Source organism: Lemur catta, chromosome 9 (genome assembly GCF_020740605.2).
Source record: "Lemur catta isolate mLemCat1 chromosome 9, mLemCat1.pri, whole genome shotgun sequence".
Classification (NCBI taxonomy): domain Eukaryota; kingdom Metazoa; phylum Chordata; class Mammalia; order Primates; family Lemuridae; genus Lemur; species Lemur catta.
In genome coordinates this window covers 5,539,014-5,826,676 of record NC_059136.1, presented here as the reverse complement: position 1 = coordinate 5,826,676, position 287,663 = coordinate 5,539,014, and the positions used below count along the sequence as shown (strand labels likewise).

General features: G+C 44.4%; 4 protein-coding genes, 2 non-coding genes and 1 pseudogene across 13 annotated transcripts; 4 read left to right on the top strand and 3 right to left on the bottom strand.

The window, feature by feature from the left end:
* The first annotated feature begins 74,038 nt into the window (after window positions 1-74,038).
* On the top strand, window positions 74,039-173,903 carry ABHD2 (abhydrolase domain containing 2, acylglycerol lipase). 3 transcript variants are annotated; one of them, XM_045561729.1, is made up of 11 exons: window positions 74,039-74,167; window positions 95,567-95,661; window positions 98,309-98,508; window positions 131,136-131,311; window positions 134,685-134,852; window positions 152,053-152,236; window positions 159,200-159,292; window positions 161,921-162,031; window positions 164,280-164,349; window positions 165,706-165,790; window positions 167,994-173,903. In XM_045561729.1, exons 3-11 carry the CDS (start codon window positions 98,315-98,317, stop codon window positions 168,188-168,190), a joined length of 1,278 nt encoding a protein of 425 aa, XP_045417685.1. In that variant the 5' UTR covers window positions 74,039-74,167; window positions 95,567-95,661; window positions 98,309-98,314; the 3' UTR covers window positions 168,191-173,903. The 3 variants fall into 3 exon arrangements, with proteins under 3 accessions (XP_045417685.1, XP_045417686.1, XP_045417688.1); XM_045561730.1 differs by lacking the exon at window positions 167,994-173,903 and adding an exon at window positions 165,940-166,170; XM_045561732.1 differs by lacking the exons at window positions 74,039-74,167; window positions 95,567-95,661; window positions 98,309-98,508 and adding an exon at window positions 115,766-115,784.
* Window positions 101,575-101,636, top strand: LOC123645345. The gene has a single exon (XR_006737528.1). It is a non-coding gene; the product is annotated as a U7 small nuclear RNA (small nuclear RNA).
* Window positions 173,904-176,431: 2,528 nt separating the features above from the next.
* RLBP1 (retinaldehyde binding protein 1) lies at window positions 176,432-185,731 on the bottom strand. Its single transcript, XM_045561728.1, has 9 exons — window positions 185,689-185,731; window positions 184,192-184,315; window positions 183,438-183,549; window positions 183,035-183,163; window positions 181,622-181,826; window positions 179,989-180,167; window positions 178,120-178,278; window positions 177,083-177,193; window positions 176,432-176,783 (listed from the first exon to the last, which is right to left on the bottom strand). The coding sequence occupies exons 3-9, from the start codon at window positions 183,447-183,449 to the stop codon at window positions 176,625-176,627; spliced, it is 954 nt and encodes a 317-aa protein (XP_045417684.1). The 5' UTR covers window positions 183,450-183,549; window positions 184,192-184,315; window positions 185,689-185,731; the 3' UTR covers window positions 176,432-176,624.
* Window positions 185,732-191,680: 5,949 nt separating this feature from the next.
* Window positions 191,681-262,659, top strand: FANCI (FA complementation group I). 5 transcript variants are annotated; one of them, XM_045561721.1, is made up of 38 exons: window positions 191,686-191,808; window positions 195,016-195,118; window positions 201,141-201,213; window positions 202,910-203,040; window positions 203,494-203,650; window positions 203,729-203,786; window positions 205,503-205,544; window positions 205,972-206,095; window positions 206,710-206,795; window positions 208,960-209,086; window positions 212,499-212,591; window positions 213,251-213,387; window positions 218,108-218,288; window positions 219,667-219,754; window positions 225,754-225,884; window positions 226,325-226,395; window positions 227,762-227,876; window positions 228,975-229,097; window positions 236,396-236,464; window positions 237,919-238,020; window positions 239,795-239,968; window positions 240,054-240,175; window positions 241,128-241,292; window positions 241,898-242,077; window positions 244,605-244,771; window positions 245,461-245,543; window positions 246,409-246,525; window positions 251,032-251,083; window positions 251,958-252,085; window positions 252,184-252,252; window positions 252,434-252,527; window positions 252,808-252,995; window positions 254,806-254,859; window positions 254,940-254,999; window positions 258,614-258,688; window positions 260,477-260,572; window positions 260,863-260,970; window positions 261,922-262,659. In XM_045561721.1, the coding sequence occupies exons 2-38, from the start codon at window positions 195,035-195,037 to the stop codon at window positions 262,000-262,002; spliced, it is 4,005 nt and encodes a 1,334-aa protein (XP_045417677.1). In that variant the 5' UTR covers window positions 191,686-191,808; window positions 195,016-195,034; the 3' UTR covers window positions 262,003-262,659. The 5 variants fall into 5 exon arrangements, with proteins under 5 accessions (XP_045417680.1, XP_045417677.1, XP_045417678.1 ...); XM_045561722.1 differs by lacking the exon at window positions 228,975-229,097; XM_045561723.1 differs by lacking the exon at window positions 239,795-239,968.
* LOC123645026 lies at window positions 221,333-221,735 on the bottom strand (annotated as a pseudogene).
* Window positions 261,834-278,973, bottom strand: POLG (DNA polymerase gamma, catalytic subunit). Of its 2 annotated transcripts, none has more exons than XM_045561727.1 (22): window positions 278,782-278,973; window positions 277,245-278,021; window positions 274,233-274,428; window positions 273,065-273,229; window positions 272,808-272,954; window positions 272,580-272,659; window positions 271,179-271,361; window positions 270,921-271,075; window positions 270,625-270,751; window positions 269,442-269,678; window positions 268,411-268,531; window positions 268,143-268,229; window positions 267,746-267,853; window positions 267,162-267,322; window positions 266,358-266,411; window positions 266,147-266,264; window positions 265,539-265,674; window positions 265,195-265,441; window positions 264,802-264,924; window positions 264,510-264,678; window positions 264,108-264,317; window positions 261,834-262,339 (listed from the first exon to the last, which is right to left on the bottom strand). In XM_045561727.1, the coding sequence occupies exons 2-22, from the start codon at window positions 277,859-277,861 to the stop codon at window positions 262,313-262,315; spliced, it is 3,468 nt and encodes a 1,155-aa protein (XP_045417683.1). In that variant the 5' UTR covers window positions 277,862-278,021; window positions 278,782-278,973; the 3' UTR covers window positions 261,834-262,312. The 2 variants fall into 2 exon arrangements, with proteins under 2 accessions (XP_045417683.1, XP_045417682.1); XM_045561726.1 differs by lacking the exon at window positions 261,834-262,339 and adding an exon at window positions 262,943-263,103 and having other exon boundaries at window positions 278,782-278,972.
* A 196-nt stretch (window positions 278,974-279,169) lies between these two features.
* On the top strand, window positions 279,170-279,242 carry TRNAR-UCG. The gene has a single exon. It is a non-coding gene; the product is annotated as a tRNA-Arg (tRNA).
* The last annotated feature ends 8,421 nt before the right edge of the window (window positions 279,243-287,663 follow it).

Sequence of the window (287,663 nt, the reverse complement as noted above, 5' to 3'; positions counted from 1 at the left end):
AACAGTGTTGCAAAGTGCTTGTACCCTTGCAATGGATTTTATATATTTCTTTTTTTGTACACAGAGTAAAATTCACACTCTTAACCATTCACTCAGTCAACAGAATGTTGAGATAAAGAAACCAAATACAAAACAGTGTCTGTTCTGTGATTCCACCCATATAAAGGTCAAAGGCAGGCAAAACTAGGCAATGGCTTGTAAGTCAGAACAGTGGTTACTCTTGGTGGAGGACCAGTGACCGATGGAGGTACAGGAGGGGCTCCTGGGCTGGAGGCGGGGACAGGAAATGTTCTGTTTCTTTATCTGGAGACTAGCTACATGGGTGTCGTGGGCTCTTTGTGAAAATTCACCGAGGGGTATACTTACAATTTGTGTAATGTTCTCAATATATGTTGCACTTCATGGAAAGTTTACATGAGAAAAATTCTATAAAGAACTTTAAGGAGAAGAGAACCAATATTTTTAAAAGATGATGCTGGCTGCTATATTAAGAATGGGTTCTAGGAAGACAAGAAAGAAGCTCCAAAACCGATTAGGAGGCCAGCGCAGTGGTCCAGGAGAGAGACAACGGTTGCTCGGGCCAGGGGTAAAGGAGTGGCGTTGAGAAAAAGGAGATGAATACTGCATGTGTTTAAGAAGTTGAACCGACAGGACTTGCTGGTGGGCAGAATGTGTGGGCTTAGGTAGGAGAGGAATCAAGGATGCCACCCAGGTTCTGGCCCGAGCAGCTAAGTGGCTGGTGGGGTTTCATTGAAATAAATTGCCTGTCACCTGTGTATCTCACCCATCCCAGGTGAGCTCCTCATCTCCAGGGCTGGGCACAGAGCCCAGCAGGAAGGAAGTGCCCCTGAAATGTGTGTAGGACAAATGGAACGGCTCTCCCCACGGCAGACCCAGAGGCAAAGTGCTCGGGTGACAGAAGAGCAGATGTGTCATACACATGAATGACGCACCAAACTGAAGGGGCCGGAGAGCAAAGGAACTGAAGGAAGTAATTTTGGAAACAGTCTTTCGACTGGATACTGTAAAGCTAACGACAAAAGGAACTGTGCACAGACTGTGCTCTGCTCGGAAAATTCGTTTCTCACAGGGTTAAGTTAACAATTCTGAAACTAAGGTTGAATGCTAGGATTGACAAATGAAAAATGTAGTAAGAAACGCCTGGAACAGTAGATCCAGAAATTAAACAAAAGCAGAAGAAAATAAAAAAAGAAAAGAAAAAAGAAAGGAAAAGCAGATGTCCACAGGGTAAGGAAGGGCTCCCCCTTGAGCAGAGCTCTGTACACAATGAGGGGTGGACGCTGTTGTTAGAGGGTGAGCTCTCTGTGCCTGGAGGCATTTAAGCCTAAGGGCATGTGTCAGGACAGTGAGAGGGACCATGAGGCCAGGTGACCTCTGAGATATACACTATCTGTAAGATGCTGGTTTACAAGAATTTGTCAGCACCGCCTGACTCCATTGACGTGGGAAGGAGGGGAGAGGTTCTTGGGTGCAGCCTCCCGTCCTCCCTTGCCAGCATTCTCAGCGCGAGCGTCACCCGGGCTGGCGCAGAGCACAGCAGCCCCACACTCACACCCTCCAAATAAATGTGCATCCCCTTTCCTGAACCAGATGCTCTAGGCACACACAATCTGTGAGCAAACATCCCGGCCCAGGGACAGAACAACTGCCTTTTGTTTCCAATCCAGAGGCCAAGGGCCAGAGGCCAGTGCTGGGTAATAAATATGCCTTCAGTTTAAAAATGCAAAAGTGTTTTCTTGGTGAAATTGAATAGGTTGGCCAAACTCTGAGGTTCCTTTATGTGATCTCCATGCTTCGGTTGGGGTCTCTGTTGACCACTGTCCTTCACAGAATTCCTCAAGTCTGGCTATTCCCCCCACCCTGATTAATTTCCCCTTCACAGCCCTGACACTTGGAACCGGCACCGGTCTCCTATTCACAGTTGGGTGGTGCCCTGATGTGTCTTCTCGCCCGGCGTGGCTGCTCCTCTGAGACAGACAGCCGGTGTCGTCCAGAAAGGTTAGAGCCTGTGACCTGCATTTGAGCCAACTTCTCATGGTATCGGCCTGATCACCCTTGCTGAGCTGCTGATCAGGCACATTTATTGTATTGATTCAAAGGTCATCTCTTCTCCTCCGTCCCAGACACTGGTCAGTGACGCCTCCTGGCCCAGAACAGTTCTAGGAGCCTGAATCTGCGGTGAAGAAGGAACACAGCCACGCCTGAGCCGGGTATTTGGTCTGCAGAGTAGAAAGGACGTGGAAGAAATGCCTTAGAAAGATCTATTAATATTTTTACAGGGCTCTGCTCAAAACCTTTCTAACTGGGCCAGCTGGACATCTGGGCAACCCATCTCATGCCTGAGTCCTCAGTAAGGCCATTTCCGGAAGAACATCAAGTCCTTTCTTGAAAATCAAACCCAAGAAGTGCTGGAGCAAGAGCCCCAGATTGGGCAGGGTCGAGGGGCGGGGCAGTGAGCCACAGGTCCAAGGAAGTTTGTCGCTGGCGGATCCCGACCCACCCACCGCCCCACCCAACACCCAGCCTGGCCAATTCCACCCCCACCTTCTCCATCCCTCAGCTGGAAGGGCCTCCCGTTAAGGGTCTGGGAGCCTTTTCCGTGCAAAGATCCCTGACCTGTGTGGCATCCTCTTTCTCCACTCACTGCTCCCCCTTTCAAGCTAGCAGCCCCAGGAGAATTTCTCAGACATTCATTTTCCCATTTTGTCCAAGAAAAAGTCAACCCTGTGAATGAACTGAGAAGCAGACTGAAGATTTCTGACTTCTTGCTCCAAATCTACTGCTCTGGAGCTCTGGCCTCAAAGCCTCTTAGAACTCGGTTCCTGGATCCTAGCAGATCTCAAGAAAGTAGGGTCATCAGGAAAAGGAGTTGGTCAGCCCAGCCTCTGCCAGTTTCCAAATATGCCACTGAGCCCAGCTTGGCCGTGTGGGGCAACCTCGCCAGCAGAGAGGGCAGTTTAGACGTTACCTGCTGCTCAGAGCCCTGTGCCACATGCTTGGCCACCAAAGAGCAGCCTCTCTGCCTCACCCCTGCTGTGCTCCTTCATCCATTCATTTAGAAGTATTTATAGAGCAACTGACAGGCTATGCGGTGTGGGGAACCACCTGGAACCCCAGAGTTTGTATAAAGATTAGGTTAAGTGGAAGACACTTGAGATCCAACAGATGCAGAAAGGCGCCTTCTCATAGCTTCCCTCATCTGACTCAAAGCAGAACTTTGTGAGAAATGAAGACTGACATAAATTCCCTCTTTGGTGGCGTTTCTGCTCCCAGGAAAGAAATCAAGAGAAAATCTACCATAAATCCCCTTTCTGGGAGAATTTTATGACCCTGAAGCAGACAGAAAGACCACTCATATCTGTCTAGACAAACGTTATCACAAACTTTCTTATCTCCTGTTGGTTCTCCTAAAAAACCCATTTGTCTTTCCTAAAGAAGCTTATTTGTTCTTCCCATAAGAGCCTTTTCTCCCTCCTTCCTTTCCTCCGCCAGCTCTGCCAGGTTAGGTATATAAGCCCGTAATTCTTTTTTTTTTTTTTTTTTTTTGAGATAGAATCTCACTCTGTTGCCCGGGCTAGAGTGCTGTGGCATCAGCCTAGCTCACAGCAACCTCAAACTCCTGGGCTCAAGCGATCCTCCTGCCCCAGCCTCCAGGTAGCTGGGACTACAGGCATGTGCCACCATGTCCAGCTAATTTTTTCTATTTTTAGTTGTTTGGCTAATTTCTTTCTATTTTTAGTAGAGATGGGGTCTCACACTCCTGATTTCAAATGATTCACCCACCTTGGCCTCCCAGAGTGCTAGGATTATAGGCGTGAGCCACCGCCCGGCTCTACAAGCCCCTAATCCTAAGCGACCCTTTGAGTCACCCATCACGGAGCACTCCCACATGTGTACAGGTACTGAACATAAGTGGGTAGAGAAAAAGGTTTTTCTCCCCAGCAGTGGTTTGTACTGAATCTCGTTTTGCCGTCTAGTTCTCCACAGGGCCTGGAGCCCCTGAGCGCCTCACCTCGAACAGCCAACCTCTTGATCCTGAGACATTAAACCCTTTTCCCAGGGTCCTTGGGGTGGCCCAGTTCTTAGCCTTGTTCCTCTTCTGGCTTCACCCTCACCTTAGAAGAGGAACCGCCTGGGACCTGGGTCTTAAGCCAGAGTCACCTCGGTCCCCAGCACCCCCTCAGGTCTCAGGCTCTCTGGAATCTAGAATCCAGATCAATGCCCAGGGGCTCCTGCCACAGTGTGACAACCTTTGACCGGGGAGATTCCGAGCTCCAAGTCAAGACCCCTTCAAAGTGTCACAAGCAAAGTGAGTTGCAAAAAAGCTTCTTCGTTTTTCCAATAATCCAACTCATATTTGCTGAATCACATACCCCCATATTTCCAAAGGGCAAACCTTCCTTCTCAGAAATAGTACTGACTAGCCCTTCAAAAGGAAAGGAAAATATTCCTAAAGGCCCTATAACTTGTAAGGCTCCCTCTCTGATACTGAGCTAATGCTTCTCACCGTACCGCGCCCAGCCCCTCGGGCCTGCCAGGAACCAGCCAGGGGCCCAGGCTGAGCCCACGCCCTTTAGAGGCCGCTCTCAGCTACACACACAAAGAAGCAGCAGGAGCTTTGAAGTGACCACTTGTAAAGGCACAATTGCTTTCTTAGCCCTGGTGGCCCTTCTCGGCACTGCCTGCGGGTGGGAAGTTCCTTCTTCCCTCGATCCTGGCGTCTGGGCATGTAAAGTTGGGGTGCTTCAGGCATCCAGGCAGTTGGAACTAAAGCTCCCAGGAGGAGTTGACCCATACAGACAGAGGTGACAATCCTGGGCTGTAAGGTGACAGCCCGCACCTTGAAAATGGAGGCGCTCCCTCGGGGGCAGACCCAGGGACAAGGCAGAAACCATGCGTTTTCACCACTTGGCTCCGGCTCCGTGAGGATGTCCTCCCCAGCTCCGCCCGGCTCTGCCCAGCTCCCCCAGACACACCAAGAAGGAGCAGGAGGGAATGGAGAGGTCTAGAGTGCCTGCTGGTCATAAGGTGGCATTAGGACATGGGACAGCCATGGAGTTCGGAGTCCTCCAAATTGGGATTGAACCTGGCTCTGCTGTTTTTTGTAGTGGGGTGCCCAGGACCTGCTACATAAAGTGCTGGGATCAGCGCAAAATGAAAATGCAAGACCCTTTGTTCAGAAATTAAGAATTTCAAGACAATGACAGCAGAGGGTTAAACTAGGCGCTTACAAGTCCTACTAAGCAAGTCGTGGCACCCTGTGACACTACACAGGTCTCATACCTCTGAAGCCAGCCATGGGGGTAACCGTGGGGCAGGTTCCTTCCCTTCCATCCCACTCTCATTTCTCAAAGGGTTGATGTTACAGGCCATTCCTTAGTATCTGTAGGGGACTGAGTCCAGGACCCCTCTTCCCCCTTTCCCCGCCCCCTGCAGATAACACAATCTGCAGATGCTCCAGCCCGTGATATAAAATGGCACAGGATTATTAGTTATATGCACATTATTTGCAAATAACCTAAGCACATCCTCCTACCCATCACCCTGTATACTTTATCGTCACTAGATTACTTACAATGCAACGTAAATGCCATGTAAATAGTTGTTATACTGTATTTTTTATTGTTGTATTGTTATTTGATTAGATTTTTTCCTAAATATTTTCCATCCACAGCTGGTTGAAATGACAGCCTTTTCCCTCTTTATGATCATAGTGCCTGGCATACAGTAGGTGCTTTATAAATGTTACTGAAGGACTGCAGGAAATTTTACTGCAAACTACGACTCTTTGGTATAAAGAGTATTTCGAATAGAAGTCCTTGGGAGGGACTTTCCCCTCTCCATAAAGACCAGAGGGACCCATCTGGAACAATAGTCTTCCTTCCCCTTCCTGTGATCTCTTTATCTACAGCAGGAAAGTAGATCAGGAATGTGACCCCGCCTCACTCTTTTACAAAATAATGCCTGTCTCTCGGGTCTATTTAATTTCCAAAGATAACCATTTACAAGTCGGTCTCTGTTCCCCTATCCATTCATTCTCAGAGTAATCATTTATTGCCCCTCAACAGAATTACCTGTATTCCCAGCTCCTCCCACCCCTCTGAAATGAGGTTCTGTATTTGGGTGTCGAGATATTGGGTAATACCTCCATGATTCTCCCCTTGTGCACAGTAGCAATAAAGTTTGCGTGACTTTTCTCTTACTTATCTGCCTTATGGTGAGTTGTACCTTGCAAGGGTGAAGGGGAAGTTTTCCCTTCACCCCAACATTACAGACGAATCATGTCACGCTCTTGCTAAACCCCAAACCAGCCTCCCTCACAAAGAGGACGAGTCTGCCAGCTGCTTCCTTCAATACCCTACTTCTTTGCTCAAGTCACTGGGCCCTTGGACCTTGAACTCTCAAACATCTACCATGTCCCCAGGGATCAGACCTTTCATTTCTCTAGTCTTCTTCCACCGATGAAACTGTAGGTTTGAGTCTGCTTTAAAAAACAAACAACAAAAAAAAAGGGCAAAGGACAGGATAGGAAAAAAACAAATTTATTTATGGGAGAGGGGTGTAGGGGTGAAGGGAACACTTCCCCTTCGCCCTCTGAAAGTTTACTGAAAAATCATCTGACAAAAGGCAGATTGATAGGAGAAAAGGCATACACATTTATTTGACTGTACTTCTATGTGACACGAGAGCCTTCAGAATGAAGATCCAAAGATACAGAGGAAACTCCGTTTTCATGCTTAGGTTCAATGAAGTATGGACAGCCGTGCAGAAATGTGATTGGACAAAGGGTGTGATCTGAGGCAGTAGACCCAGTGGGAACCCAGCAAGGCCTGTCTAGATTCTCCTTGGTGTCTGTGCAACATCCCTTCCTTCTGGGTGTGAGGCAAGACCCTCTCTGGAATGGGGCCTTAGGACCTACAATCAGATAAGACAGGTCAGATAATTTCTTTGGGGCCAGCTCTTACACGGAAAGGTGGGAGGTGGAGAGGAAGTTAGAGTCACATTTTTGGGTTTATGGCTGGCTTTGGGGAAAAGGGCTTCTGGTTTCCGTGGCTAGCCTGGGAGAGAATGAGGGGCCAGAGACAACAGAAGTTCAGAGAGAAACTTTTGCTTCTGAGGGAGGCTGCTTCTGAGGCCTTCAATTCAGAGTACCATGATCGGGGTTCTTGGCGTGGGCAAGACGGGGGTGTCGATTGTCCTGGGGAGCGCCAGGACAGCAGTCATGCAGGAGTTCTCTGGAAAGCCAGCGGGGGACTGACACTCCAGGAGTGTGGGAACCAGGGGCCTCATGTTAACTCTGAAGGGGGAGTGTGTTGGGAGACCTTCCAAGGTCCCTCCCCCCACACTCATCCTCCAGGGAGGTCTGGCGACAAGTGGGCATCCACTTCACAGTGAAAATGGGTTGGTTCTCTCTGGCCTTGGGTTTTACGAGTTCTGCTGAGATCCCCGCAGGTGAAAAGCATTGGCTCTGTGGCCAGAGGCCTCACGCAGAGAGATTCGGAGTGTGCTGTGTGTGATCTGGGCAGTCTCTCCTGTCTCTGAGCAACACTGGAGTTTTAGGGTTTTTTCAAAATTTATTTTTTAAAAATGTGTTTGGCCTTTGTCCCTGTGTTCAGAGACTGTAGTTCTAGTTTTGATGTGTCACTGGGTGCTTGTGCTTCATTAGCCCTGGATGAGCTTGCTTCCCCGTGCGACTTCGAGCTCCTCCTTGTCACCTTCGTGTCCCATTGGCATTCAACACCAAGCCTGGCAGGTACTAAATGCTCAGTGCGAGGATGGAAAATTTAATAGACCATCTGTAATTTTCCAGGGCCGTTTGCAAATGTGGATAACTAATGAGGATCACCAAAGGCTTGTAATTAGAGGAGTCCCTCTGGTTTCCTATACAGCTCAGTATCTTTGTTCCTTCCCCTCCCACCCTGGTAGAAAATAGGTCCTTTAGCATAATGGCAGCAAAGTCAAGTGAGGAGAGGTGTCTGTTGCTGACTCTCACCTTGCTGAATCCGAAAGACCGGAGCCCCTAGAGCTGGCGAGCCCTTGTCCCTGCCCTCACCTCCCCAGGGTAGAAGCAGGAACAGTATTCCAGGACCACACATGGCAGCTATCAGCTTGCAGGGAGGGCAGAGAGGACAAAAAGGGGAGAGGGCGGAACACCAGCGAGAAAAAGGGATGCCTGGGTTTCTATCTGAGCCTGCCCTTATGAGAAAAGTTATGTTGTGCACGACTCTGCGGAATTCGTTGATTTTTTTCCAGGTAAGGGGCAGCATGTGCAATACCTTCTTGAGTATTATGACTGGGGAGTGGAGCTGCCAAGCACATGGCTAACATTTTGAATGAATCCTGGGAATATCACCCCAAAAAATGCCACATTGCTATGCTGATTATTTCCAGCTAAAGGCATCTGGGCTTTTCCTGAATTTCTCTTATGTGACTAAAGGCAGATTCTACAGAAGGAAGCTGATTGTCATGGAAACTCTCCCCAGGAATCTTTATCTGTCAGGGAAGAGTAACATGGAATAGGACTCAAACCTGGAGAGACTGAAGTTGACGTTTCATCCAGACAGGCTATTACCTGCTTTTCTGAAGGCCCATCCGTTTTTTCCATAGTCATTTGGTCCCCGCCCCCCCCCCAGTTGTCTGCCTACCCCTCTCCCGTCTCTGCTTTGAAGAAGGATACACAGTCATGCGCTGCATAAGGACTTGTTCAGTCCATTGTGGGTCTCCTATACGATGGTGGCCCAGTAAGATCCTAAAGGAAAGCCAGCGCGGTGGCTCCCGCCTGCAATCCTAGCACTTTGGGAGGCTGAGGTGGGAGGAGCTCAGGAGTCTGAGGTTACAACAAGCTATGGCGATGCCACCGCACTCCAGCCTGGACAATGGAGTGAGACCCTATCTCAAAAACAAAGGTCATAATGGAGCTGAAAAATTCCTACCACCTAGTGACATCCTAGTTGTCATAATGTCATAGAGCAACACATTACCTTGTCTATGTTTAGATACATAAGTATTGACTACTGTGTTACAATTGCCCACACTATTCAGTACAGTAACGTGCTATACAGGTTTCTAACCTAGGAGCAATAGGCACACCACATAGCCTAGGTATGTAGTAGGCTACACAGTCTGGTTTGTATGAGTATACTCTGTGATGTTCACACAATGACAAAATCACCTAATGGCGCATTTCTCTGAACATATCCCAGTGGTTAAGCAACACATGACTATATAAGCTTCTGAACCTCATTGGGCTAGTGCATGCTCACTTCTCTGTGACGCCCCTGTTGGGGCTCAGAGAATGACATCCCAAAATGAAGGCCTCAGAAGCAGCTCCCTCTGACCTTCTCGAGCCCCCCCCCCATCCTTTGTTCTCCCCCAGGCCAGCCACAGAAACTAGATCCCTCTTCCCCAAGGCGGGTCCATACTTTGTCAAACCTAAGCATAAAATTGGACAGTTTCCCCTGTATCTTTGGTCTTCCTTCTGAAGGCTCTCATGTCACATAAAAGTATGATCAAATAAATTTGTATGCCTTTTCTCCTATTAATCTGCCTTTTGTCAGCTGATTTTTCAGCGAAGCTTCAGAGGGCAAAGGGGACGCGTTCCCTCAGCCCCGACACCGCTATCACGGTCTCCAGCCTGCACTGCCTCCATGAGGCTGGCACCCGCAGCCACTTCAAGCGGGCTCTGACCTGCATCCTGCTGCTCAGTTCCCAGGCACAGGCCCTACATCCTGAACACTGGATGTCCCGTCCTCGCCACCCCCTGGGACAGCCATTGGTGAAGATGCCCTGGGCCATGTCTCCCCAGTGCTGGGTTTGGGGGCCCCCTTCCCCAGGGCTGAGTGTGGACCCCAGCCAACACGAGCCCTCTCCTCCCCAGCCTCCAACAGCCCCTCTGCTCTTCCAGCCACACTTCTCCCACCAGAGACTCGGCTACAGCCTGGCCCTGCTTCATCTGGGCGCCTTCACCTTCATCAAGTGTCCTCATTGTGCCCATTTCACACTGGGTAGAATGAGGCATGGAGGCACCACCTGTGGGCTGTTTGCTCAAGGACAGAGCTACTGGACGCCTGCTTGGAAGCCTAGGTCTGAGGGCAAACAGAGTAGATCCTGGCTTGGGGCACTGGCTCCCCTGGGGAGAAACCCAGCAGAGCTGTCAGCGCTGGGCAGCTGCCAGCTCCCGGCCCTCCCCTCCGGCCCAGCCAACGAGCCTGGACGGGGAGCAGCAGCCCCCAAGCACGCGGCACCGGAAGCTGCTTGCAGCCTCCCAGCGGACCCTGCATCCTGAGCTGTTTTGAGGAGAGGAGAGCCCGAGGAAGAGGGGGTCACAGGGAGGCCACAAATGGGGCTCTTTGTAGGAAAACGCATAAATACACATTTAAGTGCCAGTGACACTTCCTTATTAGCCCAGGCTGGCCAGCTCTCCCTGCCCCAGCTCCCAGCCCTCGAGCCAGTCCCCACAAGGCCTGCTGGCACGGGGCAGGGCACGGAGAGTTCCTTCCCAGCCCAGCAGTGAGGTCCAGACATGGGAGCAGATGCACATTCCCAGGAGGCCGGGCCCGCGGCCTTGGCAGGGACCACCGCGGCTGCCATCTCCAGCAAGGCCGTCAAAAGGAGGTGAGGCGTGGGAGCGGCCCCGACCCTCCAGGCTGCCATCGGGTCTTGGCAGGGAGAGAAAACTTTTTTTGCTCTTAAAAGGGTAAAGAGAAAGGCAGCATGGCCGGCAGGCCAACTCCTGCCAGTCTTCAGGGGCTGGAGAACAAAACCCTTTTTTCCCCATGTCCTCGAACCCTCTGCCAGGCTGGGCCATTGGTTGGTTCTCTCCCAGCACCCTTGGCACCAGGAGAGGTGGCAGTCCGCGCTTCCCAGGGCTCATTGAGGAGAGGCTCTGAATGGCACATCCAGGAGGCCCAGGCCAGCTGACTGTCCCTCAGGAAAGTGGGGCTCAGGCTTTGCATCCCGAGAGACCTGCATCCCCCAGCCAGGCTCCATGGCCCTGGGAACCTCGGGGTCCCCTTATTTAAAATAATGAGGATAAGGTATGTTGTTAGTAAACAAAGGAAAGGTGCAGAACTGCATGTACAGTGTGCCACCATTCAATGAGGTGGGGGTCAGGGAGACATAATATTCACATATGTGTCGTGTCTGCATAAAATATAAAATGTCTCCGGGAAGATTAGCACAAAACGCGCCGTTTGGGTTGCCTGCAGGAAGAGAATTGGGTGGCAGAGGAAAAAGGGAGAGAGGGAGGGAGACTTTTCAGGGTGTACCTTTGGAGCTTTAAAATTTGAGTTGCTTAAATCACTATATATTAAAAAAAAAAAAAAACCACCAAGGGTAACAGTGAATAGCTCACTGGATTGCTGTGAGAACGAAATGAGTTAACACAGCTGAACGCCAGCAGGGTGCCTGGTGCATGGGCCCTCAGGAAGTGGCGTTAGCCTTAGGGGTCGCAAGCGCATGCGCCGGCCCACACTGCGGGACAAGGAAGGGGCAGAGCAGGCGTGGAGGGTCCTGCTGCCCAAGGAGGCCCAGAAGGAACCTGCCCAAGGTCACACAGCTAGAAGTGGTAAGTGATGGGTCTCAGAGGAGAATTCTGTTCCCAGGGGTCTGGGAATGTTTGTAGAAACTGGAAAAACTAGTAAGATCTTTGGAGACACACGTGCCAAGTGAAAATCAGACCCTCCCAAGAAAACATGACTTTCTTGGCCTTCAGAGGAGCAAGGAACCGGGGTCTTGGCTCAGAGCAGGGATTCTGGGCTGGGGCCTGAGGCAGTGAGTCCGGATGTCAGAATCAAGTCTCCTGCTGGAGCAGGTCAACCCCGAGAGGCCCATCTGCAAAGAGAACGCTTCTGTCTGTGATTTCTCCTCCCAGCCCCAAGCTTGGCATCCACTGGAGATAAGTCTCTTTTCCAAACACCCCAGACCCTCCACTGCCCAGCAGACTCCTCCTCCCCTAACATTGCCCGCCCACTGTGTGCTAGACTTTCAACCAGGCCATGGGGACCCCAAGAGGTCTAAGTGAAAATGCAGGCAAAAAATATAAGAAATCTCTTCTGCCAAATTATTCAGTCATGTAGGACTTCTGCCCCTTCACACACACACCATGCTTGCCTTAGAAAAAGCCATTCATCAGAGAATGAAAAGCATTGACAAGCTCACCCTGTGAACCAAAGACACTTACTGATATTGTCAATATCCAGTGTCACAAAACATATGAAATGGTGAAATTTCTTGACTAGGGAGCTGACTGTCAAAGGAAATTGACTTCTTATATTTACTACTAAATCTAACATAAAAAAACTTGCACATACTTTGCTTCAGCTAGTGGATGGCACTTTCAAAACTGTTCCCACTGCTTTTTTAATCAACTATATATAATTCATGCCCCTGCTGGATCCAAAAATTCTAGAACTTATCTGCTTATTTATATATTAATGACCAGAACAAGTATAGCACTTTATAAACATTTCTGTGAGGATTTGGTGAACGTTGCAGAAGAAAATGGATTTCAGTTTCTTTTTGTTTTCTTTTCTTCTTTGTTTTCCTTTTTGTTTTTTCTTTAAATTTTTTAATTAAAATTTTTTTTACTTGACACATAATAATTTTACATCTTTATGGGGTACATAGTGATGTGAAACATATAATATATAGTGATTAGATCAGGGTAATTTACATATTCATTATCTCAAACATTTATCATTGCTTGTGTTAAGAACATTCAATATCCTCTTTATATGATAGCTATTTGAAACTCTAATACATCGTTAACTCTCATCATCCTACAGGGGTATAGAACATTACAACTTGTTCCTCCTATCTAGGTATAATTTTGTAATCCTTTAAAATTTCTCCCTATTCTCCCTTTCCCCCTACCCTTCCCAGCTTCTAGTATCCGCTGTTCTACTTTTTACTTCCATGAGGACAACTTTCTCTTCTAGCTTCATGTGAGTGAGAACATGCAGCATTTAACTTTCTCTTCTGGTTTATGTCACCTAACATGATGTCCTCCAGTTCCCTTCATGTTACTGCAAATCACAGGATTTCATTTGCTCTTATGGCTGAGTAGTATTCCACTGTGTATATAGACCACATTTTCTTTATCTATTCATCTGTTGTTGGGCACCTGGGTTGACTCCACATCTTGGCTATTGTGAATAGTGCTGCAATAAACATGGGGTGCAGGCGTCTCTTTGATACACTGGTTTCCTTTCCTGTGGCTAAACGCCCAGTAGCAGGGATTGCTGGATCATGTGATAGTTTTATTTGTAGTTTTTTGGGGGAACCTCCATACTGTTCTCCATAGTAGCTGTACTAGTTTACATGCCTACCAACCGTGTAAAAGAATCCCCTTTTGTCAGCATCCTTGCTTTTTTTTTTTTTTTTGTCTTTTTGATAAAATCTGTCCTAACTGGGATGAGATGACACCTCATTGTGGTTTTGATTTACGTTTCCCTGATGGTTGATGATGTTGAGCATTTTTTCATATATTTCTTGGCCCTTTCTATGTCTTCTTTTGAGAACTGCCTATGCAGATCACTTGCCCATTTTTGACTCAGATTGTGTTTTGCTGCTGAGATGTTTGAGCTCCTTGTATATTCTGAATGTTAATCCCTGTCAGATGAATAATTTGCAGATATTTTCTCCCATTCTGTAGTTTCTTTTCACTTTGTTGATTGTTTCCTTTGCTGTGCAAAAGATTTTTAGATTTATATGATCCCATTTGTTTATTTTTGCTTTTGTTGCCTTGCTTTTGAGGTTTTATTCATAAAATCTTTACCCAGAGCAATGTCCTAAAGTGGTTTCCCTATGTTTTATTGTAGTAGTTTTATAGTTTTGGGTCTTACCTTTAGGTCTTTGATCCATTTTGAGTTGATTTTTGTAGAGGGTGAGAGGTGGGGGTCTAGTTTCATTCTTCTGCATGTGGATATCCAGTTTCCCCAGCACCATTTGTTGAAGAGACTGTTCTTTCCCTAATGTATATTCTTAGTGACTGTGTCAGAAATCAGTTGGCTGTAGATATGTGAATTAATCTCTGGGTTCTCTACTCTGTTCCATTGGTCTGTGTGTCTGCTTTTATGCTAGTACCATGCTGCTTTGCTTACTATAGTTTGTATAATAGTATATTTTCTAGTCTGGTAGTGTGATGCCTCTAGCTTTGTTCTTTTTGCTCAGGACTGCTTTGGCTATTTGTAGTTCCATACAAATTTTATGATGGTTTTTCTATTTCTCTGAAGAATGTCATTGGTATTTTGATAGGGATTGCATTGAATCTGTAGCTTGCTTTGGGTGGTATGGTCATTTTAACAATATTAATACTTCCTATCCATGAGCATGGGTTGTTTTTCCACTTGTTTATATCCTCTTCAATTTTTTTTCATCAGTGTTTTGTAGTTATCCTTGTAGAGGTCCTTTACCTCCTTGGTTAAATTTATTCCTAGGTGTTTTTTTTGTTTGTTTTGTTTTTTTGTGTGTGTGTTTTTTGTTGTTGTTGTTGTTGTTGTTTTGCTATTGTAGCTATTGTAAATGGAATTGCCTGCTTGATTTCTTTTTAAGCCAGTTCTTTGTATATAGAAACTCTACTGATTTTCATAAGTTCATTTTGTATCCTGCAACTTTGCTGGATTCATTTCTCAGTTCTATGAGTTTTTGTAGTTTTTAGGTTTTTCTATATACAAGATCATGTCATCTGCAATTGACAGACAGCTCGACTTCCTCCTTTCCAATTTGGATGCCTTTATTTCTTTCTCTGGCTTAATTGCTCTGCCTAGGACTTCCAGAACTATGTTGAATAAGAGTGGTGAATGTGGGCATCCTTGTCTTGTTCTAGTTCTCAGAGGAAAAGCTAAAAGCTTTTCTCCATGCAGTCTGATATTAGCTGTGGGTTTGTCATATTTGGCCTTATTGTATTGAAGTACTTTCCTTCTATACCTAATTTATTGAGAGATTTTATCATGAAGGAATATTGAATTTTATCAAATGCTTTTTCTGCATCTATTGAGATGACTATATAATTTTTGTCATTCATTCTGTTGATGTGATGTATCATGTTTATTGATTCACATGTGTTCAGCCATCCTTGTATTCCTGGAATTAATCCCATTGATCATGGTGCATTATCTTTTTGATGTGTTGTTGGATTTAGTTAGTATTTTGTTGAGGGTTTTTGCAACTACATTCATCACGGACATTGGTCTGTAGTTTTCTTTTTTTGTTGTGTCTTTGTCTGGTTTTGGTATCAGGGTTATGCTGCCCTCATAAAATCAGTTAGGAAGAATTCTCTCCACTTTAATTTTCTGGAATAATTTGAGAACAGTTGGTGTTAATTCTTCTTTAAATGTTAGGTAGAATTCAGCAGTGAAGCCATCTGGTCCTAGATTTGACTTTGTTGGGATATTTCTTATTACTGATTAGATCTCATTACTTATTATTGGTCTGTTCAGGTTTTCTATTTCTTCCTGGTTCAGTCTTGGTAGGTTGTATGTGTCCAGGAATTTATCCATTTCCTCCAGGTGGGCTTGCCAGGCTGTGAGGTCAGGGGTGTGTGTGTGCACATGGTGGGTCAGCCAACTTGGGGCTAGGGCTGAGGCTAAAGGGCTCTTACTCTGGCCAGGAGCATAAGCACATGGTTACTTGGCTGGCTGGGGGTCATGCCTGCTAGGAGCAGCCCATGGGGCTATTTCTCAGGCCTAGGACATGGTTGCCCAGCTTCTCAGCTCGCCTGGGTGTGTGTTTGCTGGATGTGGCCCAAAAGGCCACTTCTCAGGCCCAGGTTGTGAGCACATAGCTGCTCAGCTGGCCTGGGGGCCGGTCTTCTCGGAGCAGCCCATGGAGCTATTTCTCAGACTCTCATTGCAGGTACAAGTGTTTGTCTGCAGGGAGTGGAGTACCTCAGGGCTGCTTCTCAGGCCCAGGATGGGGGTACACAGCTGGTTAGCCAGCCTGTGGGTGTGTTTGCCAGGCCTAACACTTGGGAGCATGGGTGCTTGGCTGGCTGGGAACATGTCTGCCAGGGGTGGCCTCAAGTTGTTTCTCAGTCCCGGGGTGTGGGCACACAGCTGCTTGGCTGGACTGGGAGGCGTGTCTCCCAAGGGCAGTCAGCAGAACTGTTTCTCAGGCACTGGTTGAGGGTGCCAGGCTCTTGGACAGGCTAAAGGCCTGTCTGCAGGGAGTGGGCACTGCAGGGCTATTTTTCAGGCTCAGGGGATGGGCGTGTAGCAGACTGTGGGATTCTCCTGTAGTAAGGACTGTGGGTGTTTGTGGTGGCAATAGGGGGTGGCAGGGTTCTGCTACTTATCTTTATCCCACAACAGGAAGTTCCTCCTGACTCCAGGCGGATCTGATCCAGGTGGGAAAGACAAGGCTGCAGAGGCCAGCTGCTTCCATGCTGCCCTCCTGGACTTCCAATCACCACGTTGCATCTCCACTCCCCTGCCATGCTCCAACATTCTCCCTTCAACCCTTCGACACTCCAGTCAAATCTTACATTTGTTCATTGCCTCGGTCCTTTCTTGTGGGCGGGAGTGGGGGGAGCAGGGGCGGGGAGATGAGTTCCAGGCATCCTCAGTCAGCCATCTTGCTCATGTCACTCCTCTTTTTCTTTTTTTAGTTCTTTGTTTTCTTCACTATTTTAAATTACCAGCATTACTTTTTACAATTTGCTGTTCTATATATTTCAATCTTTGCATCATTTCCAATACTGGAGGTATAACTTGTGTAGAGACTTTTAGGGAGTTCTAATGCACTTTTTGCAAATTTGACTCCACAAAAGTGCACGATCATGACCTTGACTTTGCGTGTAAGCATTGCGTGTGTACTTAAAAAACACTGAAACTTCATCAATAAATGAAGAGATGTCCTTTTTGCACATCTGCTTTTGTGAAAGAAATTTTCTCAAATTCACAGCTCTTTGGGCAGCTGCCTATGCGGTGGTGACTCATTGCGGTTTTTGATCGATCTCATCAAAACACAAGTGTTCATCACGGTCTTTCAGATGACCACAGTTATAAAGCTGTGTGCCCACAATTACCAACCATAGTGATTATGTTTATACATTTCCCTTTCGATCCATTTCTTTACAAATGTGGTTCATCTCATAACTGTTATACCCATGCAGCTGACGTTAGTATGCCTGAGTGTCTAGGTTTGCAAAAATACGAATGTCATTGCCTATCGTATTGTGTAAGGTGGCCTATGAAGTGTTCTATCATGTGTTTGTATGTTTCTCAAGTAAATACCCTTTTAAAATGTAAATAAATACCCTTTACAGAATTTTTTAATTCTTTTTTTTATAATTATATTTTTGAGATTCTGATCTTTCAGGATTTCAACACTCGGAATTATAGTGTTTGGGATTGTGTCTTTTGGAATTATGATCAGCTCCCAGCTCAGGCACAGAAGTTAAAAGCAGACTGGTATCTGCTCTTGGAGCCCTGGCTCTGCCATTCTCTAGCTGTGGGACCTCAGGTCAGATACCTAATTGTTGACAGCCTTGGCTCCCACATCCACAAATCGGGCATGATAAAAGCAGCCACCTTGTTTGTTCTGAGGACGAAATGAGAGAATTCACAGACAGCATGTAAACGGTCCACAGGAAGTGCCTGACCCCTGGCTCTATCAGCTACCACTGTCATGCAAGAGAGAAGGGGGAAAGAGGCATCTCCAGACCCACTAAAGGTTCGAGGAGGCCTGTGAGCCAATACTGCACTACCAGGATCCCCAGAGGGGATGCCGGGTTAATCAAACTATGTTTGAACAGTTTGCAAACATTTCCTCCCATTTAACAAGTTGTCTCTTCACCCTGTTGATTGTTTCCTTTGCTGTGCAGAAGCTTTTCAGTTCAATATAGTCCCATTTGTCTATTTTCATTTTTGTTGCCTGTGCTTTTGAAGTCTTAGCCATAAAGTCTTTGCTTAGACCAATGTCCAGAAGCATTTCCCCATTTTCTTCCAGTAGCTTTATAGTTTCAAGTATTATGTTTAAGTGTCTAATCCATTTTGGGTTGAATTTGTATATGGTGATAGAAAGAGGTCTAGTTTCATTCTTCTTCATATCCAGTTTTCTCAGCACTATTTATTGAAAAGGATATCCTTTCTCCAATGTATGTTCTTGGCATTTTTGTCAAAAGTAAGTTGGCTATAAAGACGTGGATTTACTTCTGGGTTCTCTGTTCAATACAGAAGCATTTAAGAAGGAAAGAACCAATACCTTAATCCTCCAACTCAGAAAGAGTCATAGGCATCATTTTGCCATGTATGCCCTTCCACCCTTTGTCCTATGCATGCAGTTTTGACAAAGTTAAATATCATACCATGTGATAGGCAGCCTTCTAAAATGGCCTTCATTGGCCGGGCGCGGTGGCTCACACCTGTAATCCTAGCACTCTGGGAGGCCGAGGAGGGAGAATTGCTTGCACTCAGGAGTTCAAGACCAGCCTGAGCAAGAGCCAGACCCTGTCTCTACTAAAAACAGAAAGAAATTATATGGACAGCTAAAAATATATATAGAGAAAAAATTAGCTGGGCATGGTGGTGCATGCCTGTAATCCCAGCTACTCGGGAGGCTGAGGCAGGAGGATCGCTTGAGCCCAGGAATTTGAGGTTGCTGTGAGCTAGGCTGACGCCATGGCCCGGGCAACAGCGTAAGATTCTGTCTCAAAAAAAAGGAAAAAAAAAAAAAAAGACCATTTGGCACTGAAGGAGGCTGAGGCTAAGGGTGCACCTTCTGGGTTCTGTTTACTACAAACTCAAACTGGATGCCTCGGCAAACCACTTCTCATTGTTCCTTAAGGTTCCTATCTACTAGCTGTGTGACCTGGGGCAAGTTAGTTAACCTCTCTGTGCCTAAATGTCCTCATATATGAAAGTGGAGGATAAAAGTAATACACATCTTCTGAGTTGGGTTTGGCTAAAAAAAAAAAGTAATACACGTATCATAGGGTTATTGTGAGAATTAAACTCTTTAAAATATGTAAGGTGCTAACAACAGTGCCTGGGACATAGCTAATACTGTGTGTGTGTTATTCTCATTCTCAGAGAAGGGTAATGTGCTGATGAAAAGTTGGGCACACCTGGCTTTAAATTCTGCCTCCACTGATTCCGAGCTCTGTAACCTTAGACAAATGGCTTGCTTCTTGGAAACTAATTTTCTGCATCTGTAAACCAGTGCATGAAACTAATGAAGCTTAAGCTAACTTGCTAAGGCTCTGTACCTAATTTTGTTGTATAATTGCAATTTAATTTTTTAAAGAGCCCCCATCAATTTTATAAACTTCATAAAGTTCATAAAATCTGGATCCATCCCTAAGAAGGGGGATAAAACAATAGCACAATCATGGCCCACCTCAGTCAATGACAGGGTGTATATACAACAGTGGTCCCGTAAGATTATAATAGTGCTGATAATTCCTATCACCTAGTGACGCCATAGCCTTCGTAATGACGTAGCACAACATATCACGTGTCTGGGGTGATGCTGTTGTAAACAAACCTCCTGTGCTGCCAGTCACATAAAAGTGTATAGTAATGCCCTAGGCCTTCACATTTACTGACCACTCACTCACTCACCCAGAGCAACTTCCAGTCCTGCAAGTTCAGTTCATGCTAAGTGCCCTATAGAGGTATACCATGTTTTATCTTTTATACTGTATTTTTATTGTACTTTTTCTATGTGTAGCTAAATTTAGATACAAAAATACCACTGTGTTACAGTTGCCTGCAGTATCCAGTACAGTAGCATGTACAGGTGTGTAGCCTAGAAACAACAGGCTACACCATAGAGCCTAGGTGTGTAGTTGACTATCCCATCTAGCTGTGTGTCAGCGCACTCTGTGATGTTTGCACAAGGAAGAAATCACCTAGTGGTGCATTTCTCAGAATGTGTCCCTGTTGTTAAGCAACGCATGACTGTGCTTATCACACAGAGTAGTTATAAAGATTAAATGAGATAATATATTTTAATGACTCAAAATAGTGCCTTGCACATAGAAAGCCCCAAATAATATAGTAGCTACTTCTTTGGAATGTATGATTGTAGAACTTACTCTTTTCCTTTGCTTCCTTTATATGTGTAACCACTTCAGGAAAATCAATTTACAAAAACCCAAATTTTAGAAGACAGATAAACCAGTGGGTGATAATTCTAGTTATAAAATGACTCACTGACCAGTGTCAGATTTTTCACATTTTCAGTTGATGTCTTAAAGGCAACAGTTCATCCACTGAGCAAACCGTCACTGAGACAATATAAATGCCTTGCAATCCTGAGGGGACAGTCCCTGCAGAGAACAGAGGAATAAATGCACCTCTGGCGTCCTGTGCTACTGCTGTCAGTGTCAGAAGCCCGGAGAGGCTTCCCACTCCCTGGGCCGTGGAGGGCTTCGCCATCTTCCCAGCTAGACCCCAGGTCCCAAGCCTCACATGCCTTTAACTCGAGCTGCCCTCCAGCCAAGCCAGTCCCTTTGGAGATTCCTAGAATTTCAGCCTGATCCTTCCTTAAGAACAAAGCCTGTAACACAACTGAACACAGCTGGAGATGGCATTTCCTGCCTCAGCCTCCTGGCCTGGCGAGGAGACCAGCTGGCTTTAGACAAGGGTGACAGCCATGAATCAGATGCCCTGCAGCAATGCATCTAAGGGGATAGGACACAGGGGTCAGAACTTACATTCCAGCCCTGAGCAATGCAGAATGGACACCCCCACTGCCCCTGGTGGCCCCTGAGGCTGCAGCTCCAGCCCGAGGCCCCTGCCCCAGCCCGAGGCCCCTGCTAGAACATCTCCCAGGAGGACTCCCTGTGGCCAGATGTTCCCTGATTACTGTGGGAACTGGCCTGAGTTCAGAGATATCCTGAAATTCCGGGTCGATCCTCAGTTCCCTGGGGAGGAAGTGTCCACTAGGAGTAGAAGCCTGGATTACCAAACATCCTTTTAAGACACACAGAGAGGGCCGGGTGAGGTAGATCACACCTATAATCCTAGCACTCTGGGAGGCCAAGATGGGAGAATTGCTTGAGGTCAGGAGTTTGAGATCAGTCTGAGCAAGAGCGAGACCCCATCTCTACAAAAAACAGAAAAATTAGCCAGGCATGGTGCCTCACACCTGTAGTCCCAGCTACTCAGGAGGCTGAGGCAGGAGGATGGCTTGAGCCCATGAGTTTGAGGTTGCAGTGAGCTATGATGATGCCACCACGCTCTAGCCCAGGTGACAGAATGAGACTCTGTCTTAAAAAAAGCCACGCAGAGAGCCCAGAGCCATCCCTAGTCCACCATTCAGGCCAGAGGTGCCTGTGGCCCAGCACACTGAGGGAACGAAAGCACAGCTGACCCTTACACAGCAGTAGCCGAGTCTCCGAGAGCACTCACTTAGTGACAGTCCTACTTTAAGTGTTCTACTAGTTTCCTGTGGCTGCTGTAACAAATTACCACAAACTGGGTGGCTTAAAACAAAACAGATTCATTTTCTTACAGTTCTGGAAGCTGGAACCTGAAACCAATGTGTGTGGTTGGGCCCAGCTCCCTCCGAAGGCTGAAGGGGAGACTCCTTCCTTGCCCCTTGGCTCCTAGGGGGCCCGGCACTCCCTGGCTTGTGGCTGCATCATTCCAAGCTCTGCTCCTCCTCCCTGTGTGTCTTCTCCTCTTCTGCCTCTGTCATTGTCATTGGACTTAGGGCCCACCTGGCTAATCCAGGATGATCTCCTCATCTCACGATCCCTGACTTATTACATCTGCAAAGACATTTCATCCAAATAAGGTCACATTCACACGCCCTGGGGCTTAGAACATGAACACACATGTTACACGTACCAGCTGTCATCCTCACAACACCCCTGTGAAGACGTGCGCATCGTGACAGATGAAGAACTCAGGGACAGACAGTCAAGGAAGTTGATCCAGGTCACACAGCCAGGAGGTGATGTGGTCACTGTACCGTATTGCCTCTCCCATGGGCCCCGGGGGCCCAGACGCATGAGCGCTCCCGCAGTGACTGAGGGGGTCTGGACTTAGGAGGGGGTCTGGACAACTTTCAGTGTCATTTTTTAATCTTACCATTTTTTAATCTTAAATAACCTCACCACCCCATACACGCCTGCCCATTGTAATGAAACCATTGAAATAATATTAAAACAGACAAAGAGGGTGGCCCTGGGAAGGGGTTCAGGTAAAAGGACAAGTGCTATGTCAGGTAAGCACTGAATCCAACTGGCTATTAATTGCTGTTGTCCCACGTCCCCAGGAGCCAGGAGGCAGGAACGGGCGAGCTGGCAGTATGGCGGAGACAGTCTCTCTGCCCCTGCAGGTGGCCCTGGCCTGCCAGGCTCTGGTACCAGTCTGACCTGGCCCCTCTGCACCCTTCAGAAGAGGATTCATGTCAATCTATGTGTTTTCTATAGGGAAACTGGGCACGGTGACCTAAAATTAGGGTCCAAATTGTGTATCCAAAATCAAACTGGGCCTTCAGTTAAACATAGAATTGCTGATACGATCGAGCAATTCCACTCAGGTAAATTCCCAAAAGAATTGAAAACAGGTGTTCAAACAAAAACGTGTGCACGAATGTTCACAGCAGCATTACGGACAATAGTCAAAAGATGGAAACAACCCAGCTGTCTGTCAACTGACGAATGAATAAATAAAATGTGGTGGATCCATACAATAGAATATTACTCAGCCATAAAAAAGAATGGATTACTACACGCTACAACAAGGATGAACCTAGAAACATTTTGCTAAGTAAAAGAAGACAGACACAAAGGCCACATAGTGTATGATTCCATTTTTATAAAAATAAAAAACAGACTAGGCAAATCCATAGGGATAGAAAACAGATTGGTTACATCCTGCATGTTATGATCTAAAAGAAAAAAAGAAAAAAAAACAGATTGGTAGTTGCCAGAGGTTAGAGGAGAGGGAAAGGGGGAAGTGGTTGCTTAATACATAGGTAGTAGGGACCCAGGAAAGTGGACCCCAAAACTGGGGTCCAGCCTAAATGCCAAGTGGGTTCTTGGCTTTGCACAGGAAAGAATTCAAGAGTGAGTCCACAGAGTAAAGCAAAAGCAAATTTATTAAGGTAAGAGGAAAAAAAAGGGAGGTTGCCCACATAGGGCAGCAGCTACTGCTCAGAGCAAGAAAGAGCAACAATTTGTGAGCTTTGGGGGTCTTATTTTACACGTTTTATTTAATTTTTTGTTAAGCAGAGGTAGGATTATTTATAAGCTTTCTGGAAAAGGGGTGGGGGGCTCCCAGAACTGAGGGTTTCTCCTCTTTTTAAACCATATGAGATAACTTCTGGGAGTTGCCATGACATTTGTAAACCATCGTGGCGCTGGCGGGAGTTTCTTTAGTAGCTAATACATCATAAGCCCAGTAGAACGGGCAGTGAGGGTAGCCCGAGGTCGTTTTTTGCGGCCATCTTGGTTCTAGCTGGTTTGGGCTGGCTTTTCTGCTGCCTCCTGTTTTATCAGAGACCTTGGTCTAGGCCTTATGACTCTTTGTGGAGCAGGGCCTGCCAGTTCCCTAACTCGTTCCTCCCTCACCGATTATATACTCTTTAATCTGAAAGGTTTGTCAGAAGATGAAATTCTATCTTCTGCAGCGTCTTCAGGCTGAGTTCAGGGTGTTGACCCGGCCTATTACGGGAGAAGTAGAACTATCTGGGCGCCTGATTTAAGGAGCCCGAGGGCAGGACATTTTACGTTCTGGGCTGGCTGGACGGGTGGGAAGGCTCCTGCCAGTGTCATCTTTACGTGGAATTGTTGTAATTTAGAAGACATAAACTTTATAAGGAGGGTAAACAAGCAAGGACCAACAACTAACAGTAATAAAATTGTCATTAAAGGCCTTAATTGGGGCAGAAACCAGCTAATAGGTGGTAAAAACCCTTTTGTCGAGCCTCAGACAGTTTCCACAGAGGTGGCATCTTGACAAAAACTGTGTAGCTATTTAGTCTGTTTATACATTTTTATATCTTTTTTAATTTGTTCACTGGCATTGACATAAGTATAGCAAGTTTTATTGACCATTGCACAGACAACATTCTGTTTAGCCAATAAATAATCTCAGGCTAATTGGTTATCCATCATTGCTTTGGCTAAAGAGTCTCAGGAGGTCTTAAGCTTAGCTAAAGCATCTCCAGTAGTCCAGGCCAGAACTTTTAGCTTGGTAGACAAGTTTCTTATGGTGACTTTATGATAAATAAAACCTCTCTAAGAGGTGGAGAGTGGCTTCTATCCCAGCCAGGATAAGACTGATGGCCCTGCCCAATGAGTGAAGCAAAGATTTTATACTGTGTCTTTGCTTGTTCACAGGGAAACAAATCATGAGGAACAGTGTCATTATCACACGCTGCTGTGTTGATGACATTACAATTTTCTACTAGGTGGGGATTTTAGTATTACAATTAGCTAAAGGGCACTATAGGAAAACCAAAGCAGCTCTTAAGCAGGCAGGGCCAGTTTCAGCTGCCACTTCAAGGCAGGAAAGTGCTGAGGCAACCAAGGAATCGTTGGGCACTTTCCCCAGACCCCAGGCCCAGTAGTTGTCTTGGTATCTGCCTGGTCTACTTTGTAGCAATTCTGAGCACTCCAGGTTAATATAGCATTTTCGTTATGTGTTGGGGAATTTGCATTTTTCCCTTAACCTACCCTGTTCCCCAGGTCTTATAATCTTTTTGCCCATCCTTTTGCAATATTTTCTGAGTGGGAAGTGAGGGGAGGTTATATTTATGGTTTTTATATTGACTTATATCTCATGGCAGTAACTTGTATATATAACGCACACCCACAATATAGGCAACAACAACAAAAGTAAGCACTAATTATAATCGTTATGCCAATTAATAAACCATAACTCCAGTGTGTAGGCAAAGAATGTGACCATTTAGGAAAAGAATTGAAGACTCTTAGTTTTTATATGTTATTGATATGGGCACTTAAACGATTTAAAGCATCAGTAACTTTTTTTTAATCTGAAATATACGTGTGACAGGTGGTTCCCACTAAGGCACAGGTCCCACTCTGCCTTGTGAGTGTATCTGGGGGCATTTTATTTTGTAAAACCACTTCTCTCATTTGGATGGTTTCTTAGCTTAAGAGGTGTACAGCATTTTGTGTGGCTCAGTGCTCTAGCGGTGAACTGGGCTAGAGCAGTGGCCTGGCTACGAGCATCTGGTGCCCCTGCCCTAACTAGAATACTTAGCGGCCACTCCCACCAAGCCGAAGACCTGGGGAAATGAGCTTTCCAGGCTTTTAGAGTATTAGGGACCACGGGCAGAGTTTTACATATAGTTTCTGGCAGGAAAGGCCACCGCGTGGTACACCTCCCAGTCCAATTGCAGAGCAAGTATGGCCACAAGTGTTTACCGCACAGGCACCTAGGCCCCCAAGATGTGATATGAACTCTAGCTCTTGTGAAGTAATTTTGTTTCCCTGTCTAGTCACACGTCCATACTTTAACGGTGTGGATATATGCTGAAGGGGTAGCCAACCCCTCAGCCGGGAGTGTGTGGAGGAATTGCAGCATGCTTATGTCTTTTTATGCACAGAGGGGCCTTTTGGTGTGACATCCCATGTTTAGCCGTAATCCATGTTAATCCATCCCAAACTGAGGTGTGTGCGCTGTATGTAATGTGTATGTGTTGTCTCACCAATGGAAAGACGTGTCTCTTGGTTTTACCGACAGGTGGCAGGTGGGAGGTATTCCGAGGTGTAGGCAGTTGCCAGAGACGAATGGTGGAGTTGATGTCCCCTGCGTGGGTAGAGTTACTGCTGCCCAGAGAGCTTACCTGGTCAGTCAAATTCTGTGATGTTAAGGGCAGCACATTCCGTGGCATCTCGGCCCCCTGCAGACAGTCTGCAACCGACAGTCTGACTGGCTATTGACCACTGCCATTGTCATGGCCCAATTTAAAAAGACATTGTCATTTGCCATGGGTAGCAGGAACAATAGCCTATGGGTACCAACACAGCTGTTTAGAAGGACTTCTCAAGGGCAAATCTATTCTTTGTCACACTGTTACTGATGCGTTTTCTCCCATAGACCCTATTAGGGAGACTGTTACAGGCTTCAGTCTGGTTTATAACACCACACGTTGCCCATGCCACTCGCACTTGGGTGGCTCTAGCTTGTATCAATGTCTTTGTAAGATAGTATCACAGGCTTTTAAACCTCTTTCAAGGAACACAGTTGGGGTCACCTCACCTTTGGCCACCTCTGTGGCACCCTCTGGCGCCATAAAGACGACCCATCGTGGAGGCAACTTTGAGCTCAGTCACACAGCCGTCACCACTCATCAGGTCTGTGGGTGTTCTCGGGAGCACGGTTTGGCCACCTTTTCTTAAAAACACATCTCTTTTTTTGTTACATTTTATAGATATATAAGACTACATATATTGACTACAATTTTTTAACTCCCAGTAACCTAAACTTCAGTGAAAATCTAGGAAGCAAGAAATCTTTTGCAGTGTACTTGCAAAGAGCAAAAAAAAAAAAAAAAGAAATCTTGAATTGTCTGTCATGAGCATTTATTTCATTTATATTTACCTAATTTATTTATTTTAGCAGTTTGTTTATAGTTATCATTTTAAGTTATTTTTTAAACCGTTTTTATAACCTGTGAATATTAGATATTTGCCTTTGTAAGAATCTTAAAGTTAAACATAGGTATTTTTGTTGGTAACTCAGAAGATTTAGCTGTTTTTATTATATCAACAATATTAAATTAGTCTTACTTATCAAAAGTTACATAGACACAGATCACTTTGTTTTGGCTGGTTCATAGTTTTATAACCTTTGTATCAAACCCTGACACTTTAAAAAACATAAAAATGCCTAGTAAACCCAGGCAAAAATGTATGCTGACAATTTGCAGACATTTTTATTTTTATTTTACCAATAATACTTTTTTTTTACCAATAATACTTTTTCTTTTAATAACTTAGTTTATGTATCAAAAATTACCATATAGACACAACATACAACATAATACATGGATACACACACAAATACATTTAAACGTATATACATATATGTACACAAAGATCTAGTAGTTTTTGTCTTTGAATTCCAGCCAGATATAACAATATAAGTTCACCAGTTTGCAAAAGATGATCAGATCTAAATTGTTTCTAACAAAGTTGGAAATTGTTCACATAACCAAACTTTAGTACAAATAAGTAATGTAGTGAAAATTATGGACCAAAATTTTGGGTAAAGCAGCTTCCACGATTTTTTTTTAAAAGCCTCTTTTACCCTTTTTTCCCCTTCAGTTTCAAATGAATTTTCAGTGTTCACACTGTAGCAAGAAATGGCTTCTCTAAGTAACCTTGAATTAATGATACCGTAGACAGCAAGTTTTATCACAGCACCAGTAACCTAGCAAACATAGTTTCAAAGTAGGCAGAAAAGAAAATAGATAGAGAGCTTAACAGACTCTACATTTTAACTCTAGTGGCAGATATAGTGGGGAAGCAAATTCAGGCCTGGCAGCGATGGCAATTACCTGTTCCAAATCCAGGGCACCAAATGCTGATTAAACCAGAGCAACTGGGAATCAACTACCAATGAAAGTTCTTACACCAAAAGCTGAAGACCCAGGAGCATCCAGGGGGCAGCTTGCCAAGGACTCCAAAACATCCAGGGGAGCAATAGCCAACAATGATCACCAAAGGCATGCAAACTAACACAAATTGGGGTCACAGAACAATGTGGCTCAGGCATCCCAGACCCAAACAACACAATTAGGAACCTCTCAACCAACAGAGGAAAACAAGAGGGTGAAGATCCAAAGTGCGAGTCAAATGAAGGGCTAGGAGCAACGGGGTCAGGGTGAAGAAAGGTGGAGTTTCAAAATAAACCAGAAAAGTGACTTCCCTGACATAAAACAGAGGCAATCGCCCAAATGGCAAAGCAAAGATTATAAATGCAACAATGAAATAAATGTAAACATGTATTCAGTTACTAGAAAGTGAAAGAGGTTAGAAGGTCATAAAACCCACGAGTAAAAGAGGGTGTATCGAGATGTTAGCCACGTACAGCACAACAACGAGATTTGACAAAAGGAGGCTCACCCATCCATCAGATCTGAGTGGTGCAATTAGGTCTTAATTTGGGGTCCAAGTGAGTATCTCTCTTTGCCCCAGGGTGGGTGCATGGAGGCAGAGAAGGCAGCAGAGTCAGCCTTGAGGGAGCCGGGCTCAGACCCATCGGGACCCTGAGGCCTTTGAACACCTTCCTGGATCTGTTCTCCGCCGCTGTGACTCTGGCCCCCTCCTCCGCTGTCAGTGTCCCCTCGTTCATGGCTTATGAACCCAGCCTCTTGCCTCCTACCCCAGAGCCCTCCTGAAGTGCCCACTTCTCCTGTCAGGGGCATTTGTCACCTCCCCTGCTGGTTTGTTGCCCTCTGAACATACCCACGTGACCTCAAGCTGCACCCATATTTTCTGGACCCAACAGATCCCCCCGGAAGTTTCCAAACCTCGCTGTTGCTGGGTGACAGAGTAGAAAGGGCACTGGCACCTTGGGCTTGCATTGCACCTCCCCTTCTGTGACCTTGGTTGTATGACCTTAACGAGTCACCGAAACTCTCTCCTCAGTGCCGTAAAATGGGGGGAGTAGCATCTGCATTGCCCACCTTACTTGAGTGCTGTGAGAATGAAATGAGTTGCTATGTGGGAAAGTGTTTTATAAGGGAAGAGATATGTAACAAAGATGAATAATAGTAAATAAGCCTGGGGAATTGCAGGTCTCGGCCTGACTCGGCACATTCCGCTTTTGTCTTCTGCAGTGACCTGGAGATGTAGGCACCATCCCCACGCAGGTGTGTGTCTGCGTCTCCCAGGCCGCCCTCAGAGGGGTTTCCTCACGGCCTGGGTGGACAGCGCTGGGCCGCAGCAGGTTCCGACCGCCCTCCCCCTGAGCCCCCCTGAGCCCCAGCGCCCCCTTGGTGCCTCTCTGCGCTGCTGCTGTCACCTGCTGACAGACACACAGTGACCTGCAAAGTTGCTGCAACACATAGGTTAAGGGCATCATTTTTGTTGTGTTTTGCTCTGTAGGCAATTTTGAAATACACACAAGTAGAGTGATAAGTAAAATAAACTCTTTGGACAGAAGGAGTTAGGGACATAACACCCCAAATGCCCCAACCTGGCATATGGATATTTTGAGCTAAAGCCCCTGAGATGAAGCAGCTGTAGACAGGGCCATCTGAACTGCCCCTTCTTGCTGCAGCAAGCTGTAAAAGTCCCTGTAGGAAAGCTGCCTACCCCAGACCGGCATGAGAAGATAACCCGTACACCAGCGACCAGGAAGTGAGGCTGCAATGGAGCTGTGTAAACAAACGTGCTGAAATAAGCCTCATCTCCACTAGCTTTCCACCCCCATATGTCTCCTAGTGACTCCCCCGGAATGTACTGCCCCTAGCCCAGACCCCTCTATCTTGTTGTTTCTTCACACTTTGTCTAAAAAGCTTTCTGCTTTGGCCATTTCTTCAGGTCTTCACGTGCTTGTGAGCCTCCCATGTTCATGGAAAATTAATAAAACTTATATGCTTTTCTCCTGTTAATCTGTCTTGTGTTGACTTGGTTCCTAGACCCAACCAAAGATGGTCCCCAACCTTTCTGGCACAAGGGATTGGTTTCATGGAAGACAATTCTTCCATGGAAGGGGTGGTGGGGGGTGGGGGCGGCAGAGCTCTGTGGCCTGGTCCCTGATAGACACTGACAGGTCAGAAAAGCCTCTGACCTTCTGCCCCTTCTGACCTTCTGCCCCACTGTCTTTGACCCCTCATTCTCCTCCAGGGTAGCCATAGAAATTAGAATCCTCTTCCCCAAGGCAGTTCATAGAAACCAGAACCACTTTTCCCCAAAGCCAGCCATAAACCCAAAATATTACTCTAACATCCTCTACACCCCCACCTTTCCGTGTAAAAGCTGGCCATAAAGAAATTATCTGACCTATCTTATCTGATTGTAGGTCACAAGACCCCATTCCAGAGAGGGTCTTGCCTCACCCAGAAGGAAGGGATGTTGCACAGACACCAATAAGAATCTAGACAGGCCTTGCCGGGCTCCCCCTCGGTCTACTGCGGCAGATTACACCCTTTGTCCAATCACATTTCTACACGGCTGTCTATATTTTTATTGAACCTAAGCATAAAAATGGACAGTTTCCCCTGTATCTTTGGATCTTCATTCTGAAGGCTCTCATGTCGCATAAAAATATGATCAAATAAATTTGTATGCCTTTTCTCCTCTTAGTCTGCCTTTTGTCAGATGGGTTTTCAGTAAACCTTTAGAGGGTGAAGGGGAAGTTTTTCTTCGCCCCACGATGCAACCAGATTTTCAAAGTCCGTTCCAAACCTTGCCTTTTGTGATTATATAATCCGTCTTTCTTTCCTTTCCTTCCTTCCTTCCTTCCTTCCTTCCTTCCTTCCTTCCTTCCTTCCTTCCTTCCTTCCTTCCTTCCTTCTTCCTTCCTTCCTTCCTTCCTCTCTTTCTTCCTTTTTAGAGAGAGGTTTGGCAGGCTGGCCTTGAACTCTTGGGCTCGAGCCATGCTCCTACGTCAGCCTCCAGAGTCCCTGGGTCTACACTACAGGTGCACACCACAGCACCTGGCTGTGTAATTCTTTTGTTGATCTGGAATTCTACCATTCTAACAATCTGATTCTTTTGCCAAAACAACAGGAGAGAGAGAGAGAGAGAGAGAGAGAGAGAGCGGGTGGCGCGCGCACATGGCCCTCCCCTCCGCCTGCACCTCTGCCCAGTCTCCTCCCGCGTCCAGATGTGTTTACAGCAGCCAGAAACCACAGCACTTCCGCCTGCTCAGACCGTGCGGCCAGCTCATCCCATCTGACCTCTCGCTTTGTGTATTAGGGAAAACAAAACCAAAAAAAGCCCCACCACCAAGGTCCAGACAAGCTAAACCCATAACCTCGGGGAGAGCAGAGGTCTGGCTGCCTCACGAACATGTGCCCAGGGGAATCCCAGTGGCCCCGAGGAGGGGTGTCCTCTTCTGAGCCAGGCAAGAGCCCCCACCCAAGTGCTGACCTTTCCTCCCCAGTGCCTGGTCTTATTCTCGTTCTCCCACGGACTCCATGGCATAAAATGACTTTCTTTTTTTTTTTTAATTTTTAAGTTTTTATTTTATTTTTTTCTCACTTTTTATTATACTTTTTTTAAAATTTCAGAATATTACAGGGGTACAAACGCTTTGGTTACATATATTGTCTTTGCACTGCCAGAGTCAGAGCTACAAGCACGCCCAACCCCCGGACATTAGGAGTGGATTTACCCAGCCCCTCCTCCCCTTCCCCCTCGCCCTATGCCCTGTGAATGTTACTTCTGTATGTACATAGTGTTGATCAATTAGTACCAATTTAATGGTGAGTGGTGCTTGTTTTTCCATTCCTGTGCTACTTCACTTTGAAGAATGGGCTCCAGCTCCATCCAGTATGATACAAGAGGTGCTAGATCACCGTTGTTTTATGGCTGAGTAGTGCTCCATGGTACACATATACCACATTTTATTAATCCACTCATGTACTGATGGGCACTTGGGTTGTTTCCACATCTTTGCAATTGTGATAGAATGACTTTCTTTGCTGTCGGTGCATTTATGAAACAGTGCTGCTAAACAGGCCAGTTGTGACTCTGCAGAGAGAGCCGACCAGGGGCAGCAGACTCTGTCATGGTTCCCGTCACCACGTCCTGTTCTGTACGGGCTGCGCTAGGATCGCTTGTCGTCCCAGCCATGAGCTGTGTGCCGCCTCCCTAAGCAAAGAGTGTGCCTTGCCCACCCCATCGTCAGGCCTGGCCGTGTGGGTCAGTACGGCCACGAAACGGGGGTGGAAGTGACAAGTGCCAGCTCTGAGCAGCAGCTTTCGGAGCCCTTGCTGTTTTCTCCAGCTCCCCTGCTCTTTGCCTGGGAGTACCAACTTCCAGGCAGGGGCTCCTTCTTGCCCTTGGGTCCTGCGGGGAGAGGTCACAGGGGCAGAGCTGCGGGCACCAACATGTAATGCTGGTGAGAATGACGCCGTCGTTGTTATGAGCCACTGAGACGCAGGAGTGTTTGTTGCTTCCTCAAGACCTTAGCACCAATTCCTGCTGTTTGTTATCACAAAATGATAAATTTTGTGAAGAAGGGACAAGACAGAGGGGTCTGGCCCAGGGGCAGTAAATCGCAGGGGAGTTACCAGGAGACATCAGGGCGGGTAAAGCAGCAGTTTCCAGCCTGCTGACCAGCCCACAGATTTCAGACTTGCCAACCCTGTCCTGAAAATAAATATTTCTCCCTCCCTGTCCCCATCCTCCAGAACCGATCCAGGCTTGACTGCATTCCCAGATCCAAAATGTCCTATTTGTGGGGCTGAGGCCCCGGGCACCACTCACGATAGGGAGCTGAGAGGGGACGGGGAGGAGGGGGCTCCCCCGGCTGGTGCTGACAAGACACGGTGAGCAGGAGCACCCCTTCCTCCTGGCCTTCCTCTCCATGACACCCCAACCCCTTCTTCCTGATGCACCCCTCAGCAGGCCTTTGCTGCCTTCTCCTTCCCTTTAAGGCTGTCCTTGAGTGTGATTTACCCTCATTTCATCAGTGTACAAACAAGGTTATTGATCAAAGACTTACTGGCAGCCTTTCCCATCAGGAACTACCTAATCCTTCCCTTCTCCTCCCTTCCTCCCTCCATCTGCCCCATCTTCTCTCTCATTTCCACAACAGTGAGGACAGTGAACGCAGTGGACAGAGAAAGGGACCACTCCGGGGGCTGACCGTGAAGAACGAGGGCCGGAACAGAGCCAAGCCCCTGGCGTGGAAAGGCAGGAACAGGTGCAGGAGCCACTTCAGAGGCACGATGGGCGAGGCGAGGGTCTGGCAGTGCGCGGGAGGCTGGCTGGGAGGTGAAGTCATTCGCTGACACAGGATGTGGAGAGGGTTTGTGAAAGGGGGGAAAGAACGTGATTTTGGTTTGAGATGTTGAGTTTAAGGTACCCGTGAAACACCCTTGTGGACAGACTGAGAAGGCAGAAGGAAGTTGGGGTCTGCAGCTCATGGGAGCCGTGGAGAAAGGCATTGTGGTTTGGGTGGGGCTCAGAATACAGGAGAGAGGTAAAGCCATAGGAGTGGAAGAGGAAGTGTGACCGACAGAAGCTCTGGCTTGATGCTGGGGAAATTCCAGCACTACAAGGACTAGCAGGTTAAGAGGTGCCCAAAAAGAGAAAAAATAAGGGATAGGAGGGGCAGTCCATTAGGAAGTTCTAGGGAAAGAGAAGAAAGAAGGTAGGAGAGAAAGAAAGAAGGAAGGAAAGATGGAAAGGAGGGAGGGAAGGAAGGAGAGAGAGGGAAGGAAAGGAGAGAGAGAGAAAAAAAAACCAAATAAGATAGAAATAATAGAAGAAAATATCCCTAAGTTAAACAAAGGCATGAACCTTCAGATTGAGAAGGTTCAAATGTCAAGCAAGATAAACAAACAAAATAAAGCCAAAAACAAAACTCCCAGACACAGCCTGGTGATATTGCAGTGCTCTAAGGATAATGAAAAATTCCCAAAAGTTTATATATAGAGAAAAACAGGTCATCTGCAAAAGAATAAATATCCAACTAGCATCAAACTTGTCATCAACAATATTGGATTCTAAAAGATATCTAAGATATTGAAACAAGGCCTTCTAAGTTCTCAGGGAGTTTTGATGCCCATGAGCCTTTTCTGAGAAAAAAAAAAAATAGTTCAAGGACATACTCTAGCAAAATGAAAAGGGAATTCAGGAAAAGGAAACAGTGAAATCAATGGAAAAGCACAGTGGGGGAAAAGTCCCAGAATGACAGTTATCCACCGACCAGCAAAGCTAGTGGTTCAATTAGAGTACGAGGTCAGGGAGTTGCATAAATGTTTTCAAGAAGAAAATGGATTTCAGTTAACAGATAATGTTTATGAAAGAGGATGATCTTTGTCTCCCCATCAATAAAAAAAAAACTCCAGGAAAAACAAAAGTTATGTAAGCTGTGGCCCGTACATGAAGCAAGCTATTTTTCTTAATTGAGGTTTAATGTGCACATGGAAAAATACTCAGATTTTGGCCGGGCACGGTGGCTCACACCTGTAATCCTAGCACTCCTGAAGGCTGAGGCGGGAGGATTGCTCGAGGTCAGGAGTTCAAGACCAGCCTGAGCAAGAGCAAGACCCCGTTTCTACTAAAAAATAGAAAGAAATTAGCTGGACAACTACAAATATATAGAAAAAATTAGCCAGGCATGGTGGCACATGCCTGTAGTCCCAGCTACTCGGGAGGCTGAGGCAGGAGGATCGCTTGAGCCCAGGAGTTTGAGGTTGCTGTGAGCTAGGCTGATGCCATGGCACTCTAGCCTGGGCAACAGAGTGAGATTCTGTCTCAAAAAAAGAAAAGAAAAGAAAAATACTCAGATTTTAAGAGTACCATTTAATCACTTTTGACAAATGCACATACTCCTTCAATATAAACCACTAACAAGACAAAGAATATTTCCCTCACCCCAGAAAATTCATTCAGGTCCCTTTCCAGTGAATCCTCCTCACTCAAAGGCAACTACTGATCTGAAACAAGCTAATTTGAGAAATAGATGGAATATAATAAATAAGAGTTCACTTGACTTTGATTGTTAGATCATCTCCTTCAAGCAGCACAAGTGTAGAGCAAAAAATTACACTCACTTCTTTATGGATCCAATCACAAATTTTTGTCCTAATATTACAAACGATATTTATTGGTGTATTAATTTCCTAGGGTGGCTGTAACAGGTTACCACAAATACATAGTGGCTTAAAACAATACAAAAGTTATTCTCTCGCACTTCTGGAGGCCAAAAGTCTAAAATCAAGGTCTTGGCAAGGCTGCTCCCCCTCTGCTGGCTCTAGAGAATTGTTCCTTGCCCCTTCCAGCTTTGGTGGTTCCAGACATTCTTTGGCTTGTGGCTACACCACTCCAGTCTCTGACACGATAGTCACACTTCCTCTTCCTCGTCTTGGTATCTTCTCTTCTGTGGGTCTCTTTTAATGACATCCGTCATTGTATTAAGGCTCACTCAGATAATCCAGGATGATCTCCTCATCTGGAGATCTTTAACTTAAATACATCTGCAAAGACCTTTTATCCGAATAAGATCACACCCACAGTTTCTGGAGAACAGGACATGGACATATCTTTCAGGGACCATCACTCAGTCCTTTACAATTGGTTTGCAATTTTTAAAGCCAACATCTAGGACAGTGCTGCCCATAGAAATACAGCGTGAACCACATATGTAAGTTTAGCTGGATAGCCACATGCAAAAAAAAAAAAGAGAGAGAGAGAAGTTTGACCCCCTACCTCATACAATATACAAAAATTAACTCAAAAAGGATCAAAACATAAATCTAACAGTTAAAATTATAAAACTCTTAAAACACAGGAATAAATCTTTGCGAATTTGGGTTAGGCAATGATTTCTCAGATATGACACTTAAAGCATAAGCAACAAAAGAAAAAATAGATATGTTGGACTTTATCAAAACTAAATACTTTTGTATTTCAAAGGACACTATCAAAAAATGTGAAAGGCAACCCACAGAATAGGAGAAAATATTTGCAAATCACGTGTCTGATAAGGGTCTAATACCCAGAATATATAAAGAACTCTTATAAATCAACAACAAAAATACAACCCATTTTAAAAATGGGTACAGGATTTAAACAGATATTTCTCCAAAAAATGATATACAAATGGCCAATAAGCACATGAAAATATGTTCAACATTCTCAGTCACTGGGGCAATGCAAATCAAAATTACGAAGAGATACCACCTCACACCCCCTAGGATGGCTATAACCAAAAAGACAGATAATTAAAAAGGTTAGTGAGGATGTGGAGAAATTGGAACCTTCATACCTTGCTGATGGACTATAAATGGTGCAGCGACATTGTAAAACAGTGTGGCAGTTCCTCCAAAGATTAAGTGTAGAGCTACTCTATGACTCGGGAATTTTACTGCTATGTATATACCCAAAAGAAATGAAAACATATGTCTACACAAACACTTATACACAAATGTTGGCATTATTCATAATAGCCAAAATGTGGAAACAGCCCAAATGTCCATCATCTAATGAAGTAACAAAGTGGTATATCCACACAGTGGAATACTATTCAGCAATGAAAAGGAATGAAGCACTGATACACACTACAACAAGGATGAGCCTTGAAAACATTATGGAAAGTGAAAGAAGCCAGACACAGAAGGCCACGTATCAAATGATTTCATTTATATAGAGACAGAAAGTAACTTAGTGGTTTCCAGGGGCTGGGGGGAGAGGGAAATGGGGAGTAACTGCTCATGGGAACAGGGTGTCTCTGGGGGGTGATGAAAGGTTCTGGAATTAGATAGTGGTGATCGTTGCACAACTGTGTGAACATATTAAAAGCTACTGAATTGTACACATTAAAAGGGTGAATTTTATGGTATATGAAAAAGGAAGGAAGGAGCGAGAAAGAGAGAAAGAAAGAAAAAAAGAAAGGAAGGTAGGAAGGGAGGGATGAGGGAGGGAGAGACAACACAAATACATATAAAACTTCGAGGGAGCAGGGAAAGAAATTAAAGAATTAGCTTGGCCCTTTATTTTCTCAGTGAAACGGTCATTCACTCCACAGACCTTATCTGCTACGTGCGGAGTGCTCGATAAATGCTTCTTGACCCAGCTGAGCCTCAGCAGCTGATCATTTACTAAGAAGGCAAAGGGTTCTGCCACTTTGGAAGGGGGTGGAGTTGAGGATTTTAAAAGGAGGGAATTTTCCATTGAGCCTTCTCAGTGCAGAACACCCTTAGTGCATTCACCAGGCTGGGCCGTGGTCTGTCGCCCAAAAGGCATTTTAAGGGGCAGGAATCGTTTCTTGGCTTCTGCGTTAGGTCTTCTTGCCAGCGACAACATGAGGGCAGCAGTGGAAAATGACATATTTTCAGTTCCTGGGCACAATGTCTCCATGGTCTTGGCAAATAAGTGCTTTAGCCATTTTCCCAATAAGTGATTCATTCTCTTGGAGGCAACTGCGGGCACTTCCTGGACACCCACTCACCTGGAAAAAGTGAGGTTGCTACTGTCCAAAAGGAGTGCTTCCTTCTGCTGCCTGCGAAGAAAACAAGCTCATTACAGGTAGAAAAAAGGCTGCCTTCGGAAATAACGTATGATCTCACTTACACGTAGCATCTAAAACAGTCGGACTCATGGAAGCAGAGTAGAATGGTGGTTACCGGGGGCTGAAGCGGAGTTGGATTGGGGAGATGGTGAACAGACACAAAATTTTAGACAGGAGTAATAAGTTCAGGAGATCTATTGTCCAACATGGTGACTATAATTAGTAACAATGCACTTGATAACTTGAAAATTGCTAAGAGAGCAGATCTTTGAGTGTTCCCATGACAAACAAGAGATAATTGTGCAAGGTGATGCATATGCTACTTAGCTTGATTTAGTCATTCTACAATGTATACGTATTTCAAAACGTCATGTAAACCATAAATGCACACAATTTGCATTTATCAATTAAAAATGAAAAAGAAATGCCTGCCTTCTCTCTTCTTGCCTGCCCTTACCTAATCCCCTCACTGCCTGGGGACCTGCCCTCGGTGTCTTAGAGGACAAGAAGGCACACGGATGTGTCCTCGGGCCCCACCAGAGGCCCAGTTTGAGATGCAACGTCCTGCCTTAGCCTGCCGAAGCTTAACCACAGAGGCGGAACTTCCCCGGCCTTTCCTGGAAACGGAGCCTGAAATGCCCAAAGCACAGACTGGATGGCACAGTTCTGTTCCCACTCAGTCACCGTTGGCCACATGCCTCGGTCTCCACCGGTAAAAGAGACCTCTGGCCTTTGGCGCTCAGACCTCCGCCCAGCGCTGCGTTTCCCGCTCCACGGCGCCCTCTCGTGGCTGGCCGGACGCGCGGCCTTCTCGCCTGCAAACCGGTTCTCAGCCTGGGCCAAGTGTGGGCGTCACGGGGCGGGCAGGGGGGATGCAACTCGCAGGGATGCCTGGGTCCACCAGGGAGATGCTGACTTAATTGGTCTGGGTGCAATCTTGGCATTGGGATTTTTAAAACGTCCAAGGTATTGCAATGTGCAGTCAAGGCTGGTAACCCCTGATGAACTTCTTCCAAGGGCCTTGGGTTGACTTAGGACATTTCTCCAGAGCCCAGCAGACTCTAGAATTCACTTTCCAGATATAAAGGATACTTTTGAAAGTCAAAACACGTCACTGAGGGCATCATGCCTTCACACATCCACCCCCTACTCTTGAAGTACTCATGATAGTCAATGTGCTTTTAATTTCCATTGCTTGAGAAAATGTTTTTGAAAAATTGCAGTTACATAAATAGATAAAGTGTATTATTTGTGTGATCTGCTGACAACATCCTTGGTCTGTGTGTGTGTTCTGTGTGCACCCAGCTTCCTCGCTATCATTTCAGGAGCTTCCCAGGGTCTTAGGTTAGAGATCTGCTAGCCCGGGCACTCTGGCCCTAATGTTAAAAGCAGACTGTGACCTTAGCCCCATCTGTCAGTATTTAGGCTCTCGCTGTCCAGTGCTCCGTTCACTGGCGGAAATTCCAGAACTGCTGCCCAGCCGGTTAGCCAGAGCCAACTGATATTCCCAGGGGCCCATGGGGAGTCGCATGCACTCCCAGCTTCCAGGCTGGACCCCAGGACTCCTGGCAGAAGGATCCCCACAGCCACCCTATGCCCTTGTCATTCATTTGATTCACAGTCTCTCAGTGGCACCAGGTTCACAGTGTATTTAAGAATGTGACAGTGCATAAGGCCCCTCTCATGATATAGTCGCCAGCATCATCACAATCTCCAGCATTTTTTAGTTCTCCTATGTGCAGAACACTTTTCAGGAACTTTTAAACGTTTGAAAACAGTGTTCTTGTCTTCAAAAAATGTATAGTCCTGGCCGGGCACGGTGGCTCACGCCTGTAATCCTAGCACTCTGGGAGGCCGAGGTGGGAGGATCGCTCGAGGTCAGGAGTTTGAGACCAGCCTGAGCAAGAGCGAGACCCCGTCTCTATTAAAAATAGAAAGAAATTATCTGGCCAACTAAAAATATATATTGGAAAAATTAGCCGGGCATGATGGCGCATGCCTGTAGTCCCAGCTACTCGGGAGGCTGAGGCAGGAGGATCGCTTAAGCCCAGGAGTTTGAGGTTGCTGTGAGCTAGGCTGACGCCACGGCACTCACTCTAGCTGGGCAACAGAGCGAGACTCTGTCTTAAAAAAAAAAAATGTGTAGTCCTATGTGAGAGGGGATGATAACATGAGGACATGTGAGAAAATAAAATTTTGTTTAATTCCATCAGAACTAATTAAGCACTCATGTAAGAAGTTGTGTGAGACATCTTATTATATATTTTTCAGAGACAGGGTCTGGCTCTGTTGCCCAGGCTGGGGTGCAGTGGCATAATCATAGCTCACTGCCAGCCTCAAACTCCTGGGCTCAAATGATCCTCCTGCCTCAGCCTCCCCAGTAGCTGGGACTATAGACATGCAGCACTGTGCCCTGTGAGTTGTGATGACACCACTGCACTCTCACCCTGGCAACAGAGCAAGACCCTGTCAAATAAAAAAAAAATGCTTAGAATCTGTGAGGGCAATGAGGATGAGGACAAGGGCTGAGACCATACTAAAATGTAAGAGTCAATGATACAAACTATGATAAGACAGTGCCTGTACCTTTTTGTGCTAGTCATGAGTCTGAAAAGAAAAACAAAAGGTAGTGCCTGTACTAATGAGGACTGATTCTGCTGCAAATGTCAGTTGGTCAACTAAAACTCACTTAGATAGCCAGCCAACCAACCAGAAAAAAAGGAATTTATCGATTCACTGAACCAGAGAAGGAAAAGAATAGAGATGAGCTGAGCTTCCTTGGGGCGGCTGAGTGTGGCTGAGTGCAGGACTGAAATGCCAAGAGGAATTTCCCCTCCCCCTCACCCCGACCCCAGCCTCTGGGCCTCTCTCTCCCTGGGGCCTTCCTCTCTTCCACAGACCAGGGCTTTCTCAAAGACCAGGAAATATGGCCCCAGGCAGTTTGGGCTCATATCCTTTGCACTCTACCAAAGAGGAAGAGAAAGTTTCCTTCTGGGTTCCACTGAAAAGAAGAAAAACAACAACAAAAAAAAAAAACTAAAGGAATTGAGGTGCCCGGCCTCCTGAGCAGGGTGAGTGGGGTACTTTTATGGGTAACCCATGCACAGCCAAACAGCAGGAGTGGGGGAGCAATGTTCCCTGAAAGAAGAGGGACGATGATCACAGCAGGTAAAACCAGGTGAGCCACTACAAGCTGTGTGATTGCTTTTCTGGAAGGAGGGTCCACAGTTTTTTAACAATTGTCAAAGGGATCCCTAATTCAAAAACAGCCCTTGAAGGGACCTGGGTGACCAACCAGTTCAACTCTCTCATTTTACAGAAAAGAACACTGAGGTACAGGGGGTTTAGGTGATTTGCCTGAGATGACAGGACTGTGATGGGATACAGCATTTGACTGGATATAAATGGGGAGGAGACACATGAGAAGGAAGAGTCAAAACCTGGTCCGAAGTTTAGAGTCAAGACAAACATTTTTAAGATGATGGAGTACCATAGGAAGAGAGTGGGGGCGGGGGGAAGAAACCACAGAATGAGGTGAGACTGACTATTTTTTTCTAAAGCTAAAGCCAACAAGGGCTGCTTCCACTAAGGTCCAAGGCCCCACCAGTGTTTATAATCTTGGAGGAATTTCAGAGAATGGGTGAGGCCCCACCAGACTGGAAACGGGCAAATGTTGTCCTGATTTTCTAAAAGAGGAACAAGCAGATTCCAAGAACTGCAGGCTGGTAAACTGAACAAGGCTCCAGTGTGGGTTTATTAAGGACAGGTCATGCCAGATGGGTGTTGTTCCTATTTTTGAGAAAGTTCTTAGCCTGACAGTTTACTTGAGGGAATGCTCTAGACTCTTGGCTTATTGAATCTGAAAAGAACCTTAAAAACCAGCGAGGGCAAACTGGTGGCCCCCAGCTGAATTCAACCCTCAGACATTTTAAATAAATAAAATTTCCCGGGTTTTCTGGCTTCATGATGACACTGGCCTTCATTCCTGCCCCGCAGCGGACATCACCGCCCTCAACAGGTGAAGCAGCTCGTGCACGCTGCAGTCCACCGCAGGCCCCGCCGTTCCTTACTGCCTCTGCGTTGGTCCGCGTCATTCGGAATTTATCCAGCTCCGGCTGGCATTTGAGTGTGTGACCCTGACCTAATCCACAGCCCCCTTATTTGACGGAGACTCCGAGAAAGGGAAAGGGAGTGGGCTGCACTTCCGATTCCCCAGAAGATGGCAATCGGGTTGAAGTCAACTCTGGGGAAACCACAAAAGCGGAGAGAAGCTCAGATCTGAGGAACAGACCTACAACTGTGAGTAAAATGCTGGGTTGTTTGCAGGTGGGGGAGGGGCTGGAGGAGGTCGTGGAGGATGGGCAGGAAGAGCTCTCTCAAGGCCTTCTCTTGCTTCCCCCCACATTGACTGGGACAGTCACTGCTGCCCCATTGCCTCTCTGTGACAGAAGTCGGGAGCAATAGCTCAGGTTATTGGTGGGGTAATTTCAGGGCACCCCAGTAGCGCTGCTGGGGTGAGAAGCTGGTGAAAACAGGCGTGGGCCGCCCAGCTTCCCTTGGACATTCACTTCTCCCCCTTCCCTGCCCACCACCAGGGCTGGTGGGGTCCCACGGGAAAGGTTCCTCCGCACAGCACAGCGTCTTTCTAAGAGCTCAAGCACGAATCCCCAACCACAGGCGTTGCTGGATGGCCCAGTGACGGAGAGAAGTGGTGGCTGCCTGGCGCTGGGGTCTACGCCTGGCTTCACCCACACCACTCCCCCTGAACTCATCAGGGGACACACAGGGTGTGAACGACCCCAAGAGACAGAGTGTCTGACACCTGCAAGGGAACATACCAGATGCCCAAGGAGTATATCAGGAATAAGAAGTCATAAGAGGAAACAGAAAACAGGCTGGGAGGGACAGCTGTTAATAGTATCTGGAGGATGGCATCATGATTCGAAAGGATTTCCACCGGCCAGCTAGAACAATGGTCTCCAAGTGTGGTCCTCCAACTAGCACAACCAGCTTCACCTGGGCACTTGCTAGACATGCAAACCCTCAGGCCCCAGCTCAGACGGACTGAATCAGAAATTCCATGGGTGGGACCCAGAAATCTGTGTTTTAATAAACCCCACAGGTGGCTCTGGTGCACACCAGGGTTTGAAAATCAGTTTTAGACCAACGGGCTGACACCAACAGCATCCTATTTAGCAAGGTAAATGTAAGCCTTCCCTGTCACCTCCACCCAGCCCTCTACACCCCAAAAAGAAAAAAAAACTTTATAGATCAAGAACATAACAGCATTCGTGAGATTTTTGTTTCCTTTTGTTGGTTTTTTACTATAGCCTCAAAATGAACTATTGGTGTGTCACAGAATCTTCCAAAAAGCCAAATCGCTCTTAAGTTACATTAAAAACAGTGTCTACTACCACTAAGGAGTCCTAAGGTTATTCGGAGATTCGGGGTTTGGGTCCTGGGATCACAAAGCAGAATTTTGTTAAGATTAGAGCTAAGCTTATTAGTTAAAAAAATATTACATCACATGTAATAAATATATAAGGCTCAAAGTTAAAGTGATACAAATGAGTATACAGTGAAATGCCTCCCTCCCACTCATTCTTCAATCATCCGGCTCCTCTCCTAGAAACAACCAATCCTGTTACCATATTTCATTGATTTCTAAAATACACATTTTTTCCCACATTTTAACATCTCTGAAATCAGGATGTGTTTTACAATAACTGCCAGCCAGGTGGCTCTCATCACACTGATGCCATTGCCTGCACACGTGTAAACTTGGCAACAGCTTTTGTATTGTCATCACTTCAAATGATTTATGTGCATCATTGATGCAACATGTGCTGAATTGAATTGCTATTAAAATGTCTTCAAAAAGACTGTACAGTTGACTCTTGAACAACACGGGTTTGAACTGCACAGGTCCACTTATATGTGGATTTTTTTCAACCAAATGAGCATCAAAAATACAGCATTCTCAGGATGCAAACCCGGGTATACGGAAGGCTGACTTTTTATATATGCGGATTCCATAGGGCTGACTCCAGGGCTTGAGTATGAGCAGATCTGGATATATAAGGAGGTCCTGGAACTAATCCCCCGACTGCACTGAGGGATGACATGAAAGGTCACTGTGAATGCAGAAAGTCACAGAGACAATAGTGAGGTGAAAAATTGATCCTAGTGAAGCAAACATATGTATTCTTGGAGAAACGACCTCAATTTCAAATTTTCTTGCAAAGCAGCCATTGAGAGTTTTTTCCCAGCAGCACTTCTCTGACTATAACACGCACACAGATCCCCTAGGATCGATAAAATGCAGATTCTGATGCACTAAGTCTGGCATGGGTCAAAGATTCTGCAAGTCTAACAAGCCACTGGTAATATTGATGCTGCTAGTCCATGCTTGGTCCACTTTGAAGACCCAAGAGTAGAAGATAACCAAAGTAGATGAAGAGATGTTACACACTGAAATTCATGCAAGAGGCTTGCCTATATATATCATATGAGACAATGCAACTTAAGGCTGGGGAAGCTGCCTGATCTCACAGGGTAGATGCAAGAAATCTCAAAGCAGTGAGGGGCTGGCGTGATCAATCATGTGTCATGCAAGGCTATCATTGTAGCATCATGTTAATTGGTAGTCATTTAAAAAAAAATAGACTTTATCTTTTAGAGCATTTTAGTTCCCAGCAAAATTCAGAAGCACATAGAGTTCCCATATGCCCCCTTCCCTCACACACAAACACAGCCTCTTCCACTATCAACATCCTGAACCAGAGAGGTGCATTTGTTATAACTGATGAACTTTCATTGACCCATCGTAATCACCCAAAGTGCATTTCCTTTTATTGCTGAATAATATTCCATTGTCTGGATGAATCTACAGTTTATCCATTCACCTACTGAAGGAAATGTTGGTAGCTTCCAAGTTTTGGCAATTATGAATAAAGCTACGATAAACATCCATGTGCAAGCATCTGTGTGGATGTAAGTTTTCATTTCATTTAGGTAAATACCAAGGAGCACAATTGCTGGATTATATGGTGAGAGTATGTTTAGTTTTATAAGAAACTGCCAAACTGTCTTCCAAACTGGCGGTAACATTTTGCATTCGCACCAGCAATGAATGAGAGTTCCTGTTGCTCTGCATCCTTGTCAGCATTTAATGTTGTCAGTGTTTTGGATTTTGGCCATTCTAATTGGTTTATAGTGGTATCTCATTGTTCCTTTAATTTGAAGTTCCCTAATGACATATGATGTAGAGTACTTTTTCATATAATTACTTGCCATCAGTATAGCTTCTTTGGTGAGGTGTCAGTTCAGGTCACTTGCCCATTTTATAATTGGCTTGGTCATTTTCTTATTGTTGAGTTTTACGAGTTCTTTGTATATTTTGGATAACTGTCCTTTATCATATATGTCTTTTGCAAATATTTCCTTCTAATCTGTGGCTTGTCTTCTCATTCTCTTAACAATATCTTTCACAGAGCAGAAGCTTATAAATTTAATAAAGTCCAGTTTACCAATGCTTTCTTTCATGATTCATGCCTTTGGCATTGTATCTAAAAAGTCTTGTCCATACCCAAAGTCATCCAGATTTCCTCCTATGTTATCTTGTAGGTCTTTCATAGTTTTGCGCTTTACATTTTGAATTAATTTTTGTGAAAGGTATAAGGTCTGTGTCTAAATTCTTTTTTTCTTTTTTTTTTTTTGCATGTGGATATCCAATTGTTCCAGGACCATTTGCTGAAAAGACTATCTTTTCTCCATTGTATTGCCTTTGCTCCTTTAACAAAGATCAGTTGGCTGTATCTATGAGGGTCCATTTCTGGGCTCTCTATTCTGTCCTATTGATCTATTTGTCTATTCTTTTGCCAACGTCACAGTGTTTTGATCACTGTAGCTTTATAGTAAGTCTTGAAGTTAGGTAGTATCAGTCCTCCTCCTTTGTTCTTCTCCTTCAGCATTGTGCTGGCCATTCTGGGTGTTTGCCTGTCCCTTTCTTTGTTGTACACACAACAATGGAGCATCTCACAATGGATGGCACCTGATATTTGATGAAATATGATAGCTTCTTGTGGATATTTCCAGAGGTATCTTGTGCATATAAAAGCACACAAAAGTGCTATTTTTTCCTCAAGCTTATTTATTTACTTAGGAAAACAATGATTTATTACTTTTCCTTCCAAATCTTTATGAATTTACAAAAAAAAAAAAAAAAGGATCGACATTTACAGACTGCTTAGTTCAAACTAAGAATGCAAGAGGTGAGTGCTTGTACCACCGTGGCCACTGGCTGCCTGGCACTGTTCCCAGCAGATGTGCCCGATGGTTAGAAACCAGTCCCCCCAGATTTTATGGCTGCCTTCAGAGAGGCTGCGTTCCTCACATTCCTTCTCAGGAGAAACACCCTGGGGTCATTTGTCGAGTCTGAAAAATAAATTGGTCAGTAAATTCATCTTGTCCTGCGCTTCTGCTTTACACAAAGCTTCACATTCAACCCAACGTCTTTCTAGCCACATGTTCTCTTCCGCTATTTTAGCGCCTGAAGTTGCTGCCCTTGGGCTTCTCTGCTGTAGATTTGAGCACATTCAGAGTATCGATGGCCTCGTCTTCTCATTTTCTGCTGCTTTTGCAAGTTGGTCCACAAGCTCAGTTAAACCACCAACTATTTTCTGAAACGGGCCTGTTTGTCCGAAGTCCTTGCGCTCTTCCTCGGGTCCTGTGGGCCGCTGGGTGACCCCCGGGTCCCGCACGCAGCTTGTTCAGCTCATCATATTGCAGCCTGGCTTCACCGGGCTGTCCTAGGCCAGCGGGGCTCCCCACCGGCTTCCCGGGAGAAGGACGGTTCTGCTGTGCGCGGGGAGGTGGCAGCCAGGAGCAGGTGAGTCACAGGAAAGAATAAAGTCCGCTTGCTTGACACAGGGACGGTTAACTTCACACAGATTTCTCGGGTGCCTGCTACATGCCAACGCTGCCAGGTGCTGGGGGTGCAAGGATGATGCAACAGGGTGCCCACCCAGGGAGCGCGTCGCGGCCAGTGCGGCGGGGCGCGGGGCTGAGGTCCCCAGGCGGTCCCTCCCGGTCAGTGGCTGACAGCGCCTGCCCTGCCCGCCGGGGCCGCCGCCAGGCTCGGGGACCTCCCTCAAGTTTACTGTTAACGTCTATACTGTGGAACAAATTGTAAGAGGCCTTTAAAAGAGACGAGAGTGAATGAGGTTATCTGCCTCCTACCGGGAGCCCGAGGGTATTTTTCCACGTCAGGTACCAACGCCTTGGGTTTTTTCTCACATTTATTGCAGCTTACTACAGGCAAGGCTCTGAAGGCAGAATTCCTGACCTTATTAAGCTTACGATCTAACGGAAGAGACGCAAACACATAACATGTTATGGTTTGATATGTTCTCTACCAGAAGTTTATACCAAGTGCTGCAAGAACGCAACGTAAATGAGGGAGGAGTTAATCCTTCCTGGGGATGGGAGCCAGAGCAGAACCCAAGAGTGAGCGCTGTTTGCCTGGGGTCTTAAAATCTGCGTGGTGTATGCCAAGCAGAGAAAGTGGGAAAGGGCATTTGCAAGCCAGGGCAGCAGTATAATCAAAATACCACAGTGGCAAATGGTGAGGAAAATGCTGTGGCAGCACTGGCTACATAGTGGCAATGTCAGTATTTCTTTGAAATAATCATTTAATTCATCACTGTCTGCCCTGCTAGACTGTAAACTCTCTGAGAGCCAGGGCTGAGTTATTAGTTATTAGCTGAGTTCAACCACCGTGTCCCTAGTGTTGGGCATGTAGTGATGTTCAGTAAATATCTGTTGCATGGATGGATGGATGGATGGATGGAATTTTTCAATTAAGAGATGTGTGCCAATTTGGAAAATGTATCAAAAATAATTTTGAAGAAAGTTTATCTCAATGAATATATGCCACTTATGGATATATTCTTCATGAACATCAATTTTCTGAAAGCTAAGAGTCATGGGGTAGTTTAGGCTTCCTATAAATATATTCTTTTGTAGGTCATTAAATATGAAATGTCCAATTTTGAATCAAAAGTGTAGTTTATTATATCTCAAACAAGAGGGAGTGTAATTAATCAAAGTATGTGCCTAAATTCTCAATGTAGTTTTGCCATCTTAAAGGTAGCTTGTTTATGCCAACAGCGAAGAAGCCTGGAGAGCAAGTGGCAATGAAATCGAGAAAGGCCTTTTCACAGCTTGTTGAGAAGTGAGCATTTTTCCTTGCAAGAAGTGGTCCAAAGCCTGAAAGAAATGATAGTCAGTTAGTTCAAGGTCTGGTGAATACGGTGGATAAGAGAGTTTCCAAGTCCAGTTGCTGTTGTTTGAGCAGCATTGTTTGTGTGACATGTGGTTGAGCATTGTCTTGTAAGAGGATTGGCCTGTCTCAATTGACTGATCTCAGCTGCTTAATCACAAGCATCCTCATCATTTTGTCCAGTTGGTTGCGGTAGACATCTGCTGTCACCTACTGACCAGGTTTCACGAAGCTGTAGTGGATAATATTAATACTAGCGCTGGACCACCAAACAGACACCATTAGCTTTTCTGGATGAATATTCGGTTTTGGACTGTGTTTCAGCACTTCATCTTTATCCAACTATTGTGCCGAACAGTTGCAATTGTCAAAAAGAATCCATTTTCATCACATGTAACAATACAGTGTAAAAATGGTTCTCCTTTATGTCATGACAGCAAAAAAAGGCAAGCTTTGAGATGATTTCTCTTCTGACACTCATTTAATTCATGAGGAGCCCATCTGTCCAGCTTCTTTACCTTGCCAATTTGTTTCAAATGGCCCAATATTTTATTGGAATAGTAACATCAAACCTTGCTGCCAATTCATGCATAGGTTGAGATGGATTCGCTTCCACTACCGCTTCATTATCCACCTTGGTCTCAGGTCACCCACATGGCTCATTTTCAAGATTAAAATCACCAGAATGCACCTTCTCAAACCATTGACGTACTGCTGATGTTTGATTCATAAGCCACATCCTTTCCAAACACTTCGTTGATATTTCAAGCTGTCTGTGATGCATTGGTTCAAGAAGGAACTCATATTCAAAAATAACATGAAGTTTTTACTTATCTATGGTTTCACAAAAATTGCTCTACAAAATTTTTTGAAAGGTAATCATGAGCCAAAATTTGCATTTGAAAGACTGAGGATGTACCTTCACAATAAAAATAAAACAAGAAGTGTCAAAGTGAAATGTCAGAGATATCAACTATCAAACTTAGTACTTAAGAAAATCAGACATTTCATACTTAATAATATTTATATTCATGAAGAATATATTTATTAATATGGTCATTAAAAGTATGTATTCATCTTCACTGAAAATATTACAGAAATATTTCTTTAGAATGGGCAAATCAGAATATTCCGTAAACTTAGCAAATTGGCTATAGGTGACTTTTTCTGCTTCCGACATCAACAGCTCTTTGAAGATTTTTAGAAGCAAAGGACTGCAGAGAGACGGGGCAGTGCCTTGAGGGAGAAGCAGGGCTGAGAGGAGCTGGTTTTGGGTGGCTGTGACTTGAGTGTATCTGTTGGCTGGAAGGAGGGATTCAAGAAAGTGGGGGCGTTGGTTGGGGTGAGAAAGAGGGTCCGATGGAAGGGAGGGAATCAAGAGAACAAAGGGTGAACCCTGGGGAAAAAAGTTTAGGCAGACTGTCTCTTTGGTGGTTCTCAATAAACCACAGCTCCCAGCACCCTGTGTGTAGTCCCCTCCCACACTGACGCTAGGCTTGGCCAGGTGACAAGCTTAAACTAATGGGGCATTAGCAAGAAAATGCCCGCAGAGTCTTGCAAAGTACCTACACTGGGCCTGCCCTCTTGGGATGCCTCCTCTCGGGCTGCCTGCACTTGGAGCACAGCTGTCCTGCTGCAGAAGTCACACTTAGCTGCATGGCTAGGCTCTGAGCGACAGCCCTGCTGAGCCCCAGCCAACGGCCAACATCAACTTGCAGCGCTGTGAGTGTGCCATCCTGGAAGTGGACCCTGCAGCCTCAGTGGAGCAGCCCGGCTGATGCTATGTGGGAAAGAGATGGGCTGCTCCTGCCAAGCTGTGCCCCTGTTGCAGAATCATGAGCAAATGTGAGTTTTGTGGTCTTAAGCCACTAAGTTTTGGAGTGGTTTGCAATGGAACAGAAGGGATTGCTTTTCTGCTGAGTTTTGGTTTGAATTCTGCTTTATTATAATTTATTTATTATATATTTAAGACAATTCTGTTTCAGCCCATCAGCGTTTACCTGCCTAAGGACACTGAGGTATCAGGACTCCTGGAACCTTTGTTGATGTCTGGATCTGCTGCAGTGGGTTTTAGTGCATTGGTTAAGAGCCAGGCTGCCTGAGTTTGAATGTGGCCTTGGCCATTTATTAGCTATAAGACCTGGGTCAAGCCTGTGCCTCTGTCAGGGCTTCTGGGTAGATGTCCTAGGAGGTTGCTAAGGAGAAAGCAAAAGCAAATGAGGGGTGGAGATGGGGCAAGGCGCAGTGCCCTGCTGCGGAAAGCAGCTCTGCCCTTGACCTGCCTTGCTGACCAGGCAGGACACACCAGCTCATCAGCAGGGCCACTGCCCCCAGACCCTGCACCCGAGGGGCTGAGACAGCATGGAAAGGGGCTGGCAGCAGTCAGATGGGCACAGAATAAGCAACCTGAGACCCTGAAAGGGCACGAGCATCCTCCCCTACCTGGAATCTGAGGCATAGCTGGGGCCCAACACCAGGGGAGCAGGGCCCATAGGGGTTGGGGCCAGAGGTCACCTGGGGTGTCTGGTTGGTAGGGGAGTATATCATCATCTTTGTCATCACCGTTATCGCCATCAGCGACCTAGGTAACATCCACTGAACCATTACTATGGAGTACTGCGGGGTACTAGCCTAAGCGCTCTCACACGTTAGCTCAGTCTCACAGCCACCTTATGAGACCAACGCAGTATGAGCTCCAGGTTGCAGCTGAGGAACCATGGGACAGAGGGGTTTCGTAACTTGCTGAAGCACATGCAGCTGCTACTAAATAGCACGGCCAGGATTTGAACATGCCCAGAACCACGCAGTGATACCATCAGAGATTTTGGCCACCTTCTCCATAACCCTGTGGTTTTGCATTCACCCTACTTCCTCAAACGTCTTTTCACCAGGTCAACACTTTAGCTAAACAATTGAAAAGCTTCTGATATTGGAACACATACTCTGGGTGTACCCTCTCTGCTCCCCAACCAGGCCATTCCTGCCTCCCCTGCCTTTCATCCCATCTAAATCATTATCCAGGATGCCACCTCCTCCATGAAGACTGCCTGGTTAGTCCCCTCCTGGAAATTCATCCTTTCTTTCTTAATTTGCCCAGAGCCGTTGGTTCCCCCTGCTCATATTCCAGGGCTTGCACAATCTGCCTTTATGCCTACACTGACCACGGGGGTGAGCCCTGGGGCCCCCGCTGCACCCTTGGATGAATGCTCTTCCCAGCACCACTGGGGTGACCAAGAAAGGATGAGTGATTGGGCTACAGAGAGGACAGACAGCAGTAGGACATGGAGTCTCTCCTAAAGTGGCAGCTCACCCTGCCTGCGCTCTTCCTGGCACCCTAAACAAGGCAAGGATCTGGGGTTCAGGGCAATCTACCAGGTCTGTCTGCTTGGGTAAATATTCTGATATATTTGTCTATGAGTTCTCCCCTCCTCTTTGTGTTTTTCTCTTTTCCATCCCTCCAAATGTACAGGTAGTGGGCCCTGTGCTCATTGTCTCTGGGCAGGGCTGTGACAGCGCAGAAAATAAAAGTTGCCCACCAAATACTAGCTCCTTTCCTGTACTATGTTTTCCTAGTAGAGAGGCTTCCTAGAGAAGGCAAAATGTCTTGCAGAAAGCTGAAGGACACAGGGCACCCCCACCCTGGGCTCAGAGGAGGGAGAAGCCAGGGGTCCCAGGAGCAGAGCAGACATGGCCTGGCTCCCTGGTAGGCCCCAGAAGCCACACACACAACCCCAATGAAGGATGGCAGCAGAGTCTGTCTGGCGGGGGGAGCTCACTTAGATGGAATTTCCAGAGACTCTAGGCCTGGGGGCCATGGGACAGGAATTATAGATGTCTCAGCAGTAGCCATGTGGACATCTGTCCAGTGATGAAATGCCTCGCACACAGCCTAAGATTCGAGGACTGGAACACGGCCATGGGCTGGGGCTGGGGGCAGGCATAGGGAATGCATCGCCAAGAACTGGGGTTAAGTTCCCCCGGTTTGGCAGACTAGTTGGTTTATGAAAAGCCAAGTTAAAGCTCACGTGTACCTGAGTTTGTGGACTGAGATTTCTACCCACTGCACGTATTCTCACACTGCGAGCCCTGGGGACCCAATCTGTTCCTGTGCTTGTTGGAACAAAGGAGCCAGCAAACTCACTGGGTCCCATCTGTTGGGGTGGGAGGGGGAGAGGAGAGGCTGGCTTTCGCTCAGACACCAGACAACTGTTCCTAGGTTGCTAATCCTGCCACCTGCCTGGCTCCCTCAGCCCTGAGGGAGGCAAGAGCAGCCTTAGTAACACCCACGAGTCAGAGCATTTGGGAGAGCAGGCCCGAGTGGCCAGGAGGCCAAGGAGAGACGGCTGCATGAAGGTTGTCAAAGCAGGGCACTTGAAATCAATTTAAGAATCATCTTCTGAGGCCAGGTGCAGTGGCTCATGCCTGTAATCCCAGCACTTCAGGAGGCTGAGGCAGGAGGATTGCTTGAGCCCAGGAGTTTGAGGTTGCAGTGAGCAATGATGGCGCCACGGCACTCTAGCCCAGGGGACAGAGTGAGACCCTGTCTCAAAAAAAAAAAAAAAAAAAGAATCATCTTCTGAGAATCTACTATGTGCCGGGTCCTGGCCTAGGTATTGGGGAATAAGTTTAAAAAGCATGCCAGAAAGCACAGAGCCCAGCACATAGTAGGTGCTTCACAAATGCTACTCACCTCCTGCTCTTCCTGGAAGGATACAAAGATGAGGAAAATAGAGTTTCACCCTCAAGGATCCTGAGAGCCTGTGAGAGGGTCAGGACCCTCACACACAGCTCTCTATAACCCAGGCAGAGAAAGGGAGACGCTGTAGCTCAGATCTAAAGATCCAAGGGGCCCCAAGGAGGGAGAGAGAACATCCGGTTGAGGCTTCACCATGGAGGTGCCATGTTGAAGACTGAGTGTGTACGCGGGGGAGGTGGGAGGTGAGCAGGGGACAGGGGATGGGACCTGTGGGAAGCTATCAGAAGTCTGAGCAATAAGAGAATGCATTCTGGCAGTCACTAACCTCCAGAGTTAAAGTTCATGTGCAAATCAGTTCTTTGGAATTTGGAATGCATTTCCCCTGGGAGCAATGCCGTAAATGGAGGCTGGGTTCTTAGGCTACAGATAGAAACAGATTTACCCCACGATATTATTCAACTAGATTACTCATAGCCATTCCCTAGCTCAGAGTTCAGAAATGGGAGCCCCATGGAATGACTCCTTATGGGGCTAGGCCTGCCACAGGTCAACGCCTTTTTGTCTGGGGTGTGGTATGGGGTTAGGAGATTAAATTTGTGAAATCATGAGGCCAGTTTTAATTGTATTTAATAACAAAGCTATCAGGCCGGGTGCGGTGGTTCATGCCTATAATCCTAGCACTCTGGGATGCAGAGGCAGAAGGATTGCTTGAGCTCAGGAGTTCAAAACCAGGCTGAGCAAAAGCGAGACCCCCGTGTCTACTAAAAATAGAAAAAAAATTAGCCAGGCAACCAAAAATAGAAAAAATTTGCCAGCCCTAATGGTGTTTGCCTGTAGTCCCAGTGACTTGGGAAGCTGAGGCAGGAGGACCGCTTGAGCTCAGGAGTTTGAGGTTGCTGTGAACTAGGCTGATGCCACAGCACTCTAGCCAGGGCAACAGAGTGAGCCTCTGTCTCAAAAAAACAAAACAAAACAAAACAAAGAAAATAAAAAGCTATCAGCTGACATACATTTATAATTACATATTAAAGTATTCAGTTTGCAGGAGGTAGTGATCAAATAAATTCTAAATTCCTATCAAATCAGCAGGCAGGCTAGTCTGAGAACCTCATTGTGGCCAAAGCAGTACTGTTTGATGTAAATGCCTCCTGATCCCTAATTCAACCTGCCTGGTGTGTTCATAAAAGGGAGAATTTGGACACAGAGGTGACACACAGGAGAAGGCCGTGTGAAGGTGAGGGCAGAGATTGCGCTGATGTTTCTACAAGCCAAGGAACTCCAAAGATTGCCAGCAAACCAGAAAAAAGGAGAGGCATGGAACAGAATCTCCCCTACAAACCTCAGAAGGAACCAATGCTGCCGACACCTTGATCTCAGACTTCTGCCCTCCAGAACTGTAAGATAATAAACTATGCTTGAGCCACCCAGTCTGCAGTACTTTGTTGCAGCAGCCCTGGCAAACTGATACTGGTGTATAGTACAGGTGTAGCAGCAGACAACTGACATGCCGTAACCCACCACCCTGGCTACCGCTGGCTGGGCCAGAAACAGAGGCAGCCACCTGCAGGCTAACCAGTGCCCCCTGCTGGGCCTGGTGCTACAGCTATGCCTAACAGCTGCTGCCAATACTGGCCACCCAATAGGATTGTCTTTCTTGTAGAGAATGCAAGACCCTCAGAAAAGGCAGACACAGGTGGCAGGGAGGAGCTGAAACCAAGAGATCCAGAGGAAGGAGGCAATGAGCAGAGGCCATGGAGGACTTGCGTGAGCAGATCCTTCAAGCAAAGGGGAGAGTGAAGACAGGCTTTGGGAGCAGCAAGAGAAGCAGACTCAAGGGTGAAGCAGAAGCCAAGGCATGGGCCTCGACACACTTGTGGTGGTGGCCCTCGGAGCAAGAGCAGCCCGCTGCCCTTGCACAGTGAGGAGTGCTCGCCCCGCTGCTCCCAGGAAACTGACGAGCTGCCAGAGCTGTCCTTACGTCAAATAAGGAGCCAGTTCCTGAATGCGTGGTGTCCTCACCTCCCCCGCAGAGACCTAAAATGGCCTCATCCTTGCCAGGTAAGACACTGAGCTGGTCTCTGCCCCCTGCAACCCAAGAGAGCCTGACATATTACTATACAAGCAGTAGAAAATTTAGAAAACATAGAAAAAGTAAAATAAGAAAATAAAAGTCACTTGTAGCCCCACCATTCAGAAATAACCACTATTAATATTTTAGTGTCTAATCTTTCTCTTTTATGCTATGCATGTATTTTTGCAAAATAGGATAATACTGTATATGCTGTTTATAACATGGCTTTTCTCTACACAGCTTCTAACAAATATTTTTCTAAATCAGATAAAAATTGTCATTATATATAGCGGGTGTTCCATTGCACAGGAAGTACTTAGTTAATCCCCTATGGTTGGAAATTTAGTTTGTGTCCAGTTTCGGTGTACATGTCCTTTAACAATCCTAATTTTAGGACGATCTCCCCCCAAAGTAAGGCGCTGGTCTCTAAGAATAATTTTACAGAGATATTTATTGCGATATTATTGGTAATTGCAAAAATCACCCGGGTAATTGCAAGAAACACCCTGGATGAACACCAACAGGGGAGTGATTGGATAATCCGTGGCATGTTTGTCCTATGAAATGTTGGACTGCTCCCGGGAGTGAGATGGATCAATGTTACTTGTCAAAATGATCATGATATATCATTAAGTGAAAAAGTAGGTCGCAAACTAATTGCATCATGTGCTTTTTGCTTTTCATTAAAATTTTGAGGTGGGGAATCCTATGTATTTTCACAAATTTGTACCTATTTATATCTCCATAGGGAAAATAATAGGGATAAAAACTCACAAAATTGTTAATATTGCTCAACATTTTACAAACAGAAAAAAGAACGCCATGCCCCAGCGCAGGATTGTGGCAGGGATTTGAATCCTCAATCCCTTCAGAAGACAGAGAGCAGTGGGATGAAAAAAACCAGGTAGACTCAGCAAGGCTCCTCATTACCATACGACCTTGAGCAAGCCATTCACCTCCCGGGGACTCATTTTCCTTGTCTGTAAAATGGGGACAACAGCAATCTCTACCGGTGAGGGTTCGTGTGCAGGCAATGTCAGGAAATATAGTAAAAAGGCATTAAATTTTTTTTCACACTGTTAAGCCAGTTTACCATTTAAAATAACGTCAAGTATGGGGAGGAAAAAAACCTATTTGACCCCCTCAACAAGCATGCGAGTTCTGCTTGAGAGGCTGCCCCGGGTTACGCTCTAAGCTGCTCACGGCTAATTCCCTTCCTTCCTCTACAAAATACACTGCGCACGGTGGTGGGGACGCGGCAGGGGTCAGGGGTTACACAGGGACCTTTAGCAAGTTGGGGGCTGGGCTTCTCAGAAGCTTCAGGGATTGATTTTCACGGTTAGCAAACACAGCTGGGAGTTCCTTGGGGAGCTTCTATGGAGAAAGTGCTATTTTTGGTAAGAAGGTAAAATAGAACCCCTTATGCTGCCTTGGCTGTGGAACCCCCAGGGCCCGGCCCTTGGGCTGGTTCTCCGACTCCTGCTGCCATTCCCACCCTGGCCTCGGGGTGGCGCTGCTCCCTCTTCAACGACGGCCATTTATCGCTGCCATGCTGCTAGGTAGTCAAACCTGCCAGAACTTTCCAACCAGACTGTTCTAAAAGCTGAAGGATAACAGAAAGAAAACAGACTCAGAAGGCACCATGAGTTAAAACTCTAGTTCGCAAGGTCTGACTTGTTCCCCGCAGCTCACAGCCCTCTTGTCTGTCCTGCAGGGGACCCCAGGGCCAGGACTCCCTGGTTCTCCACTTCCAAATTTTAGGCCCAACAACATTTGTGGGGCCCCAGGCAAGAGAATTAATGACGCCTCACATACTCTATATCTAAATATTTTTAAATTGTTAAATCAATCTAATAGACTATTAAACGAAGTATGTTCCATCCTTCTACCTTGACATACACCTTCATAACCCCCTAAAAGACCAGGAGAACATTTAGGGTTTTCAGACTCCTTGGAGATCCATGCCCCTGGCTCTCCGCTTCTGGCCCTTGGTCCACCCAGCTCTTCTCACCCATGCACACCCACCCTCTCCGACTGTGAGGCGCCTCGCATGTGTGCACCTAGATACTCCCACTCACACAGCCACACCCACACCCCCTACAACCCTGAAAACAGCCACCCTTTGGCCACTTCTAGGACTAGGGTAGGAACACTGGTAGTGAGGGCCATCCTTGGGAAGACACACCCAGAGAAGATGCCCCTGAAGGCCTGCAAGAGGGCTAGCTGCCATTTGGACAGGAATGCTGGGGTCTTGGTGCGTGGAGCCCGGCCTGTGGTGGGTGTATGGACTCCTCCCACGGTGGGAAGGGATGTGGCATGAGGAGGTACAGCGCAGGGAGCTTCTCTTGCTTTGGGCCCAGGAAATGGGGGTGGAGAGAGATGGCATCCTTAACCCTCCCTCTGCCATCCCTCAGGAGTACCACCAGACATCTGGACAGGAAACCTGGATGGTGAGAGGCCAAGTCCCCTGTCAGTTCTTCTTTCCTGCTGTGGAACCCCCTCAGGTCCAACATTGGCACCAGGAAGGATCTCACCCTTCAGGCAAGACCACAGTGTCTGCCCCTTTAGCCCCCAACAATATCTCAATAAAAACAGCAACCCAGCGTCAGACAGGCCTATAGTAACAAGCGGCCAGAGAGAAGTGCCCTTTCAAGAGCACAGAGTGCCATCTCTCTCTTCAGGGATGGATAATTCCTGTCTAATGCAGCCCTTCATCCGCCTAGTCTCCGGATGCTGGGAAAGCAGCCTCCCGAAGCAGCCCCAGCGAGAGATAGGGGCTCTTTGCATGAAATGAAAAATTCATGAAGAAAGCCCAGGGACGGGGCACTCAGCAGCCAAGCTGCTGTGCTCTGGGGACCTGGCAAGAAGCTTGAAAAGCCAAATGGAAATTTTCTCTCCTCTCTAGCACCTCCCAGCTGCCCCTCTCCATGTGTGGGGCTCTCTGCCATACCTATACCTAGTCACACCTCTTCAGTCTCCCCAACACCATGTGCCAGGGCATCCAGCAAGAGCAGCACCTCTGCCCACCCAGACCAGCTCCATGGCACCCACCGGCGTTCTCAACAAAATCTGCATTGCTGCTAGACAAGCTGGCACGGTTCTGACCACCTGCCACCCCAGACCTGGAAGAAACCCCAAATGGCCATTTATTTGTCCCTGGGAGAACACCTACAGATTACTTCCTATTCCCATTCTCTGACCCACAAATCTGATCAAAATTCATAATGGCTGGTCGGATGGTCATAATTCAAACTTGGGAAGGAGGCCCTGAATTTCTTGTCACTATACTGGGCAGACAGTGGTTTGGATGGAATGAAAAAGGGAAAAACTCTCAAACCATAAGAGTTGGAGAATTTAACTCTGTTGTAAGGACGGGCTTGAGAAGTGTGACCGGCTAGCCGACAATGTACAAAATAGCACGGTAGTCACAGGCGCCATTCCAGAGATGGTGAGTGCCAGGTCATTGACTGAACTACAGAAATTAGGTAGGAAGGCAGTTGCCATTGCAGAGGAATCTGCCACCAGGGAAGTCGACCAGACTCCACTCTCCATGGGAAATGGGAAACTTGAGTGCCTGCTGCAGAGCTGCAGTTCCTTCTCCCTGCCAAATGGCGCATGGCTCACTGCACTGTCGCCTGCCCAGCCAGCTGAGGCACTCAAAGGAATACGGTGTCCCCTGAGAGCTTGGGGGCCGCCTTGGGCTCCATGCCTTGGCTCCTGATTCCCAGATCTTTCAGGCATTTATGCAGCCTTTTCCATCCAAAGAGGGAACTAGGTTACATGGCAGCTTCTCATCGAAAAGCCTGTCCCTCCATCCTGTCACTGAGAAACACCTCCCCCTTTTTTTAACACTAGCTCCCCAATATGAGGATTTGTTTGTGGTTTCCTCTATATTAGAGCTCCACCATGAAGAGCAGAGATATCAAAAGCCTAAAGTCTTATCTGTCTCCCACCCCACCCCACCCCAACATGAACAGGAATCTCGCACATTACAGCAAAAACACAAAACACAAGGCAGATTCTCAATGGGCCACACTGATACATGTGGAAACCTAGCGGTTAAGACTAGAGCACCAGGTCCAAGTATGATTTAACTGTGTCTGCGTTTCTGAGTGGGAGTCTTTTGAAGTTTTTTCCTCCAGATTTTAAAAGCGATTTGTGCTCGCTGTGGAACACCTGAAGAGTGCAAGTACAAAGACGGGGCAGAGTGTCCCTAACCTCACTACCTACAGGCAAACTGTTCATATTTTGGCACATTTCTTTTCTATTTTTGTTCTATGTCTTTTTGGATTCCTTTTGAAATCAGACTGTATACACAACTTGGATCAAGAGTATTTCCCCAGGGCATTAGTAATACTTCACCAGCATACTGTTGGCTGCCTAACTGCCCACAAGGTAACATGTGCCATAGTTTGCCTGATCAACCCTCTGCTCTGGGACATCTAGGTCATTTCTGTTGTTTTGCTAATTTAAATTATTATGTGATTAATGTTTCTGCATAAATCCTTGTCCGTTCGTTTAGAGTATTTCTTGAGTCCTGGAAATGGAATACTAAGGTCAGACTTTCAAAGGGTGTGAACATTTTCAGATCCTTGGTTCATATAGCCAAGTGGCTTTTCTGAAAGGTTGTACCTGCCAGCAGTGTATGAAAGCGCCATCCCTGCAATATTGAAGTCTAAGCCCTGCCAGGTCATGAGGCCAAAGCTATCCCAGTGGGGAGTGACTCAGTTTGTGGTGAGGGAACAGTAGCTCCAGCCTTGAGGAGCTGGAACAGAGAAGCAAGACCTAAGCTCATAGCCACCGCCAAAGCCAGAGGACGTTTTTAAGACATGAGTTCTGGAAGATACAGCATGCAGATGGAAAGAGAGAAGACTTGGGGACCCTCAGGCTAAAAGGAAAGATGGCTGGAGTCCTGAGGCCATGCTGAGGTCCAAGAAAAAGCACAGTGTGTGAAGAGGGGTGTTTAAGGCCCCAGGGCTGCTGTTCATTCAGGAACACGAAGGTGGTTTGGGCATTGGGGCAGAACGTGCACTAAAGGAAGTCTGGAGTCACGACTCCAGGAAGTCATGGAATTGATTTTTTAAAAGACATTTAGGAAGGGACTAGGGGTGTTGGCTGGCAAGAAGAGAGTAGGGGTAGTTTTAGAAGATGTTCTGTTGTAACATGAGCATGAGGATGTCAAAGGAGATGCTGAAGCTGGCCCGTCTCACCTTATTGATTTGCTGAATAGGTTACTTTTATTGGAGATTAATTTCATTTTCATTTTCTTTTTCTTTTATCTTGCTCATTTCACTATGTCAATTCTCTTTAATCAGTCACAATTGCTGCTTCTTGATAGAATATGAAATTCCCTTTTTTAAAATCTGGTTTGTTTTTTTCTGATTATACATGTAAAATTTACACATAGCCAAAACCCCTAAAATATAGAAAAGCATGAAGTATAAGGAAAAAAATAAAAATCATCTGTAATCTGACTACCAAAAGATAACCCCTGTTGACATATTGATATAAATCCTGCCAGACCGACTCCTTCCTATATATGCACTCTCAGTCATCCTCTCTCTCCCCGCCCCTCCGTCTCTGTCTCTCTCTCACACACACAGACACACACACACAAAGTAATCATACTACATGTATGTATGATTTTATTATTGTGGTAAAATATAAATAAGTAACAAATTTACCATTTTAACTATTTTTAAGTGTACAGCCCTGTGGCATTAAATACATTCACACTGATGTGCAACCATCACCACGATCCATCTCCAGAGCTTTTTCAGCTTTCCCAACGGAAACGCTGTATCCATTAAACACTAAGTAGCCACTACCTTCCCCCAGCCCCTGGCAGTCACCGTTCTACTTTTTTGTCTCTGGGAATCTGACCGTTTTAAGTACCTAATGTGAGTGGAATCATGCGGTATCTGTCCTCTCGTGTCTGGCTCACTTCACTTAGCATGATGTCGTCAAGATTCATCCATGTTTTCGGATGTGTCAGAATTTCCTTTCTTTAAACTGGATACCCATATGCAGGAGAATGAAACTAGACCCTGGTTTCTCACCATATAAAAAAAGCAAATCAAAATGGATTAGAGACTTAAATTTAAGACCTGAAACTATTAACCTACTAAAAGAAAATATTTGGGAAACAGTTCAGGACATTAGTCTTGGCAAAGACTTCTTGAGTAATATCCCCAAAGGACAGGCAACCAAAGCAAACTTGGACCAATGGTATCAGATCAAGCTAAAAACTTTCTGCACAACAAAGGAAACAATCAACAGAAGGAAAAGACAACCCATAGAATAGGATAAAATATTTGCAAACTACCCATCTGACAAGGGATTAATAACTGGAATATATAAGGCACTCCAACAATTCCATAGGAAAAAAATCAAATAATCCAATTAAAAATGGACAAAGGATCTGAATAGACATTTCTCAAATGAAGACATGCACATGGTCAACAGGTGTATGAAAAGATGTTCAACATTATTAGTCATCAGAGAAATGCAAAACAAAACTACAATGAGATATCATCTAACCCCAGTTACAATGGCTTTTACCAAAAAGACAGGTGACAACTAATGCTGGCAAGGATGTGGAGAAAGGGGAACCTTCCTACACCGTTGGTGAGAATGTAGATTAGTGCAACCGCTATGGAAAACAGTATGGAGGTTCCTGAAAAAAACTAAAAATAGAACCACCATGTGACCCAGCAATCCCACTGCTGGGTATATCTCCAAAGGAGGGCAATTTATTATATCGAAAAGATATCTGCACGCCTATGTTTATATGGAATCAACCTAAGTGTCCATCAATGGATGAATGGATAAAGAAATTGTGGTACATGTATACAATGGAATATTATATAGCCACAAAAAGAATAAAATCCTGCCACTTGCAACAATAGGATGGAACTGGAGAACATTACATTAAGTGAAATAAGCCAAGCACAGAAAGACGAATCTCACATGTTCTCACTCTTATATGGGAGCTAAATATTAAAAATAATTGATCTCATGGAGACAGAGAGTAGAATTACAGTTACCAGAGGCTGGAATGGGTAGTGGAGAAGGGGCGATAAAGTGGGGATGGTTAATGGGTGCAAAAATATAGCTACACAGTTAGATAGAATGAACAATATTTGATAGCACAACAAAATGACTATAATCAACAAGTTAGGGTATACTTTAAAGTAACTAAAGGAGGGGAATTGGAATGTTAAATGTTAAATGCCTGAGGTGATGGATACCCCAATGACCCTGATTAGATTGATTCACATTGTACGCCTGTATCAAACATCATTCGTACCCTATAAAGATACACAATGTTATGTAACCATAATAATTAAAAATAAGATAGTTTAAATTTTTTTAAATAAAAAATTTCCTTCCTTTTTAAGGCTAATATTCCATTGTATGTACATATACTACATTTAGTTCACACATTCATCTGCTGATAGACACTTGGTACAAGTAGTTTTTTAAGCTGCTTTTTCTCTTTAGCATATTATACCCATCATTTCATGTCAATAATGTAAGATTACATTATTATTTTTAATAACTGTTTAGTATTTTGTTAAACAGGTATTCTTTATTTAACCAGATTGCTAATAATGAACACTTGATTATTTACAGATTTTTACTTAATAAACTTTTCAGTGATGAACAATCTTTCTAACATTTTAAGAAATATATCACACATGAGAGGATATAACGTATATGCAAAATTTAAAGGATAATAATAAAATAAACACCTCTGTGCCCCCACCCCTGCTGAAGAAATAGAGTGTTATCAGAACCTTAGAAGCCCCTGTGGGCCCTGCTTCTTCAAGGAAACTCTCCTCCCTGTGAGGTTGTTATTATTTTAGAATTCCTCCACCCTCTGCCTCCATGCCCCTCCAAACAGTAGGGCAAACCCATTTGAAACAACAATTGTCCACAGCACATTTTCCAGAAATCTGAATGGGGGGGTTTAGAATAACACCATGTCTGCTGGGGAGCTTCAGCAGAATCATCCAAGGTGGACTTTGGCATCCCCAATCTTACCACTTTGGAGGTCCCTCCCAGGTATGATATGCCTCCTCTTTCCTCCTGGAGTCCTCTTGTTTCTTTCCTTGACAGCCTGTAGGTGTCTCTTGGGCAAAATGAATATACAAACACTCCCCTCCCAAGAACAAACAATGGTCTCAGCCACTATATTGCATAAATTCACATTAAAGAGGCATTTAATTAAATGCATCATAATTGACTAAGTTTCCATCTACTCTAAATGAATATAGGCTTTTTCACAATTATCCAGAGACATTTTAGCTCCCTGCTTTGCCCCACCCTCCTTCTATGCAGACTATAGCTTTGGTTATCTTCAAGCATCTGCTACCCCCTTCTTGCCAGAAGCCCCCCCATAATATAGAAATAACAGCATCCTGCTTGCTTCTGCCTGAATGCAGCATGGCGTGAAGCAGGAAAGCTTCCTTGGTAATTGCAGAGAATAGAGTCTGAGGCTAGTATACTACTATCAGCTACCATTTACTTAATGCTTGCTATGTTCCTGGCACTTTACATACATTATCTTGAAAAGCATATTTTATTACTTTTGCACATAAGCAAACTCAGGTTCAGTCATGCACTCCAAGACACTAGCTAGTGAATGATCAGTTTGGGGTTTGGATCTGGTGTGTGCATCACTAAAGTGTGTGTGTGTGTGACCACTATACGAGTTAAAGCTATGCAACATTTAGAATTTTCTTCCTGAGTGTATTAGTTTCCTAGGGCTGCCATAGCAAAGTACCACAAACTTGGTGGCTTAAAACAACGGAAATTTGTTCTGTGACAGTTCTGGAGACTAGAAGTCCAAAATCAAGGCAAGATCGGTTCCTTCTCAGGGTTATAAGGGAGAATCCCTTCCTTCCTCTCACTGCTCTTTGGATAGTTGCTGGCAATGCTTAGTGTCACTTGGTTTGCAGATGCATCACTCGTTCTCTGCCTCTGTCATCACATGGCCTTCTTCTCTGTGTCTGGATTCAAATGTCCCTCTCCCTTCTCTTGTAAAGACACTAGTCCTTGGATTTAGAGCTGACCTTAACTCAGTGTGACCTCATCTTCATTTAATTACACTGCAAAGACCCTAATCCCAAATAAGGTCACATTCCCAGATACCAGGGCTTAGGACTTGAACAAGTCTTTTGAGGGGAACACAATTGAACCCACTGCCCTGGGCATCCTTGTCACCAGGCCATTCTCCTTCCCTGTATCTTTCCTGGAGCACAAAGGAACACTGCTCCCTGTTCAGACAAGCAAACAGGAGGTGCTAGAGGTCTTTCCCCAGCCAAAGTGACAGCAGGCGAGCTGGGCACAAACCTGTGCTGAGCAAGATACCTTTTCAGTGAAAGGAAGCCCATGGAGGCAGGCCAGGAGAGCCACAGGCCAGCAGAGAGCTGTGGGGAGGCAGTTCCCTTTGGCATCCACAGCCGAGCTCCTGCGCCCACAGTGACACGGCCCAGCTGTGTTAGTCTTCCCCCCTCTGACCGCTGTGCCCTTGGGAAAATGTGGCTGGATCCTTGTGAGGTCACTGTGCTTGGGGAGTCTGGGCTCCAAATAAACCAAGATGCAAAAAGTCTTGAGATTCACGACTCTCCCCAGGTTACATTCCGTAGGGTTGAGGAGGGAGGTATGAACGATCGTGGGGCCCCAGGTGTTTTCCCAGAGACCTGGCCGGGGTTCCACAGCACCTCGTTCCTGCTTCTATCATAAAACTTACCACCTGGGAGTGAACGCTCTTCGCTTGTTGTTTATCTTCCCCCTCTGGGCTGTGAGGGTCCAAACCCCAAGGTAGGGACGGTGCCACAGTGGGCTCTACACTCAGCCTAATGCTTTGTAAGTAACAAGCCATTGGTTAGTGAATGAATGAATTCTTCAATAAACCAGTGAATGACTGCATGAAAGAAATAGTCTAGTGGATTCCTTAGCCACAAGTATTGAATAACCTTCCTCTTCCTTGACCGTAGAAGAAGGGAGGATTTCTTTCTCAAAGACCCCAGCCCTAGACTTCACAGTCTTTTTCTGTGTTCTCCCCCTGTAGGACTTCTCCCCTCAGGGGCTCCTGCAGGGCATTCTGGGGGCAACCTACCAGCTAATGTGTACAGATTCATTTTTAAAGAGCCCAAGGGAGAGATTTTTATAGATGCATGCACACACACACAAACTTTATGTGTGTGTGCACATGTATAAACAGTTTCGGTTACCGGCTGCTGCATAACAAACTGCCCCCAAACTTAGTGGCATAAAACAACCATTTTATTATACGTACAGACTCTTTGGGTCAGGAAATCAGACAGGAACTAGCAGAGGTGGCTAGTCTCTACTCTCCAATGTCTGGGAACTCAGCTGGAAAGACTTGAAAGCTGAGGGTGACTCAACAGGTGGGGGCTGGAGTCATCTGGAGGCGTCGTCACCCACATGTCTGGTGGCTTGCCTGGAACCTCAGCTAGGCTGTCAGCCTGAACACCTCCATGTGGTCTCTCCATGTGGTCTCTCCACATGGGCTAGTTTGGGCTTCTTCAAACCAGCTGGTAGCTCGAATCCAGAAGATGTCCCAACAAAGCAAAGCCCAAGTGCGTGGCATTTTCATGATCTAGCCTCCGAAGTCACAGAGCAGCATACACCATATGCTATATTAGTCAAAGCAGCCACACGGTTTGCCAAGGTTCAAGGCATGGGGGAGTGGACAAATTTCTAGAAGAGCTTGTGGATAAAAGATATTGGTATGTCCACCTTCGGAAAATACAATCTGCCTTGCAAAATTTCTATGAAAATATTACATATACACAGAAAAGTACATGAATCATAAGTAAGCAGCTTAATAAATCCTCGTAAGTGAACACACCTGTGTAACCACCGCCCAGCTCAGGAACAGAACATTGTTAGCACCCCGGGAATGGCCCTAAGGCCCTCTCGCAGGCTCTACTACCCCACAGAGGTCATGAGACTTCTTCACACCATAGGTGCATTTTGCCTTTTTCTGAACTTTGTACAAATGGAATCACACAACACGTTCCCTTTTGTGACTGGCTTCTTTTGCTCAACATTATGTTGGTGTTGTGCTTATAGCAACGGTTTGTTCATTCTTAAAGCTTTATAGTGTTCCATTGAATACGAATACACCACAATTTGTTTATCCATTCTAGTGTTGATAGACATTCAGGCTGTTTACAATCTTAGGCTATTACAAATAGCGCTATCATGAACATTGTTGTACATGTGTTTCTTTGGGTACACACTTGGGAATGAGAATTATGTGTGCTCATGATTGCCTAGGTTTCCAATGTGGCTTTACTTCCTATCACTTGTGTGACCTTGAGCACATTATTCCTCCTCTCTGGCCTCAGTTTCTTGGTCTGTAAAACAGAGATAATAATACCCATCTGTGGAGTTATTGTGAGGATTAAATATAAGAAAACATGTAAAGCTCTTAGAATCATGCTTGGCTCTTAGTAAGAGCTTGACAGATGTTAGCTATCATTCCTCCCACCTTTCTTGCAGTAACTTCTCAGTCTCCTCCACCGTTTTCCTCCTCCTGCGTCCAAAAAGTTCCATTCTCCCAAGTTCAGGGTAACCCGATCTGCTTTCCTCTCTCTCTGAAACTTAGCTACTGCCATGACTTCCACTATCTTGCAAGTGGATAACGTTGCAAAGTGTTACATAAAAAGTGTGACTCTAAATCCCCTAGTCTGTAAAACCTGGCCTTTTCCCTACTCACCAATCACGGCTTTCCAGTCAGATATATTTGCCCTTTCCCATTACTAGACGTGTTCCCACAATCTCAACAGTCGTGCATCAGACTCACCTCTCTCTTCCCTGTTAAAATCCCCTTGGAATCCTCTCTCTGGCCCATCCATCTCCCTTGCACTCCGTATCTAATCTCCAGGGAAGTCCTGATGAACCTCTCTACACTCACATCACTCTTTCTTTTCCTTTTTCCTCCCGCTGTCTAGTTCAGGCCCTTGTCACTTTACACGGAACAACGCAGTAGCCGCTGTCTCTGCCGGCTCGGGCTCTCCTTCCAGCTCACCCTGCCCACTGCCTCCAGGTTAACTTGGCTAAAACGCTGCTTCCTCGTAGATAACCATGCCAGGGCATATGACTTCTGGAATGGCAACATGAGGAGCTCTGGGAACCTTCCTCCCGGTGAGACAACCATAACTGGTGGACGTTGCTTAAAATCAAAACCACAACCATTTAAATCCTCTGGAAATTGCCCTAAGGGCACACAGCAAATTAATAAACTTTTATTCAAGAAAATCTAGTAAATCTCAGTAAGAACAATGAGAGTCAATAACATCTGAGCCACAAACCGCTTCCTCTCTCCCCCTCTCAGCTCGACATGATGGAAGCTTTCCTTCAGACCAGTGAGGCCAAGCACACGGGCCACCTCTGCCCGGCTCTCGGTTGACGGATACTGTGCCTCCCGGGAAGGGCAGGCTGCTAGCATGTCTCCTGCCCTCCAGCTCCGTGTTGCAAAGGCTCCACTTCATGCATGAGGGGTGGATAAGTCTCGGCCCCCCTATGATACCCGGCCCCTACTCTTAGGGCAGAAGTTCCACATCAGGCACGGCAGGCTGAGAGTACCAGAGCCCTCGTCACCCTGGCCTCAGCTTGCTCACAGGGAACAGAGTTTATGCCGGGAGAGGCAAGCCAAGAAGGCCAGAGCATACTGCCCCGTCCAGCACTTCGCTCGTAAAACAGGATTATCACGCTGAGAGGAGAGGGACACTGTTTCTGCCGGAGTTCCCCAAGCTCCAGTGCAGTGGCGCAGAGGTTTTGCCCGAGGGAGGAGGCAGGTCATAAAAACAGCTCCGAAGCTGTCCCCAAGGAAACACTTGACGTGGAACATAGTGTGGGAAAGCACAGGTGTAAGGGTGCTCTCGAAAACAAGGAATATTTTGTTGGTAAACAATTAAGAGGAGCCTGAAGTTTCATTAGAGCAACAAGCTACACTGTAGACCAGCTAGAAGTGAACCAGGGAGAGACAGCCAAGAAGAGCCTGCTTGGAGTTGGAATAAGCCTCAAAGACTACCCCTGCAAAGGGCCCAAATTTAATTGAACAAGACGGGGCAATTTGTGCCCCAGGGCATTGTCAAACACAACAGAACAATGGGCCGGCAATGGTGGAGGCTAACAGCTGGATGGATACCACAGCAGGCCGACAGCTTCATAGAGAGAAAGAAGATGGTCACAAGAACCACACAGTGTATGATTCCATTTATGTGAAATGTCCAGAACAGGCAAATCTACAGAGACAGAAAGTAGATTAGTGGTTGCCTAGAGCTGGAGTGGGAGCTGGGGGTGTTTGGGGGAAATGGGGAGCAACTGCTAATGGGTAAGGGGTTTCTTTTGGGGACAATGAAAATGCTCTAAAATTAATTGTGGAAACGGTTTCATACTCTGTACTAAATACCATTGCATTGTACACTTTAAATGGGTGAATTCTATGGTATGTGAATTATATCTCAATAGAACTGTTAAAAATAATCACGAGCACTTACTATACAGTGCATATTGTACTAAGTGTTTGAACACATTATTTCATTTTTCACCATTATGATATGGGTATCATTTTCTGTATATTATAGATGAAGACACTGAGACTCATAAAAGCTCAGGTCACTTCCCCAAGAAAACACAACTAATAAACACCACAGCCTAGATTTGGATTCAGATAGGTCTTTTGCTTCTAAAGAACATGTTCTTCCATTACTTCTTATAGCTTAGAAGAAGATAAATCTAATTTCTTTCAATTTTACATAATAAACAATTATTGACCATCTACTATGAGCTAGGCCTATGTTTCCCAAGGAGGGTGAGGATCTCCCACAGGCTATCTTGAGAAATTTAACTTTTTGTTATTGTGGTTAAAATAAATATAACATAATGTGCTTACTTCAGCAGCACATATGCTAAAAATGAATATATACACACACATAACAAATTTACTCTCTTAACCATTCGTAAATGTACAATTCAGTGGTATCAAGTGTGTTCACAATGTTGTGCAACCATCACCACCATTACCTCCAGAACTTTTTCGTACAAAACTGAAACTCTATACCTATTAAATACTAACTTCCCATTGCCCCCTTCCCCCAGCCCCTAGTAGCTACTAGTCTACTTTCTGTCTCTGAATTTGACTATTCTAAGTTCCTCTTATAAGTGGAATCATGCAGTATTTATCCTCTTGTGATTGGTTTATTTCACTTTATGTAACGCCTTCAAGTATCATCCATATTGTAGCATGTGTCAGAATTTGATCCCTTTTTAAGGCTGAAAAATATTCCATTGTATGTATATACTAATTTTATTTACTTACTTTTTATTTCTTTTTACACTAATCTTCTCTGTATCGTTCCAATTTTAGTTGTACATGTTGCTGAAGTGAGTGCCAATTTTATTTATCCATTCATCCACCAATGGACATTTGGGTTGTTTCCACCTTTTGGCTATTGTATAACGCTGCTATGAACATTGGTGTACCAATATCTGCTTCAGTCAAATTTAATTTTTTAAGTGCCATGTCTGCATTGTGGATGGTACAAGAGATGATTTTAGGGTAGCACATGGAAGAACATTTTAAAATTGAATAGTTATGAAATGATTTTAATGTAATTAGAATAATTATAATCAGCACATCAAGCCTGTGATATCACAGGTATAATATTGCTTTGGTCCACAGGGTTTTTCAACCTCAGCTCTATTGACATTGGGGTCCAGATAATTCTTTGTTGCAGGGCTGTCCTGTGCACTGCAGGATGGTTAGCAGCATCCCCAGCCTCTACCCACTAGAGGCCAGCAGCACCCCTCCAGTTGTGACAACCAAAAATGTCTTCAGACATTGTCAAATGTCCCCTAGGCCTAGGGGTCAAAATTGCCCCCAGGTGAAAACTATTGATTTAGGACGAGGCTGAAGAAGGTATTTAACTTAAAAAAAAACGAGTCAATTTAATGAAATTATTAAGACAATAATAAAGTAAAAAGTGCAGAGATAGGACCAAAATTATTAATGTGGCTTGCAGATGCCTGGAGTTTGGGATGTGTGCTGTGTACTCGACTAGGATATCCAAATACTCAAGTGGCTGAGATGAAACCATTAACTATGTAATAAGATGAAGGTATTATCTGGCCTCCACCACTGGCCCCACCCACCTTTTCATCTTCTCTCCTACTCATTCTCCAGTTGGACTCTGCTCTGGACAAACTGTCTCATGTTCTTCCACTGAGAGGCCTCTGTGCCTAATGCTCTTACCACCTGGAATGCCAGGCTTCCATCTGCCCACTCTGCACCTCCAAATTCAGCCCCATGGACCATCAAGGACCAGTTCAAATCTCCAAGAATCTGATTTGGAAGAAATTGCTTCCTCCTCTGAATAATTAGTTATGAGACTGATTGTACTCTATTGCTTACTCTTCAGTCCTTTGAGTTCTCTCTTCAAGTCTTTCCCCTTTGCCCTATATCCACACCTAAGTAGGGACAGGACTCTGCTTTATGGTGGTATCTTTACAGTATTATATGACTTGCTCAGAAAAATATTTACTGTCTTGTTAATACACTTAAATGTATGGTAAAAAAAATATAGGGGTCTCTGGAAGGATATAAATGACTTTAAAATAGCTCAATAACATAAAATTACGTAGGAAAGGGTGTATGATGGACTTATTTAATGCACAAATTATATTGATTCCTTTGGAATTATTTAATGACAGCATGAAGAACTCAATTCTTACTGCTGTAATTAAGGATGATATTAAGAAGAGGAATGCATGGTGACTAAGAAGTCATCTTTAGCCAATCACCTGTCTGACACTCTGTATGTATCTGATTATAAGGTGGGAACACCTTTTCACCAGTGTGTTTGTGTATGTGTGTGTGTGTGTTTCATAAGCATTTTCAAAACTGACTCCTATGTATGTTAAGTGTAAGTATTACCATAAAATTCATCATTCAAATTGGGACCTTTTGCGAGTCACCCCTAGGGGGCACTATTAAAATTTTGCCAGGACTGTTCAGCTTATGTTTTTACTATACACAACCTCACATACAGGTTAAAAAAGCAGCCCAAATCATAGACAAGGTTATTCTTTTGACTGGCCAGTGGAGGCTTTTTTCATTAACAAAAGGAGCCACATTTTTTAATTTCATCATAGTTTGTCCTCATGGAACTATTGCATGCTGGGTCTTAGAGCCTCTAAACAAACTTCGCACCCATTATCCGTAAGAAGCTAGCCAGGAGGCCTGGGCACAGAGCATTCTGAACCCATGCCTAGGCTACACACAAGCAGCACTGGGTCTGACAATAAGGTGACACTATGGGATCTCCTACAGTCTGTACCATGTCCAGCCTTCAGGGAAATTTCAGAAACATCCAGGCTGCATCTTTTCATGTTATTCTCTCAGCCTTCTCCTTTCCCATTTCCCTTACAATGATTATGTTGATGAGGTCCAGTCTCAAAAACTTTAACTCAGTCCTCAAACCCTCTTTTGGCAAGGATATTCCAAACGAAATGTTTCTTTCACTAGGTGGTAGATTTTGCTAGTAAAAAAAAAAAAAAAAACAATCCTGCATGCATTGAAGCAGGGTGTATTTAGGAATTCTCTGTACTTTCCACTCAATTTTGTTGTGAACCTAAAACTGCTCTAAAAAATAAAGTCTAAGTCTGTCTATATTTAAAAAAAAAATTCTCAATCATGTTATCACTCCTTCTGAGGGACGGAACTTAGAAAACGAGTTAGGACCTGCAATGGGCCCCTATTACAACGATGGCGAACATTAAACTTAGGCATGTGCAAGGCACTGTTTGATGAACTTTACATCTATGAACTCATTTGCTACTCACAGGACCCCATGAGGGAAACACTTCAGCTGCACTTTACAGAAGGAAGTAGGGCAGAGAGAAGTACAGTACCTGCCCAAAGTCACAAGGCTAGGAAGGGTGGAACCAGGGATTCAAGCCCCAGCGGCAGAGGTTCCAAAGCCAGTTGCTTTCAGCTGTCCCCTGCGGACACAGAATAGTGAAAATGACAAACTGAGTGAATTGCTGCTTTTGCCCGAAAAGAATAAACAGAGCATTATTATCTGCTCTGACCACTGCTCCCTGGGGCTCGGCTCCCAGGATACCTTGAAGACTTTCTCAGGTTAGGAAATCCTGTTGAGAGGCCCAGTTGAGTTAGAGACAGTTCTACTTTTAATAAAGTCCTGTAGCATCAGCCACCCCAGAAGGTGAGTGGGTGCATGCCCTCTCCCTTGTTCTCTTTATAACAAGGCACTTGTTCTGCAAGTGCTTTTGTAAATTCACTTTACAGCCATGTCCCAACACCTGGTTATCCTAGGCCAAGGCTCACCAAACCTCCAATCCCAACAGGCTGCTAAACTTGAAGCCAAAAATAAGTCCATTCTCTCTCCAAAATGGACTCCCACAGAAATGCTTTCTAGAATAAAGTAATATGACTAAACAGAAAATGGCAAGAGCCCAAGCAGAGGGGAGGGAACAGAAACCAGAGACAAATAAGAAAACAGTTCCATGTGGTAGAAAATGATAATGGATCATTTTTTAAAACAGCCAGAGCTGCAAAGAAGATGCACGTGTCCTTTCACACTTCCTCCTCTGCCTGGGCTCAGTCTGCACCTCTTTTTGAGCCTCTGTGACACAACTGTGTTTTAGAATTCCTGAACTGGACAGATGTCCTTTTTTGGAACTCTTAGCTGAACCTGTGTTCCTGAGATTGGAGGAAAAAAATCCATTCACACAACGGTGAGCCCATCTGCAATCTACTCCTAACAGCTGCTTTTTGTGGCTCTGAATCAAGCTGGATCTCTGGAGCCATTTCATGCTTTTCAAGGCCTAACAAGACATCTCAGTCTTCCTTAGCAAACACAGGCAGAAGCCAACCTGTATTGGGCTGGGCCTATTTTCCTTGCACACACGTAACCATGTGTATGGCCAACAAGCAGCACTATTTAAAAACAAGAACCAGAAAATTGTGAATCAGAACCAAGTGTGTTCATAGGTTCGTGTGTACACACACACACACCAACTGACAAATCTATTTTTAAAATTATTTTTAATTGACAAATAAAAATTGTATATATTTATGGTTTACAACATGTTTTGATATATGTATACATTGTGGAATGGCTAAATCAAGCTAGTTAACATATATATTATCTCATATATTTACCTGGCAACAAATCTAAAGATCTTTTCTGGAAGTCCAAACTGTAAAACAAAGGGGGTCCCTCATTAATGCTTTGCTACTTGAAGCCTGGGTTTTTCTTTCCCAAGACAGAAGAGAATATAGAGGAATAAATAAATACTGAAATGAAACTTTTTTTTTTTAGGTAACGTGACAACTGAATGAAAAATACAGTAACGGCAAAGGATTCTTTCTTCTTCTTCACTCTGATGTAACATGGGTATGGGTTCTTTCACAGGTAGACACAAAGGGTCTAGGGCTACATTCAGGCCTGGGAGGCTATTTCTGTTCACACTCTGGGACTTTTACACCTTCAGAATGTGGAATGGGCTTCAGGAGTCTCTGACAGATACATCTCATGCAGTGATTTCTGGTCCAGTGCTGATCAGCCTTCAAAAGATGTTATTTGGTCAGGCTCTGTGTAACTTGAGTCAGCCCATTCTTCCTTATTGCAATCCTGAAATGTGCTGAAAAAAAATTAACATTGCTACAAACACCTTCCCTTCTCCGGCTAAATTGTTCCTCTCACTTCATCCCCTGCTCCCTCTCTTCCAGCCCTCCTGTCCCTTTGTAGGGTGGCCCTGTCTGCCTTACAGGACTTGCATTTCAAGTCACTCAAGTGTTCTATTCCTGGTAAACCACATGCCATTGCAAAAGCAGTTTCAGGCACACAGAATTTTAGCACTGGGCCTAGTTCCACGGCTGGATAGGGTGAGTGGGTGAAGAATTAGTCTTGACTGGAATGCCCACTGAGTGCCAGGCACACAATTAATGTTTACCAGAGTTAATCTTCTCATCAACTACTATTGCTACCCCCAGTTGCCAAATGAAGAGATCAGGGGCATGCAGACAGGTTAAGTAGCTTGCCCAAGGCCACACAACCCATACACGCCTCAATTCTAGGTCCTACTTCAAAGGCTACATTCTTCCAGATGGCCTTCAACTTGTGTTAAGAGAAAGAGCTGAAAGGACAGTGAACAATAACTGAGGTCTGTACTGCCCAGCACGACCCCATACCCTTTCCCTAGATGGAAGGGGTCAGAGGCCGCCGCTTCCACATCCCTTCATCTCCTTCTGGCTGGGTGACTCACTACCTTCTCTCCTCTTTCCCGGGGCATGACCCCAAATTTAGCCCCCTGCGTCCAGGGCTACAGGTGAGTCAGTCGGTCGGCCTGGACCCACCAGAACCCCGCAGCTGAGCTACTAGCTGACCTCCCTCTTCCCAGCCCGAGACGATATCTGACCTTAGCCAGCCCCCCAAAAAAGCTTGCGGTCACAATTGCCTCTCTCTTCACGCCTCCCCCACCAACATCAAACACAAGCCATCTTCTAGCCCTCCTCCCTTGCCCCCCGCCCCCTCTGGGCTGGCTTAACCCAATAGCGCCTTGGCCCACGGACGGCAAATGTAACCAATTGTCGAGGAGCTCTCCGCTAAGAACCCCGCCTCCGCCCTGAGGAGCAGCTCCGCTGACCAATAAAATGCCTTCCAGGTGCAAGGAGCGCATGGACGAGTGGAGTAGCGGCTGAGGGGCCCAATGAACAGGAGGGTTTCCGGGGCTGGGGGCGTGGCAGAAGCGGTCGTCAGGGGCGTGGCGGCAGTTGCTTGGGCGGGGCCGGTAGCGGCGGGAGCTGCACTGGCCAGGGGTTCCGGCTGCATTTCTATGAGCACCGCCGGCAGCCGTGGAGCTGCAAGAACCGGACGCGGGGCGAGCTGGGCAGCTGTAATCAGGTAAAGCCACAGCCGAGCGAGCTCGGCGGAGCCGCGATCACGCCCTGAATCCTTCAGGCCACATCACCGAGCCTCGCGGTCCCCAGCGTGATTCGGCCCATCCTCCGCAGCCTGCGGGTCCCGGATCCTCGGGGATCCTCGGGGGCTTGCCATCGGCGGCGCGGGGGTCCCCAGGGCCGGCTCGCCCGGTAGCAGGGACGGCCCAGACAGCGGCGGGGATAAGTCTTCCTGAAGGCCCTTTGTCCCCTGCTGCCCGAGGAACCGAGGTTGGGGACAACCCCAGCCGCGGCCTCTCTTGCTGCCATCCCCCCACTGGTGCGCAGTCTTGGGCTTCCGGGATCTCGGGAGGGGTCTGCCGGTCCTGGCTTGCTGAAGAAGTTCGGGAACCGCACGTAGAAGGAGAGGGCCTCCGGGCCTTATTACAGCCCCAGAAACCAGGGGGGGGGGTCTCTGCATTTCGAGGCTTTAGGGGCGCCCCCAGGACCGATGGGTTCAAGTTCTAGGGAGGCAGCTTTTGACCCACTTGGAAACGCACTTACTGAGCTCGGCCTCGCACAGGACACCGTTCTGGGGACGCTTTGTGGGCTTTCCCCACATCGAGAGCTGTCCAATAGCGCAGGAGGCTGTCTGCCAGCCCAGGCAAACAGCGCCTCGACCTTGGAAGTGTCCAGGCGGAGGCTGTATGACAGCCACCTGTCAGGGATGCTTAGAAAGGGCTCCCAAGAGAGAACCGCATAACCCATCTGTAAGGCCCTCTCCACCCTCAGATGTACTCTGGGTGACCTTTAATGCCTAGCTTCAGAAGGGTACTTCTGGAGGCCCATTAGGTTCAAAATGAGTGTTGAGTTCACCCGTATGAATTTTGAGGTTTCAGCTCTCAGAGTGGGTGTTAGCGAAGACATTGGATTATACCAAAAGATAGACGTTTATTTAGCCACTGTGAAACTCTTTAATTTGAACTATCAAGGACGCCTCTCTGTCTTCCCAGTTCCTCTATTTTGGTTACTCCACCTCCAGTTTGACAGTTTCACCTGCATTCTGGTAACCAAATCCAAAGGCAGGTTCCAAGAACAGGCTCAGAAGAGGGACCTGGAGAGACTGCAGGTTTGGCAGAGTCAATGTGGTCTGTGCCCAGAGCTTTTCGAGGGCCATTTCATTACAACTACGTTAAACAGAGTCCAAAAGAGGAACCATCTATTCCTCCCGGAATAGAGAGGACACAATCATCTTCTACAGGTCAGGAGGCAGAGAAAGAATGTTAACACAACTTGCTGCCTGTTTTAGGATGAATTAACCTTTCCACAGCCAGTCAGAAGGCAGACCAGTCCATATAGTGCTGATTGTCAGCATGGCCTTGTGACATTTTATAGCTGAAGAAACCTTAGATAAATCTCACCTAATGCAGTCTCCTCAATGCGCAGGTGAGGAAACTGAGGCCTTGGACAGTCACAGGGCTTGCTGGTTATCACAGAGCCATGACTAAGGGTTGATCTCTTGATCTTAGCTCTAGCCATAGCATGACATTTCACTTCCAGCTTAGTTCTCTCACTCTTGGTGTTTAAGTTGTAGGGGAGCCCAGAGAGGTTAGGATACAGATTTTGGTGTCTGAGTGCCTGGGTTTGAATCCTAAGCCCTGTCTCTTACTAGCTGTATAACCTTGGGCAAGTTATCTAACCTCTCTGTGCCTCTGTTTCCTTACCTATGAAACAGGAATAATAATGGTAGTTATGTTAGAAGGTTGTTTTGAGGAGTGCGTGAGTGAGTTACTGTATCTGAAGCATTTAGAACAGTGCCTGGCACATAGTAGCCACTATAGCTTTGCTAAATGCAATGTTCTGCTGCCTTCTTACACAGTTTTTCTTCTTATCCACCACCTAATATTTTCTGTCAGGAGCTAATTTTTTCCCCTGCCTCTTCCCCCCCTACTTCATTAAATATATTCCAGATTTTCTTTTAATACAATCTGCAGGGGTTTCCAAGTCACACTGCACACTGGCTTACTTATTTTTCTGTCTTTCACTGATACAGGTAATTCAGTATCTCTGTTACTTTCCCCCTTATAGTTACACTCTTTTTAGACTCCAAATCTTTTTTATTCTCTTTAAAAAGGGAGGGAGAAAATCCATCAAAGAGATAAACAAAGTCCCTGATGATACCAGTCTCTACAGTGTCATTCCAAATATGTATTCCCTCTGTTCAACCCTCCTCCTCAGTGGTCAGTGTGATGCAGCTGGATTCTAAATGGAGGAACATTTTTAGATTAAGATTTCATGAGCCACTGTATTAAGTGCTTTTCGGAAGTTCGGGGATCATGTGTCAAATGCATTTAAGCAAGTTACTTAGTCATTGGAGTAGAGGAGCACCAGCCGTGCCTGAAGAAAGAAAAACAAAAGCTGTTCCTTGCTGGTGATCTAGCCTGTTCAAGGTTTATCTGCGTCTTTCCTGTTCTTTTCCAGAGCTTGAAATAAACCAGACGGCAAGTGCAATGGAAGGGTCTTTTTCTCTCGATTTGTCCAGCGTAGTTCCCATTCTTCCCTTTTCACTTTCACCTTCAGTTCCTTCATCACTTTCATGGTGACAGATACCCACTCTCAGTTTCCCAGCCAATTCCCTTTTGGCGGAAAGATGCCTGTCACCTTTAGTTTTTGCAAGAATCCAGTCACCTCTGGTTTTCCCTTCTCTGTTTTTGTCTGTTTTCTGGATTGAACCAAAGATTATCACTATTCATTGAATGGCTCCTTCTTTTGCTTCATTTTTCTTAAGAGTTGATTCTGAGTTTTGCTTTTCTGTGTGGGCTATTCTAGAGATCAGCCATTTTAGAATAGTAGTTTTTGCTTCTTTGCTTGTGTATTAATATGGACCCGTTTTTCTCTGCCTTGCTCTCTTCTCATAACATTTTGGCAGAAGAGTTTCTGATTCACTGTTATTTCTTGCTTCGTCCACTTACACCTTCCTCCTGGCCCACAAACAGTATAGTGGTTCCCACTGTCATTCCCAGAGCATAAAACAATTTCTTTGGTCCTGAGGAAGATAGGGACAAAGCCCGTCTTATTTTTTGCCTGAAATCTGGCTTTTTGAAAAGCCCTGGCAGACAGTCACTTCCAATATATTGGAATTCCATGTGGCAGAATTTCTGCCATGACCTACTGCTTACAGTATTCTGATTTTTATTGCTTTGTGGGTTTTGAGTACTCCATGACCAATTTAAGAGTTGAAGCATGAGGTGTCTAAGCCTTCCTGTTTCATCTACCTGTTTCATTGTGCTAAACTGTCCCCAGGAACAGACAATGAAAGTACAGGGAGCCTCTTGATGTGGTCTGGTGTTAGGATTTTACAGTAGCTTTTCATGGTCCAGACTTTTTGGCAAGGGCATGATTAGGACATTTTAACTTCTGTGCTACTGTTTCTGTATTGACCCCATAGAAATGGTGACATTATCTCCCTCAGGGATCATTTTCAAATCTGCAGATTTATGTTTGCTGTTTTGGTTCCAGGGCAATGTGATATTGTATTAAATGCCCTCTGTTTATAAAATGGCTGGTGTGGACACATGCTGGGCCCTACTGTTACCCATGGAGCCTGTGCATGGGGCCAAGTGGGTGAAGGGCTTGCTACACGCTGACCCGTTCTCTAATGTTTTGCAATAGCTTAGTAGCAAACAGGTAAAGAGCTTATTAGAGAATTGGAAAATTGGTACCCTTGGGTTTACCTGGTTTCTGATTTTCTTTTGTTGTCAGTAAGTGGAAGTTCATTACAAGTGAGCATCTCGTGTATGCCAGGAACACAGTTGACCAGATTACAAGTGTGTTTGGTTTGTCGCAAGTGAAGACTATTTTTGTTTTTAAATTGTTTTGACTTAAACTTTTCTAAAATTTTAATGGTTTTAATTCAAATTTTATTTTTTAAAAAATACGTAATACATTCACATGATGAAAGAAAATATTTGAAAGGCACAAAAGGTTAACTAGTAAATACATCTCTGTCTACCGGACCCCTGCCACCTAGTTCTGTTCCTCAGAGACAGCCAGCGTTACTGATTTCTTCATCCGCTAGAGGTGGTCCATGCACTTCCAAAATATTTTATGCATCTATAAGCAAATTCATTGTGAATATTCTGCACACCCCCCTTTTTACGCAAATGGTAGTGCACTACATACGTGCTATTTGGAACCTTGCTTTTTTTCACTTATTATTTCTTGGCAGTATGAAAAGAGCTTCCACGTCATGCATTATGAAGGCCGTCTATTTTAGATATCTGCTTGCTGTTTCTAAAGATGCTAAAAACCAGTCTTATTTAGGCAGCAGCTTCGCATGGAGATCTGAAAGCATTTTGTGGATATTTAGGGGCAAACATTTTTCTTCTCTCTGTCCTGCAGCTCTAAGCCTGAGTGAGGTAGAGAGCTTCCCCAAAGGTCACCCTCTGAAGGGAGAACTGGGACACTGGAGAACAAGGAATGTGATTGGACCTTGGGCCCTTTGCCTTGCCCTCTGGACAGGACGTGCTGGAATTGCCAGGAGAAGTTTGCTGTTTTCTCTGGTCTCCAGAGAAGCCTCCTGGCCTCCCTACTGCCTCTCAGCCTGTCTCCTGTGCCACACCACTATTTGTCCTCACCTTGGGCGTCAGGGAAGACACCTGCCCTGCCTGCATCACAGCACTTCCTGTTTGGGTAGCTTTATTAATTGTCCCACCCCTTCTTTTCTCTCACCCAAGTTCAAACCAGGGAAGCTGCTCCTCTGTAAAGTGTCTTTCCCAAACCCATGCAAGGTTTTTGTTGCTCTCTTTGCAGGTATTTCCGAAGAGCTCCAATTCACTTCACCACTTCCAGGGTGGGACCCAGCCTTGTTAACAAACAAAGGCTTTCACTGATGCTGACTTAAGAAGAGAGCTTTCAGGGCTCTTCATATTTGAATTTTCTGTGACTACGCTTGTGTTTTAAATAACCACACTGATTTAAACGTGGTCTTATAATCTTCCGTGGCCCCCAGATCTTGCCTCTTGGTTTTTTTTTCTCTTTACTTTGCATGTGCCTTGACCTTCATCTTGCTTTTATTTACCACTGAGTCTGATTTACAGTCACCTTGAAATTGAATTGAATCGTCAAGATATCAGTCTGCTAGTCTAATCTAGAGTCATTACTTTCTGATCTTAGCTCATTGCTGGGGGCCACGTTATTACTCAGTTGTACCATAGACACTGTATTATGTAACACGAGGGGAGGGAGGTGGTGTTATAAGTTACACTTTTTTTAGTTTCTCTTGGATAAAAGAGATGGAAGCTTTGAAAAATTGCCCCTATTTGTGCCCAATCACTGTAGGCATGGATTTGTGTACCATTAGTCATGCCAGTGAGGGCAGTGAAAAACAAAAATCAGAAAGTCAACATAGGATTGCCAAATTTTAGTTTTTTCAAATAAGGAAATACAAAAGTCCTGTCATTTCTCTCATCATTATCATTTCATTTAAGAAGAGATATTGGCCAGGCGCGGTGGCTCACGCCTGTAATCCTAGCACTTTGGGAGATCAAGACAGGAGGATCCCTTTAGGTCAGGAGTCCGAGACCAGCCTGAGCAAGAGCGAGACCCCGTCTCTACTAAAAATAGAAAAATTAGCTGGGTGTGTTGGCATGCGCCTGTAGTCCCAACTACTCGGGAGGCTGAGGCAGGAGGATTGCTTGAGCCCAGGAGTTTGAGGTTGCTGTGAGCTAGGCTGACACCATGGCACTCTAACCTGGGCAACAAAGCCAGACTCTGTCTCAAAAAAAAAAAAAAAAGAGCTATTTTACCACCAAAAATGTGGTAAGATCAGTGTCTCAGAATAAAGAACACTTTCTGAACAGGACGAATGTAGCTTGATAAAAAGGTTGAGTTGTTGGCCATTGAATTATGGCATTTGGGAAGGCCTAAAGTAGAGGATTCTATTCAAGGAGTGGTTCCACTTTTTCAGTTTCCTTAAACAGTACTGGCTACTCTCTTGCTGGGAAACCAGGCCATTCATTTGGTCCAGCTAACTTAGCAGTAGCAGTAGCATCATTTGGTAGGGTTTTGTGCCTAGGTTTTTAGGTGGTGCAAACCATACAATGTCGATATGCAATTATAACATCTTTTTGTGTGTGTGTGTGAGCCAAGGTCTTGCTCTGTTGCCCGGGCTAGAGAGCACTGGCATCATTATGGCTCACTGCAACCTCAAACTTCTGGGCTCAAGCTATATCCTCCTGCCTCAGCCTCCCAAGTAGCTGGGACTGCAGGCATGCAACACCATGCCCTGCTAATTTTTTTTATTTTTTGTTGAGACAGGGTCTTGCTGTTGCCCAGGCTGTTCTTGAACTCCTGGGCTCAGGCAATCTTCCCACCTCAGCTTCCCAAAGTGGTAGGATTATAGATGTGACCTACCATGTCCAGCTGATAGCATCTTTTAGTGATATAAACTTATATTGGAAATTGTTCTTTGACTCTAGGGGGGGTCTGGATTTGTTTTGAAGTGCCATGTTATAGTTCTTTGAGGACTGAGGAGTGGGAGGAGGCTGAGAGGCAGGACCTCAGCGACTTGCTGGAATTAAGTAAGGCCCTTTGGGGTATTTATACATCAGTCCTTTTGAAGAACGTGCTTAAACTTATTAAATTCATGATTTAGTATGTCAGGTGACAGCACAGATTGTTCCTAAGATATAATGTGACTTCTCATCCAAGTCCCCATGGCACTTTTTGCCCTTCTCCTGTGCACCGTCATATTCACTTTGTGTGATGGCTTTCCCAGTCCAGGACTAAGGTTATATTCTTGAGGTTCCTTGAGTTCTCATTAGATTAAGAACACTCAGACTTTTTGGTTTCATGTTAATGACAACTGGAAATATTTTAAGGCCAGGCCTGGTGGCTCATGCCTGTCATCCTAGCACTTTGGGAGGCCAAGGTGGGAAGATTGCTTGAGGCCAGGAGTTCCAGATCAGCATGAGCAACACCGTGAGACCCCATCTCTACAAAAAAAACAGAAAAATTAGTTTGACGTGGTGGTGCCTCTTTATAGTCCCAGTTACTCAGGAGGCTGAGACAGGAGGATCCCTGGAGCCCAGGAGTTTGAGGTTGCAGTGAGCTATGATTGTACCACTGTCTAGCCTGGATGATAGAGCAAGACCGTTTCTCAAAAAAAAAAAAAAAAAAAAAAAAGCCTATTCTGGAATGTTGGGATACCTAATTATGATATCAAGGTCTACCCACACAACCCCCACTCCCATCTCCTCCCCCTCCCTCTCCCCCTCCCCCTCCCTCTCCCCATTTGTGTATGAATTTCTGATGAGTTGGAGCCAGGTAAACCCCACTATAGAGAGAAATACAGAGATGGATGTAGCGCAGAAAAGACATGATAGCATCAAGCAAAGTGAAATGACTTGACATTGTTATCAGACATTTCAGGTTTGAAAAATGGTATCAGTCTCCTTACATTAATGTAGTTCATCTGAATTTTACTGTTTGAGTAATTTTATTTGTGTTTATTTGTAAATTTGTTTTGGTTTCCATAAGTTTTACATAAAAGTGCTAAAGGGAGTTTATGCTAATTTTTATGTTTGTACATTTAAAAGAATATTAAATAATAATGGGATAAAAGTAATTCAATTGAAATTTGAGAATCAAATACAAAATAATTTAATTAGGGGGATCTGGCAGGACTAGTTTTTCCCCTTAGAGGGGGCCATTTGGCACCTGAGTTTGAAACACCCCATTGCAAGAATCTAAGCTCTGTGAGGCGGACAGAGGTTTCCGTCATATTTGTGTCATGCCCAGCTCCTTTCCATGTGCTGAACATTTTAGAAATAGTAGTTGAGTTGAAGAGTTAGTTGACATCATTGGTTTTCTGCCTTGAGGTCCTCTTTGTTCAACCCTGGTGATTTGGAGAACTTGGGAAACACTCCCAAGGATAACGACAAAAATTATGTATAGGTTTGGGAAAGACACTTCTCGGAGGAGTAGTGTGCATTGTCACACTCATTTGCATATGCAACCAACACTTACTGTCCACACTAATGAAAGGAAGCCCTCCAAAAGTAATTTCTCTGGTTCTTTTAGTTTGTTTATTTTTGGAGTGAGTGATAAAGTTTTCTTACTGATAGCTGCATGACCTAAACACTTGCCAGAATTGCAGCAGCTACCAGCAGCCTGGAGCTTATTTGCCACAGGTGACTTACCTGCTCAGGGACAATGGGGGCTTGACTGCAGCTGAAAATTGGTGGTGCACTTGGACCACACTGACTACCAAGACAATTTGTCCTGTTGCTGAATAGCTTTTGTTAGTTTTTCATTATGGAAATTTTAAGATCTACGGTTTGCATAGTGTACTCCCCATGCCCCACATGCCCATCACCAGCTTTACAGCAATCAACCCATGACCCTCCTGAGTCCTTTGTTCTGCCAGCCACTTCCCCAGCCCACGTTAATTTTGAAGTGGTGCCCAAACATTATATAGTTGCATCTAGAAATATTTCTGTGATATCTCTTAAAGATCCATTGAACATCCATTATTAATCTTTGAAAATTTAACAATTATTCTTTAATATCAGCAAATATATGGTCGTCGTTCAAGTTTCTAATTGTTTAAAAATGTCATAAGTATTTGTCTTCTTAATTTTCTTAATTTTTCTGAATCAGGATTCAAACAAGGATCACACATTGTGATTGGTTGTTCTGCCATCTATGTCACTTTTAACTACAGGTCCTCTTTCTTTTCTTTTCTTCTTTTCCCTGCAATTTGTTGGAGGAACTGGGCAATTTGTCCAGTAGAGATATTTATTTACCTTTGAACAGGTAATACATTCACGTGGTATAACATTTAAAAGGTATAATGCAGTAAAGAATGAAAAACCTTCCTTTCAAGAAGCAATGAATATTACTAGTATCTTGTGTGTATTTAAGAGGTATTTTATGCATGTCCCAGAAAATGTTGTGGGCATCTATATCTTTTTTCCATTTTATGAAACTGCCAGTAGATTGTGCATGTTGTTCTGCTCCTTGCTTTATTCACCTAACATGGAATGATGCATTTAGCACATTTCTGCATGTATTGTTTGGCATCCTATTAACTTTTCTCATGTATCTAATTATATCATTACTGCTTCCTGAAAATTGAGGAAAACGCAATATTCCTAGGATCGTGTGATTGCACTGGAGTCTGCAGAGCTGGGAAATGTTCATTTTTTAAATTTGTTCAGGAAGCATTTATTCAGCCCTTCCTCTGCTGGATGCCATGCCAGGCCTCTGCCCTAAGCATCTTCCCTGGTGCCTGGACACTGTGCCCCACCATCAGCCTAGAGGAGGCTTTCTGCAAATGCTTGCTGAGTCTCTAGCCCCTTGCAGCTCCCTGTACGGCCTGAACTGTATGTACTCACATTGTAGACTTTAGCTTCTCAGGTTCCAAATACCCTGGCTGCATTTCCCTCCTCTATTTTGATAATGTAAATAAAGTGCTCATTCATTCTTGTCAATGACATTGACAAATGTACCCTTCTAAATAGTGGGATGATGGAAAGTGCCAAGTAGATTATAGCCCAGGATATTTTTCCCAATTCAGGAAACATAGTCCCTTTCCCTCAGTCTATCATTAATGTCATCTATCAGTCTATTTATTGATTCTACATAGAATGCTGGACGTTGCACTGAAATTGCAAGAGAAATTGTGACTTTGACACCAACAAACTTATAAGAGGAATGCAAATTTCTTTAAGTCTCTCTTTGGATGGGAAGAGGCCTTATAGAGCACCTGTCCATGGGGCTGAAGTGGTTGGAATCCCTCCAGCTCTGTGAGGGGCCTCTCGGATACATGGGTGCCTTGTTTCTCTGTATTCCTAGAGCCTTACCCAGGCCCTGGCACAGGGAGGGCCCCAGGCCTCAGTTTCCTTGCTCGCATTAATAAGTCACATAGCTGTTGTGAGTACCGAATGAGGTAATGTCTGAGGACATACTTTGTAAGTAGTAAATTATGTACTTGGTCTCCACGGTCAGCACAAGTGCATTTTGTGACATGTTTGAGGGGTAAATGAGGTAATGTATTAAAAATCACAAACGTTTGATAAACTGTGGAGCTACACTAATAGGGAAATTTTTTTATCATCTAGTTTTGTTCCTTCATTTAGCAATATAGTAATTTAAAGATAATGGTATCAGAGCTAAAGAGCAATACTAGATCCTAGGATAAGAGGCTTAGATCCCTAATGTGTGGTCCACAGATTTCATATTTTGCCTGAGTAGCTGGTTGAGAAGCTAACGGTCTGGAATAGGGGAGGGAACGTGTGTGTGAGAACTCCAGGCGTTACCTGTAGAAAGTGCTTTAGTTGAGTTGATAGTGGCTGTTCATGGGCAAGTCAGAGGCCAGACAAACCAGACTTGAGGACCTGGACATTTGGCTTTGGACTAGGATTCTCTAGCCTTGGTGGATGGATGAAGTGAATCCTTCCTTGGCCTTCTCTGCTGAGCATACCACTGCCAGATTTACAATGTGTTTGTGTTATTAATTTTTATTGTAATAGCAGGATGCTCTGGTGTAGGGTGCGTGACCTATACTATCTCGCTTATGCCTCACAATGACTCTTCAAGGAAGGCCTTAATATCCCCATTTAATGCGTAAGGAGACTAACGTGCCAAGACGTTAAGAAACTTGCCCAACACAACAGTAAGTTCTATAGCTGCGATTCATCCAGGTCTGTCTGTCCCCAAAGCCTGCAAGTAGCCTCTCTACCTGGCCATCAGTTCACACCAACATAAAACATCTCAATGTATCAAAAATCTTTGTAATACCAGTTGTTCTGACCTATTTCCACAAACTTGTTTTCAAAATACTACAGATATTTGAGGAAGGATTTTTCCATTTTCCTTAGTGTTAAAAAGGAACCTTATTTTATTATATAACTCCACCAACCCCTTGATGGAGGTTAACCTAGGATTAATTGCATTCAAATTTATATTTTCAGCATCAAATAAGCTCATGTCAGTTGGAAAACACCATACACAATTTCGTTGCATTGGATGTGTTGGAGGAGTAGCAGAAATCATGAGTCTTCTAATGGTCTTTCAGTTGATTCATCTGAATACCGGCAATCAGTGGGTAGATTTCCTTCAACCCTCTCTTTGGGGGTCTTTCCTTCTGTGAAAACAGGCTACCTAGAACAGCCTGATTTCACTTTGAATTGTCTTTATTTGTGAGACAGCAGTTTCTGGAGTAGATTTGTAACTCTTTGAGCCTAGTAAAATGTTCTTTAGACAAATGGGGAAAAGGGGAAAAGAAATATGGCATGGGACAGACCATCCTCTGAGCGATGCAAAGTGGAAACTTTCACTGGATAGTTATTTGCCTGAACTTTGAGATGTTCTTCAAAATATCCAAAAGCTGCTGACAGCCCAGGTGATACTGAGCTTTCTCTTTTTATGCCCGGAGGTGTGGCAGTTACTCATAAGGCCTTACCTTTCCGCCTAATGTAATAGATAATGTAATGTAATCTGATAAGAAACTTCTGTTCAGAGGATCACGATGGTGATGCTTTAGGCTAATGCTTTTCCCACAGACTCAATCAGTAAATATTTACAGAATGCCCATTACATGCTCAGCACGTTAAATTCAAATTTGTGTAGAACTGAAACATGATAATTGAATTAGAAGTACATAGACCAGAATCCCCAACAGAAATTAAAGAGGCCAGGCTAGCACTCTGGGAGGCGGAGGTGGGAGAATCTCTTGAGATCAGGAGTTTGAGAGCAGCCTGAGCAAGAGTGAGACCTCGTCTCTACCAAAAATAGAAAAATTGGCTGGGTGTGGTGGCCCAGGCCTGTGGTCCCAGGTGCTCGGGAGGCTGAGGCAGGAGGATCGCTTGAGCCCAGGGGTTTGAGGCTGCAGTGAGCTATGTATGATGCCACTGCACTACAGCCAAGGCAACAGAGTGAGACTCTGTCTCAAAAGAAAGAAAGAAAAAAGAAATTAAAGAGATATGAATCATCATTTTTATGTAGAGATGAGACTAGAAAATGTTCTAGTTATGAAAGAGTACTTACTAAATGTGTAGGTAGGAAATGGTATGATTTTTAGGGCCTGGAAGGGATGGGCCCCAGTGAAGATTTTTGTTTAGTTCAGCAGGTTGCACAAAACTACGTGGATGCTTTTGAGGGCTTGCAGGGTTGCTCCAGTGGCGAATGACGGTGATTTTCTAACATAGCCATGAGTCAGGGTTCATGTAGCCAAGTAAATGCTTCTCCCACCTACATCCTCACGTCAGTCCCTCATGACCAACACAATGTGCACAGCCTAAGGCCCACGGCCAAGGCAGCACATGTGTGGCACCATCTTCCAGGCTGACATCTGGAATTCCCCTCGTAAGTGGAGTGCTGGAGCTTTGTTCCTCAGTGACTCACTGCCCCTCCTCCCAAACCACCCCCCTGTCCTGTCCGCCGGTCTCCTGCCTGCCCAGCATCCTTGGGCCTTGGCTCATCTGTGAGCCCAGCCGGATGTCTGCATCCACCCCTCCTTCTCACCTTCTTTTCTGTTGCATCTCTTCTGTGGTTCCCCAGCTATGAGTTTACCTCTTTCTTCTTTCTGCCTCCTTTGTTTGAATTCCTCTGGTATTTATAGTTGGTACTTCAGAGTTTAGTATGTAATTATATATGGATTTGTGTATATCTTCTTCATTCGTAAATGAAGAGGACAGAACCCACTGAAAAAGTGTCAGTACCACTGGGGTAATGTTTTGCAAACTATACCTTCCTTCTGACGTTCCAGTCGGCTCTCTGTAGGTACCAAAGGCATCAGCTTCATTCTAACCTCTGTGGGGGCTATGAAAGAAGTATAGTGCATGGCATCCATGAAATAATTAGCCCCAGTGGTGGGGCTGGCTCGTTCAGCACCAGATACGGTGACTATCTCACAACACGCTTTTATTTTTAGCCCAAGGGCCTGAGCGCAAATCAGTCCTCCATATTTATCTGCATTTAGTTGGTAGCACTGGTGTTCTAAGACTTGGTCACGATGGAATCCATGTGACCTCCAAGCCTGCTGCTCTAAACTGGCAGGAGATCCTGTTTCTACCCACAGCATCTGAGATATTTATAAAACAGAAATAAGTAAAGCAGGCCTTAAAGTCTTGTGCACACTGTATACTATTGTCCTTAGAACCTTCTCTCAGTCTTGGAAGGGCAAGGTGTCCAGAGCTTTTGCTGCTGTCTAGCCCAGTGTTACAGAGTCAGTTGGCTGAGCGCTGAGAGGAGCTCTTGCTCCCAGCTGACAGGGTTTGTCAGGAGAGAGCCACAGAGCTGGGAGAGGAGTAAGTCTCTCCTTTGGGGAAGCTGGGGGGATTGGCCCGTTGTTCAGGGTTCCCACAGATCTACTTCTTGCCGCCTGCCATGGTGAAACGCAAGATCATCAGTGTTAGAACAGGCTGCACGTGTTGATGCACTCATTACGGGCCCAAGAGTGTGTTACCCCAGTGTTCATACTATGCTCTGTTTTGGCACCGGGGGCCTTGGGAAAACAGAACGCTCAGGAACGGGGGGACTCCCAGCTGTTTTTATTCTCTCATTAACTGAGAGTAGCTGTAAGTCCTTTTCTGTTGCAGCTCCGGGTGAAACTGTCTTCGCCTGCCCTGGCGAGTCCATGGGGTCAGTGGTTCTGCACTCAAGGGCTGTGCCAGCCCACCCCAGCACCGTGTCCTCCCTCTGGGAGCCTGTTGGCAGACACGGAAGGGTAGGTGGGATCTGTACCATGCCCAGGACATGCCCTGGAAGTTTCTTTGGTACAATAAATCTGGAGATGCTGTTCTCATCAGTAGTACCCCTCTCTTAAAAATTCCAGTAAACTAGGCACTTGAGTTTGTTGGGTTCTGGTAAACTGAGATTTTGCTTTTGGTATTTATAGAATTTAATTACAGTATAGGTTTTTTTCTTTAATTTTTTTTTTTTTTTTTTTGAGACAGAGTGTCACTTTGTTGCCCTGGCTAGAGTGAGTGCCATGGCGTCAGCCTAGCTCACAGCAACCTCAGACTCCTGGGCTCAAGCGATCCTACTGCCTCAGCCTCCCGAGTAGCTGGGACTACAGGCATGCACCACCATGCCCGGCTAATTTTTTCTATATATATTTTAGTTGGCCAGATAATTTCTTTGTATTTTTAGTAGAGATGGGGTCTCGCTCTTGCTCAGGCTGGTCTCGAACTCCTGACCTGCAGCGATCCACCCACCTCGGCCTCCGAGAGTGCTAGGATTACAGGCATGATTACAGCCACCGCACCCGGCTTTCTTTAATATTAATACAAAGCTTAGAGCAATCAAATCTCACTGTTTAAGGTGCCTGTTCTCTTAGAAAATGGAAAATCTCCACAGAGGAAAACACTTGGGTTATGATTTTTTTGTTTGTTTTCAGGTATGGACTGAATGGTTTCTCGGTGGTAAGGAATACAGTTTTGCCTGTGATTTTACTAAGTGCTTTCCCACTGGTTGTCTCGTAGAAAGCCCTGCTCTTTCTGCAGGGTTATTTGCGAATGGGAAGGGCCAGCTTCCCTCCGGTATCTTAGCAGGTACATGTAAAAGTGCTCCGTTAGCTGTACGTGTTGCACTGGTGACTCAGTCTCCAGATATTTCTAGTTTGGTGACTCTCTTTTGTGGAAACTTGTGGGTCAGCAGCCATTCCTGACATTTAAGTGTAAGGTCTACGTTTTCCTGCCTTGGGTAACTTTCCTCTTCCTGGGAACTTGTAGGCTATTTTCTGAAATTCCAGCAGGTTAAGTGTGTGACCTCATGGCTTTGTGGAGGAATATGGTTAAATAAAACTGTTGTCACGTGAGTTTGCTTGCACAAAAAGGCAATTTCAAGGTCCTAATCTGAACGCAACTGAGGACAACGTTACCATTAACTTATTTAAGTATCTGTGAATTCCTCCACTTCCGCTTTACCAAATTGTGTGTGACTGCAGGCAGTCCCTTCACCTAGTAGGACCTGATTTGTAAGAGATGGACTAGATCACCAAGAGGCTTCTCCTTCCTTGTTGCTTCCATTCTCCCTGCCACCAGCCACTTGTCAGGTGTGGTGACCCACTCCTGACCTTCTAGGGTGGCCCCCTGGCTTAAGGTGCTGAACAAAAGCATCTTAGCTTTTGTGATTAATCTTAGCTCAGTGATTAATGTTCAGAAACAAATGTCTCTTGGCATCTCTTGAAAACATGACTGGCCCTATCGTTGCCAGGGCTTTCCTGTCACTTCCAGTATGTGATGGTGGTGGGAGAGGTGTCTGTCAAAACCCGGAGTACGTGAGCACCCCTGAGACTCCGTCCCACACAGCTCTCTGCGGGAGGACACAGGCCTAGACCAACATGGATGTGCCTGGCATTGTTTTTAAATACTCTGTCTGTGTTAATGTGTTCGGATAATACATAATATGTAACATGTTACACATGGTGGCCAGAGGGATTAAGGAACTTGCCCAAGAACAAGCACTGTAGCTGGATTTCACACTGGCCAGCTCACTGCAGGACTGGAACCTAAACAGAAGCCATGCCTTCAACCAGATTGGAATGGGAACAGAGAGATCCTTTAGGGGTTTGGTTTGGTTTGCTTTGGGTTTTTTTGAGAGGTATTTGCCGTGGGACCCACATAAGTTTGGAAGCTTGTTATGATAGGTCCTTTTGGGTTGTAAGGAAGAAAGACCCCCACAGGTGTCTCCATCTCTGGGCTTCCTCACTTTGCTGTAACTATCAGGAAAGGAAAGGATGGTTCTGACAGCTGGATCATGGAGGCAAAAAAGCCAAACCAGTGAATATCTGTTTGCAGAATATAGTTTGCATTGTACTAACAAGTAGTCTATGGATGTTCCTGTCAGAGAGTTGACCTTGACCTGAACTGGTTGGAGCTTGGCTGAGTAACAAGGGTTCTGTCTTTCAAAAGGTCCTTCAGCCTCTAAAGGAAGGAGTGTGGAGCTACTGAGTCATGAGAGGCAATCTGGGCATATTCTCTCACAGTTCCAGAAGCTACCAGTTTGAAATCAAGGGGTCAGCAAGATTGGTTCCGCTTTTGAGCTCTGAGAGCAAGTCTGTTCCACGCCTGTCTCCCAGCTTCTGGTGTTGCTGGCAGTCCTTGGCGTTCCCTGGCTGTAGACACATCACTCCGCTCTCTACTTCCATCTTCACGTGGCCTTCTCCCCCGTGTGTCTGTGTCTCAGTGTCCAAATTTCCCTCTTCTTACAGGGACACCCTGGGGTTATGGTGTTAGGACCTCCTCTAACCAGTATGACCCCATTTTAACTTGATTATATCAGCAAAGACCTGATTTCCAAAAAGGTCACATTCACAGGTTCTAAGTAGACGTGAATTTTGGGGGGTGGGGGGACATCATTCAACTCACTACACCAGATAATGGGTTTTCTGTGTCTGAGGTCTCTGCTCAATTTGTTCTTTCTTCACTGTAAGTTTTGTATTGTCAGTGAATATTGATATTCCAAGGCTGCCCATGCAGGTGGGATAAATATGATGAAATTATTGGCATAAATGGCATAGCTGAAAATATATAACTAATTTATTTAAAGAAATAAAGGCTGTGAGGGTTGTTGGTTCTTATGAATTTTATTGTATAACAGTCTATGAAGTAGGCTGGAAAACAGGGGCCATTTTCTGTTACAAAGTGCAGCAATAGTTTTTTCCTGTGCTCTTTGGCCAAGGGCTGCAATTCTATCCCTAGAATCTCAGACATTTTCACCTGAAAGAGACCTTTGGTATCATCTACTTCTAATCTAACCCTCTCATATTACAGATGGGGTCTTTAGGATTCAAAAAGTTAAGTGACTTGTTCAAGGTCACCAGCCAGGAAGGGGCACAGCAGACATGGGGACCCATGTCTCAGAGCCCCCAGACTGGAGCTTCTCAGCACAGTGGCCTGTTTCTCTCTGCGTCTGTGCCTCCTTCTTAAAATAAGGCTCTCAGCAGGGAGAGCAGTGAGAGTCGTCATGGGAGGCATAGCCCAGGTCTTCACCACCGGTGGAAATACCAGTCAAGCATGTCTTAACCACCAGGGACAATGCTAGAGTTCCTTTAATGACGAGATATTGGGCATCTAGCAACACCTTGGGTTCCTTTGTTAGTGTAGAGAACATAAATAGAATTCTGACTACATTCAATCGCAGTCATAAAATGGTGGGGGAGGTGTGGGGCTGCTGAGGAAGGATTGCTAGGTACCTAGGAAGCCCAGCCCATCGTGGAGGTGGAGCCAAGGTGGGGGTGGGCATGGGGAGAGCTTCCTCCTCCATATATCCAGCCCTCTTGCCTTTCTGTGTTACTTCTTTTCCCTATCTAGTTGCCTGATGTTCATTTTAACTGGATTTCACCTGCCTAGAAAAGGAAGAGGGGCTCATGAAATAATGCAATGAAATCTGAGTTTGCTATGTCTAGAACAAGTTCAGAATATTAATATTTAGTGGCAGGTCAAACTTAGAAAGAAAGAATACCATAAAATAAAATGTAGCGAGATTAGTTAAAATGAATGTGAAGAGTTTTTGTTTTAAAATTGCCTGTTAATTCCTGGTTTAATATTTAGATATGTATGTACTGTGCACACACACACACATACTTACACACGCTTCTAAATCCTATACAGTCATCCTTCTATATCCATGGGGGACTGGTTCCAAGACCCCTGAGGATACCAAAATCCAAGGAAGCTCAAGTCCCTGATATAAAATGATGGAGTGTTTGCGTATAATCTATGCACATCCTCCTGTATACTTTAAATCATCTCTAGATTATTTATAATCCATAAGATGTAAATGCTATATAAATAGTTGTTATAGTATATTGATTTTATTTTAAAATTGTGTTATTTTTTATTGTTGTATTGTTATTTTTTCCAAATATTGTGCATCCGAGGTTGGTTGACTCTGCAGATAAGGAAGGCCAACTGTACTTCACTCACTAAGGCCAGGTTCTAGATCTAGGTGCTCCGTAATTCCTTCCCTAGTTAATTCTTTCCTGGACTAATTATTCTCGTCTTCGAGTTTCTAAAGTACATATAGTCTTAACATAAACTTCTTTTCTCCCCAGTTAAAATGAGAATTCTACTTAACTGCTGTCTGCAAAATGCTGGGCACATGAGAGGTAGTCAGGTCCTTAGTCCTGCTGAAACTCAAGCGTGGTGTCCCCAGGGACGTGCAGGAGGACTGGCCTGCTCCTCAGGACGTCAGGCTAGAGCCTTGGACAAGGCTGCACATTTGGACCACAGTAATTATAAATCTCTCCTAGGATTGCCTTCCCTGAGTTGAATTGAATTTTAAAACCTTGGCATTTTTCAAGGGTTGAGGAAATTAATTCTCTACTGCATTTGCTATTAAAAAAAAGTTGTGGGAGGACACTGTCTATCACATCACTCAAGGCCCCTTATATAAAGTCCTGCATTTTTTTTTAATAATTCTGTGGCAAAAAAAAAAAAAGCCCTGTTTCTGTTGAGTATCTGTCATGCTTCTGGAAATAAGAGCACAATATATGTTAGCTTTCTTTCCATTTTAGAGAACCATAGGCTGACGGGGTTTTCCTTTTTCCCCTGACAGTCAGAAAGCTCAGAGACATTCTAAGCTTAATCACATACACACTTGTTATGTATGTTGACATATGTATTTTCCTTGTCCAGGGTTTTAAAATTTCTTCTTAAATTTCCATAGTTGCTATTTTAAAGCTTTTTTTTGTAATGACAAAAATATTTATAGTCATTGTGAATTTTGGAAAATAGAAAAAAAAGTGAAATTGCCAATGCTCTATAACCCAGGCATTTTAGCATCCATAAAGATTTGGGTATATAATATTTCCTTCAGTTTCATTAGAAATTGCAGAGTAAAAGAGTCTAGAAGTCACAGTGGCTTCGTCTGTTTATTCTCTCATGTAAAAGAAATCCTGAGACAAGCAGTCTAGATCTGATATAATGGCTCCATGAAGCTGTCAGGGACTCAGACATCTGTCTTTCTACTCTGCTGTCCTCTTAATGGGGCTCCTAGTGTGACCTCAAGGTCACTTCATGGCCCAAGACGGCTGTTGGAGGTCCAGCCGTATTGTCTGCATCCCAGGGATGCAGGAAGGGAAAGGGGCAGAAGGGTTAACTTCCTGCCTTTTAAGGAGCCTCCCCAGAAATCAGACCAGCCCCTCCAGAATCGAGTCACATGGAGTCACATAGCTGCAAGGGAGGCTGGGGTATGAAGTATTTTTCAGCTAGGCAAATTTCCCAGGTTTCTGTTACTAAAAATGAAGGGGAAATTTACTATTGGGAGGCAAGCAGCAGTCTGCCCGTTTCCGAGTCTTCCTCTATGCATGCATACTCAGTAAGGGTGTTTCACTGAAGCCATCTCAGATAGTTTGTGGAAAGAGTTAAAGTGTAAATAAATATCAATGTATTAGTAAATATCAATAAATAAAAGGTACTATATCTTGTTATCCTATGAACTTTGCCACTCTGCCTTTCCATAATTTTCTCTATGAGTTTATCATTTATACATATACTGATAATATATTTTTTGAATATTCAGTCAGTACAGACTTATCCAGGGCTAGAAGGGACCTTAGATGGTTTTCTGCGAAGGTTGCATTCACATGCTTACTGGGATCATTCAGGTACCATAAGTGATTAAACTGGGCCAGGGTCAGTGTTGAGCACAGGAATAGGGAGCGGTGGAGACTGTGGCAACCCGGAGAGAGCATGCTCCGTCTAAAGGAGGTGGCCGCTGCTCAGCTCCACTCATTCTTGCCACGTGAGAATGCTGACTCTGTCTTGCAAATCTTTTGATTTTGTTTTCAAGAGAAACCAGAAATCTAGCTTTTTGTCTGAAATCTCCTGGTGTTTATAACTAATAAATTCAATTTTTTTTAAATGCCAGCTAAATGCAGAGTCGACCCAGGGCTGCCAGTTTAGGATCTTTGATCTGGTCCATGCCCCGTTTTTCATTTGGCAGCAATCCTGGCGAGGTCGAGTGGCCTGTGATGCAGCCGGAGACTTTGCTCTTTGGGCCCCTCCTCATCACAGCTTGGTCCTCTGTGACTGATTTGTCTCAGAATAGGAAAAGGTAGTAAGAATCTGAAGTGGGCAAGACTACTCCGAAGGTTAATAGATTCTGTCCTTCAGCTGGCTTTCGTTTTCTTCTTAGGTCATTTTGGTGTGGTAGAATCAGAAGAAACCTGGGCTGAATCCCAGCTCTGCTGTTTGCAGCTGTGTGACTCGGGCAAGCCCTGGTGTCGTGTGTGTGTGTGTGTGTGTGTGTGTGTGTTTCCTGCACTGTCTGTGTTCCCGCTCGCTCGCTCCTCTCTTTCTCTGCTCTTCTGCCTTCAAGCAGCACAGTGTGGTGCTTAAGAGGAAGGTCTCTGTGGCCAGATACAAATCCTGGCTTTTCTACCTGATGGCTGTGTGACCTTGGGCGAGTTATGCCTCAGTTTCCTCCTCTGTAAAATGGGGTAGGAATAGCTTCTACCTCCCAGGGTGTGGGAAGGATTAAATGAGTTAGCGCATGTCAAGTTTGAAGAACAGAGCTCGGCACATACACAGTGCTGCATAAACTTTGGCTATTTCCCCCATATTCTCTTTTTTGCTTCTTCTGCTGCTTTGGAAGCCATAGATCCATTAGCAGGTTCCCACAGTAGGCTTGGCTCTGGTCCCTGGTCTCACAGTGAGCACTTTTAGCTCCTGGTGCCCCTAAGCAGCCAGCCTCTGGCCCTCAGTCTGGACCGAGACCTGGCAGGCAATGCGACCCCCCACCCATTGCTTTGGGCCCTGTTCTGTTTCTGGTATCTTGGTTTTTGTTTGTTTGCGTGTGTGTATGTTTTTTTGTTTTTGAGACAGGGTCTTGCTGTGTTGCCCAGGCTAATCTCAAACTCCTGGGCTCAAGCAGTCCTCCCTCTCAGCCTTCCAAGTAGCTGAGACTACAGGCGTGAGCCACCTGGTTTGGTACCTTGGTTTTGATACCATCTGTGCCCTTTTACTTTTCTCAGCTCATTTTTTTTCTGTAATTGCTATATGTTTCGAAGAGAACGAATGAGTCAACTGGCTGGACTGTCTTGATGCAGAGCTTTGCTAGGTTATTTCATTGGTCACATAGGGATGATACCTGTCCTGTTAGGCGTTTCTGAATATTAGTTGTGGGATGAAGGGTAAAAGCAGCGTGAGTTTGCTCTAGCCAGAATTATGAACGCAGCAGAGAACTTGTCCTGGAAACCAGAGAGAGCCTGTCAGTCTTGGTGGATTCACGAAGCCTCCCCCAGCAGACTTGTTGAAATGGCCAAATGGCCAAGAGTGTGGCATACATGTTAATTAAAGAAATTGTCTTTTTCCCTAAAGATTTTAAATACAGAGGAACTTAGACTGTGCTGTGTTTCAATTAAACTGCTTCTTTCTCATTCTTTAAAACATCACTATTCAATTCTTTTCAGCTTTTAGGTTAATTTGAAAAAGAGATCTGACCAGCCCAGCTGTACAACTCTTCAAGAAAAGTTCCCATTTGCAGTGAGAAGAATAAGTGACATAGGTATGTGTTGCTAAGACTCTTATTTTTGCTTCTCTCTGCTCCCCCTTATGTAGGAAACAGTGAACAGAAGTGGGAAGGGAAGGACCTGTTTATTTTATTTCTTTAGTTCATTAAGTCTACTCTAGGCCAACAGGAAAACTTGTAAAAACCACTTACTGCATTGCCCTGTTATCTTTCCAACAAAGGTGACAAGGAAGAACTTCTATTTAAGTTCCATATTACCAGCCTATAGTCAGAGAAACTTTGGAATTTCTGATGGATTTTGGTTTTGGCCCTCCACTACTAAGTGGAGATTTAAAAATCTGTATTTGCCTCATTGTGGATATCTGTTTAACATCAGTTTGGCACACGTGGCTTGCTGCTCCCACAGGTGAGGGATGGTAGGTGCAGGGTAAACCCATCCAGCATCTCAGTGCAGCGCCGTGTGCTTTTGTAGGCCACAGGCCCCGCTGAGAACCTGATTAAAACTGCACACCCTCTCCACAGAAAACCGCACATGTGCACACTTTCACTTATGATTTCAGGAGGGTCTTGGACCGTAGAATCCCGTAGGGCTGTGATCCCCAGTGCCTAGGCTGTGGACCGGCACCAGTCCTGGTCCGTGGCCTGTTAGGGACTGGGCTGCATGACAGGAGGCGAGTGGTGGATGACTGAGCAAAGCTTCGTCTGTATCTGCAGCCGCTCCCCCTCACTCGCGCTGCTGCCCGAGCTCCTGTCAGACCAGCGGTGGCATTAGATTCTCACAGGAGCCCGAGCCCTACTGTAAACTGCGTGGAGGGACCCAGGTTGCGCCCTCCTTATGGGACTCTAATGCCTGGTGATCTGAGGTGGAGCTGAGGTGGTGATGCTAGCGCTGGGGAGCAGCTGCAAATACAGATTATCATTAACAGAGGTTAATAATGTAATAATAATAGAAATAAAGTGCACAGTAAACATAATACATTTGAATCATCCCCAAACCATCCCCCTGCCCCCCTGCCCTGGTTTATGGAAAAATCATCACTCATGAAACCGGTCCTTGGTGCCAAAAAGGTTGGGGACCGCTGCCATAGGGAACCCACAGACCCCAAGTGAAGGATCCTTGCTTCAGGGGGTTACAGGCAGCTTTCAGGGGATGTCACCAGGAGTGAGGTGACACATCATCAGAAGTTAAGTTTTAAGAAAACTGTTTGCTGGTAAAAGTTCTGTGTAGCTGAGAGTATATTCTGAGGTCTAGCCTTGATTTGAAATTGTGTCAGGTAAGTTTTTAAAAATTGCTTTCTTGCCGTGATAGTGGAAGGCTAGTTAAGGAAGTGTGATCTTCAATTTCCTTTCCTCACTGAGTTGGGAACCTTTGCCCGAGATTGTCTGCAGTGTACTCAGGCTCTCTCTTTGCCAAAGTCACCTTGATTTTAGAAAAGAGTTTTTGAGTCCTCTCAGGACTTGCTGTAGGCCTCAGGAGAGTTCAGTCAGTTACATCCCAAACGCGTTTTTTGGAGATTGTTTTGTCCTGCTAGTTGGACACGCTGGCTACCAGAGCTCGCGTGGTGACTGTTTTTAGCAGAGGCTACTTGAAACCATTCCAGGGGCAGCTGTTGCCATAGCTACCTTGGCTGTGAGAGTTACCATTTTCTCTTTTTTGTTAGCTTGTGGCTTCCCTGGTTTTTAAGGTAATAGCTGATGTTCTGTTTTCTGCTGAGCAGCTAAGAAAATACTGGATTTTTATTGATGTTGCTTTTGTTGTTATGGATGTTGGGTTTTATATGTTTGGAGTAGGATGTGTGTGTGTGTGTGTATGTGTGTTGTATATAAGATAAAGCTGCTTCAAAAGATGTATATTAGAGCAAAATAATAATATTTTTATATATAATAATAAATTTGGTCTCCTATAATATTAGGAGAGCAAAAGCCAAAAATATGTATACATTTGCTGTACTCCAATTTTAAATTTTGGTCTAGTGGTTGAATTTAGTCCACTTTTAGCCTAATTTTGCACTAATGGCTACAGCTGGGTAGCTTCTGCAGGAAAAAAAAATGGCTGAGCTCATTTCACACTGCCTGAAACCTCTGGAGCCAGGACCGCTGCAACCTGGGCTGAGTTGGAACTGGACTCAGCCCCAGGGCGCCTTTGTGGAACAGATGGCGGGTCAGGCTGAGGTTGCTTTATCTCAGCCTGCTCTGAAAATAACAGGGCAGGGCCAGCAGGCAGCAGCCACACCTGGTGGCACCAGCTATCCCATTCTATATTTCTGTCCAAGGCTGTAAACACAACACTTAACACACACCTGGTGCACCAGGTGCAGATTAAGTCTACAGAGGGATTTGAGGTGGCCTGTTAACAGAAAGCAAAGTGCTTCCCTGGTCCTACTCCTGCCTCTCAAGAGGACACGATTCTCAGCATTTGCTTAGCTTGGAAATGCTCGTGAGATTATAAAAGGCAAACAACACAGCACTCGGTTTATCAGCGCTCAGGACTGCGTATGGTTTGGGTGGCTGCCAGTCTGTTAGTGGCTGTTCGGGGCTGATGGTGTCTTCCTGGGAGGACCCTGTGGCACATCTGAATCATGGCATGCCATTGCTGGCATTGTCTCTTAGCAGGACACACCTCTGAAGTGGCGGGGGTGGTGGCTTCACCCTGCCTCACTGTACATGTGCCTGTGCTCCCCAGATCAAGATGAATGCCATGCTGGAGACCCCCGAGCTCCCGGCTGTGTTCGACGGGGTGAAGCTGGCCGCAGTGGCTGCCGTGCTGTACGTGATCGTCCGGTGTTTGAACCTGAAGAGCCCCACAGCCCCGCCTGACCTCTACTTCCAGGACTCAGGGCTCTCGCGCTTCCTGCTCAAGTCCTGTCCTCTTCTGACCAAAGAGTGAGTAGACCTCATGCCCTCTGTATGCCCACCTGCTGATCCGCTTGGCTTTGTGCGATGTTCAGAGAAGATCCTCTCACATTGTGTCCTCAAGGCATCAATGGAAAATGGCGTCATTGGTGTTAAAATAGCCACAGTCTTGATAGCAGTCTGGCATTTGAATGCTGGAGGGTAGGAGAGAGTCAGATCTTTGTTGCCTGGAGACATCCCTTCCCCTACAGCACGGTGTCATCATGCATGACAAGGACTTTTTAAAAAACAGTCGTCATTTTTGGGTAGATATAGAAAACTAGGACAATATTCTGTCCTTTAGCAAATGCCCTGTTGCCAGTTCTAGGACAGAGAAACCATCCTTGCCCAGAGTAATAAATAAGCAAAACAGCACAGGCCTATTAGTTGGATACTCTCCATCTGCCTTACTGGAAAACGTACTGAGGTTAGCTATAGAATGCACTCAAAGAGAGTGCTTTGGTCCAAGCTTTTTCCTCCATCTTGGCTTCACCTCTCACCTCTCTTTTTGGGGCTGGCTACACTGGCTGAATAATTCTTTCCTAAGAGCAGACAAATGGGCAACAGAGACATCTGAGAGTTTGGGTTCTGTCTGTCTAGTTGTCTAGGTAATGTTCACATGCTGTTGGCAAGGGTGAAGGGCACCCACCTTGGGCTCTGGGTGTTTTGGGTGCTCATGTGCAGTTTTCTCACATGCTGCTCATGTGCAGTTTGTCACATGTGACAGTGATGCCATAACCCCAAGTCAAGAGAAACGTTGCCTAATAGTGGTAGAGTGCCATGTACAACATAATGTCATCATATTGAATTTGGAACTGCCCCTGCTGAGGGGACATTTCATTACAGTGGGTCCACCACCAGGCACAAGACCAAGGACGTGGTGTTCTTCTACACAGTGTTTGCAGTTAAAAATATGCTCTGCAGGGGGAGGGGAAAAACTGGAAAAACAATAAAAATAAAATAAAAATATGCTTTATAAAATAGAGTGTGCATACTATCTGTGTGTTTGAAAATTGTCCAGCATTTTTCATACTGGCATTTTGAATGTTTCTTCAATGCTTAATTTAAATGATTCACTAATTTGGACTGGCTAGTGACATTTGCACCCACTTCAGGTTGGGTAAACCCACTAGGCCCAGTTCCTTGATCATCTCAGTTTTAGAGATCTTTGAAAACCAAAATATTTAAAACCCTGCAGGTTTATATGCAGATGAGTGCAAATTGCCACCCAGCTTTGGTTCCTGAGTAATTAGAGGAAGGAAGCCAGGGAAGAGCTGCTGCTGCCCTGGCTCCGGAAAAGCATCATGGAAGGTTTGATTCCATACTGATTGTTCCAAGTGTAAAAGAAAGCTGATCATGGCAGTTTTTACCTCTTTTTCTTTTTTTCCTTTTAAAAATAATCCATTAAGTCCAACATTCTCTTTGCTTTTTTCCCTCCGTGGCACATTTTGCTGAGGAGCAGCCCACGGTGCCGACCTGGTGCCCCGTGACTTCCATTGAGCTGCTCCCACCCACCTGCGGGTATAGAAGTGCATCCCCGGCCCCATGTTCACTGACCGCACGGCTGTGTGTAGAATGTTAGCACCAACCTAAGCTAGTGGTGTCAGCACACAGCCCCCAGGTCCTTGGCCAATCGCTGTGCTCTCTCCTGGTGAAGCCTGAACTAGGGAGGGTGGAGGTCAGCCAAGGACAAAGGCAGACCTGACGCTTATTTGGGAATTAGCTACGGTGTGAGGTGGGTGTGAAGGGCCAAATTCCCCAAAACTATTTACTCTCAAAATCTCTGATTATAGGAGCAGCCCTCTTAGAGCATGTTGGAACATTACTTAAGCAGCTAAATTCCAAATACCCAGGCACTCTGACTTGAACATGACAAGTGATTCAAGGGCAAAAGGATTTATTCCTCCTACAACTTTTAACTAACCTCTGATTTCTGACTTAGATTCTAATTTTAGGAATCGCTATTTCCTGTGTTCATGCAAGATATCACAAAAATGTTTTCATGTTACGCCTTTTTGTCCATGTTACTACATTTGAAATTCGTCGAGTGCCTCTCGTAGACATTATACCATTTAATCCTCTTAACAACATTGAGTGTGGGTTCAGTTTTCCTCTCATTTTAAGGACAAGGAAACCGGCAGTAGTAGAGAGGGAAACTGAACCCAAACCTGGAGTGGTGACTTCAGAATTGGTTCCCTTCTTTTCCATGGGAAGTGGACAGGGACTTTTCTTGGGGTGCAGGTGAGAGAACAGAGGCAGAGAGCAGTAAAAGGCCAGCCGTGATCAGGGTCATTAGCAGGACTGGCCCCCGGGTGGCCTTCAATTCCCACATGACCCTCTTTCTATTTCTGTCACTCTGTGGGAAGCCACTGTCCCCTGATGTTCTTTGTCTGTGTCACATTTCTGTAACAGCCTCCCATCTGTTTGAAGTTGAAGGCGGAAACATGTCTGTTATGGGTAAAAGTGCTTCTCCTGGGACTTTGAAGATTTTTTCCTAGGAGGAAGCCTGTCTGCAGCCTTCACAAGCGCTTGTGTGGGCTGGAAAGTTCAGTTAACTGATCTACAACACACTGTTGATTTACTCAGTAGTCCCCGCTGCAAGCAGCCAGTTATTACGACTTATGTGTGGAATCAGGACATGTCCTCTTGCTGATCGGGTATAGAAGAAAAGTTGATGAAAGGTGAACATTGAAAGGATGTTATGAGAGTAGGGATTTTTTTCCCCCTCTCAGCATTAAAGTCAGTTTGAAAATCTGTTTTAAGATAATTTACCCAAAGATACATTACAGATGAATCTTTTAATGTCTGGAGGAAAACTTTGCTTCAATAGGATGATTTGTCTCTTGTTCACTTAGCAACAGATTAATATTTACCTAATGATTCATTTTTTTGTTCTCAAGAAGTGTTTGTTTTTAGTGAAGCAAGCAGACTAAAGTTCATTTCAGAATTATGAGAAAATCTAGATGGTGATACAAATCTCCATTTTTTCTGAATAAAAAATTTAATGCATATTCATTTTTAAAAAATGGAAAATAAAGCACACACAAATCATCTTATAAGTATTACAGCTCTTTTAGAATTTGTCTGGCAGATTTTCTGCTTTTTATTGGAAAACCCCCTACATGAAAAAAAAAATATCTATAATTCTCCTACCTGGAGATAATGCACCGGTACTATTTTGGTGATCATCCCTGTGGTGTTTTTCTTCTTTGTATACTTGCCCCCACAAAATCAGGGTGATATATATTGTTTGGTAACCTGCTTTAACACTTGGTATGCCATGAACATTTACCTATGCTGCTGCTACATATCTTCTAACATTTGATTTTTAACAGCTGCAGAATTAATTACTCATTCAAATTTCCTAATGGCTACTGCCAGCAGGGGTGTAGAGAGAGAGCCTTGAGTTGAAGTTTGGACTAGGATGCAAACCTAGGTCTTCTACTTAGTTTAGAAACTAGCCACTGGACCCTGGCCAAAGTGACAGCCCCTCTGGTCCCTGATTTCCTTCTACGTAAAATGAAATAGACATCTCTCTGATGTTGCCCTTCAGCACTAACATCTTCGGATTCTGGCACCCTTGCTATGTTAGCAAGCATCAGAGAGGTCTTTTTAGAGGAAGGATCCTAGGAGAGGGGGCCTTGACTACAGAGTAAAGATAAGACACTAAAGAGACTGGTTTTCCTGTGTATCTGTCCTCTTCTAACTATTCCCATCCCCTATGTGCCAGGACAGACTGGCACTGTCTCCCTTGGGCTTTTTTTTTTTTTTTTAAGTACTTTTTTGAGCTATCATTTACATAGAGTAAAAATGCAGATCTTAAGTATACAGGTCAGGACCTTTTGGCTATGTGTTCAGCTGTGTAACAACCTCTCCTTTGGGCGTTTACAGAAGTGTCCCCAGTCACCTCCCTGTCTCTGACCCACCTATCTGTCGTAATACCATTCGAGTTGGCTTCCTGGAGTAGGCCATGCAATAGCGTGACGCGGCCTACCGGTTTAGATTCATCACTCATGGGATCTCTTACTGCTCACGAAGTGTGTGCCCCCTGGGCTGTTGTCCCCTGGCTACAACAAATGCCCTCTCACCTCTCCCCACCAAAACGCCTCTTAGCCTGTAAGAAAAACACAAGTGGCATCGATTCTGACATGCTGTTCTCTGACTTCCCCCACTCCTCTCCAGCCAGAATGGGACCCTCTTCCGTCTTCCTACCACGTTTCCCCAGCATGTAGCTTCTGTGTCCATTTAGAACATTCCATCTTGTTTTGTGAGAATTGGCATCTCTTTTATCACTGGAGTGTATGTATGTACCCCCCAAATCAAAAGCTACACTCTTGGGGAGACAGAACAGGATTCCTGGCAGTTCCAAATCTCAAGTACAATGTCATTCTGTGTCTTATTTTCCATAAACAGGCGTAGGTGTGCGATATTCTCATTTTGCCGAATGCCACGTGTGCTTGGGCAAAAGAAACAACCTGCGCTGTCTCCGGCTTGCTCAGTGGCGCTCCAGGGAATCAGGTGTACCTTCAGCTTTGATAAGGCTTTGTTTATCTGGGAAGGCTCTACCGTGTCGCTGGAAGAATATGGATTTTTTTTTTTGGTCTTAAATTAAGACACGGCAACCCCTGGCGTAGGCATGATGGCAGTTTGCAGCCTCCACTTTTCCCTGTGGGCCTGGCTGAGTTTCCATCACCAGGTCCAAGTTGGAAAGTGGAGACAGGCAGCAGGTGCCCTGTCTCTGGAAGCCTGCTATTAAAATTTATAAACTCCCCTTTGGGAAGCCAGGCTGCTGCTTTTTCACTGATTCACAGGCTTGTCAGTGTGGGTCATGGTGTAGCTAAAGATGAAGGCATTTAGGAAAAGCGTGATGGAGTACTTAGCTTCCAGACAAGCCTTAAAACGGAGAGCTGAGGTGTCTTCGTTGGATGCAGGAGACATCTGGAAGCCCCTGCAGGGTCCAGAGAGGGGAAGCAGTGTGATCAAAACCACAGCCATGTGTGTGTGGGTCCTTTCTTCCCCAGAGATAAAAATGTAATAGCTTTCTTCTGCAGCCAGCTGCCACCTGTACTGATCAGAACTGGCTGTTATTGTTTCCCATGGGTTTGAGCAACACCTGAGACTTAGGGGTGAGGTCACACCCATTCCAATATCAAGCCAAAAATAAAAGTGGGCTCTCCTATGCCATGGTGGCTTCTCTGAACATTTCCTCTTGGAAGCTGTTTCAGGCAGTCACAAGAGAATGGCAGAAGCCCCCTGGCCTTTCCCTAGATTGTCATGGATTCATCTTCTGTGGTTTTCCCCAGTTCTCTCTCCACTCACCAGAATACAAGCTCCAAACAAGAATCCCATTGAAATGCTGTTCTCATCTTATTTGGTCTATGTCTTTAGTTTGCTGCCAGTAGTTCATCCATGAGTCTTGGTTAATGAACATTTGAGGATCCATTTCTCTGAGACTCAATTGTTTGGAGGATTTTAAAAAGATCCATTTTTCAAGCTTTTTCATTATGGAAATTTTCTAAAGGCACTTCTTTTAAAAAATTGGTTTCCTTACAACTGTGCTTCCTAATTATTTCTGATAAGAGAGAAAAGCTACTAATACTTTTGATTTTTCTCTCAAACAATACCAACTCCCTTTCTATTGCTGTCACACATATTTACTTCTTAACTATAAATATCCATTTTTCTTTTATCTACCCCAAATAAAAGTCTGGTTTATGTATCCAAACACTATATTTTGTCATTGATGTGCAAGATATGCTATTTTTGTCCTAGTGTACCAGGGAAATATTAAATATATTATTAGAAGTACCCTACAGAAAAGCACTAATTCAAACCTTTCTGATAATGCAATATAGGGAATTATTTTCCAGAGCTAGAGAGTATAGGACTCAATATATAAAATGGCCACTCTCCTGCCATTTCGTCCCTGCTTTGTGGTTATAAGGCTATTTATTTTCAGTGGCAGTGTCAAAGCAGAAGCTGGGGTGAGGGGCTTTGAAATGGGCAGTTGATGTTTTCTCAATCTTTAATAAAATATTAGGCAAATGCAGCTTCACACACTCCCTTGCAGTCAGATTGCCACCCCTAGGCCCCTCCTAGGTAAAAATTCTGGAGCCAGCACAGCTTATTTATAGCAAATTAAAGCTGAAAAGAATTTCATTATCTTGGACTTAAATTCCTCTTAATTCCCTCTTGCTCACAGACATACCAGATCAGATTTAGATCCTTTCCTCCTTGTCTGAACACTAAAGCTTTGTCCTTTTCACAGGATAAACTCCTGATTGCCAAGAGTCTTAATTCCACTGGCCTGGTTTGATCTGTTTTAAGAGTTGTGCAAATATTTCTTGTGGTAAACTATTAACAATCGATAAGTGGGTCTGCAGCTCTCTGATGGGTTTATTACGTGGTCGCCAGACCTTCAGAACACCTGCACCTGAAAACTTACATTGTAAGCGAGTTCTTGAAAGACGAAAGACTCAAAATGATCCTCACTGAGGCTGCGTATTGAGGGCTAGCCTCGGTGAGGCTGGGCTTCCCACGTGACTCCAACTTAAAATTGCTCATGTTCTGATGAAATGGCCCAAACCGAAACTGTCAAGGTGAAAAGGTTGAATTGCTGACCCTGGGACACTGTCTGCTATTGCTAGGCTGACCAGACGTCCCAGCTTGCCCCGGCCTGACAGGTTTCCTGAGACTTTCGACATTAATACCGGGGCAGTCTGAGCCAAAGAGGGGTGAGTCGCTCGCCCTCTCTGATACTCTCTGCCCTCTGCCATCACAGGGTGAGGTTTCTGTGAATGGGTGAGCATGTGGAAGTGGTGTTTAGTTTGCCAGTGGCCAGGTTTACTTTCACTGTTGGATGTTGCCCAGCTGTGTGGCTCTTCCCGCACAGGTCATTTATTCAAGGGGCCAGCTGTGCCAGGATGGGAAGTGCCGCCATCTTTGAGGCCTCTGCTTGTGTTGAACCAAGATAACCGAGCTGAGTCCACTACAAACTTCATCCACTGTCTCCAGCAGCCCAGATACAGATGGTAGTTTCTTGTCAGAGAATTTGTGCCTTCTTTTTTTTTTTTTTTTTTTTGAGACAGAGTCTCACTCTGTTGCCCAGGCTAGAGTGCTGTGGCATCAGCCTCACTCACAGCAACCTCAAACTCCTGGGCTCAAGCAATCCTCCTGCCTCAGCCTCCTGAGTAGCTGGAACTACAGGCATGAGCCAACATGCCCGGCTAATTTTTTCTATATATATTTTTAGTTGTCCAGCTAATTTCTTTCTATTTTTAGTAGAGACGGGGTCTCACTCTTTCTCAGGCTGGTCTCGAACTCCTGAGCTCAAATGATCCACCCGCCTTGGCCTCCCAGAGTGCTAGGATTACAGGTGTGAGCCACTGCACCCGGCCGAATTTGTGCCTTCTTGTAGGAATTGCTGAAGCTTGAAAGACCTAAAAGGTTCAGAATCCAAAATACTCAGGTCTCTGTCGATTTAGTCACCTCTCACATGCCGTGTACTCTTTAAAGCAGTCAATTCCAGTTTCCAAATATTTATGACCTTCACACTGCCCTATCCACCATGCCTGAGTTTACTCTTCAGGGCTCTCTACCATGTCTTCACAAAAGCAAAAGATGCTCACCCTACAACTGATTCTATCACATGGCGTCAGACCCAGCACATAATGGTTAGGTGAGTGGGCTCTGTCCCACATGTAAGGTCCTGTTGCTGGGTCACCCCTCTGTTTCAGCCTTTCCCAGATGAGGCTCCAGGGTCCACCAGTCATCCTCAGCTTCTAACTTATCTCAAACTACTTACCAAAACTTAATTTGCTGGACAGCACTTACATGGAATTGGATCCGGATCCACTTTTATGGTCCTTCTCAATACATAGTTGACTGAAAATTGCTCCAATATCCAGGACCAGGAAATGGACCTCATTTTCTAGAGAGTCTAAAATTTCTAAGTATAGCCAACTTTTATCGGCTTCTCATGTTTTACTGATCCTAGGAATTCAGAGGTTACCAGTTTTTATCTCAAACTGTTCTATTTCTCTGCCCACTTCTCAGCATGTCTCCCTTTGCTATGACAGGGCAGTACACTTTATACTACAAAATAGTATGTAGTCTATTGGTAAAATATAATTAAGACAGTAAGCTGACTTGGAAAGTATGTTCTCGAGGGTAAATAAGTACAGTGTCTAAACTCTCAGCCCGGTGCTGTCATTCAGCGCGTGGAGTGTGAAGAGCAGACTGCGGTTTACACTTTGTCTCTGTCTGAGCAGCAGTGAGCAAAGCGGCTGACTGTGGAAGCCCATCAGGAATACCCTCCATGCAGCTGGAGTCTGTTGGGGACTTGAGCTTTAGGATCGGAATCTATTAGGTAGCATGATATTTACTCAGGAAAGCATTGTCCTGGGTTTGTAAGGAAATCTACCCCTCCATGCAATTCTAGAAAGCTGTTACTCATACAGAAAACTGTAGTCCTTGAACACTTGATTTTATGCATGACTGAAGAGATGCCATTGCCATTGCCACCCTAATGAATGTCTGTGGCCAGGCTGAGAAATGTCTTTACCAAGGGCGGGGCACTCCTCAGAGGCTCCCTATCTGCCTGAGGTGGCCGCCTGCAGCGAGGTATCATGGTGAGCCATGAAGTGACTCAGCTGTTGTGGCAGCTTGTGAACCACCCTAACTCTCCACCCTGTGTCAGTTTCTAATCATAGAGTCAGGGCTCTGGGTCAGCGTAGGTGCATGGCATCACGCCAGACAGTTTAGCTCTGAGGTAGCCATTATAAGAGTCTGTAATCCAAACCATTTGGGAAGCTTCACCCGGAGGTCAGTGGTTGATCCAGAACCATCTGTGGCCTCTCAGGAGGGGAGAAGTTCATGAGAAGCAGCAAGTTGCATGTTTTTCCATCCTTCCACGGAGTATGAATGCCATTGCCACAACCAGCCTGACTTTCCCGTGACCAGATGCTCCTGTTACATCAAATTCTTCTGCTGGCAAGACCCTGATCTGGTATTATGAGCCAGATCACGTTAATGTGAAGTGAGAAACTCCATAAATGTGTTTTAAAAGTTTGAAGCCTACCAAGCCCTAACAGTATGGACTTTTCCTTCCTTGGTGTTCAAATAAAGGAAGATTCTTCTCAGTGAATGTATGTATATATTTTTTAATTAGTAATATTTAGTAGTAACCTGCTCTTCCAGTCTGTTTACCATCTGTGCACCACACTCAGCCCTTCCTGTATACACACATGTTACTGTATGTCATATTCTACCTCCTCTGGCCATCAAAATCCTCTCTGTCCCTCAGGCCTTCTGAAACCCTAGCTGTTCTAGCATCCTCTGACTTTTACCTGTCTCTGTCTCTTTGGCTCTTGCCTGATGACAAACAATAACTTTCCATGTGTGTGTTTCTCTTCACCCCCCGGCTGTATTCTGAAAGGCTTGAGGACAGAGACTGTCTTAAAACTCTCTGTGCTTCCTGTGGCTGCTCCTTTGCAGAATCAGCACACACCAAAGTTAGTAGATTGTTTTGGTAGGATCATGTGATAAGTGTCAGAATCAGTAACTCAGATAAGTGATAAAGGAGTTTAGAGAAAGAGGGACATATTGCTGTGGTGGCTTGGGTGATGAGGTCTGGCGTAATCCTGAGAGACCAGCTGGCTTTGGCTAGATGGGACAGAGGTTGGCGTGAGCATGAGCCAGTGAAATCGATCCTTTAAGCAAGTGGCCCTGGCAGAAAACTCACTTGCTGTCCAGGCCAGCACTTTCCACCCATCCACATTTGTCCTTTCATCCTGTGGGCCTTCCAGCAGCTTCTCGCATCAGAAGATGGCAGAGGTCTTGCCACTAGCACATTGCCTTGTTGTCACTGCTTCGCTCTAACCCCACAGCCACTCTGCTTCTGTCCCTGAAGTTCCATGGATCTTCATTTGGCTGGACTTTGACCATCTCTCTTGTAATTCCCAGTGATGATCTTGTGCTGTTTGCATAGCTTTTGGACCACCCACCCGTCTGCCCTTTGCTCACTGTGCCCTTTTATTTTGTTTGCTTTGGGCTTCGGGCCCCATCACTGGTCTGGTGGCTTCCTGGCCCGGTCCCTGTGACACTGTCTGGTGTGATAAGAGCTGTCTTTTTTTTTTCTTTTTTTCTTTCTTTCTTTCTTTTTTTTTTTTTATAATTATACTTGAGGTAAGAGCTGTCTGTTGGTGAGGAAGAGCAAGTCAGATCACATGAAGTCTCAAATTCCCAGAAGGAGGAGTTTGCACTGGATCCTGAGAGCACTAGGGGTGGTAGAAAGGGATGCATGAGACAAACTCCAGAGGCCTTCCAAGGTAGAGACATGGTATCTGTGGATGATGGAATGGCCTTGACCATTGGGGGAAAGGGCTGAATCACAAATAATGCCAAGGTTACTGAGCCGCTGAGAGAAGAACAGAGTCATTGACAGAAATAGAGAAGTCAAATGGGGAAGCTGCTCTCTCAGAGAAAGCTGTTTAGTTTAGTCCAGGGCTTATCTGTGGGATGTGCACATGGACAGGTGCAAATGTGAAACTGAGGTGTGAGCTCAAGGCCAGATGTGCGGATTCCAGAGCAGCTGCAGGTAGGGGAGATTGGGAGGGGGTAGGGGCAGCAGGGAGAGAGACACTGAGGACTGATTGCTGAGGCAGTTCATGGTTAGGGTGGGAGGAAGAGCCTGCCAGAGATAGGCAGCAAGAAAGGCCCGCAGAGAACCAGGAGCCCCAAACCAGGAGTGTCGTGGTAGCCGCAGAAGGAAAGCAGAGAAGAAGGTCTCAGAAACCACAGACAGTCAGGAAGGTTGAGGGCTGTCCAAAAGCTACAGACCTTGGCCAGCAAGAATCAGGGATGTATGAGAAGGTGTTTTCAGTAGTGAGGTGAGAAAACAGGTCAGCTCATAGAAACCAAAGAAGCAAGTGAGGAAACAAAAGCTGGGAAAGGAAGAAGAGAAAAATAGGAAACTAGAGGAGAAAGCTGCGTTGAATGAAGGCTCACCCCGAGATTGAGAGGGCAAGTGCAGAGGCGCCGGCGCAGAGGGAGAAGTCAGCTGGCTCTTGCCCACGGGCACCTAGAGCCCAGGGTCTTCAGTGAGACCCTCCTGGGCTCAGGTGCCAGCTCTGCCCCCTACTGGCTGGTGACTTCACACTGCAGAGTCTCCATTTCTTCATTTGTGAAATAGGTGCAATGATATTTATTTTGTAGGTTCAGTATGGTGATAAAAGGGGACAGCATGTGAGATGATTTACAGGATACCTGGCATATATAAGAATTCAGTAAGCATAGCTGCTGTTATTGTAGCTATTTTTATATTAACATTATTAGCTAGACCAGTTGTATAAATAACAAAAGACATAATGCACACAAAGGTCACACAAGTATATTCGAATGTCAACAAGACCTCAGCGGATAAGTAGGTAAAGGGTAGGCGTAGATAATTTCCCAAAAAGGAAATACACATAATAAACACCAAGTAATGTTCAGCCTTTCATTGTTCATTGGTAACAATGAAACTTTACAGTATGAATTATTGTTTGATACTTAGAAGAAAATCTGGCAGTATTACCAATATGATATTAAATTGGATATTGTATTAGTCAAGGTAAGCTAGTTTATACTGTAGTAACTAATCGCCCCTATATCTCAGCATCTTAAAACCACAAACATTTATTTCTCAGTCGTGTTACATGTTTACTTCAGTCAGCAGGAGAGTTCTGCTTATTGTAATCCCACCAGGACCCCAGCTGATAGAGGTGTCATCTCAACATGTGCTTCTGTGGTCACCACCGAGACAGAAAAAGGGACATGGAGGCCGGGCGCGGTGGCTCACGCCTGTAATCCTAGCACTCTGGGAGGCCGAGGCTGGAGGATCACTTGAGGTCAGGAGTTCAAGACCAGCCTCAGTAAGAGCAAGACCCCGTCTCTACTAAAAATAGAAATAAATTAGCTGGACAACTAAAATATGTATAGAAAAAATTAGCTGGGCATGGTGGCACATGTCTGTAGTCCCAGCTACTCGGGAGGCTGAGGCAGAAGGATTGCTTAAGCCCAGGAGTTTGAGGTTGCTGTGAGCTAGGCTGACGCCACGGCACTCTAGGCCTGGTAACAGAGTGAGACTCTGTCTCCAAAAAAAAAAAAGAAAGAAAGAAAGAAAAAGGGGCATGGCCTCAGGCACTGGCCCTTAAAGGCTACCCGGAAATGGCACTTTGTCGTTTCCTTTCTCATTTCATTGGTTAAAGCAAGGCTCACGGCCACGCCTAACTTCAGAAGAAGCACATGCTTACCTATGTCCAGAAGCAGGAAGGACAGTGACACCCACAGACACCAGTCCATCATTTGAACCTCCTTACGTCTGTCCTTCAGTCCGTTTCTACTAACCATTCCAGGCCTTTGCCTTGCCCGAGCGTCATCAGCTTTTGCTTGGACGGATGCAGTAGATTCACCTCCACTCTCTGCCCCTCCTAATTTTTCTTGCAGGTTATCTTTCTAAAACACAAATCTGATCTCTCCACGCCCCTGCTTTCAACTGCAGTGGCAGCTCCCTGCCTGCAGAGTGAGATCCAGCATCAGCCCCTGCTCCTTCTCCCCCACATGCATTGTGTTCTAGACACATCCGATCACTCCATATTTCCTGATACCACATGTTCTCTCTTGCCTGTGTCTTACGTGTGTCATGCCTCCTACCTGAAATCCCTTCGTACCTCTACACAGCCTCCTTATGTGAGAGAACACAGATGCCCCCGCTTTGATGAAGCCTTCCTGGATGTTTACGGTTCTCTTCTCTGTTGTCTGATACATCTGGTGCTTCCATTATCCAATTTACATTCATTTGCATTAAAAGTATTGAGTAATCTGTATCCCGTGATCAATTAAGAAATAACTTACTATTAACAACAGCATAAATAACAAATACTTTCATTTCTTGGGTACCTACTATCCATCAGCCACTGAATTCAGTGATTTCTATATATTTTCTTTAATCTTCAGAATAGCCCTGCAAAATAGATGTAATTATTCCTTTTCTCACCTCCTCACTTCAATTCTTAACAAATGAGTAAATGCAACTCAGCAAGGGGAATAGCCCAGAATCACAGAGCTAGCAGATCTGAGAGTTGACCCTGGTCTCTCTGGCCCCACAGTCCTTGTTTTTCCCTGTATCCTGTAGTCTCACTCCCCAATATAGTGTCTAACACATAGTAGGTGCTCAGTAAATGTTTATGGATTGAATACATGAATTTACAGATCACAAATAAAGGAGTAAAAGCATTGATTTCAGTACTGTGGGTTTAACCCAAAGAAATAATTTAAACAAAGATCAGAGCTAAAAGACATAATTAAAAGTGGCAGATTGAATACACATTATCTTCATTCTTTACTGAGTCCTCACTAAAATGATAATAAAGGGTATAAATTCTCAAGAACATAGAGAATAGGAGAGAGGATGGGAGCAGATGAGTAGAGAGCAGATAGACAAGTGGAAATTGACTTAGAAGACCAGGGAAAGCTAAAACCTAAGTCTGCAGAGGGAAAATCCTACAAGAATGATGGCTGATTTGAAGGCTGAGGAATTGAAAGCACAAGGTACCTCTGAGGATAGGTGTGACATGTGTCTGAAACCATGAGGATTGGTGGAAAGTTCCCAGTGTCCTCCCCTCTCTCACAGTCAGGTGACTGCCCTGCCTCCCCCATGGCAGGAGACTGGCAGCTTAAGGGTGAGGGTGAGGCACAGCCATAGAGTCAGCATTTGAAAAGTCTCAAGCCATGACCAGGTTCCCCAAGGAGATGGGAGGATTCCCCTCTGGGGAAACTGACCAGCCCAAGAGAAAAGTCCTGGAGACACTGTTATTTGTAGGTCTTCTTAACAGAGTGGCCAGAACAAGCTCTGCCTTTGTAGCAGATGACCAAGAGTGGCTGGACATCTGAGGAAAGACTTGAACATGAAAGACAAAGACATACAGCAAACAAAGGAAAAGAAGTAAAGGAAACGCGATGACATGGGCTGAAGTAAACTTAAGTGAGCAAACCTGTAACTTACATTCAGAGATAAGAGAAGATACGCATCTGTGTGGCAAGGAGAAGAGACTATAAAGCTGGAACAATCAGAGAATAGGAAAGAGCTTTTGGAGCCAAAATGAAGCGGCTTAACAGCAGGATTAGGAGACAAAATGGAAGGTCTTTTCCCAAAAGTAGAATAAAAACCAAAAAGATAGAGAGTGGAAAGTGGAAGAGAAATTTAGAGGATTAGTCCAGGAAATCCAACATCCCAATAATACCAGTACCAGAAAGAGAGGCCAGAGAAAATGGGGGGAGGAAATTATCAAAGCAATTTCCCAAAGCTCTCCCAGAACTGTAGGACTCGACCCTCCAGATCGAAAGAGCTCCAGAAACCCTCGCCCAGAGAATAAAAAAGACCCAATCAAAGCTCTTGATGACATTTTGGAGCACACAATAAAAGCAAGACCCCCAGATTTCCAGAGAGTAAGGAAACAGGTGGCACAGGAGGATCAGGTGTCAGAATGGACCACAGATCTATCTCAACGGCAGATTGAAGCTGGGGGGCAATGGAGCGAGTCCTTAAACGGCTTCTAACTTAGAATTAACCCAGTGTGAGGGTGATATGAAGACCTTTTCAGACATGGAGAGTGGGTCTAAAAAAAAGGTTTTTTCCAGTTCACTTTTTCTCAAGAAGCTAGTGGAAGATGGGCTCCACCCAAAGGGGGACGCGAGCATGGGAGCACAGCCGTGGGGCCCAGGACCCGGGGAGGGGTGGAGGGGGAAGGATGGAGGGGAGAGGGCCCTTCCAGATGGGAGCAGGCACCGGGGGCTCCCCAGAGGCATGCCCGGGAGAAAGCAAAATTGGTGACTGCCTAACGTCTTTGACTGTCGAGAGACTCACAAGTCCCGGAGAATTTGGAGACAAATCAGGGATTGGTACATAGAAAACTAAGCTAATACAGAACTGAGAAAAGTGATAAACCAAGGGAAATTTTTAAAAGTTTCAAAAAGGAATACGATATGTGACTTAGTGGTGGCTAATATTTACATAAACACTGAAAATTAATTTAACCAAAAGCATTGCTCTAACAATGTTGAGAAGAATGGGGGAGGAGAAACAGGCATGTTTTAGAGGAGATTTAAGAGAGCTAGCACTGGCCATAAAGAACTTGCCTGACCTACCTTGTCTGATTGTAGGTCATAAGACCCTCTTTCCAGACAGGGTCTTGCCTAACACCTGGAAGGAAGGAATGCTGCACAGAGAGACTAAGAAGAACCTAACCAGACAGGACTTGCTGGGTTTCCCAGCTTACTATTATTAGTAGCAGTAGATCACACCCTTTTTGTCCAATCCTATTTCTACATTGCTGCTCATACTTTGTTGAACTTAAGCATAACAATAGACAGTTTCCCTGTATCTTTAAGTCTTCATTCTGAAGGCTCCTGTGTCGTGTAAAACAATAATCAAATAATTTTGCATGCCCTTTCTCCTATGGGGAAAAAAAAAGAAAAAAACTAGCACCTTCCCAAGTAGGAGGCTCAATAGGTGATATTGAAAACTGACATTGAAGAACCAGCAGGACAAACATGGCATCTAGAAACACGGAGGCAAGCGTGGGTGGTTAGGGAGAGCTAAAGGAGTTGAGAATAGTTGCCTCTTGGGGGCAGGAGTCAGGAGACGTGTGGGGCATCTTCTTGGACTTTTTAAAACTGTGTACACATAAGTTGAAAAAAAAGGAAAAAAAAATCAAGAAATGTTAAAAGCAAAATATGTAAAGATGTTTTACCAGCATTGTTTATTGTGGTAAAAATTAGGAACAACAGCATCCAACAATGCAAGCAGCAGCAGTATAATGCGGGGAAAGAATGCGAGTTGTCAAGTCAAACAGACGTGAAGTTCAGATACAGGGTCTGCTGCCTACCAAGACCTTGGACACTCAGCTTCCAGTCTATAAGGGGTTCGTAATGGTAAGAGTTCCTGCGAGGGGTAAATTAATTTTGTAACATGCCCATGAAAGGGGCTAGAATAGATAAATGTTTTCTCCCTTAACTGTAGCCAATCAATAAGATACAATTTTCTGCAGTACCCATAACTTAGCATAGCAATTATCTGTAAAAACAGGGAGTAAGTAAAAAAAGCAGGAGGCAATTATATATCTATGTGTCTATACAGGCACTATTATTGTAACTATCTAAATACTCTGTTCTCAAATAGATACAGATTAAAAGAAAACAAAATATGAGAAAATTTTATAAGGGTTGTGATGATATGTATGATTTTTAAACTTTTAATTTCTTGTAGCTGTTTCAAACCGGTATGAAATCAAGAGGACTCTGAATATGTATTTTATCCTTCAGTTTTGAAAGCTGTATGTAGTTAGTTCCTAGTAATAATTATAAGCAGTGACACCAGCCACTGTCCTTTGCATTAGTCATCCATGTGTAAAGAGAGATAGACTTTGCTTTAGCAGAACTTTCTAGAACGTGCTTATCTGTATGGTTTCGTGGTGCTCTCCCACTGTGTGGCTAGAGTAAAGGTCTCATGCCTAAGCTGACTTTTCACAAGGGTGGAGTTGTTGACCATTTGAGGAATTGTTTTTCCGTGTGCAGGCGAGGGCTGCCCTGCCATTTCAACAGGGCTAACCCACAGCCGTCAACAATGGCTTCTTTCAGCTTTTCGGAAGTGCATTCCTCTTATGGAAAGCTCCAGGGCAGCTGCATCACTTCCTTCCTCTTATTAATACATTTCTGCACAAGGCTCCCCCTGCTCAAGAAGCAGTGACTGCATTTGCCAGTAGTTCTCTCATCAACCAGTACAATCTGCGACCTGGTCCCTCAGTGTGGCCCTTGCTGTCTGCAGGCTCTTGTGTTTATCCTTCCATCTTTTCTCTGTGAAATATGGCTTAGAGATTCTTCCCTATGAATGTGGGAAAGGCGTCCTCCATTTGTGTCCTGGCTGCTTAGTATTCCATAAACAAACATCATTTGTTTAACAAGTCTCCTAGATGGAGATTTCCTTTATTTGTAATCTTTTGCTTTCACAATGCTGCATTGAATAATTTGGTGTTTACATCATGATTGTGACACATGTTGCTGTAGGATAAACTCCTAGAAGTGGAATTGCTGGGTCAAAGGGGATGTGTGTGGAAATTTTTGTGAGCTGTTGCCCTCAAGCCCTTCCCCACCAGCGCTGTGTGGGTCCTGTGTTCCCCAAACCTTGCCAACATAAGGCGTTCTCCTATTTTTTGATATTTGCCAATCTGGTAGGTGAAAAATACTTTCTCACTGTGGTTTTAATTTGTCTCTCTTTCATGAAAGACACTGTGCATCTTTTTATATTTTAGAACTATTTTTATTTCTTTTTCTATTTAACTGCCTGGTTTGGATTGTCATTTGTCTTTTTCCTAATAATTTGAGAGAGCTGTTTATGTGCTAGGGGAATTAATTAGCCCTTTGTGACATGAATTGTAAATATTTGTTCTCAGTTTGTCTTTTGACTTTACCATGGTGGTATTTGGCACACAGAATTTTTTAAAATGTTTGCGTAGTCAGATTTTTTCGGTTGTTTCTTTTGTGGCTTCTGGGATTTCTGTTTTCCTTAGAAAGGTCTTTTTCACTGCAAGACTATTAAAAAAAGATCTAGAATTTCTTCTAGCACATGTATGATTTTATTTTTATTTTGAAATGTTTGATCCTTCTGGGATTTATCCTGGTGTGAGGTGTGGCTCCAACATAATTTTTTTCAAGATGGCCACTCTTTGCCCAATGCCATTTATTAAACAATCCATACAAGTGCCACCTTTTTCATCAGTTAAATTTCCTGGGTGTATATAGTTATATTTCCAATCTTTTCTTTTCTGTTGATGATCCTGAACATAATACCATTCGCAGATGGTAGCTTTCTACTGTGTTTTACTGTGGGCATTGGGGCAGTGCTGGTACCCCCTCATAACCCTTCTTTTTCATAATCTTCTTGGCTGTTATAACTGACTCTTTTCCATATGAACTTTAGAATGCTGGTTTAATTCCAAATATAGAAATCTTGTTTTTATTTTTATTGTGTATCTTTAAGTTTATAGGTAACTTACGGAGAATCAACATGTAATGCTGAGTTTCCCAATGCAAGTTCATCTGTTCAAGTCTCTTGAGCCCTAAAGAGCATTATAAAGCTTTCTTCTTATCTCCTTCTCATGATTGTAAGCTCCCTGGGAATAAGAATGGAGTTAGGTTTTGAGTGTGGCTTATTAGTAATGATCTATATAATCACTGAAAAAAGCAGCATAATTCTTACCAAATATCTTAAGAACCCATCTTTTTTCTCACATCATTGCTTGCTATTTTGTGAGTTATTTTCTGTACATCAAAGAAAGGCAAGACGTAGTACAAGTGCTGATGTCCAAGGTCAACATTTTAATCCTTACAGTCATCTCTTCATCAAAGTGTTCTTGAAAGGGCATGTGGGTAATCCAGGAGCTTCACATTTAGACATTCCAGTTTCCTCCCACCAGAAATAGTGGCAAATATGATGTGATTTTCCAGCTCTTGTCTTCCCTCCCCCCATCTCTGGCATAGATTTCGAGGTAGCCTTGGGCTGGGCAGTAGCCCAGGGTTGGGCAAAGAACAGATCACTGGCATCTGTGTGCATGTCCTCCAGACAGGAGAAAGGTGACTAGGAAGATGGGGACAGAACACGGGCGTTCTGTGTGCTGTGCAGTGTGCACCCTCTTTGGCCAGCACAGAGTGAGTTTGGGAGCTTTGCACTTAGCTCTTTGGCAGCCCAGCTCCAGGAGCTGCGATGTATTCTCCTGAAGTTAGGTAACTCATCTTTGACTGGCTGTTTTGCAGGACTAGTTCTCTAAAAGAGGGCATTTGTCAGGTGGGACCCTGGAGCCTCTTAATAAACTATAACTCCACTTAACGCCTAGTGTCAAAGCCAGGTCGAGACACATATAAGGAGAGAGGACTGTGCTTCCGTCTGCGTACGCAGGGGTGTGACCAGTCCTACGTGCTGTTTGTGGAACAGGAACATAATGGTATCAAATATATTTAATATGTGAATACAATTCTCAGGGGTTTTAATTGGTTTTCTTTGAACTTTAGAAAATGGAGTTTATTTTTCCTTAGAGCAAAAAAGTATGTTTCCTTTTTAAGTGGTTTTATTGTAACTCACGGGCTTGTTCTCTAACATTCGTGTTTTATAGCTTGCACAACATGCACAAAGGGTTGTAGATGTGCCAGCTCCGCCCAGTTGCAGGAACGGAAGATGATTTCTCTTTTGTTTCCTCGGGCCACTTTTGGTCATTTCAGGCAGAAACAGAACAGTCTCCGCATTGGAATTTTCCTGTGCGGAATCCTGTGATTTAGAACTAGAACATCTAGCAACAACAGTGAAAATATAATGTGTGACAGCTGTGAACAATAATTTACCTCCAGTGGGGGAAAATGCTGTGTTCAAAGCAGATTTCTGATGAGCGTATTAATGGGTATTTGGGAAGCTGAATATGCCAATGCCATTTTGAGAGAAATAGGCCTAAGGTGTTTTTCCCGAACCTGAGGATGAAGCCCTTTCTCAGCCTCAGCCTTGCCTCCCCAGAAGAACTGGTGTGATGTGCACATAGGGTCTGCTCCACGTCTGAGGCTCCTGAAAAGGAGGGGCCTGCGGGGGGCTTTGTCCTAGTGGAGAATGGTGAGGCCCAGTTGGGTGGGCTCACTACAGACCTGCTGTTGACCTACTGGCTTCAGGTCGGCCAGACTGGGTGTGAGGAAGCATAGGGGTCTGTGGTGGGAGCAGCAGGAGTTCTGGGTTCCAGGCCTGTGGAGGGGAGGCTCTGGCAGCTCAGGATCAGAGACAAAGGACCTACAAAATGTTCCCCTAAACCCTAAAGGGTTCTGCCCCTTCCCAGCTTCCTCACCTCCCCTGTGTGCCACACACACACATACACACATATGTACACACGTGCACATGCATGTGCACATGCACACACAGAAGAAGGCCCGCTCAGTTTTCTGACTTCTGGAGCTGCCCCAAAGCTTTGCTCCCCGTGTTTTGCCCACCACTGATGCTCGTCCTGATGAATTTATTCTCACCCACTAAAGCACAGTAAAAATGCTTCCCCAAATCAGACACCTATTGCCCTTCCAGAAGCTCCTCCATCCCCTCTTGCTGTCATTGTCATCGCCTTCCCGGGTCTCATTATCATTGGGGAGATATTCAGTATGATTTTATTAACATCCTGTCCTCATCTTAGAAATAATCAAATATGACTATTCAAATTAATTACCTTCCAAATGTATCTTCTGCAGAAAAAACTCTACCAACATTAAGAAGTCAGTTACAGTTGTGAAAAACAGTGCAAAACCCAAGAAATGGTTTTTTGTTGCGTGCATGTGAAGAACACCGTAGAGCCGTTCCAACACAGTCAATTATCGATTTGGAGGAACGTGCTTTAGTAGAACATTCTGACAATTGATCACACAGGAAAAGACAGGGACAAAAATGTTTGTTATTCTAACTTCTAGCTGAGAGAGTTGATGAGTCTTGAGTGTGACATAGTAAGAAAAGCTTTGGACTGAACCAGAGACCTCTCCTCTAATCCTGGCTTCTTTTCCCCTCATCTTTAAAATGGGGGTGGCCAGGCACGGTGGCTCACACCTATAATCCCAGCACTTTGGAAGGTCAGGTCAGGAGGATTGCTTGAGGCTTAGGAATTTGAGACTAGCCTGGGCAATAGAGCAAGATCCTGTCTCTACAAAAAATTTTTAAAAACTTAGCTGGGCATGGTGGTTCCCACCTGTAGTCCCAGTTACTCAGGAGGCTGAAGCAGGAGGATCACTTAAGCCCAGGAGATCAAGGCTGCAGTGAGCTATGATTGTGCCACTGCACTCTAGCCTGGGCAACAGAGCGAGACCCTGTCTTTAAAAATAAATAAATAGATAGATATATAAGGTGATACCCTTGCTCAAAGTTATTGTGAAGATTAACACATTGACTGCCACACTAGAAAAAAAAATTTTTTTTCCTTGGGGCCATGGTGTTTTATATGAAAATAGAATAAAAACTTCGAAAACAAAATGATTCTTTCTAATTTAATGAAAAATATGTTATTTTTAATTGTTTTCTGTGCGTGAGTTATATGCAACTTGAAAAATAGTTCTCACAGCTCCCAAGGTGGAAGAGATGTATGAGTTACATACGTTTCACAAGGCTCCAGGCTCAAAACTAGCATGAGTTAAATACAACTCACATGGCAGTTAATGTGTTAAACAAGAGACATGACTACCCCAGCCCCTGACACAGAGATTGGGTACTCAGAAACATCCCCACTCTGTGAGAGCCTGGGCTCCCCCGCATACACTGAGTTAAATTGCTACTTCTCAGCCAGATGATTGTCTCCCTATGATAGCACCCCATTCTGCCTCTCTGCCCCCTGCCCCATACACTGCCCGACAGCAGCTGTCTGTGTATTCATCCTGTGCGCCACCCCCAGATTATGGACCCTGCAGGGTCAGGCACTGTATCTCGCTCTCATCTCTATCTGCCCTGCAGCACCCGTGTTTGTTGAACTTTATGGAATCAGTGTATAACAGCCAAAAGAAAATATAGGTAGAGGCAGGTTTGGGCCTGATAATATCTTTGCCTGGTGCCAGGTGCTGGCGGCACATTCCTGGTTAGGCATTCTCGGTTCACGTCGTCACTCTGAAAACATCTCTTGGTCAGAGTAAAGGTCACCTTTTTTCTCAGCAGACAAATATTTTTTCTAAGATGAAAATTTTTTCTTTAGTCAAGTGTGTACTTTGAGCAGAGTGGAGAGCCTGTCGAGATGGGCGTTCTTTCTGGAAACTGAGGAAACGTCCTGAGCCCATGTCTCCCAGCAGTCTGGGCACCTGACTTGAACCCTGGTGGGTGTCTCCGCACGCAGCCAGCAAAGGACGCCACTAGCCACTTGAGAGTGAGGTGGTGAGGACAGAAGCTGGAGCAGCCGTGCGGCAGGTCTCTGTGGAGCTGACGAAGAGAGCTTGCTTCTTGGGAGGGCTTCCCAGGACCACGTCACTCCTCTGTGTTTTGCCTCCGTCGCTGAAGAGTCCCTTTGGACTTGGGTTTTCCAGGAGAGGGGAGCCTGAGGGGCAGAGTGTAAAATGACAGCTGGGTTTGTAGAGTTGAGCAGCCTGAATTAGGAACAAAGTCAGGGCCTGTGGACTTGCGAGACTTCCTTCCAGTATGTGCTGTGTTCACAAACGCTTTTCCTCAAGGCGTACAGTGCTGACTTTTTTTTTTTTTTTTTTTGAGACAGTCTTGCTCTGTCGTCCCAGGTGGAGTGTAATGGCATCATCACAGCTCACTGCAACCTCAAACTCCTGGGCTCGAGCCATCTTCCTGCCTCAGCCTCCCAAGTAGCTGGAACTATAGGCATGTGCCACAACAACTGGCTAATTTTTCTATTTTTAGTAGAGACGGGGTCTCACTCTTGCTCAGGCTGGTCTCAAATTCCTGAGCTCATGAGATCCTCCTGCCTCTGCCTCCCAGAGTGCTAGGATTATAGGCATGAGCCACTGCACCCGGCCGTGCTAACATTTTAAGGTCACAAACCCTGGAGAAGATGGTCACTCATTTTGCTGGATGACCTTTTAAGTAAACCTCAAGTGGGAGTTCCAGGCCAGTAGCAGAAGTGGCTATGGATGCCTGACTGCATCCTGCAGATAGACCACTCTGCGCTGGGAGTTCCGTCTTCTACCCAATGCCTTGGAATTTAGGCAAGGAATAAATTAAAGATGAATTCCTTACTTCTTTTTCTAATATTATAATATGTTTAACTATTACTCTGATATGCTCTCTAGTATATAGTGGAATTACGTCTTATGAACATGCAACTCAATTCATGCAAATTCAACTCTATACATTGAGAGAGAGAGAGAGAGAGAGAGAGAGAAACACACACACGTTACTTCCTTTGTGTAGTATGCTCTCCACTCAGAGCATCACAAGCTCCCACTGCGAGTGAGCTGGGAGCCTCACGTCCCCTCTGGTAGCACCAGAGTCTGTGTGCCTCTTCCTGCAAGAGGGAGCATCTTGTATCCTCACATTTAAAGATGTGTTTTTGTGTTTTCCATTTTCTTTGTTTTGCAACGTGGCCCCAACCTCCAGCCACCAGTGCCATCGGTGCTGAGCTGCAGCCCCAGCCATCTATCTGCCTGGCACTGGGGGGAGAGCTGCCTCGGCTCTGCTTACCAAGAGTCAGTGTGTTCCATCCTACGGGAGGCTCAGGACGTAATTTGATTATAGTTGATAGTTTCACCTTTTAACTTGAGAATCAAGCTGCGAGTAAAACGTGACCCCACCATAAAAACAGAATGACCCTAAGGAGAAGAGAGCAAAAGTTACAATGGGAGAAGGGAGCTGCTCCTGAATGATTCCCCTTAGCGGTGACCACTGCTGTTCTGTATTTGCCAAAGCCCCCGAACTTGTTCTGCGTGTTTGCCCTTTCTCCTGTTTACTGTTGGGGTCTGGCTTGGAAGCCCTTGTTCACTGGGTCTTCCGTGAGCAGGTCTATATCAGGAATAACTACCAGGGCTCTCCATTGTTGCTGAAAAGCCCCTGGTTGGAGATAGCCTTTAAAATGGCCAATACCAGAATATGCATATGCTAATTTGATATATTTTTAATGCTAGAGGCTGGCTGTGGACTACTTCAGATACGTTAAGCCCTATTTACACTGGTTCTAGATAACTAAAATCTTTAAAGAATGACTAATAGGGTCATAGGAGTCTCTAGAATGAAAGCATCTATTTGTCCTCATCATGTCTAGTTTATCATCCAAATAAGCACTGGACACGGCCGGGCGCGGTGGCTCACGCCTGTAATCCTAGCTCTGGGAGGCCGAGGCGGGTGGATCGCTTGAGGTCAGGAGTTCGAGACCAGCCTGAGCAAGAGCGAGACCCCCGTCTCTACTAAAAATAGAAAGAAATTATCTGGCCAACTAAAAATATATATACAAAAAAAATTAGCCGGGCATGGTGGCTCATGACTGTAGTCCCAGCTACTCGGGAGGCTGAGGCAGTAGGATCGCTTAAGCCCAGGAGTCTGAGGTTGCTGTGAGCTAGGCTGATGCCACGGCACTCACTCTAGCCCGGGCAACAAAGTGAGACTCTGTCTCAAAAAAAAAAAAAAAAAAAAAAAAAGCACTGGACACAGTGGTCAAGGCCTCAGTGGAAGTCTTAACTCTGCCATTGACTAGCAGTGTGACCATGGCCAAGCCTTTGACTCTCTGGCCTCAGGGTTCCCAGGGTTAAATGGGGTTAAAAGCATCTGCCCATTTCACAAAATTGTTATTAAAGACAAATGAGATCATGTAAAAAAGAACTTTGAAACAAACTGTGAAGTTCTCTATAGATAAATAACATGGCAGTTTTATTTATTATGCACTGTGTTCAAAGGAAAAGGTAAATACATTCTTGGTAGTATAGCCAGCGCCTCAAACATCCCTGGCTTCCTTTGTCAAAGGGCTTAGGGGAACATCCTCAGTGTATTTTAAGTCACTAAGGGAGAGGCCCCAAGTTTCACTCCAGGTGACATAATTTCCTTGCTGTAGTAAGATTCCAGTGGCATTTGCATGTCTCTCATTCTCACAGATAATTAGAGCATGGTAACTGTTTCCTCCCATTCCTTTTTTCTCTGTGAAATAATGAGCCTTATTCTTTCCTTGTTGTGGAGGAGAAGCAAAACCACTCCATGGACCTCACGGAGCTCCTCGGCAAGTGGCCCGCCCGGCCTCCCTGCTCCCACCCGGCCCCCCTGCTCCCACCCGGCCCCTGAGTCGATGCTGCCTTTGGGATCTTCTCCCCTGCCCGTTCCTTACTTTTCAGCTCCTAACATCGCCTTTGTTGGTCCCAAGTCTCTAGCCTTGGGTTGGGCTGAGAAGGAGGAACACGCAGGAATGCAGTGCGGGTGAATTCTGACCACCTGCCCTCCCCTTGGAAAAAAGGCTCAGGAGAGGTTGAGCCCAAAGACATTTTGAATACAAATATTTTCATCAGAGTTATGCTAACATTAAGGCGTTTTCTTTGAGAAAATATTTTCTAGAACAAATTCTACTGAGCCAATTTGATTCCATGATGAATATTTTTATACAATACAGTCAAATTTTATCTTCATTGGAGTTGTTTTCTATTTAAATTCGACTACAAAGCTTGGAGTCAGTGATCACTTTTTTGTCTATACCATATATTATGACCACAGCTTCTGCTGCAGTAAGTTCTCTTGTGGTCATTAGTTCCACCAAGTCAAATTCTCTAGGTTAAATTTTGTAGGTCTAAATGTTTTTATGAAAACTAGATCCTTTTAGTTTTTAGACAATACTAAATTATACCACATGCAGTTTCAGCTGTTGTCAATTTTATTGTTGAGTTGGTTCTTTCCACTAGTAATAGCCATTGTGAGATGAATAGGAGACTGATAATATATATTTATTTATCAACTAATTCATTTTTCAAAATTGTGATTAATATTAGAGATAGAGAGAAATTAGAGCTAGAGTGGGAGAAAATGGTCTGGAGTCAAAATGGTAGGGATACTCCAATCATTAGTCCCAAAAGAAATGCTATTGAAAACCACCATGAGATGCCACTTCACACCCACAAGGATGGCTACAATAATTTTTATAATGGAAAGTAAGTATTAATGAGGATGTGGAGAAATTGGACCCTTGTACATTGCTGGTGGGAATATAAAATGGTGTAGCTGCGTGGAATACAGTTTGGCTCCTCAAAAGTTAAACGTAGAATTACCATATGACCCAGAAATTCCACTTCTAAGTACATACCCCAAAGAACTGAAAATGGGTATTCAAACAAAAGTTTGTACACAAATGTTCATAACGGCGATATTCATGATAGCCAAAAGGTTGAAACGACCCAATAGCTATCAGCTGATGAATGGATCAACAAAATATGGTATATCCATACAAGAAAACATTATTCAGCCATGAAAAGGAATGCATTCCCAATAACATGTTAAGCAGGGATAAACCTCAAACAATATGCTAACTGAAAAACCACAAGGTCACATATTGTATAATTCTGTTATGAAATATACAGAATATGCCAATCCATAGGGACAGAAGGCAGATAAGTGGTTGCCAGGGAGTGGGGGAGGGGAGAATGAGGAGTGACTGCTTAATGCATTACAGGCTTTCCTTTTGGAGTGATGAAATATTCTGGAACTAGGTAGAGGTGATGATTGCCCAATGTCCTGAATGTACTAACTGCCACTGAATTGCATACTTTCAAACGGTCAATTCCACGCTTTGTGCATTTTACTTCAAAAAAATGGTGGGGACAAAGTAGTGGGTTCAAAATGTGCTACTTTACTCTTAGACCAGTACAGTTCATAAACCAGGAGTCTTTTTTTTTTTTTTTTTTTTTGAGACAGAGTCTTGCTCTGTTGCCTGGGCTAGAGTAAGTGCCATGGCATTAGCCTAGCTCACAGCAACCTCAAACTCCTAAACCAGGAGTCTTAACACTCTACTTTCTTAGGTGTCTCCCTTGAGGAAAACAACACACTGTTTTGTGTGCTCAGATTTGCTTTTAGGAAGATGGGTGCATAAAAAAACCCAAAACACTTGAGCAAGTAGGTTCCCTGTTTCTGGTCTACATTGTGTTATAGGTAAAGCAGATGCTTCAATGCTTATAGGGCAAGTAAATCCAATGCTAGGGTGGGTTGGGGTCAGGGACAGAAAGAGAAGACTTTGGGAGAACTAGATGGGCACATGATGGTTTAACGTGGGCTGTGGGGTATCAGGGCATCAAAGAAGCATCTTGAACCAAGGACAAGACCAGCCCAAAACCTTGTAGGGGACATTTGCCCCCTCTTGGCTGCCTAGTGTCATTCTTCCTTTCTAAGGGCATATAGATTTTCTCTTGGGAAAGTTCCCAATCCCACCTGCAGGTAATAAATCAAGGTGCCTTGCTCACCCACTCTGAAATTAAGGGCATCCTTTCTTCCAGACACCTCCCTCCTGGGCATTGCCTCTGAGGGGCGGTGGAGATGTGTTGTTAACTTTGCAAAGAGCACATCCCTGCAGCAGCCCCTGATTTCTTTCCTTGATCCTGCCCTCCTCTCAAGCCTGGTTCTCCAGTCTTTTATCCATTTGGTGAGCACCCCAGCATCCCCCTATGTATTCCCTTCTTTACTTAAGTTAGTCAGAGTTGGGTTTTGTTGCTTTAACCTAAGCATCCTATCTGATAGAAACTTAAATACCAAGGAGCAGCTAGCTGCTGATGGGCATTTGGTTCACTGGGCAGGACTTGCTGGGACTTGCTGAGATATGGGGACTCAATCTCAGACAAAAGAGCCTAAACACCTACCGTGTGCCAAGTCCTCTGCTAATTTGGTAGAGAGGTACTAGAGAGAATCAAAGAGAATAGCAGCTAAGTATGAGTTTAATAGCTAACTATAAAGTGGTTTGATTTACAGCCAAGGGACTCAGGTACCATAAGGAAGAATTGGCCACCTACTGATTTAGGGCAAAGATGAGCATTAGTCAACTTTATGTTTTCAACTGTCTTTTAGAGAGACCAGCAACTGTCTGTCCTTGCTGGTGTGAGCTCCATCTGCCCGGAGGCTGTGTGTGGCAGGGGAGATGTGGGTGGGAGGGAGGTCCAGATTTTTTCCTATGGTCTTTCCCATGGGCAGTTCTGTTAGTAAAGCTAAATGTTGATTATAAATAGGCTCAGAAAATAAGGACAGGCTGGCTTCTATATTTTGTGGTGGTTTAGCTTGTTTCTTAGTAACAAGCATTTATTAACCACTGGACATTGTACAACATTGGGCAAAATACCATATGGATTAGTAAAGAAGTAGAAGATGTTGTTCCTGCTTCCAGGGAGTTAGGAATGAAACATGCCCAGATGCTTCAACTCAAGAATAGCTTTTAAAAATACATATAGAAAGACATGGAAATTAGTGTAGTAAAAACTGAGTATTCTGTAAAACATGAAGAAAGCAATAACATTTTACTCTAGGACATAATGGAGAGATACATCATGTTTTTGGATGGAACAAGTCAATAATGTAAAGATATCAATTATCCCCAAGGTAATATATATTTGGTGTGTTGCCAATCAAAAATCCCAAAATTTTCATGGAACTAAAGCTAAGCTTATAATTCATCTGGAAAATAAGATGCCAAAAATCTGCAAGAATTTGAAAAATAGTAAAGGCAGCCTGCATTATCAACTCTCAGAATATCACATAAAGCTGTATTAATTAAATCAGTGTCATATGAATCGACAAATAAACCAGTGAACCAAAATAAAAAATATAGAACAAATGTAAATATTTAACTGAGAACTTAGTGTGTATATAAGATGACCCTTGAAATCATTAGGCAAAGGACTGACCATTTATGGTGTAAGGACAATGAGGTAATCTGTAAGGGAAAAAAATGAATTAGATCTTTCCTTCATATCATTTACAAAAGTAAGTGGGTTTAAGGTTAATACATTTTTTAAAATATAGGAGTAATGGAAGGAAACCTTGGGAAATATATAATTGGATGTTAGAATAGCTCCTTTTAAAACAAAACATAAAACACAAAGATTTTAATTAAAAAAATATTTAACCACAAAATATAAAAATTACCTAAGATAAAAGATAAAGTTCAAATATACAATAGACTTGGAAAAAACACTTGTAACATATACTAAATAATGTCTTAAAGTAGGAGTAATAAAAATAATACAAATCAATAGGAAAATAGATAAAAATGTAATAATTTACAGAAGAGAAATACAAATGACTAGTAAACATATGAATCAGGGAAATGCAAAGTCAAACAAAAAACATTTTTTTAAAACCACAGATTGAATCAACCTTAAGAAACACAAGTTAAAACAAGATACCCATTTTTTGTCCATCAAAGTGGTCAGAATGTAAAAAATTGATAACGCTAATTATTGATGAGGGTGAGGAAGACAGGTGCTTGCATACATTATTGGCGAGAATGTAAATTGACCCTTCTTTTTTGGAAGGCAATTTGGCAGTGTCTATAAAATTTAAAATGCATATAACTCTCAGCTCCATTTCTCATCCTCCTCAGCACTGAGAAGTCAGGCTTCAAGGAGGTTGAAAGCAAAAGCTGCCGGGTTTCTTAAGGGCCGGGCCCAGATCTGCACAGCAATCCTTCCGCTGCATTTTATTAGCCCAGACAAGTTACAGGTCAGCCCAGGTTCACAGGGAGAGAGTCTAGCTCCCGATGGGAAGAATGGAATAGGCAGAATCATTGGCAGCTATAGTTAGGATAAAGTGGATACTCTTCCATGTGCCATTTTAGCACCGTCTCTTCAGTGTTTATATAAATTTCAAAATATTCTATTGTTTTGGTCCATATTTCCTCCCTGGTCTAGACCATGTGACTGGGCACCTATTCTGTTTTTTGTTTTTTCAATTTTTTTCTTGTGGTCTGTGGATAAGTTATGTAAACAAACCCACAGTAAAACCCCACCAGAGTAAATGAAGTCCAAAACTTAAATTTGGTAAACTCTGGTGTTATATTATTGTGAAGTTAATTAAAAACAGTGTTTTATCAGTAGGTGGTATTGTCATAAAATTACAGATTGTGAGACTTCCATTGTCTGCAAAATTGACCGTACATTGAACTGGGAAAGTCCCACGTGATTCTGAGGCAATTGCCTCCTAACATACAGGCACGCACGCACGCCACCGTTGAGAATCCTGTCCCACCCCGCTCTGAGAGTGACCTTAGGTAGGCTGGAAAGAGGACATTAGCCAAACACCAATCATGTTATAGCTGAATTCACATTATTAGGGTACATGTTATTTTTAAATGCATTTCTGTATATTTTTAAAACATATATTTGTCTTTTTAGATTTACTACGTGGGTCTGTATTCTATTCACTTCCGCAAGTCTCCCCTCCATGTTTACTGTGTGGCAGGTGCCCTGGGGATAGACCCAAAGGTGAATGAGCAGCAGGAGGGGTGTGCTTGAAAAGAGCTTCTAAATTAGTCAAGCCACCTGGGTGCTGGACAGAGCTGTGCACAAGTGGGCTCCCTCCCCAGCAACCTGATTGGAAGCGAGTCCTGAAAGCCAAGCAGTAGAGGCCAGAAGAAACTGGGTGTGCAAAGAGGAGCATTCCAGGCAGAGGCAACAGCTTGAGCAAGGCACCGCAAAGAAAAACAGTTCAGCACAGTGTGTACCTGTTTTGGTGGGTAGGGGTTGGGGCTGGTGGTTTAGGTTTATTGGAGCTTAGGCATAAAGTCAAGCGAGCACCACTGTGTGGCCGGCCTGCCCGGCCACACTAGGACCCGTGCAGTGGAGAGCCATGGCCAGGTCTGTGTGTTGAGATTATCCCTCCATTGGGCAGGTGGACGACGGAATAGGTAGGAGTGTGACTAAAGAAAGGCTGGGAGGCCGCTTGCTGGGCTGTAGCCAAGAATCAGGTTCATCTTGAACCAGGAGTGTGGCATCAAGATGATCACGTGTGCCATCATTATATGAGAAATATGTGAATAGCCAAAAGGAAATTTTATTTTATTTTTTTGTCATATTTTCTAAGATTATATTGTATTCTAAACAAGATCAAAAGATGGGCATATAAAATTTAGCCATTCTTCTAACACTTTTAACCTTAGCATATTTCTATTTTTAATTTATTTATTTATGTGTGTGTGTGTGTGTGTGTGTGTGTGTGTGTTTAGAGACAGGATCTCACTCTGTTGCCCAGGCTAGAGTGCAGAGGCACGATCGTAGCTCACTGCAGCCTTAAATTCCTGGGCTCAAGGGATCCTCCTGCCTCAGTGGCTGGGATTACAGTTGTGAGCCACTGCACCTGGCTCTATATTATAAACAAAATTTTCTTTCAACTTCCCTTCCAGGAGTGATCAGGAGTTTGGTTTCTTAGATCACTCCTCTTCCTCTACACAACATGCATTTTCTAACTTGGTAGTCTGAAACCCTTTATAAATTCTACATCTACATCTTGTATAGTATTCATTGTCCAATTAACATTATTTTTATAAGCTTGGTTTTTGTTACTGTCATAAGCCACTCAGCTCTCACAAATGCCATCCTCCGCTTTCCAAATACCATGCCTTCCATGCTGGTATTTGCACCTGTGGTGTTAACACTGGCAAGTGTCTTCATGTCCTTAAGCTCTTAAAATTCTCTTCCCTCTTCTCTCTGCCCCTAAAGAAGCAGCTTTTCTGGGAACTGGCTTGCTTATGGTGATAGCTTCGTGTCTCTTAATTTCATGTACATTTAATTAATTATACACACAAAAAAGAATAAATTGACAAAGGGCTCCTGGGATCATCTGGTTCTGAGAGAAATGATAGGTATGAATAGGCAAATAGGTTAAAGTATATTATTATTAAAACATCCAGCCAATGATGGATGCCTCCAAGGGGAAAAAAAGAAACAAAACAAAAACACTCACCACTGTAATATGATACAGAGTTGAAGGATTGATGTCATTACTGTTTTATATTATATGACTCTAGTCCATATAGAACACAAATCCTGGCCAACCGTCAAGCTTGGGCTAAAAGCCATGGAAGAGAAACTAATAGCAGTTTCAGTAAATGGAATCATCTTGTACTGTGGTTGTAAACCATAATCATTTCTTAATTGTAACTTGGAACACCTTCTTTTCCCAGTAATTAACTAGTTTAGGATTTTTGCATTTCCTACCAAGGTCCAGAATCATTCTGTGTTTTTGCAAAAAACAGTTGTTAGGGAGCCATCATGCCTTGCTTGGGCTAACAAGACTTTATCCTTCACTAATCCAACAAATATTTACACTGCTCTGCCCTTCCAGCACATTCTCTGGGGCTGCAGTCCCCAACCTCCAGGCCGTGGACTAGTACCTGCCGGTGGCCTGTTAGGAACCAGGCTGCACAGCAGGAGGTGAGTGGCAGGCAGGCAAGCGAAGCTTCATCTGTATTTATAGCTGCTGCCCATCACTCACCTTTTCCCTCCATCCGTGGAAAATCTGTCTTCCATGAAACTGGTCTCTGATGCCAAAAAGCCTGGGGACTGCTGCTTCAGGGCATATGGTTGTGCCCCCATCCCCCAAGGCACTTACAGGCTCTTAGAAGAGTTTGCAGCCCTTCCCAGCGTAACTGAGAGCACATTTGGCTAACGGAGTAACCATTACAGTTGTGGCCTGTCTTGTTGGGGGAAGAGAAAGGAGTGAGCACTTAGTGAGCATGGATGCTGTGCTCTATTTCATCTACATCAGCTCATTTGATAATGAGGCTAACCCTGTCAAATTAGAGTGTGTTCCAAATGTGTCACTTGCTTGCTTTTTATTCTGTATTATGGAAATAACCCATGTTGAATTAACACCCTAAATTGAAATATTCTCTATTTAAGCATGTCCTGGTTGGTTTCTAAAGCTCATCTAATGCAAGAGGTATTAATAAATGGGGAAAGGGGGTAAATCATGGCTCGGAGGTAAGGTAATGAAAAACCTCATGTTTATGCTTCACGTACAGAATCTGTCAGGAAGAAACTTAAATAGATTGAAAGACTGCTCAAAGGTTTTTCAGAGCATTGTTCAAGAAATGTGGGGAAAATTGACCTCTCCTCTCCTTTCTTAGATACATTCCACCGTTGATCTGGGGGAAAAGTGGACACATCCAGACGGCCTTGTATGGGAAGATGGGAAGGGTGAGGTCGCCACACCCTTACGGGCACCGGAAGTTCATCACCATGTCTGACGGAGCCACATCGACATTCGACCTCTTCGAGCCCTTGGCTGAGCACTGTGTTGGAGGTGAGCTGGTTTAGGTCGCATGATTGGGCCGTCACGCAGAGAAAGCACTAGTCAGTGGTGAGCACGGTGTAAACGCTCACGCCGCTGCCTCTGTCCCCTCGCATCCGGGGAAGTCTGCTAAGATTCCTCTTTTAGGAGCAACTTGCAGGTGTAAGCTCCAACGTGTGCTTGCCATTCAGCTTGTAAAGCTCTTCAGAAAACATTGTAGAGTACAGTTTTTTAATCCTCTAGTAAAATACAAAAGCTTGGTGCAAGGGGATGAGGAAGAGCTTGGAGCCCAGGCCCCCAAGGACCAGGCCTCTGGGTTGATGACAGCAACAGAAGCCCAACTGTCCCAAGTGCTTCATATGTGCTGTTACCTCCTTCAGGTCTCATAACCACACGCTGAGGTCTGTGCTTCCTTATCTCCACTTTACTGATGCGGAAACGGAAGCTTGCAGATGCCGTGTAGGCTGGTGGTGGTGGTTGGATAGCAGTAGGTATCAAAGGCTCTCGGGTTCCCTTTGCTTAGGCTTCCCTGGACAAAAAGACACAGGAAGGTCGTATTTATCATGCAAGAGGCCAGGACACCTATTTCTGAGAAACAACTCCAATTTCTATTGCTGCTGGAAGGTGGCATCATTCTGTCCAGCCTACAATAAACATTCATTATTAAATGCTTCATAATGAGGACTGCTGAGGGAGTGGAGTTAGATGCCGACATCCTTTTGAATGGCATTTCTAACCAGAAGAGATCGTGTCTTCGTGTTCTGCGGTATTCAAAGGCACCAGTTTTTTGTAGGAGCTCAGTAATTATTTGTGGATAAATTCCAGTAAATATATTATAACTCTCAGTTATTTAAAGTGACTGGAACTGTTGAGTAGCTAGTATCAAAGATTTAATTTATGTTCCCTCTGCCTGAAATGCTTGTCCCCAGACCTTCCCAGGCTGCCTCCTTGTCATTCAGGTCTCAGCTGAACACCAGCTCAGATGTCGCCTCCTCAGAGGGACCATCCCTGACTGCCCTAACTAGTGTTTCCTTCCCGGTAAACCGATCATGCCTTCCTGCTTTACTTCACTGCTGCTCTCTAGGGATGAATAAATGAGTAGGTTAGGAGTGTTTACATTGTGTTTTTACATCTATAGCCAGTCTTTCAAGTATTTATTTCTCTACCATACCCAGCTAAATATTTTCTTTCCCTTACTTTAATGGTTTTACTTCTTTTACCACTAAAGCACAAAATTTAGTTTGGCCATCTGCTCTTCCTACCAGTACTGGGATGGGATGTTGAAAAGGACAGAACTCTTGATTCTGTATTGTATGTGTTCATGTCTTCCCATCACCTGTGGCCCTCGAAAGGGTTCATGAAGGTGGTTCTGGGGAAGGCAATTTGGACATGAGAAGTACTCTAAGAAAAGCAGCACTTTTTTCTCTTTTATGAATTTTTTTTTCTGACTACAAAAGGAATAAGTCCTCATTTTAGAAAATTTAAATAATACAGAAACATGTAAAAAAGAAAATAAGGGACCAGGAGTGGTGGCTCATGCCTGTAACTCTAGCATTTTGGGAGGCCAAGGCAAGAGGATCACTTGAGGCCAGGAGCTCAAGATCAGCCTGGGCAACATAGCAAGACCCCATCTCTACAAAAAATGAAAAAAATTAACTGGGTGCGGTGGCACCCATCTGTAGTCCCAGTTACTCAGGAGGCTGAGGAAGGAGGATTGCTAGAGTCTAGGAGTTGGAGGCTGCAGTGAGCTATGATCATGCCACTACAAACCAGCCTAGGACAATAGAGCAGGACCCTGTCTCAAAAGAAATAAAAAAGAAAAGAAGAATCACATGTAATCTCACCACCCAATACACCATTGTTTTGTGTTGCCCAGGCTGATCTCAGAACTCATGGCCTCAAGCAATCCTCCTGTCTGGGCCTCCCAAAGTGCTAGGATTACAGGCATGAGCCCCTGTGCCTGGCCATTGTTAACATTTTCTTCCATTTCCTTCAAGTTCTATGCATTGTTTTTTTAAAATCAGAATTATGATACATTATATTATAAACATATTTCCATGTCACTAAAAGTCTAAAAATCTTCAGAAACATAATTTTAATGATTGTTTCACATTCTGTAATGTGGTCATTCCATAGTTTAACCATTCCTCTATTGTTGAACATTTAGCTTGTTTATAATTTTGTCACTATAAATAATTCTATGGTAAGCATCCTTAATCATAAAAGTTTAGATGAGAGTCCAAGAATTGGAATTACCAGATCAAAGTTCATAAAATTTGAAGGTTCTTTGTGTGTATTACAAAATTACTTATTAATTTACATTTCTCCACCAGCATTAAGAATTTTTAAATTATTTTAATCTTAAAGGAAAATTATCAGATTTCATAACCTAAACACCACTTTTCTACACTTGATCTCAGTCAAAAGGCCGAGAAGTGATACTACCACTTTTCTTTTAAAGAAAAATATGTATTCATATTTTCAAGTAGGTAATTGATGCTCATGATGGAAAATTCAAAGGTAGTAAAGATATAAAGTGAAAGTAGAAGTCTCCCACCTCCTCCCCACCCATACCTTTCCCCAGTAGCACCCACTCTTGGGTTTCTTGTGTATGACTCCAAAGTTAGTGGATTCATTTATAAATATAGATATCTTTTTTCCTCCACACCAATGGTGGCATCATTATAACCCTTTTCTGCACCTAGCTTTTTTCACTTACTATATAGGAAATCTTGCTATATATAAAAATGTCTCATTATTTTTAAAGGCTTAATAACATTTCATCACTTGGATGTGCAATAATTTATTCAATCAGACCCCTATTTATGGACATTTAGGTGTGTTTAATCAAATGTAAAACTATGTGTGTGTGTGTGTATGCAATGCATATATATTGTTTTGCATATGTACAATTATATCTGTAGTATAGATATCTGAAAGTAAGATTGCTGGGTCAAAGAGGTCTGTGCAAATACTACTTTTAATTTTTTCATTCATTTGTTCATTTACATAGAATTAAGAGAAACATTCAGAAACTTCTATAGCAATTTGACAGAGTAATTTTGTATCTGTTGAATCTAATAATAAAAAATTAGGATTTATATATTTTTACATTTCATTTTTCTAGTGTTTAATTTTTATTGTATTTTTCAAAAGGATCTGTCCATGACTTATTGGAAAGTTTAAAAACCAACCCTTCACCATAAGTAGTTTGAGAAGCACTGATATAGACAACTCCAGCTAGAAGGGAAAGATATTCTTTCCCAGAGAATTGAGTGGGTGTTAAATTCCCTCCTCCTGTTTTCTAAGCCAGTGAAGTATAATTGTGTCCATTTGTCATGTCACACTTATTGGATACATCAGGATCTTTCTCTCCACCCCGTAGATGACATCACCATGGTTATCTGCCCAGGAATTGCCAATCACAGCGAGAAGCAGTACATCCGCACCTTTGTTGACTACGCCCAGAAAAATGGCTATCGGTGCGCCGTGCTGAACCACCTGGGTGCCCTGCCTAACATTGAGCTGACCTCGCCACGCATGTTCACCTATGGTAAGCATGGGGCATAGCTAAGTGGAATCCCCTTTTTCTGTCCTCACCGCAAGTGTGCTGCTACTTCTGCCTAATTTTAATTCTAAAATCTATGCCCATCCACAAGAGATGGTGGGGCACACAGTCGTAACAGCAGCCAGCTTGTGCTGGGCACTTGTGATGCCCTGCCTCACCCCAGCCTTCTGGTGGGCACTGCAGCCACCTCACCTCATGCAGGCAGAACTGAAGCCCACAGGGGAAGGTCTTGCCCAGGGTCCCCCAGCTCGTAAGTGTCAGGGCAGGGCTGGGAGCTAAATAGATCGAGTGGCGGAGTGAGTACCCTTCACCACTGTGCCATCCTGATGCTCCTTCCTCGGGACTCGAGACTGGCAGGCTAGGGCGTAACGAGGCACGTGAATGTCAGTGGGAAGGGAGCTTGGCATGTTAGCATTGCACTGGATTTCAGGTTCCTGGAGGGCAGGAATTGGATCTCAGATGAGACAAATAAATGCTTCTTGACTTTAATTAAAATCCTGTGTTAGCTAAGGCTCTGGCTTCTGGACTGCTCATTCTTGATTCCTATTTAGCTCTCTCTTCAGATTATATATGCACACACAAATAATAAACATATAAAATATGCATCTGTATATGCACAAGTAAATCTGGGATGTTTGTGACCAAATAAATTGTAATATGTTTTAATTGGAAATAGCCCAAAACAAAAATTATATCTATAATCTCACAATAATTATAATTTTCTGTTTCTTCATCCTCCCCTTCTGTCTTTATCTATGTGTACATAGTCTTTTAGTTGTAGTCACAGTGTGTATATCTATGGTGACTTATTTAAATAACTTTATGTTCACTGACATAAAGATGCATAGTCATTATATTTAATCCTTTTAAGAGCCACATTGCTATCACTATATTATAGTAAGTTTTTCAGCATTTTAAATAATGATGCTATAAGTACTGTATTTTATACAGAGAATTATTTTCTCTTTAATGACTTCTTTGGAGTAAATTCCCAGTACAATCATGGAGTTGACATTTTTTGTGCATATTTGTACATCTTGTCAGACTGTCCTCCAGCAAAGTCTGTGTGGTCCAGGCCCTGCCCTCCGAGTGCTCCCCCGTGGGCTGTGCAGTGAGGAGACCAGGCTGGAAGTCAGGACCAACCCCAATCAAGGGAGGCTAGCAGTTGAAGGAGCGGCGTGGGCCGTGCCCACAGAGGACCCGGGCAGGAGGCAGCTCTGCATCATGTACGCCAGCACTGCCACTGACTGGCTGTGTGGCCTTGAGCAGTTTGCTTAAACTCAGTTCCAGATTCTTCAGCTGCAACAGTGGGGGCTACAGTTAAGGTTACTAAGGACTTGGCAGGTAGTTGATTAACATATAGGAAACATTTATTAAGTGTTAGGTTTTTTTGTTTTTTTTTTTTTTTTTCAAATACTTGAAGGTCTGTTAATGTTGGTGAGGGATTAGCTGTGCTCTGTGTGACCCAGATAGATAAGACGCGTCCTGCAGGGGGAGACGAGCCAGCGATAAAGAATTACGACTCAGTGTGATGAGCGTGCCGGCAGAGCGGGCCTGGGCACGTGGGGCGGCAGCGTGGAGAGACCAGCCTGACTGTAGGTGAGGAGCTGAGCTGTGGAAGGCAGAATTCTCCCGGGAAAAGCATTTGCACTGGGTCCTCAGGGAGGAGCTCGTACACAGTTGGAGCTCACACGCAGAGGGGTGTGGCTCTGGGAGGGCATCGCAAGCAGACAGACAGCGTCACGCCGCCTGCAAGAGCTGAGCGTGAGCGTGACCGTGACCGTGAGCGTGAGAACACCCCCGGTGGGGAGGCCAGTCCATCTGGGGAGCGCTGCAGGGCCCCAATTTTAAAAAGTAACTTAACTGTTTTATTTGTTGTTGTTACATTTTATTTTATCAGAATTTTGTTATATATTAGTAATGTTCTAGAAAGATAAGTGACCTAGAAGAAATGGGAGATTTTTCTAGCCATGCTTTTTAGTTTTTTTGTGTATCAGTACATCTTTTAACTATTAAAGTACTTCTTTTAACCATTGGTGGATAGGGTCAAACAAATGTGACCTTAAAAAGGTCAAAAATTCAGAATTCGGACATTTTGTTGAAATGTAAAAAATAAAACATCTGTGGTAGCTTGGCAGAAACTATAGAGAAAAGCGCTGGTGTTTCCTGGGGTGCCATTATTAATGTAATTCTAGTTTAAAACAATGGGTTTTTAATAAGTGTGTCTCTGGACTGGTGACTAAGGAGCAGTCCTTCAACAGAGGTGGCCTAATACACAGAGCAAAGCCCACGTGTGTTACTTTTGACCCGTAAACTGAGGCCGCTCAGCAGTTAACACGCTGGCCCTGAAAAGCCTTCGCACAGTTCAGCGTGTGTTCCGCTTGCAAGTGTGTTGGCTGTCTGTGTAGGGGCTTTCTGTACTTCAGTGCAAATGTATCTGTCAGCTTTTGTTTCTATACGCTGTACCATTATTAATTTTTAATTATTATTGCTTGGTGATGTGCCCTAATATCTGATAGTACTAACCCCGACGCATTGCTGCTTCAGAGTGTGCGCTTGTCTCCCTGCCTATTTATTTTTTTCTGTTGAACTTCAGAATTATTTTGTCAAGTTCTACGTTAAATTTCTGTATTAGTCAAGATGGACTAGATTCCATGGAAACAACTCCCGAATCTCAGTGGTTTCAAAACAAAGATTTATTCCTGCCTCCTACTCCACGTCCATCATGGCTTAGTTGTGCCTTCTGTGTCCCCGTCATTACTGTTCTTACTCAGGGACCCAGGCTTATATAGCTGCCACCGGCTAGGGCATTACTGGCCTCCCAGAGAGTGGGAAGAGCATGGCTCTTGACGCTTCTGCCCAGAAACGATAGAGGTCACTCCTGGTCACATTTATTGACCAAAGTGCACTACACAACCAAGCCTAACTTCAGTGGGACGGGAGAGACACATCCTTCCCAGGGAGGGAAAGAAGTTATTGGTGAACTCTAGCACAGCTGATCATAATTTTTGAATAGGAATTTTAATTTATAAATTAACTTGGAAAAGTTTATAGTGCTTACTTTCCTCATCTAGGAGCATGGCCTTTTTCTTCAGGTCTTCCTTTATCTCTCCATTAAAGAACTTCTAGTTCTCTTTGTGTAGGTTAGTAGTTATAAACATTTGTATTCCCAATAGGAGGCCAGGCACGGTGGCTCAGGCCTCTAATCCTAGCACTTTGGGAAGCCAAGGTGCGAAGATCACTTGAGGCCAGGAGTTCAAGACCAGCCTGAGCAAGAACAAAACCCCATCTCTACAAAGAAAATAGAAAAATGAGCCAGGCGTGGTGGCACACACCAGTAGTCCCAGCTACTCAGGAGGCTGAGGCAGGAGGGTTGCTTGAGCCCAGGAGTTGGAGGTTGCAGTGAGCTATAATGATGGCACTGCATTCTAGGCCTGTCTCAAAAAAAAAAAAAAATGCCAATACTGGGGCTCAGCTTCTGGGAGTCTCTAAGGTACCACCAGTGTTTTTCAGAGCCACAGATATAGGTCTTATCCCTCGTTTCCTCTTTAGTTTTGTTTTTTGTTTTTGTCTTTTTATTATCAAAATTTTCAAAATACATAGAAGCAGGAAGAATAGTAGAATGAACCCAGAATAAACCAACATACCCGTCACCCAACCTCAACAATTACTCAACTTGTGGCCAATCTTGTTTCACCTATGAGCCACCCTCTTCTTGAATCCCCTCTCAAAGATTATTCTGAAGCAAGTCCCAGACAGCCTGTCATTCCATCTGTGGCTGTTTCGGTGGGTATTGCTAAGATACACAGACTCTTTGTAAACTGTTTTTATTTGTTAGGGCTGCCAGAACAGAATACCCAGTCTGGGTGGCTCACACAACAGATATTTATTTTCTCACAGTTATGAGGCTGACAGTCTAAGATTAAGGTGCCAGCAAGTTTGGTTTCTTCTGAAACCTTTCTTCTTAACTTGTAGGTAACCGGCTGCTTGCTGTGGGTTCACACTATAATTATGTCTGTCTCTGTGGATCTGTGTCTGATGTCTCTATGTCTGTGTCGTAATCTTTTTTTTTTTTAAGAGGCGGGGTCTTGCTCTGTCACCTAGACTGGAGTGCAGTGGTACAGTGGCACAATCTGAGCTCACTGCAGCCTGGAACTCCTGGGCTCAAGCAATTCTCCTGCCTCGGCCTCCCAAGTAGCTGGGACTCCAGGGGCACATCACTGCACCCGGCTAATATATTCCATTTTTTTAGAGGCAAGGTCTTGCTATGTTGCTTGAGTAGTCTTGAACTCCTGGGCTCAAGTGATCCTTCCATCTCAGCCTCCTGAGTTGCTGAGAGTACAGGCCTGAGCCACCACACCTGGCTCCTCTTCTTAAAAGGACACCAGTCATATTGGATTAGAGCCCACACTAATACCTCATCTTAATTTAATTACATCTTTAAGAGCCCTGTCTCCAAGTACAATCACATTCTGACGTGCTAGGGATTAGGACTTCAACGTATGAACCTTGGAGTGACACCGTTCAGCCCATAACATAAACTTAAGTACAATATTATCGTCACAACTAAAACGCTTAAAACAGTATTCCTCCATAGCAGTTTGGTTTCCCCAACTGTCTTCTTTCTTTTTTACCTTTTTAATTAGCTTGCATTCAATTCAGAATCCAAATCAGGTCTATATATTGCAATTGGCTGATACATTTCTTATGCCTCTTTTAAATCTCCGTCCCTTCACTTTTAATAGGCCCTCAACCAAGTCCTCCTCCTCCATGTGGGGTGACTGGATGTGACACTGGTGGGGATCTCTGGATCCCCAGGACATGCTACTTGTCGGGCTGCCTGGTCTCACCCTGAGCACATGTGAGTGCTGGACACTGGCCCTGGCAGTCACCAAGTTCCGAAGGGACTGCGGGACCTGCTGATCTCAGGTCTGCCCAAGTTTTGTTTGGAAGGCCCTTCCGTGGGCTTCACTTGCCTTCTCCTGTCATTTGGGTCTTGACGAAGATGTCACCTTTTCAGAGAGCCCTTCCTTGACTCCCCTCCCCCATCTGATGTTGCCCCACCCCCCAGTCATTCTCTACCTAATGCCCCTCTTTACCTTCCTCAAGGCACTTAAGATGTGAAATGATGGATCTGTTTCCATGATTTATGAAATTATTTGTTCACGTGTTTACCATCTGTCTCTCCATCCTGAAAGTGCAGTCCGTGAGAGCCGCGGTCTTTGCCGTCCCTGCTGTGGCGCCCAGTGCCTAGAACCCTGCGTGGCCCGCAGAAAGCGCTCACTGCATTGGTGTCACTGAATGAGGACTGAGGCACTGCGTGTGAAATGAGTGTACGGATGTAGGTGACACTTTACAAACTAGCACGTCTCACATCAGTGTGCCTTGTATGTGAGTCTTCCCTTGTACAAATCGCTTCTCTTTTGAGCAGATGCCAGTCATTCAAGTCACTGTGAATACTCTGGCTTTTTGCAGCTGTGATCCTGACCAGAAGAAAACTAAAGAGGGAGTTAACATGAAACCCTATATTCTTCTTTTCCTGTTACACACTCCCCTCAGATCTCTCTTTCCGAGAAAATCATAAAAGATCTTTCCCATTAGCAAACCAACTCTGTTTCAAACCACATAAGCACTAATCCCTTATTTTTGGACATCTTTGCTGATATGATTAGAAATTGTTGAAAACAGATCTCTCTTGCACAGAAGAATTTCCTAAATGGATAATTGTGCATTCTTGTGATTTAGAATGCTTCGTGCTGCCTTTGAAAGATAAGTTCATTAAGGAAAATCCTTTATGACAGCAGTTACCATTTATCTCACACTAATGAGTGCCAGGCATGTGCAGCATTTTCCATATTACTCGCTTGATCCTTATTGCCTTGGAGGTAGGTTTTAATTAGTATTCCCACTTCACAGGCTTACGGAGGTTAAGTAGCTTGCCTTGGATCATGCGACTAATAAGTGACAGACTCAGCATTCAAATCATGTGATTCTTAACCCCAATTCAGTACTATCTCTGTTGCAGCGTTCATTTCCTATTTAGGATACTATTCATTAGAATATAGAGGAGTAGGGGGAATATTTGAGCATTTAAAAAGATTTTTCCCCACTTTGGTGGTAGTAGTCATTCCTGTTTTTATTGATAGTTAACACTTACATAGCATTTGGTGTTGCCAGGCACTGTTCTAAGTATTAATACTTTATATGATATATTAAACCAGTCATCACTCTTTTATAGATGAGGGAACTGAGGCCCAGCAAGGATGAATAACTTGCTCCAGATCACAAAGCTGATGAGTGGGAGATCCTGCTTCAAACCCAGGCAGTTTAGCAGTCTAGTTCTAGAGTCCGTGCTCCTCAAAAACAGGCCACATTGCCCCTCCGTGTAGGAGACTGCATCCTCCTGATACTTCTAAGGCCAGGTTCAGTGGCTCATGCCTGTAATTCTAGCACTTTGGGGAGGTGGAGGCAGGGGGATGGCTTGAGGCCAGGAGTTCCAGGCTGCAGTGAGCTATGATTGCACCACTGCATTCCAGCCTGGGCAACAGAGTGAGACCTCATCTTTACAAAAATAAAAAACTTAGCCAGGCACGGTGGCACACACCTGTAGTCCCAGCTACTTAGGGGGCTGAGGTGGGAGGATCACTCAAGGCAGGACTTACAGGCTACAGTGAGCTATAATTGTACCACTGCACTCTAGCCTGGGCAACTGAGCAAGACCCTGTCTCTAAAAAAATAAAAATTTTTTTAAAAAGGAGTAAGAAAATAGTTCCCAGTGAGATATATTTTAGATTTAAGGCAAAAGAACATCTAAGAGCTTCTTGGAGCCACAGAAATGGGCTTGTTGGTCTGGTCTCTGACCTTTTGTTCATCCAGCATCTTCCAGACATTCATGGGGCCAGCCCCTGCGATGAGAATACAGGTGTGAGTCCAAGTCCCTGCCTTCAGGAAGGTCCCAGTCTATGAGGAAAAACTCACCATCTAGTTGGGGGAGGGGAGGGGTGCACAGTCACAATCAGTCTAAGCTTCTTGGCTGTGTTTGTCCAAAAAGAATATTTACCAATGACAACCTTTTCACAGACAGGCACCAGATCTTTATTTTTAATTTTTATATTGTTTTGTGTTAGTCTCCTACATGTAGCATATCATTTACAGAGTTATGTTCTGGAAAGGCCTGCGTAGGGGAAGAGCCTGTGCTTTAGAGTCCAACAGTTGACGTTTGCATACCTACTTGAGAAAGTTGAGAAAGGCTGTTGAGACGATTGTCAGTAATAAAAAAGTGTGTGGCATAGAGTCCAGCAAATACCAGTAAATGATAACAATTATTGTCTTCGTTAGTCCTTCGCTGCAACTTTGTGTTTTCTGTGAGCTGACTTAGGGGAGAAATGGCAAACATTTACTTGAATAGTTAAATGACCTTGCCACTGCATCAGCTCCATAGAGTTGACCTCATGTGAACTTTTGAATTTCTGCAAGGACCAATTTGAGAACCTGTTCTTGTTGAACACACAATTCTTTTCTTTTTTGAGCATGGTCTGAGCTGTGGCTCTGTTTACAGGGATGACCGGGCCCCAGTGGCCGTTTTGCAGAATGCGGTGTTGCCTTCCAGCAGTGCACTCTTCAGTACAGGCCTCTGGGCCAAATGTGGCCGGGCCACACCCCTCCAGCTCAAAGCTACTGGCTTCTATATTTCTATATTTTATTTCTATATTTCTGTATGCTCTATTTCCTATATTTTAACCTGCTAAAACTTTTCCTTCTTTAAAAAAAATTCCTTACCACTTATCTCCATATGGTTCACAGATTTTTTTATATTTTATTTTTTTATTTTTTTTATTTTTTTTTTTGAGACAGAGTCTCACTTTGTTGCCCGGGCTAGAGTTGAGTGCCGTGGCGTCAGCCTAGCTCACAGCAACCTCAAACTCCTGGGCTCAAGTGATCCTCCTGCCTCAGCCTCCCGAGTAGCTGGGACTACAGGCATGCGCCACCATGCCCGGCTAATTTTTTTTTTTTCTATATATATTTTTAGTTGTCCAGATAATTTATTTCTATTTTTAGTAGAGACGAGGTCTCGCTCAGTCTGGTCTTGAACTCCTGACCTCGAGCGATCCACCTGCCTCGGCCTCCCAGAGTGTTAGGATTACAGGCGTGAGCCACCGCACCTGGCCTCACAGATTTTTTTAACTAGAAAATATTAAATATTGAATTAAATTAAATGACATTAGCTGATCTGAGTAAAAATAAAATATGAAACTATTAAAATGACTAGTAAGACCCACAAGGGTGAAATTTACCAAACTGTCTTTTAAATTTCCTATTGAGATCGGGAGCTCTGCTGGTGCAGGCCGGGCCCACAGCCCTGGCGTTGGATGAGATCCATGAATAACACTTGGAAATGGAGGAAGATGGAGAAGTTGTGAAGATTTTTTTTGAAGTGTATTTATTGTAAAGAACCTAATCTTTAAATGGGGCCCTGCAGCAGTAGACATGTTGGCTTACTCTTTATTGGCTTAATTGATTTTCTAACCCAGACAATGTTGGGAATGTGAGTGTTTTTGTCAGTGATGCTGTAGGGCACAGTGAATTTAGGGAGCATTTGGCTCTTTCTGTGTGTCTTTGACTAGGTACCTTATCCCAACAATCCAGTGTTCATGCTCAGAGCAAGGTAGAGCTAGAGCAAAGCCACCAGCCAAGGAATGAACTGAAAATCAGAACTTTCCAGCTTGTGGATATTCTGGCCTCCACATCCTGTTCATAACTTGAAGTTTTATGATTAGAAAGTTAAGAGCCAAGTGACAGAGGGTCCTATGAGTTTGATCTTGATTCAAAGAGAGAAAAAAGTTAGGAGTTTTTAAAGTCTCTTCCGTATCAGGTGAAAGGAATAAAAATTACCTTGCTTTGGCCCCATAAGGTGACGAAGTCCCTTAGGACCATGAGCCTCTGAAGGATTGAGCACCCATCTCCAACCAAAACACCAAGCTGAGGCATTGGAAATTGAAAATGGTCTCAAAAGATTTCAACTGCTTTCTCCTGTGAGTTGAAACAGTGAAAAAGTGGGCCCTTCGCTTATTTGTAAACTCTTGACTTTCTGGCATTAGACATAAGCTGAAAGGAAGTACCTAAAATCACAGTATTATATTCTGTTCCTCAGAGAAGGAGCTCCTTAATGTCCAAGTGAGTTTAATACTGAAATTTTTTTTATTTTATAAACTATCCTTTGGAACCTCAAGGTAAGACCAGAAAACTTTGCCTTGCTTAGAGGGCAGCATTTCAGTCTTGGAAGGGAGGGAGGCCTGTACCTGGGGTGACCGTATAATTTCACATCCCAGTTGGGACACTTTTGAAAGTAAAGGGGGGACCTTAATTATAACTACATCAGAACAACAGATAAATTCCAGAACCCTCTCAGACAGAGCAGGATGTATGTCTGGTTACCCTGTCTGTAGCATGCCATAAAGATCACCCACAATCTAAGACACTTCATTATAGGAGTTGCAGACAGTGATTTTTAAGGAACTTCTATTTTGTTTTTACAAAGCTCAATCTGTCTTACAAAATTTGATTAGATTATGAATGTAAATGCTTCTATAAGCTTCTCATATCTACCAATAATTGATGCAGACTCAATTTTGGATTATACTCATGATTCCAGATTGACAGCTGTGAATCATGTTGCCTCTGCATTAAACAGTCGAGTCTTGTAACAGCAGCAGGACACAATGAGAAGGGAGGAGGAAGAGATGGGTGAAGAGAGAGAATGTGAAAGTGAAGGTAGAGAATTTGCAGAAGCTGAAGCATCCTAATAAAACCCCCAGCAAGATCGTCCGCTGAGAGTCAGGGCCTGGGGGCTTTGGGGAGCGTGATGGGGTGTGACCGCCACAGCAGAACTGGTAGAGCAGCAGTGACAGGTCTGCACTTTCAGGCTGAGCTCTGAGCACTTATACCTACAGCCATAAGAAGGCAGTTTTAGACATTCCATCCTGGGGAAACAAAGCTAAAAACACTCATTTGTGAAAATCTTTGTTCAGAGACAAGGCCAAGGCCAAGGCCTTGTCTACTGTAATGGGCAGTGGGGCTCTCACTTTGTTTCTATAGCTGTTTTCTTCCTGAGTGACTCAGGTTTGCAGTAGGTTTTCCTTGACTTTAAGAAATGACTCATGTGTAATACTTTTACTATGAAAGTGACAGGGGCTATAAGGCCCCCAGCTGTCAGTGAGCCATGTTATTAGCCTGGCCATATTTTTCTCTTGGATTAAACTTAGTGGGGAAGATATTCTAGTAATTCTTTCCTGCTGGCCAGTATCGTGTGCTTTCATTCCACATGATTCAAACTTCGTTCCTATCCACAAACGTTGTGTGGCACACCCACCATAAGCTAGGCTCATGGCTGGTATGGAGGATACAGAGATGACTCAAAGTCTCCATCAACAAGGAACACCAAGTCTCAGGGTTCCTGTATTGTAACCTGCTGAGTCACGTTGGTGTCATTTGGCGAAGTGGCTTTTGAAATAGTAGCTTTCGAAATAGTAGCTTTCAGGCAGCCTTTGCTTCATCTTTCTTTAGGGGTGGGAGCTTGAGAAAAAGGGAAGGGCTCTTTCCTGTTCTCAGCAGGTTGCCTTTCTAAGACAGCACTGAGTACGCATCTCTCTAAGGCCAGGCTAGTGTCTCACGTTTCATCTTGTCTTTAAGAAGCTTCAGCAAGATCAGATATCTAAATCTTGTTACTAGTGCTAATCCCGTAAGGATTAAATACATAGAACCTCATTAAAATCCTCCTAGTATTAAAAAACAGATTACTGTGACTCCCAGTTACTGAGGGTGTTAAGTGACATCAGGTGGAGGTCCCACCATTCCAGAAGGGTGATCCTGGAGCTGGGCAGACACGCCGTGTCGCTGCCGTCCCCGTGCCTAGGAAAGGTGGCCACTCTTCCCAGAATGCCCAGCAGTCCTTCCAGCACCAGGCAGGCCTACACCTCTACCCAGTTCAGATGTGTTTGGATTTAATTAAATTGAGGCTCCCAAAGTGCCTACAAAATTAGCTGTAACTGCTCCTCTGTAGTGTAGCAAATCCAAGTTTTGTAACTGCCCCAGTGACATCTAAGCATCTGCTCTAGGTCTCAAATAATTAGTGTGAAACCTGAGTAAAGATAGATGGGTCTAAAAGGAACCAAATGGGGAGAAAGTAATATTTTTCATCATTAAAAAAAAATCCCTGCAGTACTATTACTTAAGTCAATTTGTGATACAAGGCAAAGAACTTGGGTTTTGGTGTTAGACATGGGTCTGAAGTCTGGTACTCCCACTCCCTCACCCTGTGAGGGTGGACAAGTCATTTCATGTCTTGAAATCTGTTTCCTCATGTGTGTTTAAGTTCCTGGCAGAGAGGCTGGAACGTAATGCAACCATTCTTCCACCCACTCACTTAGGTGACACTGACCGAGTGCCCACTAAGCACACGGCCTCAGACATACACTGGAGAACAAGACCAGGGTCTTTGCTTTATGGAGTTTATAATCTAATAAAGGCTCATTCAGTGTTGGGACCAAACATAAAGATATAAATAATCAGCCAAGGGAAGACAAAATTAGGTATAACCCAAGGAAATGGTGGAAAGGTAAGGATTTTAGGGGATTTTTAGACAATTTAAAATACGTCCCTCAGTACCATCTCTTATGCAGGCAAAGAATGTCCCCAGCACAAACCATTGCTCCCGTATGCGTGATATGTTGGGTGTCTTTAGCATAGAAACTGGCCTAAGGAGATTTAAACATCTTTTTTCCACCTTATTTTTTGCTAGATTTTAAAACTGACTAGATTTTTATTGAAAAAGAAATATGTGCACGTGGTGAAAACATTCAAACAGTGCCGAAGTCTATATACCATAAGTGAGACTAAGTCTCCCTCCCACCTTAGACCCCCACTTCTCCTCCCCAGAAGATCAGTGTCTGCTACAGTTTTTCAGTGAATATTCAATCAGATAATGTGTGTATATATAGTCTCTTAAAACCCAGGCAGACACACAGAGGGTGCCAGCCCCACTGCTCTGCCCCTTGTTTTTGTAAGATGGCTGAGTCACTCCCTGTCAAGAGATCACACTCTGCATCATTCTTTTTCACGGCAGTGTAGCGCTTCATTTAACTCGTCCTCTATTGATCGAAATTTAAGTTTTCAGTCCTTTGCTGCTACAAACAGCACTGCAGCGAACATTCTTGCACATACACTTTTGCACACATGTGCAGGTGTGTCTGTAGTATAAGGTCTCAAAAAGCAGAATTGCTGGACCAAAGGTTTGTACTTTTAAAAACATGAGTAGATGTTACCACATTGCCTTCCAGGACCTATACTAGTGTGCACTCCCTCATCAGTGGATGCACCAGCAGGCCTGTTACCCACACTCCCGGTTCCTGGGTGGCGGCAAACTTCTTGTTCTTTTCTAACATGGGCAGTGGAAAATGATTTCTAATTGTCATTTTAGTTTGTATTTATTTAAGTATGAGTGACATGAGGCATCTTTTGAAATGCCTTTTTAAGGGACAAAGGAAATACTGCCTGAGCAAAAGTGAGACCTGTCTCTACAAAAAACAGAAAAATTAGCTGGGTGTGGTGGCACACACCTATAATCCCAGCTGCTAGGGAGGCTGAGGCAGGAGGATCACTTGAGCCCAGGAGTTTGAGGCTGCGGTTAGCTATGATGACGCCACTGCACTCTAGCCCAGGCGACAGAGCTCAACCCTGTCTCCAAAAAAAAAAAAAAAGATGGAACAGAAAATTAAGGATTCCATCCACCTTTCCTGTCAGCTAGGACAGTGATTCTCAAAGGGTGGTCTCTGGCCCAGTAGCATCAGTATCACCTGAGAACTTGTTAGAAACGCAAATTCGTAGCCCACCCTCACATAGTGAGTGAGTGGGAGACCCAGACCTTCTGAATCAGAAACTCTGGAGGTGGGGCCCAGCAAGCTCTGTTTTAAACAAGCCCTCTGTTTAGATTCCACCCCTAGAGTTTCAGACTAAATAGGTTTGGGGTGGACCCCAAGAACAGGCATCTTGAACAAGCTCCCAGGCTGCTGATGCTTCTGGGTCAGGGGCCACACTTTGAGAACCCCTGAGCTAGGGCATCATTTTTGCAGTGATATTTAACCTCCATGTAGCTTTTCCCATTCACTCTTTACAAGAAAGATCACTAGAAAGCAATTACATGTATTTAGGGATTTAAAGTTTGTTTTTGTTAGGTATTCAGTGGATCTGGAGGAAGTGCCTGGTTGTGTTAAATGGGGATTCACCTCCTGCAGAAACCTTGCTTTAGGAAATGTTTGGAAAGCTGCTATTGGGCTAAGCTTCAGATGCTTCCAGAAGGCTGAACAACACCCCCATCTGTGAAGGTTGCTTACTGCAAGTAGAAAGAGAAGGGAGTCTGAAAAGGGATGGCCCAGGCAGAGATGAGAGGACGCCTCAGAGCAGTGCCTTCGCATATCGGTCTGAGCCGGAGGATCAGAGCAGTGGTCCTCAGCCCTGCTTGCACGTTGGAATCACCCAGGGATCTTGAAAAAGAACACCCGTGCCTGGGTCCCACCCGGGACATTCTGGTTTAATTAGTCTAGGGAGGCCCCGGCATTCGGGTTGTTATTTTACAAGATCCCCAGGTGATTCTAATGAGCAATCAGGTTGAAGAATGCTGCTTTAGAGAAAAATCTAGAAATGTAGAACAATCAGATTGGCCTATTCAAGTGTGTAAAGCTATAGATTCTTGTTTAAATATTTTTTGTAAATTGTGATAAAATACACACAATGTAAAATTTACCATCCTAACCATTTTTGAGTGTACAGTTCAGGGGAGTTAGGTATATTCACATTGTTTTTCAGCCTGTCTTCAGAACTTTTTCATCTTGCAAAACTAGAACTATACCCATTAAACAATAACTCCCCAGCTCCCTCTCCCTACCCCTTGGCAACCACCATTGTATTTTCAACTTCTATAGATTTGACTATTCTACGTACATTGTATAAGTAGAATCCTACAGTATTTGTTGTTTTGTGACTGGCTTATTTTACTTAGCATAATGCCCTCAAGGTTCATCCATGTTGTAGCATGTGCCTGGATTTTCTTCCTTTTTAGAGCTGAATAATATTCCATTGTACACATATGCTACATTTTGTTTATCCATTCATCCATCAATGGGCACTTGAGTTGGCTCCACTTTTTTGGCTATTGTGAATAATGCTGCTGTGAACACGGGTATACTTAAATGATATTTTTAAAAGAAAAATAATTAGTTACAATAGTTAATGTTGCATGCTTATATGTTCTAGACCCTAGTCTAAGCTGTTTATGTATCTCACCTTCTGTAGCTCTCCAAACAGCTCTAGGAAGTATTTACTATTATTACCTCCATTTTCCAAGTGAAGAAACAGACCCAGAATGGTTAGTAACTTACCCAAGGTGACGGTATTTTCCACGGTTCCCTCACAATAAAAATCATCTGGGTTATTTGTTAAAAGTACCCACTCCCAGGTCCTGTCCTATTCCCAAGGGTTCCAAGCCTCCAGCAGGGAGTCTGGAAGCTGTAGACTTTCCTTGTACCCCAGGGATTACTTGTCACCAGAGGAAGGTTTGGAGCATTTGGGGCCACTAAGTGGCAGGCCCTAGCAGTCTGACCACAGAGCCCTTTCACTTAGCCATGAGGCCAGACTACTCCTTGAAGGCCCTGTTTTCAGGCCTGAAGGAAGTGAGCAAATGTCTCTAATGGGCTCCAAATTTTTGATTTGTTGCATGACAGAGAAGTTGATATCAGCTAACTGCTAATTGTGATATCAGCTGATTGTGTTTGAAGATCCTTCTTTTACATCACAGCTCCCCATTCAAAATCCATCATTCTCTAGAGCTGCAGTCCCCAATCCCCCGGGCCATGGACCAGGCCCCAGAACTCTGTGCTGCCCACCCCCTTCCATGAAACTTGGGTGGGAGGGTGCACAGCAGGTGATGAGCAGCAGGCAAACAAGCGAGCAAAGCTTCATCTGTATTTACAGTTGCTCCCCATCACTTGTATCGCCGCCTGAGCCCCCCGACCCCCTCCCTCTCACCCCATCCATGGAAAAATTGTCTTCTATGAATCCAGTCCCTGGTGACAAAAAGGTGGGGAACCGCTGCTCTAGAGGTACAATATTCCTTCCGTTGCTACCTTTTTAAGAAGAGAAACTTGGATGAATGTGACCTAAGTGGGGTCAAATGTCTGGCATTTCAAATTGCAAACTTCAAGGTTCCCTCTGGACCAGCGTTTTGTTCCTTCCGTGTCCCCAGGACCTGTTTAGGGGCCTTGTCATCAGAATCCACTTAATTCAGCAACTCTTTATTGAAGGTTTGCAAACTTCCCCAGCCTCTGCTGTGTGCAGAAGGGAGAAAAATAGGAGGCTTGGTCCTCTGATATCTTACTGGAGAGAGACATGCTTCCTTCTGCGAGTTGGTGCCTGGGTCTTACCGGTTGGATGGGAGCCACTCTTGGCCCAGGCTTTTGCCTTAGTCTTCAGTATGTTTTGCTCCTTCTTCAGCTCCTCCCAAGCCTCAGGAGCTCCCAACACTTTCAGATCATGATCATTAGTCAAAGTATAGGGGATATTGTCTGAGAAGAGGCATGAAGGGCCTCCAGGGGTGTCAGGAATATTCTACATCTTCATCTGGGCAATGGTTATGTGGGTGTAAGCATGTAAAAATTCATTGTGCATTTTCCTGTGTATATGTTATACCTCATTAAAAATAAAAGTAAAAAAGAATAGGGCAGCTTCATGTGTAATGATACTAATATATAATAATTTCTAAGATATTGTAAAGGGGGAAAAAGGTACCAAATGATGCATATGCTACCACTAACTGGTACTTAAAAAAAAAGAATATATGAAACTTACCTTTCACTGCATCTTTTACAGTATTTGAATTTTGCACCATATGCATGAATTACTCAAAAAATTTTTAATGTAGATTCCTGAGCCTGCCCCATCTTATGGAATCGGCTTCTCTGGGGGTGAGGCCGAGGAATGCTTGTTTCTAACACCCTCTGCAGGTGGTTCCATGCACACTGCAGTTTAACAACTCCTGCATGTGGTTGTGCTGGCTGGCTCAGGCTGCATCTGCTACAAAAGGAAGACAGATAAAGAGGGAGTTTGCCCTAGGCTCAAAAATGTACCCCATGATTTGCTGATTAGGGAAGAAGCTGTTCGACTCTATTAGGGATGTCAAAACCTCTGAGCTGGTGCCAAGGTCAGCAACTCGTGTTTCCACTGTAAATCCATACTCTGCTCGTGCCAGTGTGTTATGTGTATACTTCTCGCCAACATTTCTGACTTTCCCTGTTAGGTTTTAGGTTGGCTCCCTGCAAAGTCTAGGCTTGGGCCTTAGAAGGATGTGATGAATCCCTTCACCTGTGTCTGACCATTACCCTCCTCCTCTTAGCAAAGCTGCTGAGACATAACATGACTTCAACAACTTTCCAAGGGAATGTCAGCTGAGATCATCCCTCCTGGGCAAACCAGGCCCAAACACCCTCTCCGTTCGTAGGTCTCCTCTCTGTATTTCTGAATGGGTCTGCCTCCCTTAGCACCCTGTTCCTACGTCACCAGGAACATTTTACCCTAATCCTACAGAGTATCCTGGCTGTCCCTCTGGACTGAAGTTTGTCTTTCCTTCCCTCCCCAATGCTGGCAAGAAGATCCTGTAAATAACATCCTTGTGGTACTTTTCTTAACCCCGTGAGTCATCATATACATGGGTATAGCATCCCAGTTTGTAACCTAAGAAGCTAATTCCAAAGAGTCTTTTTCTTGCTTTTATTTAGATCTGTGTGTGAACATACGCGCTCATGCACTCCCGGAATATCTGCCTTGATTTCCATGAGCATCTAGACAGGTTTCTCGTGACCCACCTCTAAAGGAGCATTGCACATTTGATACATGGTACCTGTGCTCGTGGGCACTACTGATGCCTTGTTTTCTCTTATACGGAGGGGCATCTGGGACCTCCTCTCTAGGTAGCCAAAGAGCGGCGTCTATTTGTCTCTCTCTCTCTTTACACACACATATACACATATAAGTGTGTATGTTTTAGTATATTGGCACCCACTAGTAACCTTCAGCTCACGTTTTCTCCATCATTTGTTACACCTGAAACGATTGCGTGACCTCGCCCTTTTGCCCACAGGCTGCACGTGGGAATTTGGAGCCATGGTGAACTACATCAAGAAGACATATCCCCTGACCCAGCTGGTCGTCGTGGGCTTCAGCCTGGGTGGTAACATCGTGTGTAAATACTTGGGGGAGACTCAGGCCAACCAAGAGAAGGTCCTGTGCTGTGTCAGCGTGTGCCAGGGGTACAGTGCACTGAGGTAAGTTATCTCCACCTTCCACCGGGTCCTTCCTTTAGCATGTTTGCACCAGACACTGGTCTGCGAAGACCAGGGAAACACTGGCAGACTGAGAAGAAGCTTCTGAGTCTTAGACTCACCTTGTTTTGTTTCCAGATTATACATTGGAGTTGTCCCATCAGACCTCTTAAGCCTGGAATGTGCAGCTGCACTTTGGGGTCAGATCTGTAATTGGAGAAGCCACCCCCTGCCCCTTGCCCCTACCAATAGCTGCTGTTTCCCTAGGGAATCTCTGAGAGGTGACTTAATCTGTTCATGCTTCAAGAGTTTCGTAGAACCGTAGGTTAATGAAAGAACACAGGAGAGCTGGGCCTTATGATCCCAGATCCCTCGTACCTGCAGAAGAGTTGGGTCTCAGATGGCATCTGGAAGGGATGTAGCAATCACTCTATCAGAGTCCTACCTGCAAGTATTCATTTCGCTCAGGCATCCCAGACGTCATCACAAAGGCGTTGACTCCCTCCGTAATCACTGCCATCCTAGATCTCTCCCGCCACACCACACGCTCACACGCACACAGCTCCTAGGCTCCTCAGATACATCGTGTTTTTTCCTGTACTCATTCTTCCTGGCCTCTTTTGTATTACACATGGCCATGATCAGTTGGTAAAGATCTTCTGAAGAAACCCAAAATTGCACAAGAAAGTAAAAACAATCTCCCTATCAATCAAGTCTAATGCCAAACACTCTTTATAGTTGTTAAAAGAATCCTTCCTTTTTGCCTCACCTTATCTCTCAGTTTAAACCTACCTACTTTTTTATTTCCTGATGGAGAGAGTTATCTATATTATTTTTAACAATACGTAGTCCTGGAATTTGAAGCCAAAGGGCAAATGTGGGCCCAGGATTCAGCCTGTGACGCGTAAAGGTGGCCAAAAAGGAGGATCCAGAGGTGCCCAGTGCAGACATGGGCAAACATCCCTGGGTTCTAGGGCCAAGGTTTGGGTTCCAGTTTTCCTCATCTGCAACATGAGGATGATAATAACTGTGAACAGTACCTACCTCATAGCACCACAGTGAGGGTGAAATGAGTTAATGTGTAGGAAGTCCTTGGAACAGTGCCTGGCACGTGGAGTGTAACAGCTGTGAATTATCATCATCATCATCATCATCATCATCATCATCATTCACTGTAAAATGGGGGTGGATTAGGGCAGTGGATCACAAAGACCAGTCTGGTGAGCTAGTGACTGTCTCACTGCACTTGGGGGACATGTTAGAAATAAATTCAGCTTCTTGGGCCCCACCCCTGGAGATTCTGACTGATAAAGTCTGAGGCACAGGACCCCAGGAGTCTGCATTTTGGACACATTTCATAGGTGACTTCTGGTGCTCAGCCACGTCTAACAAGTCATCACCTTGACCTGAGTGGCCTCTCCAGCCCTAGCATTCCAGGCCCAGGTGGTCCCTCATCCTCCTACTGTGACTCTTTCCCTTCACTGCCCCGGACACTCTGGGGAGCCGGCTGGAAGGACGTGTTCCTTTATTGTGTATTGACTAGAAATATTCAACTTCCAATTCATACTCACACGTAGCCAGAATTAACCAAAGTCCTGTCCCATCCAGTGCCTGGGATAAGGCAGAAGTAAGCAAGGGGCCTGCCATGAGACCAAGGGAGCAGGACCGAGGAACCAGGAGGCTCTTGCCTGTTCACCTGACAGCTCTCCAATGGTTAGCACTCCGCCTGTCGTCTGTAAGGCTGGAATCCCTAGATTCCCTTCCTAAACCAATGGCTGTGAATTTGCTGTGACCAGTGACTTTGTGTTCAGAGAGTGCTGGATTTGATAAGTGGAAAGGTGTAGAACAAGTTTGTTTTCATGTTTTCTTTCAATGTACAAAATCTTAAAATGATTAACACCTGTTTCATTTTGCTGTGGTAGCGCCATCTGCTGTTGGCAAGAGCACATGATCGGCCCAGTTAACCAACTAAGGTGTTTGCGCTAGGCAAAGCAGGTTCGAGAAGCTAGGAAACTAAAATCTGTGAGTTGCTACACATTTTGCAGACACAATACACACAGCCCCTTCCTTGAGAGCTCAAAGAGCTTCATACACATAATTACCTATTGTCACATCACCCTCATGCAGTAAGGAGCAAAGAGGCAACTTTATTCTCTGCTGCACAGAAAACTAGTATCTGGGCTAAGATCACGTGCTCCTACACACGGGAACTGGTGGCGGGTCAGAGAGACACCACTGCCCTGTGTGTACTGGCGCTGCCTGGGGCTCAGGTCCCCTCAACATTTTAACCAGACCTATGGAATGAATGAAGAACAGTTCCTTACTTTAAACCAGTGTAACCTTCTTTTCTTGCCAAGGCTTGAGGGCAGGGAGCCTTTTCAGCATTGGGATGATGGCAGCCGTGCGTGGTGTGTGCTTCCCATTACACCGCAGTGGAGCAGGGAAGGCTCGTCGGCCTCTGCGGGGGCCACACAGGAGTCCGTGCTTCTGGTAAATCCCTCCTAGCTGAGTCTGGAGAACTGCTTGCTCAGTGATCCCTTCCCTCTGGCTTCTCGTCCCCGTAGCTTGCCTCCCCTCTAGCCAGAGCCAACTGAAGGCTCAGAGAGAAGCCAGCCACCCGCTTGCCATAGTTAGCAAAGTCTAGCTGCTGCCAAAGAAGCTCACTTTTTACCATGCGCTGGACCCCTGGAGGAAGGACACAAATGCCCTAAAGTTACCTGGTATCTAGCAGACTGCAACATGTGCCCTCAGCATAAACAGCCACAAACTAGCCCTGGAGTCTTCATGGTCAGATATCCTCCCGGGTAACAGAGACACAGCCCTGAACAAGGCAGATGAACACACTGCCCTTGTGGAGCTTAAAGCACAGAAGGGAAGCTTTTTTGTTCTGGTTTTAGGTTAAATCAATTCTTCTTTGCCGAGGAAGCCCTCAACAATCTTCTGTTGCAGAATTGACCAATAATAATATAACTAAAATATAAGCATTTTATTGCAACTTGGCTGTAAAAGATAGTCTGTTTCTGAGGACTCACAGCACTTAATGACAATACAATGATATTTACAATGCCACAAACCAACAAAATACATGTTACTGATATATATATTACACGCTAGGCATATGTATGCCAAGGAATTCCTCAGTCAAGCAGGGAGGTCAGTGGGGAGACCCAAGAGACCCAGGCAGAAGGCTCAGGGCTGGCAGTTGGATGCCCTTCAGGGGCAAGCCAACCTGCAGAGAGGTCATCACCTCCAGCTAGCTCAGCTTCAGAGTTCAAGCAGCAGAAAACCATGTAATTCCTCTGACAGGAATTGTCCCAGGAGCATTTCAGTCTCCCTAAATGCACTTGTGCTCCTGGCTGAGTGTGTCAGCATGACTAAGTCCTGGCCACCTTAACGTCCCAGTGCTTTGTAGCAAAGCCTCCCTGCCCCAGAGAAAGGCCAGGTGCCACTGCTGCTGTCAAGTGGTGTGGATATTCTCTCTTTTGCTTTTAATGGGCAAATTCCAGATTGTAAATGAGTTTATGACAGAAGCAAGCATTATCATTCGTAAAGTCCCTCCATAGAGTTGTACCTTCCTAAAATCTATGTTTATAGTGGAAAAGCTCTAAAATACAGTAACTTTGAGCAATCAGTGATTTTGTCTCAGAATCAGAGTGGGGAAAACTGCGGAGTTTAAGCAAGACTAGGCAGCCCAACCTAGGAAACAGATTAGCTCATCTACCACTGGGTCGTGAAGCTGACCACATGGCTTAGGGCCACAGTTCAAGTCCCTGCTCTACCTCTTGCCAGCCGGGTGGCCCAGACATCTTCTTACATCATCCCATCGCCAGGCCCAAGGCCCAGGCTCGTTTTCCACACCAGCCTTACCCTGTCTGCTGCCTTCTGTCGCTGCAAACAGTGCCGATAAATTGGAGTTGGCATTGGTGGGAGCTGCACGAGTGAGGATCTTGATGGGCTGTGCAGGTTGTGGTTCCAGATGACCCGCCTGGTCTCTTTACCACCCCTGAAAATGGTTGCTGAGGCCCATGGTACTGCAATCTAAACAGTTAAACTCACTTCGGCTCTTCTCTGTACCTCCTTGATCTTCAACTCTCAGCAGCACAAACAATTTTCAGTAACCCATTATCCAAAATGATTTTCTACTTACTTTCTTTCTCATCTTCCTCCTCCTCCTTCATTATCTTGGAAAGTCTTAGACACACAAAAAGTAAAAAGAATAGGATATTAAGCCCCTGTACCCACCACCAGCTTCAACAGCGCTTAACTCGTGGCCACTCTACACTCATCTGCTCAACTGCCCCTGCATAAACTAGATTATTTTAAATCAAGTCCCAGATAGCCTATCATTTCATCAGTAAATATTTTACCGGGTAGCTCTAAAAGACTCTAAAGACTTTTCCTTAAACGTCACCATAAATACCATTATCACACCAAAAACTTAACAGTTCCCTAGTATCATCCCATTGCTAGTCAGTGTTCAGATTTCCTTGATTGTCTCATAGAAACTTTTACCAGTGGGCTTGAGTCAGGACCACATAATGCCCACACTTTGCATTTATTGATTTGTACCTCAAGATTCTTTTAGTCTATAGGTTTCCCCCTTCTCTTATTTCCTGTTTGGTGGTGGTGGTGGTGGTATTGAACAAATCAGTCCTTTAAAAAAAAAAAAAGTGGGATGAATGTTTCTGTAACACATTAATCTTGATTTTGTTTTATTAAACCAGTATAAAATTAAGTTTCAGTTCCTTAATTATATATCCAAAGGTGCTAAAAGACAGCCCTGTATATGCTGAGTGGTAAACCAAAGATACTAGGGATCAACATTAGCCAAAATAAACCAAGTGAGACACTATCCCCAGCATCCTGCCCCAGTCCCTCCTTGAGCCCTGGGCCCCTGCAAGTCCCCAGATCTCTTCAGCAAGCAGAGCCTGTGGTGTGATTCAACTGAAACATTTTCTGCAGTGCTGGATTGTCTTTTTATGTCTTCAGTTTATGGCCAGCACTCCCTTCCTTCCCTGCCTCTGCAGTCCCTCTGCTGTGAAGGAGGTACTAACAAAAGCAAGAGTGTCACCTCAATTAGGAGGTCAGCAAAAGGAGAAATGAACGCGGGCAAGAGAAAGCTGGGCTTCCCAGGGACAGCTGGCTCTCAGAAGGGACCACGTGGGGCCAAGGTCAGAGGAGAGGGCGCTGCCTGAGGCAGCAGGTTGTGGTTCACTGATCAGGTGACCCCTCTGCAGACCACGGGCAGGTGTCCACGTGCTGCCTTAGCCGAGGTCCCATCCGGGGTGATCTGGCCTGTCCTTTCTGTCTCCACAGTGCATTGGGGAGGCCCTTGTGCGTTTATATAGTGACCTTTTCACCTTTGAAGATGGTGTCAGTCCTCACTTTGAGCTTCAGCCCGTGTTTTGTGAGCATGTCATAGACCATTAAATCCACAAACCATTTCACTCAACTCCCCCAGCTACCTCTTATTTTTAACCATGACATTATGGGAAATGTTTTCCATTCCAAAATTGCAGTGCAGCAGCTCTAGGGAAATTACTTTTATAAACTCCCTGGATTTTAAAAAAAAAAAAAAAAAAAAACAACAACAACAAAAGTTGGGCAAGGTGGCTCACGCCTGTAATCCTAGCACTGGGAGGCCGAGGCGGGAGGATCGCTTGAGGTCAGGAGTTGGGGACCAGCCTGAGCAAGAGCGAGACCCCATCTCTACTAAAAATAGAAAGAAATTAGCTGGGCATGGTGGCGCATGCCTATAGTCCCAGCTACTCAGGCAGAAGGATTGAGGCAGAAGGATTGCTTGAGCCCAGGAGTTTGAGGTTGCTGTGAGCTAGGCTGACGCCAGGGTACTCTAGCCCAGGTGACAGAGCAAGACTCTGTCTCAAAAAAAAAAAAAAAAAACCACCTATGAACCACCTAGTCCCCTCTCTTAACCATGCAGAAAATGAACCTGTGTGGAAATAGTGACACCCAGATTAATTCGCAGGGTAGAATCAGGCCTGGAGACTCAGAAATCTGCAAAATGAAAGTTTCTCTTGCATTTGTGTGGACTCAGCAGCAGCCTGGGTTTGGATTCACACGCAGAGGAGGAGAGCAGAGAGTGGGGCAAGCTGAGCAGCCGTGGTGGGAATGAGTTGCTCGTGTTTGTTCACCTGACACGTGGGCACAGGAATCTGGCCCAGGAGGCACGTTGACAGGGCTGGCAGCGCTTTCTCTCCCTCCTGCACAGGCTGGTGGCAGAACTTGGGCCCTGGAGAACAAGGATAGTGTCACCTGTGTAGTGCCATGCTGGAGGGGCAGAGGGTCACCCTCACGGCGGGCCTAGCACGTGCCGGCCACACACCAGCCCTGTGAGCAGAAGGAGTCTCCGACCAGCCCCACCAGCCGTGCCTGGGGAGGGGGTGACAGGCTCCCTATTTCCACGCAGGTTTCCTTGTCCGTTTAGTGTCACAGGGATAATCAAAAGAAAGATTTACTTAGAGAAGATCAAATTTTATGATTTTCCTTTGGCTCTTGAATAGCAACAAAATCAGTTTTTGTGGGTTTTCCCTCTGCACCCACTCTCCCCTTACTCGCCCGGAACACTGGCCCACTGAGTAGGAAGCCGAACAGAGAAAGTGTTCAAGTGACAATCAAAGCAGACCTTGGTACTGCCAGCTTCTGGCAGCTTCTGTGACTAAGAGAAGGCCAAGGTGCTGGAAGAAGGTGTCAGGAGTGCCACCAACAAAGCCTCTGCCTCTAGAGAGGGTCTTTGCTGGTGTCACGTTCGGTGGCATCTTGTGGTTTCTCCGTGGGTTTCTCCAGGTGTTTGAGCCCCCACATCACAGCTCCTGTGCCAACACAGGGGCCGCGGCCAGTGAGCAGTGCTGTCCACGCAGGCGCCTCGCTCACCTGGCGAGAACCCCTCCCGGCTGTCCCCGTAACCCCGCGCCACAGTCCCGCTCACTCCCACTGTGGTTCTCCCAGGGCCCAGGAAACCTTCATGCAGTGGGATCAGTGCCGGCGGTTCTACAACTTCCTCATGGCCGACAACATGAAGAAGATCATCCTCTCGCACAGGTAGGTCAGCTCCGTTCTCTCTCGGGAGACAGATGTTCCTTCGCGAGCTCATCTGGGAATCACTGAAAGCCAGAACTACCATTTGTCCAAAAGAAAAGAAAAAGGCAAAGGGTGCAGACTCTCTGCCGCCTGTATTTGTGACTCGGTTAAAAACAAACTTGTCCCAAGCTACTGAATTTGCCAAATCACTTTCTGCCTTTATCTTTTCTAGTAAGTCCAAGACGAGGAACCACTTCTGCACCATTTTTTCCCAAATTAGAGCAGTCCTGAGGTGGCTTGTCACTGCTGAGGTGGCCTTCCTCCTCAGGACGCGTCTGTGCTCGGGGACCAGGAGTCGTTCGTGGCTGGCCCTTGGCATAGTGTTGGCGCCTCCCGGTTGGGGGTTTGAGCCTCTGCGTGTTCACCACGCTCCTCCCGCCTCTCTCCTGCTCAGAATCCTTCAGTGGCTTGACCCACCAATGCTTGAAGCACTGCCCGGTATACAGTGGCACTCAATAAGTACTAGCAATGATTTCTTTCATAATGGTTATTATCGCTGGCGCCTCTCCCTCCTCCCCTACTCTGCCTTCCCCTCCAGCTGGCCTGGGCACTTAGAGGCACACGGGCCCCCAGCCTCTCCCACGCCACTTACTGCCCCTGCTGAGAGTGCCCTTCCACCAGCTCTGCCATGGGAACCCCGCTCCTCCTTTAAGGTCCATCTCGGTTCTCCTGCCTCCCTGCAGCCGATTCCCCCACCCCCAAGTTGCTTTTCTGTTGCTTCCCCTCTGTGAATCCTGTGTCTTAGACTAAACTGGAAAATAGTGGAGGGCTGGGCATGTTTTGATTGCTCCCAGAGCCTGGTACATATGGGCACTCAAAAAATATAGTTTGGGGCCAGGCACGGTGGCTCACACCTGTAATCCTAGCAATTTGGGAGGCCAAGGCGGGAGGATCATTTGAGGCCAGGAGTTCCAGACCAGCCTGGGCAACATACCAAGACCTCATCTCTATGAAAAAAAAAGAAAATTAGCCAGGCATGGAGGCATGCACGTGTAGTCCCAGCTACCTGGGAGGCTGAGGCGAGAGGATCAGTTGAGCCCGGGGCTGCAGTGAGCTCTGATTGCAGCACTGTACTCCAGCCTGGGTGATGGAGGTAGGCCCTGTTTCCAAAAAAAAAAAAAAAACAGTTTGAGGAGATTTTTGGCACCATCCTAGGAAAAGCAGTCTGGCTAAATGATCAGTTCCTTGTTCTCTTTTTTTTATTTTCAATGATTAAAAGAAAACATGGTACTGCCCGTCCAGACCATATGCCCCAGATTGGGCATCCTGTGGGTTGGGGGGCCACGTGGGCAAGGATGGGCTTGCAGCCCCCTCGGGCTACCAAGCTGCCAGACATGTCCTTGGGTCCTCTTGCCAGCTGGGTAGAGAACGGAGGGAGACTTACATCTCCTGTGCTGGCTGGAAAATCAGCTGTTTCCACTGGGCTCGTGTTCTTTAAGCATCAGCCATGTGTCGGGCACTGAGTTGGGTGTGGCTCAGCTGAGGTTTGGATGGGTCCGGATTTGCTGAGGTTCTGCAGCCAGAGGGGTGAAGCCGGGTCCATGTCCTCCATTTGCCTTCCTGCACCTCTGGAGTCAAAAGGGACTCCTCTCCGAGAACATTTCTTCTCCTAAAGGGCCTAGCCTTGCTACTAATTAGTCTAAAAGGTTCATCGTGTAATTCTTAACAAATTGGGGGAGTCCTTTGAGGGCGCTCTAAGTGTATTTACATTTTTGGAATTTACTCAGAAAGCCTACCATTTAGAAATTTTAGGAAAACTTTAAATTTGTGAGTTCTATCCAGTAGGTATATAATCTTCCTAATATTCTTTTGAAAAAAATAAATGCTAAAGAAATGTGTTCCCCTTCTTTTGGAGAGGTTGTGAATGAGCAGCAGAATACCGAGTTTCCATAATGAATCTTCCTGCTGTAGGGCCAAAGCCCAGAGCAAACCCAGTCCTGCGTCAGCTGCGGGATCGAGAGCCCCTGCTGGGCGGGGAGGTCTGCGTGCACATGTGGACCCTGTCTTTACTGTCTTCCTCTCAACGTGGAGCTGCTTCTGCATGGCAGTGATTACTCTCCCAAATAGAGTTAGCTTTTATCTAGTGCACTGGAGAGCTGTTGATTTGCCCAAATGCCATGTGGGTTAACCATCGTCTTCCTTGTTAAGCGACACAAACGGCTCACAGAGGGAAAGGGGCTCTGCCAAGGGGCAGGGTCAACACCCATGTAAAGACAAGGTGCCCACGGTTTGGCCCACAGCCTGCTACTCACCACAGGGCCCATCTTGAGACCTCCTCCCCTGTGGTGAAGCCTTTGTGGGATTCAGCAAGGCTCAAACCCAATCTTTGGTTTGTCTAGGTGCCCCTGGAAAGGAAAATAAGGTCTTGACATTCATCTCTTCTGCTGTCATTCAGAAGTCAACAGTGCAGGTGTTATTCAGAATGTCCTCTGGGACATTCTGCAGGCTAAAGGGTCCTGTTTCTTACCTGCCACATGGGCTTTGGCCCCTGGCTCACCCCTGGGCAAGGCAGCAGGCTCCGCTGTGGTTGTTCATCCTTGTTCATCCTTTGCTTATGGGTCTCTTATTTGCTTTTGTGTTTCATTCTAGGCAAGCTCTTTTTGGAGACCATGTTAAGAAACCCCAGATCCTGGAGGACACGGACTTGAGCCGGCTCTACACAGCAACATCCCTGATGCAGATTGACGACAACGTGATGAGGTGTGTCCGTGCAGGCAGGACAGGGACGCTCCAGGGCAGGGGGACAGGCCACAGGCCAGCTCTGCCCAGTACAAGTGCTTTATTCTGCTCACTTTAATATTAAGGGTTTTTTTTTTAATAAGTTTCCAGTGTTTAAAAACAGATTTCACGGAAAAATCCAAATTTTTAATTTATCTTGGAAAATAGGAAGAGGATCTGACCACTCATTCTGCTTTCTTGCATGGCATAGCCAGCTGGAGCTGAGAGGCCAGGGTGTGCACGACCTAGTCATGGGCCGTCGTCACCCTGCCCGTCCTGCCTCTGCACCAGGGCAAGCGTCAGGTGCCAAATAAATCTGCATCTGCAGTGGAGTAAAAGGCAAAGGAAATGTTTCCTCTACCCATCTACGTATCTATCAAAGTAGAAAAACAAAACATAGACCCAGCAGGCTGTGCATTTCAAGCAAAATAAACAGAGCCTCATTCCTTGGGGCCTGAAGCCCCCAGGGTAAGGTGCAAGCCCTGCCCACTACACTCATTTGCTCCCCACCTGCCTAGCCCCTCCAGGCGCCTGAGGTCGCAACCCTGACAGCATCCTCTTTTCTGGTACCAGTAGTTTCTGATGGAGGTTAATCTTTGCTGGAAAAGGTAAAATTAATCCCTGACCTCATCATTCTTTTTAAATATGTCACCCTTTTTATTTAACAGTCATTTGATATCTTTAGATGTGGTTTAAAGGGCATAAGTATTCATCTAAATAGGCAGATGATTGACCCGAGGGTATAAGATCTCTACTTTTCTTCCTTATGAGATTGTAGTAGCCTTCTTATACCAAGTAACCTTGAAATGTGTCTGTTAACGGTTACTCAGAGGAAATAGAAACTAGGAAATTGCTATGTTCAGAAGATGAGAATAAATCTTACCCACCCACCCTTGAGATGGGGTGTGTGACTTTACTGTGGTGTCTAATGAGAAAACAAATTTAAATTTCCCACTCATCTTCTAAATGTTTTTAAACCTGAAAGAGAATGTTCCTCAACTGTCCCTAAAGTTCCTCCTCTTTAATAGTATTGGACATGGCAGCAGTTTCATGATCACAACCAGTTTTGGCGGCCTTGTCGTAGATCCATTACCAGAGGAACAGAGTGTTCTCCCTGCCTGCTTGAGCCCACAAAGGGACCGATTTCACAAGGACAGACATCCTAGAGATGATCTCTGCGCTTGGCCTCCTGCATAATCAAGAGCACCCCAGCAGGCCGGCCAGGGTTTTCTGGGTCCTTCCCAGGCAGAGACGTCCGAGGAGGCTGGTGGTGGAAGAGACCCACAGCTTCGAGGGAGGCAGGATACCTCAAAGACCCCAGTTAGAATGAAAAGATCCACTGTTCGGAAACCAGAGGCCCTAATTGGTGTCAGAAAGAAACGAGGCTTTCAGAGTCCCTCTGGCCTGGATGGACTCAGGTCTCCTGGTATCAGAACTCCAGGTCAAACCTCACCAGGCCTCTCAGGGCGCAGAGCAAAGCCGCAGGGCTTCCATGCTGGAGCATGGCGGTTTGTTATGTGCCAGCTTCTCTGATTACTGTTCCCTGGGTGAACAGAATTTGTAACTTTGAACCCATCTCATTTCTATTACCTAATACGTATTTCATTCCAGTTCACAGTGGTCCTGTTACTCCACCAGGAAGAACTCTGTTAAAAAGAAAGTTCTAGTAAATGCCTTTGAATTTTCAGTTTCTCTGTGTCTATAGTGACATCTTACGTTATGTTGCCTCAAAAGATCCACTACTATTTATTATAGATAAGTCTCTACAGGGCAATTACTCTGGGTCAGTCCCCACGCTAGCAAGCACTTTGATGTCCTAAATCTCACAGCGCCATTGAGGAAGTTCCTGTCTTCAGATCCGCTTTACACAGCAGAAGCCGGGGTTCAGAAAACTCAAACCATTTGCCTAAAGTCACACAGCCAATAAATGGTCAAGCTAGGTTTGAATCAAGATGCCAGAGCCTGTGCTCTTAACCCCTACTCCTGCTGCCTATGTATATTCTATTGATATGTCCTGATAGGACAAGTCAGTGTAGGAAGTGGAGCAGTAATAAGATCAGTGCAGCATTCAGGCCTGACCGCTGCCTGCGTTTTTCTACCAATGCAACAAGTTAGGACGGGGAACTGGAGCAGTGATGGGCTCAGCATTCTGATCTGATGACAATGTTGTTTTGTCCTTTCCCTTTCTTGTTTGTTTGTTTGTTTGTTTGTTTGTTTTGGTGTGTTCCAGGAAGTTTCATGGCTATAACTCCCTGAAGGAATATTATGAGGAAGAAAGCTGCATGCGGTACCTGCACAGGGTGAGTGGCCAGCACTAGCTCAGAATTAGTGTCACTCCATCCAGCCTCGCACACAGTACAGCAAATACCCCTCCTAAATTTCCCTGGTGGAAGCTCAGCCAGAAGCTGGTTCAAACTATTCTAGTCTTTAACCTGGATGTATTATTGAAGCAAACTCTGTCCCTCTGTGACCACCGTACGTTAATCCCACAGCCGCACCTTAAACCAGTCTGCTCCCATATCTGTGTGAGAGCCCTTAAAATTGCTCCAACACCCAATTTTTTTCTTAGTCTTCCTTTGACAGTATAATCCTGCCTGGTTTCTGCCCTGGTTCTTCATGGAGATCCATCTAGACTTCTTGCCCTTTTTGTTGGCCTGCCTGGACCCTTTTTTTCACCATTGTGTATTCTGTTAGGGTATTACTACCCTAACAAAACTGAACTCAAAAGTGCCTGCTGTGATCTGGCAAGCACAGAGTGCAATAGATGTATTTCTGTATGAAAGTGGTAAGGAACTTGTCTGTTGATAAGGTAGACTGGTTTGTATTAATGCAGTGTTTAGCAGCTACAATAAACTACATGTGTATTAAGTTTGTGGCTAACCCAAATCCCCATGTATTTTTTACCTGAACCACCAGCAAGCCAGTCTCTCTCATTCTGTCTTTGCACAATTGCTCTTTTTACCCATTTATCCCAGTCAACGTCCACCTGTGGGTTCGGCCCACCATTCCCCCAGCTAAAGCAGATAATTGTGAATTGCAGTTCTGCTGTCACACCGGCCATTCCTCCTAGTTCAGCATCATCACCAGGCTTTTGGTGTTTCCATTTAAGCTGATATAGAAACAAGCCGTCTAGCGCCTACGTCAGAGACCTCAAAGATAGCACAGCCATTCACTACCCGACATGGCTGTTCAGTACTGTCCCCACTAGCATGGAAAAGGAGGTGACTGGCTGTTGCTGGGGTGCATGTTGAATGCAGTCCTGCCAAGAGTTTCCCCAGTATCCACCAGCCTTCAGATTCTGCTAGAAAATCTCTTTTGTCTGGCATGGAATGCCACTTTTCCTCCCCGAAATATAAACTGAATGAATATGTATATAACTCGTTGTAAAGCCTTTTTCCTGAAAGGCATGGCTAATCTGAAACACTGTGGTGATCACCAGAAAGCCTTGCTCCGGCACTCCCCTGCTGCCAGGGCGATCGTCACAGCGGCAGGTATAACTCACCGCGCTGCCAGTGACTGCAAGGCACCCTTACTCCACCTGGTCAGCAAGCTGAGCTGTGTTCTCTTGCCATGCCCGGTAGTGAATTTGAGCCTTGAATAATGGGGTCTGAAAATGGGAGCGGATAATTTAATTCTGCTTTATTTGCTTGTTGCAGATTTATGTGCCTCTCATGCTGATTAATGCAGCTGATGACCCCTTGGTGCACGAAAGCCTTCTAACTATTCCCAAATCTCTTTCAGGTAAGTGTTTCTTCCTACTGCTCCCTCAACCACTTAGCAAATTGCCACAGTAAATTCTGTCACTGTCACCATGTTGTCATGCTGTCATCTCCTGGGGACTAGCCTCTTTGGGGAAGGACATCTCATGGCAGTATTCTTATTCCACCTAGCCTGATGGACCTGCGGCTGTGATGGGGTCTGGGCAGAGCTTTGTGTTCCCTCATGGTGCAGGAGACAGGACCACCATGGACATCCATAGCCAAGAGGGCTTTGGGGAAATCACCTGGTAGTCTGTGAAATTGTCTCAGGGTTTTGGTATCATTAAAGTTTGACTTAAAGAGCTATTTATACTTCAACTTTGACCTAAAAAGCAAAACAATAAAGCCAGTTCTGCTACCTTGTGTGATAGCCTCTCGATCTGCTTTGAGGATAAAAATAAAAACAACTGAAATGGCAAAGAACAGTGCTCCTAGAAATGCTGTCATGCTTCAGCCAGCATGGTCTCATTCCATGCTAGCTAGGAGCTAAAGAGTAAACCAGAGAGGATAGTGGGAGGAAACACTGGGAATTCCCTAAGTTCCTTTGCATTGGAATTTCAGATCCTGGGACATAATCTCCCGCCCTCCCCAGTCCTCGTCATGCAGACATCATATGTTAAGCAGAAGGAAGGGGCATACTTCTGGTCCCATGACCCCCAAGCTAGAACAGTAGCTAGTGTAGCAGACAAAGGACCACGCCCAGCCAGAGCTCTGTTACACCAATCAGGATGAAGTCTGCATGTGAATAAAGCCATCCCCCATCGAGCCCCTATCAGCCTCAGGCTCCCTGCACAACAGTAGCCGCTCAGCCACGCGTGCAGCAGTGAGAAAGCAACAGCACTTGTTTCCTTCTGAACCTCTATCAGAATATTCCTAGCGCTAATGCTGTCGCATCGAAATTTATCATAGCAGACCCGGCACAGTGACAAGGGCCTGTAATCCTAGCACTCTGGGAGGCCGAGGCGAGAGGGTTGCATGAGGTCAGGAGTTCAAGACCAGCCTGAGCAAGAGCAAGACTGCATCTCTACTAAAGATAGAAAAAACTATCCGGGCATGGTGGCAAGTGCGTATAGTCCCAGCTACTCAGGAGGCTGAGGCAGGAGGATCATCTGAGCCCAGGAGTTGGAGGTTGCTGTGAGCTAGGCTAATGCCACGGCACTCTAGCCTGGGCAACAAAGCGAGACTCTGCTGCAAAAACAAACAAAAAATTATCAAATAGCAACTAAGAAGGAACAATAAAGGGGGTCAGGCAAGAAAAGAGCCCTGGAGAGCCAGCAAAGGGCTCCTGTCGCTTATTGCTCTGGGAAGACAGATGCTTCCTCTTGTGCCTGGCTGTCCATTTTACACACATCTTCAGTACTGGCCTTTACTAGCCCATGTGGGACTAACCTAAAAATAGATTCATAAAGTCAAGCCCCAGGTTATTAATTTTCAGGTTGGTCATTTACCATGTGGCATGGAGAGTTTGGGCATCTTTTAACACAACTTGCAGCTTTAAGTTCAGTCTTAATCTTGAAGATGAATGTCTGTAATGAAAAATCCTTAACTCCATTGAACTCTCCTTGTTCCTAGTAAACAACACTGTTAGTACTATAAATCCCTGCTCAGAGCCCCACCACCACTGGCATCAGCATCACCTGGGAGCTTTTTAGAACTGCAGAATCCAGATCCCCCTTCCAGCTTATTAAATCAGAGTCTGCATTTTAACGAGATGTCCCAGGTGCTTCTGATGCACGAAGTTGAGAAGCTCAGTGACTCACCTGTGGAGCTCTGGCAGTACCAATGCCGGGGTACTGCATCACTCCTCCCCCACCTCCCCCCAAGAGGTTCTGATTCAATGTGTCTGGGTGCAGCCTAGGTTTAGGGAGCTTTAAAAACTCCCCACCTGGTTCTAATATGCAGCCAAGTTTCAGAACAGAGTTCTGGGGATTTCTTAAGCTGGTGCCCATTCTGCTCCAAAGCCAAGCTGCTATTCCACAGCCTGCTAGATCCCACCGTCTTGCCTGCCCCACCAAAGGTCTGTCCCGCTTCGGTAAACAAGGCACCATGAGTAGAGGTTAGATGCCCACTTAGGTGACCTTTTCCCTGTGGGGAAAGCCCAGGCCACCCTGGCCAGCTCACTTTTCACACCTCCTGCCCTGGAGCTAACTGGAATAGTAACTCACTCCGCTGCCTTTTCCCTGCAGAGAAACGGGAGAACGTCATGTTTGTGCTGCCTCTGCATGGGGGCCACCTGGGCTTCTTTGAGGGCTCCGTGCTGTTCCCCGAACCCCTGACGTGGATGGATAAGCTAGTGGTGGAGTATGCCAACGCCATTTGCCAGTGGGAGCGTAACAAGTCGCAGTGCTCTGACACAGAGCAGGTGGAGGCCGACCTGGAGTGAGGCCTCCGGACTCTGGCTCCAGCAGCCCTCCTCTGGACCCCGCGTCCCCTCACCCCCGTTTCAGGTCTCCCATCTCCCTCAGCGACCTGGATCTGACCTCACACCATCAGCGAGGGGCACCCGCCATGCACACCTGTCTCGGAGTGGGCAGCTCTCCTGGGAGCTCCAGGCTATTTTTGTGCTTAGTTACTGGTTTTCTCCATTGCATTGTTAGCCGTGGTGACAAGCGACAGAGTTCTCTCACCCTCCTGTCCAGTTTCAGCATCTGATTGCTTTTAAGCCAATTACATCTAGTTTCCCTATTAAAAAATGTGTCTGAACAGCAATTTTGCTCTGCCAACCAAAAGGCTTTTCCCTGAGAATAGTGAGGATGTATGTTGCTTTGTGGTGCTCATATGTGTCCTTACGTGGACCCTGAAAAGAGCACACCGGTCTGGCCCGATGCCGAAGACACCTTTCAGCCTGGAGCCTGAGGAGCTGGCCCTCCCAGGCTGCAGTGTGGCCGCTTAAATGGCAAAGGAAATTCCTTCAAGTCACAAGCCAAGTTTTCTCCCACACTGTCTTCTAGTCAGTTCCCTGCACTTTGCCGCTGATGAGGGTTATGTGGGGCACTTGTTAAAAATTCAGCCTCCCAGCTCCCTCCCCTTGGGAAGGCTGATTCAGTGGGTCTGGGAAGGGGTCTGGGGATTTCAGTTTTTCACAAGTGCCCCAGGGGATTCTCATCACCAGGTAAATTTGGGAAACACCCTTCAATGGCGCCTTTAAATTAGAAACATCTTCATAGTTCATTTTATTGAAACTCATAGGCAAAGGTGTCTCAGCTCCCAGGGGCCTCGAGAGCAGCAAGGCCTGCCCTGTGGCTGCTCTTGTGTGACCGCAGTGTGGTGTCTCAGAAGAGCCCTGCGTGGGAGAGCATCTGGGCCACGCCCTGCCTCTGCTTCTCACCTGGACAACGTCCCTTTGGACTTCAGTTTCTTCAGCTATAAGAAGGGGGACTTGGACCAGGTAGGTTGGTGAGATCACTGCCAGTTCTGAAGTTCAATGACAAACTCAGTTTACTGAGGTTTGAGAGAACATCCCTCCAGCGGAGCCTGGGAGCTGTTCTCCCAGTGTAAGCATGTAGATAGCATTGTCATTTGCCTTTCTGTTCTGTCCCTTTCCATTCATATAAAGAGGTGTTTAGGGGTTTTTTAAGCACTCAATTATAGTTTTAGTTTTTTAACCCAGGTCCCTCTAACTCTGGCTTTTGATACCAAACAATTCAAAAGTTGGATCTCAGTTTGGAGAAAGATACTTCCAGCTGAAGGGTGTTATTTTGAAACGAGATTTTTAATTTACTAGCCTGTATTTGTAGTCTGTTGGATAACCCTTCCCAGAGTGTGTTTTCTCAAGTGAAAATGTCACTCTAGGTTTCAAGTACTCCTACTCTCCAATCCTGTGGTACTTGAATATCTAAAAACCCTGCACTTTGAAAAATCCGCAGTTGCTATCTGGAACTAAACAGAACTACGAGTGAAATTGCCTGGATACTTTAAAAAGGTATTTTCCCTGCTTCATCTCCTCTGGCTCCAGGACAGACTGGAATATAGGTAGTGGGTCTGTGTGGATGTTTAAGGGGCAAAAGGTGTCAACTGAGCACCTGAATGCCAACCCTCGTGGCCACGGGGGTGTAGGTTGGACATCGGTCCAAGTGACTGTGACAATAACGTCTGTAACCTGAAGAAATTTTCTGACAATCAACAGATTATCCTATTAACATCAAAAACAGCCATTATCTCAGAAGATTGAGATTTCTGTGCTCTCGACTCTGCTTTGGTATTTCTCACACTCACCAAATTCTGTCATTGTGACTTTTCCCCAAAGTTATTATCTCTCTGATCCATTTCCTTTTCATTTTCTTTTTGCACAATTTGGCACTTTATCCATCCCTCAATTTGGAAGCTCGTCCCTCTCCTCTGTTACTTTTCTCTCCACCCAATCTCAATTGTAATCTAGAAGATTCATAGTCATATTTTCTGCTACTACCTTCATTTCTCAAAACTTTGTGAAAATAGGTAAATCAAGCAATAGCTTATTTCAGTCCTGGGGTTGAATCACATCCTGGGAATAAGAGGCTCCTTTCATTTGCCTGAGGCCACATCTCTTAACCTATTCTGACAAAGTAGTGGCCAGCCCGGGTACCAGCTCTATTCAGGAGGAGAAGAGACAGTCCTGTTGTCGCACAAATGAGAGAGGGAAGCCTCGGAGCCTGGTGGGCATGGCGGTCCTGGTGGCCCTCATAGAAGAGAGGCGTGGCTAGCAGCATAGCGCTGGTTGCCACACAACCAGAATTCACCCCCCAGGACCGTGGGGGCCCTGTCCCAGCTGAACTCTTTTTAGTGTGTGACTCTGAATTGCACTTACGTTCCATTTTGGCTCACATGAAATCAACTGAAGCCCTTTGTTCGGGCTCTGGGCCCTCAGGCATTGAAATGAGAAGGGACTGTGGCTGCCACACAGGACAGTTCCTGTCTGTCCCTGAATGGGAGCACAGAGGCGCTGCCTTCACAGAGATGCAAACTCGCCTAGTAAATGAGGGAGGAGCATTTTCTATATGGGTCATCTTTTCCCTCCTGCAGGCTTGTCTTCCCAGAGTCGTTCACTTCTGATGGTAACGTGAATGCTTTTCTTGCTATTGAGGTCCGGGCTAAAACAAGCCTCAATTTTAAGAGTGTTTGAATATTTTAAAATCAAATTAAGGATATAAATTGCATCGATCTAGACAATTCTGTTGCAGGAATAACATGTTAAAAACCAAGCGGGGGCAGCAGCTGCGTTTCTCCTGTTGCCTTCCCTGCCTCCTAGACAATTTGAAGACACCAATGAATAACTGATCCCAGTCAAATTAAGATTATCTCACTTGAAAAACAGTGTCAAGTCTCTGACTCATTTATGTTAGAAGGGAGTTTAACATCTTGAAGAAAACCTCTTGTCTTTACTGCTGTGAGTTTGCACCAGTGATTCCAGAGCAGAACGAAGGTAGAAAGTTGTTTGTTGTTACAATATTCTTTTAACCTCTCTGAAGCATTTTATATACTTACAGGGAGGCCTTATGAACTACCGTGAGAGTGGAAATATACCCAAAAGAGGAATGTTTCTTTTTCTGACGTGCTGTTATAGAGCCAAAGTCCAGGAGACCTGGGTTCTTGTCCTAACTGTCTCTAATTCATATTGGATCATGGGCAAGTCGCTTCACCTGTCTGAGCCTGTTCCCTCATCTTAGACCATCTCCAATACTACTTCATTTATTTACACATCACTTGCTTAAACATTGCTGAACATTTGCCTGAACTTGGCTTTCACAGCCTTGCAGGTGGAAACAGCTATGTCAAGGCTCAAGACTCATCTTGCAGTGACGTGGAGTAGGGGAGCTTCTACATTAAGCCTTTCCTGGTGGAAACCTTTGTCCACAGCCCTTGTCTTTGGCTTCTCTGCAGAGTCTCCATTGTCATTACAATATCTGAGCCTTTCCGAGGGTGGTCTTGTGACTGTGGCAGGTGCTGCCCACTAGCATGCGGAGAAGCTCTCCATCCCTCAGTGCGACTCAGGCAGACTGTTGAGAACTGCTGGGGCAGAAACACTTCCTGCTCGGGCTTTCATTCTAGAGCTACGGTCTTCATTAAAGCTGAACTTTCTGGGTAGCTGAGCTTACTTGCCTGGCCTCCGAATGAAAGCTCTCTTTGTAACTGTGTGGCTCAAGGTCTGTTTTGCCAGCTCCAGAAACAATACATGTGTCCTCGTTCGTGTTTGCCAGGCAAGCAGATGTCTGAGATGCGAGAGGCTTTTCTTTTCCTGGGGCATTGATTCTGACTTGGAGAGAAGGTAAAGGCGACTGAAATGTCACGTGGGGCTGAAGGAACTCATAGGTTCCTTTGTCCTTTAGGCAGGATAGGAGGGTTATTAAGAAGCATTCCACTGCAGCATTCTGTCACAATCTCATCTGGAATTGTTTTCTTTGCCCAGAAAGCCTTAACTTGCCTCTAGATAATCCCCTGGTGTTACAACAATATTGTGGCATTAGAATTCAAATTCTCCTGCTGTGGAAGGTTGAAGCAAAGCCACAGCAAAACCAGAGAATTTCCTCAAGTGGCCTGTAGGCTCGTTGTCATGTTCTGTCTCCCCCCCACCCCCTAACAATATGAGTGATCCAGAACTGACCAAAACGCCTTGTCTCTGGCTCTTTTCTGCCCTTCTTGGCCTTACTCTGTTGTTCAGAGCCACTTTGGACTGCTTGGATGCTTCAGAAAGCCATGAAAAGTAGCCTGCCTGTGGCATTCAGAGGCCAAGCAATTGAGGGAAAGATTTTCTTCCACCTGTTAAGCAGAGGGAAGTACCCCTCTTCATAAACTAGAATTGCTTTTGCCAAATTGTACTTGAAGCTAGGGGAAAGGGAACTGGCCCCTGCTGGCAGAGAGAACTAGAATGTGGACCAAGGCAAAGGCTGCTTCCTCTTGCCTATGTCTCTGCTGCGCTACCCCCGGATGCTATAGCCCAGGCATCCTCCTGGAGTGGGCCTTGGAAACAGGCCGCAGGGTCCCAGAAAGTACACAGCTGCTCCCCTTGGAAGAGTCAGTCCCCCATGTTTTCTGAACTGTTTTTCCCAGCATGTGGGTAAAGCTTTCAAGTGTCTCTAATAAATAAGCTGAAGTTAATTTCTAACTGGTGCATTAAGTCTAACATTCTGAGTTCCATCAAGTTATCAGCTTTTAACTAGACTCCTGTCAATTAGTAATGAAATCTATAACCTACCTTTCGCTTCTGGTCCCCATTAGCCAAGAAATCCACTATTGCCATAAGTTGGGGACAGTCCACTTAGAGCATCTGTAGAAACACCCTTTGTCTCTAAGGGCATTCTCCTTCCAGATCACCCACCTTGAGCTGCCAGCAGTCACCTAAATGACTTGTTGCCTCCCTCGGTCCCAGTGCCGGCCACTTCTCTCCTCGGGTGTTCGTGTGGGTGGACAGAGTTTCTGGCTATAGAGGTTAGGTCTTGTTTGGTTTTTATTTTGGCCTTTTTAGTTTTCCTAAAGCACAAGTCCATGTAGAATCCTGCCACCTCTCCACACCAGTTCCAGGTGATCTGGGTCTCTCCCACTGCCTCAGGAAGACCTTCACTGTACCTGAGCTTCTGACTTCTGCCACTGCAGCTGCCTTAGTGACGCCAGGGGAGGGGAAGGGGGGGCAAGTTTGCATCTCTCCTTTTCCTGGTTAGACTCTGTTCAACCACATTCTTAAGTTGGCAGATCTGCTTCCAGATTGATTTTTGAGAACCATCACTTTCACATTCCTAATCCTGGTTTGTTTTGTTTTGTTTCGTTTGGGTTTTCTGAAACTTAAAATGCTGCCCTGAAAACACTGTATTTTTGAGTTTGTGTTCTGAAAGCCTCCGTGCTGCTGGATCCTTGGGGGGGAGATGTAGGATCCTTCAGCACTGAGGTGTTTAAGATTTGCAACTAGCAATGCAATTTTTTCTAAATATGAGGATATTTACCTTTATTAAGAAATTATACTAAACAATGGTGTCCTTGATCATTTTATGTTCTCATATTACTTTTGATTCTATTATGATTCTGTGTGGTGGTAAACAAAGATCATTACAAACAAAAACTATAATTTTGTTATCTTTGAGTCAGTGGAATTTCTTTACTTAAAAAAATAAAGACTAAAAATATGGTGTGGCTGCGTGTCCTTTGTATAGTGGGGATTTTCTATCTGAAGGGATTCTCCCTGTGTCTTTACCAAAGCATGAGCTTAATGGAAATGCATAAAACACCAACTTTTCATCAAAATTGATGTTCACGGCCAGGTGCCATGGTAAGGCTGAGCACATCAGATTTAATATTCATGGTCTTAAGATCCGTTCTCCCAAAGGCGGTGCCACCTTCCTGGGCACCACCCAGCCCACCCAGCTCTCTTTCCTGCCCAGCTTGTCACCGGAGAGGCAGTGCCAGGGCAAGGCCAGCAGGGGGCGGTGCGAGCCCACAGTCAGAGCCGGCTCCCTGGGTCCCAGCCCTGTGGGTTCTTGCTCCGAAAGCCACTGCTGGCTTCGGTTGGGGACCCCAGCATCCCAGCATCTGCCTGCAGTTCTCTCCACGTCCTGATCTCACTCATAAACTTAGAGCTGCCACAAATCGGGGTGGGCCTGGGCCGAGTCCAGGAGGGCACCTGGCAGGGTGCTGGGGGAAGGACAGGAGTGAACCAGCAGGGGTCAGCCACTGTCTCCCTCAAATTTGAGGCACAACTCTTGAAAAACACTTAGAAGAACATCTTGAAAATGTGAAAAGTACGAATTCCTTTGAATTCTTTCATTCAGGCTCATCCCTGCCCCCACTCTACCACCTCCATTCAGGCCACCAGCGTCCTCCACGGGCAAACGCTAGTCTCCCTTCTGTCATCACGGGGCCCCACAGCACCACAGGACATAGTGGCACACGCCTTCATGCCTGAAATACCGTCCTAGTTCTAGCTGTTCCTAGGAGATCCCTCAGGGTGAGGCCGCTTCGACCACAGCAGCTCCACTCTTTTTAGGTTTAAATACCAAGGTTCCACGTGAGATTTGACTTGAAAAAAGGAAGCTTCAACTTGTGGGGGAAAAAAATCCTCCCCGGTTAACCTCCCACCCTTCCACCCACAATAATTTGCTACGATTCCTCTTCCAGCTCAGAAGTCCTGTGTAACTATCATACATGACCATGGATCATTGAACTGTGAATGTTATAAAGAAGGAAATTACTTAGGTAATGAGCACACACTGCAAACCCTAGCAATGAAAGAAAGGTTGTAAGAAATAAAGGCATCTATGTACATTCACATGTAACATGTACATGGCCTCACTGGAAAACGAGAAAAAGAACTCTATGAAAACAGATGGGATTGGGTAGAACTTGAAGTCCAGGGAATGGTTGTAAGGTCCTACAATGGGTGGGTATAGCACCAAGGGTACTTTGTACCTACAGAAGGGGAGTGACCCTACAGGCAAGAGCAGACAAGTCTTGGCTTGATTCATTGTGATACCTAAGTGAGAGCCACTGAGCAGGTCAACCCTCACCTACCACCGCTAGGTAGACAACAGGTGTCTGCTTCCAAGTGGGAACGCAAGTGCAGCATCTTCGGAGAAGTATCTGTCAATGTCTGGGAGCCCCATACCCAGAAGCAGCCAGCACTGCCCCAACGTGGAACGGCATGCTCAGCAAACAGAGGTTTCCAACAGGAGTTCTCACCTACAAAAATGAGCTCACACTCACCAAGCACTTGAAGAAAGCCAACCCCATAGAAGGAAAGCATTTGTATTTGTCACAATATGCAGTTGTAAAGGGGGAGTTCATCACTATAAAGTGCCTGAGACTGAAGACAAAAAAGAGCTTTAACTGTAGAACATGAGGACTGAGAGAGTGCTCAGAAATGTCACCTGTAAATCTAAGTGAAACCATCCCTCCAGGCAAGGAGGAGAAAGGTTGTGCTGGAAAGACACTCCCCCCAGACAGATGGAGGCGGGCGTGATCTCCACCTTGGAAAGAGGCCCAAGCTCCTGACCATCTCTACACACATCAGACTGTAGGTGACCAAAGGGAACAGGCCACCCCCAAATGAAGCTACTTCAAGGCTGCTTCCACCCTGGAATTCAGCGTGGGAAACCCCTCGCCTGCCTACAGGCCACCAAGATTACTATGTTGCTGAATCCTTTGAACTTACATCCTCCCTCTTTTATCATCTATTTATTGTATTTGGGGGAGAGGGGTACTTTTAACCCAGGCTCCTTGCCTGTTTTTGTAGACTCTAAGTAGCAAAACTCTGTTACAAAGGAAATTTTTTTTTTAAGACAATCTCGCTCTGTCACCTGGACTAGAGTGCCATGGCATCAGTCTAGCTCACAGCAACCTCGAACTCCTGGGTTCAAGGGATCCTTCTGCCTCAGCCTCCCGAGTAGCTAGGACTACAGGCATGCACCACCAAGCCCGGCTAAATTTTTTTTCTATTTTTAGTAGAGACAGGGTCTCGCTCAGGCTGGTCTTGAACTCCTGACCTCAAGCAATCCTGCCTCAGCCTCCCAGAGTGCTAGGATTACAGGCGTGAGCCATTGTGCTGAGCCAGCAAAGGAAATTATTGAGAAGCCTAATTAGAGTCTTTAAAATTCAATCTCACACAAAGTCACCATCTTAAAGTTTTAAGGACAGGTGGGAATATATTAATAAATGTCCCCAATTCTTGTTCAAGGGAATTTCCCCTTCTTTATTGCACCTCTAACTTGGGAGGAGGGTGACACCTGGGCTCACCAGAGCTTGGAGGTTCGGGGGAAGCACGGTCACCACCTCGGCAGCCCCTTCCCAGCGTGGGTCCAGGGCAACGGAGGAGAGGCCCGGGATGCTAACTACGGTTCAGGTGGCAGGAGATGTCCTCAGAAGGCTGTGTTCTCAGATTGGTCCTGGGGCCCAAAGAGCTGCTCAGCAACGACTTTGCCATCATACTTGGGCTGGGTGCCCCCAAAGTCACAGGGCAGGATGTTCTCATCAATCTCCTGGAAGAAGTCAGAGAGGTCATCCCCATGGACAAAGACCTGCAGGGGACAAGGGAGACAGAGGTGAGCAGGAGGTGTTCTAAGGATGAGGGATGAGGCAGACAGGACAGAGCCCCAGTGTACCCTCTTTGCGGGATGACATCCCTCTCCGTGGTCCCACATATTGTGCTGTCAGTGGGATCCACTCAGTTCAGGACCACAGTACGAAGTGTGAGGACGGCTCCAGTGAGGGCCCCACCCTCAGCCCTCTCGTCTCATGAGCTCCTTCCTGCTCCAGGCCCACATTTGCTCACTGACTCACTCCTGGAGTGACTTCCCCAGGCAGGCCGTGCACTCACCCTCTGGAGCAGCTTGCTCTTCAAGAAGGGCTTGACCACGTTATAGGTCGTGGTGAAGTACCATGGCTGGTAGATGAAGTGGATGGCTTTGAACCGGGCTGGGAAGGAATCCTGCAGTGACAGAGAGTGACCCCCACCCCATGGCCCCAATGGCCTCAGAGGTTCCCACTCATTCCCCATGGCCTGTCCCCGTGGCATAGGACACACTTGGCCAGTGCCGCATGTTTTCCCTGGAGGAGAACCCACTAAAGGATGCAGCCCTGGGCCAGCAACTAGGGCGCCCTGGATTTGCTGTGGCTCCAAACTGCAGGGAGGAAGCCCCGGAAGTCATACAGCCCAACCCCCTCCCTGCTGATGCAAAAAACACTGGAATTAGCCTTGCTTGGTTTTTTTGGTGACTGAGTTCTTTCAAACCCACTTACATGCTGAGTGTACTGCAAACTCTTATAGACCAGAGAGACGCTGTGATCAAGCCTCTTGTCCTTCAGCCCCTCTTACGACCCCCACCACCCACCTGTCCATTCCCAGATACACACGGAGCAGATCTAAGGTAGCTCTAAGAAGGGACTCCTGGCGTGTCAGTATATATAGAAATGAGTTGTCAGGAGCATTGGTTATATCTCTTTCTCAGGGTAAATCCACATTCAAAGAGAGGCAGCACGATCTATGTGGACAGAGGGCATGGGATTCCTGGTCAGAAGATACACGTTCAAGTTTGGTCTCTGCCACTTTATTGCCATGTGACCTTGAGAAATCATGTAAATCTCTGAGCCTCAGTTTGCAGGTTTACACAATGAAGCAGGGAAGCAGGGAGAGAATGCTTCCACGGAGTCAATGAAAAACACGAATGTGAACACTTGGCAAAGTGTCCATCACCACACAAGCGTTTTTAGTTGGACTGTGGTTTGTCACTGCCCTTTATGGCACTAGATGGTTGACCTCTCGGGTCCCTGCCAGCACCATGAAACCAAGAGCCCAGCCAGCCACTCAGCCTCCCGTGTGCGAAGGGCTCCGTGGAACAGGCTCTGAGGCCTCACCTGGAGCATGTCCACCATCTTCCTGAGGTCCGAGGGCCGGAGCGCGGCGGCCTGCTGCATGGTAAAGCCCTTGAAGTTCTCGATGATGCAGAAGCCATTGATCTGTGTTTCATCGTTCTCCAGGAGCTTTTCCAGGATGAAGCAGTAGGCCTGCAAGATCTTGGGCACAGGAAATAGGCCATAAAATCCAACCCGCAAAGGTAATTAAGGCTCAGGTCCCGAGGGGAGAGGTAATCAGTAAATTCTTTACTAGAGGTCATTTGCCATGGGGTTTATCCATCCCGGCATTCTGCCTCTGTGAATGTACACCAAGAAAACAACCTTGAATGTCACATCCATGGCTAGATGCCAGAGTGTTTAGCCCAGTACTCTTATAAGAATAGAAACATTGGAAACAACCTAAATATTCAACAATAAGGGACTGGTGAAATTATGGTACATTTATGCTATGGAATACTCTGGAGAAGTTAAAATGATACAGAGGCTGGGCAGGATGGCTCACTCCTGTAATCCTAACACTCTGGGAGGCCAAGGCGGGAGGATTGCTTGCGGTCAGGAGTTCGAGATCAGCCTGAGCAAGAGCAAGACCCCTTCTCTACTAAAAATAGAAAAATTAGACAGGCATGGTGGCATGTGCCTGTAGTCCCAGCTACTCAGGAGGCTGAGGCAGGAGGATCGCCTAAAGTCAGGAGCTTGAGGCTGCAGTGAGCTATGATCAGGCCACTGCACTCTAGCCTGGGTGACAGAGCAAGACTTTGTCTCAAAAAAAAAAAAAATATATATATATATATATATACAGAAGACTAATGATCACCAGGCTGTGAGAGTGAAAAGAAAAAAAAGAAGACTAATAATATAGAAAAATGTTTGTGGTATCAGAGTGTGAGTATGATCCCATTTTTATAAGAAAAATGTGTGTGTGTGTTTAGAAAAAGTAGATTGGGAGGATGTCAGTGATAGAAATCTCTGGGTAGTATAATTGTGTATAATTTTAAATTGGTGATTTTTTTGTATCTGCTAAAATGAGTAGCTATCACTTATGTAATAAGAAAAAAAGTGGAGCAGTAAGGACAGAAGTAGCCCTAATGGAATTTAAACGTGCCATAAAATCTCTATAATTAAAACAGTGTGGTATTGGAGTGTGAACAAACGGACCAATGGAACAGAATAGAAAGTCCAGAAGTGGACCCAAGCACATATGAAAATATAGACTGTGATGAAGATGGCATCTCAAGTCATTGAAAAAAGATGGACTTTTTAATAAATGGCATTGCGACAACTGGATAGCATTCTGTAAAATAAGTTTGTACCTTTTTTCAAATTAAAAAATAAATCTGTTTAAGGCTCAATGGTACATGCCAAAGTTCTCCCAAGACAAACCCTAAATGCTCCATTTGGGGCAGCCCTCTTAAGGGCTCAGACAAGCAAAATCTCATACATATTAGTACAAAGAACTCAGGCTCCCAAATAGGTTGGAAGCTCTGTGCTTTCCGGAATTTATTCCAGCCCCCAGTCTACTAATTACTGTTCTCTCTGTTGCTCTCAGCTTTTAGCATTTGGCCGGGCTGCCCCCAGCTTGTGGCCCATAGCTGTTATCCCCACTTGGCACTTGGCGAGGACACCCTGGAACAGCCATACTGTTGGTCACCAAGCCCCACCTGCAAAGCTATGGGGGTTTCCAGCTGCCCTGGACATCCTAGGAATATTCCCCCTGCCTGGAAAGGGCTTGGTGGCAGGTGGCTGCCCACCTTTCCCCTTCCGCAGACCTCGCCTCCTGGGGAGGCAGGAATGAGGGCCCAACAGAGGTCAGGGTTGGGGGAGGGAACCCAGCCCACGGAGTGGGAGGGAGCCTGGTGAACCCCCACTGACCTCGTCGAAGGTGATTTCTTGACTTTGCCAGTTCTCGATGTTGAACAGCATGACCACTCGGCCATACTTGTCCCGGCTGGAGAGGACACCAGGGTAGCCAGCCTCAATGGTGCAGCGGACAGCTTCCGGGGACAGGCTGTCGAAAAGCTCAGGGTACTGCAGCCGGAAGTTCACGTAGCCTGCAGGAGGGAGCGCCAAGGAGGACCCCCTCAGGGAGCCATCCCATCCCCACCCCTCCCACCTGGCAGGCGTCAGACACCTGGCCTCTTCCAGGCTCTTCCACACGTCTTGTGTGTGATGGAGCCAGATACTCAACCATCTGAAGCCCGTGTTTCCTCTCCCCCAAAATCGTATGATAACATTAGCCTATCTCACCAAATTGTTGTGGCAATCAGAGATTCAAGGTGTGAACATTACTGTATGCTGTGCAAACATGAGGTATAGTCCTAAATGTAAAGACAATTATTATTTGTTACTTTCTTTCCCATGGGAACAAGGCACAGGTTTTCCAGCTGGGCACAGGCTTCGCTGAGTGCAGGTGTGGGCAGTGCCAGGGAGGAGCCCCTGGGATAAAATCCAAACCCCAAGCAGGACAGAGGCCCTTCTTCCTGATGCCAGCAACACCTCTACTGCCCTCAAACTCCCTCCTCACCCGTCCTGAAAAGGTCCCTGCCTCTGGGGGCTGCCTGCACCACCAAACTTGAGTCCCTGGAGGGGTTTTCCTTCAAAAGTTCCCTTTGCAGACGGTTTTCCTGGCACCTTTCCCTAAAACTTCAACCCCTTGAGACTTTCGATCCACCTCTCTTATTTTTCTCTCTATTCCGTATCAGTATCTAACATTCTACTTATTTTTTATCTTATTTTTGTCTTATATATCTGGTCTGTTATTTCCACCACTAGAATATAATACGTTCCATGAGGGAAGGAGAGTCTTGTCTGTCCTGTTCTCTGCTGCATCCCTTGGCCTAAAACAGTGGTCAGCACAGCACGGTGTGGAATTGACATTGGGGGAGGAAGGAAGAGGAGGAAAACCATTAGCCCGCAGAGGGCCTGCTCAGACGCCTTTCCCTCCCCAGCACTAAAGACTTGATTTTCTTTTTTTGTTTGTTGTTTTAGGGAACTTGTCTTCGTCCAGCCAGCAATGCCAAGGCGGCTCTGTCCCTGGGCTCATTCCCAGGGCTGGCACCGTCTTCAGCTCCCCTGCACGTGAGGTTTGGGTGACTGCAGTGAGCAAGCCGCGTAGCCCCCTCCTGGCAGCACTCAGGGCGAAAGCCTAGGTTCTGAGGGCGGGTGCTGGAGGGGAAACTCCTCCGCTCCTCTCCCAAGTCAGGTACCCCAGTTCTACTCGAGTCCCAAGGCTTGGAGAGAGGAGAGAGGAGCCAGACCTCTAGGAACCAGGCCCTGGCAGAGTCCATCCATCCATTCATTCACTCCAGAGCTGAAAGGGAACTTGGAGGCTATTTAGTTCACGCACGGTCCCATTTTACAGGTAAGGATTTGGAGGCTCGGGGAAACTGACTTGCCCACAGCAGCTCTCCTCAGTGCCCGGGTGAGGGCGAACACCATCCTCCCGACCTGCTCCTGCCTTCCCAGGGCCATCCCCCCAGCGCCGTCCCCTGCGCCGTCCCCTCACCTCTGAGCAGCTCATAGGCTCGGCCCACGTTGAATTTCCGGGCGCGGATGAAGCGCAAGAGGAAGGCACTGTCCTTGTCCCGCACCCTCTCGGCCACAGCCACGGCCAGCTCCTCCCCAGAGGCCGCCTGCTCCTGCACCAGCTCCTGCAGCTCTCGCACCGCCTGCTCGCGAGTCTCCTCCCTCTCGTTCAGCTCGTCCTTGGCCTGGAACAGGGGAGGGCGTGGGCACCAAGTTGGAGGCAGGGAAGGGTGAGGGGCAGTCACATATGTGATGAGTCACCTACCAGAGCCAGACCTGCTAAGAGGGCCGAGGGGTCTGCAGCTGGGACCCTCGCCCTTCTGCCCACGGAGGCAGCATCTGCGCCGGCAGCACCTCAGATTGTCGCGTTTGGAGAAAATTAGGTCAAACTGCTCATCCTGGGTTCCTTTGCAGGATATAGCCAGGGGTCTAAAATTTTCCAACAATAACTGCCTATACTTGCTGAGACCTTACTTGGCACCTGCTAAGTCCTTTGAATGCAGTGGTTTTTAGTCTTTGCTGTTACCCATCACGGTTGGCATTCTTATTCCCATCTCTCAGGTGAGCAAACTGAGGCTCATAAAGGTGAAGATATTCTTGCCCGAGGTTACCTAGATAGAGGTGGTGCTGAAACTCCTACTCAGGCTCCACTTTTAATCACTTCACTCCGCTGCTTCCCAGGCTTGATCTTTGCAAAAACAAAGATCCCCAGCAGATGGCAGCCTGCCTCCTGCCCCAGAGCCTCACATTCCTCCCCTTCGCTGGGCCAGGGGAACTGTGTGCCTCGGGCGGCCCTCTCCTCGGACAGACAGCGTGATGGGGAAGTAGAGGGGGAGTGAAGTGCGGAGGAGCTAAGAGCACCTTTCCCTCGAGATGCCCAGGGAAGCAGAGACAGAAGCCAGGAGTCCTGGCTCAGCTCAGCTACTTCTCATCCTCCCCAGCAGCCCTAAGTCAGCTCTGCCAACCTCCATGGAGCACAGTCTGACCGTCTCTGAGCTAGTCCAACAAACATCTTTCACAGGTACAGAGGCAAGACCCAGAGAAGGAAAGCAATTTGCTCGAGGTCACACAGCAAGCTGGAAGTAGGTCTGGTTCCCGCCTCTTGTCTATCCAGCAGGGGCAGCAGTTGGATCCCTGTTCCCCAGGGCCACTTCCAAACCAACGCTCCTCTGATCTGAGTCCAGGATGAGCCCTAGTCCAGAGGCACCAGGCTGGCCTGAGTGTCTGGGCAGCCCAGTTGCTGCCTGTAGCCCTGACCTCCAGGATGGCCCCTAGAACAGGTCCAGGATGAGATGGAGAGCCAGGTCTGGACTCTCTACAGGAAAGAGGATGCTGCCACATTCCCCTTGTTTCCTCCCTAGGCTGTTCCTCCCCACACCCCCAGCCACCTCACCTTCTGCAAGGTGTGGCGGGGCAGTTGGCTGCACCGGCCAAAGACAGGCCCATGATCCTTGGTTGTGAGCTGCTCCAGTTGGGCACGGAGCTCCTGTTCCTCTTCAGGGACCATGCGGTACGTGCCCACCTGTGCAGAAAGGAGTTAGGAAGAAGCAGGAACGCCCCCCCCCCCCCATCAGCCTGAGCTGGCCAGGCAAATGGGCCTGCTCAGACCCCAAACTAGTACTTTTGCTCAAGGTCATGGCTGCAACTCCTCCTTTGGGGGAGGTCAGGGCCAACAGAGAGTTGTAGGGTATGTGCCTATAATCTTGGGCAGAGGAGATGCTAGGGAAGCAGGGAGGAGGAAGGGAGAGAGGGTGGAAAGGGGGGAGAAGGAGAGCCCTGGGGTACAGGGTACTCACCCCCTCCGACATACTGCCTCTGGAAGACACTGAGTCCTTGGGGAAAAAAGGGCCCTGCTTCCTCTGTCCTGGCGTTTCCGGGTGGCCCCTTCCCTAGGAGAGGAAATCCAGGCTGCAGTGGCTAGAGAAGCCGTTCTGTTATTGTCTCAGAACTGTGGGTCTCAAACTTTCACTTGCATTGAAATCACTTGGGGTGTTTGTTAGGAATGAAGGTGCCTGGACCCCACCCCCATGATTCTGACTCTGGGGGTCTGGGCTGGGTCCCAGGAATCTGCAATTTAAAGCAGCCCCAGGTGGCTCTGAAGGAGACGGTTCTTGGGCTACACTTGGGGAAACACGGCTTTGAGAAGGGCACCCACACAAGCACCTCAGTCCTCAGCTGTTAGGACAGGTGGCCCAGTCAGGACAAAACTAGAGTCGGCTCCATTCTCAGTTCCACAATCGCTGCAGGACAAGGCAATCCTCCTCCCTTCTGTGGCCTTCCTGCCCCAGCCCAAAGGGCACCTCAGAACCTTCCCAGCCTGGTGGATGGCCCTTCCCCTGGGCATTCATGCTCGGGCGGGGTGATGACCGGTTACATAATCATAGCACGGGGGTGTGTTCTGTGCTTTGTGAGGCACTAAGTATTTTCAGATCCATTATCTCAGAGCCAGGGCTGGCATTATTCCCATTTTACACAGGAGCAAATGGGGCCGGGAGAAAAGGGATCTTTCCCAGGTAACAGCCCAAAATAGCCAGGGATCAGGACTCAAACCCAGGTTGTAACTTCCTGCCAGCACCAAGAGGCCGGCTGCTGCAGCTCAAAAATCAGACTTGGGTTCAAATTCTGTCTCCCCTACTTGCAGGCTGTGTGATTTAACACGAGTCTTGGTTGTCTCCTGTAAAATGGGATGGAAGGATTGTGAGATGTAATTAAATAACGTGCACATAAGCAGTGCGTGGCCTCCAGAACCGATCTCACTCATGGCCCACAGGACAACCTGCTTCCCCACTGAGTGTTTTTGGAGACAGCTCTTCTGTTTCCAGGTTTTCTCATGTCCCACCTAAATGGCCCCTGTGCCTTCAAGGACCCTTCACCATCCTGCTCCTGCCTTTGACCAGGCTGCTTTGGTCAGTTCGGCCACCTAGCCACAGTTGGTAAGTCGCAGAGCTGAGACTTAAAACTGTGCCTACCTGACACCAAGTCTTTTTGACACCTAGAGCTAAGACATCTACAGGAAAACTCCTTAGGAGAGCTGGTGTTACAAAAACCTTGGAGGTCAGAGAGACTTGGGTTTGAATCAGGCTTTGTCATTTACCACCTGTGTGGCCCCAGCAAGTTATTTAACCTTTCTGGGCCTCACCTGCAAATGGAAAATAATAACAGTACATACCAAAAAGAATTGTCATGAAGGCCATACAATTTGTGCAATGTGCCTGGCACAGTGTCTTGCTATAAAACGTAGTTCCCCTTCCCTTTTTTATCATCAGACTTGTCATTAGCCTAACTTGCACGAAGAGACTTAGAGGATCCCAGGGAATATCTGAGGGTGTCCCATCTCTTCCTCTCCCACTCCACAGCCCCAGCAAGGACAGGGAAGTTCTAGGGACTGTAATCCACCCACAGGAACCAAATCTAAGCCATCGTTCTGGCTGGTAGATGTCCAAATACGTGGGCATAGGGACAGACACGCTGAAATGCTGCTGTGCCACCACTTGTGTTTTGTTGGAACAGGAACAGAGAGGGTGACAGAACTGCCCCTAGGAGCTCAGACAGGAGAGATAGTGGCCGGACACCCCCAGCTAGTTAAAAGCAGACCATCAGAACAGGACTAGATCTTGAAAAGTCTAGGTTAAAGTCAGTGTAGCAACTATTTTCTAAATATGCCTAAGCTGTTAACTTTGATTTTTTAAAAATATGGATTTACAAAGTATATACAATTAAAAACTGCCCAGCCCTCACACCGTGTAGATGCTATTCCCTGCCATCTAGAGCTGCCAGTTAAAATGCAGAATGCCCAGTTACATGTGAATTTCAGATGAGTGACAAATACTTTTTTAGCATAAGGATGTCCCAAATATTGCATAGGACACATTTAACTGGGTGTCCTGTATTCTTATTTGCTAAATCTGCCATCTGATTAGCGTGGCTCAACCTGCAGAGTGGCCAGTGGTTCGTTTTACAGGCAGCCTGGGATGCGGTCTCCCCGCCCCGACTCCTCACCCCGGTCCTGGGCTCCCTGGCCCAGGCAGGCTGCTGGTATCGACTTACCTACCGGGTCGGCAGCTCCTCCTCAGGGCCACCTGGTACCTGAGCTGTCTTGGAGCTTTGAAGGCAGCCTCCCCTGGAGGCTTGGTCCCATCAGCAGGTTGGGATTAATGTGTCACAAGGAACTTCTGACCGCCCAGTTTCCGTTAAATCGGGCTCACAGGAGGCCCAGAACAGGGCGAAGGAAGAACTGGGGGGAGAGGGGAGAGGCCTGGGCCTGGCTGGAGACGCATCAAAGCCCTCCTTTGTGTGCTCCTGCTCCCGAGTTCCTGCTCAGCCATGTGGAAACCGGGCGTGGGGCTGGGATCTGGGCCAGCCCCGTTCCCTCTTCCCTGCCCTCTGTCCCCTCAGGATCCCTGGGGGTGAGAGAACACCCCCAGGATGAGACATGCCAAGAGGTGAAGGGAAATTATAAACGTGATTACAGATGTAATGGCAGCTCTGGTGAATCCAGGCCTGTTGCTTACCCTCTCCCCCAGCCAGCGGGGCCTGACGTGGTAGCTCTGGCCGCCACAGCGAGTGGGGCCAGGTGGGAAATGTAGCCAGTTAAGGCTGAGCAGGGAGAGCACAAGACAGGCAGACCTGCCTTCTAGACGGTATGGTGCGGTGGGGTGGGGGTGGGGGTGCTCCGGGACCAGACTGCCCACTTGTAAATCCTGGCTCCAGCACCTTCCGGCTGCGACCACTCAGTGACTCAGTTTCCTCCTCTGAGAAGTGGGGATGACTAGAGGACCAGGCTCATGGCTTTAGTGAGGATGAAATGGCAGCAAAGTGCTTAGCTCAGGTGCTTAGCTGCCTGACACTTAGTGAGCACTCTGTAAGTGCTGTCACTTTCTCCAAATACAGAATCAGTGGACACCCAGCTGGAGGGAACTCATCCAACGCTCTCTACAGGGAGAAACCCCTCTGCAGCCCCTCAGCAGGTGGCTTCCCAGCCTCTGCTTTGCTAGTCCACTGGGGTGGGGAGGAGGTGATGCCTTTAGAACATTCTTGGTCCAGGATTCCAAGGGCAGGAAGCTCCCTGCTTCCACTGCTGGACAGTTCTTCTTGTTTAAAGGCTCATCCTTGTTCTGAGCTCCACGCAGCTTCCTAGGATGCCCACCGCTGGTCCTGGCTTTGCTCCTGGAGGTGCCCAGGGCAGTGTCAAACTCCCACACACAGGTCACTCTCCAGAATCCGGCCCCGGAAATGCTTTCTTGTTTTCCTCAGAGACAGTTCTAGCTTTTCCACCCATTCCTGCTTTGGCAGGTTTGAGATCTCTTTACCCACCCCGACCTTCTCCCCTGTGCCCTCCCCAGACACCCTGGGCCTGTGAGAGTGTCCCCGAAGGAGAGTGCCCTGGGGCCAACACCTGCCCTCCCTTGCCTCTCCTGACCCCTTTCTCCAGCGCAGGCTCGATGCCTGGCACTTAGATCTTGGGGTGCCCCTGAGTCACCCCGAGCTCTTTGCTTCTCACAGCCCTTTCCCTGGGCTCCTGCCCAGGCTGCTTCTGGCTCTTGGGCTGTTTCTGTCCCAAGTCCTCTCTGGAGCTGGGGAATCTCTCCTTTCTATCATTCTTCTCCCTGGTGGTCTAGTCCTATGCTGTACTATACAGTAGCCTCCTAGCCACGTGTAGCATTTTAAAATTTCATTTAATTTTAATTAACTTAAATTTAAAAACTGACACTGAATTCCATTTCTGGTAAATTTTAAAGTAGGTTTCGATCAACTTAGGCATATGATTCTATTTTTTTTAACTGTAAATTGTATGATTAAGTATTTCTAATGAGAATTTCAAGTTCAAAGTGAGATGTGCTGTAAATGTAAAATACCTATTGGATGTTGAAGACAGTACAACAAAAAGAATGTAAATTATCTCATTAATGATTTTTACATGGCTTAATGCTCTGAATGATCATGTTTGGGTTATATTGGGTTAAATAGAGTTAACTTCATCTGTTTCTTTTTACTTTTTTTGATGTGGTATTAGAAAATTTACAAAGACATGTGTGCCTCACATTGTATTTCTAGTGGACAGTGCCGGTCTAAACCTTGCTGCTATTTACAGTGTGGCCTGAACCAGCATCATCTGGAAGCATTGTTAGAAATGAAGGCCAGGCATGGTGGCTCATACCTATAATCCCAGCACTTTGGGAAGCTGAGGCAGGAGGATCGACTGAGGTCAGGAGTTCAAGACCAGCCTGAGCAACATAGACACACCCCACCCCTGTCTCTACAAAAATTAAAAAATTAGCTGGACATGGTGGAGAACACCTGTAGTCCCAGCTACTCCAGAGCCTGAGGCAGGAGGATCGTTTGAGCCCAGGGTTTTGAGGTTTCAGTGAGCTATGATGACACCACTGCACTGTAGCTTGGGTAACAGAGCAAGATCTTGTCTCCAAAAAAATAAAATAAAAGAAATGCTGAGTCTTGGGCCCTTCCCCAGACAGGCCAAATCAGAATCTGGATTGGATTAGGGTCTACCCTAATGATCTCATTTTAACTTAATTACTTAATTTTAGCCAGGAGAAGTGTCTCACCTGTAGTCCCAGCTACTGGGGAGGCTGAGACGGGAGGCTCTCTTGAGTCCAGGAGTCTGAGGCTGCAGTGAGTTATGTATGATTCCACCACTGCATCTCAGCCTGGGCAACAGAGCAAGACCCTGTCTCAAAAATAAAATACAAATAAATACATAAATAAAATTACTTAATTTTAACAAGGTCCCTGGTGATTCCTGTGCACACAAAAGTTTCAAAAACATTGCCCTAGAGAGTTTCTGACCCTCTCCCTTTCCTGGCTGTGCCCAGCATGTGCCTTGCCTGACCTCTCGCTTCCCACCAGCTGGGAGGACTGTCTTTACCCACCATCCTCTTCCTCTTTGGGGCAGGGCAGCGGTAGCCAGGTTGTGGGTAGAAGCAGAGAGGGAGAGTCTCCTGCCTGGTTCTAGCCCTGGCCCTGCCTACTATTAACACAAGTCATTGACCCTTTTAGGCCTCAGTTTTTCCACCTGCAAGATGGTGCATGGCCGAACTGTGTCTGTCCCCCCCTCATCCCCAATTCATGTGTGGAAGCCCTAACCCCAGTTGCTCAGAATGTGACTATATTTGGAGATTGCGTCTTTAAAGAAGTGATTAAGTTGAAATGAGGTCATCAGGGTGGGCCCTAATCCAATACAGCTGATATCCTCATAAGAAGAGGAAGTTCAGACGCAGTTACAGAGGGAGGATCGTGTGAAGACACAGGGAGCAGACAGCCACCTACAAGCCAAGGAGAGACGTCTCAGAGGAAACCAACCCTGCCCACACCTCGATCTCAGACTTCCAGCTTCCAGAACTGTGAGAAAATGAATTTCTGTTGTTTAAGCCACCCAGTCAGGGTGCTTTGTTATGGCAGTCCTAGCAAACTAGTCCAAATGGGATTATGGTTTTTTCCAGATAATGGGAATGAGAGGCCAGGCTGCCCCATGGGGAGGAACCAGGGCAGCCTCGGAAGAGGCTCTGTCAATGCTGGGTGACGGATTCCACAAAGAACAATATTCTTGTGCACCAAGAACACTTCTGAGTTAAAGGCCGAGCCCTGGCAGGAGTGGGCTACACTGAGCTTTTCAGGATGCTAGCCGGTCACGGGTCTCTTCTCTGGGAGCAGGGCTTTCTGCCACATCATCTTCTGCTCACAGCCCTTCTCCTGCCTCTAACCTTCCCTCCCCGATCCCAACAGTCACGTTCATACCCAGCTCCTCTGGCTGGAACAATAGTGCCACTGTGTGCGAGGAGACGCTGCCCTCATTGGCCCAGACACCTGTGCCGGCTCCACTGGAGGCAATCCCGGGCCCTTTGGCCTGCCTCTCTGCCCAGCTGAAGCCAGGGACGGACGGGACTCGAATTTGCGGTGCCTGCATTCTGTACTGTGGCAGGTGCCCTCCCGTGGTGCTTAAGGAAGCCTGCACCAGGGTGGGAAAAAAACTGTTATTAACCTGAATCTGTTGTTCTTTTGCATGTGTAACACCCAGTAATGCTTGTGGAAAACACAGATGATACATTCATGCAACAAGGGGAGACAAGACCCTCAAATCACCAATGCCAGAGGGCAGACACACAGGCAGTTCCGTAAGTGCATCTGGGATGCACAAATGGAAGCTCAGAGAGGCCAATGAGCTTGTTTGAGCTATACAGACACCAGACACATGGCTGAATGTCAGAAGCAGACTTAGTCAAAGAAGCAGCCTGAGAGGGAGGTTTTGTGGGGAGACGAGGTCAAGTCATCTGTTTCTTTGGCAAGGTAAAGGATTCCTCTCAAGAATCTTCTTCCACCCCAGCTGCTGTTTTAGCCATGTATCACAGCTCAATATTGGGACAGAAATGTGGTCGAAGGAAAAAATCCTGAAGGGTCCATAAGCAAGGAGCAGGTCTAGACGGCTGAGAGGCATCATTCTCCCCCAACAGTTGTTTCTTCCAGATCTGGCAAGTAGACCCATCCCACCCCTGAGGGATGGGAGTCAAGTCCCGTGGGTACCTCAGATTTGGCAAGTCCAAATCTGAAGGCCGCATCATCGCCCCCAAACATGGTGCTTTTTCTGGGCTCCCTCTGTCAGTTAAGTAGTAGTATCAACCCACCTTCAGCCCCACCCCAGTCACTCAAGCCCGAACATTCCTCAACTCCTCCCACATCTCCTCTGACCTGAACATTTGGGCTTCCTAAATCTCTACATCCTAATCTTTCATGTGTGGTCCACTCCTTTCCGTCCCCACTGCCTGTTTGGGCCACGACCATCTATCTCTGGGGCAACTTATACCCTCCTAAGGGTTCTTGGCCTTCAGTGCCCCCCTACCCAGCTTGTTACTGAGCAATCAATGGGCTCGATTCCTGATGCGCATAGAAGCCTATACCATGGCACTAGTTTTTGAGAAAAGAAAGGCTTTATTGTGAGTTTACTGGCAAGGAGATAGGAGACAACTCTCAAGTCTGTCTCCATGGGAAGGGATTGGGGCAGGTTTTATAGGCAGAGGATAATGAGGTGCTGTTGGGAGGTATGATCCGATGATTTGACTGAAGCACGCCATGAGGTGATGCCAAGGCTTACTTCTTGATTCAGTCCCTGTTCTTCCATGGGAACACTCTGGTTCCACCTGTGTTAACTTTTTAGTTCCAGCCTGCTCAGGGCCATAAATTGGGCAAACTTGGTTCATCTGAGCATGTTCAGGTTACATGACCTGCAACCTAGGGGGCCCTGGCAACTGAAAACCACCCACCATTTTATTACACAAAGCTGAATCAGATTGGGCTGGTTCTGTGGTTGCAAGCTCTTTTCTTTTGAACAATCGCAGTACTCACCTGCCAGAAATAGCATTCTACAATGTGAATACAATCACGTCCTTCCCTTCCAGTGGTTCCCCACTGCCCCCATATAAAAAGCACTTAAAAGCCCCTGCTTTCCCACTCCCACCTAAGCCTTCAGCTTCCGAACGGATCAGGGGCTCTCTTGCTCACAGGCTGTTCTTAGGCCCTTTGTACAAGCTGGTCCCTCAACTTAAAATAGTCTCTTGGCCCACCCCTCTGTCCTCCTCGCTCTTATCACAGTTGCTCATTTAACAAGTATTTACTGAGTAAATATTTTGCCAGGCTGTGCACCAAACGCTGGAGTTACAAGAGAGGAGAAAAAGAAAGCCCCCTAACCACATGGGGCTTACAGCTGAGGGGATACTGTCCCCTGGCACAAGGTAGGCATGAAATACGCCTCTGCCTTCCAGGTGCTTCCAATACAAAGACAAACGGGGCCATCCGTTGATTAGTTTCCTCCCGCACTGACGACTTCCACGACGGGACACAACGTAAGTGCAATCAGCAGGGACACCGAGCCGGGCACGCCTAGGCCACATCGCGCATGCTCACTCTGCAGTCCCCACGCTAGTTACCCCTCTCCGACTGAGCGTGGGAACGTCTAGAGCTCCGGACGTTCCCCCCACCGTCATTCTTAATGGTACACCCCACCTGGGGGCGCCCGGACGGCGGAAACGAGCCGCGGGGGCGGGATCTGTTGCTTAGGGTGACGGAAGTGGAGCGGCGTTCGCCTGCGCGGGCTTTTTGGAAGTTAGTGGCGGTGGCGATCCTGAGGTGGCTTTGCAGAGGGCCTTGCGCGTTGCCCAGGTGGGACTGGGCCCCTGGGAGGGGGCGGGTCTGTGAGCACGAGAGGGCTCCCGTTTCGATGTGGCGTTTGGGATTTTCTGCGGCCTAGAAGGCCGGCGCGCCCCGCCGTCTCCCGCCGAGCGCCTGGGCTTTCGCAGTTCCCGCCCCGGCGCCTGCCTCGCTCAGAGCCCGCCTGTTAAGCTTCAGCTCCTACTGCGAGAACTTTCTCTCAACGTTGTGTCGCACTTATAGCTCGGTCGCAGCCCCCGTCACCAGCTGCCTCGTTTATAGTTTCTATATTTATGCTCACGTCTTGTTCTCTGAGGAGCCCCGGGGGGAAGACCACGGCTTTTCACGTCGATGGTGCCTCCACTGTTCTCGGGTCTTACCTTTATCCCTGGGGACTTTCTTTCTTTCTTTCTTTCTTTTTTTTTTTTGAGACATCGTCTTACTCCGTTGCCCGGGCTAGAGTGCTGTGGCGTCAGCCCGGCTCACGGCAACCTCAAACCCCTGGGCTCCAGCCATCCTCCTGCCTCCGCCTCCCGAGTAGCTGGGACTATAGGAATGCGCCACCACGCCCGGCTAATTTTTTCTATATATATTTTTAGTCGTCCAGCCAGTTTCTTTCTATTTTTATTAGAGACGGGGGTCTCGCTCTTGCTCAGGCTGGTCTCGAACTCCTGAGCTCAAACCATCCGCCCGCCTCGGCCTCCCAGAGTGCTAGGATTACAAGGCGGGAGCCACCGCGCCCGGCCTCTCTGGTGACACGTGACAAGGAATCTGCTGTGCCCGCAGGGACTTCACACCCACCTGCTTGTTACCTCTGGTTTTAGGACGATTTTAGCAAATGTACCTGCTGAAATAGATTGATTTAAACGCTCTCCCCTTTGAAACTGCCCCTCCTGGCTGGACGCCTCTTTTGGTTGGTGTGCTCTGTTTGCATCCAGTAGTCAAAAGCCTGGGATCTTGGAGTCTGGAGCTGGACTGACTTGTATTTCATTTCTCTCGCTGCCACTTACTAGCCTTCTGCCGTTGGTGAAATTAATCCCAGAATCCTCAGAATCCCCAAAATTCTTAATCTAAAATGGGGCTAATAACACCTGTGTAATAGGGTTGTGAGGATCAAGTTAGTGCATGTGTAAAGTGCTGAGCTCAGTGTCTTGCCTGTTGTAGGGGTTCAGTAATTCATTTGTTCAACAAATAATTTGTTAGGTACGTTGTGTGAGCTAGATACTGTGCTAAGTGTTGGAGGTACAGTGATAAAACCAGACGTGGTCCCTCCCTTATGGAGTTTATAGTCAAGTCTAGTGGGAGGTACAGTCGTTAACCTAGTAATCTACACATGTAATATTAAAAATTGGCGGCAGCATGTAAGAGTTAACTGGTGCCATAAGAGACTGTAATAAGGGAGCATTTAACCTAGACTGAACTAATGAGGAAGTGTGGATTGAGCTGAGATCTGAAGGATTTGTAGGAATTTACGATAAAAGATTGGGGGGGCAGGGGATGGAAGGAGAGGTTTTATTTAAGTTCCAGATGGAAGATCATGTGGAAAGGCCAGTGGTAAAAAGGACTTGGAGATTTGAAGGACTTGAAAGCAGAAAGCAGTTCAGTGTGGCTGGAGTACAGAGTGATGAAGGGGAGTTAGGCCTGGGTCAGGCCCTGCACAACTTTTTTATCCTGACTTCAGGATTTTGGACTGATATGATGAAAGCAATGAAAAGCCACTTAAGAGTTATAAGATGAGAATGGGGTGGAGGGAAAGTGAGTCATGTAATCAGGTTGTGTTTCAAAAACATCACTTTAGTTGCTGTGTAGACTGGGGTGTGGGGGTGGGAGGCAGGCGGACAAGTTAAGAAACTATTGTAACTATTGTAGTAGTTCAGGCAAGAGAGGATGGTGGCTTCTGAGTAATGTGGCAGTAGTGGCGATGGAGAGAAGTAGATTTGAGAGGCGTTTAGTAGGTAACATTGACAGGAGTTGGTAACGGATGTGGCGAAAGGCAAAGTTAAGAATATTGCCCATGTTTCTGATTTGAGCGGCTGAGTGGATGATGGTACCATTTATGGAGATGGAAACAGGAGGAAGAAGAAGAGGAGCAGGTTTTCTTTCTGCCAGTTTGCATTTTCTACTTCTATTTCCATGGCTACTCAGTAAATCCTATCTACCTTATATGCCTCCATTTCATCACTTCCTTTCCATTCCCTAGAGTCACCACCCTAGTACAGGCCTTTATCACTACCATTACAATAACCTTCAAGTGTTCCCTTGGTCTCTTAGTTTCTCCTTATTCCCTTTCCGCTTTAATCTGCAAAGTGATGCTAGGTTTGGTTTCCTCACTCTTTCAATCTTGTCAGATTGTCTTTTGCTCAAATTTTTTTTTCTTTTCTTTTCTTTCTTTTTTTTTTTTTTTTACCTCAAGGAACAGCAGTTCAGTATTTTGCTCAAATTTTTGATGGTTCTCAATTATTTACAGGATAAAATCTGAATTCCTTACCCTGGTATGTAAGATGTCTCACAGTTCCCAGCCTGTCTTTCTAACCTTCCTACTCACTGCTCTTCCTATTTGAATGCTCTACCTTAGCCAATCTACTCATTTTCCCCAAATAAGTTTTTCATTTCACAGATTAATGCCTTTGTTCATGATACCCTCCTTCCCAATAATGTATAATGTATGCCATTTCATTGTCTTGACTATCTAAATTTAATCTCTAAGCTCCAATTCAAGCATTCCTTTGCTGGGAAGCCTTGACATTTAAGTACACAATTATATCTTTAGCCTTGTTAACTTCTCACTTGTTTTTATAGCATTTGATTGGCACTTAGCATTTATAGTGCTATTGGTTTTTCATTTATTTATCAAATATTACTTTATTACATGTTTATAATAATGTAATGTATTCCTATATATATATTTATAGTGTACTACGTATTTGATATCCCATTAAATGACAGCTTTGTTCTAGGCAGTGTGCTGATAACAAGTGTGGGCAAAAATTATGAAAACACTTGATTAGAGTATAGGTTCCTAATAAGGAAATTCCAGGGAATTTTTGAGATCATTATGGTTAAGAATCACGTACTTGTGCTAGTCAGTAGTCCTTAATCTGTTGAGCACTCACTGCATAATAGGTATGAAGTATTCAGTTAACAGGGAGGGGGACAAAAAAAAATCAATCTTGTTTACTTCTGGAAGCTTCATCCAGCTCTGACATTTTTCCCTTACAGTTCCCTGATATGAGCAAGAATGGACCAGAAAATTTTATCTCTAGCAGCAGAAAAAACAGCAGACAAACTGCAAGAATTTCTTCAAACCCTAAAAGAAGATGATGTGAGTATTAGGAAGCATGTTCTACTAAAAGTAAATGTCAAGCATGATGACAAATTGAAAGGGCATGTGAGAAAGAAAAATTATTCTGCCACTTCATCTATTCCCCATTCACCTTAGGGAGAATAAATCCCTAATTGTTATAGATAAATTGTTATTAAATAAATCAAAAGGATTTACTTGATAATAATTCATAGATGTAAATAAATTGGGGGGTGGGAAGAGGTGAAAAATGGATACCTTAAGGGCATTTGTGACCAAATGCAAATCTGAAATAGCGTAAGAATAGAATGCTTTTACAACTGCATATGTAAAAGCGAATTAGTATGCTTCTGTAGTTCTTAGAACAATCCTATTTGAAGATAATATCTAGACTGTAGCTATGGACGTGGGACATTAGTTTTGCTTATCAATGCTGCTTTATAGTTTTTCTTAAATTTATAAGCAGACAAATATTTTGAAATTATTTGTAAAAGAGAAAATTAATGCCTGTGTTTTCACTGTAAGTATATGATTATAAAATGGGATAGTAATTACCTTATTTATATGTTAGGCTGTTTATTCTTACTAATATTCTTACCTCATAATATTGCTACTTTTTCCATAATCAGTGATCTCAGCCTATCCAGATCCCTGCCCGGGAAAGCATCCCTTTTCAAGAATAACCTTAAACATTAATATATGTATTAATATAAACAAATTAAGACGTTGAGCATTATGTTTTTAAGGGAATTTTGATGTGCTAGTCAAATTAAGATGTTGAGCATTATGTTTTTAAGGGAATTTTGATGTGCTAGTCCTTTAGTCATTGAAGCAAAGTGCATCTTCGTCTGTTATGTGACATACTAACTGGGAATTGCTGTAAGGATGCTCTTTGAAATTATCCAGGATTGCTTTTGCAGTAGTTTTTTTGAGACAATGTATCATATGAGTTGCAACTTGAATCATTCTATAGGTAAGATTTGATTAAAATCAGCATTTAGGGCCGGGTGTGGTGGCTCACATCTGTAATCCTAGCACTCTGGGAGGCCGAGGCAGACGAATAGCTCAAGGTCAGGAGTTTGAGGCCAGCCTGAGCAAGAGCGAGACCCCATCTCTACTAAAAATAGAAAAAAATGATTTGGACAGCTAAAAATATATATAGAAAAAAAATTAGCCGGACATGGTGGCACATGCCTGTAGTCCCAGCTACTCGGGAGGCTGAGACAGAAGGATTGCTTAAGCCCAAGAGTCTTAGGTTGCTGTGAGCTAGGCTGACGCCACGGCACTCTAGCCAGGGCAAAAGAGCGAAACTCTGTCTCAAAAAAAAAAAAATCATTTAAATTATGTATTTATTTAGAAGTTATATTTTACCTGCTTCTAAAAGGAATTTGAGGAAGCTTTAACATTATGTATACTATAAAATAAGCAAAAATAAGCACTAGAACAAAATCCATGATGTGTATGGATACTATGAATTACTTTTCTGATCCTTACTCATCACAAAGAGAATCCTCTTTTCGATTTTTTTGAGGATGAAATGAGATAATGTATGTAAAGGATCTAACATCTGATAGGCACTCAATAAACATCCAATAGACACTGAGTAAATGTTAGAAAAGTTCTTCCAGCTCTTCCTGGTTTTAAGTCCCTTCACTAACATGGTCACATTCCTCTGAATACTTCTTTTTTGTCACCATTTCCCTTAAAAGTTACACGCCTCAAATTGAGCATGGGGCTCCAGATATGTTCTGTCACTAGGGTAGAATGATACTAATATTTCCCCCATTCTTTCATGAATGAAGAATTAACTTTGGCAGCAATATCTTACTATATCAATGGATGCTAAATCCAGGGGAATTTTAAGAACGTGGGTACAAAACTGTCAATGAAACTAAAGACCCTATTATTCTAACTGTTCCAGTAGTTTTTCCACTAATGTCCGTTTCTTATGTTCCAGGATCCCACTCGGCATCCTCCTACATTGCTCTTAGTTGTCATTTTCCTCTGATTTCCTGCAATCTGCAACAATTTTCTTTCCTTGTCCTCCTTGATCTTGCTAACCCTGAAGAGTATTGATCAGTTGTTTTGCTGAATGTGTCTCAGTTGGGACCTGTTTGTTGGTGTCTCATGCTTGAACTGCGGTCACATATCCCTGGCAAAAGGACCACAAAAATGGTACCATGCCCTTCTCAGTGTATCACATCACTAGACTCATGATGTCAATGTCATTCCTGGTGATACTGACTTTGATACTGGTAACAGTGATTTCTGCTGAGCTTTTCCATTATACAGAGAGAAAATTGGATGAGAAGCAAGATATTTTCATGGTCTTAAATGTCTCCCTACAAATTGCTTGCTGGTTGCAAAGGGAGGGGAAAAAAGTAATTATAGTGTGGGAAAATCAGCCAACACACTTGACTGGGTGATTTGAATTAATATCACCAATGACGGACAGATGGACATCATGTGTCTCCAGATGTGATACTCAGAGAAGGAAACAGTATCACCTGTGTCTATCTGAGACCACATAAACTCAGTTTAACCACAAGGAAACATCAGACAACACAAAATGAGAAATGTTCTGTTTTTTAAAAAGAAAATCTGTATTTGGATTGTGCTATTAATTTGATATTTCCAGTCTAACAACTAATAGAAAAATTTTAAAGGCTTCTAAAATAAGAATACTTAATCTTAGTTGGTCTACTTCTAAGGTTTTTTGTTGTTTTTGAGACAGTTTCAGCCGGGCATGGTGGCTCACACCCGTAATCCTAGCTCTCTGGGAGGCCAAGGTGGGAGGACTGCTTGGGGTCAGGAGTTTGAGACCATCCTGAGCAAAAGCTAGACCCTGTCTGTACCAAAAATAGAAAAAATTAGCTGGGTGTGGTGGTGTGCACCTGTAATCCCAGCTCCTCAGGAGGCTGACGCAGGAGGATTGCTTGAGCCCAGGAGTATGAAGTTGTGGTGAGCTGTGATGACACCACTGCACTCTAGCCAGGGTGACAGAGCGAGACTTTGTATGAAAAAAAAAAGACTGAACCTCACCCTGTCTCCCTGGGTTGTGTGCAATGATGTCATTATAGCTCATTGAGCAACCACGCCTGGCCTATTTCTAAGTTGTAAAATGTAGTAAAAAGCTTATGCTTTATGCTCTGAGTAAGATCAGAGAGGAAAACTAAAGATCACATAAGCAGAGGGAGTAGAGGACAGACGAAATAGAAGAAAATTAACATTTGTTGAGCACCTGTTGTGTGTTAGGCCCTGTGCAACGTCCTGTACCCATCATCTCAGTCCTTTGAGGTGGGGAAGTAGACACACATAATAGATTAAATAACTTATCTGAGGTTATATGGCTAGTAAATGGCATAGCCAGGATTCACATCCAGGTCTTCTGATTCTAGGTCCAGGTTTTTTTTTCCCCCTCCTGTGCCACATTGCCTCTGTAGAAACTTAACATTTCAAAAAAAAATCAGTTTCTGAACCTTGACACTGCTTACATTTTGACTGAATAATTCTTTGTTGTAGTGGATTCTCCTGAGTACTGCAGAATGTTATTGTAGCATCTCTGACTTCTACCCACTAGATTCAAGTACCACCCTTCCAGTTGGAACAGCCAGATTCATCTCTAGACATTGTCCAGTGTCCCCTTGTGGACAAAAATCACCCCTGGTTGAGAACTACTGCTCTAAGGGTTATATCAAGTTGGAGGGACTAGGCAAGAGCAGTCAGATACTTCCTTTAAGAAGGGAGAGATGAACTCCAGTTAGAACAAGCTCATGTAGTTGTGGACAAGATCAAATTATTGTTTTATTTGTCTTGGCTTTTGTGACACTCCTCTTTCTGGATTATCTTCCCATATTATTGACCTCACCTGCTCAGTCATCTTTACTGGTGGCTGCTTCTCTTTGTAATGACAGATTGTTGATGTTTCTCTTTGCTTTTCTTTCTCTTCCTGGATGGTCTCATCTGTTTCCATTGATGCTCTACTTTGGCATATCTCGTTGTTTGCATGGCACCTACACTTGGATATCTTAGCATTCTGAGCCCCATAGCACACCTGCTGAATCAGAAACTATGGGTAGAGCCCAGCAATCTGTTTTAGAAAGCCCTCAAGGTGAATGATTTAGATGCTTGCTTAATCTGAAATTTTTACCACGTCAATGGATGGTGCCACCATCCACTCAGTTAGTTGCTTAAGCCAGAAATTTAGGAGTACTTCTTAATTTCTTCTTTTTCTTCATCATTATACCCCCTTCACTTCCAAAGTCTGAGGAATTTCTACTTTTAGCTCTCAAATATATCTTGAATCAATTTTGGATGGGGGGTGGGGAAAACAGGGTCTCGCTTTGTTGCCCAAGCTGGAATGCAGCATGCAATCATAGCTTACTGCAACACTGAGTTCTGGGCTCAAGTGATCCTCCTGCCTCAGCCTCCTGAGTAGCTGATACTATAGGCATGTGTCACCACACCCTGCTAATTTTTAAATTTTTTGTAGAGATGAGGTCTCGCTATATAGCTTAGGTTGGTTGGTTTGTTTCAAACTCCTGGCCTCAACTGATCCTTGTGCTTCAGCCTCCCAAAGTGTTGGGATTACAGGCATGAGCCACTGCATGCTGCCAGAATCTACTTTTCTAGCTTTTCTTCTAGTGGAATCTGTCTATTTGTAGCTCTCAAATGTATTTTGATTCTATCTACTTTTCTTTATCTTCTGTATTAGCGTGCTAAGCTGCTGTTACAAGGTACCACAGACTGAGTAGCTTAAATAAGAGCCATTTATTGTTTCACAGTTCTGGAGGTTAGAAGTTGAAGATCAAGGTGTTGGCAGGGTTGGTTCCTTCTGAGGGCTGTGAGAATCTGCTCTGCCGCCACCTTTCTTCAGGTGGTTTGCTGCAGTCTTTGGTGTTCCTTGGCTTGTGTCACCTGTTCTCTGATTGCATCTTTATATGGCATTCTTTTTGTGTGGGTGTCTATGTCCAGATTTCCCCCTTTTACAATGGCATCAGTCATGCTGGATTAGGCCCACCCTAATGACCTCACTTAATTTCATCTGCAGCAACCCAATTTCCAGATAAGGTCACATCTGTAGGTACTAGCAGTTTAATATGCAAAATTTGGGTGGGGGAGAGACACAGTTCAACCCATAACATCTCCCTTGCTATCACTCCCTATTTCAGTTTTAAACCTCCCACAACCCATTCTGTACACAAGGAGCAAGACTGATTTTTTTTTTTTTTTGGAGAGTGATTTAAAAAAACAAAAAACATATCACTCTTTTTTTCTCTGTAGTAGCTTCCAGTGCATTTAGACAAAAGCTAAGCTTTCTGTAATGGCCTTAGAAGATTCTTTATAATCTGGTCCTTGCCCATGTCTCCAAACTCATGTTCTGCTACTCTTTTCCTTACTACTCTCCAGCCATATTGGTCTATTGGTCTTTTTTCTTTCTAAGTCCTTGGCCTCAAATATGCTTCTTCAGGGTCTCTGCACATGATGATTTCTCTATCCGGAATATCCTTTCCTCTCTTTGCATAACTAGCTCTTTCTCATCCTCCAGGTTTCTGCTTAAGTATCGCCTACCTCAGAGAAGCCTTCCCTTATTACCCTAGCTAAAGTTGCCTTTCTTTTCTCAATTATTGTCTATCTCAGCCTCTTATTTGTTTCCTTTACAATTTTTTTTCTGGTTTTTTTTTTTTTTTTTCTGTCACCTGTTCCCCTCCTACTCTTTCCATGTCTGTCTTGTATATCCTTATATTGAGCCTCAGGAAAAAAACGTATTTGTTGCTCAAAAAGTATTTGTTGAATGAATGTGTATCCCAAAAATATAGCACATACCTAGTGCTGATTAAGTACTCAATGTTTATAGAATGAATGTATGAGGACATTTGAGTTTTGACAGTCCAGCATCATATTAAAATCTACCCTGTGCTCCATCTAAATAAAAATTTTGTCTCTGAATGATCTAAACCTAAAAAAGGAGTGCCTTTTCATATCAAGTGTTTAGGTCATTGGGGTAGAGGAGATTTGTAACTTTTTCTTTCTTTGATTGCAGTTGACTAATCTCCTTCAGAATCAAGCAGTGAAAGGAAAAGCTGCTGGAGCACTCCTAAGAGCCATCTTCAAAGGTAATAATTAATGTTACTTCTATCTCCCTGAGTTCATTGGTAGATTTGTTTACTTTGGGCCTATGTTGCTACTTTTCTTACTGTTTGAAGCTTCACGGGAACATTTTCTGTGTTTTGAGGATTCTACAGAATTAACTAAATCATCACTCTCCTATCTAGTGGACTTAAGTAATTTTACTAAAGGGATTTGAAGTGCTACCTGAGATTGTATTGCTGATTTGGGGGCCTGTAAAGAATGTACTTTCCATAAAATCTGCTTTGGTTTACTTGTGCTTTTAAAATTGTAGAGAAGAGAAGAGCAATGTTTAGTACTTAATCTGTGCTTAACAAGGGGCTAGGGAGCTCTGGGCTTTAATGAAATGGAATATCTTAGGTGCCTTATATAGAGATTCTAATTCTTTGTGAGGGACACTTGTTTTCCTGTCTTTTTTATTTATTTATTTATTTTTTTTAGAGACAGAGTCTCACTCTGTTGCCCGGGCTAGAGTGCCATGGCGTCAGCCTAGCTCACAGCAACCTCAAACTCCTGGGCTCAGGCAATCCTCCTGCCTCAGCCTCCCGAGTAGCTGGTACTACTGGCATGCGCCACCATGCCCGGCTAATTTTTCTATATATATATTTTTAACTTTCCATATAATTTCTTTCTATTTTTTAGTAGAGACGGGGTCTCGCTCTTGCTCAGGCTGGTCTCGAACTCCTGAGCTCAAACGATCTGCCCGCCTCGGCCTCCCAGAGTGCTAGGATTACAGGCGTGAGTCACCACGCCCGGCCTGTTTTCCTGTCTTAAACAAGGACCAATTTATGTTGTTGGAGATTGTGACTCCCAGTGGTTTTATAAATTCTTATAGGATAAAATTGTGCAAGGCAAAAACTAAAAGTGGCTTTGGATTCTTACCAGGTATGTTAACTTGATTTATTTTTCCCCTCCCAAGTAAATTGAGTCTTCACTGCAAGGGTACGAACACATATCTTCCTATTTATGGAGGAGCTCCAACCACATTCTGTCTCCTCCAGAGGATGGTAGGCTACTGGCTTTCACCATGCTGAAGGAGTATTTTTTCCATACTGCTGGGTTAGGGGCAAGGAATATGATGAAGTCATGTTAAAATGCCACAAAAGTTACTCTTCTTACTGAGACTCAGCTTTTTTTCTTGAATAAACGCTCCCTGGATTGTTGCAAGCCTTTGGTTAACTTCCAGAGTTCTGAACAAGTTGATTTTGACTATTTTTTGAGTATTCTGCTATCTTTTATGGAGGGGAGGATTTTCCAGCATCCTTATTACTCTGTTGCTGTTGACATCACTTAGTGATGACATTTTGAAATGAATTATGTTAAAGGCATTAAATTTAGGTTACTGGATTCCCCAAAAGCTGTAAGATATTTTGGAAGATTTCTTCCTCCTGTACTATATAATAATTAAGTTAAATTAATGAAATAGGTAAATGAAGAAAAGATGACATTTCAGTCCCTTTACTTTGGCTAAATCAAGCACCTTTTCAAAGCTCCTGAATATTACTATTCTAAACACTGTAGTAACCAGCTGTTTGATAATTCTATTTCTTTTTTCCCCTGCCTTTGATATGGCAGTAATTCTGTTTTTTTATTAAACTACAAACCTATTTGTCGTCCCTATTTACACTTCAACATTGTAAGACTTCTTTCTTTGTTTCTGTACCACCTGTTTAAAACAATTAGGTTCCCCCTGCTCTGAGGAGGCTGGAACTCTTAGGAGACGAAAGATGTACACTTGTTGTATCCACTTGGTGGAATCAGGGGATTTGCAGAAAGAAGTAGCATCTGAGATCATAGGATTACTAATGCTGGAGGTAAGATGGAAGACAAAATTTTTTTTGTTTTGGGATGGTTTTTTTTTTTTTTTTTTTTTTTTTTGGTTTGTAATTTGTTGAGGGAAGGAAAACTTAAGTGCCAACCCCAGCATAGTTCCTATTTATGAATAAGAGCTGTTATTAAAAAACAAAAAAGTAGATGAAAGGGCAATAAACCACCTTGATGTATACATTACATTTCTGGTATCATAGACATATCTCTTTGAAGATTTGGCATATTTGAAAACATTAGGGAACTGATGGAAGATTCTAACCTTTGAAATGCTTTACAGTTATAAGTGTCAGAACAAAATGATTCCATGAATCCTTTATAGGACCATTTCTGGGTCTCGATGTCAATTCAGTTATTTTAGCTCAAGACTTTATATCTTGGAAGGAACTATCAAACACTGGATTTCTGCTTAAGATTTTCTTTATCCCATGAACTTTTAGGCTCACCATTTTCCAGGACCATTTTTGGTTGAATTAGCCAATGAGTTTGTTAGTGCTGTCAAAGAAGGCGGTCTAGTAAATGGAAAATCTCTGGAGTTATTGCCTATTATTCTCACTGCCTTAACCACCAAAAAGGGAAATATGGCTTGTGCAAAAGGTAATTTTCTCCCAATTTTAGTGGTTTTGTCTCTAGTCACATAGTCAAATTATTTCTAAGTGTATTTTGCATTTCTAGGTGAACTGAGTGGGGAAGAATGTAAGAAGCAATTGATTAACACCCTCTGTTCTGGCAGGTGAGTCTTTCTCATTAATGTGTAGGACTTTCTCAGGACTACAGGTGGCCAGAAAAAGAACACCATTTATTCCAGGAATTTGTATCTATAAAGTTTTTAGTCCATTTTTTTTGTTTATAATATACCACTATAAAACCATTTAGTCTGCAATGAATTTTTGAGAAAGATGATTTACTATATTCTCTGCTCCAGGACTATGCATATAGTTTCTGTTTACTTGACTGTCTATCCTTAACACAGCAATTTAGTCCTCTAAGTATTATTTGTAGTCCCAAGGTCCTTAAGGCTAGGGAAGTCACCCTACTGCTATATCTTTTATATTTTTTTAAGGGAGTAGAACATACAAGTCATATTTGTATCCTTTAACCAGTAATTGTATTTCTGGGAATCTACCCTAAGGAAAGCTCCAATATACAAAAAATCCTCATCTATGAACATGTCCAGCATAGAAATTTGTGACCAATGTAAGCATATAGTAATAGAGACATGTAAGTTATGGCATATAAATTAAGGTAGAGTAACTCCATGAAATTTATACCCATTAAAAATGAAATGTAGGCCAGGCGCGGTGGCTTATGCCTATAATCCTAGCACTCTGGGAGGCCGAGACGGGTGGATCGCTCAAGGTCAGGAGTTTGAGACCAGCCTGAGCGAGACCCCGTCTCTACTAAAAAAAAAAAAAAAAACAGAAAGAAATTATCTGGCCAACTAAAATATATATATAGAAAAAATTAGCCGGGCATGGTGCCACATGTCTGTAGTCCCAGCTACTCGGGAGGCTGAGGCAGGAGGATCGCTTAAGCCCAGGAGTTTGAGGTTGCTGTGAGCTAGGCTGACGCCATGGCACTCACTCTAGCCTGGGCAACAGAGTGAGACTCTGTCTCAATTTAAAAAAAAAAAAAAAAAAATGAAATGTATTAAGATATACATTAAAGATGAAAAATCCTTACTATATAGTCAACAATATAAAGAGAATGCTGACACAATACTATTGATTACACTTGGGTATGTTAAAAAGAACAAGAAAATACCCAAGATTATTTAAACGAGAGATAATAGCTTTGTTTCCTTACATAAGATCCTTTACACAAATAATTTTAAGCATGCATCAGAATGTGTATGTTTGTTTGCTTTTAATTACATAAGAATTCAAAATATGTTGTAATATACCTTGCATTTTTTAATTTAACACATCTGTTCACGTCAGCATATATAATTCTAAGTCATTCTTTTTAATGGTTCTGTAGTAGTCTATTCTTTGGCCAGTCTCCATTTGTTGGGTTATTTGGTTGTTTCCAGTTTTTTGCTATTACAAAAAGTGTTTTAACGAATGTCTTTATATATCTAGATTACTTTTTACAAGCATTTACAAGAATATATTTCAAATAGTAAATGGGGTGGATATGTGGTTATTTGCATTTTTAAAGTTGGTAAGTATTGCTAACTTGTCATGCACTCCCTAAAACAGTATGTGAAGAATGTTTCTCACAATCTCACTAGTGCTGAGTATCATCAGACTTCTTGATTTTTGCCTATCTGATAGGTTAAAAACTGCTGTTTCATTATTTTAAATTGTATTTCTTTGATCTTGTTTTCCAGTATTGCAAAATCAAACTTGAAACAGCACTATTTTTTTCCTCCTCATTAATTTTAGTTATATGTAAATAAGTTAAAATGAAATAAGCTTTTATGTTCTTTGTCATTTTCTTTAAACAGATGGGATCAGCAATATGTAATCCAACTCACCTCCATGTTCAAGTAAGCATCATCTTTCCCTTTTCTTTTTATACACTGTTTTGTGAACTTACCTGCTAGAAATTGAAAATAGCAAATTCAAACAACCAGTTCCTCCTCAGTAAGAGTATTAGAACATCTGTTTTCTGTTATGAATTCCCTCCCCATCCCCATCTCCTTTTTGGTTTTATTTATTTATTTAAAATACAACTTTATGATTTTTTTCCAAGATGCCTTTGCTTAGGTAATGTTATCGGTTAAAGGTTCTTCATTAGTGAAAAATCAAAAGGGGCAGTTACAATGTTCTATTGTCACCTTAATTCTCTGCTCCGAAATTTTATTTCTTAAAATATGTTTAATGGAATTTTAACCGTTATAAAGCTCCAAATTGAATTTCTAAAAGTAAAACAGTTAGGCTGTGGCTGCAGCCTTTAGAACCTTTGATCCACAGGGATGTTCCTCTGACTGCAGAAGAGGTGGAATTTGTAGTGGAAAAGGTGTTGAGGATGTTCTCCAAGGTGAATCTTCAAGAAATACCACCTTTGGTCTATCAGCTTCTGGTTCTCTCTTCAAAGGTATAATAAAAAAGTATTTCTCTTTGATTTTTGGTGGCATGATGAGTTATGAACATTCAGCATATTTATATTTTGGTTTACATATTAGGACATAGATGCTTTCGTTTCATGTATAGTGATTTGGACTAGTAAAAAGATCATGCTCCTCAGCTAAGGAAAAGCATACATTATCTCTTGTATTACTACATTTTCTTTGTGGTAGTAAAAGGGATAAAGGTCTCAGGAAGGGTAGACTATAAACCCCTTAAAGTCTGACAGTAAAGAAGTATTTCAAACCCTGTTTCAACATGAAAGTTGAAACATTGTCAGTTTGACTCTAGATTGTAGCTTTCTTAAAAAAATTGTACTTGATGCTGGGCATGGTGGCACATGCCTGTAGTCCCAGCTACCCGGGAGGCTGAGGCAGGAGGATCACTTGAGCCCAGGAGTTTGAGGTTGCTGTGAGCTAGGGTGATGCCACGGCACTCTAGCCCAGGCAAGAGAGTGAGACTCTGTCTCAAAAAAAAAAAAAAAAAATTGTACTTGATAATTCTTTAGGCTATGAAGTACTTTAAATTCAGTTTGGTTATTTTGCATTTTAATTGGGTGACCTTACCTATTTTGTGTTCTTTCAGGGAAGCAGAAAGAGTGTGTTGGAAGGGATCATAGCCTTCTTCAATGAGCTAGATAAGCAGCATGCTGCGGAACAGAGTGGTGATGAGTGAGTAATCTAGTGTAGAAATAAACATGATTTTTACATATTTATCTAGTCATTGTGCGTTTTAGTTACTTCCTTATCTTCTCTTTCACCCCCTACCTTCACCTCAGCACAGAACTTCCCTAATCTTCTCCTAGCTGTTTAATAATAAAATTAAGAGAATAATGTAGCCTTTTCAGCTTTTTTATTTGCATTTTGGGAAAATAGCAATAATTGTCCTATAAGTTATAGGTTTAAAGCCTATTTATTAAGTGTCTGCTCTCTGCTAGAAACTGTTTAGCCTCGGGGCTATAGTGATGAACCATTCACACAATGTCCCTGCTCTATTTTGGTGAGAAAAGAAAATAACAAGAAAAATGTTGGAGTGGAAAGCACTATGCAGATAATTCAAATGGATGATATGACAGTGATACCACAGCTACCTTAGATGGGTGGGGTCAGGAAAAACCTCTTTGAGAAGGTGCTTTTTTTTTTTTTTTTTTTTTTTAATTTCAGCTCTTCATGAGGGTACAAAAGCTCAGGTTATATACATTGTCCATGTCCTGCCCATCCCCCTGAGTCAGAGCCTCAAGCATGTCCATTCTCCAGTCAGTGCGCCTGGCACTCATCATGTAGTCATACCTCCATCCCCTCCCCCCACACCCCACCTCCCCAAGTCAGCACCTTCAAGCATGACCATTCCCCAGACGGTGCGCAACACACTTATCATGTAGGCATACACCTATCCCCTTCCCCCACCCACCATCTCAGTTTGATATCCAGTTGGTATCCTTTCCCGATGTGCATTTAGGTGATGATCAGGGAAACCAATTTTCTGGTGAGTACATGTGATGCTTGTTTTTCCATTCTTTGGATACTTCACTTAATATAATGGGTTCCAGCTCTCTCCAGGAGAACCAAAGAGATGTTGTATCACCTTTATTTCTTATAGCTGAGTAATACTCCATGGTATACATATACCACAGTTTACTAATCCATTCGTGGATTGATGGGCATTTGGGTTGTTTCCACATCTTTGCAATGAGAAGGTGCTGTTTTTAACTGAAGCTTGAATGGTAAGAGCCATAATATATAGATTAGAGAAAAGAACATTTTCAGGTAGGGAAATAGTACAAAGGCAGAGCACAGTGTGGCGTGTCTGAGAGAGAGGGTTTTTTTGTTAAGCAAACATTTGTAAAGTGCTTATTCTGTGCCAGGTGCTGTTGTAAGCACTTTAAACCTCACAGCCCTATTTTGCCTGTATTTTATGGATGTGGAAACCAAGAGACAGAGAAATTAAGGAATTTCCCAAGATTATATAGCCAGAAAGTGGTGGAGCGGAGATTTGAATGCAGGCAGTTTGGCTGCAGAGTTCATGCTGTTAACCCTCCGAATCTAAATAACTCCGAGTTATTTGGCTTAAACAATTGATTAGTAAGTGGTCTTAGGTACTGAGTTAGGAAAAGCTGACAGAGTAGCAGGTTTTGGAGGAAATAATGAGTTCAGTTTTGACCACATTAGGTTCGAGATGTATATTAGCAACCCATAAGGAGGTGTTGAGCAGGTAGTCTGAAGTCGTAGGGAGAGGCCTGACGTGGAGGTATAAATTGGAAGGGACTAATGTCACAGGACTGGGTGGGATTGTCTAGGAAAAGCAGGAAGAAAGAGATACACAAGACTCAGCTCTGAGGCATTCCACCATTTCACTGTCAAGCAATAGGGGAGGATGGGCCAGCAAAAAAAAAAAAAAAAAATTGAGAAGAAGCCAGTGACAGTGCCCTGGAAGCTAAGAGAAGAAAGTATTTCAAGAAAGAAGTGGCTAATTGTGTCAAATCTGCTGAGGTGTTAATTAAGGTGGGACTTTATTGGTTTTGGTAATGTGGAGGTCATTTGTGACCCTTGCAAGAATAGTCAAATGCCATGGGGGAAAGGGTAGGAAGAGGATAGAAGCCTGATTGAATTGGATTGGACTGGGAAGAGACTGAGATAATGAAGTGGAATTGACCATAGACAATTGTTTCATGAAATTTTGTTATAAAAAGGAGCAGAGAATGGGGCAGTAAAATTTCTACTTAACTCCTCCAGTGATTATTTGCATTCAATTTGAGTCAGTCTGCTTGTTCATCACAGCACCTGCACTTGTCTCTCACTCGAATGATAGCTCTTACCTTTCTATTGAATTTTTTAGGCTGTTGGATCTTGTTACCGTGCCATCAGGTGAACTTCGTCATGTGGAAGGCACCATCATTCTACACTTTGTGTTTGCCATCAAATTGGACTATGAACTAGGCAGAGAACTCCTGAAACACTTAAAGGTAGCACCAAACTCTTAAGGTGATCCGAGGTCTCTTTATGAAATGGGAATGTTTGAACTTTTATGCCAGTATGACAGGAAACAGAAATATTGTAGAATGACCTTGGATCTAGAGGATCTCTTTTTTAGTGTTGAAAGTGGAAAATATATGATGTCACTACACATATAGCCAGGAAGTCTCAGGATGTTCCATTTTTAAAGCCTCTCCTTAAATGTTCTAGTGTAAAAAGAAAGAAAAAAAAAAGCTGAAGCCTGTTTGCTAGGAAACTAAAAATCTAATTTTAACTCTATCTTATGTGTCCTTCAACTTTGGCCTCTACTTCCCCATTTATGAATTAGGATATTATTTCTAGTGGTATATTGTAGAGTTTTGTGACACTAAGTCATTCATCATTAAATATTTGTAAAGTAGTAAATAAAAATCAGAAGTGTTTTGAACTCTTTTAAAGAAAAGTAGTATACAGATATATTTTTTCCTTCAACTTTTAATCTTGGAAATTTTAACCCACAGAAAAGTTAACACTATAGCACAATGAACACCTGTATTCCCTTCACCTAGATTCACCAATTATTAAACACTTTGCTACATTTGCCTTCTCTTGCTTTTTCTCTTTTTCATACACTATTTTTTCCTGAACCATTTAAAAGTAAGTTGTAGAAACCATAGCACTTCAATGCCTGAATATTTCAGCATCCATCTCCTAAGAATAAGGACATATTACCACAATATCATCATCACATGTAGAAAGATTAACAATAATTTCACAATATTGTTTAATTTATAGTCCCTATTCAAATTTTCCCAGTTGTCTCCAAAATGTCTTTTATAGCTTCCTTCCCCCCCACCCCCCACGCTCTAGGATCTAATCAGGCTTCCTGCATTGCATTTGGTTATGTCTCTCTGGTATCTTTTGATTGATATTTTTGAAGTGTCAGCCCACGTATGTAATATCCCTCATTGTTGGATTTATCTGATTGTTTCCTTATGATTAGGTTCAAGTTAAACATTTTTGGCAAGAATACTTTGTAAGTGATGTTCTATACTTTCTCTTGCAAGGTCAGCAAACTTCCTGTAAAGTGCCAGATACTAAGTATTTTAGGCTTTGCAGGCCATGAAGATTTATCACAAGTATTCAACTACATTGTAGCAAGAAGACAGCCACAGACAAATCATAAAACTATAGTTATGGACACTGAAACTTGAATTTTATTTTATTTTTATGTGATATAAAATATTATTCTTCCTTTTTTTTTCTTCCCCCTTCCAACCATTTAAAAATGTAAAACCAGTCTTAGCTTAAGGGCTGTACAAAAGTGTTGGACTAGATTTGGCCAATAGGCAATAGTTTGCCATACACTGTTCCATGTATTACATCAGGAGGCACATAATGTCAGCCATCCTGCTACTTGTGATGCAAAATCATTTGCTTAAGACCATGACCATCAGTTTCCTTCATTTGTAAATATATGTATCCATTTGAATTAGAAAGTAATCCATAGGATCATAAGTTGAGATTATATGAAAATCCTTTTCTCATAATGGTTTTTGTTTTCCTATCAATTGATAATTCTTGGCCTAAATTAGTAATTATACTAGGAGTTGCAAAATGGTAGAATTAAAATTAGAAAATTTTAACTGCACCATTCCTTCTACATTATTAGCTGGCATTCTTCTGTAAAGGAGCCTCCCCTTTCCCTAGTGTTTTGAATATCATTATGTATCCATGAACATTTTTTGACTGAATGTGCTCATTATTTACTATTGTTATTATCTGTTTTAAGCACAAAGTTACCAAATTTGGTCATTTGGATCCTTTAAGTTGGCTTATGTGTCCTTTTGATGTGACCCCCATTAGTCTTTGGGCACTTTTTTGACATAAGATATCCAAGGCTCACCTTGTACTTTCCTTGCCCCATTCTGATGCCATTTCTCCAAGGAGCCCTGGGTCCCTTTTGTAGGAAAGGATATTTAAAAACCATGACCTGGGAGCTAGGCTTTAAAGCGTCTTTATCTTCTGTGTATCTGTTCACTCTTCTTTTTATTTAGGTTCACAGTAACTATACTCCTGGTCTTTTCAAAGAACCAGCTTTGTATATTTTGATCCACTCTACTGTTTTGTTTTTGTTTTTTTCCTGTTTTATCCATGTTTGATTTTGTATTCTTTTTTGTTATTTTGGTGTCATTTCTTCTTAAAGACCTATTTTTTAAACTTAATTGAGGTACAATTCACATAACATAAAACTCACCCATTATTAGCATACTATTCAGTGATTTTTCACAAGTTTACCTGGTTTTGCAACCATTACCATAATCCAATTTTAAAAACATTTTTATCAGCCAATAAGGTTCTTCCTGCCCATTTAATCTCCATTCCCACTCCCAGCTCCAGACAACCACCAATCTACCTTTTGTCTCTATAGTTTTGCCTTTCCTAGACATTTTATATAAATGGAATCATATGGTAGATGATCTCTTGTGTATGCTTTCTTTCAACTAGTGTAATGTTTTCAAGATTCATCTATGTTGTAGCATATATAGTATTTCTTTTTATTGAATAGTATTCCATTGTATGGACATATATCAATTTTGCTTAACTACCTGCTAGTTGTTGCACATTTGAGTTTTTTCTACTTTTTGGCTGTTATAAATAATGCTGTTATGAAGATTCACATGCAAATCTGTGTGTAGAAATATGTTTCATTTCTCTTGGGTAGATACCCAAGAATGGAATAGCTGGTTTGTGTGATACATTTATGTTTAAATTTTTAAGAAACTGCCAAACTGTTTTCAAAAATGGCTATATCATTTTACATTCCCGCCATCATTGTATGAGGGCTCTTATTTCTCTACATCTTGGCCAGCATTTGTTGTTGTCTTTTTTATTATATCCATTCTAATGGATATGACATGGTATCTCATTGAGGTTTTACCTCACATTTCCTTAATGACTGATGATACTTGAGTATCTTTTCATGTGCTCATTAGCTATTCTAATATCTTTCTTGGTGAAAGGTCTGTTCATATCTTTTGCCCGTTTTTTTATTGCATTGTCTTCATGATTGAGTTGTAAGAATTCTTTGTATATTCTAGTGATAAGTCCTTTATCAGGTATATAATTAACAAATACTTTTTCCCAGTCTGTGATTTGTCTTTTCATTTTCTTAGTGATATCTTTCAAAGCACAAAAGTTTTGAATTTTGATGAAGTCTGGTTTTCTTGCTTAATTTATATAAGAAGAAAGTATGCTTTTGGTGTTCTATCTAAGAAATCGTTGCCTAATCCAAGTTCTTAAAGATTTTCTGTGTTTTCTTCTAAAATTTTTATTAAAGTTTTAGCTCTCCCTTTAAAGACCTGTTTTTAAGTGGGCTGTAAAGTGTAAGTAATGACTTTGTTTTTGGTTGATCTCTTCTAGGCAGGACAGCAAGGAGATTTCAGTAATAACTTATGTCCCTTCAGCATTGCTCTTCTTCTCTCTTTAACAAGAATACGAAGATTTGAGGAACAGGTATTTTTTAATGCCATTTTGTTTCCTTCTATAGTCAGTAAGAAGGAGTATAATAATCTGTTCTTGTTATTAGTCCTTTTCTAAATAATTCTACTGCTATCCTGCCAGCAGCAAAGCTGCTGTAAGACATGTTGACCCCCGCTGTTCTCTGGGGCCTGCTGGAAGACTTCTTCAGGTATTTGGGTTATACCTCTATTTCCTATTGTGTGGTAAGCCAGATAGTGAGGTGGGAATAAGAGTGGAAACATATCACACAGCCCAAGTTGCAAGAATGGGAAGTTTAGCTGGATATTCACCAGGAGCTTTATTATGCTGTAGCTTTCCAATAAACAGTCCCTGATTGAATTAAAATTAATGAGAATAGGTTAGTTGCAAGGATGAAAATATAAGATCCTTTACCCCTTTTTTGTCATGTGTTCCCAGGTTGTGGGTAATATTTATATTGATTTTTTTTACATCCTTTTTTTTGGTTTAAGAAAGGCTTATCTTCAACTCTTTTAAGTTCCCACTGAACGTCATAATTTTTGTATCATCTTCATCTGGTTAAACAGTTGTCATAGGGATATGAATGGCAGCTTGTAGGAACGGTTAACAAGGTTAAGATTCATAGCATGAGTTAGAATTTGTACTTCATTTTCCTATTTCTTTCATTATATTAGGTGTTTGATCTGTTAAAGATTTCGATTGTGAAGAGCTTTAAGGATCTTCAGCTCCTACAAGGCTCAAAATTTCTTCAGAATCTAGTTCTTCATAGACCTTGTGTTTCAGTCATGATCTTGGAAGTGGTGAAGAATAGGTAGGTGAGTTGGTGAACCATATCTCAAAAGGTTTATAAGGTATTTAGTGTTAGAAAATGCAGTGTGATATCATACTTAGAGCTCGTCAGAGAAAACTGATGACTACAGCTGTTGACTTCACACATCAAGGTTTAATTCTTTAAAATTGGTCAAGCAAGCTTTTTCCATATGGAAAGATCCTCGAATCTCAGGACCTGATTTCTTAGACATCTTGATAGCAAGAATACAAAACTAAAGTAGATACTTCTGTTTTTTTTCCATAATATTACAATCCTTTATTGGCCCGAGTCTTTTATAGTTTTTCTTTCTTTCTTTTTTTTTTTTTTTTTTTTTTGAGACAGAGGCTCGCTCTGTTGCCCGGGAGTCTCGCTCTGTTGCCCGGGCTAGAGTGAGTGCCGTGGCGTCAGCCTAGCTCACAGCAACCTCAAACTCCTGGGCTTAAGCGATCCTACTGCCTCAGCCTCCCCAGTAGCTGGGACTACAGGCATGCGCCACCATGCCCGGCTAATTTTTTCTATATATATATTTAAGTTGGCCAGATAATTTCTGTTTTTTTTTTTTTTAGTAGAGACGGGGTCTCGCTCTTGCTGAGGCTGATCTCAAACTCCTGACCTCGAGCAATCCACCCGCCTCGGCCTCCCAGAGTGCTAGGATTACAGACATGAGCCACCGTGCTGCCTCTTTCTTTTTTTGTTAATTAAAGAGATAGGGTCTCATTATATAGCCCAGGCTGGAGTGCAGTGGCTGTTCACAAGTGTGATCATATCATGTAGACTTGAACTCACTGGCCTCAAGTGATCCTCCCACCTCAGCCTCCTGAGTAGCTGGGACTACAGGTGTGCATTACTGTGCCTTTTTTTTTTTTTTCTTTTTCTTTTATCCGAGGAGGTTGGGAATGTAGGCCTTTTTTCTCTCCTTAAGAGATGGGACTGTCTTGCTACATTGCCGAGGCTGGCCTTGAACTCCAGGGTTCAAGTGATCCTCCTGTCTCAGCCTCTGGAGCAGCTGGGACTATGGGTGCACACTACTGCACCCAACTCTTGGCCTTTTTAAAAAATGAGTAAAAAAACATTGAGAGTTTTACTTTGTTGAAGTTTGGGGCTGATGGTTGGTCTTTAATTATTGATTTAAAACCACATGGAAAACACCAGTAACTATCCTGATTTTTATTTTAATTTTAGGTTATACATTAGCTGTTGTAATAGTCTTTACCATGTTACACTTCCTTTGTTTTTTGAACTAAATACATATTAAAGCTTTATAATTTAAGCCATAATTTAATGTTGGTCTCTGGGAATTCTGACTGAGATTGAATTTACATGAGTTTGAGCAAATTTGAAGCTAGAACCATTGTTTCTGAGTGTTTTATCCATTGATAGAGAAGATAAAAGAGCTTTAAAGCCTATCAGGTTAATCTTCTTTTTCTAAGGCTTATAGTTGTGTCTTCAGTATTCTCCAAACTCAGTTTATTCAAGTTGGGCTAAAGGAACAAGTGCTAGCTAACCAGAAAATTCCTCAAAAGCTGACTATCTTCTGGAAGTCTCAACCAATCATAGGACTTGGAGGCATCTTCATCTGTAATTAGCCTGTGGTGGGCACTTGCCACCAGGTGGGACCAGACTTCAGCAGGAAGGGATTTGGATAGTATTATTAGATCCACCAAAATATTAACTGGCTGGTTAGTCACACATGCTTGCCCTTGCTTGCCCCAGTCAGTTAACTAATCTTTAAATTATGCATCCTACATTTATGTAATTGAATTTTTAGTCCCCACTTACCACATTTTGGTGATATTTTGTTATCTAGACTTAGGTTTGCCTGTTAGTGTCTTGTGTTAATTTCTGCTGTAACACAATATATTCCTGAAAAACCTTTTGTTTGGAAAATTATACCCTAAAAATAATCGGACCCGAGGGGAAAAGAGACTTAAAATGTATTCAACTTTGTAACCAAAACATTAAGATATTTAATGCTTTTAACATAAAAGTCCTATGATAAATGTAGGACTTTATCTTGAACAAAAAATTGAAGTAAATTGGAAAAGGAGTTTGAGGCTGCTGAATTATGGAAATTGGGACAAAATATACAGATATTGATAGCCACACAATAAACACATCAAAGATACTGATATGTTTGTGGCCTAAACCAAGAGGGAGAAAAAAGATAATGGGCATTCTGAACAGTATTGTATTTATAACTGTTTCTTCCATCCAAGATGAGAACCTTAGTACATACTTTTAGTTCTCCTCTTCCTTCTTGCCATTGCCACTTTCATGTTAAAATTATTATTAACAACACTTATTTAGACTTCATAATAAACTTTACTGTTTTTTTATTCGCCTCTATTTTTTGAATCCCATGTTTTTCTCTTGGAAATATACCATAAATATATAATTTTTACATTCTTTCTGATGTGGTTTGCAGATAGTAAACTTTGAGTTTTTTCATATCTGAAATTGTCTTTATTTTCTCTTCCACCTGAACAATAGTTTGTTCACATATAATAATTTGTTCTTTCTGTTTGTTCTGTTAACCTTTTCCCTCAGATTATAGTTCTCTCTGTTGAGTTTGGCATTTTTCTTCAAGGTGGTATTTTTTTTTTCTTATATTTGATGATTATTGGTTATCTTGTTTTATTATTATTGGTTATCTTATTATAGTTTGAGAGTGCTGTATCTATTTAACACAGTCCACCCAAGTGGTTTAGAGATAGTGGTGAGATGTGCCAAGCATTAGTCTTCTAGGTGTAGGAACTTCCTAATCCTCCAACATGTTGCCATCCTCTCGAGTGCTACTCTGCCTTTCAGGTCCAGGTTCCCCTACTCACAGGTCCCAACTAGTGGCAGGTCTCTTTATTGCCTACTTCTTGGTATAAGTTAGGGGTACAGTGGGGCACTGGAGAAGGCAGAGAAGGATGCATGTACCAGACAGTTCATACTGTAGTATCCCAACCAATTACCACAAAAGTTGCCCCAGGGCTCCTTCTAGTGTATCTGCTCTTGGTATCTACCTTTGGAGCCACTCATACGTTTTGTACTGTGTGGTCTGTGGTGTCCTCTTTCATTCCTTTCACTGTTTTTTGGGGTTTTTTTTTTTTTTTTGAGACAGGGTCTTGCTCTCTCTCAGGGCTAGAGTGCAGTGGCATCATGATAGCTCACTGCAACCTCAAACTCCTGGGCTCAAGCAATCCTCCTGCCTCAGCCTCCCAAATAGCTGGGACTACAGGCACATACTACCACACCCAGCTAATTTTTCTATTTTTTGTAGAGAGAGAGTCTCATTCTTGCTCAGGCTGGTCTCGAACTCCTGGCCTCAAAAAATCCTCTCACCTCAGCCTCCCAAAATGCTAGGATTATAGGTGTGAGCCACCATGCCTGGCCTCCTTTCACTTTTTAAGGTTTCTTCATATTAATAATTTTTGATCAATCAAAAATACTTCTTTTTCTGCACATTTTATAGATTGTATATATATTATTATATACAGATGCTTCCTATGTTGGATGTACATCCCAACAAAACCCATCATAAGTTGAAAATATCCTAAGTCAAAAATATATTTCATATTAAATACAGCTAATCTACAGAACATCATTGCTTAGCCTAACCTACCTTAAATGTGCTCAGAACACTTACATTAGCCTGCAGTTGACCAAAATTTTCTAACAAAAAGCCTATTTTGTAATAAAGCTTTGAATATGTCATGTAATGTATTGAATACTATACTGAAAATGGAAAACTAGTTGTGTATGCCCTTGAAGAATGTTTCCTACTGAATCACCATCATAAAGTCAGAAAATCATAAGTCAAACCATAGTAAGGGACCACCTGTATATACATACACACCATTTACAATTTATATATGTGGGTATATATATATTTATACATTTTATATATATATATATATTTGGGGTGGGAAGAATGGAACACATGCTCAGTTTATCTTGATCCCAGCTTTCTAGAGTGAATATTGTTAACTCTGTTAAAGTATTATGAGAATTTATTCACAACTATTTCCTTCGTTCTATAGTGCCGCATTGTAATTTATTGCTATTTAACAGGTAGATATAATGACATAAAGGTTATATGCATTACACTTCCATTATAGTAGGTAACATTAAGTGTACAAAATCACCAGTGATTCTACTGTTAACAAAAGGTTATTTGTAGTTTTAATTCATGCTGTTGAAACTAGATCAGTCATCCATTCATGCTGTAAATATTTACTGAGTGCCTTCTATATTTCTGTTTTGTGCTAGGATATTAGGTAAAAATATGACTACACTATTCCCTCTGTCCTAGAGACTCTCAGTTTAGAGGGGGAGGCTACTTTGTAAGCGTATGCGTAAGTGTTGTTAGTGTTGTGGGGGTAATAAAAGAAGCAGCAATTAACTTCTGATCATGAAATCTTGAATGGGGATCTCCAATGGTCATTGTGTTGAAATATGCCAGTTTCTTCTATATATTTTTTAATATTCTCTAGTTTCTGAGATTTCCCAGTATTCTCTGTTAATAAAGATCACTTGCCTACCGTTCCCATTACTATACATTTAAGAATTCAGAATTATGTCAGATATGGATGCATGAAAAGAAAAAAGTTCATGTGCGGAGTGTGTTGGTTATCCAGGTCGAGTTTGGGAAATGTGTAACATGGCAATGAGTATAAAGATGTGAGATATCTTACTAAGTTTTGCTTTTCAACTAAGCTTTGTTTTCTTTCAGTGTTCATAGTTGGGATCATGTTACTCAGGGCCTCGTAGAACTTGGTTTCATTTTAATGGATTCATATGGGCCAAAGAAGATTCTTGATGGGAAAACTGTTGAAACCAGCTTAGGTCTTTCTAGAATGCCAAACCAGCATGCGTGTAAGCTGGGAGCTGATATCCTGTTGGAAACTTTTAAGGTGAGGCCATTCCCTAATTTTATTTAAATAATATAAATCGGACTTGATATTTGCTTGAGAATTTGGGGGATAAGGAAGTTTGAGTAAGTAGCAGTTTGATAGAGTATGTGTGATAGAGAATAGGATGGTATTGGAACATTACGGATCTAATTTGATGGAATACTTATTCTTTCTTTATGTAAGTTTTTTATTTATTCCACTTAGTCCTATTGTTTCTGACCATTTGTTAGAAGTTTGCATATAAGATAGCTTTTCCATCGTTTTTACTTCTTCCCATAGCAGTAAACCATTTCTGGTTTTTTTGTTTGTTTTAATGCTATTCTCTTATACAAAAAACAATTTTCGTCAAGCTTGAAGAATCATGCTTATTGGCTCATTGTTTTTAAACAACCCAAAATGGGGAATTTACATTTTTTGACATCATAACCAAATTATGACTTATCATCTCAATCTTAATTTCTGAACAGCTTTTAAATATTCATTTTAAGTAAACAAAAAAAGTTAGATCATATTTGAGGCTTAACAACTTTGCTAGTGATTCCTCTAACTTTTCTTCTTGACATTTAGTTATTTAGCTACATTCAAAAGCATCTGCTGAAAATGTTATTTGGAGGCTAATCTCAGTGTAAATACAGTGTTCTGATCTAGAACTGTGAAGTAAATGTCATAGAAGAATTCTTAAGAGTTATAAGTGTATTTGATGATACAAATGACCCTCTTCAATAGTAATGATTAAAAATATTCTTAGGATGTGTTTTTATTTTTAAATTCATATTTTTCAACACTAGAGAGGTTTTATTCGATTTTACATAGATGTTGGCTTTATTAAGGCATCTTTATATGTTTCAGACCTCACTAACAGTTTGAGATCTGAAAGAATTTAGTCCGTACCTCAAAGTAATCAAGTTCAAGTAAGAATTTCAATGAAAATTCAGAATGGATTTTTTTTTAGGCAGCTGCTAAGCTTCTAGAAACTGAGAAGGTTATTGGAGACTTTTTAAGTTTCTAGAAATTTTTGTGGGCTTTTAAATTTAAATTGTTTAAATAAAAGTTATATGTACTGTCAGAATATGGATGTTGGCATGTGATAAATACCTAAGTAGAATTATTCCTATTTGATGCTGGACCTTATATATAGCAATACTTTAATGTGATCAGTACTTTCAGGCTAATAAACATAGTATTTACCCTGCTAATGAATCATCTGAGCACAGAACAAGGGGAAAACTGACATGATTCTGTCTTTCCAGATGATTTATATTCTGATTTGTCAAATTTTACCCATGTCCAAACTGTTCTTCATCCTGCCTAACATGCACTGATATATTTATAAGCTGAAGATCACCCAGGAATATTTTATTGGTTCTGTTCTTTTTAGATCCATGAGATGATCAGACAAGAAATTCTGGAGCGAGTCCTCAACAGGGTTGTTACCAGGGCATCTTCTCCCATCAGCCATTTCTTAGGTATTGGATTTTGAAAGGATAAATAAAGTTCTTAGGAATATTTTAATTTAAATGTCATAATGAACGATTTGGTCCTGGAAAAAAAATTTTCAATGATACAGTAGAGTTTAATGCAGTATCTTTGATTATGATGTCGATAAAACATAAATCCACTCATGTTGTCTGTTGTAAAGAAGGCAGTAGCTGTCAATAAGGAAGGGAGCATTTAACTATTGAGTGAAACATCCATTTTGCATCAACATTCTATCTTTTAAAAATACTTCTCGAATGAGTGCTGTCCTGCTGTTGCTCATTGATCTCTTCCTAGACTCTTAACCCCTGACATTCTGACTTTATTATTACTTTTCTCTTTGGTAACCTCTGAAGTCACTGTTTTTAATACATATCTTCTAATATCTAAATCTACTGGCCTTTTCTTAGTCATCAATATTCTTAATTTATTTTTGTCATTAATAACACTTCACAACTCCCCTAAAACTTTCTGATAGGTTCTCTGATAACTAACAGTTTGCTGCTTATCTTGCTTGTGACCAGTTTTTATCTTTAGTGGTTTCTTCTCTTTCTTCTATCTACCCTTAAATGTCAGGGCTCTGCAATATTCAGTACTTAACACCTTATTCCACTATTTTTCTTTCTTTACAGCTTTACTGAGGTATAATTGAAGTCCAGTAATCTCCACATATTTAAAGTCTAACAATTTGATGATTTTTGACATATGTATATACCTGTGAAACCATCACCACAGTTCATATGAACATACCTATCACCCACAGATATTTCCTGGTGCCTCTTTATAATCTGTCCTTCCATCCCTCTTTTCCTCTCCACCTCCTATCTCTAGTCTGGTCTGCTCTCTGTCACTATGAATTAAATGCCTTTTAAAAAAATTTTATATAAATGGAATCATCACGTGTGTTTTCTTTTTTTTGTCTGTCTTCTTTCACACAGCATAATTCTTTTGAGATTTATCCATGATTCTTACATGTATCAATAGTTGGGTTCTTGTTGGTATTCCATGATATGGATGTAACTACAATTTGTTTATCCATTTACCTGTGGATTAGTTTTTAGGTTGTTTCTGGTTTCCGGCTATTGCAAATAAAGCTATTAACATTCAGGTATAAGTCTGTGTAGACAAATGCTTTTATTTCTCTTGGGAAAACACCTAACAGTAGAACGGACTCATCATATAGTAGATGTATGTTTAGTAGTTTAAGAAACTGCTAAGTATTTTCCAAATTGGTTGTGTTATTTTACATTCCTACTAGCAGTGTTTCCAGTTGTTACATATTATCACCAACACTTGGTATGGTCAGTCTTTTTAATTTTAGGCATTCTAATAGGTATGTAATAATATCTAATTATGGTTTTCATCTGCATTTCCCCAGTGCCTAGTGGTGCTGAACATTTTCTTATATGCTTATTTGCCATATGTGTATCATCTTTGGTCAAATGTCTCTTCAAATCTTGCCCATTTAAAAAAATTGAATTGCCTTCTTAGAGTTCTAAGAGTTTGGTTTTTGGGTTTTTTTTTTTTTTTTTTTTTTTTTTAGCAACATAAGCCGAAGTTTTATTTGTTCATTTCTTGCATTTGAAGTATTCTTTGATGACATCCTTGGCCTGAGATTTTATGCCATAGTCCTTAACTACTACACAACTGTAACCAACCATTTTATTGGGTTTCCCCTCTGTCAGTTTTACAAAGGCCTACCCATTCCTCTAGTTTCTTGTTGTCATCAACCTTAATTAGGTTGATTTGGTGTTCAGCACAAAGGGCCTCCACTAACTTGACATACATAGGCTCATCACAGTTGGATGCAAGCACACAAAGATGGGCTTGGCACTTGTCTAAGGCTTTGGCAGCTTCAGGAATTCCACGTGCAAGGCCATCGTGGATGGTGTTCTTCAGCACCTCCTGTAAAGCGGTATTAACATCCATTACACCTCCAGCAGCAGTGCCTTCCTCGGCAATGGCGGTGGGTTACGGGTGAAGCCAAATCTTGAACACACCTGAGCCTCTGCCTCCTCACAAGTTTGCTATGGCAGGGAAAGAGTAAGAGTTCTTTATATAGTCTAAATACAAGTCCTTTGTCATATATATGTTTGGCAAATAATTTCACCCAGTCAATGGGTTTGGCTTTTAATTTTTGTAATAATGTCATTTGAAGACCTAACGTGTTTAATTTGATGAAATCTCATTTTTTAAATTTATTTTTATACTTCCTGTTTTTTGTGTCATGTATACAAAAAATCTTTGCCAAACCTAAGGTCACTAAGATTTTCTCCTGTATTTTCTACTAGAAGCTATGTAGTTTTAGCTTTCCTACTTAGACCTGTGACCTACTTTTGTTACATTTTGTATATGGTGTGAGGTAAAAATTAGGGTTTTGTTTGTTTTGTGGGCATGTGGCTATCCAATTGTTCCAGCACAATTTATTGAAAAAAGTTATCATTCCTTTATTGAATTACCATGGCATCTTTGCTGAAATCAACTAATCATATATGTGTGGGTCTATTTTAGGAATCTCTTCTGTTCTAGTGATCTATGTGTTTTAGTGTCTTTATGATTATAGCTTTGTAGTAAGTCGCAAAATCAAATATTGTTATATCCTTCAACTTTGTTCTTTTTCAAATTGTTTTGACAATTCTAATTCCTTTACATTTCCAAATAAATTTTAGAATGTAGTTTTTTTATTTTTTAAAAAAACTGTTTAAGTTTTGACTGAGGTTGCTTTGAACATATGGATCATTTTGGGGAAAATTGATATATTAACAATATTGAGTCTTCTAACACATACCATTAATATATCTCTCCATTATTTAGGTCATCTTTAATTTTTTTAGAGTAAAAAATACCAGAAAATTAGTAAGGCTATAGAAGACTTGAATAATTTGACCTAATTGACATTTTAGAGACATCACCAAACAGCAGCAGAACATTCTTTTCAACTGCACACAGAATATTTACCATAATGGACCATATTCTGAGAATAAAACAAGTCTCCATAAATTTAAGAGAATTCACATCACAATTGTAGATTTGTCTGTTTCTTCAGTTCTATCAGTTTTTGCTTTATGTGTTTTAAAACTCTGTCATTAGGAGCATAAACATTTAGGGTTGTTATATGCTCTCAGTTAATTGACTTTTTAATCATTATGTATATATATTCTTGGCTCTGCAGTCTACTTTGATATTAGTATGATCTCTTCAGCTTTTGATTAGTGTTAGTACAGTATACAGCTTTTGTGCTGTTTTCATACGTTTTACTTCTATATCTGTTATAACCCCACAATATATTATTATTTTTGCTTTAACAGTCAATTATCTTCTGCCCTTTTAGTTTTAACTTGTTTATATCTTAACATAGGTTGTGCTTCGTTTTTCAAAAATGAGAAAAACATCTTTTATCTTTTTTTACCCACGTTTATCATTCCTGGTGCTTTTCAGTTCGTTGTATAGATCTGATTCCTGTCTTAGTATCTCATTTGCTTTCTGCCTTCAGGCTAATTTTTACATTTTTTTGGTAGAGACAGAGTCTTGCTATGTTGGTATGTTGCCCAGGCTGCTCTTGAGCTCTTGGCCTCAAGCAAGCCTCCTGCCTCTGCCTCTGAAAGTACAGGTGGGAGCCATGGTGCCTAGCCCCCTTGTGATTTTTGATTGTATGCCAGACCTTAAGAATTTTACATGTTATTTCAGACAGTATGAATTTTACATTGTTGTTTGGTAGAATTTTTTTACCTTCAAGTATTCTTAAGCTCTAATTTTCTTGGAAAACATTTAATCCTTTTGATGATTTTTTTTTTTTATACTGTGTTAGGTGGGTAAGACCATATATTCTTAATCTGGGGCTAATTTGGTTCCACTACTGAAGCAATACATTTCTAAGTACTCAACCCTGTGTATTGTGAGGTATCTCTGCTGTGGCTGTTGTGAATATGAACTATTTCCTGGCCTTTGTGGCTTCTGATTATGGATCTGCCTGCTCCTCTTCTGACTCTTTCCTCCACTTCTGGTGGTTTCCTCACACACATACACTGCCCAGCGCTCAGCTGAAAAACATGGGGAGCTCTGTGCAGATCTCTAGGGCTCTTTTTCCATGCAATTCATTCTTTCTAGCACTCTGCCTTGTGAATTCTAGCTGCCTGAGCTTTCCTGAATTCTGAGTTCTGTCTCTTTAACTCAGGAAGACCACTGGACTCTGTGTGAGTTTCCCCTCCTTGTACTGCCACCTAGAAACTTCTCCAGGCAGTCAGCTGGGGCAATTGTCATTTATTTCCCTTCTTTCTGGGATCATTGTCCTATACTACTTGCTATCTAGTGTCTGAAAATCATTGTTTCATATAATTTGGCTTTTTAAAAAAATAGTCATTTAAAATGCAAGGGTAAGTCTGATCGAAGTTACTCTATCGTGGTGAGAAGCAGAACTATGTTCCCTTTTTTATACATTGTCTTACCTGTAGGTGTCATACATGTTTTCATGTTGTGGGTTATTTTTGTGGGCATGGCTCCCAAATCTCTATGTCAAGACTGCCCTCTTTCCTGAGTTCAGTATTTTCATTTCTTTCCTTTTATCTGAAACATAATATACATCCTTTCAAACAAAATTTCCTTTCTATTGCCCTTATTTCTATTATTTGAAGCATAGGTCTCCAAGTCCCAGAGGCGGGAATTCCTTTTTATCTTCTCAAACATATGTGGTACCTAAGTTCTCATTCTTTCCCTTATACTGTTATTTTTTTCCATTTTATACCCTCCCCCTGACTCCACATTCATTGCCTGGCTCACACTCTTACAACCGTGAGTTTATTTTTTAATTTTTAGTTTTTTTCTATACTAGATAATCAGTACCAAAAAAGTCTATTTTTAAAAGACAGGGTCTTGCTCTGTTGCTCCACTGGAGTACAGTGGCCTGATCATAGCTCACTGTAATGTCAAACTCCTGGGCTCAAGCAATCCTCCCACCTCTGTCTCCCCAAGTGCTGGGATTACAGTTTTGAGTCACCGCACCTGGCACAACGTTGAATTTAGACTACTGCCACAACTTCCTAACTGGTTTCCCAGCTCTCTTTTCTCCCTGCTGTTCAACTTGCATATTGCCACCAGATTAGTACTCTTAAAATATTACTCTATTACTCCAAAATATCAATATGTTCTTTAATAAATTATCAGCTCTTTAGGTCCTATATCAGCACTATAGGTCCTTGACAATTGGATCCCAACCTACCTTTCCAACATTAATTAACTTCAGTTATTCACTTTTATTGAATCCTTTATCCCAATTCCATTGATTTCCCCACCATTCTCTGAATTTGTTTTATACTTACCTTTCTTGTAGTTTTACTCATACTGTTCCCTTTGCATGTAGTAGGCTTTTCTGGTTCTTTATGCATTTAAATGTTACCCATCTTTCACAACCTAGTTTAAATTCCTTCTCATTGCTTTCCTAATGTACACTAACTCATAGTGATTTCTTCTTCCTTTGAACTCCTGTTTAAACTCTGCCTGTACCATTGGTAGGCAATAAACTATGTTTGAAATTACTAGATGATTTGGTATCACTCTATTATGTACCTCTTTATAAAAAAAATTTTTTTATACTTTCAACTAAATTATTAAAATTCTTGAAGAGAGACCATGTGTTATGCTTTATATATTGATAGGACCATATTATGCTTGCACATAAAGATTCATAAATATTTACTGATTTATTTTAACTTAGAAATCTAAAGATGTGTGCTACTTGTCTAGGTAGTGTAATAGGTTTCTTCCTTTCTTTTAGGCAGTTTATTTTAGTAGTCTTTTACTGTGACAGAAAAAAGCTAAAAGTATCCTGGAGAAAAAGTATGTACAATCAGTAAAAAAAAAATTGTATTGCCATATGTTTATTTGAGAAAGGAAGCAAAAGACGTTTTACCATTTCTTTTCCCATATCTATTTTTCTTTTATTTCAAATACCTTTAGTTATATGAGACAACTGATTATAAATTTTGTTTTTCAGACCTGCTTTCAAATATCGTCATGTATGCACCCTTAGTTCTTCAGAGCTGCTCTTCTAAAGTCACAGAAACTTTTGACTATTTGTCTTTTCTGCCCCTTCAGACTGTACAAGGGCTGCTTAAGGCAGTGCAGGTAAGTCTTCAGATTCCTAAGTAACTTGCTAAAACTGAGGTTTAACTGTCTGATGGAAGTCTGGTACATTTCTTTATAAATATGTATCTACGAAATCCTATTCTCTTTAAGTCTGAAACATAGAATTTGTATTAAAAGGGCTATAGCACTGAACTAGACTGTTTTCCAAGTTTACCCCCTCGTCTTAGCACTATTCTCTCTCTGACTCATTTTCAAGTTAGTGAAGTAATTAAAAGTCTCTTAGAAATTTATTGAGTACAACAGATTTACAAAAGCATTCACAACCAGTTTTAATTTGGTGTCTTAAAGTATACTTATTGTCCTTATTGTTAAGTGTAATAAACATTGGAACAATAAGTGGTAACAGTATTGGGTAGAAATAAGCTAAGGCTAACAAGCAAACTTGTTCTGTTTTTACCTGCTGATTCTTTGTCTTTCAGCCCCTTCTCAAAGTCAGCATGTCAATGAGAGACTCCCTGATACTTGTCCTTCGCAAAGCTATGTTTGCCAGGTATGAAGTATCCCTTGAGGTCGTAGGAAGGGACGCTTTCTAATGTTGGGAATAAAAATTACCTCTGCAGTCTCCCAATACCACTTGTTCACAGTGGTCACACAAATTCCTAACCTAACAGAACACTTTCATCAAATGAGGCATTATGCTAAGTGCTTTATGTGTTTGTTTGTTTGTTGTTCATTTAGTCTTCAGAGCAATGCTGTGAAGTGAGAATTATTACAATTCCCATTTTACAGATAAGGAAATTTAGGCTTAGAGAAAATAAGTGACTTTCCCAAGGCCAACTAGTATTATAGTTGGTGTTGGAGCTAGGATTCAAAGTCAGGTTTAACATCAGAGCTTATGATCTCAAGTGCTCTGCTATACTCCTTCTAGAATAACCTTCATGAAATGTTCTAGTGTCAAATACTCTGAGACCTGAACTGGCAACAGTTCCAAGGTGGGGCGGGGAGCACCTTAGTTAAGAAGAATATACTTAAGAATCTCATTTTAGTGGATGTCAGAATTATGATCCAGTGGCTGGTAGACCAAATTAATTGTTGAGGGGACTGAGTTCTGTTTGGAGCTCAGCCAGTGCCTCCCAACCTCTCTTCCTTTATTTCTTAGTATATAAGCTAGGGATGATAATGCCATCTCCTAAAAAATGTTATGAGACAGTAACATGTGAAAAGCATTTGGTATTAATACTTTGAAGATAAGATGCCCAATTAATATCACATTGGCCATATTGTAATATACTCATGGTATCCAGAGGAACAACTAAGCCACATGCTATTAATATCTTTGCTCTAGAATTGACAATTTTTTGTTACTTCTCACCCAAAGGCATGGCTGATAGACTGAGATTTTATGTTGTAGCATCTGCAACATCTGTAACATTAATTATTGAGCCTCAGTGAAGAGATGAGTCTTTCATTTTTCTGAATGGGTTTACACGGCACCAAGTATTACACTTCTCTGTGAAGAAAGGAAACGTGAAGAGAAGCACTTCTTCAGACATAGCAAAAATCAGCAATTTTCTTTGCTATTCAGTACTTACAGTTGAATCACTAGCCCAATTTACAGCTTCTCAGCACTCTTATTCTCATTCCTCATAGATCTGAGAGCAAGATAGAAGAAAGTACAAAGTGTCATGAGGTTAAGGAGATAATGAAAAAAGTCAGCTGAATTTCTGTACTGGCAATTACTTTGAACAGCTGATGCCTTATTTTGGTTATATAAATTCAGTTTGGTTTGCTCTATGTACCATTGTTTATACATAGTGCTTTTGTGTACAGAACTAACTGGATTTTTCTGATCCAGAGGCATATTCCTGTGTAATAGTACTGTGTTTGTTAACTTCTCTTGTCTATTCCTGAGCTAGCCAGCTTGATGCCCGAAAGTCTGCAGTTGCTGGTTTTTTGCTGCTTCTGAAGAACTTTAAAGTTTTAGGCAGTCTGTCATCCTCTCAGTGCAGTCAATCTATTGGTGTCAGTCAGGTAAGGATTGTTCACATTTACTTGTACTATTTGCATTGATGCAGGAGTCAGTGATATGCAAGCTGTTTTCTTTTATTCCTATTATGTTCGTAGGAATGATCCTGAAACTGAGAATCTCATGATGATGATGATGATGATGTTGATGATATCTGCTAACACTTTGTGGTAGCCACTGTCCTCAGTGTGGCTATTGAACTGAACACTTGATTGAAATGTGGCTAGTCCAAATTGAGTTGTGCTGTATGTGTAAAATGCACAATGAATTTTGAAGATTTACTGTAAAATAAAAGAATGTAAAATATCTCACTAATAACTTTTTATATTGGTTACATGTTGAGGTAATATTTCATATATGTTGGTGTCAACTGAAGAAAATGATGAGGTTCATAAATTTGGAAAGGAGAGCTCTGTTTCTCATAAAGAGTTGCAGCCTTCAGGGTGGCCATTCTGACGGCATGTACTTCCAGGAAAAGACTAGGGGAACAGGAATTTATGCTGAGCCGGAGTGGACAAATATACATATTTAACAAATTATAGAAGTAAGCATGAATATTTATAAAGGGGGAAACATGCGCATGCACAGTTGAGCTTCATGGCCCTTCATGGTCCTGTTACAAAAAATTAAGGAATACGGAAAGGTTAATTTTGTTAAAATGCTTGAAAATTCTCTTCTTCCAAACCAGAATAAGAGTGACACTTACCAATGCATGGTAATGATTATAGTATCTGCCTCAATCCTGGGTTTTAGCATGTGGGGAAAGCTAAGTTTAAATTTCTTTGACCCCAGCCCAACACAGTGAGATCCCATCTCTACAAAAAATAAAAAAAGTATCTGGGTGCAGTGGTGCATGCCTGTAGTCCCAGCTACCCCAGAGGCTGAGGCAGGAGGATTGCTTGAGCCTAGAAGTTTGAGGTTACAGTGAGCTATGATGTATGATGACACCACAGCACTCTAGCCTGGACAAACAAGGAGAACCTGTTAAATAAATAAATAAGATAGATAGATAAATTTGTTTGACCAAGAACATAGGTTCGTTTTACTGCTTAATAGAAACTATTTTGGTAAGATAGACATGAACTGGGCTCTCTTCCTTTTAGGTTCACGTAGATATTCACAGTCGTTACAATTCTGTTGCCAATGAAACTTTTTGCCTTGAGATCATGGATAGTTTGAGGAGATGCTTAGGTCAGCAGGCTGATGTTCGACTCATGCTTTATGAGGTAAGTCACTAGAGTGGAAGGAATGTGGCAATCTCTCAACTAATAAGTCTTTTTATCTTAATAACTTTTTTTCTGATTATAAAAATACAGTAGATATGCTCTTTTTGATGTAGTTAGGACCAGTAGGTAGTGATAGTCAAAAAGTTGTTTAAGGTGAGGAATCATAAATAAAAGTTGATGTACCTTAAACATTTTATCTTAATTGAAATATTTAAATGTACTAGTAACTTGCCAGTCTTTTCATTTAAGACCAAGTCCTTTTTTTGTTTGTTTTGTTTTGTTGTATGTTGGAACATCCTCTTATACAAATCATACCCTTAATTTATTGCCTATAATTTCAATTTTTTGTTTATCTAAAATGGTGTAAAAGCTTTAAGATACTTCAGGTACAGTCTTAGTGTAGAAATCTTTTAGATGAGTTCAGTTTTTTCCCTAACTTTTTATAAATGTCTTAATTCTAATTCATCAGAAATTGGTTTTAGAGACTGACTTTTATGAAGTCTTTCCAAGACACTCCACTTAGTTTTTTTTTTTTTTGAGACAGAGTCTCACTTTGTTGCCCGGGCTAGAGTGAGTGCTGTGGCGTCAGCCTAGCTCATAGCAACCTCAAACTCCTGGGGTTAAGTGATCCTACTGCCTCAGCCTCCCGAGTAGCTGGGACTACAGGCATGCGCCACCATGCCCGGCTAATATTTTCTATATATATTTTTAGTTGTCCAGATAATTTATTTCTATTTTTTTAGTAGAGACGGGGTCTCGCTCAGGCTGGTCTCGAACTCCTGACCTCAAGCGATCCACCCGCCTCGGCCTCCCAGAGGGCTAGGATTATAGGTGTGAGCCACCGCGCCCGGCCTCCACTTAGTTTTTATAAAAATTTGTTTTTCTTTTTGTACTTGGTTTTCAGCAGTTTACAGAACTTCTGATTATATCACATAATTATAATGACAGTACAGTTAGTGAAAAAATAGGAGAAATATACCTACTGACTTGTGATTAGCATATAACTTACCCAGTGGGAACAGAAGTGTTCTGTCATGGAGGATACACTACTGTTTCTAGCGTTTAGTATGCCATGTACTTCATCATACATGTTTCATAGAAGGAATGGAGAGCATTAGATAACCTAATAAACAAATTAAGTGGAAGTCATTTCAGACAGCAGCTATTATAAAACCTTCATTTGACATCTTCAAATAACATTTATTGAGCTACAGTAGTTGCCTGGCACTGGATCTTTCAGGCTTACTGTACATGGAGGATATGAAATTTTTTGAGAATGTTGCTAATTCCACTGCTCATCTATATATATTTATGCAAAATTGGAATCATAAGATTTATATAGCTTTTATTTGTTAACATTATGTTATAATAATTTTCCCATTTCGTTAAGTATTCTTTGACAACATGATTTTTAATACCAAAGAAAATATTCATTTTGGATATATAGTAATTTAACAGTTTTCTTTATTTTGGAACATTTCTGCTATTTTTGGTTTTAAGTCTTTTAGCACACCCTGAGAAGCACTGAATTTTTTTAATCATTAAAAAAATCTTTGTTCAACACCACTTTGTGATAAAATCTCTCAGAAACTCAGCAGACTGGGATTAGAAGGGAACTTCTTCTGCCTGATAACAGGTGCTTGTGAAACCTACTATAAATGGTAAAAGAACTAATGATGAGGAACGAGGATAATTGTTTGCAGCACTTCCATTCAACATTGTAGTGGAGAATTCTATCCAATGCAATAAGGCAAGAAAAAGAAATAATGACATACAGATTTAAAAGGAAGAAGTAAAGTTATCTTGATTTGCGTAGTATAGACAACACCAAAGAATCTACAAAAAACTGAGTTCTGTAAAGTTATGGGATACAAGATCAATAATCATGAAGAATCAATTATGGTTCTATATACTAGCAATGAACAATGAAAAATTGAAGTAAAATAATATTTAAAATATAAAATGAAGTACTTAAGGATAAATCTAATTATGTGTAAGATATGTACACTGAAAACCTCAAACTATCATTGAGAGAAGTTAATAAATCTACCATGTTCACAGATAAAAATGGTCAATATCAGTAATATTTTAAGTCACAAATAGATCTATAGATTCAGTGAAATCCTAACTATAACCCAGAAGTCTTCGTTTATAGGAAAGTTTATTAGAGACTTAGCACCCAAAATTTTTATTGGGGCTAGTCACATAGGCACCTTTTACCTGGCATATACCAAAATTCCAAACTCCTAGAAGAAAAATGATACAGGCATAGCTTGGGAGATATTGTGGTTTGGTTCCTGACCACTACAATAAAGCAAATATCACAGTGAAATGAGTCACACAAATTTTTTGGTTTCCCAATGCATATAAAAGTTATGTTCATACTATACTGTAGTCTATTAAATGTTTAATAACATGTCTGAAAAATTTGTACATTAAATTTAAAAATGCTTTATTGGCTGGGTGTGGTGGCTCATACCTGTAATCTTAGCACTTTGGGAGGCTAAGGCGGGAGGATCGTTTGAGCCCAGGAGTTGAAGACCAGCCTGGGCAACATAGTCTAAAAAAATCAAATAAAAATACTTCAATGATAATAATAATAAAAATAGAAAAATACTAAAAATACTAAAAAAAAATGCTAATGACCATTCAATCCTTCAGTGAGTTGTCATCTTTTTGCTGATGGAGAATCTTGCCTCAACATTTGATGGCTTCTGGCTGATCAGGGTGGTGGTTGCCGAAGGTTGGGGTGGCTGTGGCAGTTCCTTAAAATAAGACAACAACGTGAAGTTTACCACATCAATTCACTCTTCCTTTCATGAAAGATTTCTCTGTAGCATGTGACACTGTTTCATACCATTTTACTCACAGTAGAACTTCTTCCAAAATTGGAGTTGATCCTCTCCAACGCTTTTGTTGCTTTATCAATTAAGTTGATATTATTCTAAATCATTTGTTTTCATTTCAACAATCTTCACAATATCTTCACCAGGAGTAGATTCCATCTTAAGAAATCACTTTATTTCCTCCTCCATAAGAAGCAACTGTTCATCCATTCAAGTTTCATTATGAGATTGCAGCAATTCAGTCACATCTTGGGGCTCTACTTCTAATTCTTTTGCTAATCCCACTACATCTGGAGTGACATCTTGAACCTTTCAAAATCATCCATAAGGGTCAGCATCAACTTCTTCCAGACTTCTATTAATGTTGATATTTCAACCTCTTCACATGAATCACGAATGTTTATAATAGTATCCAGAATGATGAATCTTTTCCAGAAGTATTTCAATTTACTTTGCTCACATCCATCAGAGGAATCACTATCTATGGCTGCTGCAGCTTTACAAAATGTATTTATTAAATAGTAAGACTTGAAAGTGAAAGTTACTTCTTGATCCATGGGCTGCAGAACAGATGTTGTGTTAGGCATTAAAACAACGTTAATCTCCATCAGAGATTTTTGGTGATGAGATTCATTGTCAATGAGCAGTTGTATTTTGAAAGGATTTTATTTTTATTTATTTATTTTGAGCAGTAGGTCTCAACAGTGAGCTTAAAACATATTCAGTGAACTGGCTGGACAAGATGGCTCATGCCTGTAATCCTAGTACTTTGGGAAGCCGAGGCAGGAGGATTGCTTTAGGCCAGGGGTTCAAGACCAACCTGGGCAACATGTTGAAAGCTCATCTCTACAAAAAAATAAAAAAAAATTAGCCAGGTGTGGCAGTGCACACCTGCAGTCCCAACTATTCCGGAGGCTGAGGCAAGAGGATTGCTTGAGCCTGGGAGTTTGAGGTTGCAATGAACTATGATGATGCCACTACACTCTAGCCTGGGCAGCAGAGCAAGACCCTGTCTCAAAAAACAAAAATAAAAAATAAACAATGTTTTTTCTAAACAATAGGTCTCAACAGTGGGCTTAAAATATTCAGTAAACCATGCTATAAACAGATATGCTATCATCCAGGGTCTGTTGTTCCTTTCATAGAGTATAGACAGAGTAGATTTAGCATAATTATTATTATTATTATTTTTTTTTTTGAGACAGAGTCTTGCTCTGTTGCCTGGGCTATAGTGCCGTGGTGTCAAGCTCACAGCAACCTCAAACTCCTGGGCTTAAGCAATCCTTCTGCCTCAGCCTCCCAAGTAGCTGGGACTACAGGCGTGTGCCACCATGCCCAGCTAATTTTTTTCTATATATATTTTTAGCTGTCCAGATAATTTCTTTCTATTTTTAGTAGAGACGAGGTCTTGCTCAGGCTGAGCATAATTCTTAAGGGCCCTAGGATTTTCCAAATGGTAAATGAGCATTGGCCTCAACTTAAAGTCACCAGCTGTATTAGCCCCTAATGAGAGAGTCAGCTTGTCCTTTGAAGCTTTGAAGCCAAGCATTGACTTCTCCTCTAGCTATGTGAAAGTTCCAGACAGCATCTTCTTCCAGTAGAAGGCTATTTTGTCTGCACCGAAAATCTGTTGGTTAGCTTAGCCACCTTCATCAATTATTTTAGCTAGATCTTCCGGATAACTTGCTGCAGCTCCTACATCAGCGTTTCCTGCTTCTCCTTGCACTTTTATGTTATGGAGATGGCTGCTTTCCTTAAACTTTGTGAACCAGCCTTTGCTAGCTTCATACCTTTCTTCTGCAGCTTCCTCCCCTCTCTCAGTCTCATTGAATTGAAGAGAATTAGGGCCTTGCTCTGGATTAGGCTTTGGCTTATGGGAATTTTGTGGCTGGTTTGATCTATCCAGACCACTGAAACTTTCTCCATGTCCCCAATAAGGCTGTTTTGCTTTCTTATCATTCATGTGTTCACTGGAGTAGCACTTTAAACTTCCTTCAAAAACTTTTTCTTTGCATTCACAACTTGGCAGTTTGGTGCAAGAGTCCTACCTTTTGGTCTGTTTTGGCTTTCTACCTGCCTTCCTCACTAAGTTTAATCATTTCTAGCTTTTGATTTAAAGTGAGAGACATGCAACCCTTCCTTTCACTTGAACACTTAAGAGGCCATTGTCAGGTTATTAATTTGCCTAATTTTAATATTATTGTGTCTCAGAGAATAGGGAGGCCCAAGGAGAGTGGGGAAGATGGGGGGAGGGGCTGGGGATGACCCATAACATACGCAGCATTTATCAATTAAGTTTGTTGTATGATTGTGTGGCTCCTGGCTCTCAGAAACAATTACAATAGTAACATCAAAGATCACTGATTACAGATCACCACAACAAATGTAATAATAATAACGAAAAAGTTTGAAATATGAGAATTATCAAAATGTGACACAGATGTGAAGTGAGCATATGCTGTTGGAAAAATGCTGTGGATAGACTTGCTTGATGCAGGGTTTCAATGAACCTTAAATTTGTGAAAGCTCAATATTTGCAAAATGCAGTAAAGTGCAATAAAATAAGGTTTGCCTATATTTGGCATAAACCACATTGTATGGTTTAGGCACAGTGAGCCACTCTTGTCATTTAGGGAAAGCTTTGTGTCAGTGTAGGGAACTGTTCCCAGCCAAGTTTTCAGCCACCAGTTTGCAAGGGCCAGCCTTAGAAGCAGGCCTTCTAAGGATAAGCAGTCTCAGACCTCATGTGTTAACTATTCTACAATCATCCATATGCCAGAAAGAAAGAAAGAATCTTGACCCTTATTTAGCTCTAAATTAAAAAAAAATTAACATGAAATGGATTATAGACCTAACCCTATTAATCCTAATAGGTGTTCATTTATTCATCGAAGACTTAGTACATTATTGGTTTATAAAATCACTTTATGTGTTGATATAAACACCTTTTATCTTATTTGGTACAAGTATATGCCAGATTGCCATTTGTGTTTTTTATTATTGTGATCAACTTAGACCTACAAAAATAATAATTTTTGGTGTAATTCTTTTCCTTTGATACATTTATTATTTTTATGTGTAGAGAGTCTATATCCTTCCAGTGAATATTCACTAACAGGTTCTTCGTGTTTTTTTATGCTTTTAGTTTTTTCCTCTTTTTTCTTTCTTTTTTTTCCTTTTCCTTTTTTTTTTTTCTGGAGATAGAGTCTCACTCTTGCCCAGGGTAGAGTGCTGTAGCATCAGCCTACCTCACAGCAACCTCAAACCCCTGGGCTCAAGCCATCCTCCTGCCCTAGCCTCCTGAGTAGCTGGGACTATAGGTGCACTCCATGATGCCCGGCTAATTTTTCTATTTTTAGTAGAGACAGAGTCGCTCAGGCTGGTCTTAAACTCCTGAGTTCAAGGGGTCCTCCTGCCTTAGCCTCTCAGAGTATTAGGATTACAGGCTTGAGCTACTGTGCCTGGCCCCTCTTTTTTCTTTTTAAAAAAATTTTTTAATTTAATTTTAAAATTTTTAATTTTTATTATTTTAAGCCAGTTAAATTTAGCAGTGGGGGGTTTTATACCAACTTAAGTGACACTAATGTTACTAAGTTCTGATAACCCATTGCCATTAGACCAGCCTGTGCTTTTGTTTTTTATGTTTAGTACCTGGAACTTGTTTTAATATTATATATAAAGAACTAATTTTTCCCCCAGATTAACCAGTTGTTGAGACATTATTGCTTCCTTTATATGTACTAAGTCTATTTCTGTTCATATGATATTTCTTTATTTCACCTGTAGATTTTTATGCCAAGACAAAGTGTCTTTTTATTATCATTATACATTTTTTAAATATTTTAATACCTGTTAGGACTCCTCTTCGTTTCTTTAAACAATTTTTTTTTTGTCAATTTTCATTTGCTTTTTCCCACAGACGGAATGTACAAACTCTTTTCCAGGTTCCAGAAAGAAAGTTCCCCCAGGATTTTAATCTGAGCAATTTTTAACTAAGACTTGGAAATTTGGGGTGGGAAAAAATATCATGGTGATTCACATTAGGGTGTTTTAGGACCAGGAGGAACTTTTGAATCACTGGAAACTAAGTGGGAAAAATGTTCTAAGAGGAAAGGCTGCTAATAAAGGATGAAACAGAAGAAAAGAAGCCTAGGACATCCCTGACTAAAGAGGCAAAGTACTCCAAAGCCAGAGTGACCCATTGCTTAAATATTGTGAGGATTATGGTCAGATTGTTGATTCAGTTCTCTGTGACTGGAGATCTCTTTTTAGCTTAGGCAAATAATCTAAACTTTCTAAATTGTTTCTTTCTTGATAGCTAATGCAGTCTTCATCTTTATCAAAAAGCCAAGAATAAGATAAAGAAAAATAGTGTTATTTTAAAGTTATATTCGTCCAAATCACAGTGTCTTTGTTAAAGAGCTTATTTCTTTTCTATTTGATTCCTCTTAGGGGTTCTATGATGTTCTTCGAAGGAACTCTCAGCTGGCTAATTCAATCATGCAGACTCTGCTCTCACAGGTAAAATACATGTTTGTGGATATATGGATAATGAGGCACTGAGAAGCAATTGAAGTTTTCCAGACCTTTAAAAATATAAAAATAATTCTCAACTATTACTAGTACACTGGAACACTGTGAATATGCCGGGGGTATGTGACACTGTTCTGGGTGGTTTTATTTTGGTCACCACTTATGTACCTGCCATATTGCCATCATCTAACAGTTATCCCTGTGAGTTAACAGTCATTCTAAGTCAGAAGGACATTTTGTAGAACCATTTGTATAAGGTTCTTATCAGTTATGTTTTATTTCTGAAAGTAAAAAGAGATCTGGAGCAAATATAGCAAAATATTATCTCTTAAATCTGGGTGACATACATGGGTGTCTGTTAGGTTAATTTCTGTACTTTTCAGTTTGAAAAATGTTTTTAAATTGTAAAATATTTCAAAGGACCATCAAGAAGAGAAGAATTCAAATGGAGATTATCTGTCTTTTATTCTCAATATTTATTCATTAAGCATTGATTTGAATCTTTTTTGATTACAGCTTTATTGAGATATAATTCACATACCATATAATTTTTATTGTTCTCTACCAAGAGGGTTCCTCTAGACCCTGGTCCATCATTTTGCTAGAAATGAAGCTCATTCTCTCCTCTTCTCTGCTGAAGAAGTTCCATTTGAAATTAAGGTCTCAGATGTGTAGGAATTTTTAGAAGGTCATATATTATCCATCAAAAGCTTGTCTTGGGTCATCCACTGGGCCTTGGGGCTGATCCTATATAAAATTTATATCCTATTAGCTATATTATATCTTTCAAACTAATGATCAACCCATCTATATTAACACATTTAATAAGAATAGAAAATTATCTTCGAAGGCATAGAGTAGTGCTTCTGACTCAGGTTAATATAGGCAGACCAGTAAAATTCTGCAGAATCCAAAAGTAAAAATGAGAAAAATAATAGCTAACATTTTTCTTCAGCTCTACTATATCCCAAGTAGTGTTTGAAGCACCTTACATGTATTGTCATGTTTAATCCTTATACAATGTTTATATTAATAATATCCTCATTTTTCAGATGAGGAACCAAGGTAACGATACCTTTGTAAAAATCAAGAATAAGTGGTGGTACTGGGATTTTGGATTCAGCCAGTGTTATTCTAGATCCTATATTCTTAATCACCAAGCTCTACTGAAAATTGCTGATTGCTTGTACAATTTAGGATAGGTGTGAAGGGAGTATGATAGAAGTGGAGTAGGAAAAATGATACTAATAAGCACAATGCCCAAAACAAGTGCAAAGGATGTAGGTGAGCCAAAGCAATAAGAATTTTGCTGCCTTATTCTTTGGACAATTGGAGAATGTATCTTAGAAGACATTAGACATTAAAGGTGCCTTAGTTTGACAAGTTTAAAAGGTGAAAAGCATTTATGAGCCATGATGTCTTTTTTCCCTTACTATACACAGTTAAAACAATTCTATGAACCAAAACCTGATCTGCTGCCTCCTCTGAAATTAGAAGCTTGTATTCTGACCCAAGGAGATCATATCTCTCTAGAAGAACCACTGGTGAGACTTTTATTCCTCATTTAACCATTATTTTTATTGTTAAGGATAGGGTTGATCTTCACAAAGAGATACCTTTTCCTTTTAAACTCTTCCTGGTTCTTCCAATGAATATTTATTCTGAAATCTTTCCTGTTTATCATTTCTGAACCATTATCACCTTGGATCTATTGATAAGATATCTCCATGTTAGCATTTTACTAAATCAAGGCATCTACCACTTCCTCAAGGAGATCTTATCTCCCATTTATGGATCTTTGATTACATGCAATAAATAAATATGCTTTAGAATGGAGTGAGGAGTAGTCTAATAGAGAGGCTGAGGTTGAGGATTGCTTGAGCCCAGGAGGTCAAGACCAGCCCAGGCAATATAGCGAGACCTCATCTCTTAAAAAAAAAAAGAATATGGGGAGGGATATTACCTAGGAGCAGATGAACCCAGAGAATTTCCTTCATTCGTCTGGAGGAAGTATATGATTTAGGCTGAGTTAGAATTGGCAGTCTGTTAAACCTTCAGAGGAGCTAGGACAGGTTGATAATTCTTAGCTAGCCTCAGAAAGACAGAGAAGAGAGGATAAAAATTCAACTCCCCACCACAAGTGACTTAACAACTCGTGGTAGGGAGGAGGTGGTCTTTCAGTTGTCATATATTGCCTTCATTTGTGTGCCTTCTATGCCATGAAATGTCCTCAGCCTAGATCTAAGATTCTGTGTTGGTCTCCAGAAAATTCCTTCAATATAAACCTCTACCTTTAGAATAGCATCTAGGACTGGAACTAGAGAGGATTTAACTTGACAACCTGGATCCAGAGGTGTTTGTTTGTATCAGACCAAAGATAGCACATGTGATGTTGCATTTTTAGGTGTCAGTCACTTTTTTTTTTTTGAGACAGAGTCTCACTCTGTTCCCCGGGCTAGAGTGAGTGCCGTGGCATAGCCTAGCTCACAGCAACCTCAAACTCCTGGGCTCAGGTGATCCTTCTGCCTCAGCCTCCCAAGTAGCTGGGAATACAGGCATGCGCCACCATGCCTGGCTAATTTTTTGTATATATTTTAGTTGTTTGGCTAATTTTTTTCTATTTTTAGTAGAGATGGGATCTTGCTCTTGCTCAGGCTGGTCTCGAACTCCTGAGCTCAAACGATCCACCCACCTCGGCCTCCCAGAGTGTTAGAATTACAGGCGTGAGCCACCACGCCCAGCTGGTGTCAGTCACTTTTGAGGCCAATTCCTTTGGGAAAAGTTGAGAAAACAATACCTCTGTTAACTTTTTTCCAGTTTTGTTAATTCAGATGGATTTAATTTGTAATGCTTACAAGTAAGCAGTAAAGTAATAACTTAGTTTTTTAGCCTCATGGATAAGAATTATTTGCTGGTTATGACAAGCTTCATAGGTTATCTTTAACACTCAAGAACTTTTAGGCGGGGCGCAGTGGCTCAGGCCTGTAATCCTAGCACTCTGGAAGGCCAAGGCAGGTGGATTGTTTGAGCTCAGGAGTTCGAGACCAGCCTGAGCAAGAGCGAGACCCCGTCTCTACTAAAAAATAAAAAGAAATTATCTGGACAACTAAAAATATTTAGGAAAAATGAGCCGGGCATGGTGGCGCATGCCTGTGTCCCAGCTACTCGGGAGGCTGAGGCAGAAGGATTGCTTAAGCCCAGGAGTTTGAGGTTGCTGTGAGTTAGGCTGATACCACGGCACTCTAGCCCAGGCAACAGAGCAAGACTCTGTCTCAAAAAAAAAAAAAAAATGTTTAATTTACTTACTTTCTCCTGCAGGATTATCTGCTGTGTTGTATTCAGCATTGTTTGGCCTGGTATAAGAGTAGAGTGGTGCCCCTACAGCAAGGAGAGGAGGAAGAAGAAGAAGAGGCATTCTACCAAGACCTAGATGATATGTTGGAGTCTATTACTAGTAGAATGATTAAGAGTGAGCTAGAAGACTTTGAACTGGTAATTGCTAAGTCCTCAACTGTATTGAATAATGGAGTTTTTTCTAGTATTAATAGCTTATTAATTTTTATCTTGCATCTTTTAGGATAAATCAGCAGATTTTTCTCAGAGCACTAGTATTGGCATAAAAAATAATATCTGTGCTTTTCTTGTGATGGGAATTTGTGAAGTTCTAATAGAATATAATTTCTCCATAAGTAATTTCAGGTAAGTTATCACTGTGACTCCACTTATAATTTGGCAAACACTCCATTTCATATATATATATTTTTTTTATAACACAATATATGTATATTCTTACAATACTACATATATACATATATATAATATATACACACATATATATATATATTTATGTTTAACTCTAGCAATATGCCAGGCAGTAAGTAGACCACAGACTGCCACTATCTCTTAAATGGACATCTAGCCTAAGACCAAAGTATGTTCTTTCCACCAGAGAACACTAAAACGTATGTTTATCAGGCTTAAGAATGTCTCTCTCTAAGCAGGCTTTCATTTATTCAAACTTCCCCAGACCCTGAACTCAAGAACTGATTTTAATATAGAAATTTCATCAGTGGTAGTATAGTATTGGACTTTCATGCTCTGTGATGACCAGTATAAATAAGGGAGGAAAAAAATTAACCCAGATAGATTGGTGGGACCTGGTGCTATATTAACAAAGGTCTATTTATTTATTTATTTAAAGACAGAGTCTCACTCTGTTGCCCAGGCTAGAGTGCTGTGGCGTCAGCCTTGCTCACAGCAACCTCAAACTCCTGGGCTCAAGCAATCCTTCTGCCTCAGCCTCCTGAGTAACAGGGACTATAGGCGTGCACCACCATGCCCAGCTAATTTTTTCTATATCTATTTTTAGTTGGCCCGCTAATTTCTTTCTATTTTTAGTAGAGACAGGGTCTGGCTCTTGCTCAGGCTGGTCTTGAACTCCTGACCTCGAGCGATCCACCCGCCTCAGCTTCCCAGAGTGCTAGGATTACAGGCGTGAGCCACCGTGCCCAGCCAAGGTCCATTCATTTATAATGTTATATCTAAAATATGACATTTTAAGAAGCATTGTGATTTTCTTATTACTGTTTATAAAAGTAAACCACAATGTTCTAATGTTTGTCCTTGGTGGTCTCTTTTTCCTTTTATACAGTAAGAATAAGTTTGAAGAGGTTCTCAGCTTATTTATGTGTTACAAGAAACTCTCTGACATCCTTAATGAAAAAGCTGGTAAAGGCAAAACTAAAATGGCAAACAAAACAAATGATAGTTTTTTGTCCATGAAATTTGTGTCTGATCTTCTCACTGCTCTTTTCAGGTAAGGTTCTACTAGAGTGCTTAAAGATATCCGCTCAACAATATGCTTAAAGATAATGTCTACCCAGGTTCACCTGTTTTACCTAGTTTGAATTCCTAGTTCTTACCGTATGACAGTAAGAAATAAGCCAGGAGGTTTTAATTTTCTTGAAATGAAAGCAGACAATTCTAGGTAGGCACTTTAAAGAGATACCTTGAATTATTAAAGGAAAAATAAACAACGGACTAATGAATGAAAAGATAGGGATGAATTCCAGCGGGTGTTGTAAGAAAATCTACATAAGTAGCTTGAACAAAATAACAGATGAACAGGGGAAAAAAGAAAAAAACTGAATTAAAAAAACAAAAGTACAACAAAAATATTAAAGAAAGACTAAGACTTGACATTTAAATTTTATCAAAGTAAAGGATTGGGGAAGGGGGAGAAAATGAGGAAACACTAAGAATAATGATTGTGAAGGGGCAGTGATGGCAGTGACTTTGGCATGGGCTACCTGGAGACTCTGCCTTTAGAGCTTGCTGGGTGCTGCTGTTCTGAACAGTCCCTAGAAGACTTAATTCCAGATCCCAATAGCAGTAGAGGAATCTCTTTTTTTCTCTCTCTAGGGACAGTACCCAAAGCCACGAAGAGAGCCTTTCTGTTCTCAGGTCCAGCAATGAGTTTATGCGCTATGCAGTGAATGTAGCTCTGCAGAAGGTGCAGCAGCTAAAGGAAAGAGGGCACGTTAGTGGCCCTGACGGCCAAAACCCAGAAAAGATCTTTTACAACCTCTGTGACATAACTCGGTAAGCCACTGCCACTCTCAGAGCAAATTGGGGTTGGGGATAAAGAGTTTGAGGGTGGGCATGTTTTAAGAGTAAAAGTGTAGTCCAGTTACTGAACTAATATTGGGTCTTTTTGCCAGTCCTGCTTTTTTTTTTTTAAGAGATAGGAACTCACTGTGTTGCCTGGGCTAGGCTCATCAGGGCTTCTGATCCTGCTTTGATGTGGATGGTTAGTCACATATAAAATGTCATTCTATTATCAGGAAGAAAGAGGAATATTACTTGATGATTAAATTGTACATTAAGCAGACATGACAATTTTAAATGTGTATGTACTTGACAACAGAAATTCAAAATACTTGAAGCAAAAACTGATAGAACTGAAGGAAAAATAGATAAATCCTTCATTATTATAATCAGTCCTTTCTTGGTATTCAATAAAACTAGTAGATAGAAAACCAGGAAGGAGTAGAGACGTAAACAACATAGTCATCCAGCATGACTTAACTGATGTTTCTAGAACACACAGCAACAGTTTTATCATTAGGTGGGATTTTTCCCAGGTATGCAAGATTGGCACAAAATTTGTACATCAACCAGTGTAATTCCCACTAGTATTCAACATGGTACTGGAAGTCTTAGCCAGTGCAGTAAGGCATGAAAGGAAACAAAGGGCATACAGTTTGAGAAGGAAGAAATAACACTATCTTTATTCACAGATAATATAATTATCTATGTAAAAAATTCCAAAGAATAAAAAAAGCTACAAGATTTATTGTCAGTAAGTTTAACAAGGTTGTAGGATACAAGGTCAGCATAAAAAAAATTTGTACTTTTATTTGCATACTAGCAGTGAACAATTGGAAACTGAAATTTAAAAAACAGTACCATTTGTAATAGCACCACAAAACACGAACTGCTTAGTGATAAATCTAACAAATGGGCAAAATTTGTATGATAAGTACTATAAAACATTAATGAGAGAAGCCATAGAGACCCAAGTAAATGGAAAGATAGAGTTTATGGATGGAAGATTCAGTATTGTCAAGATGTGCATTATTCCTAAATTGATCTATAGATTCACTTCAACACAATCCCAATGAAAATCCTATCAAGCTTTATCATAAGAATTGACAAGATGATTCTGAAATTTATGTGGAAAAATAAAGGACCTAGAATAACTAAAACAAGTTTGAAATACAAGAACAAAGAGGATGCACTACTTCATTTCAAGTCTTATATAGGTGCTATATTTAAGATAGGGTGGTATGGGAAAATCAACAGAATAGATAGTCTGGAAATAGACTCACACAAATATAGCCATTTGATTTTTGACAGATGTGCCAAGTAATTCAATGACAAAAGTCTTTTCAACAAATGGTTTTGGAACAATTGAATGTCCATATGCAAAAAAAAAAATTTATCCTTTATACCATATTCAAAAATTAACTTGAAATGGACCAGAGATTTAAATATAAAACCAAAATTTTAAAACTTCTAGATGAAAAAACAAGAGAAAAATCTTGTGGCCTTATTTTAGGCAAAGATTTCTTATATATAACTCCAAAAGTACAATATCCGTAAGTAAAAATTTTTTAACTCTGCTTTGCTCTCCAAAAAAATGCTTTGGAGTGTTTTCTGATTAGAGAAAATATTTGCAAAACACATGTCTGATGAAGGATTGGTAACCAGAGTAGATAAAGAATTCTCAAACTTACTACTATAATAAGAAAGCAATTGAATTTAAAAATGTATAGATGGCAAATAAGCACACAAAAAGGTGGTTAGCATAGTTAGTCATTAGATAAATGCAAATTAAAACCATAATGAGATATCACTAAACACTTATTATAATGCCTAAAATTAAAAAGACTGATCATATCTGACCATATCAAAGTGCTGTCATTAATATGATGTGAAGAAATTTGAACTCTTATACAATGTTGGTGGGAATGTAAAATGGTATAACCACTTTGCAACAGTTTGACAATTTCTTAAAAAGTTAAGCACACACCTACCATATGATCTGCTCATTGCCACTCTTAGGTGTTTATCCAAAAGAAATGAAACCATCTGTTCATATAAATGCCTGTACACAAACATTTATAGCAGCTTTATTTGTAATAGCAAAATCTGGAAACAACCCAAATGCCCTCAATTGGTGAATGGAAAGACTGGTATATCCATACAGTGGAATACTGCTCAGCAATAAATTGGAACAAATGACTTGATATATACAACAAAACCAGACTCAAAATGCTATACGCTAAATGATACCATTTTAACATGACATTTTGTGAAAAATAAAGCCACAGAGACAGAAATCAGATCAGTAGTTGCTTGGAAATGGGAAGAGAGAATTGACAACCAATGAGCATGAGGGAACTTTTGGGGTGATGGAAATACCTTCACTGTAGGAAGATTACACAACTGTGTAAGTTTTTAAAATTTTATAGAACTGTTCACCTATAGGATCTGAAATTTACTGTATTTGATTGTATCTTAATGAACCTATCTTTAAAAATAAAATCACTTTCCCTCACTTCAGGGTCTTGCTATGGAGATATACTTCAATTCCTACTTCAGTGGAAGAGTCGGGAAAGAAAGAGAAAGGAAAGAGCATCTCACTGCTGTGCTTGGAGGGTTTACAGAAGATATTCAGTGCTGTGCAACAGTTCTATCAGCCCAAGATTCAGCAGTTTCTCAGGGCTCTGGGTAGGCATTTCAGTATCAATAAATTGGGCTGGGCTGGGCGCGGTGGCTCAAGCCTGTAATCCTAGCACTCTGGGGGGCCAAGGCAGGAGGATTGCTTGAGCTCAGGAGTTCGAGACCAGCCTGAGCAAGAGTGAGACCCCCGTCTCTACTAAAAATAGAAATAAATTATCTGGCTAACTAAAAAATATATATAGAAAAAAATTAGCCGGGCATGGTGGCGCATGCCTGTTGTCCCAGCTACTCGGGAGGCTGAGGCAGTAGGATCGCTTAAGCCCAGGAGTTTGAGGTTGCTGTGAGCTAGGCTGATGCCACGGCACTCACTCTAGCCCGGGCAACAAAGCGAGACTGTCTCAAAATAAATAAATAAATAAAAAATAAATTGGCTTGGTCTGGGTTTCTCCTTAACTAAACCCCTTGATTCTATTTGTTAACCTACCACAAGATACCTGAGGGCAGTCCTAATGTTGCTAGGGAGTGACATCTAGTGGATTCAGGATTGGCACTTACCAGATTACATTTAACCACAAATAGTGACAGGAAAATGGAATATATTATTAAGAAATTGCAAAATTTAAGAGGTACATTTAAATCTGTCTTCACATTTTTAGCTTTCTAAAACTTTAGCTATTAAAAGGCCAAAAAAGCATGAATCTATACCAAAGAAGATAAGAATTCTTCTCCATTCCTAGATGTCACAGATAATGAAGACAGAGAAGAAGATGTAGCTGTCGGTGTCACGCAAAGAGCAGCATTCCAGATCCGGCAGTTTCAGGTGAGAAGCCTTGGGAAGCTGCTCTATTGGCCTAGGGACCTTGCAAAGGAACTGGTAGCAGGGGCAGCTGGTAAGGCTGGTCAGACAATGAGCAAGTAGGACAGGAATTTTTTCTGGGTCATCCAAGCAAAAGAACATAGTTCTCAGAGGAAGGTAATGCATTTACAACGATCCTAGTGAGGATGTATGCTTAGCCACCCCAGCCTGCAGAGCTCATACCTCCAAGAATCACTGAGTTGATATAAAGAGGTAGCCAAAGAAAGAGCCCTTAAAGGTATAGAGTCTATGTTTTTGTTTTTGAGTCTGTGATATAATTTGGCTTGGTTTGTCAGATTGCATAAAGACTGGACAGTGAAGCCTGTTAGTTTCTAACCAACAATTGTCACAATACCAGGATGTTCTATCACAGACGATTTCTTTATTTAACAAATAATTTTAAAGTTTCTACTATGTTCCAGGAATTGTACTAGGTGCTGAGGATTCAGCAGGGAACAAAAGAGACAAAAAATTCTTATCCTTACAGAGCTTTAATACAGTAGGGAGAGTGACAAATAATAAAATATATAGTATTTCAGGTAATAGGGAAGGTGGGTAGAGAATGCTGGGTTTGGTGCCTCTTGTAAGCCTGAGGTCAATGGATGGGCTCCAGGGTGTTGTGAGCCACCAGAAATTGGGTGCACAGTTCACTTTTAATGTACATTTGGGCAGGGGTTGGAGGAGGAAAAGTCAGTTTCCAAGATAATTCTCTTGGAATTTTGGTAGCTTTGAATTGTTTTTATACAAGTCTTAGAAATCTGACTAGTTGTCTCTTCTCCCTAATAGGAGCATGTCTGCTAATGTTTCTGTGTATATTTTCCTTTCTTAGAGGTCCTTGTTGAATTTACTTAGCAGCCAAGAGGAAGATTTTAATAGCAAAGAAGCCTACTTACTAGTCACTGTTCTTACCAGTTTGTCCAAGCTACTGGAGCCCTCCTCTCCTCAGGTACTAGTACTATTACTCATTCAGTCCCATTTAGCATCTCTTAGAAGGCAAGGATTATTGCATTGTAAAAGTGTATCTAAATGTCCTCTTGAATTCTAGTTTATTTTAAATTGTGCACCTGAGTTAATGTAAGACCTATAAGATACATCCTTTCCTACAGAGTGTTTCTACTGTGACATACTCACATGCAGCCATACAGGGCAAGCACATACTGCTTTTGTTTGTTTGGCCACTGTCAAGGGTAAGCTGTAAACACCACAGAAAAAAATCTCATGTTTATCTTTGGTGCCTTCAACCTTCTTAACCTGTGTTCTTTCTCACTCTTGGTGTTTCCCCTTCTTTTCTAAGATGAAAGTTTGTTAATTATGAAGAAGGTAGCTGACATTTCAGCAGTCGGCTTTCTCAATACAGTTACCCGGTACAGGGAAACTCAACAAAAGAAGATTAAGTCAGAAAGTGTGACCATAGTCCCAAAGTAGAGATAGCTCTGCAGAGATAGGTTGTATGTATATACATGTAGGTGCACACACTTAGATGTACAATTGTGCACCCACATGGGCATTCATACACATAGAAGAATAAGAGGCCACATTTTCCTTCTGAATGCTGAATGAATCTATTCCATTCAGGAGCCTGGGGCTGTGTGCTTCTACTACAGCTACTTCCTGAGCTTAAGGAAGACAAGCTGAAGCCCTGGGGTACATAGCTTCCTATGTGAGCCCTTTCCTCAGGGAAGACTGTGGCCTCAGAGTATTATGATGTTTGAGCTCTGGGAAGCAGACCTGATTTTCTTCTTGTGCTAGTTCAGGTTAGCTCAAAGAAAGTCCTTTTTTTTTTCTTTTTTTTCCTCAAATGATTATCTGTAAGTGGTAGAATTACAGATTGTATTTATTCTTTATCTGCATTTAAAAAATTATCTACAGTACATATCCATTATTTTTATAATCAAGGGGATAAAAATCAACAAAAGCCTGTAAAATTCTGTAACTGCCTCCACAGCTCCCCAACCCCAGGTTCTCTGAGTCTTAAACCCAGACTCAAACATAAACTATTCTTAATATGGCTCTCTAAATGGGTCTTGGGGCCCTTAAGAATTTTGAGCCTACTGGGCTTTCAATAATGAATAAAAATAAATCTCAGAATTAAAATCAAGCACCACATAACGATGTAGAATGTCATCTATATTCTGATAAGATACAAATTTTGACACAGTTTTAAGGGGTGGTGTTTTGCATTGGGCTAGGCTTCTTAATCCAGACCTACCTACCTAACCAGCCAATAGGTGGCAATCCCTGCCCTCCACCCAACCCAGGCAAACCAGTTCATTAGTGCCTTTATGTTCCTCCCTAGTTCCATCTGCAACTCACCCTTCACTCTAAAACCCTCCCCTATTTCCAGGCTATCTGATGTGTTGTCTCTGCTAGGACGTCTGACCTGATTACAGCAAAGCATCAATCTCCCCACCTACTCAACACCAGCAAGAATCTCAGGGAAGTTTCATTGTCTATGTAGAACAGAGCTTAAGAAATGAAGAAGTGAGTCATCCTGTGGCCTAGGCTTTTCTCACATCGAGGCCTTAATGTTGCCTTTGAGCTTCTGGGATCTTCCCTAGCTCTGAACACAACTTCTTCCCCTCCTGGCCTATTCTCCAGATGGCTCCATAATTGGCCCTCCTGGAACCTCAGGTCTGCAATGATAGCGCACTCCTATTTCTCTGAAGAACTGCTTCTCTTTGCTTCTGGCTTTTAGCTCACTTGTGATGTCAGTTTCCCTAGGCCAGAATACTTGTCACAGATATTAAACTTGGGAGGGAACACCTATACCTCCAAAAAGACGCATGGCCAGGACAGTTTCCCAAGCCATACCTTATGCCTAGACCCTTCTAGAAAGAAGCTGTTCAGCCCTTGTTTCTCAGCTTCTCCTAGCAGCTAGCCCCCCACCCCCCCCCACCCCCGTCACCTAGCATTGTGTTTCTAGCACTATGCAGCTGTACCCATCCGTACTTGTTTACAAGTCCCCGGTGGATTTTAGCCAAACTCCTTACCTTGTCAGTCAAGGCCCCTCCCTGGCTGGCCCCAATTTCCCTTCATCTCCCAGCCCTCCCTTCCATTTCCTTTTACCTTAGCCAGTCACATTCAACTTACCAGTCTTCTCTGAGCACACTTTGCACCTTGTGCCCCTATGCCTTTTTTCATGCTCTTTCCTCTCCCCCAAATGCTTATCCCCCATTCTGCTGTTGTTCTGCTTCTCTGTGGAAAGTCTGTTCATTTTACAATCACCCTTTCCTTCCTTCTACCATAGAACTTACCAGTCTGACAGTTAGATGAGTGCTTAATTCCCTTTCTTACCAGGGTGGAGGCTAGGTTTTAAACAGCTCTGAGTTCCCCAGCACTAACGCAATGTCCCTTCAACTAAATGTTTTTCTGTGAATTTCCCCTACCTCCCCCTAAGGACTGGAAGGTCCTGAAGGTACTTCCTTATCCTTCTAGGTCCCCCCACTCCATCTGGGACAAGGCTTACCAATGGACGTGAGACAGATCCTGAGATCTCTCCTTAACTCAGGAAACATGCCCAAATTTGTTGGGAAACAGTGATTTCTTTTTCACTCAAAATGATACAGTCATTAGGAGAATCACTCTTCTGTGCTTCATTTCTAAAACAGGAATAGCACTGCATGCCTTACCTACTTCACCAGGACTCTGTCCCTAAATGTGATAATAAAGTAGAACAGCCACAGGAAAGGCACAGGAGCTGATGATGGGAGGCATGAGGTCATTGGTACCAGGAATGGTGCATGCATAGTAGTAAATCTGGGCTCTCTGACACCAGGCAAAGGCCAGAAGCTCCTTTAGTCTGCGTAGCAGTAAGAATGGGGAACTTCTACTCAGCAAGCTAGTGAACAAAGCAGAAGCAGCACAGAAGTTTGCAGAGAGAAAGTCCTTTTTGCTGCTCACTCCATCCCCGTTCCAAACAATTTAGCTCCACTTTACTTTCAGCTCCATTCTTTTATACTGCTGTTTTTGCTGCAAAGAGGAAAGGACTGAGAAAGGAACAGAGAGAGAGAGAGAATTGGAGGATGGAGAAGTTTGGGGGAAAATAAACAGATTTGGAAAGGCTAATATTTTTATCACCCACCCCTTTCTGCCTTCAGGCAGTCTCTAAAATTTTTTTTTTTTTTTTTTTTTTTTTATTTGAGACAGACTCTCGCTCTGTTGCCCGGGCTAGAATGAGTGCCGTGGCATCAGCCTAGCTTACAGCAACCTCAAACTCCTTGGCTTAAGCGATCCCACTGTCTCAGCCTCCCAAGTAGCTGGGACCACAGGCATGTGCCACCATGCCCGGCTCATTTTTTTCTATATGTATTTTTAGTTGATCAGATAATTTCTTTCTATTTTTAGTAGAGATGGGGTCTCGCTCTTGCTCAGGCTGGTCTCGAATTCCTGACCTCGAGCGATCCACCCGCCTCGGCCTCCCAGAGTGCTAGGATTACAGGCATGAGCCACCGCACCTGGCCTCTAAAATTTTTTAAATTTAATTTTGAATGCATAATAAGGTCCTATGATTTGAAAACCAAAGATTATCAAGAGATTTATGTAATGGTCTCCCCTATGTCCTCCTCTCCCTAAATAAATAAATTTCTTTAGTTTCTTATGTGTCATTCAAGAGTTTATTCCTGCCCAAGTAAATATGAATATAGATTTTTATTCCTAACCCTGTCCCTCTTCACACAAAAGCTTGTTCTGTATCCCACTTCATTTAACACTATTCTGAAAATCTTTTAATGTCAGTTAATAGCTTTCTTTATTTACCTTTTCCCCCAAACAGATCAAAGCTGGATTATTAGTCGTTTACACTTAAGTATCACTGTATTTCAGTGTCTTTGTAGCTGAAAGCCTGTTCCAAAGAACTGCTGAAGCAGAAATTTGAGTGTGTGACTGATGGCACAGACCCTGCTATCTCAAGACCTTAAGTCTCCTTCACCTAGCTAGGAAAGTCTATCTGGTTTTTTGTCTTATATTTTTCTTTTTTCCACCTCCTCTTAAAAGCTAAGTCTACTGTCCTTATAGCCAGGATCTTCCTTTCCCACACCTCTCCAATAGCCTAAAATCCTTCAAGATGCCTCAAGTGTGGAGAGCATGGGGGCATGGGAAGAAAAAGAAGAAGCTTTAGCCCTTGACCACCGTGGTAGGGACAAAGGATGCTCAGGTGTGAGGACTCAAGACCCAGACCCCAAAACCTTTGGCCTTAATGAGGGCATAGACATTGAGAATTAAATCATATGCTATATTATGAGAATATTGGATAATTATTGGAATATTATCCAATATTCTCATAATTTGGGGTTTATTTTTATGCTCTTCGTAGTGTATTACCATTTGCGATCTAAGGGCATGTTTTGGCAGGTGATTTGCTTAGACATGGAAAGGTCAAGGACTCATCTGTTCTGACAACACCTAGATTTATCTCTGGCGTGTTTCTTTAATATCTGAATGATTTCTAATTTAGTTTGTGCAGATGTTATCCTGGACATCTAAGATTTGCAAGGAAAACAGCCGGGGTAAGTTTCCTGCCACCTTTCCTAAAGGCTTTCTATAAAATCATCATTACCAAATAGCATTTAAAAATAAAAGGCATTCCCCTTTACACATTCACCAGAGTGGTCAGAATGAAAAAGATATGTAATCCAATCCCATGTGTTCGCAAGAACATAGAGCAGTTGGACCTCTCATTCACTGCTGATGGAGGTGTAAATTGGTATAACCACTTTGGAAAACTGTTCATCAATATCTAACTATTAAAGATAAACATATGCATTTTGTTTTGACCCAGAAATTTCACTCCCACCAGAAATATGTGGAAGAATTCTCATAGCAGCACTATTTTAATAAGTAAAAAGAAAGCTAAGTGTTCATCAGCAATAGAATGGTTAGAGGAATTGTGATGTAGCCACACAGTGGAATGCTACACAGCAAATGAGAATAAACTATACCTACACACAACATGGAGAGGATCTCACAAACATCATGTGTAACAAAAGAAGCCAGACACAAGAAAGTACTCACTGTATGATTCCATTTAGATAAAGTTCAAAATCAGGCAAAACTAATCTGTAATGTTAGAAGTTAAGACAGCAATTTCCTTTATGGGGCAAGTAAGGTAGGAGGGGGTCTCTGGGGTGCTGGTAATGTACTTGATCTGGATGCTGGTTACACAGTGGTGACTCATGATGGGAATGTCTGCCTTCTTTGGGCACATTGATAAAGGGGTGCCACTGAGGGAGAGCTGCTCAGTTGAAGTATGTGCAGCACTGGGATATTGTGCCTGGGACATGACGAGCTACGTGTTCTGGTTAGCCATTCCTGATACATATATCTGAAGGACCTGACTGGGTTATAACTTACCTTTTAATTTGCTTTCCTTCCTACTCCTAGAGGATGCCTTGTTTTGCAAGAGCTTGATGAACTTGCTCTTCAGCCTGCATGTTTTGTATAAGAGTCCTGTCACTCTGCTGCGTGACTTGTCCCAGGATATCCATGGGCATCTAGGAGACATAGACCGGGTACTGTAGCAAGCCTTCAATATAATACCCTGTGTAGGGATACAGGTCAAAGGAACAACCTTACTGTCATTAGGTCTCATCTCTCCTTCCCTCCCCAGGATGTGGAAGTGGAGAAAACAAATCACTTTGCAATGGTGAATTTGAGAACAGCTGCTCCTACTGTTTGTGTAAGTATTGATCCTGAGCCATGGGAAATAGGTTTATTATTCCTTCCATTCTACTCCATATAAAGAGTAAATTGTAGTGGCTTGTGTTCTGAGGCCTGTAACCCTACTATAGTGGCCATGGTTATTATATTACCCCAGCAGCTGTGTGTAGTGAACCACACCAGGCATTCTTTTCTTTCAGTTACTTGTTCTGAGTCAGGCCGAGAAGGTCCTAGAAGAAGTGGATTGGCTAATCACCAAGCTTAAGGGACAAGTGAGCCAAGAAACTCTATCAGGTAAGATGAGTTCAAGTGAGGTTCCAGGAATTGTGACATGAGCAAAGTCAACCAAAATCCAAATTGGACTACTGCATAAAAGTGGACCCCTGAGCTAAATTCCTTGTTTGTTTTTGAGCTAGATTTCTGATGTGATGAAAGAAGTAGAAGGTAATATGGCTTATGACAGCATGATTATTGGTTCACTTCATAATGAATACTTGATTTCTAAATCTCCTTTACTCTTAACTAGAAAATAAGACTGATCCTATTTGATTGTGCCAATTTCATTTCCCTTCAGAAGAGGCCTCTTCTCAGGCAACCGCATCAAGTCATCCTGCTGAGAAAGCCATCATCATGCAACTGGGAACTTTGCTTACATTTTTCCATGAGCTGGTACAGACAGCTCTGCCATCAGGCAGCTGTGTGGACACCTTGTTAAAGGACCTGTGCAAAATGTACACCATCCTTACAGCACTTGTCAGATATGTGAGTATCTGAAAGACAATCAGGTTCACTGCCACCATTCTATCCTAGCTAGCTAGGAGATTAGGCCGGGGCAGCAGCCCCCTGTTATAGAATGCCCCTGAACAGAGTTCTTATCTGTCTGTGCAAGTCATGGTTTCAATTTAGTTTGGTCAGTAGGAGGCAGGCATCTCTACAGACGGAGGGAAAAGTTAATGGCATAGTTCTAATCACCTTTTGGAGACCCTTATTTCCTAGCCATGTATGTGGTACTCAATTGAGAATAAATGCCTCTTTCAAATGCCTTCTAAGGTTTTTTTTTTTTTTTTTTTGGAGACAGAGTCTCGCTCTGTTGCCCGGGCTAGAGTGAGTGCCGTGGCATCAGCCTGGCTCACAGCAACCTCAGACTCCTGGGCTTAAGCGATCCTACTGCCTCAGCCTCCCGAGTAGCTGGGACTACAGGCATGAGCCACCATGCCCGGCTAATTTTTTTTTTTTTTTGTATATATATTTTTAGTTGGCCAGATAATTTCTTTCTATCTTTAGTAGAGACGGGGTCTCACTCTTGCTCAGGCTGGTCTCGAACTCCTGACCTTGAGCGATCCACCCGCCTCGGCCTCCCAGAGCTAGGATTACAGGCGTGAGCCACCGCGCCCGGCTAAATGCCTTCTAAGGTTTAATCTAAACTATAGCTATAGGCCGGGCACGGTGGCTCACGCCTGTAATCCTAGCACTCTGGGAGGCCGAGGCAAGTGGATCGCTTGAGGTCAGGAGTTTGAGACCAGCCTGGGCAAGAGTGAGAGCCATCTCTACTAAAAATAGAAAGAAATTATCTGACCAACTAAAAATATATATAGAAAAAATGAGCCGGGCATGGTGGCACATGAGTAGTCCCAGCTACTCGGGAGGATGAGGCAGTAGGATCGCTTAAGCCCAGGAGTTTGAGGTTGCTGTGAGCTAGGCTGATGCCATGGCACTCACTCTAGCCTGGGCAACAGAGCAAGACTGTCTCAAAAAAATAAATAAATAAATAAAATAAAATAAACTATAGCTATAGCTATAGAATTAACTCTGAGCCCATACTGCACAAAAAATTACACCATTTCTAACCAGTCTGGACTCTAAAGAGGTGTTTATTCCTTCATTCCTTTAACAAGTAGGTGTTGTAATGCCGTATAGGTCAAGTACTAGGGTCGGGCGGAAAATTATTTTTTTCAAATGCAAGGCATACTCTGCCCTTATTGAGTTTAAGTTAATGTTTCTTAGTATCTGTCAATAAGAAACTCTTTTCTTGTACTTGAAATATTTTGGTACTTAACAGATTCAGAGGGTAAGAGGAACTAGGTAGCTATTAATAGTTCTGATTCTAGCAGTAATCCATATTAAATACTTAGGCTTAGGTAACCCAAGAAAGATGTAGACCACCCCACAGTGCACCAAAACAGCAGTGTGGCTGTCTCTGAGAGTGTATAGCTCTGGCTATGATTGTGGCTACGAAGCTGCTGTAGTGGAAATACCACTGTCCTCTTTTCTTTATTGGCATTTTCAAGGGAAAAACAGCAGTCATTGGTTTCTTAGATGCAGGAACTATCAGCCTGAAGGATTTTTAAGGCAATGAGCTGAGCAAGTAGGAAACAAACCGTTCATTGCCTATTGTCTGAGAAACTTAAGAACTTTGGAGGAGGTTAAAAAGGAAGCTTTGTGTCTTGGCTCCTCTGAATTTTTCTTTTCCCTCTCCAGTCAGAATGATGAGTCATACTCCATAAGCTCACTGCAAGAGTCCCCTGTAGTTTCTTAGGATGGCCTGCTAAATCTAGGAATCTTTTGTCATTAGTATCTCCAGGTGTGTCGGAGCTCTGGCAGAATTCCAAAAAATATGGAAAAGCTGGTGAGTTGAGAATGCCTTTCCTAGGAATGAGGGAAGCGTTTTGCTGCTAGTTACATCGGTTTCCTTCTCCTTCGCTGCAGGTGAAGCTGTCTGGTTCTCATCTCACCCCCTTGTGTTATTCTTTCATTTCTTACGTACAGGTAAGTGATTCAGAGGCAATACCAAAATAGGTCTTCAAAAAGGGTTTCTTACGTGCCCAGGGGATAGCTTGGCCATCTAACCTAAGTATATAAAGTTTCTTTTCCACTTACCTCCAATCACAGGTGCCTATCAGAGATCAAGCCAACGCTTGAGGGCTTTGCAGCAAGATCTTCATTCATACAAAGAAAACCATTTTATTTAATTTGGAGAGAGCATTTGATATGCTTGTGTTTGGAGCAGGGAAGGAACTAGCATGTTTGGCCTCAATAACTTGGTTTATTTCTGGGTGACTGAAAGTCCATGCCATTCAGCATCCTTCGAGAAAGTGAGTTAAGTACCAGCAAGCACATGAAGAAGGGCTGAGGTCAGATGGCAAAGGATTGTAAGTGAGAGCACTTTCAAGGAGCTGGAGAGAATATGGGCTTTTTAAGTGTCATCTGGTGCTAAATACCATTAGATTCTTGTAGTACTTAAATCTCCTTTACTGTTTGCTTAAACCGGGGTTTTTAAACCTCACCACTACTGACATATTGGGCCAGATATTTCCTTGTTGTGGGGCCTATTCTGTGCATTTTAGGATGTTTAGCAGCATCCCTGGCCTCTACCAGATGCCAGTAGCAGTCCCCTTAGTTGTGACAACCAAAAGTGTCTCCAGAAATTGCCAAATGTCCTTAAGGGCAAAATCACCCCCAGTTGAGAACCACCGGCTTAAACACATGAAGTGATGGGAAACCTACTGTCTCCCAAGGCCCTTTTGTCACTGCAATAAATGTATTGTAGGGGTGTTATTGATCTTTCAGCCAAGATTCTAGAAACTATTATGTAAGCAATGGATTGTGACCACTTTGATAGTGATGCTTCACTTGTTTTCTGCCTCTGCATCCTTCTACAAGCACAACGTCCTTCTGCTGGTAACTTGCCTCATTATGTATATTAAGGGTGCCTCACTTCCCCTTGAGAATCAGTGATGAGGTGGCCCATCATCTGGGTTTAGCTGAAGGGGTTCTAAGTGGGTTGACAGTTGAGGCTCTCTGTCACATTGCCTTTGTACCAGTTTCATGATTTGGGAAAGAAATGCATCATCCATTTTCTGTGTCGAGCCAGACACAGTCTGTAGCTTACTCTCATCAAGCTATTACTTATGGTCCTGTCCCTTTATCTCACCCAAATGCTTGTAAGCATGCCTTCTCAAACCTCATGCTCATAAATTTTCATGTGTGTGCCAATCTGTCAAACAAATCTGTTGTCTATATATAGGATATATCCCTCCATTCCCAAATTTGGGTTTTGAGTTTCCTATCTCCACGTCTTAATGATGCCTATAAGGCCACATTTCATGAAATATATGGATGGAGGCAGTCTTCAAAAAAGGGGGGGAGGGAATTCAGTGAGAAATACTCATACCATATTTCTTGTCTTAGAGATTCATGGTGTCCATTAGCATATTAAAGGTGCTGAGAGTTCCAAGAGTATGTTCAACACTAGTTTCCAAATGTATTCAAGAACATTTGTTCTTTTAATAACAAACATTACTATTTGGCAAAATAGTGTTCTATAGAGTATAGTTTGGGAAACGGTGCTATCAGACCAATGGTCCCCAACTTTTTTGGCACCAGGGACCAGTTTCATGGAAGACAATTTTTCATGGACAGAATGGGGGGCGGTGGAGCTCTGCAACCTGGTCCCTAACAGGCCACGGTACCAGTCCACGCTTGTTATGATCCACAAATCACTTTGTTCATTTTATTAGAACATCTAACATTTAGAGACCCTTACCTTGTGGCCTGGTGTGTTCTTTTTATGCATTACCTCATTTATCCTCACTGCACTTTGTGGTCAGTAGTTATCCCCATATAAGTTATGAGAAAAGGTTAGAGGTTAATTGAAATGTCCAAGAACAGACAGCTAGCAGAGCTGAGCCTTGAACCCACCTAGTTTGACTCCACAGTAGGGATCAGCAAACTTTTTTTGTAAAGGGCCAGATAATAAATCTTCTAGGCTTTGAGGCCGTACAGTCTCTGTCACATCTGCTCAGCTCTGCTGTTGTAATAAAAGCAGCCATAGACAGACAATGTGCAAATAAATGAGAGCATGGCTGTGTTCCAGAGAAAGTGTATTCTCAAAAACAGGCAGTGATCCAGATTTATACCATGGCTTGTAGTTTGCCAACCCCTGCTATCTTCAATCATACTTGATATTTGTTGACATGTAAAATGTTGGATGGTTTCGGCTTTTTGTTTCTGATCCCATTCTCAAACATTTCCTTCTGTGAATCACCAGGCACCTTTTAAACTGCTATATTTTTTTTTGCCACATTACACAACAACCAGTTTCATTTATTCCCTAGTCATTTTCCCCCTTCCCTGTCCATATGACTTCAGGCTTTACTGACAAGTCAGCTAATCTTTAGGCAAACATTTTTCTGTCTTTGTGAGATATATTTAATGAGCACCCCTGGGCAAGAACCTATGGTTCCATTACCTCCAGCTCTGATGGGGATTGCATTTGCTACATCTTTCAGAGCTATTCTTCTTATAGCCCCTTCTTTTTTCCCTACCATCTTAAATCTCAATGGCAAGAAAACAGCGAAAACCATTACTCCAGAACCGTTAGCTTCCTACTCAGAACTATATACCTTTAAAAGATGCTTCTCTTCTGGCTCTTAGTCCTACCTGAATCAGTTGGAATGGGCAGTGGACAGGGTCCCACCTTAGATACAACCTCTGGGAAGATAGCTCCCTTCCCATTTGGTCATGTGAGGTGTACCTGTGGCTGCTTCCCTGCCCCTCCCTTAATAGGGCTTCACCATCTACCACCCTCTACCTTGCCTTCCAGGGCCAAAAACAGATTTCCTCATGCCAGCCCCTCTGGAATCTCTACTATTCATTGTTTTCCAGAACTTGGCACGTGGAACAAGCCGCCTGTTTCTCCCGTGGTTCCAATACTATAGCTTCTCTGCATTTTGAGGTCTCTTTCTTATATTCCCCATGGAGAATGGTATGTTCCTTTCCTAGAAGGTATAGAACCCCCTTTGAGGTAAAAGCTTCTTGTGTCTCATGGATCTCACACTTGGGTGGTTTTTCTCCCCAATCTCTCGACTCGGGTATTGATTCTCTTTGGCCTTACCAGAATCCTGTTCTTCTTGGTTCTTTTTTATTAGTTCTTCTCTCTCCAGGAGATCTTTATTACCCAATTATATACAACACAAGAAAGTGTTCTTGTGACCCTTGAAAACCTTTCTCAAACATGATAACTGTATTGCACATAAGACATATCTGGTAAATGCCTGTTAAGTGGGTAGACTAAAGGGCCCTGCAGCAACCTCCTCAGCTTTGCTTCCTTTATAGAACTCTTTTAGGCAGTTGGCTGAAATAGAAATGCACATTCCTGCTACCACCATGACAGTCCCCATCTTACCCATCTCACCAGCCCTTTGGCTGGCCCAGTACAGTAATGGTTAGTCCTGCCCTCAACCTCCATGCGCTAGCTCCAAGAGCAACTAAAAAACAAAAATATCTGCAGATTAGAAAGTATCACATAATTTTTCCCACCTTCCAGCATCTATTGCACAGATAATTCAGACTCAGTCCCATACGCTATTGTATTTCTTTAGAATAAGAAGAGTCAGGGCCTGAAATACACAGGAGAGAAGAAAAAGGAGAAAACTGCTGCTGTTGCTACAGCCATGGTAAGCTGCTGACACGATCATTAAAATACAGTTGCTGGTGAACCTTGAAAACATTACATTAAGTAAAAGAAGCCATTCACAAAAAGACTACATGTTGTATGATTCTATTTGTGTAAAATGTCCAGAATAGGCAAATCTAAAAAGGCAAAGTAGATTAGTGGTTGCCTAGAGCTAGGTGTGTTAGCCAGATGGGGAGACTGGGATGACAGCTAAAAAGGGTATGCAATTTCTTTTGGCATGATGAAAATGTTGTAAAATTGATTGTGGTAATGTACAATTCTGAATATACTAAAAAAAACCCACTCAATTACACACTGTCAGTGAGTTGTGTAATATATGAATTATATCTCAATAAAGCTGTTACCACAAAGTGTGTGGACATATTATGTATGTCTGCTTCTTACAGATTTTGATTAGATGGATCATCTTATTTTTTCTCTGAACCAAAACATATTTTATTCAGGAAACACCAGAAATCTTGAGCTGAAATAGAAATAGTGAAATAGCATAGGGTGTACCCATTGGAAAGAAACTTTTTAGGAAAACCTGGTGAATGCAAAAGGTGCTCCCTAAAGGACCTGTAAGAGTTAGTGAGGGTACAGGAAAGTGAGTACTTAGTACACTGCTGATAAAGGTAAAAATTAGTGAAACCTCTCAAGGGGACAGTTTGGCATTAACTACTGAATGCTGGGAGATACACACACTCTGCTCTAACAGTTTCACTTTTAGGATATAAAGGCCTGTGTATAGGATTGGCCTAGCAACATGCACTGTTTGTTTAGAGACAAAGTCTGTCACCTAATTCAAGCTCACTGCAACCTTGAATTCCTGGGCTCAAGGGATCCTCAGTAGTAGCCTGAGTAGTAGCCTCTTGAGCAGCCAAGATTGCAGGCACATGCCATCATACCCAGCTAATTTTTTTTTTAAGAGACCCGCTTTTTTTTTTTTTAAGGGGCTCCCTACAGTGCCCAGGCTAGCCTCAAACTCCTGGCCTCAGGTGATCTCCTGCCTTGGCCTTCTGAAGTGCTGGGATTACAGGCATGAGCCACCACACCCGGCCGTGTTTGTAGAAGTGAAATACTGGAAACTAAGATATCCATTAACAGAGGATTGCCTGAATAGATTGTAGTACATTTATACTGAAGGATACTGTGCAGACATGAAAAAATACAAATCTAAATATTCAGCTATATATAGTTATTTCCAAGGTACTGTTAACAAAAAGATAAGAACAATGTGAACAGTGTCCTCATTTGTGCATTTAAAAAATATGTACAAGCACGTGTATATACATAAAAAAATTTGGATCTACAAGTGACAATTCAAATTGGGTGGGTAGGGGGAAGATGTATAATCCCAGCAGTGAAAATTCATGTGCAGACTAGAAAAAGGAAATAGAGCTAGTGCCAGAGTAGACTCTTTGTTTTAAAAATACCGAGTCAGAGAAACAGCTAAATTTCTGTAAATATTCCTGCCCTCCTCAGCCAGTCTCCAGATAACACACTTAGGAGTTACAAATGGGAACAATGAGTGCAATAAACTTTATTGGCATTTGAGTCCCTTGAGATCGAACTGCCAAAAAATCTCAGATTACTGGTATGTAAGTAAAATTGCATTTGATTGGGAGACTAGTTTTCCCACAAAGCTGCACACAGTTCTGTTACTGACAGCTTCAGAGGAAAACTTTAAAAACCACTGAACTTACTGCTGGATAAAGATAGGAAAGAAAGAAAACAAAACAAACTACTGAACCTGAAATTTAAGTCATCTTTTCTTCTTTGCCCTTAGGCCAGAGTTCTTCGAGAAACCAAGCCAATCCCTAACCTCATCTTTGCCATTGAACAGTATGAAAAATTTCTCATCCACCTTTCTAAGAAGTCCAAGGTAAGCATACTCTGTTATGCTGCCATTTCCACTTACCCTAGTAAGGGGATCTGGCAAACTGAAGCAGTACAACTGCAGTGGGGAAAAAAATTAAAGTATGATCCATTTCCGTTTCTTTGCTATTTCTGATCTGATGGCCTGAATCCAAGCCCGTAAGGAAAACAGGTCAAGTGGGTGTATGCTTTAAAGTAGGAACTGAAGGGTTTGTCAGAGGTACACTAAAAATGGTTTAAGCCTCCCTGGCAAGATCTGAGTAGGAAAATGCTACTGTGCTTATAATCCTGTCACAGGTAAACCTGATGCAGCACATAAAGCTCAGTACCTCACGAGACTTCAAGATCAAAGGAAACATCCTGGACATGGTGCTTCGAGAGGATGGGGAGGATGAAAATGAAGAGGTCAGTGCCTGCTTCTGTCTGGAGCACAGGAAGCCGGTTGCTAGTGGCCTGTCTGGGCACAGCCACAGATTAGTGAAGGGCAACAGCCAACAGCCCGGGAAAGGGGTAAAAGGTGGTCAGGCAAAGATGCAAGCTAAGGACCCTCAAGAGGAGGACTGTAAAAAACTGCACCACACAAAATCCTATGAAGTTGCCCAAACTTGTATAAGTTTTTGTTAGATGCTTCCAGGAAGAGGGTGGTAATGAAAAGAATGTTTTTGCTCTGGGTCCTTCCCTGTTATCTTTTAAACCACTGGACGATGACCAGCCATAGCAGTCAGGCTCAGAAACCAGTTTACTTTTTACATCATGCCCTCAGCCAAAGCAGGACCACTCTCACTAGTTGGGTAAGGCTTCCTTCAGTTCATGCCGGTTACAGTACCATACCCCCATCCCTGCAGCATCCTTGAAGCAGGGCTCAATGTTTCCTTACCTCGGGCACCTAAAACTGTTACCATCTTAGGTTTGTCTAAGATAAAAGTAACAAATCAGCCCACTCCCATTTCAAAAGTGGAAGTTTACATAAAATGCCCTGGATTTCTTGCTTCTCAAAACTTTTCAACCTATCTTCTCACTCCAGGCCCTGATGCACCTGGCCCATCTATTCCCTTCACCTACTTGGCATTTAAGTTCAGAAGGGTTATGTAGCATTTTGATGCCTATTGCTCCTCCTTGATCCTCTTGTCCCACGAGTCTCCTCAGTGTAACAGAACTCCTAAGGGAAGGAGTTGGCACTGCCTTACTCTACTTTGGAGGCCTCCCCTCAACATAATTACCTCCCAAGAGTGAGAAAGGGGGAACAGCATGACTAACACAGGCTTTGGTGAGAAGATAAAGGGTTTTGTGTATTTTTATTTCCACTGCCTCAGCGCAGGTTTATCACGTTAGAGCATTACTTCTCTCCCCTTCTAGGACACTGCATCAGAGCATGGGGGACAGACCAAAGAACCAGCCAAGAAGAAAAGGAAAGCACAAATGAAATGCCTGAGTTAATGTGAACTTTGGGGCTTCTGCTTTCTTTTTACCCAATAAGCAACAATGCCCCTTGCCCTATGCCTACACCGATGTTGGCATCTTGGTTCTGAGCCCATTGAATTCAACTGCACCTTCAGTTAGAAGGAATCTTCTCAGCAGGTCCTGCTACTGAAAAATGGCTGGCCTTTTACAAAAAGCACAGCTGAAAGCCTGAGTTTGGGAGCCTGCACCGCCCCGATGAAGCTCCACAGGAGCAAATACAGAGCCTCCAGGCAGAGCTATGGTCCAAGCTGGCTTCATTTTTCCAAGGAGCCTTTGGTGAGTTCAATTATCTGGTAAATATCCAGCGCTTCACCTGAAAGATAGTGCAAACTCGTTAGGATGCCTCCTCAAGAACTATAACGGAGAGCTCAGAAGTGAGAAAAGAAACTTAATGTATATGTCAAAAAGGAGGGTGAAAGGGTTGAGGATAGATTGCCAGGAACAGTAATGTAACATGTTAGGAGGGTCTGTTTTCTTTTTGTATAAAAGAAGTTTATCTTAGATACATTTTAAATGGAAAATAAGCTTTCTGATTTACTCATCTTGGCATTTAAAGCACAGGTTTGTTTTTTGGTTTTGTTTGTTTTACCTAAGAATGCACTTTGACTTTATACAATAAATCCTCTTTAAACATTTCTGTTGTGGTTGAAGTAGGGAACAGGTATAGGTGAAATATTTGAAACTCTGTTGTCTTCATTCACTATGAACAGCCTTTTAGAAACACACTTGCCTTTGTGACAACAACTATCATATTCACTGTGGACCTAGGGCACCTTATAAACTGAAACAGCCTAGATTACAGCATGAGCCAAGAGCGGATTTCTTCTCTGGGGGCCCAAGCTTCCTGTTTTCTAAGACAACTTTCTAGTCCACCTCCCATCCTATGCGTAATGAGGAACAAATGTGTTGTGCTCACCCTGGGGAATCCCGTATCTCCTTTCCATCCCAGTCGGGTTGGAAGGGGTTTTACAATCCATGGTCACTTCCTTCCTGAGGCACTGGTCAATATCAACTGCACTGAAAAAGGCGACTGACTGGGGCAAGTCATTCAGACCCAGCTTGTAGGCAAACATGCACCTGAAAGAGACCCAATCTCCTCTCACAGTCACGTCCATGCTGTGAACATAGACTCATCACTCCAAGAGAAGGACCCTGTATCTCTCAGAGCAGGGCTTCACCTGGGCCAACACCCCTCTGTTCACTTAGCTAAGCCAAGAAAGTCGAAGGGCTAGCACTGTCCTCCAGCCAGCAGCCTAACCTCCCACTGAGATACTGAACTGCAATTATATAGACTCAACACAGACTTTTTTTTCCCCAGTTTGGTACATTTTATTAATATAAAAAAATTACTTTCCATTATTGGGGCAGAGTTTGAGGAATAAATGAGGACTTTTTGTTAGCTTTGTTAAGCAGAACCCCCAGGAGATGATTAAGAGGGCAATGGTGACAATGCTGAATATCATAAACATTTGTTATTTACCCATTACTCAGGATAGATCATGGTTCCCAAACTGGTTCTGAGTGGAACAGTAATATTTAATTCATCCATAGGAACTAAGAATTTTACTACAAGAAAATACAATTCAATATATATATAAAATATATATTTTTAAAATCACATTTGAGTTTCCCCATTAACAATTTTTTCTGTTAGCAGTCAGAGTAACAAACTTTTGGCACTTAAGAAAACATTTATGGGTGAAAGAAAAACATCTCAATTTTCTATAAATTGAGAAAGTCTTCTGTCATTTTAATTTCAAGACAGTACGATGTGTTCCTAGGGGAACACAGATTGAGAACTACTCTTTGGAACAACTCCCCTAATCTTGTCACTACCTCAGCTATCTAGTCTTGGTACATGATACTTTCACACCCAAGAAATCTTTTTTAAAAATTTAAAAACTGAGGCCAATCTTTATAGAACTTTTATCAGTTTTTTAAAATTAGCGATAAAAGCTGAAACATTCATTTTGGGGGTGGGGGATAAAAACTCACAACTGCTAGGCCTGGCTCAAGTGGCTCTCCCCAAGCCCCACACAGGAGCACACGGCCGGGCCAGAAAGGCCATGGGCCCCGCGTACCTGGTCAGGAGGTTGGTGATCTGCAGGGCCAGGGCAGCGCGGGTGGCGGTCCTCCTCCCGCACCAGGTAGCGAACCTCGTCATGGATGCTGATGCAGAAACGCCCGTCAATGGCAAATTCCTCAAAGAGCCACTTCATAGCCACAAGCATGAGGTGTAAGTAGTCCACAGCAGAGCTCTGTACCACCCAGTTCACACGGCTGGTCATAAACTGGAAAGGACGGTGGGCACAGGTGAGAGGGGCTCTGCCACCCACCAGTTAACTCTGGGGTAAGCAATGGTCCAGGAGCCCAGGGAAAAGCTCCACTCTGGCTCCAGCTGCACGCACTGGTGCGTGAGACCCAGAGGGAGCCCTGCCTTTTCTTGTGCCCTCTCTCCCCATACTCCAACGGTAGCAACGTACCTCCCCCTGGACAGCTGAGGGCTCCAGGGCTCGGCTGATGCGGCAGCCCAGCACTGGGGTGCAGGGTGTGTCAGATGTGGCAATGCTCTCCAGCTTATTGAACATTTCTGACTCTGTGCCCCCCATCCATGCTCGTTCAGCAACCATTTCCCACTTCTTCCAGCGGGACCTGGAAGACCAGGAACAAAGAGAAGACAGGCTTTGTCTTTCAGCATCTCAGCTAAACAAAAGCATCCCAGCCCTTCTGCGGCCAGACCCCTCTTCCCATCCCTAACACACAGAAAGTTCTTACTTCCTTGAGGCTTCTCTCTGAATCTTGCGCAGATCCTGCAGGGAAACCCAGCCATCCTCAGTCCTGTCCACAGGGAGGTCCAACTCCTTCACCAGCCACTCGCCCTCATCCGACAGCCGATACCTGGAGGTAGTGTCACCACCATCATTCCCATGGCAGTGCCTCCTCTGTGCCACACCCTGAGCTAGGAATGCTCACATACCACCTCACTCTTATTTGCAAAACCACTCTGGAGTCATGCCTATCCCCTAAAGGCTTAGAGGTGTGGAGGGAAGAGGGGCCAGGTGAGGGGTCAGGTAGTGGGCAAGAGACAGAACAAGACAGGAGCAGTAAAGGACAACAAAGCAGGCCTGAGGTCCTGGGCGTTAGCGTAGTTGGGAGAGGGACCCTCACCGGCGCAGGCCCTTGGTAACAGCGTACATCTGCTGGGCCTTCTCAGCTGCTTCCTGCCGGGTGAGCCGGTGGTTGAACTGCATTAGTAGGCGCTCGGCAAAGGGCTGCCCAGCCCCATAGATGCGGCCGTAGTTGAAGACTTTGGCATGCTCACGGCTGATGCCCACTGTGGTGGCTGTCTTACTGTGTAAATCGGTGCCCCTACTCTTCCTGCCCTGCAGTGTCATCCATCCGAAGGCTGTACAGCCTAGAGGACAAGAAGGCAGAAGTGAGAAAGTTCAGAAACATTCTCCCCAGCCCTGGGCCCTAAGGGGCTGGGCCACCTCCACCTCAGCCCTGCTTACCATGCATGCCGGCAAAGTGGGCGTCTCCAAGCACAGCTGCAATCCACAGCTCCTGGGAGTCCACGTCAGCACCCACGAGCACATAGCCAGGCGGAGCCTGCACCATGGCTTTCAACTCACTGCCTACTCGGTCAGGCTGCGAGAAGAGTGAGGTCAGGCCCACCCAGATACCCAAGTGAGATTCCTCCTGCCCTGTTCCTGGAGCCAGAGTTGACTGACAAAGTACCAGGGCCTGTCCTGAGGGAATGGCTTTAGAGAATGCCAGACAGCACAGCTCCAAACTCCACAGTTCCAGAGATGGCTGCCTATCAGCAACAGGGGTGACAGAGAATCTCTAAGCCTGGCCCTGTGGCAAGCCCCTCAACTACACGGCCTCATCTAAACTCCATGACAGCTGTGGCTATTTTGCCTGTCATTGTCTGGCGAGAAGCAGGTGCCCAGAATATGTCTGCTATAGGAATGGACAATACTCATGAAGCCAGATTTGAACTGGAGTCCTGCTTGACCCAGATCTTAGGTTCTTTTTCATGTACCTTGCCCTCTAAGATCTCCATTTCTGGAGACCTAGGAGACAAACAACAGGGGCCAGAGATGCAGAGGACACGTACCCGGGCATTGCTGGCAGTGAGCCACGTGGGCTCCACAGCCCGGCGTGTGATGGTACCAGCAGTCACCACCTGGGGCAGAATGGCCCCATAGCGGCCTTCCTCATCATAGTCAGGGTGCCTGGTGGGAGAAGAGTGGGTCTCGGCAGCTTGCTTTGGCCCTAGGACTCACGCCCACTCAGTTCTATCCCCACAACCGCTCTGCGGGCCATACCTGGTCACAGTACGCGGCAGAGCCGACTTGGGCAGCCACACCACCATCTGGGAGCTGTGGGGACAGATGGGCCAAGGCTCAGCACAGCCATGGGAAGCAGAGGCCACCCCATCCCACCATGGCCCTCACCTGCGCGGCGTCAGGGCTGCCGTGCTCCCTCGGAGCCCAGCCTCACTAACTCGACTCAGGGCGAGACCTGGGGCCCTACGACATGCCAGCCGGGAGCTAGGCCTTCTGGGCCTGGCCAGGCTTCCGAGGCAGCTCCTGCCCCTTTCCCAGGGCATCCATGAGGCGCCCCTCCCACCACTGCTTCTTCCCACACGCAGGCAGACGTCACCACCGCATCCCAGCACTCTGCTCACAAGAGTGTGCTTGCTGGTGGGTACAGCTAGCTTGGCCATGGCCTTCAAGATGAATCCATTTGCCACTCCCAGACTACAAGACCCAGCTTCCAGCCCCCGAAAGAGCTTACAGGCCTCCACGGTCCTCGGCCACACCCCAAGGCCCCAGCAGTTAACCAAGGGGTTCCGTCCGTTGGAGCTCTGAGGGGCCGTCAAGGTCCTACGGCACCATCATTTTTACATAAACGGAACCGGAAGCTGGAGAGGGAGAGAGACTTTCCCAAGGTCCAGGGCACCAGGACAAGCAGCCAGGCCTCAAGACCGTGGTAGCTAGACTGTCCCTTTGCGGCAGCTCAGGCTGAGTCAGGGGCCCCTGAGTGGGTAAAGGAAAGGAGTCCCAGGACTGCAGAAACCTGACCAGGGGTGCAGAAAAGCCAGTCTTTGCCCTCCCATCGTGGCCCACCTGATGCGTTTATGAGCATTCCTCCAGAAAGAAATCATTTTGTTGATTTCCAGGGCACGGGGCCCACTGGCACCTCCTGGGCCAGCCTGTAGGGTGCCATCCTCCATCTTGGGCAGGAAGTCCTTGGCAAAGGGGCTGCCCACATTACAGCTGTTACCATCCTGGGGAGGGCAGAGGGGACGGGCTGGAGCCAGGTGGCAGGCCTCTGGGGGGAGCCAGTGTGAGCACCTGGGCCCCTCTCAGCATTGAGCCCAGAACCTCAAGCAGCCTGGGGCACATCCTCAAATGTCACACACAGACACTCAGACACAAGCAAACCTGGCTCCCCTATAATAGATCCCTCAATAGGACCTATCATGTACCAGATGTGCCAGACACTTAATGCCGCCATGCCCCTCACCACCTAATTTCCAGAAGGAAAACAAAAGCTCAGAGACGAGGGTATTTGCCTGAAATCTCTGTCCCATTATAACTGTTCTATGTGCAAAAAAGGACAGTTTCCCGGTTTGAGTCACTCTGGAGGCCTGCTGTGGGCCTTGAAAACTGAGGACACCACGGGACAGGCCATGAACCAGGGCACGCACCTTGTGAGGCAGCTTGAAAAACCAGCAGCCAGGGATATCCACATCATTGTAAGGTCCGTTGCCATGGTGATAGGTGGGCTGGCTGGCCTTGGGGCCGCCAGCAGCAGTCTGCGGGGCCCACACACGTACATCAGGCCCCGCTCCAGCACCTGCATTCAGCAAGGGCCATGGGGCGGGAGGTAGGAAAGGGCCTGAAACTGTGAGCAGGTGAGCTGGGAAATGACGGGATGGCCGTGAGGTCTCAGGCTTCCTCCTTGGCCTCCACCATGGGTGGGGCCACCCAGGGGCAGAGCAGCATCTCCAAACCCCACCAGACCTAGGGAACTCTGGTGGGGAAGGAGGAAGCCCCTGCTGCCCAGCGCCCACCCAGGGACCCCTGAGCAGGAGCCTCGCTCACCGGGGCTGAGGGTTGACCTGGCAACACAGCTCGCAAGTTCTCCATCTTGGCCTCGGCCTCCACTTCTAAGTAGCCCAGTTCTTCCACCTGGACGGGCCCAGGGACCAGGGGAGTGAAACAGAGGCTGGGTGGGCCCGAATCCACCAGCCCCTCCCTGCAGGGTACTCCAACAATAACCAGGTGCCAGCCTCCCACCCAAAAGGGCTGCCCCTTCTCTGGGAGAACACAGACCCCCTCCCCAGAGCTCATGTTCAGAGCCTGCACTCACCGTCTGCCACATGTCACAACTGTCACTGAGCAGGAACTCTTCGGCCACACCTGCCTCCTGGGACTCCAGCTGCTGCTTCCCCTGTTCGAGACAGTGCTTCCTGTACAGGGACTCGATGGCTCTGTGCAGAGAACAGCAGCGGCAGCCGCTGATTACAAGATGCCCGCTCTGGGCCAGGCAGCTCGCTGGGGGCCTTCCACAATTCCCTCTGTGTGGTCCTCAGAATCAGCTCTGAGGCAGAAGTGGATGGCATGTGCCCTGGTTTTTGGACAAGGAGTGACAAACCGAATACGACAGTGCACTGGGGGCAGACTGGGCTTCAAGGCCTGGTCTGACTCCATCCCAAGCTCCTTACACCACAGAGCTGCCACCTGCGCAGGAGCAGCTCTGGGAGCCCAGCAGTGGGAAGTCAGGACCCAGGGCCCAGCCGCGGGCTCACTCCTGCCCACTCGCCCACCTTCCCGCTCAAAGGAGCAAGGTCGATCTCAGTCCCTCCCATCCAAAGGCCCCACAAGTGACTCAGCCTGCCCCACAAAGCCAGGACTCGTTAATTCTGGGCCTCTGCAAGCGCCATGGCTTCTCCCCCACACCTGTAAGTCAACTGACTTCCCCAGGCCTTTCTCAGCTATAAAGTGAGGATAACCACCCAATTCATAGCTCTGTGTGGGGAACAAATGAGGGAAACACTGTAAGAAGTTTATTAACACAGTGCCTGGCACATAATTAGCACTCAACATACTCAAAAAAGAGGGATAAAAGCCCACTTCCCCTGCAACTTCCAACAGCCCTCCCTCTGCACGCTCCTGTGAAGGCAGCTGTGCCGCTGGGCCCAAGAGTGGGGCCTCGGTCCTCCCCACTCGCCGAACATCTCAATGCCTGCCCAGGGCTCTGAGGCCCAGAGGGGAAGGTAGCCATGGGAAAAAGAGCTTGAACTCAGAGTCTTAGACCCAAGCTCTTTCTGCTAGCCTGAGCTGACCTCCAGCCAGCAAAAGGGGTCCCTGAGCCACAGCCCCTTCCTCCCCCTTCCCTACCTGTAGGGGCAGGCCACTCCAGCTGATTCCACGGTGCTGCCTGTTGGCACCTTAGCCAGGTTGTCCCGCCGCCCAGGCACCAGGTAGCCCCAGCCGTGGCGCTCTGAGTAGTGCAGAGGGAAGCCATCCCAGGTCAGTGCCATGAGTTTAGGGGTGACCCGCATCTGCAGGCTGAGGAGGCTGGGGCCTGGGGTCCACACAGAGTCATCCAGCCGGGGGCAGAGCTTCCGGTACCACCTATGTTCCACCAGGAAGACAGCAATGTCACAGTGGTGAGGGGAGGTTCTGTCTCCCATCATGTGCCCCATCCACCCTCCAAGGCTTTCTGGTGACCCTAGCCTACAGTCACCAACCTCTCCTCTGGGAGGTTTTGGGAAGGACCCCCATGTAATCCCCTAGAATAACTCAATTATCTCAAAAGGAAAGACCCTAAGTCAGTCTCAGAGGACAAGTCAGAAGCCAGGACACGCAAGCATACCCTAGCCCAGGGCTGGATCCAGGGTAACTCTGGCCAGAGAAGGGAGCAGCTCTGCCCGCCCCACCTATCAGACCTCCCCACTGCTCCAGCACCACACCAGGCCCTGAGCTCGGTCTCCCACAGGCTGCTCAGCAGGGCTGAGACCAAGGTGAGGCTAGCAGGGCACCCAGGGCACTCCCTCTCAGGGTCATGCAAGTGCAAAGTCAGCACCCTACTATTCACCCTGGCTGCCCCTTTTCTCATCTCTGCCACGCCATGAGGTGCAAATGAAGGGTCATCTCCTCAAGGAAGCCTTCCCTGATTTCCCCAGACAGAGTCAGAACTGCCTCAACACCGCACGCCCTGCATCTCACCGCAGATGTCAACACCAGCTGCGTGGGCTGCACGCCTGGCTCCTCCCAGGGAGAAGGACTAGCGGAAAGGAGCTGCGCCCTCGCTGTGGCTGCCGTGGGCTGCACACAGCAGGCGCTCGGGGCACCGTACTGAGTGCGTCTGATAAGCCAGCGGGCCAACGTGAAGACGAGCAGGACAGGCAGGTGGCGTGAACAAACAGCAGTGGTTAATAAGCACACACACACACGCGCGCACGCACACACACACACACACACACACACACACACGCACGCGCGCGCACGCACAGCGCCTGTGCTGGAGCCCGGACCAGGCACGTCCTGAGGATGGCACAAGCAGGGGGACAAGGCTCACCCAGGGTGTCCAGGAAGATGCTGGGGCCGCTTGGGCAGGAGCTCTGTGGTCCCTTTCAGCTTCTGTAAGCAGGTGCGGGCCATGACATCTCGCTGAAACTCTTCCTCCTCACTGGGAGGGCCAGGGTCTGTGTGGAGTGAGGGAAGACAATCAGGACCAGGAGAAGGAACTCTCAGAAAGACCCACCCCCACCTGCTCATCTCCAGAAAGCTGGACCAACCCCTTCCAAGGGCCCCCTGGGACCTAAGACCTTCCCAGGGACGAGCCCTGTCCCACCTCCCACCCATGCTCCCCACCTTCCTGATCCATGGGACCTCCAGGGGCCCCAGCCTCCTCAATGGGCAACTTGCTGGCAGTAGCCGGCTCCTTCTTCTTCTCTTTCTTAACCTTTTTCTGCTTAAACTCTTGCAGGTCCCACTCCAGGTCCCAGAGCCAGGGGTCTTCTTTGTACCTGTAAAGCCAGTCCACTAGGACAGGGCTAAGGCCGGGCCAAAGGCCCGGCCTCCCACCTGCCTATCCCCTGCCTAGATCCTGCCCGCCCAAGGCCTGGCTACCTCTCTCCTGAGAGCAGCTGGCAGGCGTCATTGGCCAGGTCCATCAGCGACTTCTTCATCTCCCGCTGGAGCTCCTCATACGTGCTCTGTGCCTCTGCCAGGTAACGCTCCCAGTTCTGGTTGACAGGCAGGTAGGAGACACCCATCTCCAGCATGCCAGCCAGAGTCACCGGGTGGGGACACCTTGGGGGCAAACAGCGAGGGCTCCCATAAATGACCGTAGGAGGCAAGGCTTTGGCCCAATCCCCGAGTCAGTTTGGCAAGCCTCAGCCCAACCACCCACATGGCATAGCTCCAATGTCAAACACAGGGATTTAATCCCAGCTCTACTGCTACCTAGCCCTGCATAAGTCACCTCATCTCTCTGAGCTTTGGTTCCTTCTCCTATAAAATGGAAATAACATCCTCACATCCTCAGGGATACTGTGAGAATTATAGATCACAAAAATAAAAATGGCCAGCAACTGCTGAGTAAGGAGCATGTGCCAGGCACTGCACAAATAACCCCACACATACAAATATCATACACGAACCTCACTAGAATAGCACAGCTGACCCTGAACAGATTTGAACTGCACGGGTCCACTTATACACGGATTTACTTCTGCCTCCGCTACCCCAGAGACAGCCAGACCAACCCTCCTCTCCCGCCTCCTCATCAGACTACTCAACATGAAGACAAGAATGACGACCTTTATGATGATCCACTTCCACTTAATGAGTAGTAAACATGTTTCCTAGCTTACTTTAATGGTAAGAATACAGCATATAATATATACATCACTAAGTATGTATTAATCAACCGCTTTATGTTATCAGTAAGGGCACTTTTGGTAAACAGCAGGCTACTAGTAGTGAAATCCTAGGGGAGTCAAAAGTTATACCCAAATGTTTGACTGCAAAGTGGCTGGCGCCCCCAACCTCCACACTGTTCAAGGGTCAACTGGTATCTGTACGCGTTTCACAGATGAGACCACAGAGGCTCAGAGACACTAAGTAACTTGCCCAAGGGCAAATGAGTAGGATACAAAAATCAAGATTTGAACCATGTCTGGCTGATGCTCATGACTGACATCATAGACTAACTCACTGATAAACATAAGCAGGACGGATGAGAAGCCCTTGTCGGCTCAGGACGTGTGTTCAGAGAAGGTGCAGAGTAAACCAGGACTATGCACACGAAACACAAGCACAAACCCTTGGCCCTCCCCTCCAGGGCCTCTGTGGAAATCAAGTCCAGGGCCCAGGTGGACGCCACTGGACAGAGAGGTGCTCCATCCTTTCAGCCTAGAAAACCTAAGGTCCCCAGCCTGAGACAGAACCCGCGTCCCCTGAATGCAGCAGACCCAGGTACCAGGAACCCACTGAGCCCCAGAGATTCCCACATGGGCTCCCCCTCACCTCTCCAAGAAGAGTGGTAGTTGCTGCTGGAAAACCTCATAGGTGGCCCACACGTCCTGGGCACAGTACTGCATCAGGTCCTGGCACAAGGTGACAGGAAGGTACTGGGTGGGCAGCCATCCCACTACCACCACCAGGTCTCAAGGTCAGGCCTGGCAGCTGTATCTCCAAGTTCAGCTAGGGGTCTGCCACAGCCCATCTCCCCAGAGTCCCTCTCCAGCACCATACCTGGAAGTTCTCACGGATGTCCTTCATGCTGCCCTTGACAAACAGTTCTCGAGGCTCCTTTTCTAAGGCAGGCCCCCCCACATAGAGGCTGTGCACTTCTGCCAGACTATTGACACTGCTGATGTCCAGCCAGTCCCAGGACGAGATCTGGGGCCAGAGCAAGGGATACGGCACATTGGCTTGGCCTCAGGCAGACAGGCGGGCCAGTGAGGGGTCCCAAGCACCCTGGCTCCCGCCCACCCACAGTGAGCTCTCACCGCTGGGCCACTGGCTCTCCTCTGGGACTTCTGGCCGCGCTGTGTGGGGTGCCGGAGCTTGTGCTTGCCCTGCTTGGCTGCTATCCACAGACTGCGCTGGAAGCTACTTAGCCCTGAGATGGCCATGTGCATGCTCATGGTGTCCAGGAAGCGCATGCGAGAGCCCTGAGGAGGAGACAGAGGAGGAGGAGGAGGAAAGGGAAGGAGGCAGACTGCAGCTCTGGGCCAGTCTACCACTGCTTCAGTGGTGTCGACCCCCAGACCTGCCACAGCTCCTCACACAGCACCCTCTCCCAGCACACAGCCTCCAACAAGAAATATAGAGCCTTCATCTCGCTCATGCTTGCCCCGCAACCAGTAAGGGGCCCGCCCTCCCAAATCCTAGCCACCGCTCAAGGTGCAGGCCTGGCTCAATCCCAACATGCAAGTCCTTCCCGGCTTCCAGCAACAGCTATGAGCAAACTTGGCTACAGAGTAGCCAAAACAAGGCCTTCAGAGGTACGGGGGTTCGGCCCCCAGCCCTATCCCTAGCCCTGGCCTAACCCTGCCACTGGAAACTCTGTGGCCCTGGGCAAGTCAACAAGGCTGTCTGAGCCTTAGCACCCTCAGCTATAAGCTAAGGTTGCTCTCCCCTGTCCTGCCTTTCTCCTAGGGCTGTCTTGAAGATAAAACGAAAAGCACTTTCCATAAAATTAAGAACTGCCATTACTACAAACAGGGCTCAGTTTGGAGCGTTTGACATGCGTGTGTTGTGCAAACCCTAATGATACTATGAGATAGCTTCTGTTATCTCTTATTACAAAAAGGGGAATTAGGCTCAGGTTAGGGATGTTAAAGAGCTCACGCTGCTTATCAGCGGCCGAGGCAGGATGCAAGCCTAGGCTGTGGCTCAGAGCCTCCGAGACCCATGCTAAGCTCTAAGTACCACACAGAGATAAGGGTCATTATTACTCTGTGACGACTCAGGTCCTGCACTGGGCTTGCCTGGGGACAGTACAGCTATACACAAATATCAGAGACAGAAGTAGTCAACAAGTAACCCTGCAAAAGGTGGCTGCTGCGAAGGGGATGGCGACACCGGCCAGGAAAGCAGTGCCTTCCCTAGCCACCGAGATCGGGCTCCTGGCCACCCCACACCAGACCCTGCCACTGGCCCCAGGAACCTTACCTGGATCAGGTACTGCTCCCTGATATGGGCTCGATCAAAGCAAACGTTGTGCCCCACCACTAACTGCTCCTGCCAATCTCTCTGGGTGGGGCTGCCAGCACTGGCAGGGACCTCCAAGGGGATGAGGTCAGCCGGCGACAGCTGGCTGGTCCAAGAGTAACGCTCTTCCACCAGCCGCCGGCTGCACCAGGAATACCTGAAGGAGGTGAGAGGCAGGCAGGTTCCCCATGGAGGCACTAAATCTCAGCTCCACAACACCCACTGCACGCCTACCACCACGCCAGGTCCTACGCTAGCAGCTGGGGACACAAGTGAGACCAAGGGGTGCTCCTAACCCTCAAAGAGATACAGGTCAGGAGGAGTGGGGGAGAGTGTGTATGTTGGGGGTCAGGGGCTACAAAAGCTTCTTTACTTTTAAATTTCCACAGATAAAAACGGGGCTAAGTGCTACAGTATCGGGCACCACGTGCAGGCTAACAATTTAGCCTGGGCCATCAGGGTGCTTGTTAGGCCCAGTGTTCACCGAGTCCACGTCTGGCCCTGAGGTGTCCTATGAACACTACCAACCCCTTGTGTATACGCATGAAACAGCTTGTGTTCAAAGTGCTAGTAAAGCAGATAGACAATAATAATAGAACCCAAAGTAAAGATTTTTTTTAATTGAAGTGGCAAAAAAAAAAAAAAATACAAATGCTGCACACATGTACAGGATGAATCATCTGATGGCTGAAAAGATTCTGAAGGACAAAGAGCGTATCACGCACCTTGTGGAAGCTACTACCCTCAGTGAGAGACCAGGGAAAGTGCCAGAATGAGAAAATATATGCACATGTGCCAGGGTTGGGGTGGGGGGACAGGAATGAATGCTGCCTGTTGGGGGCCTGACATTGTTCCAAGAAAAGGCTACAGTTTGCTCAAAATCCACAAGACTAAGTGTGGGGGAATGGCCGGTGAGAAAATGCCTGTTGCCAACTAGATTGTTCCAAAGAGTCAAGGCCCGCTCAGCATCAAAGTGACTGACGAGGCCACATGTGTGCACAGCAAAGCACAGCTGCAGAGGAGCTCCCTGCAACCTTTATGGAAAGGAAGAGGGAGTATCTGCCTCAACGGATTCAACAAACATAAAACTAGTTTCTTTCAAAGGGAAAGCAAAAAAGGTTCCTAGTTTTAAACCTGGAAAATCTAACTCACACTCTGAATGGTGGGAATATGCCAGGGGACCGAAGCCCCCTCCCTGTTCAATTCAGCATGTCAAAGCCCTTAAAGACAACACAGAAGAAAAGGCTAAAGATGCCAAACAGTCGAGGCTATGGTGATGACAGGGACTTTAGTTATAATAAAAAGCCACACTGGTGTCAAGATGCAGGTCTGCAGCTGTGCGTGAAGCCCTCTATTATAAACTTATTTGTGATAAAAAAGAAAGCCAAAAGGCAAACCCCTTAGGTAAATTTAAGATGAGTTGGAACCCATGCCATTATACTACAGTTTTCATGTGAATCTTAGATACATGCTGACGGGCTGAGTGCTGTCCCTCTGGCCTGATGACCAAAGAAAGCCCTTACCAGTGGCTTTTGGGAAGCTGCCCTGTGGGGAGGCTGTCCAAGGCTTCACCCTCTGGAAATTGTGGGCTGGTCAGGTACCCAATATTACACAGCCATGTGGCAGGGGCATGCCCAGGTTCAAAGTGGACTGCTATGAGGGCACCATCTGGCACCCCACCCCACCCACCATAGTCAGACTCTCAGGAAGGTCCCAGAATGAGCCCAGGCCTTAGCAATGACTTCTGGCATCACGCAAACTATGCAATGCCCCCATGCCACGGGCAAGAATGGAATGAGAATGAGGGCAGAATGGGAGGGACAGGGAGAGAAAGGAGAGGTAAGCAGTTAGGAAAGGAAGGAGGAGGAGGAGAAAAGAAAAGGGGACTTTAGGTAATTTGGCCAAAAAATGACCAACAGATCAAAAAACAAATCTTTCTTGTCACTGGTTTCCAATTTTCTTGCAGCCACCAAAGCCTACTTTATCTTTTCAAATGATGGCCGGCATTCCCCTTTACTGTGACCATCAAATTACACAATAAGTACTGTGATTCTTATTAACTGGAACTCAATCAATGCGGAATCATCTAGTTTTGCTCTTTTCAGCCATGAATGCCTACCTTATCTATTTAGCCATGTTTTCACCATTTTCAATTGCATATTTAACATTTCGCAGCTTTCTTTACAAAGGTGTAGCTTCCAATAGGAATAAAGAAACTGCCAACTTTTTTGCTGGCCATGCCTGAAAGCATTAAGGTTGTAAATAGTATTTTAATCCTGGAATGAAGAATAAAAAAAGGGGAGAAACAGTACTGCCATCATTGTTTGAAAAAGAAACTTGGGTAGCACTTAGAAAGTTATTTAAAAAGAAAAGAGAGATTGGATATACCTGTTTGGGACCAAAATGCCTGCATGGAAGGCTAGGGGAAGGAAGCAATGTTTCTCAGCTAGGGGTAGTGGAGGGGGTGCCACCTCCAAGGGGTATTTGGAAACGCTAGAGAGGATTTGGTTTGGCTGGGGATGATAAATGTCTTGTACTGCCTGGGACAGTCCCACAAAAGGGAGATTCCTCTGGCCCAAAATAACCAATAGCATCCCCAAACAGAAACATTGCTCAAATGTCTTTTCTGACTAACTTCTCATGAAGCTATCCCCAGAAGTGGGTAAAGGCACCAAATCATGGTGATCTCAAGTGGTCTCATGGTAGGTCTCAAGTACAATACTCTACTGATTCTCTGCATGGCCCTTAGCACCATCTAACATTTACTCGGCTGTTTGTTTACTGCCTGTATCTTCCTACCAGAGAGTGAGTCCCACGGAAGCAGGAGCCAAGCCTGTTTAGGTCACCACCACATCAGCAGTCCCCAGAGGAGCACCCAGCACATAACAGGAGCTCAGTAAATGTTCGCGGAAACAAACTATTAAGCTGGGCCCGCATGCATGCGAAAGTCCCCTGTCTCCATCCCCTACTTACCAGGCCGAGGGGGATATGGCCACCGCCAATGTGGGGCAAGTTCCCTCTGCCAAGCAGACCTCCACGTCGAACACCAGGGCCCGCTCCTCGGGGATGGCCACGGGTACGGCCTCCCCCTCGGGGCCGTACCGGGTCCAGCCCTCCGCCCAGGCCCAGCTCGGGGGCTGCGGGGGCAGCTGGGCCTGCAATAGCAAGTTGGCCGCCTCCAGGTAGGGCAGGCTCTGCTTCTGGGCCAGGAGGCGGAAGTGCTGGTCCAGGTTGCCCCCGTAGAGAGGCGGCAGGCGCAGCTCCACGTCGGGCAAGGGCGCGGCTGGCAGCCCCCAGAGCCCGTGCTTCTGCAGGTGCTCGACGCTGCGTCGCACCGCGGCCTCGCCGGGCATCTCCCCTCCGTGCCCGAAGATTTGCTCGTGCAGCCCTTTCGAGAGCATCTGGATGTGCAACGGGTTGTGCCGCAGCTGCCCGCCCTCCGAGGATGGCATTTGCGGCTGCTGCGGCTGCTGCTGACCGTCGCTGGGGACGGGGACGGAGACGGAGCTGGAGACCAAGCGCACTGGAGCTGGAACTGGCCCTGGCCCGATGGTGGCGCCGGCCACCTTCTTCCAGAGCAGGCGACTCATGGTTGGTGCAGGGAGCTCCCCGCTGGGAGTCAGAACACCTGGCTTTGGGCTCCAGCTTGGCTGCTTTTACTGGATGAAAGACTTGCAGAGAGACACGTCCTGTCTCTGTTTTCCTGCCAGTGAAATGGGTCTCACCATGCCTGCCTTCCACCCACAAATCCTGAAGGAGATAGATGACACGAAGTGTCACTTATTACATACATACCACGCGTTGTATAAACAGTCACCATTCCAGAGCATTAACTGCATCCCTGGCACTGCGCCAGGCACTTTAGGTACAGTTTCCATGAAGCCTCAGACAACCTTGGGGAACATCAATACCCCTCCTGCGGAAATTGAGGTCCACGCAGGTTCATCAGTGAACTTGGGAGAGCCAAAGGCAGCGGTTAAGAGCACAGATTCTGGGGCAGGACGACGCAGGTTTGAACCCTGGCTCTGGCTCTCACGAGCTGTGACCTTGGGCAAGCTCCTTAGGCCCCAATATCCTACTCTGTAAAATGGGGCTACGGATTCTACCCGCCACGCAGCACTGCTTGTTTGGGTAACAAGGCGCATATATCGCGCGACCCTGCCCTCAGCAAGCGCCTGGCAAACCGTGCCCGCCGTTACCGCGACCGCCGCGGCCCAAGGACCTGGCGCCGAGAGGTGCCAGTGCCCGGACTCGAACCCGCCAGGAGGGCCGAAACTGCCGGAGCCCCCACCCAAGCGGGACCGTGGCCCAGCGGGCCGAGGGCGCCCTGCAGGGGGCGTCTGCGGCCACCTCCACGCGCCCAGCCGCCCGCCTGCACCCCGAGGCGGCGCCGCGGTGCGCCCTGGGACAAGCCGCCGCCCTGCTCCGGGCCCCGCTCCCTGACTGGAGAGGGAGGGCCCGCGCCGCCGCTCAGCGACCCGGCCGCCCCCGCGCCGAACCCGCCGGAAACCTCGGTCCGCCCGGTGCTTCCCCGTCTGCGGTTCCCCCGACCCCGGGCCAACGACGCGGCGTCCCCCTTCGCGCGGCCTACGCAGCCTTGGAGTGGCGTGTGGCCTCCACCCGACCAGTCCGCCGCGCTGGCAGCCGCAACTTCCCGTCCGCCCCGCGCTCGGTCCCGCGGCTACCCGAGAGGCAGGCGAGAGCCTCCCAGCGCGGCCAATAAGAGGACCGCCAATGGAGCGGTCCGCCCGCGGGGGGAGAAGGGGGAACTTCCGGGTGGGCCTTCCCCGCGGAACGCCGGAACCTCCCCTGCTCAGGAAGCAGGTGGGTTGGTCCTGAGCTAGCTGGGGCCCCGGAATAACACTTTATAGGTTGCTCAAAAGAGCCGGTTATTAGGTGGCCGCGTGGCCTAATGGATAAGGCGTCTGACTTCGGATCAGAAGATTGCAGGTTCGAGTCCTGCCGCGGTCGTGGCTGAGAGACACTAAAGTTTTTAGTTTATTCCCACTCAAGAACGAAGTCCGGGGACAGTGCGAACTTTGTCGCGGATATCCACCGCATTTTGAGACGCGGCAACGCCTAGACCTGCTGAAGAAACAGTTCCCACACGTCAAGCCCAGCACAGCCCTACAAGATTACTTACCTTCGGGCCCCTGACGCGCGGACACGTTTCTGAAAGGCAGACAGTGGAGAGGGACGGGTATGGGACGCGGAAATCCCGATTTATAATCCATGGATATGTGGCAATGGGTGAGTTCCCTCCTTGGCCAACCCAGGGCTGCCTTTCCTCGTCCCAGGCGGCTCTGAGGGGTGGACACGCTGCCTGTGAACCCGAATCTGCCCGCCGGTCCTGCTCCAGGGGCTTCCGCCGCGCCCAGCGCCGCGGGGCAAACCGCCGTGAGGCGCCTCGCAGCCAGGGCCGCGCGACAGCGACAGCCTGGACCCCGGCTGCGGGGTGAGGAAAGGGGGTCTCAGACACGTTTGGCACCGACCCCAGGTCGCACAGCGGGTTAGGAATAAAACTCGGGCCTCCCCGAAAGTCAGCAGCCAAGGTCCAGCCTGTGCGTCGTGCGCCAGGACGCCCTGGACTGACTTGACACATTCACTTGGGCGATTTTCGGGAGCGCGGAGCAAGGAAACCCGCTCGGCCGCCCCAGGGCTGACGCCGGCCCGCCCGCCCTGCCCCCGAGAGGCGGAGAGAAGCCCGGGACCAAGCGGCCCCTCCACATAGTTCCCTTTTCTTTAAGTAGGAAATATTCTGTATGCACTTTTCTAGGTGTACTTAATTTACACACGGTGTTTCATTGTTTTTTGATTTTGGCAAAAAAATCGAATCAACCAGAAATTCACCATTTTATAATGGGTTTTTTTCACGTAAACTTTGACATTTATACAAAATGCCAGAAGGAGAGGCTCTCGGCTTAAATCAGGGAGTCCCTGAGTGGGGAAAACTTTTTTCATTTTTATTTCTTCTAATCTCTTACTGAAAGTTAGCATTTCCTTCAACTTGTGAGCTTTGGCAACCAACCATGGTGGTATTAGCAGTACCTGTCTGTGACTTTGTCCCCAACAGCAATCGCAGATATTTCCGTAACACATTACAATTGCTGCAGATTTTTCAAATATTGTTCACGCTTATCTGTACTTCAAAATAACAGTGGTTACTAGGCCACCGCTAGATCCTGTTATTTAATGAGTTAACAAAAGAAGGCACACATACTATTATGTCACCTATTTGTTCTTTCTAATATTTCAATGTCCTTGTTGTCCTAAAATCCTGTGTGTTTTATACATTTAAAAACATTATGCTAAGAAGGCATCTATGGCACAAAAAAGCCAAGAACCCCTGGCCTAATTGTCCCTCCACAGGGATGCTGTTGTTGGGTCTGCCTGGTGCCCACAGGGCAGGGGGCGGGGCACCTGAAAGTCAGTCTCAGGAGATGTCCAGCAAGATGCAATTCCTCTCATAGGCGACTTCAGGCCAGATGGGTGCCCTCACCCTGGAATTAGAATCTTCCCCGAGGACAAAAATGGTATTGATTCCTGTTGAGGGAGAGTAGCTCAAGGCATGGGTCCTTACTGCCAAGCTACCCCCTGTTTCCAGGCCTTTCTGAGCCCAGCTCCTCCACTTTCCCTTCTCCTTTTCTGAGAGCTCCCCCACATCCTTCTAGAAGTCTAATGGTAATACCTGAGAAATGGATGCATGTTCCTACAATTCCCTGGACCTGTCCCGCTACATAGCAAGAGACAAAGTTCATTAGGACTCTGTTCTAATCAAAACACTCTGTACTTTGGAAGCACGTACCTCAATTGTAACTAAATGCTGATTTTTAAGAAACCTCCCCTTTCCACTGCTATAAATTCCCATAGGGGCTGACTTCCTGCCTCACATTGTGTGCTGGTCCTAAGGGTTCAGGCATGTCATGTCAATTACACTAATCCTCAGGCTGACCCTCGGATTGGGGGTACCCTTATTACCCCCTTTTTCTGATGAGGAAGCTGGAGCAGGGAGAGGTGAAGCAGCTCACTTGGAGCCCTGTTGCTGGGAAGTGGTAGAGCTGGGATTATGAACCCAGGGAGAACAGCTCTAGGGGCAAGGATCTTAACAACTGCACTATACAGCAAACATTGGCCAGGCAGCTTGAGAATCCCTATTCCACAGTTGTGTGCCAGGCACTGCTGGTGCTGCTCCTATATCACTGCTGCTGGCTAAGGGGCCCTCGGGTCACAGCCTATTCCTTCAAGGACCCTCTTGTGTGTTCACCTCCTGGTGACCGTTTTCTCTCGTGTTTGCCAAGCCCATCTCCAGCAGTTTCTGCCACAGAAAGACAAACCACTGCTCTTCCTTTTCTTATCAAGAGCTACCACTTCAAGATGAACCAAGCTGAATGCTTTAGAGTACCATGTCATTTAATCCTCTCAATAACCCCATAAAGTAGGTACTATTATTATTCATTTTGCAGAGGAAAAAAGAAAGACTCCAGTAAGAATTATGAGGTTGACTCACTCATCTAAAAATCGTACAGTAAGTCCTGGGCCTGGATTCGAACCCAAACACTGTATGATTCCAAAGCTACCAGGCATTTCTGCAAGCCCATTACAGACCCCCTCGGCAGGAAAGGAAGTTTGGAAAGACAGCCAACCCTAACCATTGGTTTGCCATGGACCCACACAGGAATGGTTTGCATAAGATCCCAGGTACATGCTAAAATCTGCCTCTCCAGTAGTTGTCAGAAAGTGAGTGTCATAGGTATTTATTAACAGTTTTCATGAGGCTTCCTCATTTGTGCTTGACCAATGATGGGACCCCCAAGAGAGCTGAGCAAAAGGACTCAGATGAGGAGATAGCAGGAAGCGGGGGACTTTTAAACCAAATATTATTTACTGTGTAGTTCGTTAGTTTCCTCACCTGTAAAGCCGGGCAGCAATGGCACCAACTCATGGAGTTGCTGTGAGGGTCGAATGAGACCCCCGTGTAAAGCACTGAGAACAGCACCTAGTATTATTCTCATGCCAGTGCCTCCAAAAACGCTGTGCTGGGGCTTTGAGTAGCACCTCAGGGGCATTTGTCCCTGAAGTAACCAGACCTGCCCTACTGGTCTTCAGCAGGCAGAAGGCCCCAGTCTCTCTTGAGCTGTTTCTTAAAGAAAAACTAACTGAAAACGGAGGGCTTGTTTGGGATCAGCTCCGCATATGGGATAAAATTAGCATGTGACTTTGTGACCTCTGTGTGAAGATCAGGATGATAGGCATAGACTGCTTTCAAAATATGCTTCATATTTCGGGGGGATAATTGGTTATATCAAAGCTGTACAGTTTAAGAGCAGGTAAAAAGGAAATTGACGGAAATACAAATAATTTTTTGGTGATTAGGAAGCTTCCTGATTGAAAGAGACTGTGCCCTGTGCATTTTTATGTCCCTAGTGTGGAACATGGCACACAGAGGTGGACATTTGTTGGTGTCCCCGCTGCCAATCTTCCCTTCTTGGCTTCTGACCAAGGCTGAGGCATTGAGACAGTCCTCAGAATCAGGGACAGGGCTTATTAACGAAGCTGAGCCAATCAGGACATTCCACCAAAAAACTAACGCTGTTTCCTTCATATCATCAAATATCCAGTCAGTGTTGAAATTTCCAATGGCAAGAGCCTCTTTTTGCGTTAGGTAATTTGGGCTGGATTTTCTGTCATTTGTGATGGAAAGAGCTCTCGCTGATTGAGTGCTTATTAAATATTTGCTGAACAAATGAATGAGCATTTTTTTTAAAAAACATCTTCAGCTGCATTTCACTGAAGTAAATTTCACTGAAATGAGACTAGGCTGTACATAAGATTCTAACATCTGCAAAGTGCTTTGTAGTTTGCAGTTTGCCAAAACTTATAATTTTACCTTGCCTCTACAACGGCCTATTCTAGATACATATCTAGGATACAAGTAAGTATTTTAAAAGTAAACTTGATATATTTTTACCATAAATTGAAAACTCTTATCACTTATCATAAATACAATTTTAATACATACAACTATATGATGCGTAATTTTTATATTAAAATATATAGCATACATTTAATACATAATTTAATTTAATGTGTAAAGTAAAACAATAACAAGTACCAGTAAGAAATTCAACCAGCTTACAAAACTCCATGCCTGAATATAAGTTCCTCTATCGGAAGAACAAAACTCTATGAACAGTACGTAATAAGGAGATATTCAGTTAATATCTCTTAGTTTAAGATAAAGATGAGGTTCTGGGTCAATAAGACAATTTAATTTTGAAAATTTTGATGTTAGCCCCAAGAAACATCAGTCTACATGTGTATATCACCAGAAAAGGCAAAAATTATTGAACTGCCTTCTCTAATATACTTTGCATACACACATACTAAACAAATATTGATTTCTAGAAGTGACATTTCTACAAAGTACTAAAAAAAGTCCCCATAAGGGTGGACACTAGAATACAATGATCCATTGTGGGAGCCTCGTCATCAGGCAGCATGGCCTTCCAGACAGAAGGGTGGAACCCTCAGTTTTTGAATGATCGAAACGTCTGCAGGCTTTGAGTCCTGGCCAGGGCCCTGTGGCCTGTTTTATCAGCTGCAAAATTACCCGTTCCACGTCCTGACCGATTAGATTGTAGCCAGGTGCAGCCCAGCAAGCAGTGCCCCCTGTAGGATGAGCACAGCACTGAGGACAGCCTCAACTTGCACCCTTGACCTACAGCTGCTGCCTGGGACCTGCGGCAGCCGCTCCACATGCCCAAGATGGTAAATGGGTTTCTTGTAATGTGTGGCAGATTTCCAGCTCAAAACCTCGGCTGTGCTGAGTGTAATGGGATGAAGCAAAATGTGTAATTCTCTCTTGCAGAGACGTTTCCTTTGAGCATATTGGACTGAATTCTTAGAGTCAAGAACTTTTATGGAAACAGTCTTATTCTCCTAGTAAAAGGAGACGCGCCCCACCCTATCCCAGGAACAAAAAGCATTTAAATCACCCATGCAGCAGAGGAAAAATGAGAGCAAAACTCTCTGCGAGCAGGTGTTTACACATGGGGAAGCATCTTCTCCCACCTGTGTCCGGAAGCAAATAGCCATGTTGCTTTTGCTTTTAATTGTCAGGGTTTAGAGAGAAGTCTGTCTTTTGTCTTTCAGGAAAAATGACAGACGTGTTTGGTCACTGTAAAGTGCCATTCACTTTGGGCTAGTCTGTATTTATTTGTTTACTGCCTGCTTTGTTCCAGAAAGACTTCCGGGTAGCAGGGCTCAGTTGTGATTACATAATGTTACTGTCTAAGCATAAAGCAAGAAGCAGCTCAAACTGGTGGGGTCAGCAGCCACAAAGTCCTGCCAGGAGGTTCACAATGGCCTGCCATCCTGCAGCCCCCGCCCCCAGAATCTGGCCGTGCTCACCTGACCACAGTGGCTGGAGCCAGGCAGGTGTCTGAACCACAGTAGCCGTGGGCCAGGCAGGTTTGAGGAAAACCAAACACCAATGAAGTGCAGCTCCATCAATAGGGGTGATGCAAATCAGGTGGTGACAGCACATCCGCATTGCCTCTTCTTTCAGGAATCATGAGAAGGGACTATGGCCATTCTCATCTGAGAAGACAAGATGCCGGGTGTCACCGGAGCGGCTGTAGCACCATGTGGTGATGAGGCTGGCAGGCCATCCCAGTCTTGGAAGCTCGGGCACTTCTCCCCACAATACTCGGAGCACGACAGTGACGCAAAGTCAGGAGTCCCAGGAATGGCCGTGGCAGCGACAGGGGTGGATGCTTTGCTAGGGGGCCAGTCAGTGGTGTTCTGCAAGTCATTCTGGAGGCCCCGCTGAGAACCCACCCTCCAGCCCTTCCAGAGATTTGTAAACACCAAATTTCCTGTACCAAGTCTCATTCTAATTAGAATGTCTGGAAAGGTCTCTGTTTCTTGCAGTTGAACCTAACTGATTCCAGCGCCCTCCTCTGGGCTCCCGCTGCACCTCGGCACGGATCACGTGGACTGCGATTGTTCCGCTCTCCCCCAGCCAAAGCGTGAGCTCCCTGAGGGCAGGAGCTATGCCTGGTTTCTCTTCTGTCCCTGGCACCTAGCACAGGGCCTGCCCTACGGGGGTGCCCAGTCAATATTTGTCGAATGAACCAGTGAATCTCGCCAGGGAGAATAAATTTCTCTCTCACCTCCATACCCATTGTGTCATTCAGAGTTCAGAGCAGGAACCAGGAAACATTCCGGTTATTTCAAGCAAAAAGAGATGTAATACAAGATTCTACCTACATGAATAAAGAAGGTTGAAAGGGCTGGAGGGGTAGAATCAGAGGGTGTTGTGCTTCAAGGTTACACCACCACAGCTATGATCCTACAGCTTACCCTTGTTGCTGCCACCACACACGAAGCCAGTGACTAGAGTGACACATGCAATTGGGCTGTCCTATACAGTCTTGTCAGCCAGAGTTTGCTGGTCTGTGCAAGGCCACAGGAGTGCTCTTCAAAGGCAGAATATAAGTCATAACTAGAGTAGCTGCAAAGGTATCTGGGAAATGTAGTCTTTAGCCTTCTCCCTGTATTTCCTGGAGGAACAGGGAAGAGGAGGGAATGGAAGCCAAGATCAATAGACAATATCGAGCAGACACGGCTGTACTAGTGTATTTGCATCATCTTCGGCCTGGCCTGGGACCTGGGAGTATACGCACTGGCTCCCAAAACTGAGGGCAGGGGCTGTTTCTTCGTCACCTTGGGCCCTCCTGTGCCCAGCACAGGGTCTGTCAGAGAACAAGTGCGCTATTGATGTTTCTGGCCAGGTTGCTTATGTTTTCTGTGGGTTCCCCAGGATGGGGATTCAGGAGAGGAGCTGCCTGACTACCCTTAAACCTGCCGGCATGTCTGGGCACAGTGGCTCATGCCTGTCATCCTCGCACTCTGGGAGGCTGAGGCGAGAGGGTCGCTTGAGCTCAGGAGTTCGAGACCAGCCTGAGCAAAAACAAGATCCTGTCTCTACTAAAAATAGAATAACAGTGGCATGTGCCTGTAGTCCGAACTACTCAGGAGGCCGAGGCAGGAGAATTGCTTGAGCCCAGGAGTTAGAGTTGCTGTGAGCTATGATGATGCCACTGCACTCCAGCCCAGGAGACAGAGTGAGACCCTGTCTCAGAAAAACAAACAAACAAACAAGAAACTGCCAGCAAACCACCACCAGCCCCTGACCCTACTCCCAGGAGTTGAGAGGCCACAGGGATGAGGGGCTGAATGCCTCAGCTCATGCCTACATTGCCGCAGTGCAGGGACCAGGAGCATCTTGAAAAGCAGAGGACGCACACGGGCAGGCGAGCAGGCCTGGGCCAGGCAGACAGAGGAACTCATCCGATGAAGCCTGGTGGCCCCAGACAAGCCATAGGCCCAGTGTGGGGCCTTGGGCAAGGAGCGTAACCCAGGGATTCACAGGAAGAGAAGACGGGGATCAGCTGCCCCTCCGTGGTTTGCAGAGAGACTCAATGTCTGAAAGGCAGGCAGGGACCCAGGGCCACACAGCCTGCCAAGGACTCTGCCCCTGCTTTGAGGGTCAGACAGCAAAGGTGGGCCCCTGACCCACCAACACGGGGCTCCTTACCCCTTAACTGTGGAGGTTGGTGGCATCTGGCTGCTCCAGTTCATCCTCATCGGAGCCTCCTGAATGGGTCAGGGACCCATATCTGGCAGAGCCCAGACTCCCACAACCCATTCCAGGTGGTCTAGTTCATGCCAGTCCGGGTCTGATGGGGCTGTGAAGAGACCTGGGGACATGGGAGGCTGTAGCCAGGTTGGAGCCCCCCTAATCTGAGCCTAAGCTCCACCAAGCAGGGGCAGAGGGGGAGGGCATTGTGGGAGCTGTCAACACCTCCCAGCCCCAGTCAGGAGGGGCATGGAGGGTCACCAGCGCATCCTCCAGGGCTCAGCTGGAAAGACAGGGTGGGGAGAGAGGCCAGGCACCCCCAGGGCCAGATCAGAGCCACAAACTCTGGCTCTGAGTCATCTCCATGGCCTCACCTCCACCATGAAAGTCCCCAGGGGAGCTCCAAAGACTCCCTCCTTTCCCAGAAACCAGAAACTGACACCATTGATGCCTCTGGGTGGTGGGACACGGTAAGGGGAGACTTCTGACTTCAGTCCTGCTGCGGCTTTCCAATTTTGAGCTGTGAACTTGTTACCTGTTCAAAAACAACATATCAAACTAAAACTTCAGTAAAAGGAAAGAAAACAGAACAGTCATTCTCTCTCCAAACATCCACTTCCATAGGGGACACACTTCTGGGGTTGGGTGTGTGCATGAGCCTCTCTGATTCCTCCAGGGACCACGTCTGTGTGACTTTCCCCCACCCCAACATGCACACTCCTGCCTCCTACAGGTGGTCCACAAAGAGC

What these genes read in the sequence shown, in the direction of transcription:
- ABHD2 (XM_045561729.1), top strand. Translation starts at nt 98,315, where the DNA reads ATGAATGCCATGCTGGAGACCCCCGAGCTCCCGGCTGTGTTCGACGGG. An exon ending in GCCACGCATGTTCACCTATG is followed by an intron (nt 134,853 to 152,052) that starts GTAAGCATGGGG and finishes TTTTGCCCACAG; the next exon opens with GCTGCACGTGGGAATTTGGA. An exon ending in ATTGACGACAACGTGATGAG is followed by an intron (nt 162,032 to 164,279) that starts GTGTGTCCGTGC and finishes GGTGTGTTCCAG; the next exon opens with GAAGTTTCATGGCTATAACT.
- RLBP1 (XM_045561728.1), bottom strand. An exon ending in CCCGCCACACCTTGCAGAAG is followed by an intron (nt 181,827 to 183,034) that starts GTGAGGTGGCTG and finishes CCCCTGTTCCAG; the next exon opens with GCCAAGGACGAGCTGAACGA. An exon ending in AGATGGTGGACATGCTCCAG is followed by an intron (nt 177,194 to 178,119) that starts GTGAGGCCTCAG and finishes CTGTCACTGCAG; the next exon opens with GATTCCTTCCCAGCCCGGTT.
- FANCI (XM_045561721.1), top strand. Translation starts at nt 195,035, where the DNA reads ATGGACCAGAAAATTTTATCTCTAGCAGCAGAAAAAACAGCAGACAAA. An exon ending in TTCTGGTTCTCTCTTCAAAG is followed by an intron (nt 206,096 to 206,709) that starts GTATAATAAAAA and finishes GTGTTCTTTCAG; the next exon opens with GGAAGCAGAAAGAGTGTGTT. An exon ending in TCCTGTTGGAAACTTTTAAG is followed by an intron (nt 218,289 to 219,666) that starts GTGAGGCCATTC and finishes TGTTCTTTTTAG; the next exon opens with ATCCATGAGATGATCAGACA.
- POLG (XM_045561726.1), bottom strand. Translation starts at nt 277,861, where the DNA reads ATGAGTCGCCTGCTCTGGAAGAAGGTGGCCGGCGCCACCATCGGGCCA. An exon ending in GGGAGCAGTACCTGATCCAG is followed by an intron (nt 273,230 to 274,232) that starts GTAAGGTTCCTG and finishes TCTCCTCCTCAG; the next exon opens with GGCTCTCGCATGCGCTTCCT. An exon ending in ATCACCAACCTCCTGACCAG is followed by an intron (nt 263,104 to 264,107) that starts GTACGCGGGGCC and finishes GGTCTCTTTCAG; the next exon opens with GTGCATGTTTGCCTACAAGC.